The sequence below is a fragment of the Notolepis coatsorum genome (assembly GCF_963971535.1).
Source record: "Notolepis coatsorum genome assembly, chromosome: 1".
NCBI classification, from domain to species: domain Eukaryota; kingdom Metazoa; phylum Chordata; class Actinopteri; order Aulopiformes; family Paralepididae; genus Notolepis; species Notolepis coatsorum.
The window spans coordinates 89,962,506-90,233,032 of NC_140165.1; the positions used below are offsets into that span (position 1 = coordinate 89,962,506).

At 43.2% G+C, this 270,527-nt stretch overlaps 2 protein-coding genes across 2 annotated transcripts; both read left to right on the forward strand.

Annotated features, from left to right (window-relative positions):
- Positions 1-132,986: 132,986 nt before the first annotated feature.
- Positions 132,987-242,197, forward strand: LOC311241899 (uncharacterized protein; the record flags this gene model as incomplete). The annotated part of the gene is made up of 11 exons (XM_084330844.1): positions 132,987-133,035; positions 143,456-143,590; positions 165,563-165,673; positions 168,195-168,332; positions 178,893-178,950; positions 192,425-192,546; positions 202,649-202,948; positions 208,920-209,081; positions 211,484-211,594; positions 237,073-237,217; positions 242,176-242,197. The coding sequence occupies exons 2-11, from the start codon at positions 143,476-143,478 to the stop codon at positions 242,195-242,197; spliced, it is 1,284 nt and encodes a 427-aa protein (XP_084186970.1). The 5' UTR covers positions 132,987-133,035; positions 143,456-143,475.
- Positions 242,198-245,174: 2,977 nt separating this feature from the next.
- On the forward strand, positions 245,175-245,560 carry LOC311231386 (E3 ubiquitin-protein ligase RBX1; the record flags this gene model as incomplete). Its single annotated transcript, XM_084317955.1, has 1 exon — positions 245,175-245,560. The coding sequence occupies one exon, from the start codon at positions 245,175-245,177 to the stop codon at positions 245,499-245,501; it is 327 nt and encodes a 108-aa protein (XP_084174081.1). The 3' UTR covers positions 245,502-245,560.
- Between the last annotated feature and the right edge of the window lie 24,967 nt (positions 245,561-270,527).

Genomic DNA, 270,527 nt, shown 5'->3' on the forward strand with positions numbered 1-270,527 from the left:
TTAAGTTTAGCTCCGCTACAGATAGAGCTAACCCGGAGGCAATCTTTACTATACTGTTGGATAATTTTGGCTGTGATCAGACATATGTGACACTACAAAAACAGTTCTTTCAGCGGCAGCAACGAGGAAATGAATCCATTCGTGAATTTGCCCAGGCACTGTTGGAGTTATTGGATTTGCTTAAAAGCAAAGATCCACGGGGTGTTCCAAACCCAGACATGGTCATTTGTGAAATTGTGACACCTTTGTTGAGAATGTACAAGACGCTAAATTACAGCGTGAATTGACACATTTAGTCCAGCAGCACCCCACCCATTCATTTAAAGCTCTATATCTATCCACTCGTTTATAGTTAACCGGTACGTTAAATCAAATGTAACGTTGTCCGTAGAGTAGGTCATGTTTAATCCGTCATAAAAACACCTTATGGCGGAAAGCCCGTTCCTCTCAGTCCCCTGCCGACTGGCTTGCCTTTGGCTTTGCCTTTGCCAGTGGTGACCTCAGGAAGCTCCAGGTGGTCCAGAACAGGGCAGCACGGTTGGTACTGGGCTGCTCACTAAGGTCTAATGTGAGCCGTATGCATGCCCGCCTCTCTTGGCTTAACGTTGAAAATAGATTGTCTTTTAATATACTTGTGCTGTTCAAGTTGGTCATGAGCAGTAAGACTCCTGTTTTTATACATAATCAGATTGTATTTAGTAATACTGTGCACGAGCATTACACTAGAGGTTCCAGTAGTGGGCAGCTTGAATTGCCAGGTCCTAGAACCAGCGCTCTGGGGAGATCTTTTATTTTTAGAGCATTAACTCTGTGGAATGGCCTGCCTCGGAACCTCTGCTGCATTTACAGTAGATTCACTTTTAAAAAGAATCTTAAATTGTTTTTAACACTGTAAAGTAATTTTTTGTTTTTGTTTTACACTAATGTAATTTTAGCTATATTAATTGTTACAGTAGGTTCATTATGCATTGTGTGTACTGACTTTTAATAATTTTGTTTTTTGCAATAGTGATTGTTTTTGTGTGTTTTTTTGTGTGTGGACCCCAGGAAGACTAGCTGGTTGCTATCGCACCAGCTAATGGGGATCCCTAATAAAATAAAATCAGTGTAGAAACAAATTTACCCAGGCTATCAGGAAAGCCAAAATCAATTCTTTCTTGGATACATTTTCTTCCTGCGGGTCTGATGCCAAGAAGTTTTGGAAAACTGTAAAATCCATGGAGAATAAGCTTGCTTCTCATCAATCTTCCCAACGTGATGACTTTCGATGACACTGTTGTCACTGATAAATCTCGCATGGCATCACTTTTCAATCATCATTTTGTCAACTCTGCCGATGTCTTCTCTGCTATGCCCCCCATCACTGCCTCACCTCAGCCTCCTTCCTCTCCCAGCTCTGGCGTTTTTTCCTTTAAACTCTTCCTGAGCTCTGAGGTTTTTGAGGAGCTCACCAAGCTGGATTCAAACAAGTCTGCTGGCTCTGATGGTCTCGAACCTATGTTTTTAAAAGCTGCTGCCCATTATCATTGCCGCACCCATCACGCAGCTATTCAACTGGTCTCTTGAGCTATCTGTCTTTCCTCCTGATTGGAAAACTGCCCTAGTCTTCCCACTCTTTAAAGGTGGTTCTGGCTCTGACCCCAACTGCTACAGGCCTATTTCCATCTTGCCCTGCTTGGCTAAGGTCTTAGAGAAGCTGGTTCACAAACAGCTCAGTCACTGATACATGCCTTCTCTATTTGAACGACCACATCAAACAAGAGGTGGACGCGGGAAAATACTGCGGCATGGTCATGCTGGACCTACAAAAGGCCTTCGACACTGTCAATCACACCATTCTGATTGACAAGCTAAAAGCAATTGGTTTTGATAGTCTATCAGTGAGCTGGATGCAATCCTACCTTGAGGGGAGGGAACAGATGGTGGAGGTAAACGGTACCCTATCCCCCCCCCCCCCCTCACAGTGAGCTGTGGTGTTCCACAAGGAAGCATACTAGGACCGCTACTGTTCCTAATTTATGCAAATGACATGTCGTCAGCTTGTGACTGCAACGTGTTCCTGTTTGCGGACGACTCAGCCCTGCTGGTCTCTGACAAGAACAAGTTACAGGTTGAAAAAACCCTCAGCTCGGAACTAGGCAAAATCTGCATATGGCTCGCTGATAACAAACTATCATTACACATGGGCAAAACAGAGTCCATTCTCTTCGGTTCAAATAACAAACTCAGCAAGACCGACGGCTTCTCAGTTACAGTGGGTGACAATATTGTCACAAGGAAAGATGAAATTACCTACCTGGGTTCCATCCTAGAGGCTAATCTCTCCTGTGACAAAATGGCATCCAATGTAATAAAAAAAGTCAACCAACGAACTTGTTTCTTGTACCGGATCTCCTCTCTGGTAAACAAGAATACCCTGAAGACTCTGGCAGGAGCACTCATTCAAGGGTACTACGAATATGCTTGCACCTCATGGTACCAAAGCACCTCAAAGGCGCTAAAAACAAAATTACAAACATCTCAAAACAAACTGGTCAGACTACTGCTTGACCTTACTCCTAGAACCCACCTCACCCCTGCCCACTTTAACAACCTAGGATGGCTTAGAGTAGACGACAGAGTACAGCAACTTGCAATGGGCCTGGTCTACAAGATACACTACACGACCAAGGTACCCATGTACATGTCAAAATACTTCCCAAAGGTCAGTGAATACCACGATCACAACACCAGAGGGAGCTCCACAAATCATGTTAAACCCAGATTCGGCTCAAACAAGGGACTAAACACGTTTTGCAATTATGCCACATCAATGTGGAACGCCCTACCCAAAGCTGTAAAGGAATGTGAATCACTACCCACTTTCAAAACCACTCTCAAGGAACACCTACGGGAGACTGCAATTCGAAACTGGCCCCTGTAAATGTCCTAACCCAACCCCCTCCAATGTACAGTAATTTACCTAGTATGGTTTTGTCAATATTCCAATGTACAGTTTTGCTTGTTTGTACAGTGTTTCCCCCCCCCCAACCCCCTCCAATGTAAATTACCTAGTATGGTTGTCAATATCCCAATGTACAGTGTTTCCCCCCCCGACCCCTCCCTACCCAACCCCCCCCCCCCACACAACCCCACCCAACCTCCTCCAATGTACAGTTTTGTTAATAAAGTCTTCAATCAATCAATCAATCAATCAATCAACTTCATGGCCTCAAACAACATCCTGTCTAATCTGCAGTCCGGGTTCCGGCCAGGCCACGGGTGCATCACAGCTACCCTTGAGGTCCTGAATGACATCATCACCTCCTTGGACTCTAAGCTGGTTTGCATCGCCACCTTTATTGATTTAGCTTAAGCCTTTGACTCAGTCAACCATTCCATCCTCCTACAGAGGCTCTCCAGCATTGGCCTTTCTTCAAAATCCTGCATTTGGTTTGCCAGCTACCTTGCATGTTCAGCAGGTGAAGATGGAGAACATCTTGTCTCTCAACATCTTTAAAGGGGTGCCTCAGGGCTCCATCTTGGGTCCCTTGCTGTTCTCTATCTACATCAACGATGTAGCCAAGGCTGCTGGAAATTCACAGATCCATCTATATGCTGACGACACCATCTTGTACTCAGCAGGCCCTTCACTCCACTCTGCGGTATCCACTCTTCAAATTAGCCTTACCTCTATTGAACAGTCCTTTCACAGTCTCCACCTTCTTCTCAACTCCAAGAAGACTAAATGTATGCTCTTTAACAGAAAGCATGACACTGCTAGACACCCCTAAAATCACCTGTGCCGACGGCTCAGAGCTGGAGTTTGTTACCTATAAATACCTTGGACTCTGGCTAGACCAGGGGTCTCAAACTCGCGGCCCGCGGGCCAATTGCGGCCCGCTGGATGATATTTTGCGGCCCCCCAGGTGATAAAAAAAAAAAAAAAAAAAAGATCTCTCAAAAAAGAATTTTTTTTTCTTTTTTTCTTTTTTTGCAGTCATGTCATCACAAACACTGGCATTTAAAGGGTACAAATAAAACAATTGCTGCACTAGAATGCAGGAAATGAAGTCTTTGTAACACAAAATCTCCTGGTGGGGGACCCCCCGCTTAAAAAGTGGCCTGACTGGGGCTATATTTCGCACTATATTTCCTGGCTTGAATGATTTCCCCAGTCTGGCCCTGGTTAAAGGCCTCCAATGCTTATTAGTGTGTGTGCGTTTCAACCATACATTTCCATAAAAATAAAAATAAATACTTGAAACCCTTTTTGTGTGGAATATTTGATGCGGCCCAGCCTCACCCAGACTCTACCTCCAGCGGCCCCCAGGTAAATTGAGTTTGAGACCCCTGGGCTAGACCCATCCCTTTCCTTCTCTACTCACATAAAACATGCCCTGCAGGCCAAAGTCAAAGCTCGTCTGAGCTTCCTGTACCGCAACAAAGCTTCCTTCACCCGCTCGGCCAAACACTCTTGTCAAGATGACCATCCTCCCTATATTTGATTATGGCGACACCATCTATAGAATGGCATCCCAGCGTGCCCTCAGAAAACTCGACATACTCCTCTCATTCCGCCATCCGTTTTGCCACTAGTGCACCCTTCACCACTCACCACTGTGACCTTCATAACCTGGTGGACTGGACATCTCTTCACACCAGAAGGCTTCTTCACTGGCTTCAAATAATTTACAAAACCATGGGCGGCTAAGTGGCACAGTGGGCAAGGCACTCGCCACTAATGCAGGAGATGCTGGGTTCGAGCCCAGCTCTCGGCATTGCTACCAGCTTGGCTGGTCGTTCATACTAACGAAATTGGCAGTGTTAGGGGTGGGAAGCTGGTGGGTGGGGATCGGACGTTGTGGACAGCGACTTCTACAGGTCGGTTGGTGCGCCTGCGCAGCAGAATCAGGAAGCAACGGGGGCGGCGTGACCCTCCCACGCAGACCCTCGCCGCTGAGAGATCGCGCTGTGCAGGTGAAAAGATGCGACGGCTGCCTCCTCGTGTACCGGAGGGGACACGTGATGCAAGGCTTCGTCCACATTGCAGCCGGCCTGTGGGAGGGTAGACAGGGGAGGGTAGAATTGGACAATACGAAATTGGGATGGGAGAAAAATAGAAAATGGGAGGAAAAGTAGATACATTTATTTTTTATTTGGTAAAACACCTCTACCTCTCCTCCCTTCTGCACGTCTCCACTTCTAACTACAGCCTAAGGTCCAGCAACTTCATCAAACTCACCATCCCCAAAGCCTGCACGGTTTCTGGACGCAACGCCTTCCGATTTGCTGCTGCATCTGACTGGAATACATTACAAAACACCCACTGCCCTCACATCGCTCACTGCTTTTAAACAAAATCTGCAACAGATCTTAACCGACTGTAGGCGCCTGTCTAGTCCGCAGTGCTCCAGGCACAGGTTGAGTCCTTTTGACCTGTTGTCTGGATTGAGGGATCAACCTCTTTGGGGGTTGTCTCCCCGGTGCGCTGCCTGGTCCCGCTGTGGGGGTGTAGCCTCTTTGAGTGCTTCAGGGCGGCGTGCTGTAGGGGGGAAGGGCCTGCTCTTGGATGGGCCCTGTCCGATACGCTGGCGATGTGGGGGGTGGTGTCACTAGTGACCGCCTGGTGGGGTCTCGATGCTGCGGCGTTGTTGGCCTCACCAGGCCCCCTTTTTCCGGGGGGTCCTGACCCTTCCTGGGGCTGGGTCCTCCTTCGTGCTCCGCTGCTACGGCCTTGCCACGGGTTGGGTTCTTGACCTTGACCCTGTGATATTAGGGATTGTAACAGGTTTTTTTTCTTCCTGTTCGTTCCCTAGTGGCATGTGGGTTGTGCGCCTGTGTAGTCGTGGGTTCTTCTGTGGGAAGGTAAGTCCCACGATCTGCTCACCCTGTGCGTTTGAGTTGCTAAACCCTCTTCGCACAGTCGGATCCGATTCCCTCCCGTCCTCCACTAGGGGGGTCCGGCGGCTCGGGTCCTCCCCGGTTCTGATGGTTGTGGGGGGCCTCAGCGGGTACATTTGTCGAGCTTCCGCTCTGCTCAGCTCCTGTGTTCCAATAGAGCGCACAGCGTAAGTTATACGATATATAACATACGGTTATCCTATAACCATAGTTATATGAGTATAGCGAGCGCTCTGCGCTGACTCACTGAGGACCCCGTGGTCTTCGCCTTCGGTGGTGAGAGACTTGGGAAGGAGCTGTTAGTATGGCCACATCCCCGCTTATGTAGAGGAGCGGATGGGGGTGTGGCCAGGCGGATGGGTGTGTACATGTGAAGAAATTTATTCAGTATTAGACTGGATATGGATATGTTCCAATAGAGCGCAGAGCGTAAGCTATACGATATATAACCTTGTTTTTGTTACAGCCTCCCACCCCCCCTTCCCACAAAAGGCCTTTTCTTTTTGGACAGGCTGCTTTTGTATATAAGAATTTGTTCTTAATTGCTTGCCTGGATAAATAAAGGTTAAATTTTTTTTAAATAAATTTGGTTGCACAGGTAGCAATTTGCTTCAGTGACTTGTTCATTTCAGTCATTACAGTGCAAATGTCGGGTCAGCTCGTAATTTATTTCTGTCAATGTGCTGGGTCTGACTGTGTCAGTCAACACCCTTAGATGCTCCTTCCTCCTGGGTGTCCACTGGAATGGACAACTTCATAGGATTTCTTTATTTTAATTTTTTTTTTTAAATCATACGATTAAGGCGGCTGAGTGGCGCAGTGGGCAAGGCGCTCGCCACTAACACAGGAGATGCTGGTATCAAGCCCAGTTCTCGGCGTTGCTACCGGCTTGGCCGGCCGTCATACTAACACAATTGGCAGTGTTAGAGGGTGAGAAAGCCGGTGGGTGGGGATTGGACGTTGTGGACAGCGACTCCTACAGGTCGGTTGGGTGACGCCTGTACAGCAGAAACAGGAAGTATCGGGGACAGCGTGAGCCTCCCACGCGTTACTCCTCGCCACTGAGAGTTCGAGCTGTCTGATGAAAAGATGCGACAGGCTCAATCAATTCAATCAATTTATTTAATGACCACCCAGCCTCCTCGTGTACCGTAAGGGACACGTGATGCAAGGCTTCTATCCTCACTACAGCCGACCAGTGGGAGGCATAGTCTAGCAACGTTCAAGACAGGGGAGGGAAGAATTGGAAATATTAAATTGGGATGGGAGAAAAATAGAAAATACGGAGAAAAAGTGGATACAAAAAAAATAATCAATAATTTGAATTGCAAAGAATTGCAAACAGTACTAGAATGGGTTACCAGCAATAAACTAGTCTTAAACATACCAAAAACTAAAAGCATTGTATTTGGTTCAAATGATCTGTTGAGCTTTAAACCTCAGCTGAACCTGATGCTAAACAATGTAGCTGTTGAGCAAGAAGAAGAAACAAAGCCTCTTGGTGTTATTTTAGATTGTAACTTGTTGTGGAGGGGACATAGATTCTGTTGTTGCATTTTCCATGCAAGCATTTATGTCCAAGTTTCTCTTAGTGCTCTGGTGTGCATTTTTGCTGACTGCAAAGTTACACAACCACTAAAGATCAGTTGTTATTCAAAACGTGTATTGTGCCTTTATTTTTAAGGCTAAATCGTTAAACCGGAAGTGATCCCGAGGCCAAGTGTTGCTGCCTTGACGGAGCTGTCATCGGACAGGTCCGTTTTCCACGACCAAATAATGCAGTGATTGATTGGTGCAAAATACTTCCGAGAACCCACCTCCTCTCTATATTCCTTGAGCCCATTGGGGGAAAACAAATGCCGATCAAGTAACCAGGAAGTCCACTATATTCGAGCCATTTTGATTTTCACCGATCGATGTTTTGACACAACATACGGACTGTGGCTTTGTTTTCCAGCTACTTTTACTTGCGGGATTGCTGCAGAAAAACACACTGGCCTACCAGATATCACGGAGAATAGTTATGTTACTGATATTGTTTTGAGATTCTACACCACGTGGCCCTTCTCAAGTGTTGCCGTTGAGTTGGTAAGAAAAGATCAGAGTCTGAAACACAGAAATATATCTACTAACCTCTTTGCTAATGATCACACTCCTACACAGTTGTTCTAGCTGATATCCATAGTTATAGATATAAAGCAGTAGATGCGACATTACATCATGTACATCCTGGGTATTGTTTACTATTTCTGGCGTGGTCAGCGGGTTGTGTCTTAATTGTCCAACCAGAACACTCCAGACCTGCATGGTAAAGAAAGAGGACCGATAAAGCGCACATTTCAACTGTTTGTGTGCTTTGTTAACCTCTTTCACCCGGAGCCTAAACTAAATGGAAAAGTAAATGGAATATTGCTCCACTTCTACAATGTCAATTTACATATTGAATGAATAAATGAAAACTTTATTTAACAGATTGCAGAATGGGTACAATACAGTACGGCTCAATACACACAATTGTTAAGGGGATGCAGACCAGAGAAAGACGTTTGTCTTGTTTACATCAGGGTCCCCCATTTTCAATTCATAGTGACATTTATGACATACACAACATACATGACATTTATGGCATAGGGACATACATGACATACAGGTATTTAGTACTGTTACATTTGTGACATATACGATATGCAAATATAGTACTGTTACCCATATATCCTGACAGAGTATATACATATGATGGGGAGGGGACTGTACATTGCAGCCTCCCGTAGGTGCTCTTTAAGAGCGGTTTTGAATGTGGGTAGGGATTCACATTCCTTTACAGCTTTGGGTAGGGCGTTCCACATTGATGTGGCATAATTGCGAAACGTGTTTAGTCCCTTGTTTGAGCCGAATCTGGGTTTAACATGATTTGTTGAGCTTCCTCTGGTGTTGTGATCGTGGTATTCACTGACCTTTGGGAAGTATTTTGACATGTACATGGGTACCTTAGTCGTAGTGTATCTTGTAGACCAGGCCCATTGCAAGTTGCTGTACTCTGTCGTCTACTCTAAGCCATCCTAGGTTGTCAAAGTGGGCAGGGGTGAGGTGGGTTCTAGGGGTAAGGTCAAGTAGAAGTCTGACCAGTTTGTTTTGTGATGTTTGCAATCTTGTTTATTAGCGCCTTTTGAGGTGCTTGGGTACCATGAGGTGCAAGCATAGTCGTAGTACCCTTGAATGAGTGCTCCTGCCAGAGTCTTCAGGGTATTCTAATAAATAGCGACAAGACGGAACTCTTCATCATCAGCACCAACACCACCCTCACCAGATCCGGACCCATCACACTCACCATCAATGACTCCACCATCACCCCCCCCCCCTAGTCCGCAACCTCGGTGTCATCCTCGACCCCACCCTCTCATTTGACCCCCATGTCCGCTCCATTGTCAAAACTTCATATTTTCACCTCCGCAACATTGCCAAAATCCGTCACTGCCTCTCCCCCCCTGCTGCTGAATCCCTCATACACGCCTTCATCTCCTCCCGCCTGGACTACTGTAACTCCCTCCTCACTGGCATCACCTCCCGCTCCCTCCATAAACTGCAGATGGTCCAAAACTCAGCCGCTCGCCTCCTCACGAACACCCGGTCCCGCGAACACATCACTCCTGTCCTCCACTCCCTCCACTGGCTCCCGATCAAGGAACGCATTAACTTCAAAACATTACTCCTCACCTTCAAAGCCCTCCATAGCCTGCCCCCCCCCTACCTGACTGACCTCCTTCTCCCCTACCGCCCCACCCGTTCCCTCCGGTCCTCTTCCACTCTTTCCCTCACTGTCCCGTCATCCAAACTCAAAAGTTTCGGTGACCGGGCATTCTCACGAGCTGCACCCCGACTCTGGAACTCCCTCCCTCAGACCATCAGAGACTCTCCCTCACTCTCCACCTTCAAATCCAGACTCAAAACCTACCTGTTCTCCCAAGCATTCAACCTTCCTTACCCATAACCACCCTCCCCTAACTCGCCACCATTTCCCCCTGCCCCACGTTCTCTCCTCTCCTGCCCCCCCACCCCCGTGGTTTTCCCTTACTCTCCTCTCGACTGTCTCCCCTACTCACTCCCGCATTTGTTATCCGTTACTCGTGGTTTTATGTTTCCTGTGTATTCTTATTGTCCTCCGTTTCCCTCTGGTTTTGTTTCTCTGTTGGGTCTGTTGGGTCCTTGAAAAGCGCTATACAAAATAAATGAATTATTATTATTATTATTATTATTATTATTATTATTATTATTATTATTATTATTATTATTATTATTATTATTATTATTATTATTATTATTATTATTATTCTTGTTTACCAGAGAGGAGATCCGGTACAAGAATCGAGTTCGTTGGTTGACTTTTTTTATTACCTGGGAAATAATCTAATTGCGATTTTTTTGACAGATATTGCGATTGCGATAACATTTGCGATTATAATTTAAAAAAAAATTAAGCAGCCCCACAGAGGTTTATTGTAAAATGCGGCTTGCATCTGGTCTACGCAGTGGGTCTTTTCGGGACACCGAGCCTGAAAATGTTTCTTTTTACCTGGGAATCGATACCGGTACCCAACGGTACCTTTTTTTCTGTACTTTACTCTCCCTCTCTGAAGTCTAAACTTCACAACACACAATCTAAAACCCCTTACCTCCCTCTCCCAAACCGATCTAGTATCTCAATGGGACTTCCTGGTTAAACAAACACGCTCAGGGGTCTCCGTCCTGGCGGGACGGTTACGGCGCTGTATGTGATGCGCCTGCTCGGTATGATGGCATCTGCTCACTCTGTGGTCCCTCTTGGCCTCCTCTTCATGAGAAGGATACAGAGGTGGTTTTCCTGTATGAAAATAGACCCGGTGAGAGACAAGTGGAAACGGTTGAAGGTTCCCTTGTCGATACGGGGGGATCTCGCCTACTGGAGGAGGCCTGGTGCCCTCACCAGCGGGGTCCCCATGGGCGGCAGGCGGTCCCACGTCACGGTCTTCACCGACGCCTCCCTCACGGGTTGGGGGGGGACGTGTCGGAAGAACGCAGTGGGGGGCAGCTGGACGATCCATGCTGCCCGGTCTGCTATGCACATCAATGTGTTGGAATTGAAGGCGGTCCTCCTGGTCCTCAAGCGGCTCGGCCACTTGGTGGTGGGCGAGCATGTCTTGGTCAGGACAGACAGCGTGACAGCAGCGGCGTATATCAACAGACAGGGTGGAGAGTACGCTCCATCCGTCTGCACCGGGCGGCGTTCGAGCTCTGGCTGTGGGCGTCTCGCAATCTGCGCAGCCTGAGGGCGCTCCACATCCCTGGCAGGGACAATGTAGGCGCAGATGTGATGTCGCGGTGCGGTCCTCATCGCGACGAGTGGGTACTATGTCCAGACATAGTCAGACAGGTCTGGGACCGCTTCGGGGAAGCCTCGGTGGATCTGTTGCGAGCAGACAGTCCCACCAGTGCCCCTTGTGGTTCTCGGTCAGTCGGGGGGACGATCCTCCCTTGGGGGTGGATGCCTTCTCGATGTATCCATGGCCGCCCAGGCTTCTGTACGCTTTTCCCCCCATACATCTGATAGTCAGTTGTTGGAGCAGGTACGTTGGGAGCGCAGGACCTTGATCCTGATTGCGCCGGACCGGGGCGCAGCTGTGTGGTTCCCGGTCCTGATCCAGCTCTTGGTGGCCCCGCCGTGGCTTGTTCCTTGGTCATCGCGGGCCCTCTCTCAAGCGCACAGGTCTATGTGGCAGTTCCCTGTGCTGGGCCAGCCGCTGATGGTTTGGCTGGTGAGAGGGTGAGTCTGGAGGGGATGGACCCTTCTGTGGTCGACACTATCCGGAACGCGCATGCTCCCTCCACTATCGTGGTTTACGCGGGTAGGTGGCGTATTTTCCAAGAGTGGTGTAAGGTGGGGGGCTGGGACCCGGTGTCCTGCCCCCTGGACGCTGTTCTTACCTTCCTTCAGTCTATTTTTGATAGACTGTCGGCTTTGACGGTGAGGGTATATGCTGCGGCTATATCCTCTTGTCATGAGTAGGGATGCACGATATTGATTTTGACACCGATACCGATAACTTTATGCTCCTCAGGCCGATAACCGATATCGATAACCGATATTTATTGTATTATAATTTTTTTTAATGTATATATATATATTTTTTATCAAATATTTTTTTTCAACATGAAACAAAACATATCACAATACAATAATAATACATAAAAAGACTTCCCAGGACAATAACTTAACACCAACTTAAATGTGACCTAACCAGACAACAGAAACAAAAGCCAAGACAACAGTTTTGACTGATAAAGTGACCATATTTATTTTTCCAAATGAAAATTCACAATCCGTCAACAACTTATAATGCATCCAACCTAAGACGCTCAAAGCTTTTTGTTCTTCTTTTTTCAAAGCGGAGCCTTGAAAAAAAGGCTTTGAGTGGACACATCACCACCACAACAAGTCACCTGCAACAAGCTAGAAGCTAGAAGCTAGAACCTAGAACCTAGAAGCTAGAAGCTAGAAGCTGCTGTGAATCCAAAGCCAGCTATTGACGAGTTGTTTGCTAAATTAAAGAAGTTTGACAGAAATGACCCAAGGCCTCAAGCCGCTAGCTTTTAAGCAGTCCTTGGTGGTGCAAATTAACCTGGCTACTATGGAGCAATAAGTGACTGCGTTCAACGAGGGTTGCATCACAGCCATGGAAGGGGCTAGCTTTGCTTAGCTCCTTGCGTCGTCGAAGGCTTCTAAGTTAACACAATAACACACCATCGTAGCGGTGGTGATGCCGCAGGTGACCCGTCAGGCTGGATGTATTACAAGTTGTTGCCCTTTTCCCTCCTTGTGGAACTTCTGCATTGCATTTATTACAAATAGCAAGCGATCTTTTTCCTCTGAAATTCCGAGTACCGACGCGGCCATCTTTGTTTTTAACGTCCGCGCTGATTCAGAAACTTACGTGCCTACGTCACAGCCAAGAAAGGGAGCGCTGGATTTGTGTTACGTTGTTCAGATATTTGATTATTGTTTCACTGCCTTTTTATTTATTACGTTTCCAGTTTTTTCCTCATACTTTATTAACATTTTGTACATGGTACCGCAAGGTACATTAATAATACATGTACATGTTAAAAGGATGACACAAAAAGCCAGACAGAGAGCTTGTTTCCAGTTTCAGTTTGTTTTATAATAAACAATCAAACTGAGCATATTTTAATTTAGGATATAAAATGTATTCCAATGTTAAATAAAGGTTTATTGCACTTTGAAACGGTTTCCTTGCATTATTATGCTATTATTATATTAGTAAAAAAAAAAAAGTGAATTGAAAACTTTTGGGAAATACATTAATAAAATCTCTCAAAACCACAATAATATCGCTTATCGCGATAATTTCGGGGGCAATTAATCGCCCATTTATTAATCGCAATTTATCGTGGCAGGCCTACGCGCTGGTAAGGCACTGTCCAAACAGCGCCTGTCACATTGGTTGTGCGAGGGCATTGCCCTTTGCTACACGTTGGCTGGGCTGGCCCTCCCTGGGGGTGTCAGGGCGCACTTTACTCGTGGAGTGGCAGCCTCTGCCGCAGGGCTGTACGTTAACTTTTTTTGCACATAGCACTGGTGCTACAGAGGTTGATAGTTTTGTAGCACAGGCCAAAATCTTGTAGCACAAGTATAAAACTTGTTATATTTGTAACAGTCACAAATGTGCCTATTGTATTTGTGTTATTTAGTTGCAGTGCCATGTTTGGCTGTCATTTAGTATATCGCCATGTGTTATTATTACTATGATACTCTCATATGCTATTTTCAATTAATATCATAAACAACAAGGAATATTAGCATAATTTTTAGTGGACTGAAGGAATGAGTCAGCGTTAATAGTTTTAAATGCAAATAATTTATTGAAACATAGAAGTGGGGTCGGTTGGGACACACACACACACACACACACACACACAATGGGGGACCCTGATGTAAACAAGACAAACGTCTTTCTCAGGTCTGCATTCCCTTAACAATTGTGTGTATTGAGCCATACTGTACTGTACCCATTCTGCAATCTGTTAAATAAAGTTCTCATTCATTCATTCACACACACTGTTTCAACTCACCACCCATGCATCATATTGTAGTCTAGTCTGTCTTCAAACTTCCACTCCTCTCGAAACTTGTTTATTTGAATATCAACATTATCTGTCCATCCTCAGTTTACTATAATATACTCCTGTCCTGACTAGTGACTTCATCATCTTTCCAAACGCACGCACGCACACACACACAGGGAAGGGGAGAGAGTGCCCCCCCATTTCCCTTTCCACACTGTGTCTGCTGGCTCTGCCTGTGATCAGGATTAGCTTGTTAGCTTGCTAACGTTGTAGTGATTGTAATGGTACATAAACGTTAATTTCGGGCGATGTGCGCATAAAGGAATGGCGACGGTGCAAAGCATGTAGATGCATTTGACCCGTTGCGAGAAGAAAAAAACACCACGGACTTATTTCGGGACGTGTAGGCGCACTGCTGTGTTAACGCAGCAACCGACCAACGCGCTGCTCTGCTTGCAGAAGGCGCACGGATAGGGCGGATATGACTCGTCGAGTTGTCACAAGAGTTTTTTCAAAATAAGATTATCATATGCACCTGAACGTTGCTAGCTTTCGGAGCCTAGCTGGAGCTGCGCGTGGGCAGAAATGAGACCCGCTACAGGATTTTCAAAATAAGAGTATCTATATGAACCGAATCCCTATCGCACCAGTGCTACTGAAGTAAATCCATCCATCGCACAGACCGCTGTTGCTGTAGCACGTGCGAGATATATGTCGCACTGTACAGGCCTGCTCTGCCGCCTTGTTAGGGGGGGCCTCGGTGGAGGACATCTGTGCTGCGGCCTCCTGGTCCTCCCCGGGTCCCTTTGTTAGGTTTTACCTCGTGGACATGACTGGGGGTTCTGTCTCCCAGGCGGTTCTGAGGTCTGGGACCTCCCCTGCGTCCCGCCCTTCGGTGGGTTAGCAGGGATTGTGTGGGTGTGTGCCACGAGGTGTTGTGTCAAACGTGGTCCCGCCAGTGCTGTGTGTTTTTAGGGGTTCTAGTTCCCTCTTTTTCGCACTTGGGTGGAGTTGACTGCTGCCCCCTCTTCGCTAGGAAGGGGGGCTGACGGGACTCCCCTCCCCCCTGGTGGTAGGGCTTGCGGGTCCTCAGGGGGTACATTTGTCGGGCCTCGCGTCCGCTCTGCCCCATATCTCAATATGGCGAAGAGCGGGACGCGATTGCCAGTACGAGTATATAACGATAGGTTATGTATATAACCTAGTTATATGAGTACTGGCTGAGCGTCCCGCTCTAAGTGTGCCCTGAGGTCCCTTGAGGGTTTTTTTCCCTGATGGAAAACTTTTCCCGAGGAAGGGCGAGTGTGACCACGCCTGTTGACTTATAGGAGGTCACTGCGGCGGGGCCTGGTCAAGTGCAAGGGTGCTTTGTTTTCATTCATGTAGTACAGTAGGTACTGGAGATGAGGTATATCTCAATATGGCGAAGAGCGGGACGCTCAGCCAGTACTCATATAACTAGGTTATATACATAACCTATCGTTTATGTTTGAGAATCTGGTTTTAAGTTTTTTACTGCAGCCTAGTTGATTATTGAGTAATTTCCAAAGTTCACATGGTTTGTTTTTGTTTTCCTCAGTTTTGTCATTGATGACTTTTTTTTGCGGTTTTGATCGTGGTGTTTACATCATTTCTTAGTCTGTTTCTTTGAATTTTTTTGTTCAACTACGTGGGCTTGGAGTTCAATGTTTGAGCTTTTGATATTCTTGGTATCTAGGGACATCTATGGACCTCAGTGAATGTATTCAGGGCTGTACGCTGCGATGATCTCATCGCAAATTGCCCCTTTAATTGGCCGTTGCGATTGGTAAATAATATTTGGGGGCGGGCTTGCGAGTAGGGATTTCAAGCCTTGCATTCGCATTTCACTCCTAAATGATCCAAGGCGTGTGATGACGCTGAGCACTCAGGTATGATCAGCGGGGAAAATCAACTGAGCACTCACTCTGATAGACTGGCTGACTGTCTGATTTAGCTATGAAGAAAAGTAAAGTTAGTAGTAGGGATGGGAATCGATGGTTCCTAACTGTGTTTTGGCCATATGCTCCCGAAATTCTCCCGCTGTTTGGCTGCTTCTATGTGCAGTGAAAACTACTCGAAATGCTTTAGTCATTGATTTAGTTCAGGGTTAGCCGCGGAGCTAACGCTAGCTAACGTGAGCTAATCAAGCTCACAGAGAGAGATAAACAGCTGACAGCAGGTAGTACAGGTACAAATACAATAAAACAAGGGATGGGGGCTGTTGTGTAAACCTTGTGTCGCGTCAATCTGGTCCACACGTTACTCGTTCATATCTCAGCCCGTGCTGAGATATGCCCATTCCACGGTCTGTTAATAAAGTTTTCAATCAGACCGATGTATGGAAAGGCTTTTATTATAACATTCGTTGAGGTAAAATCATTATGCCTCATTTAGTCATCCTGCAGAGCACTGGTCTCCTACTCGTGGGCCGCGGGGAGCTAATGTAGCTGTGTTGTTGTCAACACACACAGGGCATTCAGGAAGTCAAAAACGAATGCGCTTGCCGATTGGTGCTAAGAACAGCAGGGCGGGTGCAAGCGTTGTGACGTAATTGGCAGACTCTACTGTCAATCAAAATTATTCTGTTTTTCCGTCAGAATTAATGAATGAGAACTTTATTAACAGATTGCATAATGGGTACAATACAGTACAGGAGGATGAAGACCAGAGAGACTTTCGGCTTTTTTACATAAGGGTCCTCCATTTTCAATTCATCAAAACATTTAGAGACATACAAATATACAGTAGTTTCATAAAAATGCTAAAATGCTATTGATTGATTGATTGATTTAAAACTTTATTAACATATTGCAGAATGGGTACAGTACAGCTCAATACATACAATTGTTAAGGGGATGCAGACCAGAGAAAGACTTTTGTCTTGTTTACATCAGGGTCCCCCATTTTCAATTCATCATATTTCATATCTAAATCATATAATATCTCATTGCTAAATATATGCAATATATAATCTAATAATCCAATAATCTAAATCTAATATATAATATAAAAATGCTAAATGCATGGGTATTTTATTTTGTCTTTAATGTTAGCTTGCAAACTCAAATACTGTCTTGGTAAGCCTCATAATGAATTGTTTGGGGTAAAAAAGAAAAACATTGTGATGTGTATCGTGTATCGCCGAAAGGTCAGAAAATATCGTGATATCATATTTAGGCCATATCGCCCAGCCCTAGTTGGTTCATTATAAAAGATACAAACCTGACAACAAAAGCACTTAAATGTTAAATAAAAGGACCACAGTAATGAGGCAGGAGGAACATATTTTTTTGCACTATAATGGTAAAATTGTTATTTAAAAATTTGCCCCTAAAACATATTTTTTGCCCCTAAATTTCTAATTTAGGGGCAAGTGTGCCCCTAGTGAAAAAGCTTAGCGTACAGCCCTGGTATTCCCAGTGTCAGAAATGTTGTGTCTATTACTAGGCTTGCTTAAATTGTGATGAACCAAAGGAATTATGATTTTTCTTTGCATCTTTGACAGTGAATAACACCATGCTAATAATGACCAAAAATGAAAAACTGATCTTGTTCCGTACCTTCTTGAGATCATGTGTACAAGAAATCTAAGGAAATGAATAAAGGGAAGATGATTAAACAGAAGGTTCTGTAGATACAGTACTGAATTATCCCATCCGGACCAATGACATATTTTTTTTTATCTACTTTTTCATTTCATTTTCTATTTTTCTCCCATCCCAATTTCGTATTGTCCAATTCTACCCTCCCCTGTCTCGAACGCTGTTAGGCCATGCCTCCCACAGGTCGGCTGCAATGTGGACCAAGCCTTGCATCACGTGTCCCCTCCGGTACACGAGGAGGCAGCTGTCACATCTTTTCACCTGAACAGCGCAATCTCTCAGTGGCGAGGGTCTGCGTGGGAGGGACACGCCGCCTTCGTTGCTTCCTGATTCTGCTGCGCAGGCGCACCAACCGACCTGTAGGAGTCGCTGTCCACAACGTCCGATCCCCACCAGCTTCCCACCCCCTAATACTGCCAATTGTATTAGTATGAACGACCAGCCAAGCTGGTAGCAATGCCGAGAGCTGGGCTCGAACCCAGCATCTCCTGCATTAGTGGCGAGCGCCTTGCCCACTGCGCCACTTAGCCGCCCCCGGACCAATGCAATTTTAAAACATTATTATAGAATATAGAATAGCAGGCTTATAAATTACCTTATTATAGCCAATTCGCACATTTATATATACATATATTATCTTTCAAATGCCCAAGTTCAATTTGGATTTAGTATCACCAGGCGTGCATAAGAACAGATAATGAAATCTACTGTAAATACAGTAGCTTTTTTATTTTGATTAGGGTGCAACCGTTTTGAAACTAATTTCAGATAAAATGTTTGCTACATGCTAACTGTTGTGAAGGATCAGATTAAACCGAATATATATATTTATTTATGGATATATATTGAATAGTATTTGTATATCGTTTGATATCCCTTGTATATTCCTTGTACATATACACGGAATATCCCTTTAGTCTACTATAGCCCATAATAGTTCATTCTCTTATTGGACAAGGACCTGGCACCAGGAGACAAGCCCCTTGGAGCCAAGTTCAATGGTACCGACGAAACATGTCCCTACTAGCCCCGGCTCTGCGCAGGAATACGGCTACCGAAAAGAGAGTGGCACTATTTGTTCACCGTGCATATAAATATGGCGCAAGTAAATGTAGAAGTCCTCTTATCCCTTAGTCTTTTACCCTTCTACCCAACTAAGTAACAGAACGTGAAGCCTCACCCCACGATACTGCGTGCGGTGTAGTATGGCCTGTTTGGCCTTAGAATAGCATCGAGACCTCGTGCGAATTGATAGCTGAATTGTCAGAGTTTGGCACCGTATTTCTATTAAGTAATAATAGTCTATTATGTATGGTGCATCGTGCGGTTAGAGTTCTAAAGTGAGCAGCATCCCCATCGCTTCCTCGTGTTATCTAGAGTCTTAGCCAGGTTGGGCAGACCACCCGTGGTGCTTTCATCCGAGGAGTTCTAGGCGAGGACCGAGTGGACCTGTACATTGGATTACCTACCCGACGACTGCTGAGCCCTATGCGGCATGGAATATATATTTGCTTTGGTACTTTGATTTGTGGAGCGGATAATCGCCAACACCGGTGAGTGTTGGATCCACCCCGAAAGGAGTCAAGGTGAGACGGCGCTCAGACCAGACTGAGGTCGCCTCGCTTCTTCTTCATTGTGGAGCTACAGCTACAGCCTACAAGAGAGCCAAGGTGTATTCATCTGTGGATCAAGATTCTACTGCACTGTCTTCTGTACTTGAGGTCTCCCTAGACATCGTTGACCAGACGGGATACCGCCGACGGCTCTCCTACCCCCCCTACCGGCTTACAACCGGGAGGACCCCTACAGTATATCCAGCTATAATCATTAAGTGTGCCATCGTTATAATTCCCTAAGAGCCAGGTTGTATACTTGCTTCCTGCGTAACCAGAGATTGGACATTCAGTGTTGATTTGCCTACGAGTACTCATTTGCCTTACAAGTGCATTCAAATCATAAATGTAATAGTAACTATTATATGTACCTTTTGCTATATATTAAATATTTGATTATTACCTTTGTGTGGACCCGATTTCATTGTGGGAAAGTGTTCATCATATTTAGATATCGTGTACTGTATGGCCAGTAGTTAAAGTACATAAAGCGGTAGTGGTTTAATGATACCATAATTATCAATACAGTCAGGGAATTGTACCCCTCAGTTACACTAACAATAGGGAAGAGAAACTAACTACGTTTCAATATTTGTCATAAACGTTACCTTTTGTGGTAGAATTATCCCGAATAATAGCAGTTATTGAAATAATTCATACAGTACTATGAACCTTGAACCCAATAAAATCTTCCAGGAACTGTTGTTTAAAAAAATTTCAACGCAGAACCAGACGTGTGGAAGTCCGCTACAAAATGGCAGCAAAAAAACTACAATTCCCATTCCCCTGGTTTTACAAAATGGTCGCCTCGCGGATTATACAGACATTCCAAAGAGGAAAATCTATCTATATAACACTTTAACCTATTCCTAAACTAACGTATTGATGATAATATACATTCTAAATGCTGTTGTGACATGTTTATGATGTATACTTGAATACGTTTGAAATTAAAATCGCTAGTTTTATAGAACAGTCTGGAAAATATTGATTTATGACCATTATGTCACGGGCGGAAGAGGTGAAACCGGGCCTCCCAGTGTCCTAACAAAGGATTTCTCTTGACCATTTCCAAGGCGTCAGGGTGAATGTGGCGGCTACCACCATCCAGCTTGCACGACATTCTTTCACATTCAATTTATTCTAGATTTGTAACTTTATTTGTATTTTCTTTTACTTTTACATAAATATACAATGCTATATGTTTTGTAATGCTTGCCTACGGCGTTCTCTTCAGCAGGATTTAAAGCTCCATTACAATCAAATTAATCAATTCATTTGAATAATTGTTGCAGCCCTACATATTTTAACTACGATCTTGAGACATTGTGGACATGAGGTAATCCAAACAGCAAGAGCATGTCATTCATGGTCTCATAGTTACATACATGTATAGTTATATTCATAACGTCTGTTCTCCTGATAAGCCAATCATTTCCAAGCTGTCAGAATCTCCACATTTTGTTTTCAGTCTGACAACTTGGTTTAAAACAAGATAATCCTTTATTGATCCCTCTATCAATCAAGCTATCTAAATAAAAGACAACAATTTGTGACAATGAGAGATTATAAATCTGAATGTTTGGACATTGCTTGTGGTGTCCCCCAGGGGTCAGTGTTGGGTCCAAAACTGTTCATCTTGTACATTAACGAGATATGTAAAGTATCCAATATATTTAAATGTATTTTATTTGCGGATGACACTAATCTTTTTTTTTCTGGTGAGAATATCCAGCAGCTTTTAGAGGTCATCACATCTGAAATGAAGAAATAAAAAAAATGGTTTGATAGAAACAAATTATCATTGAACTTGAGCAAAACAAAAATTATGTTATTTGGAAACTGTAGATTAAATACTCAAGTACAAGTTAAAATAAATGATGTGATTATTGAAAGAGTTTATGAAAATAAATTCCTAGGTGTAATAATAGACCATAAAATCTGTTGGAAACCTCACATAAAAAACCATGTCCAACCTAAACTGTCGAGAAGCATTTCAGTCATGAGTAAAGTAAAGCACATTCTGGATAGAAAATCACTCTACATTCTCTACTGTTCACTAGTTTTACCATATTTAAATTACTGTGCTGAAGTATGGGGAAACAATTATAAGTCTACACTACAACCACTTTTTATACTCCAAAAAAGGGCCATAAGGGCTTGTGTCCACCAGGGACGTTTTATGAGTTGTCAGCTCCTTTCTGTCATTAATTTCTATGCTGGAGACACGACAGGCGCGCTCCTCTTCCCAGCGCTGCGCCTCGCGTTTTATGAGCTCTCGGCGGCAGCGTTTTTGGTCGGAACGCTCCCAGCTCATAAAGTTGAAACTAGTTAAACTTTTGGAAAGGAGCGCGCTCATCAATGTAACTCATCGAGGAAGGGGCGGAGCCGCGGCTGGCGCGAGCCTCAGAAAAACGCTCTGAGCTTTTTTTTTTTTTTTTCTCAAAGCGGTCCGCCTTGAAAAAAAGGCTTTTAGTGGACACATAGCCTAAGGATAGTTCACATTGCAGGTTATCGTGATCACACAAACATATTATTTTTAAAGTCAAAAACATTAAAGTTAAATGATCTTGTGGAATTTAAAACGGCACAATTAATGTATAAAGCAAAAAGTCATGTACTTCCAAGTAGGCTTGGGCGGTATAATTTTTTTCACACCGTCATCCCTTGATAACATAATACCCCGGTATACGGTATATGACGTATGACTTTCATTTTCATCAGCGGGGGGGGGGGGGATCGGAGCTAAGTTAAGTTAACAATATACTCGTTATCACCATACATAACGCTTATATTGAAACACGTTGACATTAGGGCCGTTCTTTCAACCTAAAAGTGCACTCTCTTCAACCACGAGCCTAAATTCCTTAGCGACCCGTGTTACCAAGTGTAAACAAACGCGCTGTAAACAAACCAGTGCGCACATTCGATACACGCAGATATGAAACGAGTCATACGGAGCGTATAATGGAGGCTGACATTAGAGCAATATGACTCACAAACTCACAACAGTAGTACACAACTACACAGACGCACAAAATGTATTCTGCATTAATAATAATCAAAACCCAGCTTAAGCCATTAAACCAATGTAGTGAATCGCGAAGCCAATACGCACACACACAGTCGAACTGGAACGCTTTACCAAACATACACTACCACCAGCATTCATATCTCATACGTTCATCTTCCAATCGCTTAACCATAACATAACTTACTTACCGGTACCCAAACAACGTGTCCCTGAGTCCACATTCATGCACGAATCAATTTCAAAATGTTAGAAAAACCCTCCGTTTCCCGATTCCTCAATCATCCAATGTTTGGAAGTGGGCCCATGGTTAATAAACGGTCCATAACCGCATTCTATAGAAGAATAAGTCTTTATTTATCGTGCAGATTAACACATGCAAGATGAAAGACCCAACGGAACATGCGCGTTGCGTCACCTGCTCAGCTGTGCTCTGCTCTGACTGAGAGAGGGAAAGACAGACTGCCCTGCCCTCTGCTGGCGCGTGCTGTGCACTACAGAGTCGGCGCACAGTCTGTGACGTCACGGTATTGAAAATCATACCGTCGGTATTTTCGAAATACCCTGGTATACCATAATACCGTCATACCGCCCAAGCCTACTTCCAAGAAACATTCAAGAACTGTTCTTTGATAGGGAGGGGGGTTATAATCTGAGGGGAGAACTCAATTTAAAAGTGCTTAATGTACGCACTACCATGAGAAGACACTGCATCTCGATATGTGGAGTGAAACTGTGGAACAGTCTAAATGTGGTGCTAAAGCAATGTCCAAACATGAGACAATTCAAACTGATGTATAAGGAAATGATGTTCACGAGGTACAGGGATGAGGAAGGGACTTGATATTCACGGGTGTTTACATTTTTATTTTATTTCTTTCATGTTTTACATATATATTTTTTTTTTATAATCTTTTTTACATATATATATATATATATTTCTTTTTTCTTTTTTATGTTTTAAAATAATACACTCATTTGAGTAGTGGAAAAGGGGTAGGATTAAATAAGTGTATACTTCTTCCTACTCCTTTTCGAACATGTAGATTGAGTTGTGTTTTGCTTTTGTTACTGTTTTGTTTGTATTCATTGCATGTTCGAAATAAAGAAAAAAGATTTCAAATCAATCCCCTTGGGGAAATTCGGGTGTCAAAGCAGTATGCGGGGGGGGGGGGGGGGGGGGTACAGGGTGGGGGATGCATAGCTTCACAGTCCTATATACACTTAAAGTATAGATACAAATACAATATAATATAAAAAAGTACAAACCTTTACAAAAGTTTACCTTAGTATCCTCTCTCCATAGTTCTCTACCTGAACTAACCTGGTGTAACTCACTCTGACCGGGGGCAGGAAGTCCTACAGGAAGACACTCTGGACTCCAGCTCCAGTAGAAGATGACTTCTTTAGAACCCAGGGACCAAGACGTCCTACTGAACATCAACAAAGAAGAAACTTTAGACTCTCCAGACCCACCTATGGACATTTATACTGGATTGAAGGAGGAGCCCACAGATTATCAGGATATATGTAAGTTCACATTCCTTCTTTTTCGATAACATCTCTTTCTGCAATCTTGTATAATTGTTTTGTTCATCATTGTATACAAGGCTTTATCTTCCATTTTCAATACGTTGTTTTTATACTTGACTCAAATATGCTCTATGTTTTATGTTGATGTGTGTCCATGTCCAAAATCAGGGACCATGATGGAAATAAATAAGTGCTTGCACTTTCTCATGTTTTTATCCCATGGATGCTGTCTTTTACTCCACTATAAAAATCAATCAATAAACCAAGACAATCGACTCTCCTGGCCAGTAGTGTAAGATGTGAAGAAAAATATAAACCTTGATAGAATAAAACAAATGGCAACCAGTGTGCATTAGAGAAACAGACGGCTGTTACATCAACAAGCTGATTCTAACAATATATCAGTCAGATCATGACGCAGATGTTTATGCAGTTTGTAGCCTAGATTCGTTCTTCATAAACTAAATAACTTCAATACACTGTTAATAGAAAGTGAAAGTATTCCTGCAGGCTGAGAAAGCGTGATTTAGGCTGCTTTCCAACACGACTACCAGGGGCATATTGTGTGGTTACTGGACTTGAAGAATAACAAAAGCTTAAATTAAAAATATTTGCCTAATTCTCTTTATTTTTACATTCATCCAGCTCATTAATATCTGTAACAGACTCATGTCTCTGTGTGCATTAATATCTGTAACAGACGCATGTCTCTGTGTGCATTCATATCTAACAGACACATGTCTCTGTGTGCATTAATATCTGTAACAGACGCATGTCTCTGTGTGCATTAATATCTAACAGACGCATGTCTCTGTGTGCATTAATATCTGTAACAGGACGCATGTCTCTGTGAGCATTAATATCTGTAACAGGACGCATGTCTCTGTGTGCATTCATATCTGTAACAGACACATGTCTCTGGGTGCATTAATATCTGTAACAGACGCATGTCTCTGTGTGCATTAATATCTAACAGACGCATGTCTCTGTGTGCATTAATATCTAACAGACGCATGTCTGTGTGCATTAATATCTGTAACAGATGCATGTCTCTGTGTGCATTAATATCTGTAACAGACGCATGTCTCTGTGCATTCATATCTAACAGACGCATGTCTCTGTGTGCATTAAGGGTCCGATTGACAGGCACACATGTTTGGATGACTGCTCTTTTTGGTCAATGCAGGCAAAATTCACAGAATATTACCTTGAAAATGAAATTAAAATTAAATGTTTTATTTATTTAGGCTGTGCCATTCTCTTACATGGTTCACTAATGAACAAGTCCCTAATCTCGAGTCTTGACTCAAGTCTGAAGTCGCCAGGGTATGAGTTTCAAGTCATGTCAAGGACTTCCGGTTTAGCACCAGCATGTAACGGTCGCATTGGTTATAGCTCTCGCCCGTTTTTAAAAATGTTTGCTTCAAAAACCACTTTTTACAACACCAATGTGTTTAAACCTCGACGTATATATAAACTAGATCTTCAACTAACTATATCGACTGAAAGAATCAAGATGGGACCAAAGAAAGATACACGTGCAACAGCCAAACTAGCTACAGAGGATTTGCCTGTGGATACGGGCTCCGTTCGGGATTTGGCTTGAGGGATCGAAAGAAAAACAGCTGAAATTGCCACTTCTTCCAGCGTCCCCGCCACCTCATCCGATATAGAGTCTCTTGCTAAACTAATAAAGATCTTAACCGATAAGGTTGATAAGGCTGATACTAAGGCTGACGCTATCAAAGAATCTATCGAATCCAAAATCGAGGATTTAAAAGTAGCGGCTGCAGTACTTTTTTTTTAATGTAGCTGAGGCCACCTTGGTTGAACATACACTGAGATTCATTACGGGCGAAGGGGCTTTAAATGACGGCATCGTGGAACTAACGGTGAAGATGGATGACAACAACAAGAAGCTAACAGCTAAGATATTCGAAATGGAACGTCATTCCCGAAGATTTAATATCCGTATAGTAGGACTGGATGAATCAGTTGACTGCACAAACGACTCGTTCGCGACAGTGTTAGCTCAAATCCTAGGATCAGATATCCTCTCCACAACACCAATAGTGGATCAGCGCTACAGAATTGGCATCCGAGACTACAACAACAACAAAGCTAGAGTGATTATTGCTAGCCTACGTCAAACTGGAATAAGAGACACGATTATCCGGGCGTCACGAAAGAAGAGGGGAAATCTGCAATACAACGAGAAACCAGTGTATTTCTACGAAGATTTTTGCCGCGAGGTTGTAGCCCTACGAGCTAGTTACAAGTCAGTGATGACTCGTCTTTTTGAGAAGGGATTCTCACCTACACTACGCTACCCTGCGAATCTTACCATCATGGATAGAAATGGAATAAGGGTAAAGCTTTCCTCGCCTGAAGAAGCCGAGGAGTACATGAGGGACCCACAACGTGGAGGAGGCTAAGTCTTATTCTCTTTTTTATTTTTTGATTACTTCGTTATAACTTGGACACCAAAATTGGCACCAAACAAGCTTTTCTTTTAAATTTTTTTTCTTTTTCTTTTTTAGTGTTTATCGCTTTTCTGGTCAAGCATGACCGACAGATACAGGGTGAAACGGGATATAGAGCAGGGGAAGACATTCGGCAAATGACGGCGGGTCCGGGAATCGAACTCGGAGTCAACCAGATCCGTGACGCAGCACGGTTTTCCCCGACGCAGAAATAGCGCCGAGATATGCGGTGAGCTACTGGAGCCCCCCTCCCAAACAAGCTTTAATGACATTGATGTAGAGATAGGTTAATATGTGACGCCAGATACTATATTATTGTAAAGGTTCGCTGTTTGGGCCCGCTAGATTAATGGGTTTTATGCAAGTCATGCTATGTAGTTGACATTTTGGAATACTCTGGACTCTTTCAACGCTCGGTGTCATATCGGAATATTCTGGAATAATATCACCCTATGGCATGCAGAAAGCCCTGGAACATAAACAACAATTTGTGACCATACACAAGAATCACATCTGAAAGAACAACAACCTTTACAACGGAATACTGCCTACCCCTGTTTGGGGGACGAACTGCATACACATATTTAAAACCTTCCTTTTCATCTAGGTGTTTAAGTTTGGCAAAGTTAGATTAAGATTTAAACAAATGTTCTATTTTTTGAGGTGTCTATAATTTGGTTCTATACACCTTTCTTATTCTTCGATATGTTTTAACTTATACATGTTAGTATAAGGTTTAAGTGAATATACTATGATATTTGAGGCATATTTTTTATTTAATTTAATTATTTTAACGGGAGAGTGGCTAAGCCACGGGTGACATTCTATTAAGGTAGAATTAAAAGTTTAAGATCCTATGGCAATTTGCTTAGGAAAGTTAAGGATAAATAGCTCATTCTGGGCTAACTGGTCGTGTAAGGGAGGGGGGGATTATATGATTGGGTTTATATGTATGTTTTCAGGCTCGGCTCTCAACAGGACCTCAATAATTGGATATATATCTATTGTGAAGTTTAACTCCAGACGAATTACACACAAGAATACAACAACATGTTTAGATTATGGCTAGTTTGAATATAATGATTTGGAATACTGGGGGACTAAATAAACAACACAAACGCAAAAGTGTGCTTACACTGATTAAAAACAAACAGGTTGATGTGGCTCTTTTAAGCGAAACGCACTTCTTAGTGAAGGATAACGTAATGCTAGCGGACAAAATATATCATAACATTAGCTACTCATCTTTTGGAACGAGAGCCCGTGGGGTTGCTATAGTCGCGAAACGGAAGTTGAATATCAAATTGTTGGACGTATGGTCTGATGCGGATGGCCGAGTAACCATAGCTAAAGTAGAATATAGTAATAGGAAAATCGCGTTGGTAGCGGCATATGCCCCAAATCTGTACGACGCTAACTTTTACTCTACACTCACTAGAGCAATGTTGAACCTTCCTGAGTATTCATTTATAATTGGCGCAGATTTTAATGCTAATTGGGATCCCGTGATGGATAAATCTAATGCACTAAAGGATTGGGCCAAGAATACTGGTGTAAATGACCTATGGCGATTACTCAATCCAATGGCCCGAGAGTACTCGTTTCGCTCTGCAAGACACAAGACATTTTCCAGAATAGATTATGTTTTTTTTTTTTTTTTAAACTTTATTTTTTAGCGTTTATCGCTTTTCTGGTCAAGCATGACCGACAGAAACAGGTTGAAATGGGATGTAGAGCAGGGGAAGACATTCTGAGAAAATACGGCGGGTCCGGGAATCGAACTCGTGTACCCCAGATCCGTGACGAGCACGGTTTTCCCCGACGCAGAAATAGCGCCGAGATATGCGGTGAGCTACGGGAGCTCCCCAATAGATTATGTTTTTGCATCCCCTAGACTATTTGATGACGTGGAAATGGTGCCTAATGCACTATCAGATCACAGCTATTTACTCCTGAAAGGTTCATTTGGTATACTGTCATCCCGAGCCCCAAGATGGCGATTTAACTCGATACTGCTGAAAAACAATGAATACATAATACAATTCAAAGTTGAACTTATTAAATTCCTGCGGAGTAATGCGAATTCAGTACAGGATCCCAGAATGTTATGGATGTCGGTAAAGGGTTTTATTAAGGATTACACTACGGTCTTTGCCTCCAACCTACGCAAGAATCGTTGTTCCAAATTGGTAGAGCTGGAAATGCTTTACTCCTCGTTGTTCTCCTCTTTACAACACAACTACTCGGTTCGATTGGAGACTCAAATTGATGTGTTAAAAAAGGAGATTAACTCCATTTTAAGACAACAATCTGAATTTCAAATACGTAGCACAAGACAACATTATTACTTTTATGGTTCTAAACCAAGTCACTTACTAGCTATGAAGATACGCTCCAACGCAAAATTTGCAGATATCCCTACTATTAAGAACCAACAAGGACTTGTTACAGACCCCAAAGAAATTAACGACACCTTCAAAGAGTTTTACTCCAACTTGTACAAATCAGAAATGGTTTTCCATCAAAATAAACTGGATATATATCTTAATCAAATTAATCTACCTAAACTCTCAGACACAGCTAGACACACCTATTACACTAGAGGAACTTAGGGAGGCTATATCTGAAATGCAAATTGGTAAGGCTCCTGGACGGGATGGTATACCTCCAGAACTCATCAATCATGTTGGGATGTAATTGGACCCCTATTACTTGATATGATTTTATACTTGATCAAAGAGGGGAATTTCCATAAGAACGACAATATCGCACTCATATCTGTCCTCCTTAAAAAAGACAAAGACCCTACCGATTGTGGTAGTTATAGACCCTTAAGCCTCCTCGGAACCGATATTAAGCTGTATGCTAAGGTACTAGCCATCAGACTTCAAAAGCATATGACATATTTAGTTCATCCTGATCAGACTGGATTTATAAAATGCCGCCTAATAACGGATAATATAAGACGGTTATTACATATGTTAGACGCCAGTAAGGATGCCATTGCACCTACAGCTGTATTATCCTTGGATGCGATGAAAGCCTTTGATAGATTGGAATGATCTTATTTATGGGCAGTACTCGGAAGGATGGGGTTAGGAAACGGTTACATTAATATGATAAAAGTGTTATACAAAGACCCATCGGCCATGATAATAACAGGTAAATTCATCTCCACACTCTTTCCTGTGTCGCGCTCGTCTAGACAGGGTTGCCCTCTTAGTCCCGGACTATTTGCTCTATCCTTAGAGCCTTTAGCACAGTATATAAGACAATCCCAATCCATAGAGCCAATCTCAATTAAGGGCACACAACATCATATTAGTTTATATGCGGACGACGTAATATTGTTCATGCAAAACCCTACCACCTCACTGCCTCATCTTCTCAAGTTGATTGATGATTTTGGTAATCTATCGGGATTTAGGATAAATTGGCCAAAATCGGCCTTCCTCCCACTTAATGTATCTGCGAAGGCAACATTCCTTCCAGGAAATATACCAATGGTAGAACATTTTAGATGTCTTGGAGTTGAAATATTCCCTACTATAAGCCAAACGGTGAAATATAATTATACAAGACTTCTAGATAGGATCACAAATGACTTTGACAGGTGGTCAAAACAAAATAATTCAGTACAGGCCCGAGTATCAATAGTTAAGATTAGGGATGCACCGAATGGGAAATTCTTGGCCGAAACCGATACCGAAAATAGAAAACAGTTGGCCGAAAGCCGAAAGGCCGAAAATGATTCATAGAATAGATTTTTTTTACCAATGTTGTGGAACATTATGATTATTGAAAAATATATGATTATGGCAAAACTTAACTTAAATAATCACTATTATGGGTCCATAAAACATTTATTCAGCACTTCTGAATGCATACAGTACATTAATTCCATCTTTTCTCTGGCTGCCGCAGCGGACATCTGTGGTCTACTGAGCGCACCTTTCTAGTCCCCAGCTGAATGTGCTCTCTTGACTTTGGCACAGTAGACGCGCGACAGACAGACCGCGTCAATGTGAGAAACACAATCCCCCCCCCCCCCTCTCGCTCTGAATAATATGCATATTAGATCACTCAGTGATTAACCGCGACGGGCATATAGTAAATAAGGATATAAAAGCATGTTAAAGACGCATTTATTGGACGCGTTGCGCGCAGAGTTTACATAGAAACAGCGCGACTCCCGACAGCGCGACATCATCGCAACAACACGCGTTAGGTTACAGGTTGTTTCTGTTTCGGTGACATATTTTCGGTGAAAAAACTCTTTCGGCCGAAAGCCAAAAGGCAATTTTTTTCCATTTTCGGCCGAAAACCTTCGGTAGCCGAAATTTCGGTGCATCCCTAGTTAAGATGGATGTTTTACCTAGAATCAACTTATTTAGCTCAATGTTACCGTTAGCCCCTCCTGCTGATTACTGGAAAAAAAATTCTCTTATAACACATGTGATTCGGATATGGCGTGACACACAGAAAAAATGCACTAACCAACACAAATGGCATAGCCATTCTCCCATATTTAATAACAATGCACTCCTTATTGCACAACGACCTATCAGATATCCCAAATGGGAAAATCAAGGCATACATACATTGGGAGATATATTCAACGAACGGGGTTTCTGTAGCTATCATGAAATTCAGAACAAATTTAACCTCACCAGCTCCACTCATTATTTTTTTATGACTTATACTTTATTGCATATTTTTTTCTTTTTGCACACCGTACTTCAGGACAATACAATGAATGACATATTTTGCATCAGCATGGGTCAGTCCTGAAGGACAACATAGACACCTGGACCCCTAACGTCTAGGTTACACTGATACCCCCCATATGGGGGGGAAGACAGAAAAAAAATAAAAATAAAAATAAAGACATTAGAATAAGTAAACCTAAACAAACGAAAAATTCTACCATAACAAAAAATAAATAAAAAATAAAAAATAGAAAGATAAATTAGACTAAGCCGAGAATATAATGGGAAGTAGTACCAAAACAGAAAGAAAACACCAAATGAAAAAATAAATCTACATTAAAACATAGAGCCATTCTTGTCTACATAAACATGGTGCATTTGTCAGGTATTATATACTCATGTGCATCGTCGCTGTTGTGGTGATTTATACTAACCACTAGATGGCCCCATCTACCAGGGTACATGGACCACACCACTACACAGTCTGTATAACTATGATAATGAGACACCTGTTGCATGTTGACGTGTACGTTACCTACCTACCTGTTGTATGCTACCTAACTACTACCAGGACCTAAATAAATGATATTGAAAGAACCCCAGTTTATTCATTGATGGACAGAAACATTACATGGTACCAGGAGTGTAATCACGAGTCGTCATGATGGAAAGTGTGAAGCCGCCGGACGCTGTGAATTGGACTGGTAATGTGGATTATGAGTAGCGTACCTTCAAACAGCGTTTCATGCTGTACCTGATGGCTGTTGGACTGGAGGGGAAGTCTGAAACGAGGCGAATTGCACTGCTTCTGACCATCGCGGGACAACAAGCTGTGGAAGTATATAACACGTTTGTGTTCGCCGATGCAGATGACAGAGAGAAGTTTGCGGAGGTTGTCAAGAAGTTTGATGAACACTGTTCTCCGAAGAAGAACGAAACCTTTGAAAGGTATGTGTTTCGCTCGAGGATGCAACAGTCTGCTGAAAGTTGTGATGTGTTTCTAACGGACTTAAAGCTAAAAGCTGGAACGTGTAATTTTGGAGATGTGCACGACTCTATGATCCGTGATCAAATTGTGTTTGGCGTACTGGATTCGAAACTGAGGGAGAGGTTACTGTGGGAGACAGAGCTAACCCTTGAATCAGCTGTGAGAATATGTCACGCAAGTGAATTAGCAGTACAGCATGCCAGAACATTTGCGGGAGACGCTAGGGACGGAGCAGCGGTTGCTATGGTAACGAGGAAGCCCTACAACAAGGGAGAAAGGGGGCGTTACAATCAACAAAAGGGATCAGACACTTTTCAATGTAAAAGGTGTGGTACTCGTCATGCACCAAGACAATGCCCAGCATATGGAAAAATGTGCCATAAGTGTCAAGGACAAAATCACTTTTCCAAGCAATGCTTTGCCAAGGAAAAAAAAGGCAGAGGGAAACGTGTACACACAGTAGAGGAAAATGACCTGTGTGATTCCTTCTTTGTGGGCATGGTGACACAGGATGAGGACAGACAGACAAGTGTGAATAGAGTGGAGCAGGACAAGTGGACCGAGCCCTTGCATATAAATGGAGCTGTAATTGCTTTTAAACTGGATACAGGAGCAAAGGCTAATATGATAAATGAACTTCACATCAGAAACATGAAAGTGAAGCCCCACATTCGTCCTAATCCCATTCCACTCAAAGCCTACAATGGACAGCCCATCCCCACAAGAGGAATGTGCAGACTGAAGGTGAGAGTTAAAGGCAAAGAGCATCACCTCATGTTTGTAATAGTTCCAGATGGACATGACTCACTGTTGGGAGATGAGGCATGTGAACAATTGGGTTTAGTCAAGAGGGATGTATAGCATCAAAACAAATGCACAGAATGACATAGAGACAATAGTGGATCAGTATACTGATGTATTTAAAGGGTTTGGTGTCTTACCATACACCTACAAGATCCAACTGAAAGAGGATGCACAGCCAGTCATACATGCTCCCAGGCGGGTTCCAACACCGCTCAGAGAAAAGGTGAAGCAAGAGCTCGACTGAATGATGTCACTAGGGGTGATAAAGAGAGTGGAGGAGCCCACTGAGTGGGTGAATTCGATGGTGTGTGCCAAGAAGCCAAATGGTGATATATGTCTGTGCATGGATCCAAAAGACCTAAATGCAAACATAAAAAGAGAGCATTATCAGATTCCAACAAGAGAGGAAATAACGAGTGAAATGGCCGGTGCAAGGTATTTCAGTAAATTGGATGCTTCACAGGGCTTTTGGCAGATCAAACTGCACGAAGACAGCACAAAGTACTGTACATTCAATACACCGTTTGGCCGCTACTCGTTCCAAAGGATGCCTTTTGGAATATGCTCTGCTCCTGAAGTGTTCCACAGATCTATGGAGCACATACTGGAAGGTATAGAGGGAGCACGAGTGTATGTGGATGATGTGGTGGTGTGGGGATCCACACTGGAGCAGCACAATGAGAGACTCATCAAGGTTCTGCAAAATGTCAAAAAGCATGGACTAAAGCTCAACAGAGCAAAATGCCAGTTTGGTGTGAGAGAAATCACCTTTCTGGGAGACAAGCTTTCGAGTGCAGGTGTCGAGCCTGACATCCGCAAGGTGAAAGCTATAGTGGAGATGCCGAGACCTGAGGATAAGCAAGGTGTGTTGAGAATGATGGGAATGATAAACTTTGTTGGAAAGTTCATACCAACTTTGTCAACCAAGACAGTGCACCTCAGACAGCTGTTACACCACAAGTGTGACTTCAAGTGGACTGACAGTCATGAAGAGGAGTGGACAACACTGAAAACCATGCTCACAACGGAGCCAGTGTTGAATTTTTTTGACCCGTCCAAAAGGATAAAGATTTCCACTGACTCATCCAAAAATGGGATTGGAGCGGTGCTGCTACAAGCGGATGGAGATGATTGGAGGCCAGTTGCCTATGCATCAAGAACGATGACAGTAACTGAATGTCGCTATGCACAAATTGAAAAGGAGTGTTTAGGACTAGTCTATGGATTTGAAAAATTCCACAGTTATGTGTATGGCCTACCAAGATTTGTGGCAGAGACAGACCACAAGCCGTTGATCTCCATCATAAAGAAAAACCTCAGTGAGATGTCACCACGCATACAGAGACTGATGATGAAGCTGCAACGTTATGATTTTGAGCTGATATACACACCAGGTAAACACATTGTGATGGCTGATGCTCTGTCCAGGGCAACGACACAGAGTGACGCACCTGTGAGCTCGACAGAGGCTGATGTTGAATTTCATGTGAACTTGATTGGAAAATCACTTCCTGTGTCAGACAGAAAATCTAAACAGATTTCAGCAGAAACGGAGAAGGACCCCCTGCTACAGAGGGTCATGACCAATATGAAAGAGAGCTGGCCTAAAGGAGACTTTCAGCAATATTACAACATCCGAGCAGAGCTGAGTGTGATAGATGGACTGTTACTCAGAAAGAACACAATTGTCATTCCTCAGTCACTGAGACAAGAGATGTTGAAGAGACTTCACGAGGGGCACCTCGGAATGGAGAAATGTAAGAGAAGGGCCAGAACGTCAATGTATTGGCCAGGCATCAACACAGACATTGACAAGATGGTCTCGAGCTGTGTAACCTGTCTGAAACACCATACAACGCAGCAGAAAGAGCCCATGGTAACTGCAGACCTACCTAAGGTGCCTTGGCAAAAAGTGGGAACTGACTTGTTCCACCTGGATGGAAAGAATTATCTACTGGTTATAGACTATTTTTCTAACTATCCAGAGATAGCACTGCTTTCCAGCATGACAGCTACTTGTGTGATTACACATATGAAATCTATCTTTGCGAGACATGGAATTTGCCAGGTTCTCGTTTCTGACAACGGACCAGCTTACAGCTGTAAGGAGTTCCAAAACTTTGCAGAGGAATATGATTTCCAGCATGTAACCTCAAGTCCCCTGTATGCCCAATCCAATGGTAAAGCAGAGAAAGGTGTGGGCATAGTAAAGAGGCTGCTCCTGAAGGCAAAAGAGAGTGGTTCTGATCCATATCTAGCTCTACTGAGTTACAGAGCATCACCACTAGAACATGGACTGTCTCCTGCTGAGCTTCTGATGGGACGGAGGCTGCGAACCACACTTCCTTGCACTGCAAAACAGAAGAAGAATAACATCGTGAGACAGAAACAGAAGTGTCTGCAAAACAGACAGAAAACAAACTATGACAGTCTCAAAAGGTCTAGTACCACTGTCACGGCGTGACACAGTGAGACTACAGGATTCTAAATACTGGGACAGGAGAGCCACAGTTCTGGAGGAAGTGGGTCCTAGATCCTACACCGTCAGAACAGAAGAGGGTCAAGTCCTAAGAAGGAATCGACGAAGCTTGTTGAAAACACCAGAGACACTTGGAGAACGGTCAACAGCTGATGACCACAGCAGCACCACAGACAGCTGGGCTGACAAACTTGCCACCACCAGCTGACCAGACACCTTCAACACCAGTACTGAGAAGATCTACACGTCAGTCTAGACCACCTGACAGACTTCAGTATTTGTAAAGAACAGCACAGAGCTCTATCCTTTTGCATTAAAACAAATGTATAAAAAAAAAAAAATATTGAAGAGGCAGAAGGAAAATAATTATAGAGCATGATGTATATATATAACGTTGATTTATGGTATGCAGGTTAAAGTAAATAGAGAGAATTGTATTTGGAAATAGCAACAGTAGAAAAAAACTAAAAGATGACTGTGTTTTGAGTCAACAGATATGTTTACATTTATTGTTGTATGCCGGTATAGCATTCATAGAAAGGAGGATGTGGTGATTTATACTAACCACTAGATGGCCCCATCTACCAGGGTACATGGACCACACCACTACACAGTCTGTATAACTATGATAATGAGACACCTGTTGCATGTTGACGTGTACGTTACCTACCTACCTGTTGTATGCTACCTAACTACTACCAGGACCTAAATAAATGATTGGCTGTTGGCTGTTGTAGTTTACCAATACGCATCCTGGGTCTTTTACCGTTCCACAGGAATGTGTTGCATATTCTATCAAATTGTTTAAAATACTTGCTAGGTATTGCTATCGGCAGTGACTGGAGGAGGTAGTTTACTCTGGGAATGCAGTTCATCTTAAGAACATTAACCTTGCCCCATAGTGACAAGAAAAGGGGAGCCCATCTCTCCACATCCGCTGAGATTTTGCCTAATAGTGGGTCAAAGTTGACACTAACAATGTCGTTTACTTGCTTGGGGAAAAGAATCCCTAGATACCGAATACCCTTTTCAGGCCACTGAAAGGAGCCATCTTTAAATAGTGATTTGGGGCAGTAGGACGTTAGGGGAAGAGCCTCCGACTTCGACCAATTAACCTTATACCCTGAAAATCTTGAGAACGTATCTATTGTCTTGAGTAGTGCGGGTACAGCATTGCCTGGGTCTGTAACAAAAAGCAAAATGTCATCTGCATAAAGCATACGTTTTTGGGCCGTGCCTGTAACTCCAGGGAAACTTGGGTCCTTACGTATAGCTGCTGCCAGGGGCTCAAGCGCTAAACAGAAGAGCAAAGGAGAAAGGGGTGACACTTGGCGTGTCCCGCGGCCTAGTTTGAAATATGAGGAGATTATCCCATTTGTTTGCACCGCTGCCTCCGGTTGGTTATACAACAACTTCACCCATTTTATAAAGGTCTGACCGAAACCAAACGCCTCCAGGGTTGAAAATAAGTACTCCCATTCTACGCTGTCAAACGCCTTTTCCGCGTCCAGTGAGATGGCGGCCGTTGGTTCATTATCGCTACTGACTGCCCACATTACATTGATAAGGCGTCTGACGTTATCAGACGAATTTCTTTTGCGAATAAACCCAACTTGGTCAGGATGCACCAGGGAGGATATTACTCCATCCAAACGGTTTGCCAGTATTTTGGAAAGCACTTTTACATCCTGGGAAATCAGGGAAATTGGACGATAATTCTTGCACTCGGAGGGTTCCTTATCTTTTTTCAATATTAAAGATATCAAGGCCTGTGATAGGGTGGAGGGTAAATAGCCTCTATCCAAAGCTTCAATATACATACTCTGCAGTAGAGGTGTCAACTCTGTTGAGAAGCATTTAAAGAACTCAGCTGTAAGACCATCAGGCCCCGGCGCTTTACCGGACGGCAATTTCCTAATAACCTCTGCTATTTCATCTTCTGTTATTGGGGCGTCTAAATACTCACGTTGAGCCGCGTCTAATGTAGGGAGATCCAGCCCGCTAAAAAATAAAGGAATTTCCTGCTGTGTCGCCTTGGAAGAGGAAGTGTAAAGACCCATGTAGTATTCTTTGAAAGTATTGTTAATATCACTAGCCTTAGTCACGACGGCTCCCCCCTGTACCTGAATAGCCGAAATAGTGGATGATGACTCCTTGTGTTTAATATACCTGGCCAGCAACTTCCCGGCTTTGTCCCCCGATTCAAAGTAATTCTGCCTGGCCCTAAACAATCCAAACTCGACCTTCTGTGAAAGGATACAGTTATACTCATACTTTAATTGAGTTACAAGCCTTAAGTTATTTGGTGATATTTTTTGTTTGAGCTGACCCTCCGCAACCAGCAGCATTTTTTCTAAATCGCCAATTTTTTTGGCGTTCTGCTTTTTCTTATATGGTAGGCTAGTAGGCTAGTAAAAGGAAATGAGAAGAAGTCAAAATAAAGATATCAACCCCGCTCATCCATAACGAGCGAATATAGAAGTCATACCGCAAAAGTCATACGTGGGGGATAAGTAGCAAGTAACCAAGTCACTGCGTTGTTCAATAGTCTTGTAGGCTAGTCCCCAGTTGGCTCACAGTCAATATACTACACCTTACCGGCTAGGATGATTCCCTTTCATACCGCTGCCCTCAGCTGGACCTTGAACAGGTTAGCAGCCCTCAGATAAGCTAGCGAGCTAGCCAGCCAGCTTGCTCAGCGAGCTTCGGATGAAATCCATGGCTTCCTTCGGGTTGTCAAAGCGCCTGGATCCCTCGCCGGTGTCAATTCTGAGTGTGGCAGGGCGCTGCAGTGCAAATTTAACCTGCCGTTCATGTAGGGCTTTCTTGCAGTCTTTGAAGGCATCCCTCTTAGCCTGTGTGTCCCTGGAATAGTCAGGGAAAATCATGACTCGTTTTCCATTCCATCTCAGCTCTCCCTTCTCCTGCGAGGCGCTTAGGATCTTGTCTCTATCTCCCGAGCGAAAGAATCTTGCGATCAACGTGCGGCTTCTGCTTCGGTCCTCCGGGGCGGAGCGGGGAGTCAGTCTGTGAGCACGCTCGATGTACCACCCCTTAGCGGGGGTAGTGATGCCCAGCAGCTCCGGTATGAGATTCTCGAGGAAGGTATTTGCGTCCCCTGTCTCGCTGCCCTCCGGTATCCCGACGAAGCGTAGGTTATTGCGTCTGCTTCTGTCCTCCATGTCGTCCATTTTATCACGGATAGCCTCCATCTCAGCTCTGGTAGCGGGTGGTTCAGACTGTAGCTGTTTGTCGGCGTCCTCCAGAAAGCCCAGTCTCCCCTCCACGTCACTGATCCTTGACACGAGTGATGTCAGTTTCCCTTCCATCGACATGGTGGCTTTGCGAATTTCACCCAAGCTTTGCATCTCTTTAGATATTTTCTTCAGGATTATAAAAATATTCGCTATGTCCTCCCCCGTCGAATTTGCATTTTCTTCTGTAGTAGGAGATTCATCATCGGCATCTTGGTCCACATTGGGACCCCCCGAGCGTAAACCTTCCTTTTTAGTGGTACTCTGAGGTGGGTTTTTCTGTTTGCTCGCCATTTTCAGACTCCCAAGATGATCGCTCCTCTATGATGACTTTGTTGTGTCTATTTGCCGACTAAGGATACTGTTTTCGGATATAAATCAAGATGCCGCTGCGAGCAGCTCTCTCTCAAGCGGCCATATTCTTTACCGCGTCACGTGAGAAAATGGGGCCAGCTCCACTTATTATTTCTATATACAGTTATTACCAACTTTGAAGGCTCATGGAGTCCCATTAAAGATACCACTTGAGCACCACAGATATCACAAATTCTTCTATGAAAGGGAGACATCGAGAGGCTTCGTATCTGACTTTTATCATCACTTACTAACATCTTCGTATGGAATCCTTCCCCTTGACTCAGTCTGGAGGAGGGATATACCAGACTTGAAAGTAGATTTTGATTGGCAAGAAGTCTGGGCAAACCTTCGACTAGCGTCACGCAACCCGGACCATCAACAGATTAATCTTAATTATATTCATAGGACTTACCTGACACCTATAAGATTGAACCGAATGGGGCTTAAACAAGATTCTTTATGCTCCTTGTGTCTAAGAGGTGATATAGGTATATTTATGCATATGTATTGGGAATGCCCCCCTGTTAAGATATTCTGGGAAGAAGTCACTACGCAATTATCAGAATTTATATTTCTGAACTTACCTGTAATGCCTTCTGTATTGTTGTTGAATGATGTTTCACAGTTAGCAGCCACTATACAGCTAAAGAGACTAGTTTTGTCCGGTCTTACGGCTGCTAAAAAGTTGATAGCATCACGATGGATTCAACCGGACAAAATGTGCCGGAAGGTATGGGTTCTTACCTATCTCGATGTGATTTATTTAGAGATATCTACAGCAAGAATTTTAGGTGTCAATGAAGCCAGCATTGCAATCTGGTTAGAAGTGGTGGAGAGAATAAAGGTTAGCAATTGTAATCTCTGGTTGGAAACGAATAATGGATGGTTTATCCAAGGGGGGTCCTGAGGGGGGGGAAGAAGAACGAGCAAGAGCATATGTATGTACTTTATTGTATAATGGGGATTATGTATATATCTTATAACCTACATTTATTGATTCAAAACAGGAACGTATATTCCTGTGATTTATTGAGATATTTACTGTTAATGTTTGTATTGTCAAAAAAAATATTAAAAAAAAAATTCAAAAAGAAATGTCATGTCAAGTTTATTTGCATGCGAGTCGAGTCCCCATCGTTGTATTTTACCAGAATAAAATCTAGTCAGCTGAACCACAAGTTGGTGAGTTGGGTTTTTCTGGGTGCTCAAGATGATTACTACAACTCTCCACCCTGCAATTCAATCCAATGAGGCAAACAAAGAATGTTACCAAAAACAATTTTTTTTTTTTTTTATAAACATAACGTTAGGTTATGACTATAACCAAGTTCTGTCAATAGTGGTGACGCTCGGCATCACTCATGCACTATCTCGCATATGTGCACGCGCACTGAATAAAATTCCACAATGTACCTTCATCCCAGTATTCGTCTGACCACACCCCTTGTTAGCTTACCTTCATAAGCAGGTGTGTGGTCACCTGCTCTCCTCCTTCCCAAGCTTTCACCACAAGGTGAGATCAAGGGCTGCAGCGGCGTCGGATGCCGAGCGTCACCACTATTGACAGAACTTGGTTATAGTCATAACCTAACGTTCTGCATCATAGTGGCTCCGCTCGGCATCACTCATGCACAAGGGAGGCCGAGCGGAGCCACCGGCCGACAAATACACCCCGCTGACAGCCCCCCACAACCATCAGAACAGGGAGGGCCGAGCCCCCCCGACCCCCCCTAATGGAGGGCACCCCCCCTATTAGAGGTTTCCCGGGAGGGCGACGGACCCGACCGTGCGAAGAGGCACTCAAGCAACTCAACGCACAGGGTGAGCAGACCGTGGCCTGACCCCACGACTACACACACGCACAACCCGCATGCCACCCGGGAACGAACGGAGGGAACAACCTCGTTACTGCCCCCAGAAACACGGGGTCAAGGGCAAACCCAACCCCGTGGCAAGGCCGCGAAGGGACTGGACCCTCTGGAACGGGGGCCCGGAGAAGTCCATGATGCCAGCATCAAGACCCCACCAGGTGGGCACTTAGTGACCCCGCCCCCCACATCGCCAGCGTATTCGGACAAAGGCCCCTCAGCCGAGCGGGCCCTGTCCCCCCAATAGTACACCGCCTGGCACACTGACCCTGCAGAACAGGCAGTCAGCATGGCCCTAAGCACACAAAAAGTTAACCAACGGAAGCAGGCAGCGCACCGGGGAAAACCAAGCAACAGGCTGTTAACCCGAGCCTGGAGACTGCGGACGAGACAGGCGCCAGAGGGGACAGCTGAACACAGCCGCCCCGGAGGAAGGGCCGTATGCTGGCGTTGTTGCATGACCAAGCCTCCATTTAAAAAAAAAAACACCCAGAGGGGTTGAGGCAGAGAAGGCTGACATGATTGGCAGACGTCATGAACGCGCAGGGGCACCCTCAACCGGGTAACCCGGGAGTTGACACTGCGCCAACACACCAGGGAACCAACCACCTTGGTGTTACCCAATGCGGCGGTTGTTCCATAACCCCTCAAGAAAAAACTCCAAAACATACCTGCGGGTATACACAGTACAAGTGTTTCAGTTTTCAAAAAAGGGTTAACCCAGGCCTACGGGTCGACGAAACATTACTTCGGACCGGGCCCGGCGATACGGGGAGCACAGGATCCCCCGAGGAGGTCAAGACCACCCCAACAGGCCCCTCTTCGCCACACGTAAGAGAAGAGCGAAAGAAATGGAGAACCAGCCCCAACACCCCGTACTTGGTATTCCCAGGAGGTCACCCAACCAAGTACTAACCAAGACCAACCTGCGTGGCGGCCGAGATCTGACGAGATCGGGCGTGTACAGGTTGGCATGGCTGTAAGCCATTACGACAGTGTAGAATACAATGTACCCAACAAGGGCTCCATAGCGCTTAACCCTGTGACACCCGGACCGACCTGGCATTTTTCCCCCTGAAAAAAGCCCAAGTCCCTCAGGGTACCAGAACAGCAGAACTGCATCCCCGGCGGACAACAGGTGCAACTGATCCGGACCAGCGTGTCCAGAACCAGTCCCGTGCCCTAACCACGCCGGTCTGCCAACCCCAGGAGAAGGGGCAGACATGCGTGTTGATCTTAAACATGAAAAGAAGGCGCCACCCAGACGTTCGGTGCGAACCGCGCCCGGTGGCCCACCCCCAGGGCGTGAAACCCTTCTACGTATGTCCAGATCCATTCTGTCATCATCCCCCGATATGAACGAGAATCCGTCGACAACCACACAGGTCGTCGGAAGAGGAAAAAAAACCCATCCCAGTTGCTTTATAAAAACGCTGTTTTAACCCCAAGCAACCAAGGCGCGCCAGTCAGTTGTTTAATGTCCAACAGAACATCCCGAACTAGCACTATGTGCGCAGCGGGTATATCCACATCAATAAATAGGCTATTTAGACCTTTCATTGAATCCCCAAGGCGCCCAGGGGAACGACAAGAGGGGTGAGATGCAACCAACTCCAACTCTTTATAATAATAAAGAAGAAGCATCAACAGTATAAACCCAACTGCACAGCTGGGAGTAAAACTGATTTATATTTTTACATCCAGTCACTCCTTTTGTCAAAGAGTATAGACCGAACTTCCCAGAAGCCTTCCCACACGAGTCGCGGTTATGAAAAAGACATGTCAACTGTGAGTCACGTGACCAACTGACTCAAGTTTACACATAAAATCGAGCGTATCAGACCCGTAAGCCTTACGCTCTAACCCGACACTTCAACACCACACCCTTACGTAAAGAGCTCAACCCATGGAAGTCATCGCCATAGCAACGTATATGCTATGACTGGGGGAAACCCTGTACACGACTCCTGTTTGTAATAGGAGTTGTGTCAAGACGTTTGAACGGCTCGGCCCCGACTGGTTTAGCAGAAATGAGAAAAAATCCCCTAAACCAATCAAGTGGGAAGGAGGGGTTTATTCGGCACCCCCTCACCAGTGATGCCGGTAACGCGTTACTAAGTAACGCGTTATTGTAATCTGATTACTTTTCCCCGAAAATAGTAATCTAACGCGTTAATCTTTAAAAGCCAGTAATCTGATTGCAGTTACTTGTCCAAGTGGCTGTGCATTACTATTTCGTTACTATCTCATCATAAATTCATAATGCAGGCGGAATGCAGTATTTTATTTCGTTTTCGACAGTCAAAAATACATTTTTGAGCTGTTTTTCTTATTTGGGAGTGACGTGGTGTGGCAGTGAAAGGGTTACACAAGAATGTGTCCCTGCGGCGTGACTGGACTCTCTGTCTGTGAGTGACTCTGCTTTGGCCCAATCACATTCCCCATCCACAGTCTGCGAATCAGAGGCAGAGTAGGGCGGGTCTTCACAGCACGTCATGTGACATATGCGCCAATCGTGTGACAGCAGGGCTCCGTTGCATTCGTCTGAGAATTCCACCCCAAAACGCTTACAGGAAGAAAAAACGCGGCTTATTATTATTACCGAGGCGCGCGGCTTATTATATTATTAAAACAGCTACTTGTGGGCACTCGTAAAAACACCGTGGTCTACAAGTTGTTTAGCGAGAGGATGGTGGTAATGTGCTTCAATCAATAGAACAATGGATCAATGCCATGTCAAAACTCGGCTCCGCTGATCTGATCTCGATCTGAAGGGCTCCGCAGTACACACACAGACACACACACACGCGCGCGCGCACACACGGGATCGCAGCAGCCACACACACATTTCCACTGTCCAATAGACAAGCGCCCTGTTCGACCGCGTGACATTGTTCAGATGTTGCAACTTCACCCCCAGAACCGCACCGAGTCCACCAAAACTATATGTGAAAGCGACCTAAACGTAAATACTGTCTACCGCTAAAAACAGCACATCCAATTGCATTGAAAGCATCTGGAATCACAACACTACGACGCTTCGACTAGGTACAGGAGGGTTGATGGTGGCAGAGCAAAAGCTCTTATTTGCCAGATTTACAGTTAATTTACATGTTAAAGAGAGACTGATTGTATGTTTATAGAGAGACATTTATAAAAACAATTTAATAGTTACAGTTGATATAATTGAATAGTTCAGCCTGCATTTGTTAGATGTGAATGGATACACTGGTTTTGTAAAACCACTGGCTGGCTGCTCTAATGCTGTGAGCATCATAGACTGTTGCTTTACCATACTTGATGGTACAGAAGCTGAAGCACTAGTTTAACAATTTACGTTATGTGCAGAGAAACAAGTTAAAAACAATTTATGCACTTTCAATAAAGCGTTTTAAAAAAAACTGTTGGGGGAACGACGACGACTTCGTAACCTAGTTACTTTCAAAGTAACTAAGTTACTCTGATAATCAAGTAATCAGTAAAGTAACTTGGATTACTTTTTAAAGGAGTAATCAGTAATCAGTAATCGGATTACTTTTACAAGTAATCTGTGGCATCACTGCCCCTCACACAACCCCTTCTTCCCTACACACCAAAAACCAACTGTAGCATTTTGAGACCTTTGGTAGAAAGCCAAAGTATAGCAAAAGCTAATACAATGCCCGCTACCCACGGAATGTGAACAGGATTTACAACAAAACAAGTCGTGTGTGTGTGAATCCTACACCCGCTTTCTATGTCGTACATAGCAAAACACTGACAGAGAGTAACGGCCAAGCCGTGGAACGTGTGTGCACGAGTATTACTGCAATTAACACAACAGTGTTGTGGCTCAACATTACTTTGTTTAAGCAACGGAACATACCACCAGCTTCTACCTGCATGTGGAGCGTCAGGCTAAATAGAATCCTTCTATGACTGAGTGTATGCTTGCAGACCTTGCCTAATATCGTAACACAACACGACACATCTCTCAATGTAAAAATGCAGATTCACATTTCGCAAACCCCATCATATGTATTAGTGAATAAACACACAGTTTGTTTGGCCAATAATATAGTCCCCTTTTTAAGGGAACTTTTTATTTATTATCTACGACACAAAATCATGAGGGGGCCGGGGAGGGTGTAGAGGGGACCACAGGGGGAAAAGTCACTTTCAGCGGCGTCTGCCGCCTCGAGCCGCTCGGGTTTTTCCACCCCGAGAAGCCCCGGAGGGACGGTAGTGAATCGGCTGCTGGTCACAGCGTTCCCTACCGTCTCCTCCGGTCGTGGATGGGCCGGCGACAGCAGAATCGCCTTTCTCTCCTCCTGGCCTTCTTGGAGGGGCCAGCAGTGGCGGCGGAGGCAGTGGTAGGCACGGCGGAGGGAGCTCGACGTCGTGGAAGCCTTCTGACTCCACCGGCAAGGACGGGAGGCGGAAAATGGGGTTGGAGAACGGATCTCTCCTCTGCCATCTCTCTGCACGTTGAGGTCATCAGCTGCAGGGCCTTCCCGAACAACCCAGCATCGGAGAGGTTGGCCGTCAGAAGAGGGGTTCTCTTCTTCTCCGGCACTCGAGCCTGCTCCAGCCAAAGGTGGCGCTGGGTCAGGGTGGCCAGGGCGCGCATCTTCCCCGAGGCTATGGCCTGCACCTGGGTAAGATGCAGGACAGCTCCTGCCGCCTGGGTGATCTGATCGCATTTTACCTCGGTCAGACCCGTGCCGCCCGTCATTATCCCCGATACAAATCTAGCCAGGTGGGCGATGTTAGAAGCCGCAGCCAGCGATTGTGTACCAGCGATAAATGACTGGTCACCCCAATATGCCAATCGCCTAGCCGATCTTCCATGGAGAACCGGCTTGCATAATGGTTCCCACACCACATCCGGACAGAGGAGAGCGGCCATCGGCCTATCAAGCCGTGGCACGGCCTCTCTCATACCTTTGACCAACCCCAACACCCGCGTAACTGGTACGTAGGCGGGGGTAAGTCCCATGATGTGAGACACCGCCTGGCCCTGACGAACATAGGCCCCCATTGAGGGGAAAAATGGGTAGACAACGTCCACCCCTCTCACCGGGCGACGCTGCCAGAGATGACCTATGAGATCATCAGGGGCAGGAGCAGGCAATGGCTGCGGCAGCGGCATGCCGTTTGCAGCGGCAGCTACCGCCATGAGCTCGGGAAACAAAGCCCGCAGTTCCCCCTGCTGACTTTCCTCCACCGAACCCGCATCCCTCACATGCAGCAGGCTTCGACCAATTGAGGAGCCACAGTCTGATGTGGCTGATAGCAGGGCATCCTGCTGAAGAGGCCGAGGTGGTTCCCCGACATCCTCGAACAAGGCGTCCCAAGGAGACATTTCTCCCCCCTCCGGTGTTTCTTGGATAGGAGGGATACTCGCCTCCACAGGACCTTCAAACAAGAATCCGTCCGACTCTTCCATGAAATCCTCAGTTTCCATTGGACATGCAGAGCCTGACGCATCCTCGCTGGTCTCCAGCAATTCCCCAAACCCAGGCCGTTCGCGTCTGCATGTCACCATCTTGCGACGTGAACGGGCAGACGCGAAAAGCTTGCGTCGCAAATCCTCCGGAACCAAAAGAGCCGTCCGCCCAACAACGGACGATTCCCTGGAACCAGAAGAACCAGAGTTGAGATCATGCCATCGCCGGGGCGACGGCACCGACGCCTCGGCTCCTCGGAGAGGCAAACTATCCATCGGCTGTCTCCTGGGCTGGGTCGGCAACCACGAAAGTGGCAGCAGCCCCGCACCAGAACGCACGACAGAGGCGGGAATGGAGAACCGCTGGTGAAGAGTAGGTCTACTCTCCGAAGTAGACATTATGACTTAGCTTTTTCCTTTGAATGGTTATGAGAGAAGAAAAAACTAAGCACAATGTAAACACGTCTCAACTCTTTTCAACTAACAACACGTCAAGTGGGGTACTACCGAAGGCACTTCCTTGTGGTGAAAGCGAGAAGGAGGAGAGCAGGTGACCACACACCTGCTTATGAAGGTAAGCTAACGAGGGGTGTGGTCAGACGAATACTGGGATGAAGGTACATTGTGGAATTTTATTCAGTGCACGTGCACATATGCGAGATAGTGCATGAGTGATGCCGAGCGGAGCCACTATGATGCAGAACATAAATTTAGACATACAAGCATTAACAGTAAATATCCTAAGTAAATCACAGGATTATACATTTCAAATCAATATAAATGTAGTTTACGGGATATATATACCTAATACTTGCAGTCCAATACAATACATACATATGCTCTTGCTCGCTCTACCCCCCCGGACCCCCACTTGGATAATCCATCCATTTTCATTTGTTTCTAACCAGGGACTACAATTCATATGCTAGCTTTTATTCTCTCCACCACTTCTAACCAAATTGCAATGTTAGTTTCACTGATACCTAAAATTCTTGCTGTAAGAATCCATACCTTCCGGCAAATTTTTTCCGGTTGAAGCCATCGTGAAGCTATCAGCTTTTTAGCAGCTGTAAGACCGGATAAAACTAGTCTATTTAGCTGTATAGGGGCTGCATACTGAAAGACATCATTCAACAGCAATACAGAGGGATGTACAGGTATATTCAGAAGTAAGAATTCTGATAATTTCAGGGTCACTTCTTCCCAGAATTTCTTAACAGGTGGGCAATCCCAATACATATGCATAAATGTACCCTCATCACCATTTGTACATAAAGAACATATAGAATCTTGTCTAAGTCCCATTCTGTTCAATCTTATAGGAGTCTGTATGTCCTGTGAATATAATTAAGATAAATTTGTTGATGATCCGGGTTGCGTGATGCAATTCGAACGTTTGCCCAGACTTTTTGCCAATCAAAATCTACTTCCAAATCTGGTATATCCCTCCTCCATACTAAGTCTAGGGGAAGGATTTCATACGAAGACGTTAGTAAGTGATGATAAAAATCAGCTACGAATCCTCTCGATGTCTCTCTTTCATAGAAGAATTTGTGATATCTGTGATGCTCAATTGGTATTTTTAATGGGACTCCATGAGCCTTCAAACATTTTAATAACTGTGCGTAGAAATAATATGTGGAACTGGTTAGGTTAAATTTTTTATGTATATCATGATAGCTACAAAAACCCCGTTTGTTGAAAACATCTCCCAATGTATGTATGCCCTGCTTTTCCCATTTGGGGTATCTGATTATCGTTTCCCAATAAGGAGTTCATTGTTATTGAATAGGGGAGTATGGCTATGCCAATTATGTTGGTTAGTATATTTGTTTTGTGTTTCTCGCCATAACCGAATCACATGTGTAATAAGAGGGCCAAATTTCACTTCGCATTGCTTAATTGATAGTTTGGTGTATACAATGTCCTGCAGTCTATGTGGTGCTACTATCTTTTCTTCTAAGTTTCTCCAGGATACTGATGCTTGGGAGTCAAACCAGGTTGTCAGTGGTCTTAAAGAGTACGCTTTAAAATAGTGGTAAAAGTCTGGGAATGCTAGTCCACCGTCGGCTTTGTTTCTCTGTGCAGTGAATCTTTTTATTCTTGGAGGTTTATTATTTCAAACTAATTTATATGCGGAGGAGTGTAATTCTTTCCAGTAACCATCAGGAGGGGGTAGCGGTAACATTGAGCTAATGAAGTTGATTCTAGGTAAGACATTCATCTTAACTATTGATACTCGGGCCTGTACTGAATTTTTTTGTTTGGACCACCTGTCAAAGTCGTAATTGATCTTATCTTGGACTTTTGTGTAATTGTACTTCACCGTTTGGTTTATAGTAGGGAATACCTCAACTCCTAAACATCTGAAGTGTTTACCATTGGTATTTTTCCTGGAAGGAGTATATTCTTTGCAAGGGCGTTAAGTGGTAGGAATGCCGACTTTGGCCAATTTATCCTAAATCCCGATAGATTGCCAAAGTCATCAATCAACTTGAGAAGATGAGGCATTGAGTTGGTAGGGTTTCCCATGAACAATATTACGTCGTCCGCATATAAACTAATATGATGTTGTGTGCCATTGATTGAGATTGGTTCTATGGATTGGGATTGTCTTATATACTGTGCTAAAGGCTCTAATGATAAAGCGAATAGTCCGGGACTAAGAGGGCAACCCTGTCTGGCAGAGCGCGATACCGGATAAATTCCGGAGGTAATTATACCTGTTGTGATCATGGCCGATGGGTCTTTGTATACTACTTTTATCATATCAATGAATCCGTTTCCTAACCCCATCCTTTCTAGTACTGCCCATAAGTAAGACCATTCCAACCTATCAAATGCTTTCATCGCATCCAGGGACAGCATTGCTATAGGTGGGTTGGCATCCTTGCTGGCATCTAGCACATGTAGTAACCGTCTTATATTATCCGTGATCAAGCGGCCTCTTATGAAGCCAGTCTGATCCGGATGAACTAAAGTTGTCATATGCTTTTGAAGTCTGATGGCTAATACCTTGGAATAAAGCTTGATATCGGTTCCGAGGAGACTCAAGGGTCTATAACTACCGCAATCGGTGGGGTCTTTGTCTTTTTTTAGGAGGACAGTTATAAGTGCAATATTGTCATTCTTATTGAAATTCCCCTCCTTGATTGAGTATAAAATCATATTAAGTAATGGCGGTCCAATTACATCCCAGCATGAGAGGTACAATTCTGGTGGGATACCGTCCCTTCCAGGAGCCTTACCCATTTTCATTTCTGATATAGCCTCCCTAAGTTCCTCTAGTGTGATGGGTGTTTCTAGTTGTTTAGCGTCTTCCTCTGATAGTTTAGGTAGGTTAATTGTATTAAGATATATATCCATTTTGTTTTGATCGAAGGTCATTTCTGATTTGTACAAGTTGGAGTAAAACTTTTTGAATGTCTCGTTGATTTTATTGGGGTCTGTAACCAGTCCTTGCTGGGCCTTAATGGTAGGGATATCTGCACATTTTGCGTTGGCTCGTATCTGCATAGCTAGTAAGTGACTTGGTTTAGAACCATGAAAGTAATACTGTTGTTTTGTGTTACGTATTAGAAATTCAGATTGTTGTCTTAAAATGGCGTTAATCTCTTTTTTTAACACATCGATTTGAGATTCCAATCGATCCGAGTAGTTGTATTGTAAAGAGGAAAATAACGAAGAGTAAAGCGTTTCCAGCTCTGCCAGTTTTGAGCAACGATTCTTGCGTAGTTTGGAAGAAAAGGTATCTGTGAAAGTCTTGATAAATCCCTTTACCGACATCCATAATATTCTGGGGTCCTGCGTCGATTCCACATTCTCCCGCAGGAAGTGCTTCTTTGAATTGTGTAGTGAATTCATTGTTTTTCAGCAATTTCGAGTTAAATCGCCATCTTGGGGCCCGGGATGACAGTATACCAAATGATCCTTTTAGTAGTAAATAGCAGTGATCTGATAATGCATTGGGAACCATTTCCACCTCATAATAATCAAATAGTCTAGGGGATGCAAAAACATAATCTATCCTGGAGAATGTCTTGTGTCTTAAAGATTGACAGGAGTACTTTCGGGTCATTGGGTTTAGTGATCGCTATAGGTCATTTACACCTGTATTCTTAGACTAATCCTTTAGTGCATTAGATGCTTTTTTCTGCTCATTGGAAATAGTGGGATAAGATTTATCCATCCCGGGATCCCAAATGGCATTAAAATCTGTGCCTATTATAAATGAGTATTCAGGAAGGTCTAACATTTTTCTAGTGAGTGTAGCGTAGAAGTTAGCCTCGTAAAGATTTGGGGCATATACCGCTACTAGAGTTGTTCCGATACCGATACCAGTATCGGAAATGCCGCAGATACTGCCTAAAATGCTGGTATCGGCGAGTACCCTCTAATTCTGCGCTCCGATACCATATGACGTAATTTATCAACAACACTGCGGTCTGCTGAGTGAGCATTATAAAACAAACGTGTTTTTAATCGACTGTGAATTAAAGTGTCAATGCCATTTGTCATTTTAACAGCAGATACTTTCTTTAAATGCCATCGTCCCGACAGAGTGCTGTTGACGGGGAGCTCTGCATTAGCTGAACAGCTAACCGAAAGTTAGTTTTAGCATAACGTTACCTTGGCTAAAGTTGGGGCTATTCATAATCCAGCAATAATGGCTGCAGACCTGCAAGCAAAGTACAGCGAGTTGGCACAGGAGTATTCCAAGGTAAATCACTTTTACCCCAGTAACGTTAGATTTCCTCGTTTCCATCTAAAGTTAGCTCACGTTAACCTAGCTCACGTTAACCTAGCTCACGTTAAGGTGGTCACTGATCTAAGTTACCTCTCGCACACAATTAATGACATGTTGCGGACAGCCATATCGGTGACAAATAATGTTTAGCTTTTAGTGCCAAATGATAAGAGTCTGAGGCGGAGTCTCAAAAGAGAATGTTGAATATTTATTGTGCAAAAATCACAACGGAGCCTTTGCTAGCTAACTGAAGTTACCGGAGCCTTCTGGAGTGCAACAACGTGTAATGTCCGTGTGGAATCAATGTCCCAACAACCTTTCCGTGGGTGAACTCATTGTGATAGTTGTCAATTAATGATGCTCTATACCAGGGGTAGGCAACCCTAGGCACGCGTGCCTGCATAGGCACGCGGGGGCATTTGCATAGGCACAGGGGGCAGCATTAAAAAAAAATTAAATAAAAAAAATTATAATTATAATTTTTTATTTTTTTTTGCTTTGAAATATTATAGTGAAATATTTTGCACTGTTGTCGCATTTATCTTGTTGAAATCCTCCCACAGGTTCTTTATACTACCACATATTTAATTGAGACCCTTTATTTGTTTATTATTTCAATTTAGCTGGAAATACATTGCTACATCATTCAGTAACATTTGCAGAGCCTTATAACAAAAACATTATTACGGTCACCATTGTGACCAGTGGGATTAATCAACAAATTGTATTATTTATTTTTCTATTTCATTGAACATTGCACATGTTAAAAGCCATTTTTTTTACTCAAAATGTGAGTATTACCAAGTCAACTTGTGTTCTTAAAACAATGACAATAAACATAGTTTTATTATGTTGAAATAATGTGGTTGTGTACTTATTTTTCTGTTAACTTATTATGGCTTGAAAACTGAACCTTAATGCACAGTAACTGAACTCAATATTTTTAAGTTCTGGTAACTTATTATTATTTTTTTTTACAGTGTAGTCTTGCGATCAATCAAAACTTATTTACACGATATACCTCACATTCACCCTCCATTCACATCCTGGTGTTCTCCATTAGGCCTGTAGGTGGAGCTATGACAGCACACGTACAGTACACACACCAATGGTGTGTGATGTGTCCAAAAATGAATGGGCAAATGTGAGTGAAATGGTCGCACTGTATGCAGCTGTTTGTCTGCATTGCATTCCCCCCCCCCCAACTCAGATTTAGGGTTGATACAACCATCATAATAATATTGTTAATAATAACAATAACAATAATGATGTAATAATGTAAAAATTATCATTAAAAAGACCTGATTATGAGAAAAAAAAATTACGATGCATGGAATATTGTTGAGGCACACTAGTTACAACTATATTTCAAACAGGCACTCCATGTCAAAAAGGTTGCTGACCCCTGCTCTATACAATCACCTGTTGTTGAATAAATACCATTACTTTATAGTTATTACTAAAAAATAGTATATATAAAACAGTAGCTGTAAAAAAAAGAATAAAAAAAAAGTTTTATAATTTTATATAATATATATATTTTTTTTATGTATGCACTGGTATCGGATCAGTATCGGTATCGGCCGATACCCAAAGCTTAGGTATCGGAATCGGATCGGGTAGGAAAAAATGGTATCGGAACATCTCTAACCGCTACCAGCGCTATTTTCCTGTTTCTGTATCTAATTTTAGCTATGGTTATCCGACCATCTGTATCAGACCATACGTCCTGCAATTCAATATTCACCTTCCTTTTCACGACTATAGCAACTCCACGGGATCTCGTTCCAAAGGAAGAGTGGCTAATGTTATGGTATATGTTGTCCGCTAGCCTTACTTTATCTTCCACTAAAAGGTGCGTTTTGCTTAAAAGAGCCACATCCACCTGTTTGTTTTTCATCAGTGTGAGCACGCTTTTGCGTTTATTTCGGTTGTTTATACCCCCAGTGTTCCAAATCATTATACTCAAACTAGCCATAATCTATACAAGTTGTTGTGTATTTGTTTGTAATTCGTCTGGAGTACGAATTCACTATGGATATATATCCAATCATTGAGGTCCTGTTGAGCGCCGAGCTTAAAAACATACATATATATAATCCCCTGATCCCCCCTCCCTTAAAGAGCCGTACAAGGTACCTATTTGATACCTCCTTCGCATACAACTCCATCCTATCTTGCACCTCCGGTCAGCCCAGAATGAGCAATTTATCCTAAACTTTCCTATGTAAATTACCATAGAATCTAAACTTTTTATTCTAATTTAATAGAATGTCACCTGTGGCCAAGCCACTCTCCCGTTAATGTAATTAAACAAAATGAAAAATATACCTCAATTAGTATACTCATTTAAACCTCTTTTTTTGTTTTAAACCTTCTACTAACATGTATTGGTTAGAACATTTCAGAAATAAAGAAATAAAGAAAAAGAAAGAACGATGTTTAGAATTAGATTATCGAAATCCATAAAATCAGGGAATAACTACCGGTACTTAATTTTAATTTTTTTTTTTTTTTAAATAACTTTGCATGTTTACACATCTAGATAACAAGGAGGTTTTTAAATACTTGTATGCAGATCGTCCCCCGTCAAGAGTGGTCATTCATCTGTTATGGTGGTCGCTGTTCTTCACATCTATTTCATGTCCAAGTCTCATATCGTTGTTATTTTCCAGGGCCATCATTGAAAAAGGCATTGTATTCCAGAATGCTGTCAGCCGATCATGACTTGCAGATTGTTGTTGTAATGTTCCAGTACATTCCTTGTGTCATAGAACAATATCAATCCAGTGTATTCCAGTATATTCCATTATGACACATAGCCTTCAAGTAAAAAAAGAAAATAGAAAATTCTAGAATGTTCCAAAAAAGTCGGTATCAAATCATGACCTGCATATTACCATGAATCTATATATATATAGTGTTTAGCGTTTTATATTAAATCATTTATACCTCAATGTTGTCAAAAGCTTGTATGATGCCGTTTTTGATGTCCGTGCGATTGCAAAGTTATCCAAAAAAGATGAATCTTGTCATCCACTTTTTGTATTCTTCATGTAATCTTCTGCCGCCTCAAGCGAACGTAGCACGAATCTTTTTCCATCCCCCTCCACAATGGAAAGATTAGCTGGATAACATAGGATGGTATGGAGACCTTTCTCATAGAGCTGATGCACCACATCCTTGTAGCGGGCACGTAGAGTTATAGCTTCCTTGCACATGTCCTCATAGAACGACACTTTTTTCCCTTTATATATCAGTTTTCCCCATTTCTTGCGTGCTTCCCTGATGATCGTGTCTCTTGTTTCAGTTTCACGTAGGCTAGCAATGATCACTCTTTCGTTGTTGTTGTTGTAGTTTACGGTGCCTATTCTGTAGCGTTTGTCCACTATCGGTTCTGTAGGTAGGATTTCATAACCTAGAATTTCGGCTAGCACTGCAGCAAACGAGGCATCTGTGCATTTGACTGATTCATCCAAATCCACTATACGGATATTAAATCTGCGGGCGTGACGTTCGATTTCGAGCAAAAACACATTATAAATAAATAAATAAATAAATAAATAAATAAATAAATAAATAAATAAATACAAATAATGATGATAATTTATTTATTTTTCTTGACTTGTGCAATTTTGAGATTTTGTTTTTTAAAATTGTTATACTTTTGGAATTTATTTCCATCCAGGAAGTTCCAGGCAACATGAGAACCGATAGAACCTCAACACAATCTTTTCCAGAATCGATGGTATGATCAGGGATGCGTTCTTCATGGGATGGGATTGCACTCCGTGCACCCAAAGATTTGAGCAGAAGCGCGTGCACGCACATACACGGATGTGCACGGCACGCGCGTGCACACAGGAATGCGCTGCACTCGCCAACTCGCTATAAGTACCCACCTGGGCTACTTTGCATATCAATAGCGCCGGTCGTCAGGTGTGTTAAAGACGTTCTCAGATACATTCACACCTAACTTGTGAATGAAATGTGTTACATTCTATTCGTAGAGGCAATTAGGCACGGTCTTTAGTCTGTGCTTAAGCGAGGGAACATTTATGCGCATGCGCGGAAGCGAGCGAACGCGCCGGGAGCGCGCATGCACGTGGCCTCATTAGCGTGCGTGCAATCAGTGTTGATATGAGGAACGCACCTCTGGGTATGATACATAGAGATAGAGGGTGTACTCCCGTTCCGTAACACATGACGAACAACTTCCTCAAATTAAATGAGGACAAAACTGAAATCCTACTAGTCGGTCCTTTAACAAAAAGAGAAATATTACAGAGCAATATGGGGCAACTTACTCCTTGGATCAAACCCGAAGTTACAAGTCTTGGTGTTATAATAGACTCAGACCTAAGCTTTAAATCACACATCAACAAGGTGACAAAAACATAATTTTTCCACCTTAGAAATATAGCTAAGGTAGGGCCGTTTATGAATAACAAAGACGCTGAAAAACAGATCCATGCCTTTACCTCAAGCCGACTTGACTAAATGGTAAATGGCTGCTTTTTTATCCAAAGCGCTTTACAATTTGTTACTCACATTTTACACATTCACTCACAAATTCACTCACACATTCACTCACACATTCACTCACACATTCACACACCGACGGCGGAGGCAACCATGCAAGGTGCCAACCTGCTCATCGGGAGCAATTAGGAGTTAAGTGTCTTGCTCAAGAACAGTGTCTTGCTCAAGTGCTTGCATTTTATCATGTTTTTATCCCTTGGATGCGATGTCTCTAATCCACAATAATGGGTCTGTGTTCCAACCACCACTGAATCACAAATGAAGAAGAAGAAGCAGTGTTGTCTTCTGGGTAGAAAACTGGACTTTTCTGAATTTGCCTCTGAAGCTGCCGTCCTTGTGGAACACATTGGCAGCACTGGGTAGATAGGAACTGGCCTGTCTAGCTTTTCAATCTCTTTGCTATAATGTCAAATGAGGGGAAAACTGGAAGTATCCTTTAGGTAAACATATTTGATATTGATGTGGAATAGGCTAATTTGACCATATTATATATTCAGTATTCAGTATTATTTATATAGATATTTTTCACTGAGGTGGACAACAGGGTCTTTGATTAAGGAATAGAGTTTACTGACAGAATGTTGCAACATGGAGAGACCTGGTTACAGCAACATGGAGAGACCTGGGTTACAGGCCCTGGATCTCTAAAGAACGGTGAGCTAACAAAGTATTTATACAGGAGAGTAGAGAAAACAAGTGGAGCATTCACATACATAATGAATTGTAGATATGATGTGTACAGAGATATCTGTATAATGACATACTTACTGTATGAGACAATTTAATTAATTTATAAAAATAATTAGCTTTTGTATATTTTTCAGCAAAGCAACTACATTGTCTTTCATGAATGTACATTAGACCGTTGCTCTCAGGCACAGAGGACTGGGCTTTTCTGATAGTAAGGATTACACTTTATTTTATTTATTTATATGGAGGCTGCCCGGGAATTGATCTATGCAGGGAAAACCCTGGACCACTGGAGTATGAATATACATAGTTAATAATACTGGCACAATATAAATACTTAGTGTCTGTCTTCCTCTGTCCCAGATCCACCCAGCGACCTACTGATGATTAAAAAGGAAGAGGCTCAGGACCCGCTAGACCCACCCAAGGAGGAGCCCACAGACCATCAGGATATTTCCACTGTGCTGAAGGAGGAGCCCACAGACCATCAGGATATCAGTATGTTACTTTCTCTTTCATATCTTTATTTTCTCTCATTCTCCTTCCTTTGCTCCAGTATATTTGTATATAACTTTCTCTCCTATAATCTTTTTTGTATCAAACTGTGTGTTCTCATGCAACAACTTAGCATGCTTACTTACTTAAAAAAAGAATTCCGCTGTACCTGCTGTGAGAAAATGTAGGTTTATTGATTGAAATTCCTCTACTGACAACATTGCTTTAAGAAAAACAACAATGGTAGGGCGGCTGGGTGGCGCAGCGGAGATTGCGCTCGTCACTAATGCGAGAGACTCCGGTCTCGAATCCACGTGTCAGCACATTGCCTCCGGCTTGGGCCAGCCGTCATACTAACTCGTTTGGCTGAGTTAGCGGGAGGGAAGTCGTGGGTGGTAATCTGGCGTTGTGGACTCCTACAGGTCAGGTCTGGGCGCCTGCACAGCAAAAGAGAGGAAGTGGTGAAGGCAGCGTGACCCCCCACATGTTACACTTCACCAATGAGAGTCCGCGCTGCCAGGTGAAAAGAGAGCCGCTGGCTGTCTCCGCATGTGTCGGAGGAAGCATGTGGTAGACCTCAGGGCTCCCTACACCGACCAGTAGGGGGCACATGCGCACAACGACCAGGTAGGGGAGGGGGGAATTGGCATAACGACTACATTTGGATGAGAGGAAAAAGCACCGAAAAATCAGGTGGAGAAAAAGAGGGTTAAAAAAACAACAAAAAAACAATGAATTATATTATCATCCAGAAAAAGCGGAAAATACATATTTGTTGCAGCTTTTATTTTGAAAGATTCTGACTGGAACTCTTTTTGTTGTTGTCGCTAGCTTGACACACGCCATTGAGCTCCTGTCCGCTTCAAAGTTTGTTAGACCCTCCACATGGACAGTTGTGTTACTTTTTCATCAAGGGGAAGCATGAGGACAGATTTTCATGAGGGGAAACTGAGTGAGTGAGTGACTGTGGATCTATAAGGTCATGCAATGTCAACTGGCAGCCCGGGCAAAGCTTACCATCTGGCCAATTGGCAAGTCAATTTAGTAAAATGCATAACAATTCTATGATACGAGAATTAAACATTATCTGTTAGATAGATATCAGTTTCAGTCTTTGTTTTTGTATAATTGAATGTTGGAGAGAGAGAAATTAGACTTTTCAGTTCAGCACCTCTCCACTGTCCAGTTCAGCACCACGGACAGTGGATTAGACGTTGCCCCTTGAAAACTCCTCTTGTGAGCCAGGCGTTGTTAGTGTGTGAGTAGCCAGCCAAAGACGGATGTTAAGGACATTGGTAAACTCATTTGAAGAAGAAATCCAAGCCCTATATCTAAAAAAAAAAAGAAATGCAAGAAAAGCTTTCCAAAGAAATAAAACGTGAACATAAAACAAGATAAGATGGAAGGCAGAAGTTTACCTCTGGAGAGATTCTGATGGAGCAGTGATTCCCAACCTGGGGTCCGCGGACCCCCTGGGGGTCCGCCAGGCGGCGCAGGGGGTCCGCCAGACCACAGATGATTTGAGTTTTCTTTTCTTTTTTTTTTCTTTTTTTTTCTTTTTTTTTTCTTTTTTTTTTAATTTTTTTTTCTTTCAGAGAAATATTTAATTAGTATATTTTTATCATCAGAAGCATGAATAGTCTCTCCACTACAATAAAAAATAAAGATAAATAAATAAACATCTAGCCTTTTTTTTTTTAACGTTAACAGTAGGCTACCGGGTAGCCGCTAAAACGCGAATCAGTTGACTATCACTTTCCGTAGCTAGCCTAGCACGCTAGTTAACTTTCTCGGCTCGTCTGCAGTCAGCCGCCAGAGGCGAAAATGTGTGACAAACGAAAAGGAGATGACGGCAGCTCATCTGCAAAAAAAGTTAGGACCTACAGCAATCGCGAAAATTACATCACCATGGGCTTCACTGAGGGACCAGACAAACGACCTGAGTGTGTGATTTGTGGAGAAAAGTTGGCAAACTCGAGCCTGAAGCCCAGCAAGCTGAAGAGACATCAGGCGTCTAAGCACCCAGAAACCGTTGGGAAGGATCCGGACTTTTTTCGGAGGAAAGAACAGTCTCTCAAGGCGAACAAGCCTGTTGATGTTAGAGTAGCGTGGAGCAGGGGTGGCAGTGATTTACAGAAGGCTACCGAAGCCTCCTTTGAGTGTTCGCTTTTAATTGCAAAAGCAAAGAAACCGCACAATATTGGCGAGCAGCTCATCAAACCAGCCTGCATCAAAATGGTTTAGAAACTGTGCAGCCCACAGGTGGCGGATAAACTAAAATCAGTACCACTCTCGAACAATGTAGTGAAAGACCGAATTGATAAGATGTCAAGTGATCAGTCAGAAAAGCTTAGAAAGGGTCCATTTGCCATATAACTTGATGAAACTACAACTGTCGCAGACGAGGCTGTGCTCATCGTTTATGTGCAGTATATCGAAAATGAGGATCTGAAGCAGGACATTCTCATGTCAGTCAACCTTACTACCACCACTCGAGGTGAGGATATTTTTACTGCAGTGGATTCTTACTTCATTCAACATAAATGCAAACCGTTCACCATTAGGGCCTGATTTGAGAGGATGAATACAGGATTTGAATATTGGCCAACATTTTGAAATACATATGGTGCAAGATGAGATTTGTTGATTGAAGGCACAAGTCAAAGAAGCATAGTGGGTCTAATTATGATGAATATGCCTGTGTATAAGCAGTTTGTTATTAAAATGACAAAAAAAGTATTAAAATGACAAAAAATAAAGTATTTTATGGTATTTTATTAGGAGGGGGGTCCAGGAATTTCATCAGCGATGTTTGGGGGTCCCTGGGGGAAAAAAGGTTGGGAACCCCTGTGATGGAGGACACCCCAGTTAGAGCAGATGGACTGAGCCTGAAAAGGCTACATCCCAATTCAATGTCCAAGCAACAGACCTGTTGACTGAGCCCTCATGGACTTAACAAGACGTATTTTTGAGTTCTCAACAAGGAAACTATAAAAGAAGGAAGGGTGATCACTTCACTGTGTAGTACATGAACGCTCATTTGTGCCAAGTGTGGAAACTTTCACTTCGGCTGACACTGAGTTGAATGGGATCGCCATCTCGCTGTTTTATCCATCACTATCATAGACTAAATTAATGCACCAAAACAACAGATTTAAACGATCCCGGAGAATTATGTCATTCAGCTTGTCTTGTCCATTTGCCAGTAATTGCCATTTCTCACATAAACAGGGTTACACATGAATTAGTGAAATATGATATACAATGTTCTTACTGAGAGTATTGCTTTTTTTTTTATTATATTAGTGTGTCAATTAATTTGTGGCATAGCATGGACTTGACAGTTCTCTCATAAAAATGTGTATACAATGTGTGCCGTTTCAGTATGCAACTCTTCAGTTGATTTTACAGGAAAAGGAAAAATTATGTTGTGCATTTCTTTTTTTTGTGATCAAATTTTTTTATTTTCCTTTTTTTACATGAAACAAGACACAGCACAATACAGTTACCACAATAATAAACCAGACATCACAGGACAGATACAGCAATGATAATAATAACAATAATGACAAGACACTTAACACTTTGATTGCCCAACCCGAGTTTTCTCGGGTTTACCCCCCCGCGGGTTGAATGCCCACTCACGAGAATTCTCGTATTTTCTCGTTTTTTTTATTTATTAGCGATCTGAATTCATATTTCATCAACCGATTCTCCCGTTGGTAAACCAGCCCCATCAGGAGCTCAGATGTGAAAAAGCGCCCCCTATTGTCTCCCAGATCGTAATGCACCCTTTTGGAATGGACTCAATGAAAATGGATGAGAAAAGAAAAATTCGGAATCCACATTTTACTTCTAGGGCATGTAACCCGAGCCGATCGGATTCATTGTGGAGCCTCAGAACAGCGTGGAATACATATGTCCAGTATGCAGTGTTGGATCAATAAAAGCGATCGATTTTTGGAATGGCGATCAGGAATTGGAATGATCTTTTTGGAGAACATCTGATCTGAGGTAAGGAATCTATTTGACAAGTCTTGGGATAATCAGAGTTGTATTCGCTGAGATCTCAGCGTTCGCCCCTATGTGTGATGGGTCTGTATGTGCGCAATCGCTTTGAGGAAATAGATTTTTCAGATCGCCTATATAGCGTGCATACGTACACATATACTATCGATAATCTAGTGTTTATTTGAAAACGATTCATAAATACGCCGAAAAATTACAACGTTTTTGTGTGTGCCAGAATATTCCAGTACAGGGCGTTTATCATGGAATCTTTTTATTTTCCTTGAAAACGAGGGCTTTTCAAAATGCTATAAAATGAAAATGAACCGATAAAAAAACAATCCGGGAAATTTGCGAACGCTTAAACTATATCCTAAATTATGGCTATGGGTCTAATACACCTGTCGCTTATCAATGACTTGCTTGCAGTCAACATGTACGAAACGGATTGTTTTTTCATCAGTACATTTCCGTTTTATGCCGTTTTGAATACGAGTATAGTTTCTAGTAATTCCAGAGAAATCCGCGATAATCGCCCTTTACTGGAATACACAAAACACGTTGTCATTTTTCGGCTGATCTATGAATCGTTTTCAAATAAACGCTAGATTATCGAGAGTATATGTGTCCTTATGCATGATACAAAAGCGGGCTAAAAATCGCTTATTCGTGCACGGTCCGATGGCGGAGAAAGGAACATCTGATTAACCCAAGATTCGTAACATAAATTCCTTACCTCACATCAGATGTTCTGCAACAAGATTAATCCAATTCCTGATCGCCATTCCAAAGATCGCGTTTATTGATCCAACTTTATAGTCCGAAACACATAATCGACGCTGCTCTGAGGGTCCTCAGTCAATCTGGTAACACTATACTGCTTGCCCGAGAAGCAAGACACGGGCCGGAGTTATTTTTTCGATGCACATTCCCAGTCAATCCAATCCAATGATGTGCAATACCATCCAGGAGACGATAGGTGGCGGTATTTGCCCTTTTGCGAGCTCAGACCCATTCCCAATGATAATATCAGGTTGGATGGATGAAAATGAATGGATATCGCTAATAAAAGAAATAACGATTAAAACCTGACTATACTTGTGATTGGCACAGGACGGTTTGCTAGTTAACCCGACTATCATCGTGGTTGGCAATGAATGTGTTAATAATTCAAATGAATACAAATGAAATAGTTATAATATAAATGAAATATATAAAGGAAGGAACAGGGGGAAAAAAACATATATATACTATATAGTGAAACATCTTGAGCCCCCGCCATCTCCAGTCACGACAGCCACGATCCCCATCCCGCGAGGACCCTGTGTCCGGCGCCCCAGCGAATCAAAGCATCATGCCTCCTTAACACCACGACTCGCCGAGACCCCGAACCAGGGGGCCCCCCCAGTCCGAACCCATCAGACCCACAACGACAGGGGCCCAAAATACCCCACCCGTACAGAAACAAGGTAGAATAGAAATTATAAAAATATAAAATTATAAAATAAGGTGGTCTTGATGGTCCCGGCTCACGTGCAGTGAGCCGTGCAGTGATCCCACAACATATACATAATAAAAAATACAAAAGTCATGGAATGTAACTCCTCCATTTCCTGTATTGACCCTATACCTACAGCATTTTTAAAGCGAATATTCGAGAGTATTGCACGTCATGTCCTAAATATTATAAATACATCGCTTGTGACAGGTATTTTCCCAGACGCATTCAAAACAGCTGTCGTAAGACGCTTACTAAAGAAACCCAAACTAGACAGTAATGTACTAACCAACTATAGGCCGATATCCAACCTCCCATTCATCAGCAAGATACTTGAAAAAATTGTCTCAATACAAATAAACTCCTTTCTCAAAGAAAACAACATCATGGAGGAATTTCAATCAGGCTTCAGAACGCACCATAGCACTGAAACTGCTATTGCTCAAAAATAATTAGTGACCTCAGAATAAACTCTGATGCAAACAAAGTCTCAATTCTCGTCCTATTAGATCTAAGCACAGCGTTTGACACGATCGACCATGATATTCTAATAAATCGTCTAGAAAAGTTAGTTAGTCTTTCTGACTGACTGGTTCAGAAGATATATCAAAGGAAGAAAATATTACGTCAGGCTTGGAGATCATTCTTCTGAGAAACATGACACCTACTTCGGAGTTCCACAGGGGAGCTGCCTTGGTCCATTATTATTCTCACTATACATGCTGCCACTCGGAGACATCATTAGAAAATACAATGTATGTTTCTATAGTTACGCAGATGACACACAATTGTTAGGGATGGGTACCGAATTTGGTACTTTTAAAGGTACCTACCGAAACACGTCGGTACTACTGTGTATCGATTCACGTGAGATCCAACTGTGCTAATTTTTTGGTAAAAAAAAATAAAGTCTGATGACATCACGTTTTGTTTACCGCAAAACGAAACCACTCGTTAATGTCAACGGCACAATACATGTTTTCAAACTCTCTTTGGGTGTTTGCATTTCATGGGGAGTATACTAAACTGGCCAAAGTCGGCCTTCCTTCCACTTAATGTCACTGCGAAGGCTACCTTCCTTCCAGAAAATATACCAATGGTAGAACACTTTAGATGTCTTGGAGTTGAAATATTCCCTACTATATGCCAAACGGTGAAGTATAATTATACAAGAGTCCAAGATAGGATCACAAATTACTTTGACAGGTGGTCAAAACTTAAAAACTCAGTACAGGCCAGAGTATCAATAGTTAAGATGGATGTTTTACCTAGAATCAACTTCTTTAGCTCAATGTTGCCGTTACCCCCCCCCCCCCCCCCCCCCTGCTGGTTACTGGAAAAAATTACACTCCGCCGCATATAAATTTATTTGGAACAACAAACCTCCACGAATAAAAAGATCCACTGCACAGAGAAACAAAGCCGACGGAGGTTTAGCATTTCCAGACTTCTACCACTATTTTAAAGCGTTCTCTTTAAGACCACTGATCACCTGGTTTGATTCTCAAGCAGCTGTATCCTGGAGAACATTAGAAGAAAACATAGTGGCACCACATAGACTGTAGGATATAGTATACACCAAATTATCAATTAAGCAATGCGACTTGAAATTTGGCCCTCTTATTACACATGTGATCCGGATATGGCGTGACACACAGAAAAAATTTACTAACCAACATAAATGGCATAGCCATTCTCCCCTATTTAATAACAATGCACTCCTTATTGCACAACGACCCATCAGATATCCCAAATGGGAAAAGCAGGGCATACATACATTGGGAGATATCTTCAACGAACGGGGTTTCTGTAGCTATCAAGATATACAAAACAAATTTAACCTCACCAGCTCCACTTATTATTTCTATATACAGTTATTAGCAACTTTGAAGGCTCATGGAGTCCCATTAAAGATACCACTTGAGCACCACAGATATCACAAATTATTTTATGAAAGGGAGACATCGAGAGGCTTCGTCTCTGACTTTTATCATCACTTACTTACGTCTTCCTATGGAATCCTTCCCCTAGACTCAGTTTGGAGGAAGGATATACCAGACTTGGAAGTAGATTTTGATTGGCCTGAAGTCTGGGCAAACGTTCGACTATCGTCACGCAACCCGGATCATCAACAGATTAATCTTAATTATTTTCATAGGACTTACCTGACTCCTATAAGATTGAACCGAATGGGGCTTAAACAAGACTCTCTATGCTCCTTGTGTCTAAAGGGTGATATCGGTACATTTATGCATATGTATTGGGAATGCCCCCCTGTTAAGATATTCTGGGAAGAAGTAATCATGCAATTATCTGAATTTTTATCTCTGACCATACCTGTACTTCCTTCGGTATTGTTGCTGAATAATGTCTCTCAGTTATCACACTCTGTACATGTAAAGAGGCTAATCTTGTCCGGTATTACGGCTGCCAAAAAGCTAATAGCATCACGTTGGATTCAGCCAGATAAAATGTGCCTGAAGGTTTGGATTCTTACCTATCTTGATGTGATTTATTTAGAGGTATCTACCGCACGAATCCTAGGTGTTAATGAAGCCAGCATAGCAATTTGGTCAGTTGTAGTGGAGAAGATAAAGCATAGCATATGAATTTGTAATCCTTGGTTATAAACGAAATAATGGATGGATTATCCAAGGGGGGTCCTGAGGGCGTGTAGCTTAATCCCAGCGGAAGAGTGCAAGAGCGCTTCCGCATTTTGCCCTGATTGGCCGCGGTAACGCCCTCCAAATGCGCATTTTCTTTCCCCCCGCTCAGCCGCCGAAATGGAATGCATGTAGTACATTGCAACACAACGCAGCATTTCCGCGTACATTGCAACGTAACACAACACAGCTGTCAACTGTACTTTACATATTATGGAATACATGTATATTATCGCGACGCGACGGCAGTGCGGAAATAGGCTGTCTATTGCTATTCTCTAAGACAAACTCTAACCTTAACCAGCTCCTTAACAGCGCCTAAACGTAACCCTTCTAACCTTAACCAACTCCGAAACAATGCCTAACCTTAAAGGATAACTCCACTTTTTTTTTAAATTAGCTTATTTAACATCTTCCCTGGAGTTAGACAAGAAGATGCATACCTTTTTTGTCTCTGTGCGTGCATTTTAGCTTTGGGAATAGACGCTCCGTTAGCATAGCTTAGCTTCATCACTGGAAGTGGGGGAGGACAGTAGCCTTACAGTGCCTTACAGTGTATTGCAAGGTCTGACATTGACCAAACTTGATATGCATGACCTTGGTGGGCTCTAGGTCAACTCCTGAAAAGGGGGTCAATGTCAGACCTTGCAATCAAAAGTTAGGGGCGCACTGAAATTATGGCAAGGGTTATTAGCCCCCTAACTTTTGATTGCAAAGTCTGACATTGACCCCCTTTTCAGGAGTTGACCTAGAGCCCACCAAGGTCATGCATATCAAGTTTGGTCAATGTCAGACCTTGCAATACACTGTAAGGCACTGTAAGGCTACTGTCCTCCCCCACTTCCAGTGATGAAGCTAAGCTATGCTAACGGAGCGTCTATTCCCAAAGCTAAAATGCACGCACAGAGACAAAAAAGGTATGCATCTTCTTGTCTAACTCCAGGGAAGATAAGCTAATTTAAAAAAAAAGTGGAGTTATCCTTTAACCATAACCAACTCCGAAACAATGCTTAAAGTTAACATGCCTAAACTTAACCGGCGAAAGAATGCACGTTAAAAGAAATAAACAATAAAAAATTGAAGGGAATCGAACTTGTCACCAACGGACCGCAGGATCCACAGCACGGCGGCATACCAGTTGAGCTAAGCGTCGAATGAAAAACATCGGGGATTACGGCTACATAATGCCGCAAGCTCTGCTGCGTCCATCGCGTGTATATGTGTGCTAATATGGCGCGTTAGCGTTAATATGTGATTAATATGAACCAAAGCGTGTAAATATGTGATTAATATGATCGCCTGCTGCGTCCATCGCGTGTATATATGTGTGCTAATATGGCGCGTTAGCGTTAATATGTGATTAATATGAACCAAAGCGTGTTAATATGTGATTAATATGATCGCCTGCTGCGTCCATGGCGTGTATATATGTGTGCTAATATGGCGCGTTAGCGTTAATATGTGATTAATATGAACCAAAGCGTGTTAATATGTGATTAATATGAACCAAAGCGTGTTAATATGTGATTAATATGATCGCCTGCTGCGTCCATGGCGTGTATATATGTGTGCTAATATGGCGCGTTAGCGTTAATATGTGATTAATATGAACCAAAGCGTGTTAATATGTGATTAATATGAACCAAAGCGTCAAACCAAGCGGGGATCTCATGCGCATGCGCGCGCGAGCACCTGGGCGAAGGAAAAGGAAATGCGCATTACCGTACTGGCGTATGGCGAAGTTGCGGAAGCGCTCTTGCACTCTTCTGCTGGGATTAAGCTACACGCGTCCTGAGGGGGGGGAAGAAGAGCGAGCAAGAGCATATGTATGTATTGTATTGTATTGTAAGTTATGTATATATATCGTAACCTACATTTATATTGATTCAAATACTGGACTGCATAGTCCTGTGATTTATTGTGGATAATTACTGTTAATGTTTGTGTGTCTAGTTTTATGTCATGTCAAAAATTGAAAAGAAAAAAAGATTTGTTCAAAAAGAAAAAAAAATGGGGAGTATACGTCTCTGATATCTTGGTACAGTGGGCAGGTTGTTAGAAAGTGTAGCTCAGTTTTAACCTCTGCTCTTGAAACACTACCTCTCGAAACTTTCCTTTGTTATGTCGGCTTACTCCTTCCATAGTTTCACATATTTGTAACCCATTTAACGTTTTTAAGATAACGTTAGCTAATCGTCGGACATAGCGTTAGCTCCCTAGCCCTAGGCTACCTACAGTGCAAGCGCAGTCAGGACAAGAGTAGCGGATGTGATGTCTGTAAACAAGCCACAAATTAGGCTGTTATGTAAGACCAAAACACACCGCGGCAGAGCGGGTCTTCTCCAAAGCGGGGGACACAGTGAGTGTGGAGCGAAAAGAACTGCTAGAATACTCAAATCAGCAGCAGAGTAGTTCATTGCTGCTAGATTGTTTGTTTGTTTAATCAGTTGTAAAATACTTTCATTTATTTGTTATTTAAATATATAGATGTGTATTTGACAGGCGGCTGGGTGGCGCAGCGGACTAAGCGCTCGTCACCAACGCAAGAGACACTGGTATCGAATCCGGCTGTCTGCATTGCCTCCGGCTTGGCCGGCCGTCATACTGGCTCAATTGGCAGAGTCAGCGGGAGGGAAGCCGGTGGGGTGGTATTCTGGTAAACAGCGACTCCTACAGGTCGGTCAGGGCACCTGCACAGCGAGGGAGGGAGATGGTGAGGGTAGTGTGACCTCCCACACGTTACACCTCACCAATGAGAGTCCGCGCTGGCAGGTGAAAAGATGCTGCTGGCTGTCTCCTATGTCTCGAAGGAAGCATCTGATAGACTTCAGGGCTCCCTAGACCGACCAGTGGGGGGAACATGCGAGCAACGACCAGGAAGGGGAGGGGGGAATTGGCAGAGGGGGGAATTGGCATAACGACTAAATTGGGATGGGAGAAAAAACACAGAAAAACAGGAGGAGAAAAAGTGGATAAAAAAAAAAGATGTGTATTTGACTATTTTTTGATCAGCAGAATAGTTAATTGCTGCTAGAGTGGTTTGTTTACCCTTGTTTTATACTTGTTAGTTATTTTGTAAAATACAATACCTTTATTTATTTTGTATTTAAATATATAGATGTGTACCTTTTTTAGTTAATTTGTAAAAAGAATTATTAAATAAACATAACATTTATTTAAAGATATGTGTGACTGTGTATATATATATGTTGTTCTAAATAAATAATAATAACTATTTGTATAGCACCTTTCATACAGGGGATTGCAGTTCAAAGTGATTTACATCAGTGAGATGTAAATAATAATAAAGTAATAATAATACATTATTTATTTATTAAATATTAAGTTTGCAATATCTTTTTACAACTGAGGTAGGTAGATACAATTTTTTGAGACTAAAGTACCGAAAAAAGTTCAAGTTCAAGTTCCTTTTATTGCCACACGGTCAGGCCGGTGGAATTCAAGCACGGTGCAATACACCACGTAAAAGACACAACGGAACAGTACAGTACAGAATACACCACCTAAAAAATATACACGACGGAACAGTACAGTACAAAAAAATACAAGCATCAGGTGCAACGTAAGAAAAAGCCAGAGAACATAATAAGCATGGGGTGAATATTTAGGAGGAGTTGAGCAGTTGTATGGCCTTGGGGAAGAAACTGTGGTTGAACCTCAAGGTACCCATCCCTAACAATTGTACATCTCCGCTGAACCAAATGCTCACACAGCTATTAACTCCATTTCCGCCTGTCTCTTAGCAATAAACAAATAGATGACAAACAACTTCCTAAAATTAAATTAGGGCAAAACTAAAATCTTACTAGTCGGTCCTATAACAAAAAGAGAAATGTTACAGAGCAATATGGGTCAACTTACTCCTTGGATCAAACCCGAAGTTACAAGTATTGGTGTTATAATAGACTCAGACCTAAGCTTTAAATCACACATCAACAAGGTGACAAAAACATAATTTTTCCACCTTAGAAACATAGCTAAGGTACGGTCGTTTATAAATCAAAAAGACGCTGAAAAACGGATCCATGCCTTTATCTCAAGCCGACTTGACTACTGTAATGCACTCCTCACTGGCCTCCCAAAAAAACCACAGAACAACTCCAACTCATTCAAAACTCGGCAGCTAGGCTACTAACTAGAACCAAGAGGAGAGACCACATCAGTCCAGGATTAGCTAACCTACACTGGCTTCCGGTAACATTTATAATTGATTTCAAGGTCCTTCTCCTTATATACAAAGCACTAAATGGAACAGGACCAAGCTACATTGCAAATTCTCTAGTCAACTATGTGCCTCCTAGAACATTGCGATCATCTACTACTGGTCTATTGAAGGTTCCAAGCCACAGTCTAAGGAAAATCGGGGATGCAGCCTTTGCAAACTATGCACCGAAGTTATGGAACACACTACCTATGGACATTAGGAAGCTAGATCTCTTAATATTAAAGAAAAATAAGCTAAAAAAGTACCTCTTCGCCATAGCCTTCTAATACACTCCGCTGTTGATTGTACTGTAGCACTCTTTTACTCTGTTCATTCTATTGCATGATTTTACTATCTATTCTATTCTACTAATTTATTGCATTGTATTATTTTACTCTGTCTATTACTTTTTATTACAGGTTATTACTGCGGAAAAAAATCTAATCTACGAATTCCAATCTGGCTTCAGAACATCCCACTCCACTGACACATGCCTTCTCTATTTAAACGACCACATCAAACAAGAGGTGGACGCGGGCAAATACTGCGGCATGGTCATGCTGGACCTACAAAAGGCCTTCGACACTGTCAATCACACCATTCTGATTGACAAGCTAAAAGCAATTGGTTTTGATAGTCTATCAGTGAACTGGATGCAATCCTACCTGGAGGGGAGAGAGCAGATGGTGGAGGTAAACGGTACCCTATCCCCCCCCCTCACAGTAAACTGTGGTGTTCCACAAGGAAGCATACTAGGTCCGCTACTGTTCCTAATTTATGCAAATGACATGTCGTCAGCTTGTGACTGCAACTTGTTCCTGTTTGCGGACGACTCAGCCCTGCTGGTCTCTGACAAGAACAAGTTACAGGTTGAAAAAACCCTCAGCTCAGAACTAGGCAAAATCTGCATATGGCTCGCTGATAACAAACTATCATTACACATGGGCAAAACAGAGTCCATTCTCTTCGGTTCAAATAACAAACTCAGCAAGACCGACGGCTTCTCAGTTACAGTGGGTGACAATATTGTCACAAGGAAAGAAGATATTACCTACCTGGGTTCCATCCTAGAGGCAAATCTTTCCTGTGACAAAATGGCATCCAATGTAATAAAAAAAGTCAACCAACGAACTCGATTCTTGTACCGGATCTCCTCACTGGTAAACAAGAATACCCTGAAGACTCTAGCAGGAGCACTCATTCAAGGGTACTACGACTATGCTTGCACCTCATGGTACCAAAGCACCTCAAAGGCGCTAAAAACTAAATTACAAACATCTCAAAACAAACTGGTCAGACTACTGCTTGACCTTACTCCTAGAACCCACCTCACCCCTGCCCACTTTGACAACCTAGGATGGCTTAGAGTAGACGACAGAGTACAGCAACTTGCAATGGGCCTGGTCTACAAGATACACTACACGACCAAGGTACCCATGTACATGTCAAAATACTTCCCAAAGGTCAGTGAATACCACGATCACAACACCAGAGGGAGCTCCACAAATCATGTTAAACCCAGATTCGGCTCAAACAAGGGACTAAACACGTTTCGCAATTATGCCACATCAATGTGGAACGCCCTACCCAAAGCTGTAAAGGAATGTGAATCACTACCCACTTTCAAAAACACTCTCAAAAAACACCTAAGGGAGACTGCAACCCGAAACTGGCCCCTGTAAATGTCCGAACACAACCCCCTCCAATGTACAGTAAATTACCAAGTATGGTCTTGTCAATAATCCAATGTACAGTGTTTGTACAGTTGTACAGTGTCCCCCACCCACCCCTCCTACCCAACCCCCCCCCCCCCCCCCCCCCCCACTCCTAACCAACCCCCCCCCCCCCCCACCCACCCAACCACCTCCAATGTACAGTCCCCCCCCACCCCCACCTACCCAATCCAATGTACAGTTTCCACGCCTAATGTATATACTCTTTTCTTTCTGGACTCTTTTTGTATCACAAACAGTACTGTAATTGCAAATCTGGTATGTCATAAATGTATAGATGGAGCAGTACTGTCTATCTGTATGTCATGTATGTCATATCTGTTACGATGAATTGAAAATGGGGGACCCTGATGTAAACAAGACGAAAGTCTTTCTCTGGTCTGCATCCCCTTAACAATTGTATGTATTGAGCTGTACTGTACTTTACCCATTCTGCAATCTGTTAATAAAGTTTTCATTCATTCATTCATTCATTCAGGTATTAAACTGTGTGGGTATCAAACAAGAGACTGTCAGGCTTTAAAACTGTGTAGGACCCAGGCCTAGAACTGCACCCTGAGAGAGGGAACTGCGCCCTGAGAGGGAGGTTTGCCCTGAGTGGGAGGTTCGAAGGGTCAAAGTGGGTATAAAACAGGAGGGAAGACTGTCGAGTTTTAAACTGACAGTCGAGAGGTTGATTTATGACGTGATGTCATTTTGGGACCGGTCCCGTTGGGCTTAAGAGGTTAACTAGCAGCTACGCTGTGTGTTCTCTAAAAGTAATGCAGGCTACTGGTGAGCTAACGTTAACTAGCAGCTACACTAGGGTGACCATATTTTGATTTCCAAAAAAGAGGACATGCTGGCCCCAGCCTTGAGATACTTAACCTCTTCCACCCGTGCGGTCCATCGGTGGACCGCAAATGACATCACGTCATAAATCAATTTCTCCAGACTGTTTGACAAAAGTATAATTTAATTTTTCAAATGTATTCAAGTATAAACATCATAACCATGTCACAACAGCAGTTATAATGTATATAATCACCAATACGTTAGTTTACCAATAGGCTAAAGTGTTATTAGATAGATTTTCGTTTTCGTTTTGCTGTTTAGTTCGCGAAAATCGACCATTTGGGAAAAAAATTACGTCGGGAATTGTAGTTTTTTTACGCCATTTTAAAGAGGACACAGCTTTCGATGAGCGTTGGAATTTTTCCGAACTTCCCAAAGGCCTCTATGGGGCAAGCAAATTACTCCTGTATGAATTTTTTTAATATCTCTTATTACTCTGGATAATAAACCACAAAACTTAACGTTATTGGCATATAACAGTTAGTTTCTCTTCCCTATTTTTAGCATGTAGCAACAATTGGATTTAAAATCTGTTTTAACACTTTAACTGCCACACACGAGATATCTCTGGTTTATTTTTATGTGGTTGAAAGCCACTCACGGGATTTCTCGGAATTATTATTTATTTTTTATTTTTAGCGATCTGAAATCATATTGCATCACGCGAGCCTACCCGAGTATACACGAGCACCGCCGGAGATTATATGTGGAAAAAAGCGCCCCCTATCGTCTTTCAGATGACATAAGGGATTTTGGAATGGACTCAATGAAAATGGATGGGGAAAAAAATCCGGTACTCCACATTTTCCAGTCCACTGATCCAGCCGGGGTTACCACAGTTCATTCTGGAGCCTCTGAGCCCCGCTGATCATGGAGTTCTACTGTATCGCGTTGGATCTATACACTTTTTTCGAATGGTGATCAGGAATTGGAATATACCAGTTGGATACCATCTGATGTCAGGTAAGGACTCTATGTTATCAGTGTTAGGATAATCAGACTAATTTTGATGAAGTTATAAGCTGTTATGTGAAATGGGCTCTTTCGGTTTCACTGTAAAAGTCCAAGAGGAAATCAACGCGGCGATTATCCGTGCGCGGCCCGAATGTGCTTGCATGCACGTATAATATTGATCATCTAGCGTTTATTTGAAAACGATTCATAAAAAGGCAGACGAATATCAACGTTGTGGAATATTCCAGTAAAAGACGATTTTCATAGAATGGTCCAGAATGGGCTGTTTTTTTATCTCAAAACGGGTGCTTTTCTAAATGCTCTGAAACGGAAATGACGCGATAAAAAACCAATCTGCCTTGACAGCACTGACTGGAAAATAGTCTTTGATAATGCGATGGGCAGATTAGACACATAGCCATAATTTAAAACATAGATTAGGCGATATTAACGTTAACATTGGCGCCGATGGTGGCATTCAGGGGGTAAAAAGGAAAACCCGGCGTGGCACTCAGTGTTAAAATGGTGGCACCCTGGCAAAAATTAAAAGCTACTGTACATACATCTGTTCTTATGCCTGGTGATACTAAATCCAAATAAAAAAAATAAAAACGTTGGCATTTGAAATATAAGATTTGGCACAATCCATAAATGTGCGAATTGGCTATAATAAGGTAATTTATAAGCCTGCTATTCTATAATAATATTTCAAATTGCATTGGTCCGGATGGGAGAATTCAGTACTGTATCTACAAAACCTTCTGTTTAATCATCTTCCCTTTATTCATTTCCTAAGATTTTCTGTACACATGATCTCAAGAAGGTACTGAACGAGATCAGTGGTCATTGGTCATTTTTAGCATGGTGTTATTCACTGTCAAAGATGCACATCACAATTCATATTATCCTTTGTTTCATCACAATTTAAGCAAGCCTAGTAATATACACAATATTTCTGACACTGGGAATACATTCACCGAGGTCCATAGATGTCCCTAGATACTAAGAATATGCAAATGGACCTTGTAGAAGTGGAGCAATATTCCATTTACTTAGGTATGTATTTTAGGCGGATTTTCAGAAAATATGGCTCCGGGCTTAAGAGCTTACTCAAAGTTTACTCAAAGATGCCTTATTGTTTTAAACCTCTTAACACATTCATGGCCATTTGGATCCGTCTAAAATCACTGTAGACGGCCAGCATTTCTAAACAGACTTGCATAGTCCGTGGGACTGTTTGTAGAGCTGTTTGAGACCATAAACCGTCCCTTCAAAATTGCTTAAAGAAAAAAATAATTCAGTATGCGTTCTCATTTTATAGCGTTTTGAATATAAGCGTTATAAGGGATTTCGGCTGGGATATTTCCTGGAACACGCAGGGCTGTACGCTGCGATGATCTCATCGCAAATTGCCCCTTTAATTGGCCGTTGCGATTGGTAAATAATATTTGGGGGCGGGCTTGCGAGTAGGGATTTCAAGCCTTGCATTCGCATTTCACTCCTAAATGATCCAAGGCGTGTGATGACGCTGAGCACTCAGGTATGATCAGCGGGGAAAATCAACTGAGCACTCACTCTGATAGACTGGCTGACTGTCTGATTTAGCTATGAAGAAAAGTAAAGTTAGTAGTAGGGATGGGAATCGATGGTTCCTAACTGTGTTTTGGCCATATGCTCCCGAAATTCTCCCGCTGTTTGGCTGCTTCTATGTGCAGTGAAAACTACTCGAAATGCTTTAGTCATTGATTTAGTTCAGGGTTAGCCGCGGAGCTAACGCTAGCTAACGTGAGCTAATCAAGCTCACAGAGAGAGATAAACAGCTGACAGCAGGTAGTACAGGTACAAATACAATAAAACAAGGGATGGGGGCTGTTGTGTAAACCTTGTGTCGCGTCAATCTGGTCCACACGTTACTCGTTCATATCTCAGCCCGTGCTGAGATATGCCCATTCCACGGTCTGTTAATAAAGTTTTCAATCAGACCGATGTATGGAAAGGCTTTTATTATAACATTCGTTGAGGTAAAATCATTATGCCTCATTTAGTCATCCTGCAGAGCACTGGTCTCCTACTCGTGGGCCGCGGGGAGCTAATGTAGCTGTGTTGTTGTCAACACACACAGGGCATTCAGGAAGTCAAAAACGAATGCGCTTGCCGATTGGTGCTAAGAACAGCAGGGCGGGTGCAAGCGTTGTGACGTAATTGGCAGACTCTACTGTCAATCAAAATTATTCTGTTTTTCCGTCAGAATGAATGAATGAGAACTTTATTAACAGATTGCATAATGGGTACAATACAGTACAGGAGGATGAAGACCAGAGAAAGACTTTCGGCTTTTTTACATAAGGGTCCTCCATTTTCAATTCATCAAAACATTTAGAGACATACAAATATACAGTAGTTTCATAAAAATGCTAAAATGCTATTGATTGATTGATTGATTTAAAACTTTATTAACATATTGCAGAATGGGTACAGTACAGCTCAATACATACAATTGTTAAGGGGATGCAGACCAGAGAAAGACTTTTGTCTTGTTTACATCAGTGTCCCCCATTTTCAATTCATCATATTTCATATCTAAATCATATAATATCTCATTGCTAAATATATGCAATATATAATCTAATAATCCAATAATCTAAATCTAATATATAATATAAAAATGCTAAATGCATGGGTATTTTATTTTGTCTTTAATGTTAGCTTGCAAACTCAAATACTGTCTTGGTAAGCCTCATAATGAATTGTTTGGGGTAAAAAAGAAAAACATCGTGATGTGTATCGTGTATCGCCGAAAGGTCAGAAAATATCGTGATATCATATTTAGGCCATATCGCCCAGCCCTAGTTGGTTCATTATAAAAGATACAAACCTGACAACAAAAGCACTTAAATGTTAAATAAAAGGACCACAGTAATGAGGCAGGAGGAACATATTTTTTTGCACTATAATGGTAAAATTGTTATTAAAAAATGTGCCCCTAAAACATATTTTTTGCCCCTAAATTTCTAATTTAGGGGCAAGTGTGCCCCTAGTGAAAAAGCTTAGCGTACAGCCCTGACACGAGATACAGGGCTAATAGCTACTAATGTTAAATCCAATGGCATTTCGGATATACAGAAGCTACAGTTAAAACTCAAACTGCATATGATCGGTATGATGGTCCACCATGAATGCATGGAAGGGGGGGGGGGGGGGGGGGGGGGGCGTCGTTTCTGATTATTGATTACCAATAACCGCGTTAGCCTCATTCGCTGATCGGGTGGATGGCTATCATAACAAGCCCTGATCAGCATGTAATTTACGTGAAAAAAGATCTTACCGTGGGCCGGTTGGATCCCCAAAATGATTTCCCAGTTATCGATCGCCATCTGGTAGATCCATATGTCCATTGGCTGATGATATAATTCCTTTACTGCATACTGAATTCAGCGTCCCAAAGACTATTCCAGGCCATCGGCTATATGCATAGCTTTAGGCTAACAGAAAAACCCATTCAAGATCAAAAATAAATAAAAAAAAAACGGTCTGTAACAGGGAACAATGCATTATCGACACAGCGCCCCTATGAGGATCTGGCTGGTAATGCACTTTTCCGAATCCCAAGAGTAGGGTAAATCTGCAGTGCCGCAGGGTGACATTGAGTAGGATTTTACAATGGAATAAAAGCCAAAACAACCAAAACAAGCACCAAATCCCGAGGGGTAGCCATAATAGCGAAGCGAATTTTGAATATTAAACTGTTAGATGTGTGGTCTGATGCAGATGGTCGAATTACTATTGCTAAAATTGAATACTCTAACCGAAAAATTGCTCTGATCTCTGCATACGCCCCTAATTTATATGATGCTAACTTTTATACTGTACTCACTGTAGCTATGTTGGAACTACCTGATTACTCGTTTATAGTTGGAGCTTATTTTAATGCAGTGGCGTTCGCTCAACCCATCCATGAGAGATTACTCTTTTTTTTCCTTCGAGACATAAGACCTTTTCCAGAATTTATTGTTTTTTCTTCCCCGCATCTTTTTGATAGCATTATTGTTGATTTAATGCCCATTGCACTTTCAGACCATAAAGGTATCCTTCTCAAGGGTTCACTCAGTAAAATAACATCCCGCGCCCCTAGATGGCGCTTTAACTCAACGTTGCTGAAAAATGGAGAGTTTAACCTGCAATTTAAAGAGAAGCTCACTGAATTCCTGCAGTTTAATGTTGGCTCAGTACAAGATCCCAGAATTGTATGGGATTCTGTAAAAGGATCTATTAGAAGTAACACTACTCTCTTTGCATCTGATCTTCGCAAGGGACGTCTCTCCAAGCTGGTGGAATTGGAAAAGCTTCATGCCACATTAATCTCCTCTTTGCAGCAGAACTATTCTAGTCGACTGGAGCTTCAAATTAAGGTAGTGAAAAAAGAGATTAACTCCATTTTAAGACCATAATCTGAATTTCAAATGCACAGAACAAGACAGCACTACTACTTTCACGTCTCCAGACCTAGCCACGTACTATGTGTCTAATCTGCCCGTCGTTTATCAATGACTTGTTTGCAGTCAACATTGTCGAAACGGATTGTTTTTTAATCGCTTCATTTCCATTTTATAGCATTTTGAAAAGCCCTCGTTTTCAAGGAAAATATAAAGATTCCGTGATAAACAGCATTTACTGGAATATTCTGGCATACACAAACGTTGTCATTTTTCGGCCTATTTATGAATAGTTTTCAAATAAACGCTAGATTATCGATAGCGTCCCCTGCAGGCTCTATACAACAAGAGGTGCAAATCCAGAGCCTGCAGGATAATGAAAGACCCCCACCACCCCAATAACAGCCTGTTCCAGCTGCTGAGGTCAGGCAGACGCCTGCGAACCCCAGCTACTAGGACGGAGAGGCTTAGGCTAAGCTTCTTCCCCCAGGCCATCAGAGCCTTGAACAATGAACATTGAGAGACACAGAAACTGAACTATCCACACACAAGCACACACTAGCACATACACGACACGCACGCTGAGCACGCTCACACACTAGCAGCCACTTTAACACTCATGCCGCACACACGCACACTTATGGCCAGAGGAAAGGCCACTTAAATTAGTATAACATCAGGAACAGTGTATTGCACTACTAAAGCTACCTAGCATGTCCTATATGCTCTGTAAATACTATGTACAGATACCGAGATGGCACACCATGTACCTGTTTATTGCACTGTTGTTTTTTATTGGATTCTATTATATGTTGTACCACTGTATTTTTATTGGACTCTATTATATGTTGTACCACTGTATTGCACATCGTCGCGGGCAAGACCAGCCGCATTTCATTGTATACCTGTATGCCGTGACAATTAAAACTCTTGACTTGACTTGACTTGACTTGAAGTATATGTGTACTTATGCACGCTTTAGAAGCGGGCTGAAATATCGATTCTCTCATTTCCTGATCGCACACACACGCATAGGGAAAACGCTGATATCTCTGTGAAAATAGCTCTGATTATCCTAAGACTGGTAAAATAAATTCCTTACCTCAGATCAGATGTTATCCAAAAAGATTATTCCAATTCCTGATCGCCCTATCGATCGCGTTTATTGATTCAGCATTGGGTACTGTAAATACATAATCCATTTCCGGGCCGGCGATCACAATGGATTCTTCAGTTGGCTTGACGGAAAAGTAAAATGAGGAAACTGGCCCGCCCCCCCTAAAGTCTAAAGTAATGGGGTGCAGTTACACAGGGAGAGACGATAGGGGGCGGTATATTCCCAATTGAGCTCAGAGAGAGTCTGCAACACTAACCTGAGGCTCGATTGATGAAATATGAATTCAAATCGCCAATAAAAAAAAATACGACAAACAAACGCTATATAGCGTTGGTGGCACTCAACTGGCGGCATGAACTAACGACAACGCGTGGCTGGCACTCAAAGTGTTAAGAACCAACAGGGGGAGGTAACCACCAACCCCAAAAAGATTAATGATACATTTCGCTCTTTTTATTCCAACCTGTACAAGTCAGAGGTAGTCATTGATCACACTAAGCTGGAGGACTTTCACAAACCAATCAACTTACCACAGGTCTCAGAAGATGACGCTAAGCGATTAGCTGCACCTATCACATTAGATGAGCTTAGGGAGGCGATTGCTGATATGCAACGGGGCAAGGCTCCCGGTTGGGACGGCATACCACCGGAACTCTATCTTGCTTTCTGGGATGTACTCGGTCCCTTATTACTTTCAATGATTTTACACTCAATCGAAGAGGGACATTTTTCCAGAGATGTCAATATGGCGCTTATATCTGTTTTACTCAAAAAAGATAAGGACCCCACTGAATGTGGCAGCTATAGGCCCCTAAGTCTCCTCACAGCCGATCTCAAGCTATACGCCAAGGTTCTAGCCATCCGACTTCAAAGACATATGACATCTCTACTTCACCCTGATCAAACTGGCTTTATACGAGCCCGCCTGGCTACTGACAACGTCAGACGGTTACTGCACGTGATTGATGCCAGCAAGTAGGGCTGCAACTAACGATTATTTTGGTAGTCGACTAATCTGTCGAATATTTTTCCGATTAGTCGACTAATCTAACGATTATTTCTGTCACACCCTCCATCTCTGTTTCCTGTGGGCACGGCTCCTTTTCCGGGCTCCAGTGCATGTTTTATGCTCAAGTCTGCACACCTGTGAATGTCACCCTGTTGTCCAGTCCCTCTGCCTTAACATAACATGATCCCATAGCTAATTAAAATAATGACTCATGAAACATTTGAATTTGGATCTTAAGCTACTTGTTTAATCAAATGTATTTGAATAAAATAAATACAATAATCAATCATGAAAACTACATAAATAAATTCAATAATACAAATTAAAGTCAAGTTTTAAATGTAAAGATAATGTCTAATGTTTTAAAAGTAACTCAAAGTAGCAGCCTCTGCCCCAGCACTGCGGTTCTGATGGGGCTGTTAACGTACGGTTATGTATATACCGTAATTCCTCTAATAGTAACCGGGTCTCAAATACAAGCCGGGTCTCTATTAATGGCCGGGTGCGCTCTTGAGCTAAGCAATTATAAGCCGGCCTCCTAATACAAGCCGGGTTACTAATATACTGAGCTGCATACTGAGCTAGTTACTTGATTTGACTTTGAAAACGTTGAAATGACCAGTGACCACCTGTAATTGCACTGTTTACTATTTCATACAGTACTTGGTTTCAATAAATGAACCCAGTACATTTTACTGGGTTCAAACTGACACAAAATGTTGATTTATTCATTATGATCCGTTTGAAAATTTGAAATATAGGCCTCCCTCTTATACAGGCCTCCTCCTAATACAAGCCTGGTACCCGCTACAGTTGAAACAAATACAAGCCGGGGTTACTATTAGAGGAATTACGGTAACCATAGTTATGAGTGTAGTGACGCTCTGCGTCATACTGGAATACTCTTCCATATCAGCCTAAGCACTGAATACATTTTCACATGTACCTTTACATACCTCATCTGCCTGGCCACACCCCCATCCGCTCCTCTACATAAGCAGGGGTGTGGCCATACTAACAGCTCCTTCCCAAGTCTTTCACCACAAAGGCAAGACCACGGGGTCCTCAGTGAGTCCGACGCAGAGCGTCACTACACTCATATAACTATGGTTATATACATAACCGTACGTTATATTTTCATGTAGCTCCGCTCTGCATCATACTGGAATACAGGAGCTGAGCAGAGCGGAGCTCGACAAATGTACCCGCTGAGGCCCCCCACAACCATCAGAAACGGGGAGGACCCGAGCCCCCGGACCCCCCTAGCGGAGGACGGGAGGGTATCGGATCCGACTGTGTGAAGAGGAGTTTAGCAACTCAAATGCACAGGGTGAGCAGACCGTGGGACTTACCCACGACTACACAAACGCGCAACCCACATGCCACTAGGGAACGAACGGAAGGAACAAAACCCCTGTTACAACCCCCAATATCACGGGGTCAAGAGCAAAAGCCCAACCCCGTGGCAAGGCCGTAGCAGCGGAGCGCGAAGGAGGACCCAGACCCAGGAAGGGACTGGACCCCCCCGGAAAAGGGGACCTGGAGAGGCCAACGACGCCGCAGCATCGAGACCCCACCAGGCGGTCACTAGTGACACCACCCCCCACATTGCCAGCGTATTCGGACAGGGCCCATCCAAGAGCAGGCCCTTCCCCCCTACAGCACGCTGCCCCGAAACACTCAAGAGGCTACACCCACAGCGGGAGCAGGCAGCGCACCGGAGAGACGACCCCCAAAAGAGGTCGATCCCTCAATCCAGGCAACAGGCCACTCGACCTGAGCCTGGAGCACTGCGGACTAGACAGGCGCCAAAGGGGTCTGCTGAAACAGTACCCGGCGGAAGGGGCGTATGCTGGCATGTTGTGCACCATGTCGCAGCCTCCACAAAAACCCCTCGACTCTAGAGGGGCCGAGGCAGAGAAGGCTGACAGGATTGGCAGACGTCATGAAAGGTGCGGCGGCACACTCACAGGTAGACTGGGCCAAACCCGGCCTACCCCGAGAGTTGACTCCGCTACCAACACAACAGGGAACCAACCACCCGCTTGGTTCTAACATGAGGCGGTTGTTCCTATAACCCCCCAAGAAAAAACTCCAAAACACAACTGCGGGTATACACTGGCTATACCGCAGTACAAGTGTTTCAGTTTTCAAAAAGGGGTTAACCCAGGCCAACGGGTCGATGAAAACAATTTCGAACCCGGGCCCGGCGGACCGGTACGTACACAGGGATGCCAGAGGAGTTCAACAAGAACCACCTCAACAGCCCCCTCCCAGCCCTGCCTAAGCAGGAGAAGAGAGGGGCGAAAAAGAATGGAGAAGGACCAGTCTTTCTCCCTCAGCACAGCGCAAGGTACAACACAACATGGACCAAGCAACAGTGAGGGGTAACACGTAGTAACATAACCACGAACATCTCCATAACGTCAAACCCTGCAACGCCCGGGCCGACCCGGCATTTTCCCCCCCGAAAAAAGCACAAGTCCCTCAGGGTACCAGAACAGCAGATCTGCGCCCCGGCGGACAATGGGTTAACTGACCTGGTCCGGCGCGACCAGAATCAGTCCCGTGCCCTAATCACGCCGCCATCCCCAGTCCCAGGAGGGGGGTAGGTACGCGTGTCGATCCAAACGTGCTTTTAAACGTGCTATATAAATAAATTACCTTACCTTACCCCAAGGGCGTGAGACCCCTCTACCAATGCTTTGATCTATTCTGTTAACATCCCCCAGATATGAACAAGAATTCGTAGAGACAAGCCTAGTACACTGGCGCTCAGAAGAGACAAACTCCATCCCAGTTGCCCCATAAAAACGCTGTTTCAATTATGAGCAACCAAGGCGCGCAAGCCCATGCATGGTTCCTATCAGAAGCACCCAGGGCCAGCACTATGTACACGTCGAGACCCAAAACATATCAATGGACATTCTAACAAGAACCCAGATACCGTTCCTCCAAGCCGCCTGGGAGAACGACAAGAAGCCGCTTTTTTCACAGAAAAAAATACGGACATGGACATGGGTCCCATACGACACGGCTGAGGCAAAACAACACCCCGTCAACCATGCTCCATAAAAGAGGGGACAAGGAGCGACGTACCCTATGACGGGGGGAAACCCATGACTCAACAGACCATTACAGGCGAGGAGTCGGGAAACTCCCTAAACAATACCCCGTCAACCTGCTCCATAAAGGAGGGGACGGGGAACCCCCAGAGAGACTTCCCACGTGAGCAATAAATTGAAAAGACATATTGCAACATTGACCTATGTAACAATTGGACTAGGACTCTCCGAGGAGGAGGCTCTGAAACTCTGAGGAGGCTCCCTCACTGAGAGGGAGGCTCTGAACTCACCGAGGAGGCTCTGAAACTCCCTGAGGAGGAGGCTCTGAAAACTCCCTGAGGAGGAGGCTCTGACCCAATATACACACTACTACTACTACAAATCACCCACCAAGCTCAATACACATACAACAGAGCAGAACTTCTTTTTAAGTTCTTTAAGTTCTTTAAGTTCACCTTGACAATCTGAGGAGGAGGCTCGGAAACTCTGAGGAGGCTCCCTCACTGAGAGGGAGGGTCTGAACTCACAGGAGGCTCTGAAACTCCCTGAGAAGGAGGCTCTGAAACTCCCTGTAACAGAGGTCCACAACATGGAGCCTGAATAACTCACGGAAGTCTAACCAATAGAAACGCGCCCAGTGACGTACTCTATGGTGGGGGGAATTCCGTGGCCCACCGCCCAATATGGCATGGGACCAGGAAACCCCCCCCCCCTGCCACGCTTATATCCATCAATGTATGACCACTGCCACCAGTCTAAGCCTATGGAGATGTTTACCTTCTTTGCAGGGCTATAACTTTTTAAATTGTATTGCTAAATTGACATTACTATGGCCCATTCAACATCGATTATCTATCGTTCAGGATGTAGGAACGTTTTACTTTTTCATTCATAGATTCATATACGAAAATACCGTCTAGAATATAAATGTTTTTATCGTTTTCTGCAGTAATTCCTAGAACGAGAGAGGCATACACGCATATATAGATTATCAACTGCCGTTTGTTGGTGATACACGCTATATTAAAAATTTCAACTGTACATGATCCTAAACGTTATGACTTATCATGCGCGGATGAACGGGGGGGGGGGGTCGTTTATAATTCCGTGATCGTCAGTAAATGCTTTATGTAGTATGGGTGATATATTGATCAGAGCAGTTTGCATGAATAATGATAAACAAACGCGCTGAAAATGACGTCAGCGTCCTCCTACCGTTCGACGATGAGACTGGAGTAAAAAGATACAACTTATTTGACGGCGATCTCCTAAATCCATTTCCGGTTTGTATAATCATAATAAACGCCCAAATCGTATCGATTATTGCGTTATGGCAGCGATCGCTACACACGGACGTGTGTCTACAGTCCCGCAACAATATGCGAGTGCCGGACGCATTTGCCAGATGCACCGGAGATCTCCAGAGATCCACTTCCGGTTGCAACTCGCCGATCATCCACCAGGCGGCAGTATTGAAGCGTTGCAGAGTTGTGCAGGCTCCCACTGCATCAGACCAGGCTCTGTGAGGGAATTATGAATAACATGGCGAAAAAATGAAATATGATCTCAATAACGTCGTACGCAGTGGAATGGCAGAATTTGCATGAACTTGAAACACGTCGTAAGCCGTTTCCGGCGCTGGATGTGTTAAGGGGATGCAGACCCGAGAAAGACTTTCGTCTTGTTTACATCAGGGTCCCCCATTTTCAATTCATTTTTTTTTTGATCCACTTTTTCTCCCATTTTTCTATTTTTTCTCCCATCCCAATTTTCGTATCATCCAATTCAACCCTCCCCTGTCACGAACGCTGTTTCTTGCCTCCCACAAGCCGGCTGCAATGTGGACTAAGTCATACATAGCACAAGTCCCCTCTGGTACTTGAGGTAACAGCAGTCGCATCTTTTCACCTGCGCAGCTCGATCTCTCAGTGTCGAGGAGTAACGCGTGGGAGGCTCACGCTGCCCCCGACACTTCCTGATTCTACTGCGCAGGCGCACCAACCGACTTGTAGGAGTCGCTTGTTCACAACGTTCGATCCCCACCCTTCAGTTTTCCCTCCCCGTAATACGGCCAATGTGTATTACTGCGGACGACCAGCTAAACTGAAAACAATGTGGAGAGCTGGATTCGAACACGCGAATCCTAGCGTCTCCACACTGGTGGCGAGTGCCTTGCCCACTACACCACCTAGCCGCCCTCCCCCATTTTCAATTCATCATAACATTATGACATGCATGACATACAGATAGACGGTACTGCTACATCTTGTTTAAGAAGCACAGTGAAGTTACCTAGTAACATTTTCAATCAATCAAACCGGTTGTTATTTGATTGATTGATTGAAAATGTTATTACCAGATTGCAGAATGGGTACAATACAGTACGGCTCAATACACACTTGTTAAGGGGATGCAGACCAGAGAAAGATCAGGGTCCCCCATTTTCAATGCATCATAACATATATGACATACATGACATACAGATAGACAGTACTGCTACATCTATACATTTATGACATACCAGATTTACAAATACAGTACTGTTTGTGATACAAGAAGAGTCTAAAAAAGAGAGTATATTCATTTGACGAAGAAACTGTACATTGGAGGAGGTTGGTAGGTAGGAGATTGGTAGGTGGGGTGGAGGGGGGGGTATTTCATATAACACACTCCACGTGACCCCAGAACCTCAATGTAAATAAACCATAATCACCCTACAAAAACAGTACTGTATTTGTAATTCTGGTATGTCATAAATGTATAGATGTAGCAGTACTGTCTATCTGGGTTTAACATGGTTTGTGGAGCTCCCTCTGGTGTCTACTAGTGGATCTACTATTGGATCTACTTTCTCTGTGGCTGGTTTTGTGAATAAATCTCTATTATGCTTCAATTACTGTGTGTTTATTCTATAGCAATAAGGTTGGGTGAATTCGGCCATTGTATAAAAGACATTACACCACTTGTAGTCGTGTGTTATAGGAATTAGATCATGCCTAGGGGGATCTAACAACCCTCCGCTGCGCGTCGGGCCTAACAACCACCGCTAGGCATGATCTAATTCCTATAACACACTCCTGCGCGTGATGTAATGCTTAACTATTAGCCAGACGGTAAGGTATAATTACTCCAGCTTGGGTGACAAGATTACGAATGACTTCAACAGGTGGTCAAAATAAATAAATTCATTACAAGCCTGTGCGTCAATAATTAAAATTAATATTTTACCCAGAATTAACTTTGTCAGCTCCATGCTCCCTTTACCTCCTCCTGTTGGTTACTGGCAGAAATTGCACTCTGCTTCATATAAATTCGTCTGGAACAACAAACGTCCGTGCTTAAAGAGATCCACTGCCCAGAGGAGTAAACTCGACGGGGTTTAGCGTTTCCAGACTTCAAATATTATTTTCAAGCTTTTTCATTGAGACCATTGTCGATCACTTGGTTTGACTCTCAAGCAGCCGTATCCTGGCGACCATTGGAGGAGAAGATAGTATCCCCATATAGACTTCAGGATATTGTGTATACCAATTACCAACATATCAATTAACACATCCTGCACCAAAAACGAGTTTACTCGTTATTGCCCGCCAATCTAATAACGCCAACAACGAGTTTACTCGTTTTTATGATCGTTATTTCCTTTATTCGCTATTGGCATTCAAATTCATCCAGGAAGGCTCCGGGAGCCAGCTGGACTCTGTCTGATATTTCAACGCCTCAATACCGCCGCCTGGTGGATTTCGGGCGAGTTGCACTCCACTCTAAACCGGATGTGGCACTCTGTGCATCGGGGAAAAAGCTCCGGCAGAGCTATCTTGTTACGTGGATCCAGACAAACACCTTGAGTGCATTGGATCGCTTTCACTTTTGGATCACTACAGGACATTTACTCTACCAGGGCCACCAGGAGAGCACACAACATAATTAAGGACAACACACACCCCCAACACAGACTCTTCAACCTCCTGAGCAGGCGATATAGGAGTCTGATAGCCAGAACTACGAGACTGACAAACAGTTTCTACCCACAGGCCATCAGACTCTTGAATGCCTAGCCCCCCCCCCCCCCCCCCCCCACACACACCGTCTCGGCAGACACTGACCTGATTACTGCTGTGAACACACTGTCACAACCTTCCCCCCGAACTATGAATCACTATGATTCAGAATAAATTGAATTGCGTCGTACAAACGGAAAATGCATCTAGCAGATCTAAATCAAATAATTGGAATTTTTTTTCTCCAGACTCATCGGCCACAGGTAAGAGGAATATAATGTTAATTCCAGCTCGATTGTGCATTTATTTCATTGCAATCCATCCGATCAATGTATGATGTCGTACTAAGGAAAGCCGTTACTGACAATCAAGGAATCATAAACGACCCCCCCCCCCCCTTTCCTTCACGCATGATGGAGCATAATGTATAGCGATCATATGCATTTGAATTTTTTGTGTATAGGAACAAAACGGCAATCGATTATGTATAATATGCGTCTGGGCCTATAACTCGCATTCTAGGAATTACTGCTATACACTCCAAAAACATGCTTATATTCATGATGGTACTAACACGACAATGTATGAATGGAAAAATATAACGTTCCCACATCCGGAACGATAGATACCCGATGTTGAATGGGCCATAGTAATGTCGATATAGCTATAATATTTAAAAAGTTATAGCCCTAAAGCAATAACGAGACTGTGGTACAAAGAAGATCCACCGACAATAGCACAATGGGTAGGAATAGTAGAGGAGATACAGGATATGGAGAGGATAACACACATGCTGAGGCTACAGGAAGAGAAATTTGGGGGGAAATGGGGAAAGTGGGAGGATTATAAGGGGAACGAAAACGACATCACAGAGGAAGAAACAAATGCAACACAAGAGGGCGAAGGGTAAAGGAGGAAAGAGGTTCAAGGAGGGTCTCTGAACCCATGTCGCACATTTTTGCTTTAGTTAGTATTTTCTATTTCTATTATTTAGGTATGACAATTGTTTTATGTTTTTTTCAATTTATTATTTATGTCTGTGGAACTTTTGCTTAAGTCAGTATTTTCTATTTCTGTTATTGGGTATTAAAATCTTTTCTTTATTGTTTATGTCTGTTTAACGGTGTTGTACATTATGTCTATGTATTATGTACCTGGAAGACCGACTGATATGAAAATAATATTCAGAGATGATGTTGTTTGTATGCTTGTAATCCAAAAATGCAAATAAAAATTGAGTTAATTTTTTTTTTTATAATTATAGCCCTGCAAAGAAGGTAAGCGACTCCATAGGGTTACAGCACTGGCAGAGAGTGGTATAAGATGGGCAAACTGCGTGGCAGACAATGTGTTAAGCAATGCAATTTACGATTTGGCCCTCTTATCACACATGTGATCCAGACTTGGTGGGACACCCAGAAATTGTGTATTAACCGCCATCGGTGGCATACGCATTCCCCTCTATTTAATAACAATCTACTCCTTATTGGACAACAGCCTATTAGATTCCCTAGGTGGGAAAAGAAAGGCATTCACACGTTGGGGGATATCTTCGATAACTCTGGTCTCCGCTCTTTCCAGGATCTATCCAACGGATATGATCTCCCTGGAACTTCCCTTTTCTTTTATTTACAAATAAGGGCAGCTTTGAAGGCTCATGCGGTTCCATGGGACGTTCCACTAGAACATCACCAATTTCACACAACAATTTTTTACAAAGAGACATCGAGAGGCTTCGTTTCTGACTTTTATCGCCATTTACTTATGTCCTCTTATAAAGACTTCCCCCTGGATACCATTTGGAGAAGGGATGTTCCGTAGTTGGATGTAGATTTTGATTTGGGATACAGTCTGGGAGAATGTCCGGCTATCCTCACGCAATCCAGATCACCAACAGATTAATCTACATTTTGTTCACAGGACTTATCTGACCCCTAGACGATTTAATCTAATGAGTCTCAGACCTGACTCTCGATGTACCTTATGTCCAAACGTTGCCACCGGAACATTTACGCATAATGTACTGGGAATGCCCTCCTGTTGAGCTCTTTTGGGAAAATTTTACTTCTTTCGGACAGAGATACGGGATGGTGCGCATGTGCTGTGATCACCCAACGGCGGAAATAATGCCGTTTTGAGCAGTTTATAAAAATTATTTAAAATGTTTATTAGCAACGCAGAGCTTTCAAACCATCCCGTATCTCTGTCCGAAACCCTCGTGCAACTGTGAGTACCTTTGTAATTTCTCTGTGATACTTGTATAACGAACGGCTCGGCCAGAACCAGTCCTTCAGGGTAAATCTAGGTTGGTTTCCTATTGAGGAGCAAGTGACTGTGGATTCACTCGGTGCATCACAGTCACGAAAGGGGCTAATGACAATGTGGAGTAATATGAAATGAAAATGGGGGACCCTGATGTAAACAAGACAAACGTCTTTCTCTGGTCTGCATCCCCTTAACAATTGTGTGTATTGAGCCGTACTGTATTGTACCCATTCTGCAATCTGTTAAATAACGTTTTCATTCATTCATTCATTCATGGAACTGTTACACTGAGCTTGCACTGAATTTGTTGAGAACCCTGCTTCTGCAGCAGTCTGTGTGTGAGCAACCAGTCAGCATTGTGAATTTAGAGATTCACTAAAAGACACATTGAGAGACAGGTTTGTGTGTGGATTAAGAAATGAAGGTGCACAGAAGAAACTACTGACAGAGAGTGATTTGACACTGGAGAGAGTTGTCAATATCAGTGTAACAATGTTAATGGCATCAAAGGAAGGGCACAGAAAATTACGATAAATCTGGTTTAAAAAGAAACACTGGAAATTACAAAAAGAAGAGACATGTTCATGCTGTTGAACAAGGAGATAGAACAGCTAGTGACTCCTCAGATGAAGAGGAGAGGATAAATCTCCTCCTCTGGTCATTATTTGGGTAGAACACACCTATTTTGAATGCCTTCGGCAGATTTTTTTCTTTTTTTTTGAGCCATTTTAATCTAGATTAATCTAGATTAATTCCAGGATTGCAGGTAGATTAATCTAGATTAAAAAAAATTATCTATGCCCAGCTCTAGTTTTTTTTATATTAAGCTGTAGTGTAAAGCACCATGTGCATTTGTGCTGTGAAGGGTGCTATATAAATAAGTCATTCATTCATTCATTCAAGCACTAGTCTAGTCGATTTTGTGTTTTGAGCACAAAGTTCATCATAGATCTGGCCTTTTTATTTTGCTCTCAAAGTGCACCAGATTGATGCATTTAACTTTAAAATGTACAAAAAAAAATACTTTCCAGGGGGGCATGCCCCCGGACCCCCCTAGAGGGTCGGAGGTTCACCCCCCATAGTCTCTGAAAATCCTCTGGAAAACACTGAGCAGTATTAACTAACTAACTTGGCTAAACTTTCTACCTCAAAATAAGTCTTAAACTAAGTTTATGCAACTAGCCCCTGGGGCAGCTGTCTGCATGTTCTGAGTTACTTTACTATTGACCATAGTCAAAGTATTTTTCTTATCAATTGAAACCCAGCTGCATGATTTCCCAGGCCTGATAGCTCTGAGGGGGGTTTGCTTCGCATGAGAGCATAAAAAATTGCTATTTTATCTTAATTGTTTATTAAATCAACCTCTCAAATATTTAATGTATAGAGATTGGCGTGTCAGTGCTTTAACATTAGTTTAAAATAGTAAATTTGTTTCGCTAGGACCCTTCCATGGCACTCTTCTGTAGCATCGCTTGCATACAGTATGGGCTGCTGCTGGAATCATTTACCTTTCCTAGTTTTATTAATCTTGAAATGAGCCATTCAGAATTGCATCTTCAATCGACCTAGTTAGTAGCACCTTGTATGTGTGTGTGCGTGTGTGAAGAGACCTTGGGAAAATGTGCATGTACAAGATGGCAGCCCGCTCATACATTTTCTCTTTTCTACCTAAAGTTGAACCTTAAAAAATGCCATATTTAACCTTTTTAATGGTAAGTTTTATATGCTATTGCTGGATCTTGAGTATTTGATCTGCAATGCCTAGAGCTGCCGCGATAACCGCATTACCGCGGTATCGCTGTTGCATCACGCCCACCGCAGAGTTAGGCTGAATACCGCATCACTGCTGTTTTTATAATAATAATAAAGTAGCGCCCAGACGTTGGGCTTGCGGCTCTGCAGATATACCCTACGCGGTTCCAAGCGACCCTATTGGGTAGAAGTGGTACCAGAAAAGTCACGTGAAACACTGCAGACCACTGATTGGTCAGAAGAGAGACGCGTCACACGTTGGAGCCTCCTGCACAAAAGCAGAAAGCCGCCATCTTTACTGCCTCGCTAAGGATGCATTTCATTCAGGATTTGTTTGCAACAGCACCAAGTGCAATAAACAAAAAAGGATGGATTCACTGTGTATTCTGCCTCATTTATTGATGAAACAAAACCGACATCAACCCAATTTACCACCGAGCGGAGAGTTTAGTGTCACAACAAGATCGCTGATGTGTTAAGCTTGTTGTTGTTGTTGTTGTTGTTGTTGTTGTTGTTAGCAGCCTAATGCTAACGCTAACGTCAGCAGATATACATGAGAGGTAACGTTAAACCCGGGTTGCTTGGTAGAATAGACACAATCAGAGGTAACGTTAGCTTTAGCAGAATAGACACGAGAGTCTGGTTAATGTTGTTATTGATTGATTGATTGAAACTGTGTTAAACTCTGGCTTGCTGCAAGCCCTCGGACATAGCTATGCTCACAGAGTTTTCAGTGTACACAAGCGGCCCCGCCTGCATCCTCACATGGAGACAAACGGAGTAGTACCTGCAGTGGAAAAGGGACGAAGTACCAGGTAGGGGTGGACGGTATAAACGGTATACGGTATAAACGGTATGAATTTGCTCTACGGTATGGATTTTGACTATACCGTGTAACCGGTAGAGAAGCTCTAAAATAGCAATGACGTCGTCGTCATGTAACCACAGCGCGACTATTTCAATCGCATTTGCCCCTAAAAATAGATGGAATTAGTCATAGATAATAGATATGTGCAAACTGGAAAAAGTTATTTAGGAGGCTTCGCGCAGTGGGCGCAGTCAACACGCAATTGTCATTTCATAATAAACACATATCACCGCGGCGCACAGCAAGTTTCAATTTCAGTTCCTGGCATTTTTAACCAGTGGAGAAAGGTAAGAGATCTTACCTATCGTTTTTCTTATATTAATTATTCTACGTTAATAAAACATACCTGGTGATCAACTACAGTTTGCTGTAAACATTATGATATGTGTGTAGTGTTATGATAACGACGGCTGCAGCGGAGCCGGGAGGACGGCTAGAGCAGCAGTGGATTTGCGAAATAGCATGCAGCTGCAGAGCCGCAGAGCCAGGAGCTCTTTCAGGTCTGGTCACAGGCCGCTCAACAGCGCCCCCCCACCCACCCAACGGCTGAATTGCCCTGAATTGACCTGAAAGAGCCCCTGGCTCTGCGGCTCTGCAGCTACATATGCTTCTAGCAAAATCCAGTATCCAGCCCCGCTGTTGCAATGGGAGCAGCACGGAGTCTCGACTCTGGACTTATTTTATTTGGAATATAATGACTTTATACGCAAAAGTAGCCTAGTTTTAAGTCAAAATATTATAAATCTACATGCCTTGAGGATGTCATTCTTTATATAGCCTGCCTATCAGGCAAAAAAAATTATTCTAACGGAAACACTGATACCGTGATATATACCGTTACCGTCTATGCTTCAAATTATACCGTGATATAAATTTTAGACCATACCGTCCACCCCTAGTACCAGGTACCTAAAGCGGGTCGAGTCGAGTAGGTAATATGCAGTGGAAAAGCGCCATTAGACTAGAGGCAGGCTATTATGCTATAAAGAGTAGAAAAAAAAAATGCTTTCAATTTGAACTTTTTTTTTGCGGTTATCGTCGCAGTACGAAATATTTCGCAAATTTGTGCGGTAAGGAAAAGATCAATACCGCGGCAGCTCTAGCAATGCCTAGTCTGACAGTTTGTTCTGAATTTCATTCTACGGTACAGGCTTGTGCGCCACTGCTATGGTTATATACTTATATGCCTATACCTACTATGTTACTGCTGGAATCCTATACTACTATGCATTCAGAGTGAAGCACTGAAGTTTGGCACAAACAATACCACTTACCCTTAGCCGCCAGAGGTGTACCCCTCCTGCTGACTTGTTGTACACAATTTGTAAGTCACTTTGGATGAAAGCGTTAGCTAAATGTAAATGTTAACTCACTGGAGGCCAAACCCGAGATAGTCCGGGTTAACTCGCCATGCTCTGGGCGTCAAACCCGAGAAATCTCGGGTTTTAATCGATATTTATTTTATTAGCGATATCCATACATTTTTCATCCATCCAGCCTGACGTTATCATTGGGAATGGGTCTGAGCTCGCAAAGGGCAAATACCGCCGCCTATCGTCTCCCGGATGGTATTGCACATCATTGGATTGGATTGGCTGGGACTGTGCATCAAAATAATAAGTCCAGTCCAGGTTTTACTTCTCTGGCATTTCATTTCAACCTTTATTTAAAATCGTAAGCATCTGAGGTTTCCCTCATTTACAGAAACGACGATTGTACAGTACATAATAAAAAAAACAATATTCACAGAAATTTAAACACCAGAGTAAAACATTAAAACCGTTTTAAAAATAATTTTAAAATATCAACTAAAACAGTTACAGGTAGTCACACAATGGTCTGAAATCATACATTTAAACATTCCAAGGGAAGGGAGAACCTCCAATTTTAGCGTGAGTTGAAGGACATTCCATGAGTTAGAGGCATCAAAGGAAAAGGCTGACTTCCCTAGCTCAGAACAAATCTGAGGAACCCTAAGAACCATCCAGTCATTCGATCGAGTTGAATAGGTTCCAATATTCCAATTTAACAGTGAGGAGATATAAACAGGTTGTTTACCAATAAGGGCTTTAAAAATAAATAAATACCAGTGTTTGTTGCGCCTTTCTGCAAGAGAAGGCCAACCCACCCTATCATACAGGACACAATGGTGAGTATCATATCTGTCACCAGTTATAAATCTGAGAGCTGAGTGATATGCAGAATCCAGAGGTTTAAGAGTTGATGCCTCAGCATACCTATAAATTACATCACCATAGTCCAAAACTGATAAGAAGACTGATTCCACAATTCTTTTTCTACTAAATAGAGGAAAATTTGATCTGTTTCTGTACAGGAAACCAATTTTCTGTCGCAGTTTAGTGGCAAGATTTTCCACATGGAACTTAAATGTTAATTTCTCGTCGAGCCACAGGCCGAGATATTTATACTCAGTGACTCTCTCTATACAAGAGCCACTGACAGTAGATATCCTCACATCATCAAGGTTAATATTCCTTGCTCTTGAAAATAACATAAACTTTGTCTTACTAGCATTAAGAACCAATTTAAGACTAGTAAGGGCATCCTGTAGAGCATAAAAGGAAAGTTGCAATTTCTCAAAGGCCAGCTGTACAGAGTCTGCAATACAGTACACAATTGTGTCATCAGCATACAGATGGGCATGACATCCATACAAAGAAGAAACAATGCAGTATCGTTATAACAGATGGACTGAGGACATTCAGAGCAGCGTGGATTATGTGTTTTGGATATATAACGTTGGATCAATAAACGTGATCAATATTTGGAATGGCGATCAGGAATTGGATTCATCTTTTTGCATGACATCAGATGTGAGGTAAGTACTTTATATTACGAATCTTGGGGTAATCAGATGTTCCTTTCACCGCCATCGGAGAGTGCGTGTGTGTGAGGTTCGTGCCGACCAAAGTACGGCGAAGCGATTTTTAAAATGGAAATGTATGTATGAAAAAATTATCTGTTTCGTGCATGTTGACTGGAAGCAACTCATTGACGATCACTGTGTTATTTAGATCTATTGCTATTATATTTTATATGTTTTAAGCACTCGCAAATAAGTCATATCCTCCATTGGATAAAGCACTGGCACCGAAGGGCCATCAGCAGAGGGCGCTGTTGGCCCTCAATGAGTTAATGGAGCAGCTTGCTCGTTACAGGCACAGAAACAGCCTGTTGAGAACATGACAACAGAGGGGCATAGAGGCTGCAACAATACATAATCTGAGTGTTTATAGTTTTGCAAAAAACGTCAAAAACATATTTATGGGACCTCAAAGACCTATATTAACTTGTTGAAAAGGACTAAAATATGCTCCCTTTTAATAATCATCTGCAAAATGCAGTGCGGTTTCTCAAGGTATCATTTCAGCCCCATCAGTCTATCTATAAGAGGAAGTTGACTAGATTCATTATGACAACATGCTGCCTTTAGGCTGATGCGAGTCCTCTTGTTTGTAATATTCCCAAAATACTTCATTGTTGTTTTGCAAAGCTTGCATATTGTGTGAGTCTTATCAAGCTTCTCCTTCCAAGAAATTGGTAATGCCGTTTTGAATAGATTATTTTCTTTTTGGTTTTAAAATGCTTTACAAAGTACTGGACTATACATACTAAATAAACTATAAAACACAACTTTACATAAAAACGGCCCCAAACCCCTCTGCAGCTCTGTCATGTCTCACCACCTGTCTTGGGGAGATAAAGGCATGGATGAACAGCAACTTCCTCCAACTAAACAGCCAAAAAACCGAGGCACTTCTAATTGGCACCCCTCACCAGGTTCAGTCTTCATCCATATCACATCTCACCTTTGATGGCCAGGGGGTTCGATTTGACCCCCACCTGCCCTTCAACATCCACATAAAACACCTCTGCAAGACCTCATTCTATCACCAAAAATATATATCAAAACTCCGTCCCACTCTAACCCTGTCAGATGCAGAGAAGCTTGTCCATGCCTTTATCTCCTCAAGACTGGACTACTGTAACAGACTCTTCATCGGGATTCCTGGCAAGAGCATCCAAAAGCTGCAATACATCCAGAACAGCGCTGCCAGGATCCTGATGAGAGTCCGTAAACACGATCACATAACCCCCATCCTCCACTCACTACACTGGCTCCCCGTCTCATCCCGGATCAATTACAAAATCCTAATGATCACCCATAACTGCATAAACGGACACGCACCCCTCTACCTTCAGGAACTCATCACTCCACAATCCTCCACCCGCACCCTCAGATCCGCAGGTAGCCTGCTCCTTCAGGTCCCCAATACCCGGCTCTGCACCATGGGTGACCGAGCCTTCTGCACGGCTGCACCACGCCTGTGGAACAGCCTCCCCATCCAGCTGAGGGCACCACAGAGCCTGGACTATTTTAAAGCAGGCCTGAAAACCTACCTGTTCAGAAAGGCCTTTGACTGTTAGCTTTTTATTTAAATTTTCTTGTGCTGTTGTTTTTAAATTGTCTGTTTATACTATGTTTTTAAATTAACTATGTTCTATTTTTATCTTTTTATTCTGTATTTTATTTTATTTGTTTTACTAATAACAATTTAATTTTTTTTAACTGTTTTAACCCTGTAGTGTAGCACTTTGGGATCCCAGCGAACAAAAAGTGCATTACAAATTCAATCTTATTATTATTATTATTATTATTATTATTATTATTATTATTATTATTATTATTATTATTATTATTATTATTATTATTAAATGTCTCCCTCTGCCCCAGGTTCAGCCAGCGACCTACTGATTATTAAAACAGAAGAGGAGGAGGACACACTTGACCCACCCGGGGATATTTCCTTTGAGATGAAGGAGGGCGACACAGACCAGGATATCGGTATGTTACTTTCTCTTTCTACTAGGGAGGTTAACAATTAATCAAAGATCGATTTACTCGAACACATGACATTTACTCAATCTACTATCAAACAATGATATGTTACAATGTTGTCTGTCTCTTATTACATTGTAGCCATCAGTAGAATGGTGTATTTTCAAAGCATGTTTCAATGAACAGATAGAGGGTGCAATATAACTATGACGAGGAGGCAACTACATGTCTGGAAAATAAGCGAGGGAAAAAAACAAGTGCGACAGCAACTTGCAAAATTAAGCAGGCTAAGAGAAGCGTTGATTTTGAAAAAAGTAACCCAAGTCAGTCTGCATTTATCAAAGACGACATGATCGATATGGTTGACTGCAAAGGATTTGGGCAAATGATACAACTGCTTGAGCCAGCGTACCATATCCCATCAAGGAGAGCTAGTGAAGTTCGGAGTTGCTCGCGCAGCTAGCTAACGTTACCGCCACTCGCAAGGTTGCATTGACGACAGACAGCTGGACTGCCATGACGACCGACCGCTATATTACTGTCACTTGCCACTACATCACAGAGGACTGGTGAGTCACCACACGTTGATGACTCCGGGGGGACTATCGTAGGTTCTCTAATGAACTTCCTACAAGGTTATTTACAAGGAAACTTACGAGAATGTTGGTGCATGAGGTCCATTGATAGCAAGTACATCACACAATATAAAAAGAACAATAAGAGTAATAAAAACAATAAACAATTAAAACAATACAATTATAATATAAATAAAAATATCTTGAAACAGCTGCAGACTGACAGAATTATTAGTGTTCAAATATCTAAACTGACCAATGGATACCAGTGAATTGAGTTTCAGAATGAATTGTAAGATGTTTCATGTGTTGGGGGCAGAGAAGATAAAGAGTTAACTTTAGGTACCTGAAGTACAAGCCAGTCACTGGAATGAGTAAAATCCACAGGACCATTTCATCAGTGTGGAGATATCAGATGGAAGATCACCAATAATGGCCTTTTATACAAACGGATGCCAGTGAAAATTACTTCTCTCCACCAGGGACGATCAACTTGCCAGTGACCAGGGCCTTCTAACAAATGCTCAAATGTTCTGTTTACGATATACTGATAACACTGACCACACAAAAGCTTAAACGCAACAGTTTCAAAATAAATTTGTATCTTTTGTTTGTAAACATCGGAGTACAAAATAATTGTATTTTGAGTTATGATGAACTAACCACAACGCTTATTTTTCATCTAAAAATAAAGTGCTTACATTTTGTGGATTTAACAAAACGTTTATTGTACCTTTTTTAGTCATCCCTGTTCATGCCTGACCCTCTATGTTCTCTTAGTTATTTGAGTTAAATCTCTTTTTTCTTCCCTCTTTTATCCAACACAGATATCTTCCCTGGCCTTCCCTCGACTAACAAACAGAAGAACATTGACAAACCAAGGCAATGGTTTGACCAATATGGGACAATCGTTACTACAAAGAGAAATCTCATACCTTACTCCTGTGACAAGTGTGGGAAGAGCTTTAGTCAACTGAAGAGTCTGAAATTACACCAGAGAATTCACACAGGAGAGACGCCCCACTCCTGTGACCAGTGTGGGAAGAGCTTTAGTCATCTGGGTAATCTGCAAAAACACCAGAGAATTCACACAGGAGAAAAACCCTACTCCTGTGACCAGTGTGACAAGAGTTTTAGTCGACTGGATAGTCTGAAATTACACCAGAGAATTCACACAGGAGAGAAGCCCTACTGCTGTGACCAGTGTGGGAAGAGCTTTAGTCAGCGACGTGATCTAAAAATGCACCAGAGAATTCACACAGGAGAGAAGCCCTACTCCTGTGACCAGTGTGGGAAGAGCTTTAGTCATCTGGGTAATCTGCAATCACACCAGAGAATTCACACAGGAGAAAAACCCTACTCCTGTGACCAGTGTGAGAAGAGTTTTAGGCAGCTGTCTACTCTGAAATTACACCAGATAATTCACACAGGATTGAAGGCCTACTGCTGTGACCAATGTGGGAAAAGCTTTTGGCATTTGTCTAGTCTTAAATCACACCAGAGTATTCACACAGGAGAGAAGCCCTACTGCTGTGACCAGTGTGGGAAGAGCTTTAGTCATCTGAGTAAACTGAAATCACACCAGAGAATTCACACAGGAGAAAAACCCTACTCCTGTGACCAGTGTGAGAAGAGCTTTAGTCGACTGTCTCGTTTGAAATTGCACCAGAGATTTCACACAGGAGAGAAGCCCTACTCCTGTGACCAATGTGGGAAGAGCTTTAGTCGACTGACGGGTCTGAAATCACACCAGAGAATTCACACAGGAGAGAAGCCCTACTGCTGTGACCAATGTGGGAAGAGATTTTGGCATTTGTCTAGTCTTAAATCACACCAGAGTATTCACACAGGAGGGAAGCCCTACTGCTGTGGCCAGTGTGGGAAGAGCTTTAGGCATTTGTCTAGTCTTAAATCACACCAGAGTATTCACACAGGAAAGAAGCCCTGCTGCTGTGACCAGTGTGGGAAGAGCTTTAGTCATCTGAGTAAACTGAAATCACACCAGAGAATTCACACAGGAGAAAAACCCTACTCCTGTGACCAGTGTGAGAAGAGCTTTAGTCGACTGTCTCGTCTGAAATTACACCAGAGATTTCACACAGGAGAGAAGCCCTACTGCTGTGACCAATGTGGGAAGACCTTTAGTCACCAAGAATCTTTAAAGAAACACCAACATGTTCATACAGGAGAGAAATCCTACCTCTGTGACCAATGTGGGAAGAGCTTTAGTCGGCGAAGTGATCTGAAAACGCACCAGAGAATTCACACAGGAGAGAAGCCCTACTCCTGTGACCAGTGTGGGAAGAGTTTTAGTAATCCGAGTAATCTGCAATCACACCAGAGAATTCACACAGGAGAAAAACCCTACTCCTGTGACCAGTGTGAGAAGAGCTTTAGGCAACCGTCTACTCTGAAATTACACCAGAGAATTCACACAGGAGAAAAGCCCTACTCCTGTGATCAGTGTAAGAAGAGCTTTATTCAACTGTCTAGTCTGCAATCACACCAGAGAATCCACACAGGATGGAAGCCCTACTCCTGTGACCAGTGTGAGAAGAGCTTTTATAATTTGTCTAGTCTTAAATCACACCAGACGATTCACACAGGAGAGAAGCCACATCATTGTGGTCTGTGATAAGATATTCAGTACATTTGCATATTTGAAAAAACATCTGAAAATTCACTTGAGAGAGAAGATTCAGTGAAATGTCAAACGTGTCAATTCACCTACATTCTTAGAGGAGAGAACCCCTACTGCTCTAGTCAGTGTTAGAATAGTTCCACTTATAATGAATGTGTGGCCCAGTGTTGAAACACTTCAGTACGTCATTACAGCTATCGGACCATCAAGAATAATAGTGGTAGTAATATTTGACCGTTCTTTTGAAATGAAAAACTACTACGAAGAGCGTTTGACCTGCACAGAAGCCTCTGTGAGAGAGAAGCAGTACTAGCATAGACACAGTTTTAATTGACAACAACAGTTGTGTTTCTGTTGCTCTGAGGAGTGAGACAGATGGTGTGGATGTTCCTGGGACAATGTGTCATTGGTATAAGAGTGAACACATTGTTCTAGTGTTTTAAATACTGGGATCATAGGAACTTTCTGACCTCAGTATGGGGTGACCAGCCAAAAGCCAAGCTAGTTAACAAACATGTGGTGTACACACTGGAGGGGAAAACTGCTTCTGGTATGGAATTTTATATTTTTAGTGATTTAGTTAACCAATGTCACACATATTGTCAACATTCCTAGTTTTTTTTACTTTCACAAGAAGAAGTGTTTATTTTACAATATAGTATGGATGTCTAAACCACGGAAAAGTTTATGAAAATCCCCGACTGGAAGTATTATTGTTGCTGCTAGCAGAGCACAGGTTGGCTTGACATACTTTCGTTAGAGACGACGCCATCATAGTGGTCTTCCAGATTAATTAGAAAATGTTTGGTCAAAACCCTGCATTAAACATCTAAAACTAACATGACGCCCACCGCTCGTTCCTGTAATTGTGGCGACTAGACTATCGTGGGATCAAAAGTGTGATAATCGACATAACACGATATTTCCACCTGACTTGAGTAAATTGTAGTTCTTCTTTCTCTATGACTGCTTGAATATGCAGATTTAACAAATGCGCAAATGCTTTAACCTACAAAACAACGTACATAGCACAACAGTTTTTCAAACAAACTAAATGGTGGAATACAGACCAGCGCATCCGGGTACTTTAGCTCAATTCGACGAATTCTACGTTATTATATCTTGTAAACCCAATCTGACGCTCGACACAAAAAAAAATTGAGCGTTCGAAGAAAGGGAGCGTTCTATTTCTATATGAATTAACGAACGGGTCAACTTGTAACATGCGTTCACCAAGAAGATATCAATGTGTTGATAACTGAAGTGTGGGCCCAGTATGTTGTATGATGGTCAATGTCAGGATATATGGGTCACTTGACCGTTAATTAAGGTCCCGGGTATCTATATGTAACCTGAGGGACACTAGGACCCAGGAGTTCTCTGGCCAGGTACTGCTAGCCTTGAAAGGGAAAGTCCTGTGAGACTTTGACCAAGCTCACGTTTGTTCTCGTCAGCTGGAAATTTACACTTCAGGTGATTACAGCAGCAGCGGAGGTTGTGCTGCCCCACTGGTTTTTAAGACGTGTCGCATGTGGCCAACCATCCTTGTGTCTGGGAGCACAGTTGCTGGCTAGAGGCTGTACCGACACGCGTGTAGGGCAGCCGCTATTTTTCCTCTCTTTTTAATTTCTCTGTACGTCGAAAGTACCTCGCGGAAAGAAATCGAATCTACGAATTCCAATCTGGCTTCAGAACATCCCACTCCACTGACACATGCCTTCTCTATTTAAACGACCACATCAAACAAGAGGTGGACGCGGGCAAATACTGCGGCATGGTCATGCTGCACCTACAAAAGGCCTTCGACACTGTCAATCACACCATTCTGATTGACAAGCTAAAAGCAATTGGTTTTGATAATCTATCAGTGAGCTGGATGCAATCCTACCTGGAGGGGAGAGAACAGATGGTGGAGGTAAACAGTGCCCTATCCCCCCCCCCTCCCAGTGAGCTGTGGTGTTCCACAAGGAAGCATACTAGGACCGTTACTGTTCCTAATTTATACAAATGACATGTCGTCAGCTTGTGACTGCAACTTGTTCCTGTTCGCGGACGACTCAGCCCTGCTGGTCTCTGACAAGACCAAGTTACAGGTTGAAAAAACCCTCAGCTCGGAACTAGGCAAAATCTGCATATGGCTCGCTGATAACAAACTATCATTACACCTGGGCAAAACAGAGTCCATTCTCTTTGGTTCAAATAACAAACTCAGCAAGACCGACGGCTTCTCAGTTACAGTGGGTGACAATATTGTCACAAGGAAAGATGAAATTACATACCTAGGTTCCATCCTAGAGGCAAATCTTTCCTGTGACAAAATGGCATCCAATGTAATAAAAAAAAAGTCAACCAACGAACTCGATTGTTGTACCGGATGTCCTCTCTGGTAAACAAGAATACCCTGAAGACTCTGGCAGGAGCACTCATTCAAGGGTACTACGACTATGCTTGCACCTCATGGTACCAAAGCACCTCAAAGGCGCTAAAAACAAAATTACAAACATCTCAAAACAAACTGGTCAGACTAGTGCTTGACCTTACTCCTAGAACCCACCTCACCCCTGCTCACTTTGACAACCTAGGATGGCTTAGAGTAGACGACAGAGTACAGCAACTTGCAATGGGCCTGGTCTACAAGATACACTACACCACTAAGGTACCCATGTACATGTCAAAATACTTCCCAAAGGTCAGTGAATACCACGATCACAACACCAGAGGGAGCTCCACAAATCATGTTAAAACCAGATTTGGCTCAAACAAGGGACTAAACACGTTTCGCAATTATGCCACATCAATGTGGAACGCCCTACCCAAAGCTGTAAAGGAATGTGAATCACTACCCACTTTCAAAACCACTCTCAAAGAACACCTACGGGAGACTGCAATTCGAAACTGGCCCCTGTAAATGTCCTAACCCAACCCCCTCCAATGTACAGTAAATGACCTAACCCAAGAATACACGAGACCCTCCTCTTGGAATCAAGTATGGTTTCGTCAATATTCCAATGTACAGTTTTGCTTGTACAGTTGTAGAGTTCCCCCCCCCCCCCCCCCCCCACCTGCAATCTCTGCAATCTGTTAATAAAGTTTTCAATCAATCAATCCTCAAGTCATTTCCTTTTTAGAGTTTAGGTAGTTTCCATTTGTACCTCTGTGCCATCTGACCGCTTTATTTGATTGTTTATTCTATCAAGCAGTGCAGTGATGTTTCTTATTTATTATAAGTTGTGTGTGTGTGCTCTATAGAGGTGCAGTGCTGATTTGGTGTGCAATATTCTTTTTAATTACTAGTAGTTTCTCTATTTAATTGATCTATTTAACCATTAAGGTTACATTTGGCGCAGTTGACACTGGATTCAGAGGTTTTTGTAGTCATGTGTGGTTTTATTTTAATGTGAGGCACAGAGAGTAGTGGTTGGGGTTGGAGGAAAAACAGTGGTTGTCCAGGAGAAGATCAAGAGGATATCCACTGTACTCTACCAACAGTTACAGTTACATTTCTACCTTCCCTGTGTGTGCGGGAGACAAAGACAGTTAAAATGAGTCTGACGGATACTGACATTCAAGAACAAATTAAGGCCGTGACTGAGCTTTTTATTTTTATTTTTTTATAAATGTTTTTATTTCCCTTTTTCTTTCATACACAGAACAAGACATCACAATACAATAACATTAACAATAATAATAATAACAATGACAACAGCGACAACTACAATAATAACAGTACAAGAGACAGGCAAACAAGAAAAAGTAAAATAATACAAATTAAATTAAAAATAAATGTGGCTCTTATGTGTGTGCATTACCTATGTGTGCTATATATATGTGTTCTACCTACCCATGTGTGCGTGTGCATTACCTATGTGCGTGTTTTATGTGTGAATGTTTGATATGCCTGTGTAATTGTGTGTGTAATCTAGATAGTGCGCATGCGTCGCCTGAGACGGCCGCTGCTGCAGATCGCTCTACCCGTTTTTGTACTTTTTGTCAAGTTCTACGTCTTTATTGTACATATTCTTTTTTCTGGACACTAGTCCTTATTTATTTAAGTCGTGCCCTTCTAGACATGCAGTTTAGAAGAGTTTTTGTCCATCTGGCTGATGGGGGAATTACTTTTTCAACTCTCGAGCGGACAACAGCTGACCGGAGCGTCGTTTGTTTACACGAGAGATCAGCTGCTGTCGCTATGCAACCAGCCGGCGCGCTGCAGCCAGCTAACCAACCCGGAGTTATCAAACATATTCCCGGAGGAGATACTAAGGACAAACGGTGGCTTTCGGGGATGTCGAGGAAGAGGGCGACGTGCGAGACAGAAGAGGGCTGAAGCACGGAGGGAGAGGAGGAGATTTAAACCATATCTCCCCTCCGTCGTCATGGGCAACGTGAGGTCTCTGGCAAATAAGATGGATGAGCTGGCCGTGCTTACAGAGTTACAGGCAGTCAAAAGGAATACCGTGAGTGTAGCATTATGTGTTTCTCTGAGACATGGTTGCACACAGATATTCCCGATAGCAATGTCTCTATAGACGGGTTTCAGATTGTGAGCTCTGATCGCAACCGCGGGAGCGGCAAGCGTAAAGGAGGGGGGCTTGCTTTATTTATTAATAAAAGATGGTGTAACCCCAGCCATATTACGATCAAAGAGCGACACTGTGACCCGGATATAGAGATGTTAGCTGTAGGACTCGGACCATACTATTTGCCAAGAGAAATCCCCCACGTTATCATGATGGCCGTTTACATCCCCCCCTCGGCAAACCCGACAGCCCCGTGTGACGTCATCCACGGCACAATTGCACGTCTCCAGACGAAACACCCGAAGGCTCTAATCCTCATTTCAGGGGATTTTAACCATATTAAACTGGATAAATCACTACAAAATTTCACACAGTATGTCAGCTGCCACACCAGGAAGAACAGGACCCTGGACCTGCTTTATGCCAACATCAAGGAGGCATACAGCTCCTCACCACTACCACAGCTGGGCCGGTCGGACCACAACCCGTTTCACCTCAACCCCTGTTATGTGCCTCTGGTCAGAAGACAGCCTGCGACCAAAATAACTGTGAGAAGGTGGTCGGAGGAGGCTCAAGAGGCACTACAGGGCTGCTTTGAGGTCACAGACTGGCAGGCACTCTGTGAGCCCCACGGAGAGGACATTGATGGGCTCACAGAGTGCATCATAGACTACATCAACTTTTGTGTGGACTCCAATGTTCCATCTAGGACTGTTACCTGCTACCCTAATAACAAGCCATGGGTCACTAAGGACATCAAAGCCCTACTGAACGAGAAGAAGAGGGCCTTCAACGCAGGCAACAGGGAGGAGGTCAAAAGAGTTCAGGGGCGTCTGAGAATCAACCTCAAAGAGGGCAAAGACAAATACAGGAGGAAGTTGGAAGGTCAGCTGGAGAACAATGGGTCTCATTCCCGAAAATGTTTCAAAGATATATTCTGGAAGACTTATCTTGGAACCACTGAGACATAATCTATGACAAGTACACTCTGAGTCCTGAACGTGCTGGAGATATGTCTTAAGTGGCTGAAACGGTTGCAGAAATTATATGATCTGATATCTGCTTGGAGAATGGCATTCTGTCGTAAACTCCAAAGCGCGTTCCCGTTCAGGTCATTTGCATACAAACCACGCCCCCGACAGTCCTTGATTGATTGATTGATTGAAAAGTTTATTAACAGATTGCAGAATGGGTACAGTACAGTACAGCTCAATACATACAATTGTTAAGGGGATGCAGACCAGAGAAAGACTTTCGTCTTGTTTACATCAGGGTCCCCCATTTTCAATTCATCATAACATATATGACATACATGACATACAGATAGACAGTACTGCTACATCTATACATTTATGACATATCAGATTTGCAAATACAGTACTGTTTGTGATACAAAAGTGTCCAGAAAAGGAGTGTATATACATTTGGCATAGAAACTGTACATTGGAGGAGGTTGGTTGGGTGGGGTGGGGTTGGGTGGGTTGGGTGAGGGCTGTACATTGGGGGGGGGGGGGGGGGGTTGGGTAGGGGACACACACACATTTTACACTGTACATTGGAATATTGACAAAGCCTTACTTGGTCATTTACTGTACAACTAGGTTAGGACATTTGTAGAGGCCAGTTTCGAATTGCAGTCTCACGTAGGTATTTTTTGAGAGTGTTTTTGAAGGTGGGTAGTGATTCACATTCCTTTACAGCTTTAGGCAGGGCGTTCCACATTGATGTGGCATAATTGCGAAACGTGTTTAGTCCCTTGTTTGAGCCGAATCTGGGTTTTACATGATTTGTGGAGCTCCCTCTGGTGTTGTGATCGTGGTATTCACTGACCTTTGGGAAGTATTTTGACATGTACATGGGTACCTTGGTCGCGTAGTGTATCTTGTAGACCAGGCCCATTGCAAGTTGCTGTACTCTGTCGTCTACTCTAAGCCATCCTAGGTTGTCAAAGTGGGCAGGGGTGAGGTGGGTTCTAGGAGTCAGGTCAAGTAGTAGTCTGACTAGCTTGTTTTGAGATGTTTGTAATTTGTTTTTTAGTGCCTTTGAGGTGCTTTGGTACCATGAGGTGCAAGCATAGTCGTAGTACCCTTGAATGAGTGCTCCTGCTAGAGTCTTCAGGGTATTCTTGTTTACCAGAGAGGAGATCCGGTACAAGAATCGCGTTCTTTGGTTGACTTTTTTTATTACATTGGATGCCATTTTGTCACAGGAAAGATTAGCCTCTAGGATGGAACCCAGGTAGGTAATTTCATCTTTCCTTGTGATAATATTGTCACCCACTGTAACCGAGAAGCCGTCGGTCTTGCTGAGTTTGTTATTTGAACCGAAGAGAATGGACTCTGTTTTGCCCATGTGTAATGATAGTTTGTTGTCGGCGAGCCATATGCAGATTTTGCCTAGTTCCGAGCTGAGGGCTTTTTCAACCTGTAACTTGTTCTTGTCAGAGACCAGCAGGGCTGAGTCGTCCGCAAACAGGAACAAGTTGCAGTCACAAGCTGACGACATGTCATTTGCATAAATTAGGAATAGTAGCGGTCCTAGTATGCTTCCTTGTGGAACACCACAGCTCACTGTGAGGGGGGGGGATAGGGTACCGTTTACTTCCACCATCTGTTCCCTCCCCTCCAGGTAGGATTGTATCCAGCTCACTGATAAACTATCAAAACCAATTGCTTTTAGCTTGTCAATCAGAATGGTGTGATTGACAGTGTCGAAGGCCTTTTGTAGGTCCAGCATGACCATGCCGCAGTATTTGCCCGCGTCCACCTCTTGTTTGATGTGGTCGTTCAAGTAGAGAAGGCATGTGTCAGTGGAGTGGGATGTTCTGAAGCCAGATTGGAATTCGTAGATTAGATTTTTTTCCGCGAGGTACTTTTCGATCTGTTCGTATACTATTTTTTCCATGACTTTCGAGATGGATGTAAGGATAGAAACAGGGCGGTAGTTACCCGGGTCTAATTTGCTGCCCTTTTTGTGCAGGGGTGTTACTCTCGCAATTTTGAAGTCCTTGGGGACGTGTCCCTGTTTTATGGAGAGGTTTATTATGTGTGTGATGACTGGGGTGATGGCTGCTGCTGAGTCTCTGAGGAATTTGGAGGGGGTTGTTGTCATGGCCAGTGGCCTTGTTTGGTTGGAGGGCGCTCAGTTTTTTGAGTACCTCATCTGTAGTTACTATTTCCAGTTTGAAGTCGTCTTTGTGGACGCCTAGGTTCTTGTAGTATGCTACTATGTGTTCTACCCCATACTGCCCTGAGTGGGAGGGTAGTTTGTTTACCAGTGTTGTGGCTATGTTTGTGAAGAAAGTGTTTAAGTAATTGGCTACATCCAGCTTGTCTGTGATGAGCGTGTTGTCCGTCTTTATGTTTATGTTTGAGAACCTGGTTTTGAGTTTTTTACTGCAGCCTAGTTGATTGTTGAGTAATTTCCAAAGTTCACGTGGTTTATTTTTGTTTTCCTCGGTTTTGTCATTGATGAAATTTTTTATAAAGCAACTGGTGACGCAGCTGTGTGAAATGGAATGGCGGAAGTGCTTTGAGAGCCGCGTGATTACGAAACCTAGCGTCAGTCAGTGCCAATCAGAGAGCGTCTCCGAGAAATGCGGCTAGGTTTCATAATCACGCTTGCGCCCATCAAAACTAGATTAGATTAATGTATTGGCATCATATACAGTGTGTGTGCCGCAGCGCGCGCGCGCACACACACACGCGCGCGCAGTACTGTATATGAATGAATGAATGACATATAATATATATAGCCTACGGCGGGCGTAATGAATGAACGCAGTATGGCTTATTATTCCATAATTAAGCCTATAGGCTGTTCATTCGTAGGCGCACACAAGACTTGTTATGGAATATTAATGCAGTCTATTTCCACCGATTAGCTTTAGTTCTTATTTATTTATCCACTGTCATTTCAGTGTTGGTGTATAGGCTATATAGTGTATTTCAATATAAGTTTAATTGATTAATGATATATTCGAAGGAATGCAGGTTTATAGCTATATCAACCCCCTCCAATGTACAGTAAATGACCAAGTATGGTTTTGTCAATATTCCAATGTACAGTTTTGCTTGTACAGTGTAAGTCTACCACCCCTCCTACCCAACCTCCTCCAACAGTTTCTACGTCAAATGTACTCTCTTTTCTGGACTCTTTCTATCACAAACAGTACTGTATTTGCAAATCTGGTATGTCATAAATGTATAGATGTAGCAGTACTGTCTATCTGTGTCGTGTGTGTCATATATGTTATGATGAATTGAAAATGGGGGACCATGATGTAAACAAGACGAAATTCTTTCTCTGGTCTGCATCCCCTTATGTAATTGAGCTGTACTGTACTGTACCCATTCTGCAATCTGTTAATAAAGTTTTCAATCAAACAAAGGTCTGTTCCATTGTCTACCAATCAATGGGATACATTGCATGTTGACCTGCATTCTTTCAAATGTATATAATTAATCATTAAAACAGATGTGTAACAAATAAGAAATGCAAATTCCACAGAAGGCATTAAATTATTATTATTTTCAATCATTTCACAATAATTGCATAATTGTGTTTGAATATCTGAGTAATTAAAGTAATTATACATTTGTCCAAAATAGCTGGTTCAGATATGGTTAATCCAGCTGCCCTGTGATCAGATGAATCCATATTATTTATTTTTCCGACATCAAATGCGTAATTTCTAATCGTACAAATATTGTCATATTTATTTTAATTATGATCAAGTAATTAATTCCAAGGAGGCCTGTAGCGTTAACATGAAGGAATCACTATGAGAACAGTTATAATAAAAATTTTAATTAGTCAATCAATCATGAGATTTGATCGTGGGCTGAGAGCATATTTAAGTGTGCTCCTTAGCACTCTTAGATCTGCTCTCAAATAAGATCTCAGGAAAATTTGAGGACTCCCACTCCCAGCCCTAATATGTCTTAAATAGGCCGAAATCTGGCTAAGACGAAATATTTTGTCGTAACTTCGTTCGAGAATGAGACCCAATAACATCAAACAAGTGTGGACTGGAATGCAGACCATAACCGGCATTAAACCGGCAGGGGGAAGGGGAGTGGATGGAGATGTGGACCGGGCTAATGAGCTAAACCTGTTTTACAATAGGTTTGATACAGCGGCCCCGGCCAGTCTGGCCCCCCTCCCTCCCCACTACTCCAGTTGCCCTGCCCACCCCCACACCTCTCAGCCCTTCAACTTGAGCAACCCCCTCCCTCCCCCCAACTGCCCACGCCCCCTCATCTCTGGTGCAGCCTGTCTGCCCCCCGCGGCTTGAAGACCCGCTCCTCCCCCCAACACCTGATACCCCCACAGTATGGCTCTCTGCAGACCAGGTGAGTACACAGCTGAGCAAGTTACACGCAGGCAAGGCTGCAGGTCCTGATGGGGTGAGCCCAAAGGTACTCAAAACCTGTGCCTCTCAGCTGTGTGATGTGCTCCAGCTCATATTCAACATGAGCCTGAGGCTGCAGAGAGTCCCGACACTGTGGAAAACCTCCTGTGTGGTCCCTGTCCCTAAGTGCCCGCGTCCCAGCACGTCCAAGGACTACAGGCCGGTGGCTCTAACCTCTCACATAATGAAGACCATGGAGAGGTTAGTCCTGGAGCAACTCCGCCCCGGTGACCAAACCCCACCTAGACCCACTCCAGTTCGCCTACCAGCCCCGACTGGGGGTAGAGGATGCTGTCATCTACCTGCTGAACCGAGCCTACACTCACCTAGACAAGCCGGGGAGCACTGTGAGAGTCATGTTCTTTGACTTCTCCAGTGCTTTTGATACCATAAGGCCTGGGCTACTGGGTGAGAAGTTGGAGGCGATGCAAGTAGAGGCCCCCCTGGTGTCCTGGGTTGTGGACTATCTGACGGGCACAGTACGTGTGCCTACAGAGCTGTGTGTCAGACAGACTGGTCAGCAACACCGGGGCCCCGCAGGGGACAGTCCTCTCTCCCTTCCTCTTCACTGTCTACACCAACAACTTCCACTATCGGTCAGAGTCCTGCCACCTTCAGAAGTTTTCTGATGACTCTGCGATAGTGGGATGTATAAAGGACGGTGACAAGAGGGAATACCGGGAACTGGTAGTGGACTTCGTCACATGGTGCGATAAAAACCACCTGCAGCTAAATGTGGCGAAGACCAAGGAACTGGTTTTGGAGCTGGGGAGGAGGAGGAGTGCACCTGTGACCCCCGTTTCCATCAGGGGAGTTGATGTGGACATGGTGGAGGTGTACAAATACCTCAGTGTGCACATCGACAACAAACTGAATGGGTCAAAACATGCAGAGGCACTATACAAGAAGGGCCAGAGCCGACTCTACTTCCTCAGAAGGCTGAGATCCTTCAATGTCTGTACAAGGATGTTGAGGATGTTCTATGAGTCGGTGGTGGCGGGCGCCTTCTTGTATGCTGTGACCTGCTGGGGCAGCGGACTGAGAGCAGTGGACACAACCAGGCTGGATAAGCTGGTCAGGAAGGCCAGCAGCGTGGTTGGGTGGAGCTGGACTCTCTAGCGAGGGTGGCGGAGAGGAGGAGCCTTGCTAAGCTCCAGGCCATCAGGGAAAACCTCACCCACCCACTATACACAGACTTGGCTGACAGGAGGAGCATGTTCAGTGCTAGGCTCACACTACCCAAATGCAGCACTGAACGGCACAGGAAGTCCTTCATTCCAACAGCCATCAGACTATACAATGCATCACTGTGCCTCACTGCATCACTGAGCACAGAGCGGCAGCTCAATAGTGGCAGGAGGCCACGACTAGCATGTTCATTTTGACGAGGGCTATCCTACCCAGCCAGGAGATTGGTAAAGGGGCCCATCTAACTACGTCTGCCCTTATGGTGTCTAAAAGGGGGGGGAAGTTGGCCTTAAACAATGTATCATAGGTGGGTGTCACAAATACTCCTAAGTAAACAAAGCCGGAGGGCGACCAGCGAAATGGGAAGGGCTCTGGCAGGATCGGAATGGATTTAAGTGTCCCAAGTGGCATTGCTTCGGATTTGTAAAAGTAAATTTTGTACCCCGAGAAGGTTCCAAATGTGGAAATCATGCGGGTTAGGCATGGGATGGAAGAGTCAGGTTTAGATATAAAGATCAGTACGTCGTCCGTGAGTGATTTTGTGTTCCCTCTCGCCCACTCTAATACCTGAGATCTCGGCTGACTGCCTTATGGCCTGAGCGAGTGGTTCTATGGCCATGTCAAATAGTAAAGGGCTAAGAGGATCCCCTTGGGGGTTCCCCCGTTGTAGAGGAAAGTTGTTAGACCTAAGCCCGTTAGTCAGGACCGGACTGAGATTGTTAAACAGCTGCAGGCAGAAAATACTCCGCTTCGAGACAGGGAAAATACACCAACCCCTGAAGCATCAGGCCAAGCAAGACCCTCTGGGCCTCTAGCCCAGACAGCGAGTAATAATGTCACAAGAATTAACCCAGCACCTGAGAGAGTGTATATTTATGCACCCAGGGAGAGGAAGTGTCCACGTTTTTCCGGCGTTATGGCCCAGGATCATATGACTAGGACTGGGTGGAGGAAGCACGAAAGTCACTGTCTGTGCAGTAAACATCCCTGGTAGAACAGACAGCATTCCTCTGTGATATTTTATATGGAGAGGCTATGAGGGAGGTTAAGTTTAGCTCCGCTACAGATAGAGCTAACCCGGAGGCAATCTTTACTATGCTGTTGGACAATTTTGGCTGTGATCAGACATATGTGACACTACAAAAACAGTTCTTTCAGCGGCAGCAACTAGGAAATTAATCCATTCGTGAATTTGCCCAGGCACTGTTGGAGTTATTGGATTTGCTTAAAAGCAAAGATCCACGGGGTGTTCCAAACCCAGACATGGTCATTCGTGACACCTTTGTTGAGAATGTACGGGACGCTAAATTACAGCGTGAATTGACACATTTAGTCCAGCAGCACCCCACCCATTCATTTAAACCTCTATATCTATCCACTTGTTTATAGTTAACCGGTACGTTAAATCAAACGTAACGTTGTCCGTGGAGTAGGTCATGTTTTGGCTGTTTTAATCCGTCATAAAAACACCTTATGGCGGAAAGCCCGTTCCTCTCAGTCCCCTGTCTAAAATCTGATGCCAAGAAGTTTTGGAAAATTGTAAAATCCATGGAGAATAAGCTTGCTTCTCCTCATCTTCCCAACGCGATGACTTTCGATGACGCTGTTGTCACTGATAAATCTCGCATGGCATAATTTTTTTTTTTTTTTTTTTTTTTATTATCTTTCTTCCCCTCCTTTTTTTCCCGATTTCTTTCCCATCCCACCCTTCCTGGTTGTTGCGTACTTTCCCCTACTGTTGGTCCGGGAGACCGGAGACTGTCACATGCTTTCCTCCGACGCATGTGCAGCCTGGGGCAGGCCAACCTGGCCGCGCAGGTTCTCACCGGGGAGAGTGTAGCGTGTGGGAGGCCACACTATCTCTCCTCAGATCCAACCCTCGCTGAGCAGGCGCCCCGACCGAACTGTAGGGGTCGCTGTCCACAACGCCCAGGACCCACCCTTCAGCTTTCCCACCCTCTGATACGGCCAATTGTATCAGTGCGAGGGGCCAGCCAAGCTGATAGCAACGCCGGGAGCTGGATTCGAACAGGCGAATCCTAGTGTCTCCCGGTGTTGGTGACGAACGTAATCTCCGTGCGCCACCTGCCCCCCCGTGGCATCACTTTTCAATCATAATTTTGTCAACTCTGCCGATGTCTTCTCTGCTATGCCCCCCATCACTGCCTCACCTCAGCCTCCTTCCTCTCCCAGCTCTGGCGTTTTTTCCTTTAAACCCTTCCTGAACTCTGAGGTTTTTGAGGAGCTCACCAAGCTGGATGCAAACAAGTCTGCTGGCTCTGATGGTCTCGAACCTATGTTTTTAAAAGCTGCTGCCCATATCATTGCCGCCCCCATCACAAGTCTATTCAACTTGTCTCTTGAGCTATCTGTCTTTCCTCCTGATTGGAAAACTGCCCTAGTCTTCCCACTCTTTAAAGGTGGTTCTGGCTCTGATCCCAACTGCTACAGGCCTATTTCCATCTTGCCCTGCTTGGCTAAGGTCTTAGAGAAGCTGGATCACAAACAGCTCAGTCACTTCATGGCCTCAAACAACATCCTGTCTAATCTGCAGTCCGGGTTCCGGCCAGGCCATTGGTGCATCACAGCTACCCTTAAGGTCCTGAACGACATCATCACCTCCTTGGACTCTAAGCTGGTTTGCATCGCCACCTTTATTGATTTAGCTAAAGCCTTTGACTCAGTCAACCATTCCATCCTCCTACAGAGGCTCTCCAGCATTGGCCTTTCTTCAAAATCCTGCAGTTGGTTTGTCAGCTACCTTGCGTGTTCAGCAGGTGAAGACGGAGAACATCTTGTCTGACCCTCTCAACATCTTTAAAGGGGTGCCTCAGGGCTCCATCTTGGGTCCCTTGCTGTTCTCTATCTACATAAACGATGTAGCCAAGGCTGCTGGAAATTCACAGATCCATCTATACGCTGACGACACCATCTTGTACTCTGCAGGCCCTTCACTCCACTCTGTGGCATCCACTCTTCAAATTAGCCTTACCTCTTACCTCTACAGTCCTTTCACAGTCTCCACCTTCTTCTCAACTCCAAGAAGACTAAATGTATGCTCTTTAACAGAAAACATGACACTGCTAGCACCCGTAAAATCACCTGTGCCGACGGCTCAGAGCGGGAGATTGTTACCTCTTATAAATACCTTGGCCTCTGGCTAGACCCATCCCTTTCCTTTTCTACTCACATAAAACACCTGCAGGCCAAAGTCAAAGCTCGTCTGAGCTTCCTGTACCGCAACAAAGCTTCCTTCACCCGCTCGGCCAAACTCACTCTTGTCAAGATGACCATCCTCCCTATATTTGATTATGGCGACACCATCTATAGAATGGCATCCCAGCGTGCCCTCAGAAAACTCGACATACTCCATCATTCCGCCATCCGTTTTGCCACTAGTGCACCCTTCACCACTCACCATTGTGACCTTCATAACCTGGTGGACTGGACATCTCTTCACACCAGAATGGCTTCTTCACTGGCTTCAAATAATTTACAAAACCATGGGCGGTTAAGTGGCGCAGTGGGCAAGGCGCTCGCCACTAATGCAGGAGATGCTGGGTTCGAGCCCAGCTCTCGGCATTGCTACCAGCTTGGCTGGTCGTTCATACTAACGCAATTGGCAGTGTTAGGGGTGGGAAGCTGGTGGGTGGGGATCGGACGTTGTGGACAGCGACTCCTACAGGTCGGTTGGTGTGCCTGCGCAGCAGAATCAGGTAGCAAAGGGGGTGGCGTGACCCTCCCACGCAGACCCTCGCCGCTGAGAGATCGCGCTGTGCAGGTGAAAAGATGCAACGGCTGCCTCCTCGTGTACCGGAGGGGACATGTGATGCAAGGCTTCGTCCACATTGCAGCCGGCCTGTGGGAGGCAGGGGAGGGTAGAATTGGACAATACGAAATAGGGATGGGAGAAAAATTTTAAATGGGAGAAAAAGTAGATGCAAAAAAAATATTTACAAAACCATACTTGGTAAAACACCTCTCTACCTCTCCTCCTACAGCCTAAGGTCCAGCAACTTCATCAAACTCACCATCCCCAAAGCCTGCACGGTTTCTGGACGCAACGCCTTCCGATTTGCTGCTGCATCTGACTGGAATACATTACAAAACACCCTTAAACTCACTGCTCTCACATCGCTCACTGCTTTTAAACAAAATCTGCAACAGATCTTAACCGACTGTTGCACCTGCTGACTGCCTCCCAATCGCAGGCATAGCTCTCAGACATTCTCTCCTCCCCCTAAGCCCCCTCACCTACCTCCCTCCCTCTCCCCCTTTCTTCTCTCTCTCCCTCTGGTTCTCACTCTCCCTCTGGTTCTCACTCTTCCTTTCTCTTTTTCCCTCTCTCCCTTTCATTCTCTCTCCCTTATTTATTGTTGTCCTTGTATACTATTGCTACTGTCATTTTGTATTTTATTTACTTGTATGCAAGGTACATAACCTTGTTTTTGTTACAGCCTCCCACCCCCCCCCCCTTCCCACAAAAGGCCTTTGCTTTTTGGACAGGCTGCTTTTGTATATAAGAATTTGTTCTTAATTGCTTGCCTGGATAAATAAAGGTTGAAAAAAATATATATATATGGCGGAGCTGAGCGATCATGGAGTAGACGTGTTTCACATGAGCTCCCTTCTACCGTGCTGAATATACGTTTCTCCCCATTAGTCTTTATTTTATTTTTATTTGTTTTTTATCTGTTTGCTAGGTCGTCGTATTTAGTATACATTCATCGACTTTTTTCGACTTTCTACGATGACGGGGGTGGAAACCAGAGCCATGACTGCACCAACCAGCAAACCATCACCGCCAGGCCTGGCCGCACCGTCGCCCGTTGTCGGGGAGTTAAGCGAAGCTGTGCTCTTGGTCATGACCAAGCTACACGCAGACTCTGAGACACGCATCGCTGAAGCACAGAAGAAAGTGTTGGCGGATTTTTGTGTCAGCCTCCGTCGTGAGATATCAGAAGAAATACGGCTGGCGGTAGTACCGCTGACAGACAAGATGGAGACGATGCACGCTGTCTCCTCGGCTAATGCTAACGAACTAGCCACGCTAACGACGGAGGTATCATTACAGTGCGAGAGGATGGCGGGTCTCGAATCCGCCCTGCTGGCTAGGCAGGCTGAAGTCAACAAACTACAGTCGGCAATGGAGGAGATGCAGTCCCGGGATAGACGCCACAACGTCAGGATTGTTGGAGTACCGGAGACCAGCGGTGAAGGCCGTCTCTCTGAGACCGTGCCCGAACTGCTGCAGAAAATACTAGGGACGGACGTCCTCCCTTCGCCCCCTATCTGTGAGTCGGCCTACAGAGCGGGCAGGTTTTCTCCCGGCGTGAACAAAGAGCCGAGGCCCATCATAGTCAAGCTGAACAGACTCCAGCAAAGAGAACTCATCATGCGGTCGGCTCGTACCAGAAGGGGTAATCTGAGGCTTGGTGATCACAAAGTGGCCATTTTCGAAGACTTTACACCGGAGGTTCAAGCACAGAGAGGCGAATACAAGGTGGTCCTGACTAAGCTATGGAAACTAGGCCTGAGGCCTACGTTATTCGCTCCCGCGAAATTATCTGTGTTGGAGAAGGTCGGTGGTCAGCGTTTGTTTTGGTCGTTGGCTAAAGCGAAGGAATATCTCGCGGAGATACCCGAGTCTGTTGCTTGATATCTATGGCGGGTGAGTGACTTGGCGGTTTGGGCCTATATACATTGATTAGGCCGACTATTCACAAATACTTGCTGTCATGCCCAGACATGCTAACTGCCCAATGCCCATCCAACTAGCGGGGCTTCCCAATGACTTCTGTTACTTGCTAAAGCTGACCTCATGGTCGTACTTGTGTATCGCCTCTTTGGAAGCTAACGAGCTAGCTGAACAATGTACATAATAGGCTAACGTGCTATCCGGATTCATCACTAGCTTACGCGCTAGCCTCGGGATAGCCAGCGGGCTTCGTCTATAGTCTGCGCTGAGACATTCGAGACCCGTTAATGGTTACGTATTTTGGTTGCTGTTGCTGTTCAAAGGGACATTGGTTTGCACAATTCAAGAGTGATCGAATCCCTAACTAACTTCTGGTATGCTTTTATTTTTATATCCAGGTTGTTTTGAGCTTTGGGATCCATAGTAGAAGCCAAGGTCGGTTGAATATGCATATACAATATATGATAACAGGTTGGGTCGGGTATGGCTTGCACTTCATGGCTATATGGTTATATGGTTATATGGCCTGCACTTTAGCCATGACCCTCTTTTCCTTTCTTTTTTCTTTCTTATTGTCGCTGTTTTTATGTCATCTGTATGCGCGATTTAAATGTGATCCGATTCTACCTTGGACTAACTGCTGAATTGCCTTAATTTTGTTTTGAATTTTCCGTGATCCATTTATGCTATAACGTTGCGACATTAATATGCAGACTCCAAGGTAGATGGTTACAGGGTTGATGCTGAGTAATTATATAATAATTGTCGCTGTTTTAATGGCATTTGAGTGAGCAATTTAACTGTGATTCGATCCTACCTTGGACTAACTGCTCGGACCGATATCTTTATTGAAACAATGTATGATAACAGGTGGTGTCAGGTGTTGCTTATTACCATCCCCGGATTGATTAATTAATGAATGTGTTTAATTCTATTCTTACATAGGTTATGTCATTTCAGCCGTTGTGCCTGATCAGAGGGACAGCTAAAGGGGTGCACTTTGACCATAACCCTTTTTTTTTCCCTTCCTTTTTTTGTCATTGTTTAATTGACATTGTTCACACAATTTTGCACAATTAACCTGTGACCCGATCCTGCCTTAGACTATCGGCTGGGGTGCTTTAATTGAATTTTGTTTTGAATTTTCCTATACCCTTTTAGGCTATAACAATGCGACGTTGAAGCGCAGATTCGGAAATAGTTGGCTGCAGGTTGATGTGGAGTTATTATTTAATAATGGCTATTTTTACCATTATGGTTGTCTCATGTTGGGGCCAGGGCTCAGGTGGGTTTCGACCGATATCTTTATTGAATTTTATTTTTATTATTATTTGTGTTTATTGGACTAGTGGGGGTTTACTCAGGGGTTTATCTAGAGGGGGGTTGGAGTGGGGAGTGTCTTATTGATCCATGTCTCTAGTGGGAAGTGATAGGAAGATGACCATCCTCAGTGGATGGGGCATAGGGTGGGGATTGGAGAGTGGGTATAGGGGGCCTTATAATAGGACGGGGGGGTTAGGGTTTAGAGTAGAAGGAGGGGGGGTTGTAGCTGGGGTGGTAATTTTATGTGTTTTATGTACTGTTGTCTTATATGTGTGTAATTGTTCCTCTGAACTCCTGGGATTGACCGTCCGGGCCCGCCGGGATCAGCACCTCTGTACTCAGCCTGGCTGCACTGGTATGTTCTCTACGCATTTATACAAGCTCGACCATGGCTAAATTGAATATTTTAATTTGGAACGCAGGAGGGCTTAACGCCCCACACAAGCGTGCCAGTGTCCTTTGGCTATTGAAGAGGAGAAATATTGACCTTGCTCTCCTTAGTGAGACGCATTTATTGGTAGGTGACGTGTCAAGACTGGCAAATCGGCAATATCACGTTATCTCCTCATCCTCAGCCGATGATAAGACGAAAGGAGTAGTCATAGTTACAAGACGTAACCTTGATATCAAAATCTTGGATGTATGGTCGGACACGGAGGGAAGGATTACTATAGCAAAAGTTGAATTCTTGCATAGGAAGATGGCTATAATAGCATTGTATGCTCCTAACACATTTGATTCAGCGTTCTATAATACAATCACGAAGAATATGTTGGAACTTAATGGATACGCTCTCATTGTGGGTGGCGTGCTGGGATGTGGAGATGGATAGGTCCGGGCCCTCTGAAACGAGCGACCAAAAACTGGCCTCTAAGGCCCTTAGGATGTGGGCCATAGACACGGGGCTCACAGACCTTTGGCGCTTATGCAACCCCACCCTCAAAGATTACTCTCACCTGTCAGCCAGACACAAAAGCTTCTCTCGAATTGACTATGCATTCGCGTCCCCTAATATGTTTGATAGTTTCGATGTCTCATTGGTTCCCTTGGCTCTCTCAGACCACATGGGGATTTTCCTTACGGCAACCTTTGGCAGGCTCTCCGCAAGAGCTCCCAGATGGCGTTTTAATTCGACCTTGCTAAAGAACGATGACTTCTGTTCTGAGTTCAGGAGTAAACTAGCTGAATTTTTGCAGATCAACGTTGGCACAGTAGAAGACCCTAGGGTCCTGTGGAATGCATTGAAAGGATTTATCAGGGGTCATGTCACACTATTTGCCTCCAATTTGCGAAAATCCCGGTCAAAAAAGCTAGAAGGACTGGAATCATTATATGCGGACCTATACGCATCCTTGCAAACTAACTATAATGAACGACTAAACACACAACCTAAGATAGTCAAAAAAGAAATAAACTCCATACTTAAACAACAGTCTGAGTTCTTGATACATAGGACAAGACAAAATTACTATTTTCACGGCTCCAGACCTAGCCATCTATTGGCAATGAAAATACGCTCAAATGATCATTTCTCGGATATCCCCTCGATTAGGACGAGCCAGGGTGCAGTCACTACTGATTCGAAAAAGATCAATGACACTTTTAAAGAGTTTTACTCACAGTTATATAGCTCAGAGGGTAATCTTGATGACTCTAAATTTGAATCGTTCATTGGCGGGCTTGAGATACCCCACATTTCTGAGGAAGAGGCCAAGGAACTGGGGAGACCGATTACTCTCGTAGAATTGAGGGAGACGATTGTTGAAATGCAGAGGGGTAAGGCACCAGGCTGGGATGGTATTCCACCCGAAGTGTATTTAGCTTTCTGGGACCAACTGGGTCCATTGATGCTCGATATGATCAATTACGCTATCGAACAAGGGGAGTTCTCAAGAGATGTCAATATGGCGTTGATTTCTTTACTTCTCAAGAAGGACAAAGATCCCAATGATTGTGGTAGCTATAGACCCTTGAGTCTTCTCGGGGCCGATTTAAAGGTGTTTGCCAAGGTGCTGGCCCGTCGCCTGCAGAGATTTATGTCTGTATTGGTACACTGCGATCAAACTGGTTTTATCCCGGGGCGTCTGGCTGCAGATAATCTTAGGAGGCTGTTGCATGTAATCGATAACAGTAAAGACAATACAACTCCATCCACAGTTCTGTCTTTGGATGCCATGAAGGCGTTTGACAGACTTGAGTGGTCATACCTGTGGAAGGTACTTGAGGTCATGGGTCTTGGAAAGAGTTTTATTCATATGATTAAAGTCCTGTATGCCTCGCCGTCTGCGATGATACTGACAGGCAAAAACTGTTCCACACTCTTTCCAGTCTCCAGATCTTCTAGACAGGGTTGCCCTGAGCCCGGGACTGTTCGCGCTTTCCCTCGAACCTTTGGCCCAATTTATTAGGCAATCGGAGGACATCGTCCCCATAATGGTCAACAATACTCCACACAAAATTGCTCTCTATGCGGATGACCTGCTGATTTTCATGGACGACCCCTCCCGGTCGGCCACAAAATTATTGAGGATAATCGACGACTTTGGTAAATTGTCAGGTTTTAGGATTAACTGGAACAAATCAGCCTGCCTACCTCTTAATGAACTGGCCAAGGCGGTACGACTACCAGCTGATATCCCCATAGTAGAACATTTTAAATACTTGGGCATAGAGATATTCCCCACGCTGAACCAAACTACTAAGTACAACTTCACGGGTACTTATGATAAAATACGCCAGGATCTAGACAGGTGGTCGTCCCTTCCTAACTCCTTACAAGCCCGGGCTTCCATAATCAAAATGAACATCCTGCCTAGGATAAATTTTATTAGCTCAATGCTCCCCCTGCCCCCTCCAATAGACCACTGGCGCAAGGTACAATCGATGGTATCTAAGTTTATCTGGAATAACAAACGCCCGAGAATCAAAAGGGCTACTACTCAACGTAGAAAACAAGATGGGGGCCTCGCAATCCCTGATTTTAAACTTTATTTCTGGTCCTTTTCACTGAGACCTCTGATGTGCTGGCTAGACCCTGTAGAGGCTGTATCGTGGCGCTCCTTAGAAGCGGCGGCGGTATCTCCGCTAAGATTGCAGGATGTAGTGTACTCCACTGTCTCTATTTCGAAATGCCGGCTGAGGTATGGACCGATCATAACTCACGTGATCCAAACGTGGCGTAATGTACAGAGGTCGTGTGGGGTTAAATGCCCTTGGCACCTGGACTCTCCAATTTTTAATAACCAGCAATTACTTGTTGGACACAAGCCGGTTAATATTCCTCAATGGCAAAGGAGGGGAGTGCATACTCTGGAGGATATTTATGATAAGAACGGCCTCCGTGCTTTTCAGGACTTAAGAGAATTTTATGATCTTCCCGGCGAGTCCTTCTTTCTTTACCTTCAACTAAGGTCAGCACTGAGGGCGCATGGCGTACCGTGGGCTCAAGCCTTGCACCCACACCCCTTCCTCAGGCTCATAGTGGACAGGACGACATCCAGAGGGTTTGTCTCCGACTTTTATACGCTCTTAATTCAATCCACGTATAAAAATTTATCATTGGATACAATCTGGCGTGTGGATATCCCGGAGTTGGACCCTGAGTTTGACTGGGATAATGTTTGGGCAAATGTGGCATTATCTTCCCGCAACCCCAATCACCAGCAAATTAATTTTAATTATATTCATAGGACCTATCTTACACCTAGGAAGCTATATGCTATGGGACTGATAACCGACTCTCGGTGCACTTTGTGCTCTCAAAAGGCCACTGGCACTTATATGCATATGTATTGGGATTGCCCACCAGTGGCCCGCTTCTGGAGGTCAATAACGGACAAACTTTCAGATCTGTGTGGCTTAACTATCCCATTCACAGCTGTTACGCTACTCCTGAACGATATAACGACACTACCCGCGTCCGTACAACTGAAAAGGGTTGTCCTAGCGGGCGTCACAGCAGCGAAGAAGCTAATAGCAATGAGATGGAAGGAGCCTGAGAAGCTTACAATGATTAACTGGTCCCTAACTCTATTGGATGTGATTTATCTTGAGATATCCACAGCCCGGGTGATTGGGGTGGGGCAGGCTGGAATTGACCTATGGTTCGCAGCAGCTGAGAAGGTAAAGACCGCAGTGTGCGGCTGAGCGGGGTTGAGGTGCGTGTTCGGGTGAGTCCGGCGGTCTCTTGGGAGGGGGAGGAGGAAATATTTTGTCTGTCTTGTCTTTTGTCTTGTCATCTTGAGTTTAGCTGGGGATATTATGGGGGGGCAGCTATTTAACTATTTCTTCACTGTTTGGCCACTTTTACACGGTCTCTGTGAGTCTATGGAACACCTCTACAGGTTTTTGTTTTTTCATGAAGGTTCATTGCTCTGTTTTCGGGTCGTGTTCTCAAAAAATGGTCCTTGTGGTGGATTGGAGATGTACGTTTTATTAATATAGGGTCACACGGCCGGGAATCGGGGCTGAACACTGGGAAAGACCATTTATTAGATAGTACCCCTTGGAATTAAAATTTAGAAGGTTGAAATCTGTTTTCTTTTCTCTTGTCTGTATAATTGTTAGTCTGTATTATTGTTTTTGTTATTTTCTTGTGAAGTTCTATGTACTGTGATTGTGGTTAATGTGTTGTCTTGTTTCATGTGAATAATAATAAAAAATTTGATCAAAAAAAAATATATATATATTTGGTTGCACAGGTAGCCATTTTCTTCAGTGACTTGTTCATTTCAGTCATTACAGTGCAAATGTCGGGTCAGCTTGTCATTTATTTCTGTCAATGTGCTGGGTCTGTATAGGACTGCGTCAGTCAACACCCTTAGATGCTCCTTCCTCCTGGGTGTCCACTGGAATGGACAACTTCATAGGATTTATTTATTTTCAAAAAATATTTAAAATCATACGATTAAGGCAGCTAGTGGCAAGTGGCAAGGCGCTTGCCACTAACGCAGGATATGCTGGTATCGAGCCCAGTTCTCGGCGTTGCTACCGGCTTGGCCGGCCGTCATACTAACACAATTGGCAGTGTTAGAGGGTGGGAAAGCCGGTGGGTGGGGATTGGACGTTGTGGACAGCGACTCCTACAGGTCGGTTGGGTGACGCCTGTACAGCAGAAACAGGAAGTATCGGGGGCAGCGTGAGCCTCCCACGCGTTACTCCTCGCCACTGAGAGTTTGAGCTGTCTGGTGAAAAGATGCGACAGGCTGCCTCCTCGTGTACCGGAGGGGACACGTGATGCAAGGCTTCTATCCTCACTACAGCCGACCAGTGGGAGGCATAGTCTAGCAACATTCAAGACAGGGGAGGGAAGAATTGGAAATACGAAATTGGGATGGGAGAAAAATAGAAAATAAGGAGAAAAAGTGGATAAAAAAGAAAATCATACGATTAAATATTGTTTTTTAAGAAAAGTGGAATATTATTTTGTGTCATGTTTCCAAATAAGATTGTTCACAACTAAATGCTTTCTACCTTCAATTTGTTCATTAGATGATCTCTGTGATCAATCTCGCTCTCAGTGAAGTTTATCTTTATAGTTCGCTTATAGCCATTATTCCACATTCCACAAACAGCCATGTTCCCATGACGGTATTTAATTACCATATACTGTATGGTTGATTAGGGGTGGTTCTGTATGCAAATACTTATAATCGTTGAATAAAAGGATTTGATCTTGTATCTATATTAAGGTATCGATAAGGTCACTTTATAATATCATACTATACGTAAATATGATATGGACATGTAGCCTACCAAACCACTTGCTTTAATATGAAGGGTGCTACATAATCATTTGCCTCATCTGACTTGTCTTGGACTCCCATTACAATATGATTATAGCATACTGTTGAATGAAGTTGGGTTCAGGTTGAGGGAAACTGGTGCATCACGCATAAAGCTCTACAAGTTTTATCTGTTTTATTTTCTCTCATCCTCATGCTTCTTGGCATTCCTAGCATTCTTAGGTAGTGGAATGACTTGCTTCCTTCCAGGTTTGAGGGCACAGATTACATTGAATGTAATGTGTGCCCTCAACCAGGGGTGTAAAAAGTACCCAGAAAGTATGGGTACCGTCTCAAAATTGTACTCAAGTAAAAGTCAGAGTATCTGGCTAAAAACACACTTGGGTAGAAGTAAAAAAGTTTCGACTTTTAAATGTACTTAAGTACTAAAAAGTTAAAGTAAAACATAAATTGTTATCGTCCTCTTCATAACTCGTACTATCGTTTGCGGCCATCTTCTGTAGCTTGTCACTCTGACTGTATTCTTCTGATAGGTGTTTAATCAAAGATACCTGCTTTCTTGCACAAGGACCAATCAGCATGGGTATGGGCGGGTTCATTTTCCTTTGATGTGGATTTAATTGGCTGTTTTTAAATAAAGAGCGACCGCAGGATTAATAACGTTAACGTTAGTTCGGCCAAAGAAACAAATATTGAAAAAATATTAAAATGGTTGGACCCGCGAGTTTTGTACTTTGTACTTTGTAGGTCTGCATTTTAAATGTAAGGAGTACAAAGTATGTTTTTCTTTCTCTGAAATGTAATTGAGTAAAAGTACAAGTATCTTAATACTTGAGTAAAGTACAAATCCCCCAAAACAGTACTTTATTGTATTACATGTATTGTAACGAAGTACAATTACTCAAGTACTTTACACCCCTGCCCTCAACCCTGGAAATAAGCTAAAGTCATCCCACTACCTAAGGATGCTAGGAATGCCTTTACTGGCCCTAACAGCCGACCAATAAGCTTGCCACCTGTTCTTAACAAACACAATGCTATTTCTCTGTTAACAATCTGACAAGTGACCACTCCAACACGCAACGTTCAAGACAGGGGAGGGGAGAATTGGATACACGAAATTGGGTTGGGAGAAAAATTGAAAATAATCAGATCATATGAATTGCAAAGAATTGCAAACAGTACTAGAATGGGTTACCAGCAATAAACTAGTCTTAAACATACCAAAAACTAAAAGCATTGTATTTGGTTCAAATGATCTGTTGAGCTTTAAACCTCAGCTGAACCTGATGCTAAACAATGTAGCTGTTGAGCAAGAATGTACAGTTTTGCTTGTTTATACAGTGTGCCCCCCCCCCCCCCAACCACCTCCAATGTAAATTACCCAGTATGGTTGTCAATATCCCAACGTACCCAACCCCCCCCACCCAACCTCCTCCAATGTACAGTTTCTACGTCAAATGTATATACTCCCTTTTCTTGACTCCTTCTGTATCACAAACAGTACTGTATTTGCAAATCTGGTATGTCATAAATGTATAGATGTAGCAGTACTGACTATCTGTATGTCATATATGTCCTGATGAATTGAAAATGGGGGACCCTGATGTAAACAAGACGAAAGTCTTTCTCTGGTCTGCATCCCCTTAACAATTGTGTGTATTGAGCTGTACTGTATTGTACCCATTCTGCAATCTGTTAATAAAGTTTTCAATCAATCAATCAATCAAGCTTCTTGGTGTTATTTTAGATTGTAACTTGTTGTGGAGGGGACATAGATTCTGTTGTTGCATTTTCCATGCAAGCATTTAAGTCCAAGTTTCTCTTAGTGCTCTGGTGTGCATTTTTGCTGACTGCAAAGTTACACAACCACTAAAGATCAGTTGTTATTCAAATCGTGTATTGTGCCTTTATTTTTAAGGCTAAATCGTTAAACCGGAAGTGATCCTGTGGCCAAGTGTTGCTGCCTTGACGGAGCTGTCATCGGACGTCCGTTTTCCACGACCAAATAATGCAGTGATTGATTGGTGCAAAATACTTCCGAGAACCCACCTCCTCTTATTATTCCTTGAGCCCATTGGGGGAAAACAAATGCCGATCAAGTAACCAGGAAGTCCACTCTATTCGATCCATTTTGATTTTCACCGATCGATGTTTTGACACAACATACGGACTGTGGCTTTGTTTTCCAGCTACTTTTACTTGCGGGATTGCTGCAGAAAAACACACTGGCCTACAAGATATCACGGAGAATAGTTATGTTACTGATATTGTTTTGAGATTCTACACCACGTGGCCCTTCTCAAGTGTTGCCGTTGAGTTGGTAAGAAAAGATCAGAGGCTTGATTGATTGATTGAAAAGTTTATTAACAGATTGCAGAATGGGTACAGTACAGTACATCTCATTACATACAATTGTTAAGAGGATGCAGACCTGAGAAAGACTTTCGTCTTGTTTCCATCAGGGTGATTTTCAATTCATCATATGACACACACGACATACAGATAGACAGTACTGCTACATCTATACATTTATGACATACCAGATTTGCAAATACAGTACTGTTTGTGATACGAAAAGAGTCCAGAAAAAAAAGAGTATATACATTTGACGTAGAAACTGTACATTGGAGGAGGTTGGGTAGGTGGGGGGGGGGGGACTGTACATTGGAGGTGGTTGGGTGGGTGGGGGGGTAGACCGGGCCATACTTTTTTCTTTTTGAAAATCAATCGAGTGGGGTCTCTAAAATATGTGTTTTTTTGTGGGGAATTCAAATATGGGATTATTTCTCGGATCGGATAACTCTAACCTACATTGTTTTGGATTTCAAAATGGCCGATTTGACCATTTTCCACCCCTTGGCCATACATGGATGCCAACATGAATCTGAAGGAAATCCTAACATGTGTTTCTTAATGGGGAATTCAAATATGAGTTCATTTTTGGGATAGGATAACTCTAACCTGCATCATTCTGGATTTCAAAATGACAGATTTTACCATTTTTCACCCCTTGGCCATACATGGATGCCAACATGAATCTGAAGGAAATCCTATCATGCAAGGTGTCTAAATGATGTGTTTCTTAATGGGGAATTCAAATATGATTTCATTTTTGGGATAGGATAACTCTAACCTGCATAATTTTGGATTTCAAAATGGCTGATTTTACCATTTGAACCCATTGGTATTGTATTACAAAATTGCCAAATTTACCCATCCCCTTTCAAAGATTAAAAAATATATGGGAAATCATTTATAATGACAAAGCCATCAAATGTATTAACAAGTGAACTGTATATAACAGGATACAACTCCAAATATCAATAATAATAATACTAACGATAATAAATTGTATTTGTAATGCACACAAACACCTAAGTGCTAAATCTCGATCTCCTGACTTCTTGAACTTTGCCATGTTCCAATATCTTGATTGGACTCATTATTGGACAGCAAGATCTCCTACTGTACTGCTTTAGCCACCAACCTACAAACACAAACTTAAAGTCAACGTCTGCCATAAATAGGTGAGCTCTTTCCAGAACTACTCAGCAGAAACCTCGGTAACCATTTTAACAAACGTCTCTGACACATCTTCTGACCAGCTGATTAAGCCACCAATGCTGGAAGCGTCACTATTGATGTGAGGTGTTCTTCTGATCCTGACAGAGGAGTCTCCCAGCTGAGTGTCTGGATCCCCCTCTCCCCTGATGGCCAGGATTCTCTCCACCCCCTCAATTCTCTCTTTTTGATCCTCAGAGCACAGCAGTGTTTGGAGGATGGCTTCACTGTGGGCATACCAAGCAGATCTTCTCACAGTTGGCATCACAACATCCAGCACCTTCTTCCTCTGAGACTTGAGGTAGTCCAGCTGAAACAGGATGTGCCTAGGCCCTTCGATCCAGGAGTGCTTGACCTTCATGTTGAACCAACATGGATAATACACTCCAATGATGAATTCCACAATGCATTGTAGATTATTCAGGTTCTTTCTTTTAAGTTGATGCTTTGACACCCAGAGCCTGAGGAGTCTGTTTGCTGTGGTGAGCCAGCGGCTGTGGTTTACCGGTCCAATCTCCAGCAGAGCCAGCCTTGCAGAAAGCACTCCATCCCTGATTGCACAGACCAGCTTATAGCCATAGTGTTGATCAGTTGAGAGATCTTGAATGATCTTCTCAGGCAGCTTGATCAGCGGAGGGCCAAGAAAGATCCTGGTGAAGTTAGGATTGATCTCCAAGTCTGTAACAGAATCAAGGAGCTGTCCTATTGGCCCGGATAATTTGTTGTCTGACAGAGTAGCCCCATCAACTTCAACAATGAGACGGCGCAGTGGAAGTTCACCAGTGTGCAGGTTGCACACCAACCAGACCAGCTTTCTCCCCAGGTGCAGCTCCAGCTTCCGCATTACACCTGCCTTCACTCCAGTGTTGACATTGGTTGAGTCTCCTCCAATGGCCCACAAGGTCTTATCAGAACCTCTCTCTTTCAGCCAGGCAAACAGGACCTTAGCAATCTGCTCTGCATGGGACTCCTCTTTAGTTGCTTTCTCTGGTGTAAAGTGGAACAGATAGTTGCTGCCAGGCTCACTAGCAACACTATAGTGTTCTTCCTTGATCTTTGCAGGAAAAGATTGGTCACTGCCCTCAACTTCCATCATCACATTGGTCATGTCAATCCGCCCATCAAAGAGGATACAGGAGATCCCCCCCTCCTCCCTGGACTTCTCCTCAAACTCTTCCCCCAGCTCTTGCATCAACTTTTCTTGTGCTCTCTTAACCTTGTTCTTATCAATCACTTTACTTGTGTCATCTTCTAAGATGAGTCCTGCATCAATCAGAGCTGCAGTTGCTATAGCTGCAGTTGGCCTTAGACCTATGCCATACCTTACACTAGCAAGGGCGATGTTTGGAATCTCATCATAATTTTTCTGTAGCTTTGCTGAAGCTGCAGGGTCAGTTTTCAGGAATGAGCTCAACTTCAGGGACTGTAAGGAGGCAGTTACAGTTCCTCAGGTTCTTAATAAGAAATGAGCTTACAACACCACAGGAAGAGCAGAAAAGACAGATGGATAAAGATCAAGGACCGAGCAATATCACAGCAAAATCCCAACTGCAGCGACCCTGGGATTTGGGTCGATTGGTCAGCTGAGTTGTCACTCTGCCAACCTGGGGCTGGCAGCGACGCTATTGGTCACGCAAGCCGGGGGTTGGCAGAGGGGTGGGGGCAGGAGCTGACCTGGTAAAAGGGTATGGTAAAATCAACCATTTTGAAATCCAAAATGATGTTCCAAATGATTTCCCATATATTTTTTAATCTTTGAAAGGGGATGGGTAAATTTGACAATTTTGTAATACAATACCAATGGGTTCAAATGGTAAAATCGGCCATTTTGAAATCCAAAATTATGTAGGTTAGATTTATCCTATCCCAAAAATGAACTCATATTTGAATTCCCCATTAAGAAACACATCATTTAGACGCCTTGCATGATAGGATTTCCTTCAGATTCATGTTGGCATCCATGTATGGCCAAGGGGTGAAAAATGGTAAAATCAGCCATTTTGAAATCCAAAATGATGTAGGTTAGAGTTATCTGATCCGAAAAATTTACTCATATTTGAATTCCCCATTAAGAAACACATAATTTAGACACCTTGCATGTTAGTATTTCCTTCAGATTCATGTTGGCATCCATGTATGGCCAAGGGGTGAAAAATGGTAAAATCGGCCATTTTGAAATCCAAAACAATGTTGGTTAGAGTTATCAGATCCGAAAAATAATCCCATATTTGAATTCCCCACAAAAAAACACATATTTTCTCATATTCACTCGATTGATTTTCCAAAAAAAAAAAAAGTATGGCCCGCCCTAGTGGGGGGGGGGGGGGGGGGGGGGGGGGAGGTTCGGTAGGAGGGGTGGGTGGGGGACACTGTACAACTATACAAGCAAAACTGTATATTGGAATATTGACAAGACCATACTTGGTGATTTACTGTACATTGGAGGGGGTTGTGTTAGCAAAGGATTTCACTTGACCATTTCCAAGGCGTCAGGGTGAAATGTGGCGGCTACCACCACCACCCAGCTTGCACGACATTCTTTCACATTCAATTTATTTTAGATTTGTAACTTTATTTGTATTTTCTTTTACTTTTACATAAATATATAATGCTATATGTTTTGTAATGCTTGCCTACAGTGTTCTCTTCAGCAGGATTTAAAGCTCCATTACAATCAAATTAATCAATTCATTTGAATAATTGTTGCCGCCCTACATATTTTAACTACGATCTTGAGACATTGGGGACATGAGGTAATACAAACAGCAAGAGCATGTCATTCATGGTCTCATAGTGGATGCGTTGCTCATGGGACGGGGTTGCACGCCGGGCAGCGTCTATTCGAAGCCCAAACAACTCCTGCTTCCGCGTTCGAGTTTTGCGCTCTGATTGGCCACTGACCTACGGTATTACGCCCCCCCTTATCTACGTCAGTTCTGCACGCCCAACTCTACTAACAGCCTGCAGCCTGCTCGCTAGTCCTGCCTCTACTGTCAGCCTGCATTATCCAATTCATATCAATCGAAATAACGTATTGTTTTCATTAGGGATGCTCGATATTGGCTTTTTTACCTATACCGATATTGTCCAACTCTTAATTTCCGATACCGATATCAACCGATACCGATATATGCAGGGTCCCCCCCCCAAAAAACTGAATAATTTCAGGTAATTAACATTACATATGTCTTGTTGTGGAATTAACATAACATTATGCATACTTTTGACAATAAATAAAATCTGAATTTGTTCTTACTTGCTTGCCTGGGTAAATAAAGGTTATAGAAATGTAAAAAAAAATATTCACCCAAAGACCCAATACCGCACTACCGGTAGAATAAGTGCCGAGAACCGTGGGAAGTGATGCAAACGGTCTTGTCGTGTTTTGAACATTTATGTTGTGTTGATGGAATCACGTTAATATAGAGGATTGATATGAATTGGATAATGCAGGCTGTTAGTAGAGGCAGAACTAGCGAGCCGTTAATATAGAGATACGTTATTTCGATTGATATGAATTGGATAATGCAGGCTGTTAGTAGAGGCAGAACTAGCGAGCCGTTAATATAGAAAGATGAAAACAATACGTTATTTCGATTGATATGAATTGGATAATGCAGGCTGTTAGTAGAGGCAGGACTAGCGAGCAGGCTGCAGGCTGTTAGTAGAGTTGGGCGTGCAGAACTGGCGTAGATAAGGGGGGGCGTAATACCGTAGGTCAGTGGCCAATCAGAGCGCAAAACTCGAACGCGGAAGCAGGAGTTGTTTGGGCTTCGAATAGACGCCGCCGGGCAACCAGCTTCTGTGAGCAGAAGCGCATCCACGGGATTGCACGCACATACACAGATGAGCGCACGCACTCAAGAACGCGCTGCACTCGACTCGTCGTGTGTACCTGGTTACCTCGCATAAGCATAACAACAGCGCATGGAATGCAACCCATTTCATGGCAATCACATTCACAGGTTTGGTGTGAACGATGCTCTGCCTGAGTCAGACCATCTTTCACACCAAACCTGAGAGGAGGGGGCAGGGAGCTCTGTGTCTATTCCATCCTATTGATAAGGCATATTCTTTTATTGACCTTGAAAGATGAGGAGAGGGTGTTAGCAATCACATATTTATTACAGAGTGAATATTCAATATTACAGAGTATTTACACAAACAGCTGAGAGTGGACAGTTCAACTTAGCTTTGGTGAGGGCAGAGCAGAAGTGTGTCGCGGCCCCCATCACATTGTAATTTTATAGTCAGCTGGTTGGTGTTCTGAGCGAATGAGGTGGTGTTCTTCCAAATTAGCATGAAGAAAGGTTCAGGGCTTTAAACAATGTCTATATAAGGTAAACAGTTGAAATGACAAGGGTCTAGAATTACATCTGTCTCCTGGTAGTTTCAGACAGCTGGGGTCATGGTGACACATAGGCCTGTTTTAATACCATATCATAATAACACATTTGAATGGTACACACATTTGTAGATATCTTATGGTTCTTACAATAGATAAATGGATTGATTCATAGGTATTATACATTATTATAGATCCTGACAATGCTCCCTGTCAGTGGTCAGCCAAAACCGTCACCTCATCAGTTCTTGGGCCTGTGTGGCTGTGTGGCTTTTTACCAACAGCTGCACTGACCCTTCCGGTAACAAATAGATTGTGACACCTCAGTCAGGCCACAGACATGCTAAAATAAATACAGGCTGAGACCTGATAATAGGAATACATGAATACATGTATCTAGAGACATAAATTGATTGATTTTATCCCACACTATCCAACCATCCACTACAGTGTACACTACACAGTAAAATACTTATGCACAAAAGTCATTCCATGCAGCACTGGAGAATGCGAAAGGGGATTCAGCGCCATGAATCAAATGATCACCCCAACTACAATTACATTTAAAACATTGTTTGTTTTTCCACCATATCTGTTGAAGGCTACATCCTGTGCGCACGCGAGGGAACATTTATGCGCATGCGCGGGAGCGCGCACGTGGCGTCATTAAAACATTGTGCAACCAGCTTTTGAAAGCAACGCACCACTGGATACATAGTTATATTCATAACGTCTGTTCTCCTGATAAGCCACTCAGCCAAGCTGTCAGAATCTCCACATTTTGTTTTCAATCTGACAAATAGACTGGATAGTAGGTTTGGACGGTATTACGATATACCGGGGTATTTAGAAATACCGACGGTATTGAAAATCAATACCGTCAGTCACCGTCAAAATCACAGATGCGCTTCAGCTTCTATTACAGTGAAACAGAGTTTTGAGTGTAGTGCACACACGCGCCAGCAGAGGGCGAGACCAGTCTAGTGGAGCGAGTGGGTCACAACGGTGTTCACGTTTTACGGTAATGTTGCGACAGTGCTGTGAAAATACCGTAAAGCGTTGTGACGAGAGTTGGTGTGTGTTGTTGTGGAGTGGTGCACTGGTGGAGCACGCAAATAATCCGTCTCTTATTATATGAACTAAAGAGTACAAGGTTTACACAACAGCCCCCACCCGCCTTTTTATTGTATTTGTATCGTCCTGTACTATCCGCTGTCAGCTGTTTATCTCTCTCTGTGAGCTACTGAGCTTGATTAGCTAGCGTTAGCTCACGCTAACTAGCGTTAGCTCTGCGGCTAATCTTAGATTACCCTGAACTAAATCAATGACTAGGTTATAAAGCATTCGAGTAGTTTTCACTGCAAATAGAAGTAGCCAAACAACGGGAGCATTTCGGAAGCATATGACCAAAACTCATGCAATTTCGAGCCCTTAACGAATCAAATAGTCTGCCAAGGCTAGATGCTAACGCAGTAACGCTAACGGTGCAGGCTTCTGACTACCAATCTGAGAGCTGACGATGATTTGTTTACTGGTAACACGGGTTGCCACCCCCCCCCCCCCCGCTGATGAAAATGAAAGTCATACCGTCAAATACCGTGCACCGGGGTATTATGTGATAAAGGTATAACGGTGTGAAAAAAAGGATACCGCCCAAGCCTACTGGATAGCCTGTTGGTTTAAGACAAGATAATCCTTTATTGATCCCCTTGGGGAAATTCGGGTGTCAAAGCAGTATGGGGGGGGGGATACAGGGTGGGGGATGCATAGCTTCACAGTAATATACACTTAAAGTATAGATGCAAATAAATATAATATAAAAAAGTACAAACCTTTACAAAAGTTTACCTTAGTATCCTCTCTCCATAGTTCTCTACCTGAACTCACCTGGTGTAACTCACTCTGACCGGGGGCAGGAAGTCCTACAGGAAGACACTCTGGACTCAAGCTCCAGTAGAAGATTACTTCTTTAGAACCCAGGGACCAAGCCGTCCTACTGAACATCAAAAAAGAAGAGACTTTAGACTCTCCAGACCCACCTATGGACATTTATACTGGATTGAAGGAGGAGCCCACAGATTATCAGGATATATGTAAGTTCACATTCATCTTTTTCGATAACATCTCTTTCTGCAATCTTGTATAATTGTTTTGTTCATCATTGTATACAAGGCTTTATCTTCCATTTTCAATACGTTTTTTCATACTTGACTCAAAGCTCTACGTTTTATGTTGATGTGTGTCCATGTCCAAAATCAGGGACCATGATGGAAATAAATAAGTGCTTGCACTTTCTCATGTTTTTATCCCATGGATGCTGGCTTTTACTCCACTATAAAAATCAATCAATAAACCAAGACAATCGACTCTCCTGGCCAGTAGTGTAAGATGTGAAGAAAAATATAAACCTTGATGGAATAAAACAAATGGCAACCAGTGTGCATTAGACTATTAGAGAAAGAGACGACTGTTACTGTACATCAACAAGCTGATTCTAACAATATATCAGTCAATCCAGTGTCGGATGTTTATGCCGTTTGTAGCCTACATTCGTTCTTCATAAACTAAATAACTTCAATACACTGTTAACCCTTTGATTGCTAAAAACGTAGATCTATGTATCTGTCACGGTATTTCTTTTATTCTCTATTGCCATTCATAATTCAGCGGGGCACCTTGTGCATACTGTTCTGAGTGTGTCTGAGCTGGTAGACTGTCTTATACGCCCTCTAACGCCTTCCGGCATTATTGCACCCCGTTAGAAACGGGTTAGTTTATATTCTCTACCGAGCTGCGGCGTGGGGGCGGGTCCTAAACACTCGCTTGTAGGGATGGTTTGGACTACTGACCCCGCCCGCCCGTTGAAGTGCAATGCCCAACAACGTCGGAGACAGGATCGCTGTGGATAACTGGAATGGCGATGAGATTATTGGATTCTTTTTTTTTCAGAGACCAGATAAGGACACCATAATATGAAAGCTTGCGTTGATCTGATATTTATTTCTACAGCTATTGAAGCTATCTGTCTTTTATGTGTATGGCTGTTTGCCGTTGGGTTGCAGGAGGGGGGGGTGCGGCACGCCGGTCTAAATCACATTGTATGCGTGCACGATGAAGGATACTAGTGATGATCTAGCGTTGATTTCAGGAAGATCCGATAATCAGGCGAAAAATGACAATGTGTTTATTGAATTACACAAAAACGCTGTTTTCGTGTCTTTTCCCTGGAATTGCTCAAAAGCGGCCGGACTATGTTCATATTCAAAACGGTATAAAACATAAAATGTACGGGTGAAAAAAGAATCTGTTTTTTGCACGTTGACCAGAAGCAGCTCACTGAGACCCGACGGCGTTATTAGACCCATAGCTATACTATAAAATATAGGTTTAGCTCTACAAACTACAACTACGTTTACATGGGTTTAATGGGCGGCACGGAAGGGGTCACTTCCCGGAAGCGGCGTGGCACTCAATGTGTTAATTGAAAGTGAACGTATTCCTGTGGGCTGAGAAAGCGTGATTTAGGCTGCTTTCCAACACGACTACCAGTGGCATATTGTGTGGTTAGGTTACTGGACTTGAGTTATATTAGAAGAATAACAAAACCTTAAATTAAAAAGATATTTGCCAAATTCTCTTTATTTTTACATTCATCCAGCTCATTAATATCTGTAACAGACGCATGTATCTGTGTGCAATCATATCTAACAGACGCATGTCTCTGTGTGCATTCATATCTGTAACAGACACATGTCTCTGTGTGCATTAATATCTGTAACAGACGCATGTCTCTGTGTGCATTAATATCTAACAGACGCATGTCTCTGTGCATTAATATCTGTAACAGACGCATGTCTCTGTGTGCATTAATATCTAACAGGACACATGTCTCTGTGCATTAATATCTGTAACAGACGCATGTCTCTGTGCATTAATATCTGTAACAGACGCATGTCTCTGTGTGCATTAATATCTAACAGGACGCATGTCTCTGTGCATTAATATCTGTAACAGACGCATGTCTCTGTGCATTAATATCTAACAGACGCATGTCTCTGTGTGCATTAAAGGTCCGATTGACAGGCACACATATGTTTGGATGACTGCTCTTTTTGGTCAATGCAGGCAAAATTCACAGAATATTACCTTGAAAATGAAATTAAAATAAAATGTTTTATTTATTTAGGCTGTGCCATTCTCTTACATGGTTCACTAATGAACAAGTCCCTAATCTCGAGTCTTGACTCAAGTCTGAAGTCGCCAGGGTATGAGTTTCAAGTCATGTCAAGTTGATTTGCATGCGACTTAAACTCGAGTCCCCATCTCTGTATCTTACCAATCAATTCTGAATAAAATCTAGTCAGCTGAACCACAAATTGGTGAGTTGGGTTTTTCTGGGTGCTCAAGATGATTACTACAGCTCTCCACCCTGCAATTCAATCCAATGAGGCAAACAAAGAATGTTACCAAAAACACATTATAAATAAATACAAATAATGATGATCATTTATTTATTTTTCTTGACTTGGGCAATTTTGAGATTTCGTTTTTTTTTTATTGTTATACTGTTGAAATTAATTTCCATCCAGGAAGTTGCAGGCAACATGAGAACCGATAGAACCTGTCACAATCTTTTACAGAATCGATGGTATGATACATAGAGATAGAGGGTGTACTCCCGTTCCGTAACACATGACGAACAACTTCCTCAAATTAAATGAGGACAAAACTGAAATCCTACTAGTCGGTCCTATAACAAAAAGAGAAATATTACAGAGCAATATGGGGCAACTTACTCCTTGGATCAAACCCGAAGTTACAAGTCTTGGTGTTATAATAGACTCAGACTTAAGCTTTAAATCACACATCAACAAATAGGGCGGCTAGGTGGTGTAGTGGGCAAGGCACTCGCCACCAGTGTGGAGACGCTAGGATTCGCGTGTTCGAATCCAGCTCTCCACATTGTTTTCAGTTTAGCTGGTCGTCCGCAGTAATACACATTGGCCGTATTACGGGGAGGGAAAACTGAAGGGTGGGGATCGAACGTTGTGAACAAGCGACTCCTACAAGTCGGTTGGTGCGCCTGCGCAGTAGAATCAGGAAGTGTCGGGGGCAGCGTGAGCCTCCCACGCGTTACTCCTCGACACTGAGAGATCGAGCTGCGCAGGTGAAAAGATGCGACTGCTGTTACCTCAAGTACCGGAGGGGACTTGTGCTATGTATGACTTAGTCCACATTGCAGCCGGCTTGTGGGAGGCAAGAAACAGCGTCCGTGACAGGGGAGGGTTGAATTGGATGATACGAAATTGGGATGGGAGAAAATATAGAAAAAATGGGAGAAAAAGTGGATCAAAAAAAAAATCACACATCAACAAGGTGACAACATAATTTTTCCACCTTAGAAATATAGCTAAGGTACGGCCGTTTATGAATAAAAAAGACGCTGAAAAACAGATCCATGCCTTTATCTCAACTTCAAGCCAACTTGACTACTGTAATGCACTCCTCACGGCCTCCCAAAGAAAACCACAGAACGACTCCAACTCATAAAAAACTCGGCAGCTAGGCTACTAACTAGAACCAAGAGGAGAGACCACATCAGTCCAGTATTAGCTAACCTACACTGGCTTCCGGTAACATTTAGAATCGATTTCAAGGTCCTCCTTGTCACCATTACACTGACACACTTGTAAATACGTAAATTCTTGTTAGATTGCCCGACTGTATTATTTTCCTCGCTGTGTGAAAAACTACAGAACTTTGCGTCTGAGGGGAGTGGCCACTGGAGAAGCACAGACAACATGAGAGAGGAGAGATGAGATGCACTTAAATCCATTGCGGGGTGAAAATTTGCCGCAAAACATTAATATCTTTGGAGCCGTGTGTGTTCAATTGTATTTGAATCGGGGGATGATCTCTCGTCACAATTGAAATTGTATTTCTCCGTCACGCAAAAGCTGGCTGGCAGTCTCATTGAATAATATACACGCTCCGAAAGTCTGTAAACTTGTGCATAACGGAGTGTGGCTCTATAGCAGAGGTCCCCAACCATCGGGCCGCGGACCGTAATGTTGGATTATGTAATTGGTTTGTCATGACCCATTGTCAAAACAATGATAAATCGCGGGATTTATATGAAGTTTGTTGTTAGATGGCATGCTTTGTAGCACCCTCTGCACCTCCTTCTGCTTCAAAAGGACACTGTCACACGAAGCGATTTCACTGGATGTCTCGGACACAATGAAAGTATGGATATATTCGTAACGAATCATTAAAAAAAAGATAGTCAACTGGAATATGTTAGTTGTTTACATTATGTTGGATTATGTAATTGGTTTGTCATGACCCATTGTCAAAACAATAATAAATCACGGGATTTAGGGGTGCTCCAGTAGCACACCATGTTACCGCGCTCGCGCGGGACTCCGTGCTGCGTCACGGATCTGGTTGACTCCGAGTTCGATTCCTGGACTCGCCGTCATTTGCCGAATGTCTCCCCCTGCTCTCTCTCCCGTTTCACCCTGCAACTGTCGGTCATGCTTGACCAGAAAAGCGATAAACGCTAAAAAATAAAGTTTAAAAAAAAAATCACAGGATTTATATGAAGTTTGTTGTTAGATGGCATGCTTTGTAGCACCCTCTGCTTCTAGACACGGAGGCAACTTTCTTTCTTTTTTTGGACCTACTCTTTCTGTGTATGGTTTTGTGCAGGGTTAGAAATTAACGGGGGCTTGGGGCATAATGCCCTTGAAAATGGACAAAATGCCCTCGAAAATCAGTTAAGGGGGGCACAAAATGCCCCCGACAGTTTACTAATTATATATATATATATTTATCCGGTAATGGAGCGTCTGTGTATCGTACGGTTCAGATGACGCGCAAATAAAAAAATTCATTAGGCAGAGCCGGGAGAGGTGAGCACTGGCTGCAGGCTGCAGGCAGCAGCAGCAGCACTGCAGCCAGGTGCTAGTCAGTTTGTGTAAAAATGGCAAGCACAATATAAATCAATCTTCATTACGACTTTAAAAACATAGCCATTAACATTACATAGGCCTACACACATCTTGCCATAGCGTTGCAGTTTGTACAACACAACGCACGTTTTAACTATGGTAGCCCGACGCAGCCCGCAAGATAATACTGTACAGTCAATGAAATGTCACCGTAGCTACTAGCTACTGTAGCAGAGGAGGAAATGGGAGTCTGAGAGGCGGGGTGTTTAAAGACAATGATAGGCGTTTATTCAACATCCAAGAAGGCTAACATACAACTAGGGCTGACCTTCGATGGCAATCGAAGCTTCGGGGCCGAGCTTCGATTTTAATTCGAAGCTTCGAATTAAAAAAAGATTTAATATTTTTTTTTTTTTTTTTTTTTTTAATTTTTTTTTTTTTTTTTTTTGTATCTTATGTTGTGGGACTTGTACAGCACTTTGGTAAACTTTGTTGTTTTTAAATGTGCTCTATAAATAAAGTGGATTGGATTAATGAATTAAGTAGCCCCTTTCGTGACTGTGACACAGCCAACACGGCTGTGTGATTTAATTCAAGGTGGATCGCTGTTGTCGTTTGAACAACTTCAGATTTCATGGGAACTACCAATCCCCCAAATCAAGAATGTTTAAGATGAATGAAGTAAGATTTTGATTATTTGAAATATGGCCTGTGTAGACTAAACTATGCACAGAATTATGTCAGTCTACAAGGTCCGGCATTGTAGACCTTGTAGACTCCACTACAGACCAATTATCAGTGAATGTTCATGCATTTTTAAGAAGGGCTACTTCCACAAAAAAACAAAGAACTCACCAAAACATCTCAGTAGCACCTTATCTAAATGTTCTATTTCATATATGGAGATTCATATTTATTTATGTATTGCATGCATTTCTACATTTTATTTCCTATTTTGTTTATTCATCCCAGTATCTTTCTTTCTTATGTGTGGAATTCTACAAGGCATTTACATTCACATTTACATTTAGTCATTTAGCTGACGCTTTTATCCAAAGCGACTTATAAGTTCTGTACGACAGGTCATCAGGAAGGATACAACTCTATCAGCTGAGTAACAATATTCATCAAAGTGTTGCGTGTTACAGTGTAGGTTAGTTTATTAGGACAAGTGCATGACAGTAAGGTTAGTTAGGGTTAGATTTTTTAAATTTTATTTCAGATAATGGTTGAAGAAGTGCGTCTTTAGTCGACGGGGAAAGATTGGACGGGATTCGGCTGTCCTAACTGGGGTGGGTAGTTCATTCCACCATTGTGGGGCAAGGACTGAGAATAGGCGTGTAGGTGGTGTATATGTGTTTGAGGATGATATCCTTCAAACAGGCAATAGTGATGATATAATTTGGGCAGTGCTGAGCTGGGTTACTTTCCTCCAGTGTATTTGTCCCCCGGCCCCACCCAATGGCCCCATGCACACACACACACACTGAAGTAAAAAAAAAAATTGAAAAAAAAATTCGTTGAAAAAGATTTTTTTTTTTTTTTTTTACTTCGATTTTTTTTTAAATGTTCGAAGCTTGTGCCATCGAACGAAGCTTCGAAGCTTCGAAGTATTTAAGACAGCCCTACATACAACTGTGTTTTACTAACTCCAACCGGGACTATTGCCGCTGTCCCACTGCATGTTGATGTTATGAACTCCTCCGGAGCTGATAACATTGCCTGAGCTGGCAGTCCGTGACGCTAAAATGTCCGTGGGGACCCGGCACCAACCCATAGATAGTTCCAACTCACCGAATTACGTAATCCACCACAGTTGCACTCAATATTTAAATAATGTTAATAGTAAAAATGTATGTAGACAGATACATAATAATTTCAAGCAGAAAACGAATCTTTCCATTAAGAACTGACAATCAGGGAATTTAAACATGGTTGACAGTTTTTTTGTGTTTATATTAAAGAAAGGAAAGTCTAGTGCTGGCTGAGCATATTGTTTGTTTGCACTAAGTTAATACTTTGACAAATGTAGCCTATATTTTTCAGTCAGTTCGGTCTTTGTGTGCCAAACATTATTTAAGGCTGTAAACACTGTAACACTGTAAACCTTTTTATTTTTTTTTTTATAAATGAGAAGCATGTTTAGATTTTAATAAAAATTAACGTATATCGAACCGAACCGAAAACCGTGACCCCAAAACCGTGATACGAACCGAACCATCCATTTTGTGAACTGTCCCACCCCTACCGTTTATCATAAAAATTCAGTGCCCCCGAAATACAAAAAAAGCCCCCGAAAATCAATTAAGGGGGGCAAAAAAAGCCCTTGAATTTCTTTTATTTATTTCTAACCCTGGTTTTGCGAATAAATCTCCATTATGCTTCAATTACTGTGTGTTTATTGTATAGCAATAAGGTTGGGTGAATTCGGCCATTGTATAAACGCATTACATCACTTGAAGTCGTGTGTTATACGAATTAGATCAAGCCTAGGGGGGTCTAACGACCCTTGGCTGCGCCTCGGGCCTAACAACCACCCCTAGCCGTGATCTAATTCGTATAACACACTCCGTCGCGTGTAGGGATGCCCCCGAAACCAGGTTCTAAACGGGAACCGGTACTAAATTAGAAAAAAACGGAGTATTGATAAGCTCCGACGTTATCGGTTCTGCTATCGGCAGTCTAGGAGCGGATTAGCTACGGAGCTAACAGAGTGTACCATCCATCTGCGATGCAACGGTGGCAGCAACGCTGGAAACGGAGTAACGTTAACGTTATGTCGAGTTCATACTACACTACACGTATGAACACGACATAACGTTAACGTTACTCCGTTTCCATGAAGTGTTTAATTAGCAGCAATCTGTTGTTGAAAATGTGGTTAAATTCTCCGTGCATAGCACCGGAAACCGGAAACGCGAGGACAGGAAGCCGTCATGAAATCGTTGTAGTCATATTGTAGTCTTTTAGTCTTGTTAACTAAAAGATTTTAACCAAATAAAAAGCAGCAGCACTATTGGATAACTGAGTCATGTTTGCTATGTATTTCTTTCTTTAGGGGAGTAGGACATTTGTTTCACAGTTTTAGCATGATGTTTTATAGATGGCTAGGTTAAACACAGGTTTTTGTTTTTAAGAGGGGGGGTTTGATTTGATTTGATTGACGTTTATTTCAAATATGCAACACAACAAACAAACATCAAGTACAGATATAGCCTTAAGCCGTTCAAATAAGAAATGTATAACATTTAAAAATAATAATAATCTAAAAGAACCGATAAGAGTATCGATAAAGTACCGAACCGTTAAGCAGTATCGATAAGAGCAGTAGTATCGATAAAATCCTAACGATACCCATCCCTAGTCGCGTGATGTAATGCTTAGGTAGGACCCAGGCCTAGAACTGCGTCCTGAGAGAGGCAACTGTGCCCTGAGAGGGAGGTTTGCCCTGAGTGGGAGGTTCGAAGGGTTATCAAAACAGGTGGGTATCAAACAGGAGGGAAGACTGTCAAGTTTTAAACTGTAGATACCAAACAGAGAAGGTAAAGACGACTTTAAACAGTAATCCAGAACATTTTTATTGCACTGTAAAAAACTGACTTTATATGTCTGCACTATTTTACTCTATTCTATCTTACTATTTTTTTTATTGTCTATTTAAAACTGAATCAAACCATAAACAAGGTGGCCTGTTGGGATGTTAGATGTGAAATGTGAAAATGTGAAATGTGAATGTGAAATGTGAAAAACTGTGATTTTATGTCTGCACTGTATGCTCATTTTATGCCCGTCTTCTTTCTGTTGTGAAGCACTTTGAGTTGCAGTTTCTGTATGAAAGATGCTATACAAATAAAGTTTATTATTATTACGCCATTTGGGGCAGATGGTCTACTAGGACACGCATAAGGGCAATTGACCGTTCTTTTATGTATACTGTCACCTAATGGCTCCCGATTTATTATTATTTTTTATCCACTTTTTCTCCTTATTTTCAATTTTTCTCCCATCCCAATTTCGCCTCGCCAATTCTCCCTGTCGAACGTTGCTAGACTATGCCTCCCACTGGTCGGCTGCAGTGAGGACCAAGCCTTGCTTCACGTGTCCCCTCCGGTACACGAGGAGGCAGCTGTCGCATCTTTTCACCTGAACAGCGCAATCTCTCAGTGGCGAGGAGTAACGCGTGGGAGGCTCACGCTGCCCCCGATACTTCCTGATTCTGCTGTACAGGCGCACCAACCGACCTGTAGGAGTCGCTGTCCACAACGTCCAATCCCCACCCACCGGCTTTCCCACCCCTAACACTGCCAATTGTGTTAGTATGAACGACCAGCCAAGCCGGTAGCAACGGCGAGAGCTGGGCTCGAACCCAGCATCTCCTGTGTTAGTGGCGAGCGCCTTGCCCACTGCGCCACTCAATCACTTAATCCACTTAATCGTATGATTTTAAATATTTTTTGAACATTTATTACAGAAAATATATTCTGTAATGGGGTTACTGATCCCCATCACTCTTTCCACTAGGTGGCAGTGATGTACGGTTCTGTGTTCCAACCACCACTGAATCACAAATGAAGAAGAAGCAGTGTTGTCTTCTGGGTAGAAAACTGGACTTTTCTGAATTTGCCTCTGAAGCTGCCGTCCTTGTGGAACACATTGGCAGCACTGGGTAGATAGGAACTGGACTGTCTAGCTTTTCAATCTCTTTGCTATAATGTCAAATGAGGGGAAAACTGGAATTATCCTTTAGGTAAACATATGGACGTATTTGATATTGATGTGGAATAGGCTAATTTGACCATATTATATATTCAGTATTATTTATATAGATATTTTTCACTGAGGCGGACAACAGAGTCTTTGATTAAGGAATAGAGTTTACTGACAGAATGTTGCAACATGGAGAGACCTGGGTTACAGGCCCTGGATCTCTAAAGAATGGTGAGCTAACAAAGTATTTATACAGAAGAGTAGAGAAAACAAGTGGAGCATTCACATACATAATATGAATTGTAGATATGATATGTACAGAGATATCTGTATAATGACATACTTATGATACAGCTTTGTGTGTGCATACGTGTGTAGAGAGAGCGAGGGGGGGTAGTACATACATAGTGAAGGCTATGTGTATGCAATTGTGCATGTGTGTATGTGATAGCATGAGGAGAGGGACAAATGGTGTGTTCGTGCATGAGTTAGAAAGAGGGAGAAAGAAAGTATTGTGTAAATCTCCACAAAATGCAAGTTTTAACATGATATATATATATATATAAACTTGCCTCATTTGAAGTTTTATTTATTTATTATAATTTGCTTTTGTATATTTTTCATCAAAGCAACTACATTGTCTTTCATGAATGTACATTAGACCGTTGCTCTCAGGCACAGAGGACTGGGCTTTTCCGATAGTAAGGATTACACTTTATTTTATTTATTTATATGGAGGCTGCCCGGGAATTGATCTATGCAGGAAAAACCCTGGACCACTGGAGTATGAATATACATAGTTAATAATACTGGCACAATATAAATACTTAGTGTCTGTCTTCCTCTGTCCCAGATCCACCCAGCGACCTACTGATGATTAAAAAGGAAGAGGCTCAGGACCCGCTAGACCCACCCAAGGAGGAGCCCACAGACCATCAGGATATTTCCACTGTGCTGAAGGAGGAGCCCACAGACCATCAGGATATCAGTATGTTACTTTCTCTTTCATATCTTTATTTTCTCTCGTTCTCCTTCCTTTGCTCCAGTATATTTGTATATAACTTTCTCTCCTATAATCTTTTTTGTATCAAACTGTGTTCTCATGCAACAACTTAGCATGCTTACTTACTTAAAAAGAATTTCCACTGTACCCGCTGTGAGAAAATGTAGGTTTATTGATTGAAATTCCTCTACTAACAACATTGCTTTAAGAAAAACAACAATGAATTATATTCTCATCCAGAAAAAGCGGAAAATACATATTTGTTGCAGCTTTTATTTTGAAAAATTCTGACCGGAACTCTTTTTGTTGTTGTCGCTAGCTTGACACACACCATTTAGCTCTTGTCCGCTTCAAAGTTTGTTACTTTTTCATCAAGGACCCATAGTGTTATAGAGGGGAATCATGAGGACAGATTTTCATGAGGGGAAACTGAGTGAGTGAGTGAGTGACTGTGGATCTATTAGGTCATGCAACTGGCAGCCCGCAGCAAAGCTTACCATCTGTTCCACACAATATTAATATATTGCCAATTGGCAAGTCAATTTAGTAAAATGCATAACAATTCTATGATACGAGAATTAAACGTTCTCTGTTAGATAGATATCAGTTTCAGTCGTTGTTTTTGTATAATTGAATGTTGGAGAGAGAGAAATTAGACTTTTCAGTTCAGCACCTCTCCACTGTCCAGTTCAGCACCATGGACAGTGGATTAGATGTTGCCCCTTGAAAACTCCTCTTGTGAGTCACGTGTTGTTAGTGTGTGAGTAGCCAGCCAAAGACGGATGTTAAGGACATTGGTAAACTCATTTGAAGAAGAAATCCAAGCCCTACACTTAAAAAAGAAATGCAAGAAAAGCTTTCCAAAGAAATAAAAGGTGAAGATAAAACAGGATGAGATGGAAGGCAGAAGTTTACCTCTGGAGCGATTCTGATGGGGGACACCCCAGTTAGAGCAGATGGACTGAGCCTGAAAAGGCTACATCCCAATTCAATGTCCAAGCAACAGACCTGTGGACTGAGCCCTCATGGACTTAACAAGACGTATTTTTGAGTTCTCAACAAGGAAACTATAAAAGAAGGAAGGGTGATCACTTCACTGTGTAGTACATGAACGCTCATTGGTGCCAAGTGTGGAAACGTTCACTTCGGCTGACACTGAGTTGAATGGGATCGCCATCTCGCTGTTTTATCCATCACTATCATAGACTAAATTAATGCACCAAAACAACAGATTTAAACGATCCCGGAGAATTATGTCATTCAGCTTGTCTTGTCCATTTGCCAGTAATTGCCATTTCTCACATAAACAGCGTTACACATGAAGCAGTGAAATATGATATACAATGTACTTACTGAGAGTATTGCTTGTTTTTTTATTATGTTAGTGTGCCAATTAATTTGTGGCATAGCATGGACTTGACAGTTCTCTCATTAAAATTTGTATACAATGTGTGCCGTTTCAGTATGCAACTCATCAGTTGATTTTACAGGAAAAGGACAAATTATGTTGTGCATTTCTTGTAACTATAATTTCAGTGATTTCTTGTTATGTGAAAATAAAAGCTATACTGTAATTCAACTATGTAAACCTAGTCTTTCCTGATAGAAATGTTTGTTAACTCCATAAGCTTTATAAGCCTTATTTCCTGGTGATATTGGACCTACATACAGACCACATTCCTGTACATAGGTCCATCATCACCAGAAAACGAGGATAAGCCATTATCAGCAGCCACAGAAGTTAATATTGTGTGAAAACTAGACTATTAGTCCAAACTAGACTTACTACACAACAATAAAAATATGATAATAATTCGGGATGCAGCGAATGGGAAATTCTTGGCTGAAACCGATACCGAAAATAGGAAACAGTTGGCCGACAATGATTAATATATATATATATATAATGTATTTCTTTAATTTTCTTTGCTACCTGATTATGGCAAAATACATGATTATGGCAACTTAACTTAAATAATATTAATAATCACTTATGGGCCCATAAAACATTTATTCAGCACTTTTGAATGCATACATTAATTCCAGACTGACTGCTGAAAGATTGTACAATTTAAACATTTTCTCTTTGCATACAACAAAATGTGCATTAAAGTCAAGTGCATTTTCTTTTCTCTGTAGGATAACTACAACAAAGTGCATTCAGAACAAAGCCAAGGTGCTTTAAAACTGCATAAAGATCTGCATAAAGACACACACACACGAGAGGTGTTGATGTACTTGATGTTTGTTTGTTGTGTTGCATATTTGAAATAAACTTCAATCAAATCAAATCAAACCCCCCCTCTTAAAAACAAAAACCTGTGTTTAACCTAGCCATCTATAAAACATCATGCTAAAACTGTGAAACAAATGTCCTACTCCCCTAAAGAAAGAAATACATAGCAAACATGACTCAGTTATGCAATAGTGCTGCTGCTTTTTATTTTGTTAAAATCTTTTATTTAATAAGACTAAAAGACTACAATATGACTACAACGATTTGATGACTGCTTCCTGTCCTCTTATTTCAATTTCCGGTTTAACGTTACATTTTCAACAACAGATTGCTGCTAATTAAACACTTCATGGAAACGGAGTAACGTTAACGTTATGTCGAGTTCATACGTGTAGTGTAGTATGAACTCGACATAACGTTAACATTACTCCGTGTCCACTGTTGCTGCCACCGTTGCGTCGCAGATGGATGGTACACTGTTAGCTCTGTAGCTAATCCGCTCCTAGAGACTGTGATGTATTAGGTTCGGGTTTGAACCTCTTTGATTGCCGTTGTGATTGTGACGTCACCAGGAAGGCGACAGAGACAAGTTGAACGTGACAGACGTGAGCGACATGAATGGATGCAGATATGAACGAGTCAATAAAGGAATCTTATTGAACCTCGGGTTAAGCCTTGTCAATATAACATGGTGTCAGAAGTAAAATTGGAATAAGAGGATGGCGCAGTTTCAACCTCCGATGCCATTGAGTCTGCAAGGCAATCTTGCTCAAAATTGGAGGAATTGGACACAGCGCTTCGAACTATTTAGCATCGCCAGCGGCATCTCAGAAAAGTCTCAAAAAGTGCAGTGTGCGACGTTTCTTCATGTCGCCGGAGATGAGGCGATTAAAGTATGTAATACTTTTGTCTTTACTGAAGAAGAAAAAGACCAAATAGACATACTGAAGAAGAAATTTCAGGACTATTGTGAGCCCCAGAAAAACTTGCCATATATAAGGCACATATTCTTCACACGTGCACAGAAACAGTCAGAAACAATAGATGCCTATGTCACGGATTTAAAGTATAAAGCCAATGATTGTGAATTTGGTCAGTTGAACGAATCCCTGATAAGAGACAGGATAGTGTGTGGCATAACTAATGACCAAGTAAGAGGCAGACTGTTAAGAGAAGCAGATCTGACACTAGCAAAAGCCTTGGATATTTGCCGTGCGAGTGAGATCACAACCAGTCAAGTGAAAGCACTGACAGAAGAGGTGGATGTGAACAGACTGAGAACAGTCGGGCCAAAAGACAGTAAAGTTGCAGATAGCACAGGTCATACTGAACCAGATGAGTCAAGTTGCTACAGATGTGGTTACAGACATGGAACAAGGACATGTCCGGCAATTGGACAAACATGTAAATCATGCCACAAGAGAAATCACTTTGCCAAGGTGTGTAGAGCGCAGGGCCCACCACAGCACCAATATAAAAAAAAGCTGCATGCAATTGAGCAGAGTGAGAGTGATGAGGAGGAAATGTTCATCGGCACAGTCGAAGTGGAGCAGGAAAAACACATCAGACTGATGGAGACAAAATTCAAGGAAAATCCGTGGAATGAAACAGTGAGGATAAACAGAAAAGCAGTGACTTTCAAACTGGATATGGCGCTGACTGCAACGCCATGTCAGTGAAAACGCTGAATGAACTGGATGTTAGAGGCAGACTCAGGGTGAGCAAATGCAAACTAGTTGCTTTCTTTGGGCAAAAGATTTCACCACTGGGCAAGAGAGCACTGACATGCGAGTACAAAGGCCAAAAGCATAATATAGAGTTTGAAATTACACAGCAGGATGTACCAGCTACACTAGGCGGAGCCACTTGTGAGAAACTAGGTTTAGTAAAGAGAATGCATGACATTTCCAAGGAAAGTGACATTCTTAAGGATTATGATGATCTGTTCAGTGGACTGGGCTGCTTACCCGGTCAGCATCATATTCAAGTTGACCCCACTGTTACACCTGTAGTGCATGCTCCCAGGAGGGTCCCAGTCGCGCTCAGAGACAGGGTAGTTGAGGAACTACAGCGCATGGAGAAATTGGGGGTAATAACAAGGCAGATTGAGCCAACTGAGTGGGTTAACAGTATGGTGACTGTGGTCAAACCAAATAAACTCAGAATCTGCATGGATCCTAAGGACTTAAATGAAGCTATTAAACGGGAGCATTACCCATTGCTCACTGTGGAGGAAGTAGTTTCCCGTATGCCAAACGCCAAGTTCTTCTCAGTGTTGGACGCTAATCAGGGTTTTTGGCAAATAAAGCTTGACGAAGAAAGTTCAAAGCTATGCACCTTTAACACTCCCATAGGTAGGTACAGATTCTTACGTCTACCGTTTGGTATTTCATCTGCGCCAGAGGTGTTTCAAAGGGCAATAGCACAGATGATTGAAGGTCTAGAAGGTGTCGTAAACATCATAGATGACATGCTTGTATGGGGAGACACCAAGGAAGAGCACGACCACAGGGTGCTTAAACTGTTAGACAGAGCAAGGGAATACAACTTGAAACTGAACAGGAACAAGTGCGCTGTCAGGACAAGTGAAATAAGATACATAGGACACATCAAATCAAACAGCTGGTCACTAATGCTCCAACCCTGAAGTTTTATGACGTCAACAAACCAGTGACTATGTCAGTAGATGCCAGCTCAGAAGGCCTCGGAGCGGTCCTACTACAAGATGAGCAACCTGTAGCTTTTGGGTCTAGGTCTCTCACTGACTGTCAGCGCAGGTATGCCCAGATAGAAAAAGAGCTACTTGCTATAGTCTATGGATGTGAAAAATTCCATCAGTATGTTTATGGAAAAAGCATACACGTTGAGAGCGACCACAAGCCTTTGGAGAGCATCTTTAAAAAGCCTTTACACCAAGCTCCTATGAGGCTACAGTCAATGCTGCTTAGGTTGCAAAGGTACAGCCTAAAAGTCACCTACAGGCCAAGCAAGGAACTTCATATTGCAGATGCTCTAAGTCGAGCGTTCCTGAAAGAGCAGAAAGAAGATCTATTGGAGAAAGACTTGGAAGTGAATATGATCACTCTGCAGCTGCCGATATCAGAGGAGAAACTGCACACATTCAGAACAGCAATGGCAGAAGACTCCGAAATGCAGCTACTAAAAGAAACCACACTCAAGGGATGGCCGAAAGACAGAAGTGCTGTACAAAAGGAAATTCAACCCTATTGGACATTTAAAGAAGAAATCTCACACGCAGATGGTCTGATGTTCAAGGGAGCGAAGCTCATTGTTCCGCAGCAGAGACAAGAAATGATTAACAAAATCCATGAGTCACACTTAGGAATTGTTAAGTGCAAGGAAAGAGCCAGAGACATTTTATATTGGCCATGCATGTCTTCACAAATTGAGGAGATGGTATCTCAGTGTGCCATATGTAATGAGAACAGGAACAACAATCAGAGAGAACCGTTGCTCCCACACCCAGTACCAGACAGACCGTGGTCAAAAGTAGGGAGTGATCTCTTTCATTATAAGGGATCTGAGTTCCTGCTGTGTGTGGACTATTTCTCAAAGTTCCCGGAAATCACAAAACTGAGAGACACTACCAGTGGCAGTGTCATTGTCGGACTGAAATCAATATTTGCCAGACATGGCATTCCTGATGTTGTCTTCACGGATAATGGTCCTCAGTATTCCAGTGCTGAGTTCAAGGACTTTGCAGAAAGCTGGGAATTCATCCACACCACGTCGAGTCCCGGTCACGCCCAGTCAAATGGGCAAGCAGAAAGAACAGTACAGACTATCAAAAATATGCTGAAGAAATCAGAAGGAAGTAATGGCGACCCCTACATATCGCTATTGGAGTATCGCAACACACCGCTGGAAGGTGTAAGACTATCACCGGCACAGTTGCTCATGGGACGGCGGCTGAAAGGAAAACTGCCTGCCTCGACATCACTGCTCACTCCAGAAGGAACTACATACGTGCGTAGGCAGTTGAGTGACAAACAGGAGAAACAAAAACTCTACTTCGACAGGCAAACAAAAAGACTGCCTGACCTACAAGCAGGAGAAAACGTCAGGGTTCAAAGAGGTGAAACATGGCAGCCGGCCGTGGTCCTGCACAAACATGACCAACCGCGTTCATATGTGGTTCGCACACCGGATGGGAGACAGTACAGGAGAAACAGAAAATACCTGAGACAAACGGAGGAGAGAACTTTTCCATCTACAAATGAACAGGATGCTTACCAGAACGTGGACTGTGACACAAGAGAAAATCTGGCAACACGCACACGTTCAGCAGAGAACACAGGTGTTGCAGACCAAACAGAGACACATGATGGACAATCTGAAACGCAGCCGTATCAGACTAGGTCTGGTAGACCAGTTAAACTACCTCTTGGATACAGAGAGTAACTGGAGTGTTTTCATATGCATGTTGTTGGAGTATTTTCATATTCAAGTTTTCGCATTAAGTGCTTTGCATTATGTCATGGTTCAAGTGGGTTTAAGTTACAGGATCCTTTAAAGTGAAAGTTGTCTGTGACTAACATTGTTATTTCATTTACAGTAGGTGGATGCTCTGAGTAAACATTTAAGTTGGGAAATGTTTGTTAAGTTTGTTTTTGGGAAATAGGACGTGTTAGCAAGAGTTCAAGCTAAACAAAGGTAGAATACTAAGTTCTGTTTGAGAAAAAAAAAATGTTAAAGACAGGGCTCCAGACTAACTTTTTTCACCACCGTCCCAGAACCGTCCCGAAATACAATTTTAACCGTCCCAAAGTGAATGTAACCGTCCCAAAAATCAAATGTAGTTTCTTTACTTTGGTTTTGTCGTCTATAGTTGTTATTGCCATAAGAAACACCATTCAGAGAAGGGGAGAATAAATTGATTTAGTCAAAAGGCTCCCATGGTGGAAAGATTTCACAAGAATAATTATGATTAAAAATAAATATAAAAAAAAAGTGTTTAACAAGGTGCTAGTATAGGGATATTTGGTCACGGTGCTGTTATAGTCAACCAATTGGAGCCATGTTGATTATTCCTTCCATAGGAAAATATATTTAAATGTATTTTATTTCGTTTTATTTTTTTTTGTATTACAAATGTGTGTTTATGGTTGAAAATGTTAGAGATAAATAAAGATCAAATCAAATCTAACTGAATAAGTTATCCCTCTTCTAACAAGAAAGAAAAACGTAGTTTAGCTTTAAACTACATAATGTCATTGCGTCCAGAGATTCCACCTTTGATAACTAAAGTAATGACACTTGACTAGTAATGAAACATGTCCCTTAGATCGCGCTGTCCTCCTGGTCGATATTGATAATTGCTGCTAAATTCCAGCGGGCCCTCCTCACTGAATATGGATTCATTGTGTAGCTGAAGTGAAGTTTGCCTATAGCCTGTCGTCTATTTCTCCGCGTTCGTTTAGATAAATGTAACGTTATGCCAATTAACTCGCAATGGTAGTAACATTACGTGTTAGTATAGAATCGAATAGAAATCCTTTAATAATCCAGAGGGAAATTCGGCACTACAGAGCAGACTATGTATCGCTCACATTGAACAACAATAAACATTTAGGTCAATAGGACTAAAATAGGAATAATATAATATTAAAAATAAGAATAAAATAGTGTGAACTATGGATTAATCAGTGGCAGTCTGATACGTTAGTCAGTAACGTTAGCTAGCAATAAGCAGCTATAACTAGAACGCGTCGATAACTGTATACAGTTCCAATAGACTAACATTACACTTCTGTGATTTAAATGTGTCCTCACCTTAGACTCAGGGGTAGTATTGCTGGATGCAGTTCCCTGTTGGTCATTTTGGGTCCGTGTTTATCCTCTTCAAATAGCGCAGCATGTTTGCGGTGCTCTCTTCACTGAGAGGATGCCACAGTATAGCGCGCGTTTTTTTTTTTTTATAACATTCTGATCTTTCCGCGGTTCTTGTACAGTGGTCTCGTGCCGTGCGACTGTCAATTACCAGCTGTCATTCACTGTGTCAACCAGGGTTAAATACCAGTGGAGAAAGCCTAGGTAAGAGAGATTTCCCTCACCTGTTAACATGTTTTTCTTTTTCGATGCAAGATTAATTTGGGGTGTGACGCTGCTGCAGCGCGACTTGCTGAGGAGAGGTGGGTAGGAACTTGATGCTGGATTAGTGTATCGCTGCGTTGGGAGGCGGAGATAGTCATTGGATTTGGCAAATCACGCTACGTTTAGACTTCAGTGAACTTAGTCAGCACGAGACATTCACCATTTGACAGCAATATATGCGCGCACTGACAGTCGGCCAATTGACATTTCCTGTGAAAAAAAAAATCCTCTCCGTCCCGGTTGCGTCCCAGCAAAGATTTCTGTTCGTCCCAAATCAATATTTGATCGTCCCCGGGACGACGGGACATCGTTAGTCTCGAGCCCTGGTTAAAGAGAAGGATGTGATGTATTAGGTTCGGGTTTGAACCTCTTTGATTGCCGTTGTGATTGTGACGTCACCAGGAAGGCGACAGAGACAAGTTGAACGTGACAGACGTGAGCGACATGAATGGATGCAGATACGAACCAGTCAATAAAGGAATCTTATTGAACCTCGGGTTAAGCCTCGTCAATATAACAGAGACTACCGATAGCAGTACCGTTAACGTCGGAGCTTATCAATACTCAGTTTTTTTCTAATTTAGTTTAGAACCGGGTTTCGGGGGGCATCCCTACTCCCAAGAGGAGTTAGTTATCACAGGCTGTAGAATGCAGGAAGAGCTGCTCACGTTACACGTTGCGCATGCTATGTCTGTAGTTGCGTTTTGATTACGTCATCACAACAACACGTTATTTGACATTCGGTCATATATTTTCGGTGCTAAAACCCTTTCGGCCGAAAGAGCCTTTTTAACCATTTTCGGTGGCCGAATTTTCTGTGCATCCCTAATAATAATTGAACAGCAAGGTAATTGACCATTCTCAAAGTCAACTTCCTGTCTGTTGTTGCTACGCAACTGCAGCGTGGGGGGAAACTGTCCCGCCTGGTACATTGTGTACGCTTCATTTAGTGGAGAAACGGATCGTTAAAGCGGCAAATTAAAGACAATCAAGCGGAATTTTCTTCAGTCCTTCACAATTTCAAAGAGCTGCTGTGTTACGCGTTGTACTAATGACAAAAACAGAAATCCAAATCGCAAGTTTTATACCATCACAGAGGAAAAAGTGGCTGGCAGCTAACGTTAGCTACGTTAACCTAGACAAATAGCTACATGCTGAGCTAACGTTAATTATATCATATCGAACCGATAGGAGCTTATCTTATCTAATCTTACGTGGATGTTTGATGGGGTAGTGGCACACGTGGTACCACCACGTAAGATTAGATAAGATAAGCTCCTATCGGTTCGATATGATGTAATTACCGTTAGCTTAGCATGTAGCTACCACGACCACAACACCAGAGGGAGTTAGCCGAACCTTAGCCGCCAGCCACTTTTTCCTCCGTGATGCATCAGCTGGTATTATATAAAACTTGCGATTTGGATTTCTGTGTTTGTTATTAGTACAAAACGTAACACAGCAGCTTCAATTTGGGTATTCGAGAGATGGCCATGTCTGCAGGTGTTTTGTATGGACATGATGTCAAGTCAATCAGGGCGAGCTTCTTTGACTCATATCTCGCCTTAGAATCACCAGAAAGGCTTTCGAAATAGTGAAATGCCATGTTGGCCTCAATATTTTCAAAACAAATTGTATGAAAATGTTATGAAATGAACAAGAATGTGATAAAACATGTAATAGAAACGGAGCTCAACGCATGCATTTGATGGTAGAAATCCGTTTGTTACCCTCATACCAAGATGGCGGCGGTCTCGTGACGTCAGAGTGAAAGGAATTCCCTCATAGTTCTTTTATTGAATGTCGGCGAGGTGAACAGAGAGTGAGACAGAGTCAGATGGCAGTCTGCAGAGTTTTACTGAACCGTCACAGCACAAGTAGATCACAATCCGGACCACGCACCTCCGCACACAGAGCGAGCCAGTGCCAAGTGGTGGTTTCGTCAATACATCGTCACATCATTTATACATTTCTCGTCAGAATGGTGTGTGTATGTCTCTCTGTGTGTTATGCATTGATGTCTGTGTGATGTGTGTGTGTGTGTGTGTGTGTGCTGGTGTTTGCTTAGATGGGGGAAAGGAGGGGCTGTATTCCTCCGCTCTCTTTATCAGATGACGGCATATAATTTGTGTGTGAGTGTGTGTGTGTCGGTGTGTGTGTGTCGGTGTGTGTGTGTGTTAAAGTGAGAGACATGAGTTTGCATGTCTAGGTGACACTCTCGAACAAAAAAGGGGGGGGTGTGTGTATCTCTCTCTATGTGTATGCATTGATGTCTGTGTGATGTGTGCTTGTGTGTGTGTTAAAGTGTGTGTGCTGGTGTGTGTGTGGGCTTTTGCATGCTTCTGATATGATCATGCACCTGTGTCCAGAACTGTTTCATGGGGCCCTATGTTTACACAGAGACCGTTTCATCGGGTCCCGTGTTTACACAGAGACATCTGACGTCAGTGTACAGAAGATATATAAGATATTGACAACAGATCAATGAATTAAAACTATCAAGAGTGTCTTCGAGAATGGAGCTACCCTTATGAACACTGGGGTGACAGTGTGAAAACTAGACTATTAGTCTTAGGTAGTGTTGTGGAAATTATTCTAAGAGAAGAAACGATGAGTTAAGTAACTCAGATTGAGTTGAGTTGTAAAAAATTAACATAGATTTATTCTCTGATCACAGAAAAAGTGCTCAGTTACTAATCAGAGACCAAGTGTACACAAGCATCTGACCAGGAAATTGCAACGATATTGTATCGTTGTCCAAAGAATCTATATTGTATCGTATCGTGATGAAACTGGTGATTCCCACCCCTACTGGTGAGCTATCGTTAACTAGCAGCTACGCTGTGTGTTCTCTAAAAGTAATGCAGGCTACTGGTGAGCTAACATCATGCATTAAAGCGTTCCGTCTCCAGACGGATTTCATTTTTTTTTTTTTTTTCCCGATTTGATTTGGAGTCTGACAGAATTGGCTACCTGGTATAATATGATTTGTAGATGCATACAGATTGAAACACATTTAGCCAATGAGAGGCGTCAAATATCATGAAAAAGGGCGTTTTGACCATTCTAACCAATCAAACGTGAGCTTGACGCACACACACGCTGCTTGCAGTGCCCTCCCCCTCACAGACCCGTCTTGTCACAGACCTGTATCATCTGCACCGAAGATAGCAAGCGTGCAGGTCCTCTTTTAACACCACTGAAGCATTAAACAATGACCCAGTAAACTATTCACTTGAGTTTACTACACGAGGCGTTGTCTAACGTTATCTAGCTGGCTAGCTGATAGCTCATAACATAATTGAAATTCGTTTTTGAAGCTGTGGCTAACGTTAGCTAGCTACCGATCTTCGGGTGGCTAACGTTAGCTACCTAGCAACTGTAGCTTGCTAATACAGGCTGTCCTGGCTGGCTAACTTTAAATTCGCAATGGAGTGGAGCTAACTAACTGTACAAATCGATGTGATTGGCTGAGACTGTATTTTGTACGGTTGGCTGCCTGGCTGTTGTGGATTCGGGTAGCCAGCTAGCAGCTAACATCAACTCAATGTCAACACTATGTTGACACTCTGAGCGAGTTTGCCGACAGCAATGTAACAAACAATATGGTCAGTGCGGAACCATTATCCCCAACACATAGTTCCGTGTGTGAATAATGTTGAGCCACCACAAAAGATGAATCCAAAGTTTAATATAGTAAGAATAGTACTAGGCTATATTATAACACATCTTTGCAAGTAGATTACATTAGCAAAATGCCCTTTTGACATGTAGCCTACGTATTCATAATCATGAAAGTTTATTTGGAAGTATTTTATATTCTGTACTTAGTTTTAAAGTGGTCAGACAGTTCCCTCTGTGTGTAATACAGACAGTCTTCACACATTCATAAATAACACTTACAGAAAAGCTTATTGTGCACTGTAATACCTTTTGTTCAATGGGGGATTTTTTTATGTACCGAATACCGTGAAACCGTGGTATTTTTGCCCAAGGTTATCGTACCCTCAAAATGTCATACCGGCACATGCCTAGTTACACTATAGGCTACACTACTAGGTCTACACTATACTATAGTTTAAGTCTACTTTCACTGTTTTACTGCATTACAGTACTGTTATATTGTCGTTTTTCTATCGATACAAAAAATATATTACATATATATTGTTGGTGCTCCTTACATTTAGGTGGGTGCTCCTACATTTTTGCTGGTGCTCCCAACTTTTTGAAGTTGGGAGCACCAGTGCTACCGTACATTTTTTTATTTCGAGCCCTGCATAATTTGAACTATACACAATACTGAATTTGAACTATAGACAATACATAATTTGAACTATACACAATACTGAATTTGAACTATACACAATACTGAATTTGAACTATACACAATACTGAATTTGAACTATAGACAATACATAATTTGAACTATACACAATACTGAAAGGTTACAGTATGTAGATTTGTTTATTTGTATGACAAAGTCAGTCAACCCTTGCAATCAGTTTCATTTAATGAATTGAAAACAGCATTGATATTACGTAAAAGCAAACTGGCAATAGAAAAGATGTTCAAAATGATCTAGTTCCCTTAAAACGCGAACGCTAAAAAAATATAGTGGAGGTTAAAATAAGAATATGACTTGGCCTGAAAAAAGTTCATATTTTTTTGCTTTAATTAACTAGCAGCTACGCTCTGTGTTTTCAAAGTAATGCAGGTTACTAGCTGGTTAACTAGCAGCTATGCTATGTACTGTTCTCTAAAAGTAATGAAGGCTACTGGTGAGCTAATGTTAACTAGCAGCTACACTGTGTTCTCTAAAAGTAATGAAAGCTACTGGTGAGCTGGTTAACTAGCAGCTACGCTGTGTGTTCTCTAAATGTAATGCAGGCTACTAGTGAGCTGGTTAACTAGCAGCTACGCTGTGTGTTCTCTAAAAGTAATGCAGGCTACTGGTGAGCTGGTTAACTAGCAGCTACGCTGTGTGTTCTCTAAAAGTAATGAAAGCTACTGGTGAGCTAACATTAACTAGCAGCTACACTGTGTGTTCTCTAAATGTAATGCAGGCTACTGGTGAGCTGGTTAACTAGCAGCTACGCTGTGTGTTCTCTAAATGTAATGCAGGCTACTGGTGAGCTATCGTTACCTAGCAGCTACGCTGTGTGTTCTCTAAATGTAATGCAGGCTACTGGTGAGCTATCGTTACCTAGCAGCTATGCTGTGTGTTCTCTAAAAGTAATGCAGGCTACTGGTGAGCTAACATTAACTAGCAGCTACGCTCTATGCTTTCAAAGTAATGCAGGTTACTGGTGAGCTGGTTAACTAGCAGGTACGCTGTGTTCTCTAAAAGTAATGAAGGCTACTGGTGAGCTAACATTAACTAGCAGCTACGCTCTATGCTTTCAAAGTAATGCAGGTTACTGGTGAGCTGGTTAACTAGCAGCTATGCTATGTGTTCTCTAAAAGTAATGCAGGCTACTGGTGAGCTGGTTAACTAGCAGCTACGCTGTGTCTTCTCTAAAAGTAATGCAGGCTACTGGTGAGCTAACATTAACTAGCAGCTACGCTGTGTGTTCTCTAAAAGTAATGCAGGCTACTGGTGAGCTAACGTTAACTAGCAGCTACGCTGTGTGTTCTCTAAAAGTAATGCAGGCTACTGGTGAGCTAACGTTAACTAGCAGCTACACTGTAGGGTGACCATATTTTGATTTCCAAAAAAGAGGACATGCTGGCTTCAGCCTCAAGATACTTAATGTTACTCAAAGTTTACTTAAAGATGCCTTATTGTTTTAACCTCTTAAGCCCAGATCCATATTTTCTGAAAATCCGCCTAAAATACATAAGTAAATGGAATATTGCTCCACTTTTACAAGGTCCATTTGCATGTTCTTGGTATCTAGAGACATATATGGACCTCAGTGAATGTATTCCCAGTCAGAAATATTGTGTCTATTACTAGGGCCTAACAAAAATTATGGTTTGGTTCCGGTTGCCGACCGACCCTGCCGATTTAGGTGCGACCCAATTTATTTTGAGTTTAAAAAAAATATATATAAAATTAAAAAAAAAATGTAAATCTGATTTATTTTTTCTTATTTTTTTTACAATAAAGTTTCATACAAATCTTAGTCAAACCTTTAGTATTATGGATATTAAACATGCTGGCAGAGTACATGCATCCATGTTGTTGTAAACATTTTAATTAAATAAAGAAATTCCCTATCCATAGTCGCCGTGGGAAAAAAATTAAAAATAAATAAAATAAAATAAATTCCCTACCTACCCATGGCCTTAAGGGGAGACACTGCAGGTGAATAGGGTAAATAAATTAACTAATAGATATCACAATGAAACTTCCCCAGTTGATTACCTATATTAAGACAAGACTTTTTTGTATTACAAGTTTTCTGAAATTGTATGTTTAAATATGCAAATGAGGCATGATCTACTTAAATATGCACTAATTTGCATATAATTCCAGGACAGAAATCTGAACATTGGATAAAGCCATTTTCAAAATTATAGTTTAATTTTGTTGACATATTAGAGCCAAAGGTTATTACAGAGGGGATTTTGGATATCTCTTTTTATCACTCCATAAATCAGAAAATACTCTTCAGTCCATTTTTATGGTAAAATTCCATATTTCGCCATGTTTTTAGGAATAAAATGTGATATAAATCAGGGTATGAATGCGATATCAACAAACCATTCTGTAAATACCTTCAGAACATAGATATGAATAGAACTGGAAGGTTTGGTGTATGTGAGTGCTACTGAAGTGGAGATTTCTGGCTCAGAGTATGAGGAAAAACTCTTAAAACTAATTTTTGGGAAAACGCCTTCAAAGTTCTGTATTCTAAAATGCCATACTTTTTTTTTTAAACAGATATTTACAAACACAATACCTAATCAAACCATTAGTAATAGACAACCTAAACACATGCCTGATAACTGAATAATAATAATAATAATAATGATGTTATTGAACTGAACAGAACTACACACAGGCTACAAACAGTGTAGTACACTGTTAGTACCCCCTAATAGGCAAAAAATATTTGAATAGATATCACTATGAAACTTTCCCAATTTGTTATGTACATATAAACTAAGAAAAAATATATTGCAAGTTTTCTGAAATGTATGTTTATATATGCAAATGAGGCACTTCTCCATTAAATATGTGCACATTTATGGGTGCAATAAGGCAAAATGATGTAAAATAAACAACTAAATGTGTGTTATTGACGTTTTATTGTCACTAGTTTCATAGAAGACATGTTTAGGAAGCAAAATATAACAAAATCTCAAAATCAACAAAAAAAGTATATTTGACTATTCACCTGCAGTGTCTCGCCTTAACTGACAACCAACAGGAACCAAACAATATTTTTTGTTATGCCTAGGCTTGCTTAAATTGTGATGAAACAAAGGAGAATATGAATTATGATTTTTCTTTGCATCTTTGACAGTGAATAACACCATGCTAAAAATGTCCAGACATAAGAAACTGCCACTGAGCTCGTTCAGTACCTTGTTGAGATCACGTGTACAAAAACCTAAGGAAATTAATAAAGGGAAGATGATTAAACAGAAGGTTTTGTAGATACAGTACTGAATTCTGCCATCCGGACCCATGCAATTTGAAATATTATTATAGAATATAGAATATGAGGCCTATAAATTACCTTATTATAGCCAACTTGCACACTATGGATCGGGCCAAATATCCTCTTTTCAAATGGCAGAGTTACATTTGGATTTAGTATCACCAGGCGTGCATGAAGAACAGAATGAAATCTATGTACAGTAGGTTTTTTATTCTTGCGAAGGCTCAGCCATTTTTAAACTGATTTCAAATCGGATTGTTGCTAAATGTTCAAAATAGGGGAGACAAACTAACTGCGCTCCAATATATGCCAATAACGTTCAGTTTTGTGGTATACAATCCCAAATAATAAGATAAATGAAACAATTGAATACACTAGTCATTTGTTTGAAGGCAGCTAGAGGCCGTTGAGAAAAAAATTCGAACGCTCATTGAGACCTCTGGATGTCCTCTTCTCAAAATGACTACATTCAGCGACGGTCGCTTTTTAAAAATGGCGTATCCCCGCGATCACAACACATTTCAAAAACGAAAATTTCACTAATAACACTTTAACCTATTGGTAAACAAACGTATTGCTGAAAATATACACTATGACTGCTGTTGTGACATGGTTATGATGTTTATTCTTGAATATGTTTGAAAACAAATATGCTAATTATGTCAGACAGTCTGGAGAGCTTGATTTATGACATGTCATTTTGGCACCGGTACCCTCGGTTCTCGAGTTACATGCTGATATGTCTGGTGTGTAACTTTTTCAGCGCACGCGTCGGATTACCCTCCCGGACTCCTGAGGCTCCAGAACTGTCAATCTTCCGCCGATTGCGAAAATGATTGGTCAACGTTGTAGCGAATTAGTGTAGCTTTCCAATGATATCGCTCGTGGGGGTGTGCGAATCAGGGATCTAGGTGAAAATGTATGAGCGAATACAGGAAGTGAAACAAATTTCGAATTAATTGACTTGGATGAAGAAATGGAGAAATTGAGAGTTTTTTTCTTGGCACACTGTTTACCCGGGTCTCTCTAGAATACTCATTTCTGAACGGATTAAAAAAATAAAAATAAAATCATAGTGGACTAATAGTCGACTATCTGCTAATTCTGGCGACTACAAATCGACTATACAAATCCTTAGTCGGGGACAGCCCTACTATGCTTATATACTTATAAGTTATATGCCTATACCTACTATGTTACTGCTGGAATCCTATACTACTATGTAGGGGTGTAACGGTACACAAAAACCACGGTACGGATATGTGTACCTTTACACCCCTACTACTACAGGGCTCCAGACTAACTTTTTACATTGGTTGCACCAGTGCACCTAACTTTTTCATTTAGGTGCACCCAAAAAATTTCACTGCACCTTTTGCCGCTGCAATAATAAATTTTAAGCATTACCTTTACCGTTACCTTTTTTGTCAGTTCCCATACACATTAGTAATTTCTTAACATGTTATGTAAATGATTGTAAACAGGAATAAGACGGGTACAAGCACCGCAACATTTTTCTTTACAAAAAATCTATCTATAGTTCTCTTCATTTTAATTCAATTACGAGCTTGTAGCTACTAAGTGAACTTGTGGTGTTGCTCAATGAGGAGTGTGAAAACAAAATTATCTTTTTGGCCAAGGTGGCTGGTAGATAAAAAAATATATATATATATACCAGACATGCAGATCTTTTACCAGCCAAAAATGATAAATAGCTTTTTAGTATATCGCCATGTGTTATTATTACTATATACTCTCATGCCATTTTCAATTAATATAATAAACAACATAAGGAATATTAGCATAATTTTGAGTGGACTGAAGGAATAAGTCAGCGTTAATAGTTTAAAATGCAGATAATTTATTCAAACATATATATTTAGTGTAGGGCTGTCCCGAATACCATTTTACAGGCTTTGAATACTCCTTCGTGTTTCCGAACAGTCTTTCTCAAAAACACTGTTAAAAACAATAAGATTAACATTTAATAATTAACGAAACAATCACAAATCATGAGTGTTGGCTACCATTCTGTTCTATCCAGTAGCAACCCGAGACCGTCACTGTCAAATTTAGTTGGCAACATGCATTCTGAATCACCGTTGTAGGAGACTAGAAGTGGGGTCGAGAGACACACAGACAGACAGACAGACAGACAGACAGACAGACAGACAGACAGACAGACAGACAGACAGAAGGCTCCTCGACTTCTCAAGCATTGTTCTGCACTAGCTACTAGCTAGCTAACGTTAACATCCAGGCTTTACAAACATAACGTAAAGTGAAAGCCGACACACCTATATAAACATGCGGAACTATAACAAAAACACAATCAACTTACTCGCACATCCAAACGAAGTCCTTGTAGGGTCTTGATTTATTCGCTATTGCGTGTGCATTACGGAAGAGTATCCTCATTTTAGTAAGTAATTAAGTGAAGTAAGAGGTGTGCGCATGGACACACACACACGGACACACGCGCGGAGTGGTTTCAGGTTTCACAGATGCGCATGGCTTTGTTTACCCAATCAGAGCCAATAAAAGTCAGAGCGGAGCAGGTGCACGTGGCCATGGGGGGGGGACGCTACACACATACAGACGGACCTGCTGGAATGTGAGGAAATGCCTGCCTACCACCGCAGAGACTCTGGTATCAAATCCAGCTGTCAGCGGTACCTCCGGCTTGGTCAGTCGTCCATACTAGATATCATAAACACCTCCCTTAGAACCGCTACTTTCCCAGATGCCTTTAAAACAGCAGTTGTAAAGCCACTACTAAAAAAACCTAACTTGGATAGTAATGTAATGGCAAATTATCGTCCAATATCGAACCTACCATTCATTAGTAAAGTACTCGAAAAGATAGTTTCAGTTCAAATTAATTCCTTTCTTGAAGAAAACAACATCTTAGAAGAATTTCAATCGGGATTCAGAAAATACCATAGCACTGAAACTGCCCTCACCAAAATAATCAGTGACCTCAGGCTAAACTCTGACAAGAGTAAGATCTCCATCCTTATCCTGTTAGATCTCAGTGCAGCATTTGATACAATTGATCACGATATTCTAACTGATCGTCTTGAAAACCTTGTCGGTTTCTCAGACCATGTACTAAGCTGGTTTAAAACATACATCAGAGAAAGGAAATTCTATGTTAAACTAGGAGACCACATGTCTGAGATGTATGACTTGAACTTCCTGAAACTAAACGAGAACAAAACTGAAATTCTAATTATCGGCCCCAAAACAATAAAAGAAACGTTAATAAAAAACCTGGGAGGACTAACCCCTTGGATCAAATCTGAGGTCACTAGTCTCTGGGTTATCATAGATTCAGAACTGAACTTCAATTCTCATATTAACAAAGTGACAAAAACATTGTTCTTCCATCTCAGAAATTAGCAAAAGTACGACAATTTATTAATCAAAATGATGCTGAGAAGCTAATTCATGCATTCATATCTAGCCGGTTAGACTACTGTAATGCACTTTTCACGGGTCTCCCTAAGAAAACCACAGGGAGGCTTCAGCTTATCCAAAACTCTGCAGCCCGACTGCTAACTAGAACCAAAAGGAGAGAGCACATTAGCCCAGTCTTAGCTGCTTTACACTGGCTTCCTGTAACATTTAACATTTAGAATTGGCTTTAAGGTCCTTCTCCTTACCTACAAAGCTCTAAATGGACAGGGACCTAGCTACATCACCAACACTCCAATAAATTACAGGCCAGCAAGAACACTGCGATCATCAACTGCTGGACTACTAGAGGCTCCCAGAAACAGTCAAAAAACGATCGGTAATGCAGCCTTTATCAACAATGCCCCAAAACTATGGAATAAACTACCCCAAAATATCAGAGAAGCAAACTCACTAGATATCTTCAAAAGACAGCTTAAAACCTACTTCTTTGCTCAGAAATCAAATCGAATCAAATTTATTTATAAGGCCCGACAACACACGTTAATGTCCCCATGGGCCGTACAGGTCTTCTTTAAACAAGTCAAGAAGAAAACATAACAATAAGTCAAGAACAGAACAAGAACACCATAAGGTCCAAAAAATTTAAGATAAATGCAAATAAATGAAAGAATGCAAGCACTCCCAGACATACCCCACGCGAAGGTAAGGAAAAACTCACTAAAACCTAACAATAGGGAAAAATGCTCCACAGGCAGTGTGGAGGAGAGAAACCTTAGAAGGGCCATTCAAGGGGGGATCTCCCTTCTTAGATGTTGGTGATGGTAGTGTTGCAGATGGACAGTTGGTAAGCATGCACTCATGTGTGTAGTGAAACACAGATGAGTGCATGCAATAGCAACTGAACATTTTGAAAGATTAAAGATAGAGCTAATAGCGATAGCAACTGAACATTTTGAAAGATTAAAGATAGAGCTGAGAGCGGATCTATTTGAGGCACAGGGGCGGCGCAAAGAGGGTCACGTCCTCCCCGTCTTAGTCACGGGACATTCAACACTCCGGTCATTGCTCAGGGACAGCCGGAGACGGGGAGATAGGGGGCGGCGCAGAGAGGGTCGCTCAGGCATTTAAATGAAAATTCCTATCAAATTCATGTGTCGATTCTATGCAAATTTGATCTCGCTATCTCCTCCCTCCTCTCTGCCGAGACAACTCACATCTCCACTCCCCAGACTGTCGAGGTCGTTCCTATCACCAGCCCTCACTGCCTCCCTATAACCGTTTTAGACGTGTCGATTCTACCTTCTTCAACGGACTTGACTCCCTACTCAAACTACAATATGGACCAACTAGCAATCGCTATCGGGATCTGGATCTGTACAAGATTAATTCGGAAACACGATAACCGCAGGCATTAAAGCGTTCTGTCTTGAGACGGAATTCCGTCCATTTGATTCGGAGTTCCATCGATTTGATTCGGAGTCTCACGGATTTCCTGTCAATTGGCTACCTGGTATAATATGATTTGTAGATGCATACAGATTGAAACTAAATTGAGCCAATCATGCGTCAAATATCATGAAAAACTGCATTTTTTTCCTGCCACGCCAAGCAGTCCCTCGCACGGCACAGAGGAGCCTTCTCTCGTGCGGCACAGAGGAGCCTTCTCTCGTGCGGCACAGAGGAGCCTTCCCTCGCGCGGCACAGAGGAGCCTTCCCTCGCGCGGCACAGAGGAGCCTTCCCTCGCGCGGCTCAGAGGAGCCTTCCCTCGCGCGGCACAGAGGAGCCTTCCCTCGCGCGGCACAGAGGAGCCTTCCCTCGCGCGGCACAGAGGAGCCTTCCCTCGCGCGGCACAGAGGAGCCTTCTCTCGCGCGGCACAGAGGAGCCTTCCCTTGCGCGGCTCAGAGGAGCCTTCCCTCTTTACAGCTCAAACACACCAGTCGCACATGCAGGCACTCGCGAGGTCCGTGCGAGAACAGCGCGCGTGGCCGTGCACACCGAGGCACATTTACATTGGAACAGCTGCAGGGTCATTACAATTTTACAGTTTTCTTTCGTTTTCTTGTTCGCCCAATAATGTTAACCAAATGAAACCAATGGAAAGAAATGCACCAACAAACACACCAACATTCTCCCCCGCCGGACTCGAGTAGGGTAAATCTGCAGTGCCGCAGCCCCATACATTGCCGGACTCACAGGCACAGCTGATAAAAAAAAAAAAAAAACATACTTTTCCTATAGAAAATTATTCTATTTAATATAATAATAATTTAATAATTATTATAAATATTTTTTTTCTACATACTATAAATTAGGGCTGGGCGATTCTTGCTAAAATGTGAATCACGATTTTTCTCTCTAAGAATTGAGATCACGGTTAGCTCACGATTCTTATTCTTTCAATAAAATCATTTAAAAAAAAAAGTGAAACTATTTTTAATAACTTTTATTTCTTTTTTATATAAAAAAGAAAATCTTCATAACTTTGAAATGAGATTGCATAGGTCTATGAATTGAGATCGTGATTTATTTTTGATTAATTGCCCAGCCCTACTATAAATGTCTCCCTCTGCCCCAGGTTCAGCCAGCGACCTACTGATTATTAAAACAGAAGAGGAGGGGGACACACTTGACCCACCCGGGGATATTTCCTTTGAGATGAAGGAGGGCGACACAGACCAGGATATCGGTATGCTACTTTCTCTTTCTACTAGGGAGGTTAACAATTACTCAAAGATCGATTGATTGTTGTTAAGGATTTACTCGAACACATGACATTTACTTAATCTACTATCAAACAATGATATGTTACAATGTTGTCTGTCTCTTATTACATTGTAGCCATCAGTAGAATGGTGTATTTTCAAAGCATGTTTCAATGAACAGATAGAGGGTGCAATATAACTATGACGAGGAGGCAACTACATCTGTGTCTGGAAAATAAGCGAGGGAAAAAAACAAGAGCGACAGCAAAATTAAGCAGGCTAAGAGAAGCGTTGATTTTGACAAAAGTAACCCAAGTCAGTCAGTATGATGAATTGAAAATGGGGGACCCTGATGTAAACAAGACGAAAGTCTTTCTCTGGTCTGCATCCCCTTAACAATTGTGTGTATTGAGCTGTACTGTATTGTACCCATTCTGCACTCTGTTAACACTTTAATCGCCGGGAACGCCGTAACTCGTCTTTGCTCACCATGCTCATTCTGCCGAAGACGCCGTAACTCGTCTTTGATATCAATATTTCAAAAATCTGTGATCGAAATCATATTTCTCCTCCGGAGACATGAGATGTACTGGTGAGCTCCACTCAACTGTCTAACGGTTCAAGAGCGCCATCTGGTGGCAGATCGGCCAACAGGAAGTGACGCGCCAAACAGCAAGTGCTCATCCATATTTCGTCCGGGCACTCGCGATCGTTAGCCGGACTCCATCTCAACACACTGGATAATCAATCGCTCGCCCTAACTCAATAAACAACGTTATTTGGACGTATATAGTATTATACAACCTGGAAATGGTTCATCTATATCAACATCCCATAATCGAAAACTGTCTACTCCAAGCTGATCGTCCAACGGCGCGAGGAAGATACAGTAAGATCTAGCGTTATTTTCTAACGTGTTCCATATAAACTGCTCTGATGACCATATGACCCACACTAGACAAATGATATAACGTTGCCCACGGAATTATAAACGACCCCCCGCCCATCTGGTCAATATCAGATGATACGTAGTAACTTCTAGAAGTACCTCCAGTTGAAACCAAACTGTATTTGATCATCAATATAATGCATTTGGGGCTATAAATCAAGTTCTGGAGAAAGCTGCAGGAAACGATAAAAACATACTTATACTTTAGACCATATTTTAGTATGAATATGTGAATGAAAAAGTATAACGTTGCTACACCCTGAACAATGGATATAGGATATTGAATGGGCCATAATAATGTCAATTTAGCAATAGAATTTAAAAAGTTATAGCCCTGCAAAGAAGGGGAACTTCTCCATAGACAAATAGAGCTGGCTAGGGATGGTAAATTATGAATTTAACCATGGCGATCAAAGTGTTAATAACATTTTCAATCAATCAATCAAGTCTGCATTTATCAAAAACGACATGATCGATATGGTTGACTGCAAAGGATTTCGGCAAATGATACAACTGCTTGAGCCAGCGTACCATATCCCATCCTGAGGCACACCCACCTTGCGCATCAAGGAGAGCTACACTGATGCAAAGTTCGGAGTTGCTCGCGCAGCTATCTAACGTTACCGCTGCTCGCAAGGTTGCATTGACGACAGACAGCTGGACTGCCATGACGACCGACCGCTATGTTACTGTCACTTGCCACTACATCACAGAGGACTGGTGAGTCACCACGCGTTGATGACTCCGGGGGGACTATCGTAGGTTCTCTTAACAAACTTCCTAAAAGGTTATTTACAAGGAAACTTACCAGAATGTTGGTGCATGAGGTCCATTGAGAGCAAGTACATCACACAATATAAAAAGAACAATAAGAGTAATAAAAACAATAGAAATCATTAAACCAATACAATTATAATATAAATTAAAATATTTTGAAACCGCTGCAGACTGACAGAATTATTAGTGTTCAAATATCTAAACTGACCAATGGATACCAGTGTATTGAGTTTCAGGGTGAATTGTAAGAAGTTCCATGTGTTGCGGGCAGAGAAGATAAAGAGTTAACTTTAGGTACCTGAAGTACAAGCCAGTCACTGGAATGAGTAAAATCCACAGGACCATTTCATCAGTGTGGAGATATCAGATGGAAGATCACCAATAATGGCCTTTTATACGAACGGATGCCAGTGAAAATTACTTCTCTCCACCAGGGAGGACCAACTTGCCATTGACCAGGGCCTTCTAACAAATGCTAACATGTTCTGTTTACGATATACTGATAACACTGACCACACAAAAGCTTAAACGCAACAGTTTCTAAATGAATGTCTATCTTTTGTTTGTAAACATCGGAGTACAAAATAATTTTATTTTGAGTTATGATGAACTAATCACAAAGCTTATTTTCCATCTAAAAGTAAAGTGCTTACATTTTGTGGATTTAACAAAACTTTGATTGTACCTTTTTAAGTCATCCCTGTTCATGCTTGACCCTCTATGTTCTCTTAGTTATTTGAGTTAAATCTCTTTTTTCTTCCCTCTTTTCTCCAACACAGATATCTTCCCTGGTCTTCCCTCCACTAACAAACAGAAGAACATTGACAAACCAAGGCAATGGTTTGACCAATATGGGACAAACATTACTACAGAGAAGAATCTCGTAAAAGGATGGAAGACCTACTTTTGTGACCAGTGTGAGAAGAGCTTTAGGGACCTGTCTACTCTGAAAACGCACCAGAGAATTCACACAGGAGAGAAGCCCTACTGCTGTGACCAGTGTGGGAAGAGCTTTAGTCTTCTGACTAATCTGCAAAGACACCAGAGAATTCACACAGGAGAAAAACCCTACTCCTGTGACCAGTGTGAGAAGAGCTTTATCCAACTGGGTAATCTGCAATCACACCAGATAATTCACACAGGCGAAAAACCATACTCCTGTGACCAGTGTGAGAAGAGCTTTAGCCAACGGTCTACTCTGAAAACGCACCAGAGAATTCACACAAGAGAGAAACCCTACTGCTGTGACCAGTGTGAGAAGAGTTTTAGGCACACGTCTACTCTGAAATCACACCAGACGATTCACACAGGAGAGAAGCCACATCATTGTGGTCTGTGATAAGATATTCAGTACATTTGCATATTTGAAAAAACATGAGAAAATTCACTTGAGAGAGATTCACCTACATTCTTAGAGGAGAGAACCCCTACTGCTGTAGCCAGTGTTAGAAGAGTTCCACTTATAATGAATGTGTGGCCCAGTGTTGAAAACACTTCAGTACGTCATTACAGCTATCGGACCATCAAGAATAATAGTGGTAGTAATATTTGACCGTTCTTTTTAAATGAAAAACTACTACCAAGAGCGTTTGACCTGCACAGAAGCCTCTGTGAGAGAGAAGCAGTACTAGCATAGACACAGTTTTAATTGACAACAACAGTTGTGTTTCTGTCGCTCTGAGGAGTGAGACAGACTGTGTGGATGTTCCTGGGACAATGTGTCATTGGTATAAGAGTGAACACATTGTTCTAGTGTTTTAAATACTGGGATCATAGGAACTTTCTGACCTCAGTATGGGATGACCAGCCAAAAGCCAAGCTAGTTAACAAACATGTGGTGTACACACTGGAGGGGAAAACTGCTTCTTGTATGGACTTTTATATTTTTATGTGGTCACTAGTGATTTAGTTAACTAATGTCACACATATTGTCAACATTCCTAGTAGGACATGTTTTTTACTTTCACAAGAAGTGTTTATTTTACAATATAATATAGATGTCTAAACCACGGAAAAGTTTAGGAAACATGTGGAAGCTGCTAAAACTTACAGAGAAGCACTTAGTCAGCAGGAAAGGGTGCAGTATTTTGATAAACTCAGGTGGTGAAGATTTGTACAAGCTGGCTCCTTCTCTTGGAATTACGACCCGACAATTCGGCCTTCTATTGCCTATCCCGACATAGTGAACCACCTACTTTTTTTACCAAGCCCATACACAGCCGAAGACCTTAACCTCTTAACACTTTGATTACCAGCCATGCGGTGCGCCTTACCCCTGTTGAATGCCACCACCCACTTCAATGATAGTGTTGTGAACGCATAAACTATGTCTTAAATTATGGTGTCTAATCTGGCCGTCGCTTATCAATGACTTGTTTGCAGTCAACATTGTCGAAACGGATTGTTTTTTAATCGGTTCATTTCCGTTTTATACCATTTTGAAAAACCCTCGTTTTCTTGAAAGTTTCAGGAAAATATAAAGATTCTGTGATAAACGTCCTTTACTGGAATATTCTGGAATACACAAAAAACTTTCGTTTTTCGGCCTATTTATCGTTTTCAAATAAACGCTAGATTATCGATAGTATATGTGTACTTATGCACGCTAGAGAAGCAAGCTGAAAAATCGATTATCTCATTTCCTGATCAGCACACACACACACACATATGGCACACGCTGATATCTCTGTGAAAACAGCTCTGATTATCCTAAGACTGGTAAAATAGATTCCTGACCTCAGATCAGATGTTCTCCAAAAAGATTATTCTAATTCCTGATCGCCATTCCAAATATCGATTGCGTTTATTGATTCAGCGCTGGGTACTGGAAATATGTATTCCACGCTGTTTTGCGGCTCGGCAATGACTTGGATCTCTTCGGATGGCTTGCCGGAGAAGTAAAATGAGGAAACTGGATTTCCCCCCCCCCCCCATGTGTTTCATTCAGTCTAATCCAATGGGGTGCAGTACAACAGGGAGAGACGATAGGAGGCGGTATTTTCCCAATGGAGCTCAGAGAGAGTTTTCAGCACTAACGTGAGACTAGATTGATGAAATATGAGGTGCTAATAAAAAAGAAAATGACAAAAAAACGCTATTTGTCGTCGCTGGCACTCAACGGTCGGCATGAACTAACGACATATAGCGTCGTTGGCACTCAAAGTGTTAAGCCCGACGGGTCCGGTACCGGACCCAAAATGACATCACGTCATAAATCAATGTCTACAGACTGTATGAATATAAGTAGTTTTTTGGAATAGACCCTAACCATGTCACCAGGGCCGCCTGGGAGAAATGCGAGGCCCTGTGCGAGATTTAAACGCGAGGGCCCCCCCAAAAGGTTCAAAAAAATTATATATATATATATATTTTTTTTTTTCATACAGTCAACATATTCTTAAATAATAGCGCTGCCCGAGGCGGGGCATGATACAGTCAACATATAGCAAGAGAGAGAGCGAGAGAGAGCTCCCGTTCTACAGTCAATATACAGTGTACAGAGAGAGAGAGAGAGAGACACATTGGAAAGAAATTGAAATGCTATTTGGCCCTAAACAGAGAGTACACAGTGGCAGAATACCTGAGCACTGTGACTGAAGATCCTTGACTAGGTACAGACTCAGCGAGCACAGCCTAGCCATCGAGAAAGGCCGCCATAGGCAGACTGTGTGTTAGAAAGAGAGAGAGAGCGAGAGAGCATGTGTGTTTGTCATGTGTGTGTGTGTGTTAGAGAGAGAGCATGTATGAGAGATCCAAAAGGACAAAGATCAACACTTAAATCCAAAGAGAAGAGGGTCTATACCAGAGAAACCAAAGCAGCAAGGAGCCAATGGCCGACATCAGCTAAATAGGCTAGCCAGGTACTGTGACACCAGGCCACACACAGCTTTGGCCAACGGCCCAACGCTACCCAAGCTACACAAACGACCAAGACATTCACACACAGCACATGTCGTATCTCCAAATGTTGTGAAGTAGCATATGTTTTGCCTGGAAAAAAACATCGTTATTAACAAAACATTCGGGAGGGGAAGGAAGGAAGAGTGGGGTAATGTCATGACATTTTCATTAATCTTACCTGCACCAAGGAACGCAGGGCGAAAGGCCGCAACACAGGTCTCCATGTTGACGAAAGGCCTCTCGCTGGCGGGACAAAAATAAGCCAGAACCCCCTGCTATTCTCACGGCTAATGTCAATGGTCGTAGCACAAGCTAACAGCTAACTCTAGCCTAGGCTAACTGATGGCATCAAACTAACGTTATGTGCGCAGCCGGCAGCTAACGTCGTAGCTAAACAGCTAACTGGCTAACACGGCTATCGCTAACCATTAGCTAATGCAGAAGCAAGCTATGCTGTTACCACTGAAACTACAACATGAGAAAAGCAATACAGGCGCTGACACCAGGCCACACACCGTTAGCTACTAACTCCATACTACAACAGCTAGTCGACCAGTTTGGCTCCAGAGAGAGAGAGAGAGAGAGATCCACGGCGGGAATATAATAGGTTGCATGAACTCACCATAACGCAGTATCAATGGTAAAGTTGGAAGGAGACTTTCTTGGCCCATGGTGTAATTTCTTCTGATCCATGCTGCTTTTGAAAAGATCCACTCGCTCCTCTGAATAGTGCTGAATTAGATCATCCCTGTACCTCGTGTGTCCGAGAAGAGCCCGGAAACACTATCCTAAAATCTGTAGAGCAGCAAAGCCGCAGAAACCGGAACACTGCAGTCTGCAGAGCCGCAGAGGCAGGAACAAGTCAGACACATTCTACAAACGTGTCTAATGTGAAATATATAAGCATATAAGCAAAACTAGATTTTAGGTCTGTGATGAAAAAGGGCCTCGCGGGAAGGAGGGCCTTTTTTTTTTTTTTTTTTTTTGCGAGGCCCCCCTTCCCGCGAGGCCCTGTGCGACCGCACTGCTCGCACACCCCCTGAGGCAGCCCTGCATGTCACAACAGCAGTCATAGTGTATATTTTCAACAATACGTTTGTTTACCAATAGTCTAAAGTGTTATTATTGAGATTTTAGTTTATGGAATGTCTTCATAATTTAGCGAATATCCGCCATCCGCGTGCCGTGCAAACACTATAGTAGTGAAAGTCAGGTCACTTTCCTCTGTAGATCCATCTCTCTGTGCAGGCCTTAGAGTGTAGAAGTAGGCATATTGCATAATTCTTTGACAATTATGCCTTGTGTGTGTCTGCTCAATATTGGGAATGATCTTGTTGATGACCACGAGAGGAGATATTATGTTATTAAATATATGTTGTGGTTTGACCTTATGCACTGAAATAACTAGGGATGGCTCAATACCACTTTTTCAGTACAGATACCGATAACCTTGAATATCTGCCGATTTGACACCAATTCGATATTATTGTTCATAAAAATAATTATAAATAAATAATAATAATATAATAATATAATAATAATATTATAATAATAATAATAAATATAAATAAATAAATAAATAATTATAAAAATAATTGTATAATTGCGAATGTTTTAAACCAATCAAACAGCTGCATACTTGCATCGTTATGATCAATCTCAAAGCAATAAACCAATTCAAGCAAGGTATTTTCATAGATTTTCAATATATGAATGAACATGAAGAAACAGCCAATAATGCGGGCGGCTAGGTGGCGCAGTGGGCAAGGCGCTCGCCACCAACGCAGGAGATGCTGTGTTCGAGCCCAGCTCTCTGCGTTGCTACCAGCTTGGCTGGTCGTTCATACTAATACAATTGGCAGTATTAGGGGGTGGGAAGCTGGTGGGTGGGGATCGGACGTTGTGGACAGCGAATCCTACAGGTCAGTTGGTGCGCCTGCGCAGTAGAATCAGGAAGCGACGAGGGCGGTGTGTCCCTCCCGCCTGTATCAGTTCCGCAACCGTTTCCATTTCCGGGGTAGGCCTGATTGGCCGCGACAGGCACGTGACCCGCCGCGGCCACGCCCCGCGGCAGCCCCAGGACGCGGCAACGCGAGGCTGCTGTGTTTCACCGCCGCTTTAGCAAATTGTCATCACTTTCCCCACTGAGTTACCATACGCTATACAATATACTATGCAATGTACTAATATACAATACGGCTCACTTTTCCCACTTCAATGACAGAGCCGCTGTTTAATAATATTGTCGCGGCGGAGCTCCGTCGCGGCAGCATTATGTAGCAGTAATCCCCCATTTTTTACCATGGACAACTAGCTCAACTGGCAGCGCTGCATTGCTGTGGATCCTGTTGGTGACAAGTTCGATTCCCTTAAAAAATATATTTTTTTTTAACATGCATTCTTTCGCCGGTTAAGTTTAGGCATGTTAACTTTAAGCATAGTATATTGTATGGTACAGTAACAGTCTCTGGAGCGCAACAGTAAGAAGCATTTGCACTGCAACGCATACACCTTACTGTAAATTGTACCTCATCCCATTTCTGCTTTGCACTATAGCGTATTGTATATTGGTACATTGCATTGTATATTGTATGGTACAGTAACAGTCTCTGGAGCGCAACAGTAAGAAGCATTTGCACTGCAACTCCGAAACAATGCTTAAAGTTAACATGCCTAAACTTAACCGGCGAAAGAATGCACGTTAAAAAAAATTAAAATGTAAGGGAATCGAACTTGTCACCAACGGACCGCAGGATCCACAGCAAGGCAGCGCTGCCAGTTGAGCTAGTTGTCGATGGTAAAAAAGGGGGGATTACTGCTACATAATGCTGCCGCGACGGAGCTCCGCCGCGACAATATTATTAAACAGCGGCTCTGTCATTGAAGTGGGAAAAGTGAGCCGTATTGTATATTAGTACATTGCATAGTATATTGTATAGCGTATGGTAACTCAGTGGGGAAAGTGATGACAATTTGCTGCTGCGGCGTTGAAGGCGGAAAGCGGCGGTGAAACACAGCAGCCTCGCGTTGCCGCGTCCTGGGGCTGCCGCGGGGCGTGGCCGCGGCGGGTCACGTGCCTGTCGCCGCCAATCAGGCCTACCCCGGAGATGGAAACGGTTGCGGAACTGATACAGGCGTCCCTCCCACGCAGACCCTCGCCGCTGAGAGATTGCACTGTGCAGGTGAAAAAATGCGACGGCTGCCTCCTCGAGTACCGGAGGGGACACGTGATGAAAGGCTTCGTCCACATTGCAGCCGGCTTGTGGGAGGCATGGCCTAACAGCGTTCGAGACAGGGGAGGGTAGGATTGGACAAAGAGAAAAATGTGGACGGGAGAAAAATAAAAAAATTGGGAGAAAAAGTAGATAAAAAAAAAAGAAACAGCCAATAATGGGACTGTACATTGTCAAATAATAGCTGGGTAAAGGCATACTTTATGCATTTGTAAAGATTAATTATAATTGTGTAAGCATGTTTATGGCATCTGTGGTGTCTTTCTCAAACCTGGCTAGTTCAAGAGATTAGTCCCGCCCCCATGACTGTTTTCATTGACAGCCTAGTGTGATTGATGCTAGACTCTTCTGCCATGCTGGCTTGCCTTTACGCACTGTTTACTGGACCAATTAAGGCGAAGATTGGTCTATATTAGCTCCTGGAAAAGTTTAAATTAAAGAACCACAATGGACTATTTTACTGTGCAATCTAAAAGAAACCTCTCATTGTACTGTAGCTAAGTCCAACAGTTAGCTTTGTTAGATAGTTAGAAACAAGCTAAATGTGGTTAGAGAATGCAGCTCAGCTGACAGACAGGAGAGGGAGGGGGAGAGACTGATTGGTCGCTAAAACCTTCAACCAATTCTGCTTACAGGTATGGCTGTAAAGGCTTTTGGGCAATATCTCATCAATCTGAATCAATTCAGGAATGAAAGCTGAGCCCATTTTCCCCATCTCAATCATGTGCTGCTTTTGTTTGTGGAGGAGGAGGACGTATTATGCCCAACTTTTTTTATCAGTCATGAATTGGACCATCCTGCCAATACCAATCCATCAAATTTCGCTAGCATTGGCCCAATACGGAGTATTGGATTAGCGCATCCCTAGCAATAACACAATCCATGACTACATTGGGCTGCATATAGTTCGCTATAAACAACAACCTTAACCCTTTCACTCCCACACTACCGAAGGGTTAACCCTTTCACAGTGACAATACAGAAGGTTAACCCTTTCACTGCCACACGACAAAGGGTTAACCCTGTCACTACTACACTACAGACAGTTAACCGTCTGTAATGTGGTAGTGAAAGGGTTAACCTTCTGTAGTGTGGTAGTGAAAGGGTTAAGGCTTTTGTTATGGAGCCTGAAAAGGCTACATTCCAATGCAATGTCCAAGCAACAGACTTGTGGACTGAGCCCTCATGGACTTAACAAGACGTATTTTTTAGTTCTCATCAAGGAAACTATAAAAGAAGGAAGGGTGATCACGTCACTGTGTAGTACATGAACGCTCATTGGTGCCAAGCAGGGCTTGACGTTGACACCTCCCCAGGGCTAGTGAAAATGCTGAGTGGCTAGTGACTTTGGAAATAGGTGTGTCAATGATAATGTTCACGGCGTTTGGAGCAACAATGTAATTGCTAGGTTCAACACAACTCTTCCACATCTACACCCTCCATCTTGTCCCAGTCAGCCGTTGCCCCAACTGGAGCTCCTTTTGCGGCTGAGTCACTGGTCGCAGGCAGTAGTAAACAATGGAGTCAACAGTCAGAAGCACAGTTGTACAGTTGGAGTGTAGCAGTATGATTACAATGATACTGTCCCCAGCAGGGGTTAGTGAAGAAGAAATGACCTATATTTATTACTTTTTGGGTGGGGGCGCGAGTGCGGGGATTTTTGGCTAGTGAAAATGCTGAGTGGCTAGTGACTTTGGAAAACCACTAGCCACAGTGGCTAGTGAGCCAAAAAGTTAACGTCAAGCCCTGGTGCCAAGTGTGGAAACTCACTTCAGCTGACACCGAGTTGAATGGGATCGCCATCTTGCTGTTTTATCCATCACTATCCTAGACTAAATTAATGCACCAAAACAACAGATTTAAACAATCCCAGATAATTATTGTCATTCAGCTTGTCTTGTCCATTTGCCAGTAATTGCCATTTCTCACATAAACAGCTTTACACATGAAGCAATGAAATATGATATACAATGTACTTACTGAGAGTATTGCTTTTTTTAGCATGTCAATCTGTGGCATAGCATGAACTTGACAGTTCTCATTCAAATTGTTATACCATGTGTGCCATTTCAGTATGCAATTCTTCAGTTGATTTTACAGGAAAAGGAAACATTATTTTGTGCATTTCTTGTAACTATAATTTCAGTGATTTTTTTTGTTATGTGAAAATAAAAGCTATAATTCAACTATGTGAACCTAGTCTTTCCTGATTGAAATGTTTCTTTTTTTATCCACTTTTTCTCCCCATTTTTCAATTTTTTCCCCCATCCCAATTTCGTATTTTCAATTCTTCCCTCCCCTGTCTTGAATGTTGCTAGACTATGCCTCCCACTGGTCGGCTGTAGTGAGGATAGAAGCCTTGCATCACGTGTCCCCTCCGGTACACGAGGAGGCAGCCTGTTGCATCTTTTCACCGCAGGAGCTCGAACTCTCAGTGGCGAGGAGTAATGCGTGGGAGGCTCACGCTGCCCCCGATACTTCCTGTTTCCGCCGCACCGGCGTCACCCAACCGACCTGTAGGAGTCGCTGTCCACAACGTCCAATCCCCACCCACTGGCTTTCCCACCATCTAACACTGCCAATTGTGTTAGTATGACGGCCGGCCAAGCCGGTAGCAACGCCGAGAGCTGGGCTCGATACCAGCATCTCCTGCGTTAGTGGCGAGCGCCTTGCCCACTGCGCCACTCAGCCGCCCCTGATTGAAATGTTTCTTAACTCCATAAGCCAATCCTTATTTCCTGGTGACATTGGACCTACATACAGACGCATGGGGAGGGCCAGACTAATTAAAAGCTCAGTGGTGGCGAGCCTACGGCCCTTCCCACATTCCTGTACATAGGTCCAACATCACCAGAAAACGAGGATAAGCCGTTATCAGCAGCCACAGAAGTTAATATTGTGTGAAAACTAGACTATTAGTCCAAACTAGACTTACTACACAACAATAAAAAGATGATAATAATTTAATAATTGTTGTTTAGGCTGGAGAAGGTTGGCTGTGAGGTAAAGTTCTGCTGGGTCCCAGGGCACTCAGGAGCTGTAGAGATTGAAATAGTGGATGGCATAGCCAAAGGCTCATTAGGTAGAATGGCCCCGGATCTGTCTGTACAGTTAGGGGGGGCCGAGCTGAGGGGGAAAATTATGGAGGGGGTTTTGAGGGAGTGGCAGTGTAGGTGGGACTCGGAGACCAAGGGAAGGCACTTTTATTCTATCCAGCCCTCTGTCAGGAGGATGGGGGCCCCTTTTGAGGGGGTGAGAAGAGACTCTGTTATAATCTGTAGATTACGGTTGGGGCACTGTGGGCTTAATCAGACGTTGTGTACAGTAGGGAAACATCCTTCTGGGTTGTGTGAGTGTGGGGGGGAGTCAGTGCAGCATGTCCTGATGGACTGTATTAAGTACAGAGAACAACGAAAATCCTTCTTTAGAGTTCTTTCTTCTCAGGGAGTTAATTATTTCTCTTTGCCTTCATTTCTATGCCTGGGTGAGAACTGAGAACCACCAAGAGAGAGCTAGTGCTGTTGTGCAGTTACTGCTTGCCGCGGGGCTGTATAACAGAATATAGGGAGGGCTGGAAATCTATAGTGCTCCCTGCGTTATTTCTAAACCTAGCCGCATTTCTGGCAGACGCTCTCTGATTGGCACTGACTGACGCTCTCTGATTGGCCACTGACATGTTTGCCCAATCGCGTGACGAGCTGTGTCTTTGCCCATTTCCGCGTCGAACAGCCTGCAAACTACCTGGCGTTCTATCGCCATGCTCTAAGACAAACTCTAACCTTAACCAACTTCGAAAGAGTGCCTAAGCTTAACCGTCGAAAGAACTTGCCGTCACGCTCTAAGACAAACTCTAACCTTAACCAACTTCGAAAGAGTGCCTAAGCTTAACCAGTGTAGAAACATCCGTCGGCCAATCAAAGAGCGTCTTGCCAGAAATGCGGCTAGGTTTAGAAATAACCCGTGCTCCCTCTGTCCTGTGGAGGGCGGCAATACGCCTAGACGCGTAGTCCGCCGGAAATATACAAGAAGAAGAACAACAACAACAACAGCAGTGGGACACTTGGGTATGGAGGGGTTGACAGTGGAGGATGTTTTGACGGAGTTAAACAGGGTGGCTGGTCAGGTAGCGTTAGGGAAGGGGGGTGTGAGTGAGCGAGTAGGACAGAGTCAGGCCACGGGGGGCGAAGCATGTGTCACGGAGGGGGAGTCAGTCAGGAGGAAGCAGTGTTAGCTGCACGTCATTGGACAATGTGGGGGAGGAAGGATTCCAGTAGATGGCGGTAGAGTAGAAGGAGAAGAGAACTTGTGAGCAGATAAATCTGTTAGGCAGCAATACGCCGGAAGGTGTCCAGTCTGCCGGAAAGTACACGAAGAAGAAGAAGAAGAACAACAACAACAAACGGTGAGTTAGAATACGACGTGGCCTTTCTGGCTTTTTTTCTCGGGTCTCGTTGTTCGGGTGGTAAACAAAAATACAAGGTAAAATGTTATTCTCCGCCTCGCCGTTTGAGACATTCAGTTCGTAATGATTGCACATCTGATCTGTTGGTCGTTTCTAGCCACTTTCAGTCTTGCTCAGATGTAGCTGGTATGCTAAGCTAACGATAGCCTATGTTATGCTAATGCTCTTAGGATGTTAGGAGAAAACTTTATGTTTTACTTGTCTTGAACCCAGCAACATCTTCATTCAACCACCGCTTCGTTCATATCATATAGCATATTTATATGCTCAACTTAACATGCGAATGGTAAATATCTCTGAGAATAATTTTGTAGCATGATTGCTAGCTTGGGTCACACTGATTTATTTTTCAAACGTAGCCCAGAGTAAAGAGCCCAACTCTATCAAAACAGTAGTCAAAGTGTATATGTTCAGCACAGCTGCTTTGGAAGCTGGAGCTGCTTGACATGAATGAATGAATGAAAAGTTTATTTAACAGATTGCAAAATGGGTACAATACAGTACAGCTCAATACACACCAGATGGAGCTCCACAAATCATGTTAAACCCAGATTCGGCTCAAACAAGGGACTAAACACGTTTCGCAATTATGCCACATCAATGTGGAACGCCCTACCAAAGCTGTAAATGTGAATCACTACCCACTTTCAAAACCACGCTCAAAGAACACCTACGGGAGACGGCAATTCGAAACTGGCCCCCATAAATGTCCCAACCCAACCCCCTCCAATGTACAGTAAATTACCTGTCCTAACCCAAGAATACACAACGAGACCCTCCTCTTGGAACCAAGTATGGTTTCGTCGATATTCCAATGTACAGTTTTGCTTGTCCCCCACCCCGCCTACCCAACCCCCCCCCACCCACCCACCTAACCACAGGTCTCCAATGTACAGTTCCCCCACCCAACTCCCCACCCCACCTACCCAACGTCTTCCAATGTACAGTTAACTTTCTACGTCAAATATACTCTCTTTTTTAAACTCTTTTTGTATCACACAAACAGTACTTTATTTGCAAATCTGGTATGTCATAAATGTATAGATGTAGCAGTACTGTCTATCTGTATGTCGTGTATGTCATATGTTATGATGAATTGAAAATGGGGGACCCTCATGTAAATAAGACGAAAGTCTTTCTCTGGTCTGCATCCCCTTAACAATTGTGTGTATTGTACTGTACTGTACCCATTCTGCAATCTGTTAACACAGTTTTCAATCAATCAATCAAGGGGATGCAGACCAGAGAAAGACGTTTGTCTTGTTTACATCAGGGTCCCCCATTTTCAAATCATAGTGACATTTATGGCATAGGTAGGGACATACAGGTATATAGTACTGTTACATTTGAGACATATACGATATGTAAGGGATAATAACGAGGTCATTGTCGCAAAATAATTGACCGACACAGAGTTTAAAATACAGAGGCGCCTCGGCGAGGTGTTTTAAACGTCAGTGAAAGTCAATTATTTTGCGATGATGACCGAGTATAGCTATACATTATCCCTTACATATCGTATATGTCTCAAATGTAACAGTTTCGTTACATTTTGTTTAATGCCCTGTTTTATGTTGAAACTTGTTGTGTGCTGTGTTGGTCAGGACTCCCTGGAAGAAGAGATCTTGTATCTCAATGGGACATTCCTGGATAAATAAAGGATAAATAAAAATAAAAAAAAATAAAATACATTATCCCGCTTATTACATGGCTAACTTACTAACAATATACCTAATTCATTTGACAAAATCGACAAGACGAGATCAAATGCAGACGCAGTTGTTCTGTGGCTCTGTCAGCCCAAATAAAGTGATTATTATTATCGCCGGCAGCCCGGCAGGTGTCTCTGATTGCACTGAAACAGTGTGTGTCAGTGGGGCTTGATTACTCCAGCTGCGAAAAACAATAATCACCGGTGGTTATCGAAAAATAATTCACCGCTGTCGGGGGCTATTGACCAATCACAATCAAGCATTTCGACGAATGTTAAAACGCCATGTAATAAGCAAATATACAGTACTGTTACCCATAGATCCTAACAGAGAATATACATATGATGGGGAGGAGACTGTACATTAGGAGGGGGTGGGTGGGTGGGAGAGAAATATACATACGGTGGGGAGAGAATATATACATATGGTGGGGAGGAGACTGTACATTAGGAGGGGGTGGGGGGGTTTGGACATTTACTGTGGCCAGTTTCGAATGGCAGCCTCCCGTAGGTGCTCTTTAAGAGCGGGTTTGAATGTGGGTAGGGATTCACATTCCTTTACAGCTTTACTTTATTTTTATTTTTATTATTATTATATTTTTTAAACTTTTCTTTTTCTTCACATCAACGTTCACGCGGCACAATATACGCTTACCTAGGATTTGACTTGATTCAACAACAAAGCAGTCGGGGCAATGGCAAGCCGAAAACTAGGGATGCACCGAATGGGAAATTCTTGGCCGAAACCGATACCGAAAATAGGAAACAGTTGGCCGAATGCCGAAAGGCCGAAAATGATTCATAGAATAGAATTTTTTTTACCAATGTTGTTCAGCTACCTGATTATGGAAAAAGATATGATTATGGCAAAACTTAACTTAATAATAAATAATCACTATTATGGGTCCATAAAACATTTATTCAGCACTTCTGAATGCATACAGTACATTCATTCCAAGTCAAGTGCATTTTCTTTTCAACAAAGTGCATTCAGAACAAAGCCAAGGTGCTTTAAAATTGCATAAACATCTAGGCCAGTAGGCCTACAACAAAATAGTGTAAATAAAGACTGTAACAGCCAGGCCTTCAACAACAACAAATGCACCTATACGTGCATGCATACAAATGTGCAAACTGGATAAATCCACATGAATGTAACTTACAAAGAAATTAAATTACAATTGAATTTCAAGAATCTGCAAATAAGGTGGTCTGTCCTCATGAGCAATGTAAACACTATCATTTAGATACATAAAGTGAAAACTGGATACAACATCCACAATCAATTACAAATGAAATGTAAATTTCAAGAATCTGCAAATAAGTTGGTCTGTCCTCATGAGCAATGTAAACATTGTATCATTTAGATACATAAAGTGAAAACTGGATACAACATCCACAATCAATTACAAATTAAATGTAAATTTCAAGAATCTGCAAATAAGTTGGTCTGTCCTCATGAGCAATGTAAACTAGTAAACAATTGTATCATTTAGATACAGAAAGTACAATATATTGAACACTGTGCTGCTGTCATTTCCCCCTAATGATAACCTGAGATGGTGAATTATAACTCACAATGAAAATTGTTCAGGAAAGTGGGTATAGAGTAGACATGTAGAACTAGATAAGCTTATGATAAGCCTATGATAAGCCAGCCTTGTCTACTTATTAAGGAAACGTGGGAGGTTCTTTTTAATGAACAGTAGCTTCTCTGCTTTATCAGCCATAAGTCTGTTCCTCTTCTCATCAAGCACATGAGAGGCAGCACTGAACAGTCTCTCGCTGTCAGTGCTTGTGCATGGAGCACTCAAATACTTGCGTGCCACCTTGGCCAGGTCAGAAAAGCGGTCTTGTTTGTTTCTCCAGTATCCAAGAGGGTTCTCGCTTCTGGGGATGGGGACTTCTGAGAGATAATCATCTAACTGTTGAGCAGTTGGGCTTGTCACCCTCCTGGCATTTGAGAGGTTTGAGAGAATAAGATTTTATTTAAAATAGGGACAGTGCATAATGAACATTTAGTCAAATTTATTCACGCATGCCAGATCACTTGGCAGACAAATAAAATCATCTGACATGTCAAAAGAAATTACAAGATTAAGAGCATATTACATAACAGCACATACAGTACTAATAAATAAATATCACATTCAGTAGCACAGTACAGTAAGTTAGTAACCAAGTCAGAACAGAGTAGCCTACCTATTTGAGGTAGTATTCTCTTCCATGATCTCGTTGAACATATCAGACAACGAGGGTTGTTTCCCCCTCTCCTCTTCCTCCTCCTCTTCCTCTGCTGTAGACAGACAAGCCCTTTTTTCTGTCGTCTGCGTCACGTCTCCTGTGCTGTGCGCAGCAGCCTCCGCTCCAAGTGGGTTATCCTTATCCAACACAGCCTGGATCATGTCTCGTGCGCTTTGCTTTTTCCCCGCATCAAAATAATTATCTTTATATCGCGGGTCAAGTACAGTCACGATACAGTACAGGGGATCAGAGTATATATCAGCAAAACGTGTGTTGACAGACTCCAAGAGTGTACTTTTCATAGTTTTTACTCCACGGTCCGTTTCAACCTCTTTCATTAGAAGACGCTTTAGAGCCGCAACTAACGGTATAACGTCTGCCACCGATGCGTCAGATGAGCTAATCTCTCTAGTTAGCTGTTCAAATGGGGCAAGAATGGAGAGAATGTTCTCCATTAAGAGCCACTGGTTTGGAGTGAATGATGCGGGGAGCTCATGATCTGCGCTGTATGTAGCCAAGGTTCGCTTTTGCGCAAAGATACTTTCCAGCATATAATAAGTACTGTTCCACCGTGTACTCGCATCTTGTTGGAACCATTTCCTTGTTACTCCAAGCTCATCTTGTATTGTCTCTATGCGACAATAGGCCAGTTGAGAATGTTTGAAGTGACCAACAATCTTTCTGCCTACGGCCAACAGATCTTTTACACTGCGTTGAGCCAACACTCCCTCGTTCACAGCTAATTGCAGAGTGTGGGCCATGCAGCGTATTCCACTCAGATTGCCTTGTTCCATAGCTTTAGTCATATTTCTTGCGTTATCACTGACTATTGCGTGCACTTTAGGTCGGTCGGTATTCCATGTTTCGAACATATTGGCGAATGCCAAGGAGATGGCTTGTGCTGTATGAGACCCCCTAAACTCTTGTGAATGCAGCAGAATCTTCTGCAGTTTAAAGTCCTTGTCGATCCATTGTGCAGTTAGACTGAGCATACTGGTGATGCTTACGTCTGAGCTCCATACCATATGTCTGTCGTGAAGCTGATGGCTGTAATATCTGTAGCCAATAGCTCATGTATGTGATTAGCAACAACATTGTACAGTTCAGGTAAGCACACGTCGGCTAAGTGCCGTCTGCTAGGCAAGTAATAACGTGGCTCAATGTGCTCAATAAGCCTACGAAATCCAACGTCCTGTACGACAGAAAACGGTTGATCATCCATGGCGATGCATTCCATTAACTTTCGCGTAATGCCCTTTGCCTTGGGACCATCACTGGGAAACTTTTTTACTTTTTCAAAAAGGTCCGCCACAGAAGGAGTCGGGGTCGCTGGGGAGGATTTTTCTTTTCTGTGCGGCAGTGACTTGCTCATACTCCGCATATTTCTCCGGTGTTTTGATTTCAAGTGGTGGAGTAATCCCGAAGTGGTGAAAGTCTTTGCAGTTACACCCCCTCGAGAAACGTTAGCTGAACACGTTGTACAAATCGCAATTCGCGCATCTTTCTCTGATATTTTGAAATATCTCCAAGCAGCAGACATGTTGTCTGTGAGCCAGCCTCAAGCGTATTACCTTGACGTGTGATTTTTTTTAACTTTTTTTCTACCTTGACCTGTCGCGCGCCATGCTTGTCGCCGCGTTTTGATGACATCATCACAACAACATGCAGGTTACAGGTTGTTTCTGTTTCTGTGATATATTTTCGGTGAAAAAACTCTTTCGGCCAAAAGCCGAAAGGCAATTTTTGGCCATTTTCGGCGAAAAATTTCGGTGCATCCCTACGGCGAAAACGGTCGAAAGTGTGGTTATTTGAAGTTTGGATTTTTTCCCCCTCACAACTGAGGTAGGTAGATTACATTTTTAGATACTAAAGTACAGAAAAAAGGTACCGTATCGGTTCAAATGTGAACGGTACCCATCCCTAGTACTCTGTCGTCTACTCTAAGCCATCCTAGGTAGTCGAAGTGGGCAGGGGTGAGGTGGGTTCTAGGAGTAAGGTCAAGTAGTAGTCTGACCAGTTTGTCTTGTAGTTTTGTGCGCCTTTGAGGTGCTTTGGTACCATGAGGTGCAAGCATAGTCGTAGTACCCCTGAATGAGTGCTCCTGCCAGAGTCTTCAGGGTATTCTTGTTTACCAGAGGAGATCCGGTACAAGAATCTAGTTTGTCCGCTTGATGTGGAAATTATTGTTACGTTATTTTCGTGATTTATATTTCACGGGTCGAACAAACCTGAACGTTATTGCCATAAAATAGAAATTAGTTTGTTTCTTTACCTTTCTGTGAACGTCTAGAAAAATGGCGTAGCCTTTGCTGCCCTGTGACTTTTGCCTGGTGGTACTAAATCCAGATTGAACTCTTGCCATTGGAAATATGAGATTTGGCCCGATCCATAGATGTATGACGTGGCCAACGATGTATGACGCTCGAATGAATGTGGACTGTTCCATCAGAGTGTGTAATTGTAGATGTCGCCATAAGACGCGTCTGGCCATTTAGTGGGATAATTTTTTCATTATCCTGTTCAGCTGAAAGGACACTGGCCACCGAAGCTCCCCCCTCTGATAGAACAGTCCACATTCATTCGAGCGTCATCTCGCGTCGTCCAGACTCCATGGGCACTCTGCGCATGTCCATGCGGAATAGGTGCTTTAAATGGGCTTTTTCTCTGCCGATTTAGTTCTGATCGATTAGTTATGGGTCACGCCGTGTTCAGGAGAGCGAGGCGCATAAACGTCTATTCGATCATGTCTCTAGCACCCCCACAGCCGTATCGGCAACCACTTACATAACGGCTCTCGTCCACATTCATTCATATGCTCCCCCCGCAATCTCCTCCCCGATTTCAATGTAACGCGGACTGTTGTATTTACTACATCTCCCGTGACTCTTAGCGGGGGATGACGTAGCTTAAGAGAGACGAGTGAAAGAGGAACGGAAGCGCTGTTAGCTAGCTTAACGCTAACGTTAGTTAAAAAGGTTTTTAACAGCGACAGGCATATAGTAATGGCGAGGATATAAAGCATGTTAAAGACGCATTTATTGGACATGTTGCTCGCAGAGTTTACATAGAAACAGCGCGACTCGCAAGATGAGTTATCACAGGCTTTAGAACGCAGGACTGAAGAGCTCACGTTACACGTTGCGCATGTAATGACTGAAGCCGCGTTTTGATTATGTCATCACAACAACACATTAGGTTACGAACGTAACCCTGTTCTTTGACATTCTGTGATATTTTTTCGGTCCTAAAACCCTTTCGGCCGAAAGTGCCTTTTTGAACCATTTTCGGCCGATAATTTTCGGTGGCCGAATATTCGGTGCATCCCTAATGTTATAAGACATTGATATCAGGAGCTGTAGCTACTGTTAGCCAGCTAGATAACGTTAGACAATGCCTCATGTATTAAATTAAAGTGAATAGTTGACTGGGTCATTTTGTAAAACAGTAACGTTAGCTAGGTAGCTAACGTTAGCTCACGGAACAACGATAGCTAGTTAGCCAACACTAGCCAATTACTGCAAAAACGATTGCCAAAATGATGATATCAGACGTTGATATCAGGAGCTATCAGTAGCTAGCCAGCTAGATAACGTTAGACAATGCCTCATGTATTAAACTAAAGTGAATAGTTGACTGTGTAGTTTTGTTTAAACAGTAATGTTAGCTAGTATCACTCGGGGTGCACTTGACTCTGCCTGAGCAGTGAGCATTTGTTGACATGGGTCTGTGAGGGGGGGGGGGAGGGGGGAAGGGGCAAGGCGTGCAGCAGCAGCAGCTGTGAGCAAGAGAGACAGCGAGTGAGAACTCCGCTGAGAATTGGATCATGTTTTTCGCACGTATCATCGATCGGTTTTCACGATCGGCGAAAATAAAGCATTATCGGAATTCACCGATCTCATATTTATACTGAATATCGGCTGATACCGATCGCTGGCCGATCGATCAGGGGCATCCCTATGATAATTTATAGGCCTGGTATTCAATATTCATATTTATTTATATGAAATTGCATGTGTGCGTGCGGATGGCAAAATTCAGTTCTGGATAGATCCACCTGTAAATCATCTGGCCTTTATTCATTTGCTTAGATTTAGATTAGATTTGTACACTTGATCTCAAGAAGGTGCTTGTTTGGTGTTCGCTATCAAGTATGACACTGATGGTATTCAGTTGTGTACTTTATTGAACACTCGCATCAAGTCCAGCTACTAGCATACGATGCATATCATTCAGTCTCCTTCTACAGTCTCTACATATGACTCGCCTCTCTCAGGTGGAGAGCGCCCTCTCCTGGCCTGGTGGAGGTATCGTAACATCTCTCTTTACATAACAAATTGAAAGCATACTGGGTTATGATAACTTCATATGCCCTTAACCTTAAACTTATACATCACTAACATTTTGATGAAAACTCTTAACATTGTAATAACATTGTTCAACGCTCTCGCCCCTTGTCTTTGTTCTCTCTTTATGTTACATAGTCTTTTGAGTATCTCACAGGTCTCTGAATGTTGGATCTGGTTCTAGTGTGTTTTGGGGTTTGGGTGTCTTGGTGATATTCTGACTCCCCCCTTGCGACCTGTGGTTCTCTATTCTCTGGTGTGTCTGTATCAGTCTCTGTATCCCAGTCGATTAGTTCTTCCCCAGGGGATATATGGATCTTTTCTGTCACTGGCCGGATGTCCTTTCGGTTCCGGCGGTATTTCCTTCCCTTTACCAGAACAATGTAAGAGCGGTCACTGTGTTGATCGATGCATGTTCCGAGTGACCATCTACTGTCTGGGTCTTTGGGGTGAAGCAGGACTCTCACAGTTTGTCCTTGGATGATCACAGGCATGTCCCGTGCTTGTGTGTCATATTGGCGTTTCATTGTCACTGTTTTGGCTTGCTTCCGTTCAATGACATTCCTCACCACGGTGGGCTTCATCTGCGTGTCCCTGGTGGGCAGGAGTGTCCGTGTCCTCCTGGACATGAGTCTCTGCACTGGAGAGCTCCCTAGACCCTCTGTTGGAGTGTTCCTCCATGCCAGGATGGCTTTCCATGGGTCTTCTCCATCCAGGATGGTCTTCTTCAGCAGAGTCTTTGCTATTTTCACTGCCGCCTCTGCTTTGCCGTTGCTCTGACTGTGGTAGGGTGATGATGTCTTGTGGCTGAAATCCCATTCCTGCGCAAAACATTGAAAGTCTATTCCTGAAAACGGAGGCCCATTGTCCGTGAACACAATGTGAGGGATTCCATGTCTGCTGAAGTGCTTTTTGCAGCATTCCATAACGGTAGATGATGTGTAGTCTGCCAGCTCGTCTAGTTCCCAGTAATCTGAGTAGTAATCCACCATGATGAGGTATGTGGACTTGTTGACTGTGAGCAAGTCCATTCCCACCTTTGACCATGGGATGTGAGGGATTGGTTGGGGAATCAGTGTTTCCCTTTGTTGTCTTCGTTGGACTGCGTTGCATGTGGAGCAGTCATTGACAAAGTTCTTTACGTCGTTCGTTATGCCTGGCCAGAAGACTGTCTCTCTGGCTTTCCTGAGGCTGGCTTCTACGCCTGAGTGGCCTGTGTGAATCTTTGATAAGAACATGGGGTGTAACACTGTAGGAATGAGTACTCTGTCCCCTTTAAAAATAAGTCCATTTTCGACCGTGAGTTCCTCTTTGTAGGTCCAGAATGGATGTAGTAAGTGGCCTACGTCCTGTTTGTACTCTGGCCATCCCTTGATGACTCTCGCTTGTAGTGTTTGAAACACTGGGTCTTGTGCTGACTGAGTTTTGATGGTTTTCAGCGTCTGTGTGGAGATGTTGATGTTACTTGCGTGCTCTACGTGTTCTATTTCCTTCGTAGTGAGGCCCATGGCGTAGATCGTGGTTGGTGTCTGCATCTCTGTGTGCACCGTGTTGGGTAGTGGCGCCCTGGATAGGAAGTCGGCCACATGTAGGTCTTTGCCTTGTTTGTATATCACCTGTAGTTGGTATCTCTGTAGTCTGAGCAGCATCCTCTGTAGCCTCTTGGGTGCTGAAAGTAAAGACTTTTTAAAGATGATTTCCAGTGGTTTGTGATCAGTGTGTATTGTGATATAGTCTCTGCCATGTATGTACTGGTCGAACTTGTCGCACGCGAACACAATGGCTAGGCATTCCTTCTCTATCTGTGCATACCTTTGTTCTGTGGGCGTCAGCGTCCTGGAGGTGAATGCTACAGGTTGTCCATGTTGTAGGAGGACTGCTCCTAGGCCTGTCTCGCTGGCGTCACACTGGAGGGTGACCTCTTCCTTGAGATCGTAGTATTTGAGTACTGGGTGGTGTGTGACCAAGTGTTTTATGTTCTCTAGTGCTGCGTCATGTTTCGGTAACCATGTCCATTCTATGTCTTTATCGGTCAGTCGTCGCAGTGGTTCGCATACGTCTGATAGACTAGGTAGGAACCTTGACAGATAGTTAACAAACCCCAACAGCCGTTGGAGTGACTTGACATCTGTCGGCGTCTGCATGTTCTGGATGGCAGTGATTTTCTCCGGATCTGGACACAAACCTTCTGCCGTGAGACGATGACCCATGTATGTCATGCTGGGAAGCTTCAGCCTGAGTTTCTTCTTGTTGAGTTTCAAGTTGGACTCTCTGGCTCTCTGCAGCAGGGCTCTGAGATTTCCGTCGTGGTCAGCCATCGCTTCTTCATTGGTGTTTCCACATCCGTACACCAAAATGTCATCTGCTATCACACTCACCCCCTTTAGGCCCACCAATATTTCATGCTGCCTCCTTTGATATTCTTCTGCTGCTGGTTTTATACCAAAAGGCATCCTCAGCCATCTGTATCGTCCTTCGGGAGTCCAGAATGTGGTTAGATGACTGCTCGCTTCATCTAGCTTCACCTGCCAGTATCCATCTTTGGCGTCCAGCACCGAAAATATTTTTGCATTTGCTATGTCTGGTAACACTTCTTCTACCGTGGGCATCTGGTAATGTGACCTCAACAAAGCCTTGTTTAGTGCACCTGGGTCAAGGCATATGCGCAGTTTGTCCTTCTTCTCTGTGACCACCATGTTGCTGATCCATGGCGTCGGCTCTGTGACCTTGGTTATGATGGCTCCCTGTTCCATTGCTCTTATGGCTTTGATTACCCTCTCTCTTATTGGAATAGGCGTCCGTCGTGGCAGTTGTTGTACTGGCTGCACTTTGGGGTCTATTTCCAGGTGTAACTCTCCTGGTAGACAGCCAAGCCCCTCAAAGACATCTTCATATTTAGAAATAATCTCTTCTGCTGTCTGGGGATTATCTGTGTTCGGCTGGCTCTGGATGTCACACTGTGAATTACATGTTTATGATTCACATTGATCAGGTTCAGTCTCATGCAGGTTTCCGCTGAGAGCAGTGGGGTCTGCTCTGTATCCATTATCTGAAATCTGAGGTTGTATATCGTCCCTTCGTGATCCGCTTTGAGTTCATATTCTCCTCTGGGCTTTATCAGTGTGCCATCATATAGCTTCAGTGTGGCTTCGCTGTGTAGTAGGTTCGGGTTCCCGTCCTGTAGGATGCGTTGTAGGTCAGTGAAGCCCATTACATTGACTGTAGATCCTGTGTCAAGCTGACACTTCAGAGTCTCGCTGGTATCATAACTCAATGGTTTATCCGTCTGTGCTGTTAGTTTGAGATTAATGAACCATTTGTTTGTAGCGTTTTCAAGTGAGTTCACTTGAGAGATATACCACATTTCCTCTGATTGTTCATCCGAGTCTCCCTCTTTGTCCATGTGTAGTTGAGGTTTGTGTTGGTCCTTCTTACACACTCGGGCAAAGTGATTCCGTTTGCCACATGCTTTACAGGTGACCCCATATGCTGGGCATTTGGCCTTCTCATGCATTGATCCACAGTAGTGGCAGAGAGAGTCTTTTTGTGGTCTGTGTTTGGTGTCACTGTAAGTATTGGGTTGCCTATACGTCTTCTGGGTACGTGGTTCTGACTGACGTCCTCGTGAGGTATAGCTTGATTCAAAGCTGCGTCCCCGGGAAGCGTAATGTACAGCTTCCTGTTCTCCTCCTATTTTCTTAATTTGGATTTGTGTCTGTTCACTGGATCTACACGCGTCTATTGCTTTCATTAGTGTGAGTTTTGGTTCTCTCAGCATTCGTGCTTGTGCACTGGAATCTTTGGTGCCCATGACTATCCTGTCTCGAATGAGCTCTTCTTTTAGTGCATTAAATTCACATGTGTCTGCTAGCTTCCTCAATTTGGCTACATATTGGTCTGACGTTTCACATTGGCTTTGTTTACAGTCATTAAACAGAAATCGTTCATATATTACATTCCTGTTTGGTTCAAAATGTGCCTGTAATGCCTGTAGTATTTTCACTACGTCATCCCTGTCTTCATCTTGCATGTGTAGGTGTCGTTGTAGCTGATGGCATTCTTTACCCATAATAGTCAGTAGAGTAGCCACTCGTATCTTCATTTCCTTTTTATCTCGTCCCGTGGCTATTTCATAGTTTTCCCATTGTGCGCGAAAAAACGTCCAGTTATTGTAGACGTCTCCTTTCATGTCCATTGGTTCTGGAACTGGGATGTTGTACGTCGTCATGTTAGCCACTTAGCTGTCCGTGTCGTTACCTTAGCAAGTTAGCTGTTCGTGCGGCTACTGGTTAGGTTATCGTTCGACGTATTTTTTATTTCTTTTTTTCATCTTTATCCTTGTCTTACTTGTCCTCTTGGCATGGTTCTGGCTTCTGACACCATGTTTGGTGTTCGCTATCAAGTATGACACTGATGGTATTCAGTTGTGTACTTTATTGAACACTCGCATCAAGTCCAGCTACTAGCATACGATGCATATCATTCAGTCTCCTTCTACAGTCTCTACATATGACTCGCCTCTCTCAGGTGGAGAGCGCCCTCTCCTGGCCTGGTGGAGGTATCGTAACAGTGCTGAATGAGCTCAGTGGCAATCTTTCACGTCTGGTCAATGTTAGCATGGTGTTATTCACCGTCAAATATGGATTTCTTTATATATAATAATTTATATTCTCCTTTTGGTTCATTACAATTTACTCAAGCCTAGTAACACAGACACAATATTTCTGACACTGGGAATACATTCTTTAGATGTCCCTAGATACCAAGAACATGCTAATGGACCTTGTAGAAGTGGAGAAATCTTCAGTTTACTTAGGTACTTTTAGGCGTTATGTGTAGGTGTTTAATGATTGGGCCCTTGCAGCACATTTGCCCATGTCTCTTGCCGTCACGCTGTGTTATCTATGAACAGAAAAGTAACCAATTTACTTTCAGAATGCAATCGACAGGCGTTTTATGCAAAATGTGCCTGACTCTTAAGAGGCTAACTACTAGGTATAGTCGAAAGATGCATATTTGTTTGATTTGTATTTGCTAGCTGTTAAAGGAGCAGTGCACATCATTTCAACATTGTCACACCATGTCCGCTTCATTTTTTCATATCTCTCCTTTACAGGAACATAACACACAACCAAAGAATGGCTGGCAAGAAATGTGCAGTGAAACGAAAATATGAAGACGAACGCGGGACATTTTTACCAGAGTGGGAGAGTAAATTCTTCTTTGTCGACCATAATGGTAAGCCATTCTGTCCGATATGCCAGACGACATTTTTCAATCTGAACCACCAGTAAAATAGTCAGAGGAAGGATAGTACTGTAACTTTGCAGACTGTAGCCTTCATGGTTGTTCAGTGAGAAAACACTCTTCCATTGCCCTAGCTAGCCTGACAGACCCATGGAAGGCTAAGTAAACCTTTTCTGTGAATTCTCCATGCTACATACTATACTCATACTGTATGATTTCACCATGCTACATACATATTGTATGATTTCACCATGTTACATACTATATTGTATGATTGCTCCATGCTACATACTATATTGTATGATTGCTACATGCTATATTGAATGATTTCTCCATGCTACATACTATATTGTATGAATCCTCCATGCTACATACTAGGGGTGGAGCGGTTCACAAAATCGACGGTTCGGTTTGTATCACGGTTTTAGGTTTACGGTTTTCGGTTCGGTATACGTTGTTTTTTATTTAAAAAAAAATTTACCACTCCAAAAATACCATACATCAACATAAGATATATAGCCTACAAGTAATACAACTTTTCAGTTATTCTCAAGGACGTAGTCATGCAAAAACTGAAAGAATGAGGACATTTGACATCAGGCACATTATTTTGACAGTGACGGTTAGAGCTAGGAGATTTTGGTACAGCAAGAGGGGAGGCATTGCTGAGTTAAACATGCTTCTCATTTATTTGGTAAAAAAAAAGTTTACTTTTAATAATGTTTGGCACACAAAGACCGAACTGACTGAAAAATATAGGCAACATTTGTCAAAGTATTAACTTGGTGCAAACAAAAAATTATTAAACCTTTCCATTTTTATGCATAATGCTCAACCAGCACTAGACTTTCTTATCAAAAAGTAAAAGTCACAGAAAAGATGATTAGGGTTTTAAATAAGGACGTTTATGGGGTTTCTTGTATTAATAATAATTTGCACTAAGGAATGTTGTAACTGTTGTTATCCAAAAAAAAAATAAAGGAGATGTTACAAGGGAATGGGGAATATAAACCCCTCCACAGTGAGGTGTGGAGTTGGTACGTCCCAGCAGGGACCAGGATGTTATGGGTTGCAGACGCAGTTGACACACACGCTCTAGTCTCCTGGCTCATGCCCCCCTTCCCCACTAATCGAACTGGTGTCGTGGAGTCACTTCTCTGTGAGCGTTTCCACGGTTAGCTTGCGGCTAACATTAGTTAGCTCACAGCTAAATTTAGTTAGCCTGTAGCTAACGTAACGTTACATTTACATTTACATTTAGTCATTTAGCTGACGCTTTTATCCAAAGCGACTTACATGTTCTGTACGACAAGCCATCAGGAAGGGCACAACTCTATCAGCTGAGCAACAATGTTCATCAAAGTGTTGAGTGCTACAGTGTAGGTTAGTTTATTAGGACAAGTGCATGACAGTAAGGTTAGTTAGGGTTTGATTTTAGATTTTTTTTTAATTCAGATAATGGTTGAAGAAGTGCGTCTTTAGTTGACAGCGAAAGATTGGACGTGTTTCGGCTGTCCTAACTGGGGTGGGTAGTTCATTCCACCATTGTGGGGCAAGGACTGAGAATAGGCGACTTCTCTTTGATGACCCTCCCGGAGCTTGGATAGGAGTAGGTCTGAGGCGGCCAGAAGATGCAGAGCGTAGGGGTCTTGAGGGTGTGTAGTTAGAGACCATTGACCGGAGGTAGGCGGGAGCGGTTCCCTTTGCCGCACGGTATGCTAGGTCGAGGGCCTTGAAGCGGATTCGTGCAGCAATGGGGAGCCAGTGCAGGTCCCTAAGAAGTGGGGTGACATGGGCCGACTTCGGTAGGTTTGAGATCAGGCGGGCCGCTGCGTTCTGAATGAGTTGAAGAGGCTTAGTGGCAGTGGCCGGGAGGCCAGCGAGCAGTGCGTTGCAGTAGTCGAGGCGGGAGATGACTGTTGATTGGACGAGGAGTTGGGTGGCTTCTTTTGTCAGGAAGGGGCGGATCCTTCTGACGTTGCTCAGGAGGAATCGGCAGGTTCTGGTTGTCGCTGCGATGTGAGCAGAGAAGTTCAACTGGTCGTCGAGGACAACACCAAGTGTTACAAAGGATCAGATTAAACCGAATATATATATTTATTTATTGATATATATTGCATAGTATTTGTATATCGTTTGATATCCCTTGTATATTCCTTGTACATATACACGGAATATCCCTTTAGCCCAGACCATAATAGTTCATTCTCCTATTGGACAGCGGTCCACCGGCGCCAGGGACCGGCCTCCGGAGTCAGGTTCAAAGTCACCGTCAAGACGTGTCTGGACATGCCCGGCCTTGCCCAGGGATACGCGACAGAAATGAGATTGGTACTAGTTTGTTCACCGTGCGTATAAATACGGCGCAGGTGAATATAGAAGCCCCTTAGCCTTCTTAGCCTTAGTATGTTACCCAATAAATTGAAGCCTCACCCACGATACAACGTGCGGTGAAGTATGGCCTGTTTGGCCCCAGAATAGAGCATTGAGACCGCGTGCGAATTAGCAACTGAATTGTCAGTTTGGCGCTATACCGTCGAGTGCGACATATTTCTATTAAGTCAATAATAGTCTATTTGTGTATAGTGTATCGTGCGGCTAAAGTTCTACAGTGACCAGCATCTTTAACGCTTCCTCGTATTAGCTAGAGTTCTTATCCAGGCTGGGCTGACCACATGGCGTTTTCACCCGAGGAGACCTAGACGAGAACCGTATGGACATGTACACTGGATTAATCTACCCGACGACTACATAGCCCTTTGCGGCTGGAATATATTTGCTTTGGTCCTGTGATTTATGGAGCGGATAATCGCCGACGCCTGCACGTGTTGGATTTACCCCGCGAGGAGTCAAGTCGAGTCGGCGCCTCAGAGAGCCTGAGGCCGACTAGCTTTCTTCACTGTGGAGCTACAGTCTACGGAGAACAGCTGTATTCGTCTGTGGATCAAGAGGCTACTGCACCGGCTCCTGTACCTGGAGTCTCCTTAGTCATCGTTGACCAGACGTTCTACTACCGACAGATCTTCTACCCCTGCTGGCTTACAACCAGGGGGAACCCTTCCAGTATCTCCCGCTATATTACTAGTGTACCATAGATATAATTCCCTAAGATTCAGGTTGTATAATTACCTCCTGCGTAACCAGAGAATGGACATTCATTGTTGATTTGCCTACGCACATTCCTTTGCCTTACAAGTGCATTCAAAGAATAATGTAAAGTATATTATGTACCCTTTGCGCCATTAAATACTTTATTATACCTTTGTGTGGAACCGATTTTCATTGTGGGAAGTGTTCATCATATTCATATATCGTGTACTGTATGGCCAGTAATTAAAGTACATAAAGCGGTAGTGGTTTAATGATACCATACTTATCAATACAGTCAGGGAATTGTACCCCTCAGTTACAATTGGTCCTTCGAGCCGGATGGTAACTAGTGTAATATTAATATAGCGGTATTAATATTGACATGGCCTATGATGAACACTCCACAAAACGGTTCTCCTAAAGTAGATCGCCCGCAGCGTAGACGGCAGACATCTCAGTACTTAGAGGATTACGTTGCCAATATACTACCTAGCCTTCTACAGACGGTAAACGCGGAAAAAGTAGATAGTAAAATTATGTCCGACCCTATCGCCCAGGCTACCCCGCCAATAGAGGCCCTAGTGGGTTCTAACGTAACTGACCAAGCTCACGGTAGGGACCAGGAGGGACCTGACACGACTTTACCCCCCGCCAAGACCGAAGAAGTAGTCCCCGGAGAGCTCCAGGATAAAGACAGCTCTCCAGGGGGGGCGGTTAGGTGGCCGAGCGGAGATTGCGTTCGTCACCAGCCCCGGAGCTGTGAGCTCGATTCGCCTGTTCGAATCCAGCTCACAGCTCCGGGGTTGTCACCAGCTTGGCTGGCCGTCTGCACTGATACAATTGGCTGTATCAGAGGGTGGGAGAAGCTGGCGGGGTGGGTCCGGGTCGTTGTAAACAGCGACTCCTACAGTTCGGTCGGGGCGCCTGCTAAGCGCGGATTGGACGTGAGGGGGATAGTGTGGTCCTCCCACACGCTACGCCCTCTCAATGAGAATCCGCGCTGCCAGGTGAAAAGAAGCGGTGATTGGCTGGACGTGTGTCGGAGGAAGCACGTGGTAGCCTCCACTCTCCCAGATGATCTGACTGTGGGGGGTAAGTGCGCAGCGATCAGGAAGTGACTGGGAATTGGCATACGACTAACATTGGGATGGGAGAAAATCGGAGGACCAATATATATAAAAAAAAAAAAAAGACAGCTCTCCAGGGATGGAACTCTACCCGCTACAAGAAGAGGAGAGCACCCCGGAGATGGATCTCCTGGACTCGCCACAGGAGAACAGATCTCCAACGAGTACTGCCAGGAGCGGATCACCTCAACCAGCGTCTTCCCCCAGCGAGGCGGACAAGATGCTGGCACAGGCATTCCTCGCCAGCCTAGCAGCCTCAACAGAGCGCGATCGACTCCAAGCACAGACGCTTAGTGAGCGCGAACATTCTTCCATGGAAAGAGAACGCCTTCAAGCGCAGCAACGGAGCGACGAAGATCGTATACGTCTAGTTTGCACTGCAAAAACACATCGCAGAGGACCCAGCAGCTGATGAAGAGGTCCGACAAAGTGTAGGAAATAGTTTCTACGTGGACAACTGTCTGCAAAGCGTCTCGATGCCAGAAGAAGCCGAGGCCCTTCTACTCAAGCTCCGCGCCTCCCTGATCAAAGGCGGCTTTGATCTCAGGCAGTGGGCCAGCAGCGACCCGCAAGTATTGCGCAGCCTCTCCCCCGAGGACAAGGCAGCAAGCAGCGAGACCTGGATGGCGACCATCCCAGGAGAAGCCCAAGAAATGACATTAGGACTAGTCTGGCGCTTCAAAACAGACTCGCTCCATTATAAACACACACCCCTGACCAAGGAGCAGGGAAGGTCGACTGCACTACCGACCACCAGACGGAGTGTATACAGAACACTCGCCAGACAATATGACCCGTTGGGATGTATTCTACCTTACACCACCAGGGCAAAGATGATTGTAAGAGCGTTATGGGACAAGGACCAGGGCTGGGACGACCCCATACCCGAACACCTTGCATCCACATGGAGAGAGTGGGAGACGGAACTCAGCTCCGACCCGTGGCGAGGCTAATAGAACTGCCAAGGCTCCCCGATACCATCGATGACGACCATGACCCCATGACTTTGTGAACTGACCGACCCCTCACAACAGACATTGAGTAGTGGACAGTGCGGTTAATCTGTCTCTGCTTAGCTAATTAGGTGGGACTAATTAGGGGGCGGCTGTTACAAAGGATCAGATTAAACCGAATATATATATTTATTTATTGATATATATTGCATAGTATTTGTATATCGTTTGATATCCCTTGTATATTCCTTGTACATATACACGGAATATCCCTTTAGCCCAGACCATAATAGTTCATTCTCCTATTGGACAGCGGTCCACCGGCGCCAGGGACCGGCCTCCGGAGTCAGGTTCAAAGTCACCGTCAAGACGTGTCTGGACATGCCCGGCCTTGCCCAGGGATACGCGACAGAAATGAGATTGGTACTAGTTTGTTCACTGTGCGTATAAATACGGCGCAGGTGAATATAGAAGCCCCTTAGCCTTCTTAGCCTTAGTATGTTACCCAATAAGTTGAAGCCTCACCCACGATACAACGTGCAGTGAAGTATGGCCTGTTTGGCCCCAGAATAGAGCATTGAGACCGCGTGCGAATTAGCAACTGAATTGTCAGAGTTTGGCGCTATACCGTCGAGTGCGACATATTTCTATTAAGTCAATAATAGTCTATTTGTGTATAGTGTATCGTGCGGCTAAAGTTCTACAGTGACCAGCATCTCCAACGCTTCCTCGTATTAGCTAGAGTTCTTATCCAGGCTGGGCTGACCACATGGCGTTTTCACCCGAGGAGACCTAGACGAGAACCGTATGGACATGTACACTGGATTAATCTACCCGACGACTACATAGCCCTTTGCGGCTAGAATATATTTGCTTTGGTCCTGTGATTTATGGAGCGGATAATCGCAGACGCCTGCACGTGTTGGATTTACCCCGCGAGGAGTCAAGTCGAGTCGGCGCCTCAGAGAGCCTGAGGCCGACTAGCTTTCTTCACTGTGGAGCTACAGTCTACGGAGAACAGCTGTATTCGTCTGTGGATCAAGAGGCTACTGCACCGGCTCCTGTACCTGGAGTCTCCTTAGTCATCGTTGACCAGACGTTCTACTACCGACAGATCTTCTACCCCTGCTGGCTTACAACCAGGGGGAACCCTTCCAGTATCTCCCGCTATATTACTAGTGTACCATAGATATAATTCCCTAAGATTCAGGTTGTATAATTACCTCCTGCGTAACCAGAGAATGGACATTCATTGTTGATTTGCCTACGCACATTCCTTTGCCTTACAAGTGCATTCAAAGAATAATGTAAAGTATATTATGTACCCTTTGCTCCATTAAATACTTGATTATACCTTTGTGTGGAACCGATTTTCATTGTGGGAAGTGTTCATCATATTCATATATCGTGTACTGTATGGCCAGTAATTAAAGTACTTAAAGCGGTAGTGGTTTAATGATACCATACTTATCAATACAGTCAGGGAATTGTACCCCTCAGTTACACCAAGGTTCTTGGCGGTCGGGGACGCGGTCACAGCTGTATTCTCGACTGTGATGGAAAGGTCGGTCAGGGCGGAGGATTTGGCCGTCAGGTGGAGCAATTCTGTTTCTTAGGTTGAGTTTGAGGTGGTTGGTCGTCATCCAGGCGGAGATTTTGGACAGACAGGCCGAGATCCGCTCAGAGACGTGGATATCTGAGGGAGGGAGGGAGAGGAAGAGTTGAGTATCGTCGGCATAACAATGGTAGGAGAAGCCATGAGACGTGATAATGTTACCCAGTGATTTAGTGTAGAGAGAGAAGAGAAGGGGTCCTAAAACCGAGCCCTGGGGGACACCCGTCCGCAGGGGGCGGGTGGCCGACAGGGTCCCTCTCCATGACACTTGGTAGGAGCGGTCATTGAGGTATGATGACAGCCATGTCAGCGCAGAGCCAGCCAGTCCCATTCCTGCGAGGGCCGCGAGGAGGATCTGGTGGTTGACTGTGTCGAAGGCTGCTCGAGGCTAACGTTATATAACCGAACAATACACACATGCCCCGAACCGTGGAGGTCGTACCGAACGGTGTACGGTTCGAATGCGTACCGTTCGGTACGACCTCCACGGTTCAGGGCATGTGTGTATTGTTCGGTACACGGTTCGAATGCGTACCATTCCACCCCTATATTGTATGATGTCTCCATGCTATTATTGTATGAGTTCTCCATGCTACATACTATATTGTATGATTTCTCCATGCTACATACTATATTGTATGATTTCTCCATGCTACATACTATATTGTATTACATTTTCAATAGGCTACATGATCTGTCTTGTATCTTGCAGTATAGTATGCAAATAATGTATGCGAGATTATATCAAAAGTACCTAACATTTGAAGTATGGAGTGGACAATCTACACAATCATTTCAATCCCACAATTCTTTGTGCCTGGTTATTTCCAGTGCCACTTTTGGTGAACATTTTGCAAACAAATGTAAAAAACAACATAGGCCTACTAGCTACTGAAGCATCATTTGTCTAAACTGACGGTATGTCCCCCTGATTGATTTAGATAGCAAGTGGAAACAGCTGTGACTGTATTATTATTATCATTTCTTCTTCTGCTATTATGAACGGCCACTTCCACCTGGGTGTGCACTGTGCAGGACCTGTGGCAAGAATAAAAAGCTGAGTATTTACAGTAGATTTCATTCTCGGCGTGGCACACCACGTACAGCACTGCAGTGCAACATGCCCGTCCCGGGTTGGACTCCCGGACCCGGCGACCTTTGCCGAATGTCTTCCCCCCCCTCTATCCTCCCATACTTTCTCTCTCTCTATACCGGACTGCCCGGAAAAAAACAATAAAACATCTACCAAAAACATAATTATAATTATATATATATTAGTGCTGTCAGGTGATTAAAAAAATTTATCTAATTAATTACAGGATTTGTAATTAATTAATCTAATTAATCGCATTTTAATCGCATAACCATTTTAGGCCTGATATTCTATAATCATATTTCAAATGGCATGTGTCCGGATGGCAGACTTCAGTACTGTATCTACAAAACCTTCTGTTTAATCATCTTCCATTTATTCATTTGCTTAGATTTTTCAGGTCTGGTAAATTTTTGCATGGTGTTATTCACAGTCGAAGATAAAAACAAATTAAAATAAAATTGAATTGATATTCTCATTTGGTTCATTAAAATTTACTCAAGCCTAGTAACAGACACAGTATTTCTGACACTGGGAATACATTCCCTGAGATCCATAGATGTCAGAATCAGATACCAAGAACATGCAAATGGACCATTTAAAAAAAGAAGTCTGTAAATGTTTATTCTACGTTCTTATGGAATGAATGATACAAAATTATTATTTGTTTAAATAAAATAACTTTTTTTAATTTTTTTTTTGTATAATTAATTTTCATAACGCGATAATTTGCTGTGTAATTAATTAATCTAATTAACGCGATAAACTGACAGCCCTAATATATATATAAAAATATTTCATTCTCGGCTAGTAGGCTAGTAACAGACACAATATTGCTGACACTGGGAATACATTCCCTGATATCCATAGATGTCCCTAGATACCAATAACATGCAAATGGACCTTGTAGAAGTGGAGCAATCTTCCATTTACTTAGGTATGTATTTTTAGGCGGATTTTCAGAAAATAGGGACAGACGGGTCCGGCACCTGTGCCAAAATGTCATCACGTCATAAATCAATCTCCAGACTGTATGGCATTAAGTAGCGTTTTTTTTCTTCTTTTACAAATGTATCCAAGAGTAAAGACCCTAACCATGTTGCAAAAGCAGTCATAGTGTATATTTTCAACAATACGTTTGTTTACCAATAGGGTAAAGTGTTATTAGTGAGATTTTAGTTTATGGAATGTGTTAATAATGTAGCGAATATCCGCCATTTTGAATGAGCTAAACGTCACCGAATGTAGTCATATGAGAAGAGGGCATCCAGAGCTCCCAATGAGCGTTGAAATTTCGAGAAACTACAATACCCAGCAGATTCTAGCTTCCTGCAAGCAAATTACTTGTGTATAATTTTTTTTTTATTTCTCTGGATTCTCTACCACAAAACTGAACGTTATTGCCATAGATTGGAGCACAGTTAGTGTGTCTACCTTTGTGAACATTTAGCAACAATCCGCGTTGCTAATGGATTCTAAGAATGGAACTGTACATACAGTAGATTTCATTCACGGTTCTTCAGTGCACGCCTGGAGATACTAAATCCAAATTGAACTCTGCCATTTGAAAGAGGAGATTTGGCCCGATCCATAGATGTGTGAGTTGGCTATAATAAGGTCATTTATAGGCCTGGTATTCTATATTCTATAATAATATTTCAAATTGCATGTGTCCGGATGGCAGAATTCAGTACTGTATCTACAAAACCTTCTGTTTAATCCTCTTCCCTTTATTTATTTTCTTAGATTTTTGTACAAATTTTTCATGTCTGGTTAATTTTTGCATGGTGTTATTCACCGTCAAAGATGAACAAAATAATATATTCTCCTTTGGTTCATTACAATTTAGTAACGGACACAATATTTCTGACACTGGGAATACATTCCCTGAGATCCATATATGTTCCTAGATACCAAGAACATGCAAATGGACCTTGTAGAAGTGGAGAAATCTTCCATTTACTTAGGTATGTATTTTAGGCAGATTTTGGCTTAAGAGGTTAAATGTAACATGTGTGTGTGTATTTCAATTTAAATAACCAAATCTGCATGGGACTAGCATAAATTGGATATGCCTGTAAAGAGGTGACTTGTGTGGTTCCATCCAATGAGCCTATTCTCATTCAGAATAGTCCCTCATAACATTCAAGTCACTAAATAGTGTACATAAGTGAAGCATTGGAGTGTAAATAGTTGCCGTCTACCTCTGTTCCAGATCCATCTAGCAACCTACCGATTATTAAAACAGAAGAGGACACACCAGATCTACCCAGAGACCTACTGATTATTAAAAAAGAAGAGGACACACCAGATCTACCCAGAGACCTACTGATTATTAAAAAAGAAGAGGACACACCAGATCTACCCAGAGACCTACTGATTATTAAAAAAGAAGAGCACACACCAGATCCACCCAGAGACCTGATTATTAAAAAAGAAGAGGCTGAAGATCCAGATGCACCTGAGGATATTTCCACTGGGTTGCTGGAGGAGCCCAGAGACCAACAGGATAACGGTATGTTTGTTTATTTTTCCTATCTTAATTTGGTCCCTTGTACAAATCGGGTGGATACTTTTCAACTTAGAATGAATCAGAGAAGACATTTAACGTTGCCCTGTGGGGTTTTAGCTACCTTTTATTCCTGTGGTAAAGGTGTCTGTGTTTCACACTGTCCGTCACTGAAATGCGGTTAGCTCTGTTTTCTACTTTCCAAAAGTGAGTGTGTTCACACAGACCCCTCCCTCCCTGGTTCTCTCTATTGAATATCAAGGTAAAAAATAAAACACAATAAAAAATGTATGTCTTCTTACCACTGGCAAATGGAGAACACTCCCTTGGAATTGGCTTCCATTCCTCAGTGCCCTGATCGCTGTCGGAGGAATCCTAACTGGCTGCTTCACTGTCGGTTTCAACCGGGCGACAATGAGTCCTTGTTCGGCCACTATGATGGCCCCGGGTACCGTCCTCCTCAGGTACCTTTTCAGGTCCACTAACATTACTGGCATCGCCATCGTCCACTTCGGATTCCGTCTCGTCCTTGCATGCAGGAGGTGGAGCACTAAAGGGCATCGGCTCAAACTGTGTATGCTGAAACGCACCCGGCTTCTCGCGTTTGGTCTTGTTGGACCATTTCCCAGTCATCTCCAGAACTGGTGAAGCCACAGAGAAAAGTGCCACAAGAGAAGCCAGCTTGTGTAGTTGAATACAACCAGTCCATGAGTTGACAGACTTGACCAAAACATCAGGTACTATCCCTTTGTCAGGAAATCCGCTAAGTGGACCAACAAATTTGTTGTATCTTTTTCAGATCTATTTATTCAATGCTTTGCACCATTTACAAAGCAAATAACCCAGATGGCAACTGTAAATGTCTCTACTCGTTCATTCTAAGTGTAGTCAAGTCCTGGACCCCTTTGAGACATGCCCCAGAGGAAGCAAGTGATGACTCACCTGATGACCCACCTGAACAGAATCCTAGGGCACCATACAACACCGACCCTCAGAGCAGGCTGAATGCCAATGTTGCAGCCCATGAACTTGTCCCGATCCCGCCCAAACCCAAACGAATGAACCCAGCTAGGAAATGCAGGGTTTGTTGTTATTGCACCACCATCTGGCCAAATGGCACCAAAGACTGACTGCACTCCCTAGGGTCCTCAGCAATACACTCGCGGAGAATGAAGTCCATCTCGAGATATGCACAGGCCAAAACATAACATTGTTTGTTATAGCGCTACCATCCGATACTGCACTCCCCTGGGTCCTTGGCAATTCTTGAGATAATGCACGTCAAAGTCATGCAGACATGCAGAGTTTCCTTCCTTTTTGGATGTTAGCCAGCTGCCGTGCCAGGTTAGGAAATTAGATGTTGGTCAGCTGCCGTGCAAGGTTAGGAAATCACACGTTCACAAACAATGAATCGCTTCCTGTTTATCATGCATTTAATATTTTTTTTAATTTTTAACATTTTATTGGATCTGGTGATTATATGGTTTGGCCTATCAATTATCTTAAAGGCACATTTAAAGATGGTAGTCACCAAGTTTAATTAATCAGGTGAACTGGTATTTAAGCCCGATCAGCCCAGTAGCAGGCCAAGATTTATTTCACATCATAAATAGATACCATATTTTCAGAAAATTCACCTAAAAATACACACCAAAGTAAATGGAAGATTGTTCCACTTCTACAATGTTAATTTTCATGTTCTTGGTAGGGATGGGTACCGAATTAGGTACTTTTAAAGGTACCTACCGAATCACGTCGGTACTACTGAGTACCGATTCACGTGAGATCCGTCTGTGCCAGATTTCGGTACTGTAAATTTTTTATTATTATTATTTTTTTTTTTTACTTTTCTTTTCACATCAACGTTCACACGCACAATATATGCTTACCTAGGATTTGACTTGATTCAACAACAAAGCAGTTGGGGCAATGGCAAGCCGAAAACGGTCGAAAGTGTGGTTATTTGAAGTTTGGATTTTTTTTTTTTTTTTTTACAACTGAGGTAGGTCGATTTTTAGAGACTAAAGTACAGAAAAAAGGTACCGGTACCGTATCGGTTCAAATGTGAATGGTACCCATCCCTAGTTCTTTGTATCTAGGGACATCTATGGATCTCAGGGAATGTATTCCCAGTGCTCGAAATATTGTGTCTGTTACTAGGCTTGAGTAAATTGTAATGAACCAAAGGAGAATTTCCCTTTTTTTATTTAATTTTTTTTTAAACATATATCTTTGACGGTGAATAAAGGCCTCTACATGCTACAGCAACTGCAACACAACATCGACAACGCAACAGTGTTGCAGACACTCTGCCTTTATGCTTCTGCAACATCGACGCGCAGCCTATGCAACATTGTACCCCGAATGTAGCTAGGTTCCCTAGATAGATGAAACTTCCCTTCTCAACCAACCCATTGTTGTAGCTATGTTAATAAATTCTGAATGGCATTAGCGTTAGTTGGGTATGATAGCATTGAATAGCATCAACACTAGCTGGCTGGCTACAACGAATTCTCACAAGCTGGCATCGTAAAATATCAACACCAGCCTTGGTAATACTGTTTTCTAAATTGTGGAGGCTTTTAATCGTCAAGATAAGAGGATTTGAAGGCGTATGCTATGGAAGTCCCCTGCGGCTCCACTTTGTTGAAATGTATACTAGGGCTATAGGATAACCACCGGTTAATTCGTGATTTTTTTATTGGTTTGTCATGACAAACCAATTACATAATCCAACATATGTGTAAGAAACTAACATATTCCAGTTAACGGTATATTTTTTTAATGATTCGTTACAGCGAAATCAATACTTCCATTTGTATAAATTACGTTAACTGAGGATAGTATTCCTGCCTGCGGGACCAATATTATTATAAGACAGCCCCGCCCCCCATTCGCTAACCAACCAATCACTGCTACGCAATATCAACGCAACGGTTGTTCAGATTAGATTTTGGGGAGAGGTACGCAACATGCTCGCAACACACTCTACAACACCCTCTGAAACATCTGCAACCATGTTGCGGTGAAGTCACGCTGATGTTGTGTTGCAGTTGCTGTAGCATGTAGAGCCCTTAACACATTCTGCGCCAATACCGTTGTATGAGGTGTTTCAAGTTCATGCGAATTCTGCCAATCCACGGCGTACGATGTTATTGAGATCATATTTAATTTTTTCGCCATGTTATTCATAATTCCCTCACAGAGCCTCGTCTGATGCAGTGGGAGCATGCACAACTCTGCAACGCTTCAATACTGCCCCCTGGTGGATGATCGGCGAGTTGCCAAACCGGAAATGGACGAGTCGATCTCGGTGCGTCTTGGAAATGCGTCCGGCACTCGCATATTGTTGCGGGACTCAAGACACACACCGTGTATATGGATCGCTGCCATAACTCAATAATCGACATGATTTGGGCTGTTATTATTATTATACAAACTGGAAATGGATCGACTCGATCGCCGTCAAATAAGTGGGATCTTTTTGCTCCAGTCTCACCGGCCAACGGTAAGAGGACACGGACGTCATTTTCAGCGTGTTTGTTTATTATTATCCATGCAAACTGCTCCGATCAATATATCACCCATACTACATAAAGCATTTACCGACGATCACCAATCACAGAGGATCATAAACGACCCCCCCCCCCCCGTTCACCCGCGCATGATCAGTCATAACGTTTAGGATCATGTACAGTTGACATTTTTAATATAGCGTGTATCGCCAACAAACGGCATTTGATAATCTATATATGCGTTTATGCCTATATCTCACGTTCTAGGAATTACTGCAGAAAACGATAAAAACATATTTATATTCTAGACGGTATTTTCGTATGAACCTATGAATTAAACGTTCCTACATCCTGAGCGATAGATAATCGATGTTGAATGGGCCATAGTAATGTCAATTTAGCAATACAATTTAAAAAGTTATAGCCCTGCAAAGAAGGTAAACATCTCCATAGGCTTAGACTGGTGGCAGTGATCAAACATTGATGGATATAAGCGTGGCAGGGAATGTGATAACACTATGCTCAAATTGACAAATCACGTATACCAAAAAACAGGAGTTTTCTTTTAGATGCAGTACTGAATTCTGCCATCATCTGAGGATGTGATTCTCCTCAGTGTGCGATCAGCGATATACAGCAGCAGTATATTTGCCATATTATGTGTGTAGGCCTAGGGTGCAGAGCTGACCCTTTAAATAGCATGATTGTTCACTGATAATTGGATGGCATGGTTCAATTTACATGATTGATGTTAGTCTCAAGAAATTTTATTTACCTACCTCAGTTCTGAAAAAAAAATCCAAACTTCAAATAACTACAATTTCGACAGTTTTCGGCTTGCCATTGCTCCGACTGCTTTGTTGTTGAATCAAGTCAAATCCTAGGTAAGCATATATTGTGCGTGTGAATGTTGACATGAAAATAAAAAAGTAAAAATAAAATAAAAAAAAAAGTACATTTTTTATTTAATTTTTTTTGGTATCACTTGATTCGATACTCGGTAGTACCGACGTGTTTCGGTTCGGTACCTCAAAAGTACTGAATTCGGTACCCATCCCTAGTCATGACTATACATTTGAAATGTAATTGTTAATGATACAATTATTGTCGTATTTATTATTATAATTATTTAATTCAGAGGATGTCTAGAATCGACGTGAACACAATCACCAATGATTTCTCCCAAATGAAGCCCTTAAGAACACGTGCGCACACCAGTCTGTCTTATCTACGACTACCTTTCCACATTCTTAAATCCTGTTCTTGGCTACAAACGAATCTCTCAAAAGAAACCATTCGATCATGCCAAAATCGCCCTGAGAAGTTGAGTTACGAAGAAATGTGTCCATTGTTTCTGAAATCACGTTATCTTTCTCCATCATGATGGCTGTCAGTCATCATCTATCTGATACTAATGTAATATACATTCAAGTCACACAAGTGGTAGTTAATGAGATCATAATGAGATGAGCACCTCGCATCACACAACCAGTCAATAGCAACTCAAACAATAGCCTAATGCTATTAGTCCTTTAAGGCAAAACTCTATTGATAAACTTGAATTTTAAGCATGTAAACTAATTATAATAAGGGCTAGAATATTAATAGAATCAAGCGAACTTGTTGGTTCCCGGCTGTAATATGTAACACTACTCTGCAAGTTAATAACGGTCACAGCCGGTAAAATTTAAAGGAACGCGCCAACATTATGGGAAATAATCCTCTAGTCCTCTACTGTCTACCTATACCGTCCTCTCCCGAGTCGGACAAGAAGATGGATACCAATTTCTTCTCTGTGCGTTCAGTAGAAAGCTATCCGGCTGCAAGCTAGCCTAGCCTGGCACAAATGACAGAATACAGACTACTAACCTAGCTTAACACTTGGGGAGAGGTGTTTTTGGCCAATCGCTAGGCTAGCCGGTCTGTATTTAATGTAACAATGTTGCTGCCAGATGGGCCTTCTTCCTGCATGTGACTATTTTACACATGCCCCCCCCCCCCCCCATACTATTTGAACGTTGGAGATTCATGTGGGGATAGGCAGTGTCCTGCAAGGTGCACAGAATTTATCTAAAATAAGGCCTGTCCAACTTAACATATTTCTTGTGTTCTTTCATAAGTGGTGGGCAGGGGTGCCCAACCTTTTTTGAACCAAGATCTACTTTTTAATTTACCACCTAGCCGAGAGCTACCAGCCAAAATTGTATATTGTAAGCCGTCATTTGAGGCTTTATAAAAGCAGCATAATGAACACAAATCTGTCAGTGCCGAGTCCGACCTCATCTTAAATAACAAACAGCATTGCTTGTTGTAGTTAACAGAGGCAGAGTTGATTTTGCAAAAAAGAAAAAACGTTTTTCGCGATCGACTGGTTGGGCACTACTGGTGTAGGGTAAAAACTAGAAAACGCAAGTAAAGTTTCAAACTGTAGTTGGTAAAGTAATATGTTATTTTGGCCCCAGATCTACCCAGGAACATGGATGCTTCCACTGGACCGAAGGAGGAACCCAGAGACCCACAAGACTGTATACTAAACATCAAAAAAGAAGAGACTCTGGACTTTCCAGACCACAGGGACATTTCTACCAGACTGAAGGAGGAGCCCACAGATGATCAGGAGATCTGTAAGTTATCAAATCAAGATCAAATGTAAACCTGCCTACCATCTAAAACGCACTGTTCCATGTTGTAGCCATATCAGTCTTCAGCTTGTGTGGCAGCTCCAGTAGCCTCTGTTTCTGCTCAAGGGCATGGTTTGTCATGGGGCTGCAGTTCAAGAGTCCATTGTTTCACCTAATCCTCCCCAGTAGTCGTGACACAGAGGGCAGCTTCAAGAGATCGCTGTGAGGTTGATGATGAAGTTACATGTGAGCAGCATCATCGATATTACCAGGTCGGAAATGTTGGTGTATACCTAATGCGTAACTAAGTAAAGTGAACTAATATGTGTCTGAAACATCTCATTCACGTTTGCACCTGTGTGGCTTTCATGCTAGTTTGTAGAATACAAGACTCAAGCTACCAGTCATCAGTGATATAGAACGTTAGTAAGTAGTGAAGGTAACAAATTACTGATGGCTGCTGCAACCTTTTCCTTTTTTACTTACTTTCTTATAGGGCTGTACCGAATGTAATTTTTTAACATTCAAAGCTTCTATTGAAGTATTTGAACGAAGTTTTGAATGTCTGTAAAAAAAGATTTACTTCAGAAAAAAAATGAATTTTTTATAATTTATTACACTTTTTTTTCGAATGTTGATTTAGAATTCGAATGTCAACATTATGATCGAAGCATTCGGTACACAGCCCTACTTTCTTACTTATTTTTTTTACTGTATGAAGCACACTCAGGGGCTCATACAGAACCAAACCAACCACGTGTATTTTATTGTGATATTTAATAAACAAACTTGAACTTGAGTTGGATGGTACAGGATGAGTTGGATGGTGCAGGATGAGTTGGATGGTACAGGATGAGTTGGTTCATCAGAATGTTTGCTACTAGAGGTTCTTGTTCCACTTCTTTGGTCTCTGGGTGATGGTGTATGATCGGGGCATAGGACGTCCTCATAAAAGTCCTCATGTTTGTAATATTGCCAAAATACTTTACTGTCATTTTGCAAAGCTTGCATATTGTGTGTCTTATCAAGCTACTTCTTCCCAGAAGTCGGTAATGCCGCTTTTAACTCAATCAGTGCCAGCTATTGGCCTCATCCTGTTCTAGCTAGGCCACGCTTTAAAAGATAGGAGTGTGTCACCTTGTTTGTAGAGCTAAATCTATATTTTATATTATAGCTATGGGTCCATTGTCAATTGACAGTATGAACTTTCCCTTCAATATGCCATAAAGAAATATTTTTTTCATCAATACGTTCCCGTTTTATACCGTGATGAATATGAGCGTTATATCGGAATGGTCTGGGATAATTCCTGCAAGGCTAGTTATAAGGCGCTAAGCTAATAACGTTAAATCGATTGGCGTTTCGTCCCTACACAAGCTAGAGTTAAAAATCCAAATGCATTTGTTCTGTATCATGTTCCATCATGAATGCATGAAAGGGGGGGAAAGTCGTTTCTGATTATTGATTACCAGTAACGGCATTAGTATTGAATGCTAAAAACGCTAATCAGCTCGATCGGTATGAAAACATTGCAGGATAAAGCCAGAATTCAGATAGTCCTTACCTGTGGCCGGGAGAATCCCAAAAATAATATTCCAATTGTTTGATCACCATCTGGTACATCCAATGTCGATTAGGGCCACGGCATAATCAATCACAGCATATGCATCGGATGTCCCGTAGACGTTTTGATGCGACCGATTGAACCTCTAGCCTTGCCATGTAGTAAAAATCTGCGCCCGGAGACCTTACAGTGTAACACAAGGGTCTGGACCAAGGTTTACTGTAGCTCGATACCGCCACCTGGGAGAATCTGGCCGGTACTGCACCCTCGGCGTCGCAGTAGGGCTTCTAACGGCAACATACGGGTCTCTGGCATTAAATAGGATATTAAAATAAAAACATTTTTTAATTGTCCTGGGATGGGTGGGGGGGGGGGGGGGGAGAGCGAGTGGGTGTGTATGTCTTCATGCCTTTTTTAGGGGGGTGGGGGGGGGGGGGTGGGATACTTCTGGGGGGTGGGCGGTGGGTGGGTTATGTCTTTTGTGTTTGTGATGTCATTATTATTTTGACTTGATAGTTTTGTACTTTTACTTGTTAATTGTATTTAGTATTATTAGTCTACTCTAGAGTTATATATAACACATATTTCTTATTTCTTATTGTTTTATTATTACTATTGTTGGTGTGTTATTAATAATTTATGTTGTGTTTTTGTTTAGTGGAAATAGATTTTTAATTTTTTTTTTACCAATCACGTACTATTACGTGAATGGCCCCCATTGAGTTAATGGATTATTTTCTTTTTCACACAAACCAATCCGGTAAAATGATTATACTCGGATGAGCATAATAAACAAAGTACTGGACTATAAATACTTAGTTACCGTCTCCCTCTGCCCCAGGTTCACCCAGCGACCTACTGATTATTAAAAAAGAACAGGATGAGGACACACTTGACCCACCCAGGGATATTTTCTTTGAGATGAAGGAGGACGACACAGACCAGGATATCGGTATGTTACTTTCTTTTTCTACCATTCTATCATTTATAAGACTTTGTTTCTCTGAAGCTCTTCTCATTCTATAATTTGTAAGATGTACTCTTTCTTCATAGCTTTATCTCTACTCATTCTTTCCCATTGTCAATCTACTGTTCACATTAGAAAATACATTTGCAGGGCGGCTGGGTGGCGCAGTGGGCAAGGCGCTCGCCACTAACGCAGGAGATACTGGTATCGAGCCCAGCTCTCTGTGTTGCTTCCGGCTTGGCCGGCCGTCATACTAACACAATTGGCAGTGTTAGAGGGTGGGAAAGCCGGTGGGTGGGGATTGGACGTTGTGGACAGCGACTCCTACAGGTCGGTTGGGTGACGCCTGTACAGCAGAAACAGGAAGTATCGGGGGCAGCGTGAGCCTCCCACGCGTTACTCCTCGCCACTGAGAGTTCGAGCTGTCTGGTGAAAAGATGCGACAGGCTGCCTCCTCGTCTACCGGAGGGGACACGTGATGCAAGGCTTCTATCCTCACTACAGCCGACCAGTGGGATGCATAGACTAGCAACGTTCAAGACAGGGGAGGGGAGAATTGGAATTACAAAATTGGGATGGGAGAAAAAAATTGAAAAATAAGGATAAAAAGTGGATTAAAAAAAATGGATTTACGAGTCAAGCGTGATCAAGTGACGTCATTGGTTTGACGAGTTGTAGTGCGGAAAACGGAGCGACATTTCCAAAGCCTTTCAAGTGCTGTCGAAAGTGCAGGCTTGAAATGCCATGCTAGTTTTGATTTGGTGTTGATAGAATATGATCATTTCAATTTGATGCAAAATTTACTTTTACGCGTGTGTAAAATGTGCCAGATTTAATGTTACATGTGTTTTATTTGTTTGAATATCTTTGCAGTTTTTTTTGTTTGAATATCTTTTTTATTCTATTTATTTTTGGGCTTTCTGTATTTTTTCACCCATCCCAATTTAGGCCGTATGGTGAAAGCTGAGAAGTGGCTAGAAAACGATTCTCGTTCCCACCTCTGCGAATTACACAATTTTCACTCTGGGTGAAAGTTCGATTGGTGTAGATTTAGGAACAAAAAGTTCTCCATTGACAAAATAGCACATTTTGCGCAATCATTTTCGTAAAGTCGGGACTAGATCTTTCCTCGTGAATGGATATTTGGTCACCGCAGAGTTTTATCTGACGCAATTGGTGTGAGTTCGGTCACGTATCTTGCGCTAGACCAATAGCAGCTCTGCTTGTTGCCAAGTTACAGACAACAAGAGATTTGTGTAAACCAGGGGTAGGCAACCCTAGGCACGCGTGCCTGCATAGGCACGCGGGGGCATTTGCATAGGCACAGGGGGCAGCATAATTTTTTTTTTTTTTTTTTTTTTTTTTTTTATAAATATTAGTGAAATATTTTGCACTGTTGTCTCATTTATCTTGTTGAAATCCTCCCACAGGTTATTTTTTACTACCACATATTTAATTGAGACCCTTTATTTGTTTATTATTTCAATTTAGCTGGAAATACATTGCTACATCATTCAGTAACATTTGCAGAGCCTTATAACAAAAACATTATTACGGTCACCATTGTGACCAGTGGGATTAATCAACAAATTGTATTATTTATTTTTCTATTTCATTGAACATTGCACATGTTAAAAGCCATTTTTTTTACTCAAAATGTGAGTATTACCAAGTCAACTTGTGTTCTTAAAACAATGACAATAAACATAGTTTTATTAGGTTGAAATAATGTGGTTGTGTACTTATTTTTCTGTTAACTTATTATGGATTGAAAACTGAAAACCTTAATGCACAGTAACTGAACTCAATATTTTTAAGTCCTGTTAACTTATTATTATATATTTTTTTACAGTGTAGTCTTGCGATCAATCAAAACTTATTTACACGATATACCTCACATTCACCCTCCATTCACATCCTGGTGTTCTCCATTAGGCCTGTAGGTGGAGCTATGACAGCACATGTACAGTACACACACCAATGGTGTGTGATGTGTCCAAAAATGAATGGGCAAATGTGAGTGAAATGGTCGCACTGTATGCAGCTGTTTGTCTGCATTGCATTCCCCCCCCCCCCCCCCCCAACTCAGATTTAGGGTTGATACAACCATCATAATAATATTGTTAATAATAACAATAACAATAATGATGTAATAATGTAAAAATTATCATTAAAAAGACCTGATTATGAGAAAAAAAAATTACGATTCATGGAATATTGTTGAGGCACACTAGTTACAACTATATTTCAAACAGGCACTCCATGTCAAAAAGGTTGCTGACCCCTGGTGTAAACAGTAGTAATGGAAGCAACTGAAAGGCAGTACTCATCGACGAGTACAGAAGACGACGAAAATGGAGAAAAAACACCTTAAGTTCGCAAACGAAAATGGAGAAAAAACACCTTAAGTTCGCAAAAAGGTTTCGAAACAATGTTGTATGCATCTCACGTCCGTTCAGAAAGAAAGTGTACAAGACTTTACACCGACACGGTGGGATAGATATAGAAACTCCGTTGAGCGGTGGCTTAAGTTGCCAGGAGAGAATCGTATCATTGCAGATGCATACAAACATTGTTTAGAGATAGAGTTTGCCAATGTTCCCGGGGATGCTGGTTTTCACGCTACTTGCTATAGGCGTTTTATCGACAAAAAACGCTTGGATGCAGCTGCGAAATGGGCTATGTGTTCTGCAGCTCAAGATTTGGAAGCAGAGCCAGAACTTATGGCTCTACAAGTGAAAGTCCTCTGAAGAAACTTCGATCCAGGACAGGCTTACCAGCTTTTGTCGGACCTGTACTTCCAGTCTTGTGCATCATTTGCAAGAAAAGGGACAAATATGTGACTGTGAAGGGCAGACGCAAGAGGGACCATCTATCTATGGCTGAAACATTGTCTGCAGGTATGAAAAAAAAGCCTAGCTACACTAATGTGAAAAATACACTATTTGATGCTGTGCTGAGATACAGTTTAGCTGTGTTTTTATAGTTGACATAACTAGCATTCTAGTTTTCTTCAGATACTGTATGTAGTTTTACTACTAAATCTCATAGTATGTTAGCTTTCTGTTAACCACCCCCCCCCCCACCCCCACACACACACACACACATATATACTGGGGGAGGGGTGCATGCCTGTGTCCTTGTGTGTGCGTGTGTGTGTGTGGGGGGGGGGGTGAAGCCAGTCTCCACAAAGTCTGCAGAGATTTAACACAGATTGACATAGATAACATTTTCCTCACATTATCAAAATACAATAAAAGAAATTCTCAGTCCCAACACACACTCATGTAATTTTCCAATTTTATTTAAAGGCCTGTTGCTGAGAGCTGCCCAGGTGAAGCAAGACACCATCCTGCTTTTGCATATCCAAGACAAAGACTGTGTGGCAATTGAGGTGCGATATCACACAACCTGTTACAGGGAGTACACCAGATCAGAGTATAGATCCTTGAGACCTCAATCAACTGCAACAGCTACTGGGACTTTGGAAGAAACGGAAGCAGAGTGAGGGTGCTTTCTCACTCACTCATTCGGGTCCGTTCCGGTCCGTACCGTCCTCATTCCGGGTCGGGTGCGAACTTCCCCCTCCCTCTCCCCCCTCTAGTTTGTGTACACACTTCAGTCTTGGTTCGCTCCGGGTTCTGTTTACGGTTTGCGTTTTGAGCGTGTACGCTTGCCGTAGGCGATGATGTCACGCTCGAAAATGTAAACAGGAAGAGTGTTAACACGGCGGCGGAGTCTAGTGTAGCCACTGTAGCACTTATTTTTCAGCAAAGAACGTGCAATAAACAAAACGGATACATTCACTGTGTGTTCTGCCTCTCATTTGTTGATGAAACAAAACTAACATCAACACAATTGAACACCAAAAGCGGAGTTTAGTCTCATCGGCACCTATTTTGTTAGCTTACATGCTAACGTGAATGGAATATGCCAGTATAACAGTATAGCATTGTGGCTAGCAGCTAACGTTAGCTCACGTTAGTTAGCCAGCCAGCATCAAACTGATGATATCGGGAGCTATCAGTAGCTAGATAACATTAGAGACACCACTGGTCTATAGAAATAAATGCATTCGAACAAGAAAGTATAGTAGACAGACATAGCAATGGCAAACGCTAAGCTAACGGCTAACGCTAGTTAGCTTAGCCTGTTCAGCAGCTAACATTATCCTATCGCTCGTGGCAATTATATTGCATGTCATTGATCTACTGGTCGACCACGGCCGACTGGTTGGGCACCACTGGTCTAATAGAAATAAATGCATTCGAACAAGAAACCAATGTATAGACATAGCAATGGCAAACAAAATTGCCAGGCCTAATGCGAGCCAGGGAAGTGCGTTGTAACGTGGCTTCATGTTTTCATCCACTGAGCTGTGAGGCTCCACATGCTTGTTTTTGGTTGAGGTCTGAACTCTCAAATTGCCCATAAATATCGTTTTTGTGGGTATTGTCCAGTTGTTGCTGTGTGGTTTTATCTGCCCAAAATTCAAGCAAGCATGAAAACATTACAGTAACAACGTTGTGTGTCACTGGCCCACACCCGAGACCACCTATTTCATCGGTCCAGGTTCAGCGCCCCCGGGGACGAATCAGCGGGGGGGCGGGGACGGGGGGGAGCGTTCTCACTCAGACAGACACACCCTTTTTTGGTTCGACCCGCCGCTGATTCGACCCCGAATGGTGAGTGAGAAAGGCCCCTGAGTTATTAGACCATGAGCTATTCTTAATTCCTGCATATTGCACATTTTAAAAGTAAAGCTTGACCACCTATTCTGTTTGTCTGTAGCAATCATGACTGCCCAACCCTTGGCACATGCATTCATTAAGTGTGTGTGTGTATTTGTGTGTATCAGAAACGAGCCAAATTTTTATGTCAGCTACAAAATCTTCTGTGAGAAGATCATCCGACAAAGGATAATTGTCAACCAAGAAGTGCTGAAAATGAACCAATGGGTGGCACGTCGAGGATGGGGAGTTAACAGTGACCTGGATGACTACAAATCCGGCCCCTGATAGTGTGTTGCAAGTAGTCCATTGCGGTTGCAAACAAGGAAAATGTGAGACAGGAAGATGTTCATGTGTGTCTGCAAAACTACCATGTACAGATCTTTGTCAATGCCAAAACTGTGCAAATGTTTCTAAGGAAAAGGAGGATAGGGCTACATTAGAGGATGACTCAGATTATAGTGGATGTATAGGGTGAGGGGATTAGGGTTATACAGTAGTAGTGTGATTTGTTTATTTGTTGAGATCAGTTTGACACTGATCCTTCCACACACCTCACTCTTTACTCATTTTACTCCGTAGTGTATATTGTGTATATTGAATATTCCTCTTTACTTTACTTTTTACTTACTTACTTTTTTTACTGTATGAAGCACACTCTCAGGGGCTCATACAGAACCAAGCATTTCATCGTAAACGACCTATTTTACTATTTACGATATTTTATTGTGATAAAAAAAAATGAAACTTGTGTATGTATGTGACGAATAAACCTCTTGAATCTATTTTTGTACCTGCATTCTATTTTGTCTTTAAATGAAAAATAAAAAGGTTAATGAGTAACTTATTGATTTGTAAATTGTTTGACATTATTCAATTATTCCAAATGAATTATTAATACATTTGTCATTACTATCCACTGAACTGTTTTGTGTACGACCTCAATCTTTAGAAAATTGTACCAGCATCTTTAATATTGCAGGTTGGGAATCACAAAGTAAAGTGTTTTTGATACAAATGTGCTGCATGCATCACGGATTGTGTGTTTATGGAGGTTTATTGAATAATTGCCCCGACAGAATCGGTGTGAAATGCTGTGTTGTTGGTGTAGATGGAAGGCGATATGATTTAAATGGACAGTATGGTTAATAACACGAACGTTATCGGCCGTTTCACAGCTGTATTCAATCGGTTGCCTATATCAAGTAGCGTATATGCATATAGGGGCGACAGTGGCTCGGGAGGTAGAGCAGTCGTCTGGCAATCCAGAGGTTCCCGGTTCGATTCCCGCTCCTCCCGGGCAACGTGTCGATGTGTCCTTGAGCAAAACACTTAACCCCTAATTGCTCCTGATGAGCAGGTTGGCACCTTGCATGGTTGCCTCCGCCGTCGGTGTGTGAATGTGTGAGTGAATGGGTAAAATGTGAGTAACAAATTGTAAAGCGCTTTGGATAAAAGCGCTATATGAAAAAGCAGCCATTTACCATTATATAACATTGTTTTGAAACCTATTTTGCGAACGTTAGAATGTGTTTGTTGTCCATTTGCGTCGAGATGTACTACGTGAATGACACGATCACGCAGCTGTTTACACAATCTCTTGTCTGTAACTTGGCAACAAGGAGAGCTGCTATTGGTCTAGCGCAAGATACGTGACCGAACTCGCACCAATTGCGTCAGAGAAAACTCTGCGATGACCAAATATCCGTTCGCGAGGAAAGATCTAGTCCCGACTTTACGAAAATGATTGCGCAAAATGTGCTATTTTGTCAATGGAGAACTTTTTGTTCCTAAATCTACACCAATCGAACTTTCACTCAGAGTGAAAATTGTGTAATTCGCCGAGGTGGGAACGGGATGAAACGATACAGCCTTCACCATACGGCCTAATTTAGTCGTTATGCCAATTCCCTTCCTGGTCGTTGCACGCATTGCCCCACTGTCGGCCTGGGGAGGGTGTAGAACTACCACATGCCTCCTCCGATACATGATACATACTTATTTTTTACCTGACAGCGAGGAGTAAGACGTGCAGAGGTTTGCGCTATTTCCCCCTGATCCCCTTTGTAGGTAGGCGAGTGCTTAGTCCACTGCTCTACCCAGCCGCACTATATCTTCGCCGTTTTTGGTCATAGAATGAAACGGTAAAAAATTCCCAAATCTGCTGACTTGGCTCTACAGGTTTGATTTACAAGAGAGCTGTGGAGAAGTTTTGGTCAGACAGTAAAGACTATTTATAAAATCACGCTAGTTTTTGGGTTTTTTTTTGTGCCATTTTTACTTTTCTAAAGAGGGATTATGAGGCGAGGTGAGCCCTGTGTGAGGGGAATGCTAAATGTATCCCAAATGTACAGTTCGTATGTCGACGATGAGGAACTTGACGAGAGAGAACATACTCGGAGAGGAGTCGGACATTGATTTGATGGACGAAGACGACGAATTTGAGGACCCATCTTTTGTCATCGACAACGAGAGGTAAGACACTTATTTTGGATGTTTAGTGCTTTTGTTTAGTTTACTAAACAAACTGTTCATGAATACAATGAAAATAATGTATTTTCTCACATGTCATTGTCTACAGCGATGATTTGCCTGGGACATCAACCAGCACAATGAGGGGGAGGGGTGGCCAAACCACATCTCAAAGTGTTGATGACCACAACGGGTAAGATAAAAAAAAATAAAAGGATTCCTTACTCAGTTTGCAGATGTTGTAAACTGTCTTTTTACATTTGGTATTGTCATATATTATTATTACTCTGTTTGCATATGTTGTAAACTGTATTTTTATGTGTTATTGTCAGTTATTGCAGACATGATGAGCAGCCTGGAGCTACAGGGAGACCTACAAGGAGAGGACAGTGGGCAAACCAAGCCAGGTCCAGGTCAAATGACCTAGACAGGTGAGACAAACTTATGTCTGTTGTTTATGTCTGGATGTTTATTGCTTTTCTATTATTACTCAGTTTGCAGACTTTGTACGCAATATATACAGAATGGAATGTTGAGAGCGTTTATACAGTGTGTGCAGAGTGTTGTAGTGTGATAGATGAGCAATGTTTTATATGTACAATGTGTGCCATTTATGTGCAGACATGATGAGCAGCCTGGAGCTACAGTCCCGGGATGGAGGACAACCAGGCCAAGACCTCCATCCCAGGCAGCAGAGAATGACCCTAACCTGACACCCTGGAACACAGAAAGGGATCCTGACAGAGCCCCGCAAGTCAGTAGGTTCATGCCCCGCAGACCATCAGGACCCCAGCTAGACCCCCACGCAGCATACTCACCCAAGGAGCTTTTCATGCTGTATTTTTCTACTGATACGATGAAGACCCTGTGTAACAACACTAATAAGAATGCTGCTCAAAACCTAGCAATGGGGAAAAAATATAAGTGGGTTCATATTGACATTGGGGAACTCAACAAGTTCATTGGTCTCCTTATTTATACTGCGCTGGTCTCACTGCCTAGTCTCCAAGACTACTGGAAAGTGACGAATATTCTGTCTGTGCCGTTCCCAAGGACTGTCATGTTCAGAGACCGATTCAGGTAAATTTTGTGGAACCTCCACCTGAGCGATCCAGAGGAGGATGTCATAAATGACGCCAACAAGGGAACACCACAGCATGACAAGCTGTTCAGAGTCAAGCCTCTGATCGATGCCATCCGTGATGCCTGCAAGGCCCATTACCACCCAAAGAAGGCCCTGTCAGTGGATGAGCGAATGGTGGCCACGAAGGCGGAAACTGGAATGACCCAGTATATGAAGGACAAGCCAACACGATGGGGGATCAAGCTCTTCGTGCTGGCTGACTCCGATAACGGCTACACAATCAATTTCAATGTGTACATTGGCAAGTCTCACAAGCCAACAAGTGAGCATGGACTGTCGTACGATGCTGTGATGGATCTAATTCAGCCATCATACCTTGGGACTGGATATCACATCTATGTAGATAACTTCTACACCAGTCCCAAGCTGTACCATGACTTGATGGACTTGAAGTTTGGAGCCTGTGGTACCTACAGGGAGAATAGGAAAGGGTGTCCCAGGGGGAGAGCAAATGCCCTCACCAAGAAGTCAGAGAGAGGCTCAGTGAGATGGATCCGAGAGGAGTCCCTGGTCTTCATCAAGTGGATGGACACACGGGAGGTGTCGGTGTGCTCCACCATCCATCCAGCGGTCTCTCCTGGTGACACGGTCCAGAGGAGAGTGAAGGGAGACGATGGACACTGGACGATGAAGGAGATTCCGTGCCCCACCCCCATCATTGCATATAACAAGCATATGGGAGGAGTCGACCTCTTGGACCAGCTGCTCCAATATTATTCCACCTACGGCAAAAGTGCCCGCTGGTACCATACCCTGTTCCTCCACTTTGTGGATATCGCAACCACAAATGCCTACATCCTGCACTGTGAAATCAGTGAGACAAAACAGGTACAGCACATGACCCACAAGGACTTCATGACTGAGATGGTGGGCAAGCTGTGTGGAGTGGACAGCACAGGACTTCCTGTCAACAGGAAAGCTGACCATCTTCCTGTTGCCATTGCCGTGCCCACAGATGACTCCGATCCCAGACAGAAAGCCACACAGGGCCGTAGGATCTGCCAACACTGCCACCTAGTGGGCAAAAGGAACCTCAGTGCATGGAAATGCAAATCCTGTGATGTAGTCCTCTGTCTGATCATTGGCAGAAACTGCTTTGAAGAGTGGCACAGTTGAGAACAAAAGGATCTACATTTCGCCTATGTTTATTACCCGTGTGTGTTAGAAAATAATTGTTTGTACATTGAATTCTGTTTATTACACATTTGTTTATGTACATATGCAACCTGAGTAGGGATGGGAATCGAGAATCTGAATCGATTGGGAACCGGTTCCTAATTGTCCGATTCCTGGAATCGCATGCCTCCGTGACTATCGATTCCTCTTATCGATGCCATGTTTTTCCGACAGTTGCGCATTTAAAAACAATAACGTCATGTAGCCATAGCAGATTATTTGATTCCTTGACTAGGAAAACCTAAAGGGCTCGATATTGCAACCGTTTTGTGTGTGCAGTGAAAACTGAAAGTGCTTTGCATACTAGTCATTAATTTACATGGTAAAGTAACGTTAGCCGCTAGCTAGCTAAATAGCCATGCTCATTGCAGAGAGAGACAGAGAAAGAACACTGAGCTGGCTCGGGGGGGAGGGAGCCATGTGTGTGTGTTAGGGCTGTCCCCGACTAAGGATTTGGATAGTCTACTATGATTGGCCAAAAGTTGTCGTTAGTCGACTATTAGTCCAGCGGTTCTCAACAGCAGAGAGCTGCCAGGGGTGCCTTGAGATTTAAAGAAAAAAAATATTTTATTTTTATTTTTAATTCTTTTTGGATTACAGAAAATTATCACTAAAGTTGCAGCTGCACTGTTTTCCATGAAAATACCATATTTGGATAAGTTTGACCATTTCTCAAAATCTGAAAATCATTATTTAATAAAACACAGAAAAGGATCATCAAGTTACTCTGGATAAAAAAAAAACTTTACAGACAACATTGAGACAAAGCTTCCTGACACATCTCCATCCAAACTCTTGGAAGAACGAATTGAAATATCATCTGATACCACCTGGAGAGCTCGTTTCAGAGTGTGGTGCTGAGTACCAAGTATCTCATGATGCAGCAGTTAAGGTGTTGATACCATTCAGCACCACATATCTGTGTGAAGCTGGCTTTTCATCCATGACAGCTCTGAAAACAAAATATAGGGCCAAGTTGAGCCTTGAGGATGACATGTGTGTTGCCTTGTCAAAGATCTCCCCACGTATTGACCGTATTATTAGCCAGCAGCAGCAGACCTCGCATTGCGCTAGAAATGTCCACTGAGTGAACGAGTGCTTATTTTCTGTATTTATTTATATATTTTATGTATTTAGTGGGCGGCTACGTGGCGTGGTGGGCAAGGCGCTCGCCACGAAATATGGAGACGCTGGGCTCGCCTGTTCGAGCCCAGCGCTCCACATTTGCTTTCAGTTTAGCTGGTCGTCCACAGTAATACACATTGGCCGTATTACGGGGAGGGAAACTGAAGGGTGGGGATCGGGCGTTGTGGACAGCGACTCCTACAGGTGGGTTGGTGCGCCTGCGCAGTAGAATCAGGAAGTGTCGGGGGCAGCGTGAGCCTCCCACGCGTTACTCCTCGCCACTGAGAGATCGAGCTGCGCAGGTGAAAAGATGCGACTGCTGTTACCTCAAGTACCGGAGGGGACTTGTGCTATGTATGACTTAGTCCACATTGCAGCCGGCTTGTGGGAGGCAAGAAACAGCGTTCGTGACAGGGGAGGGTTGAATTGGATGATACGAAATTGGGATGGGAGAAAGATATAGAAAAAAGTGGGAGAAAAAAAAGTGGATAAAAAAATATTTTCTGTATTTAAAAAAAATACATGATTTTCTGTTTTTGAGAAATTGTCAAACTTATCCAAATATGCTATTTTTATGGAGAACAGTGCAGCTGCAACAGATAGCACTTTAGTGATCCTTTTCTGTATTTAAAAAAATAAATACATGATTTTCAGTTTGAGAAATATCCAAATATGCTATTTTTATGGAAAAGTGTGCAGCTGCAACAGATAGCACTTTAGTGATAATTTTCTGTAATTTTATTTAAAGAAATATGCTATTTGATTTACTACTACAAGCAGTGTAATGTCAACAGTACTAAGCCATTTAGACCTGAAACATTTGTTAATAATGCATTATATAGGCATATACACACATTTCCCGGTTTCTTAAATAAACATTATTTTGAAAGCAAGCACTTTTGTCATCATTGTAGCAAAAAAGACAGGACCGGAAAAGTATTTATCGTATGTAGGGGTGCCCTGGAATATTTTATTGAACACAGGGGTGCCTTGGCAGCAGAAATGTTGAGAACCCCTGTATTAGTAAAAAATAAAAAGTGTAATATTTGTTTTTTTATTTTTATTTTATTTTGATCATTCCATTTGGGCTGTGGGGGGGGCTTAATGTCTGAAGGAGTCGACTGAAGGCTTCTTGTCCTCTACAAAAGCATGCAATTGGTCCACTGATGGATACATCTTGATATTTGTCTAGTCTAGTATGTTCATTAGATGGGTGAAATCCTTTTTCAGTGCCTCTGTGCTATTTTCTTAGGCAGTTAGCCTCTGGTATGCGTGCCATTAGCGTTAGCCACGCTTCTAGGCCTCTTTTCTTTTGGAAAGAACGATAAAAAAAATATATATATATATTTTTTTATAAATATATATATATATATTTTTTTATTCGACTAAGAGGTTGGCAGTCGACTACAGCTCCTTTCGACCGATTAGTCGACTAATAGGGGTCAGCCCTTGTGTGTGTGTGAGAGAGACATCAGAGGAGGTAGAAGCCTCGGAATGTCGTTAGGTGAATTGCTTTCCTAGATGTTACTTATGTGTCAGTTATGTTTTTACTTTTAACCTTTATTTATACAGGTAGGTTATTGCTAATGAATTCTCTTTTGCAATAACGACCTGTTGAATGCAACTACAGTTCAATAGATTAAATTAGTTTTCAAATACATTCTTTTATTTAAGTGTATAGTTAATACATTTTCTACAGTTTTTGTATTTTTCTGACATGGGGGCTCAACAATAAATGATAAATGACAATCAGAAATGTCAAGTTGCATGTTGTTATTTTAACCAGCTTAGTTCTGTTGCATTTCCAATTTATTTATTTAAATTATAAATGTAGCAGGAATCGATAATGGAATCGATAAAGAATCGGATTGATAAGCAGAATCGATAATGGAATCGTATCGATAAAATCTTATCAATTCCCATCCCTAAACCTGAGGGTGCATTTTCATTGTTTTCAATGTTTCATTGAGCATATTTGCTTATAATAAAAAAATACTTTTTCTAAAATTGTTTTTGTGTTGTGCAGTATACAGTCTGTATACAGTATGAAAACTAACCATCAGGTCATATAGGGATTTATCATTGGGAAAATGTATTATCGGCTATTTAGTCCATGGGCCAGAGGCCAAAATTTCACTTGTCGGTGCCACTCAGGGTGACTAAACTTACATATAATTTTTTCAAAGATCTATGTCTGTAGATGATATTTTGGTATGATAGCCGTTCCATAGTGGTAGCTTTATCATAATTATCAAGTCATGAAGTATACCCACCCCCTCAGGAAATTGCATTTCAGATGCTGGCGCATATCCTGTTTAGACTCACGTAGAGGACATCTGTCAATGTTTCACAATATTGTGTTTGGTATCATTTTAAAGGGGACTGTCATCTTTCATTCAAGCTAAGATGTGAATCTTTCTGACCAATATAGAGGTCACTGGAGCTCTTTGAACAGTCAACAACACAAATTTCTACACGATTTTCGCCTAAATGATATACTATCTTTTAGCCTTGTGTCATCTAGGAGCAACAGGGAGACGAAATACAAAATCTACAACACTCTCAGGTAGGGGTGCACGATATTGATTTGTTGACCCCGATATAGATACCGATAACTTTCTGCTCCTCAAGGTCGATAACCAATATATATATTTATTGTAGTGATGCACCGATGTGAAAATTGTGGCCGATACGATAACCGATATTAATATTGCTGTTCTGGCCGATATCGATATTTACCGATGTCGATATCTCTGTATAGAAAACACTTTTTTATGATAATCAAATAAAGAGCTATTTTCCAAAACGCATAATTTCTTTACTTTTGTAACTTATTTTCAGAAATGACTGATATTCTGAAACTATTTAAGGCCAAAACATGTAAAAAGAAAAAAAAAAGATAAAAAAAAAAAATCTTTTTTTTATATCGGCCCATATCGGCCCTATATTGATATCAGACCGATACCGATGTGTAAAAAAAACTGCCATATCGGCGGCCGATATATCGTGCATCACTAATTTATTGTATTATAATTTCTTTCTTTTTAATGTATATTCCTGTAGTTTTGACCTAACCAGATTTATCATGACATGAGCGTTACTACTATGAACAAAACAAAGTCAAGAGAACAGTTTTGACTCTTCAAATAAAGTGACTATATTTATTTTTCCAAATAAATATAATTTGAGTCAATCACAAAATTCCCTGAACAATGAGTGAACTAAAAACCAACAGGTATTGTGCTTTGTCAGTAGGGATGGGTACCGTTCACATTTGAACCGATACGGTACCGGTACCTGTGAATCGATAACCTAACGGTACCTTTTTTCGGTTCTTTAGTCTCTAAAAATGTAATCTACCTACCTCAGTTGTAAAAAAAAAAAAAAAAAAATCCAAACTTCAAAAAACTTCGACCGTTTTCGGCTTGCCATTGCCCCGACTGCTTTGTTGTTGAATCAAGTCAAATCCTAAGTAAGCATATATTGTGCGTGTGACATTTTTATCGTGCATCCCTACTCTCAGGACCATAAGGATTCAGGAAATGTATAATATGCCTATACTATTGCATTGTTACAGGTCCTCTACCAGCATGACCAACCTCTCAATATACTGATGATCCTCCTCTACCATGTCAGCATGACCAACCTCTCCATATACTGATGATCCTCCTCTACCATGTCAGCATGACCAACCTCTCCATATACTGATGATCCTCCTCTACCATGTCAGCATGACCAACCTCTATATACTGATGATTCTCCTCTACCAGCATGACCAACCTCTCTATATACTGGTGATCCTCCTCTACCATGTCAGCATGACCAACCTCTCCATATACTGGTGATCCTCCTCTACCATGTCAGCATGACCAACCTCTATATACTGGTGATCCTCCTCTACCATGTCAGCATGACCAACCTCTATATACTGATGATCCTCATCTACCATGTCAGCATGACCAACCTCTCCAGATACCTGGACCACGGCACTGGCACCTTGGCACTGCAAGCTAATACATGTGTCCGAACTGGCTGAGTCTCTGGACTCAGAGTACTGCAGCACTCTGCTGGGATACTATGACTTTTCTGGGGATGACTGTGCCAGCGCTTTCAAAGGAAAGAGACCGGTGAATCCATTGAATAATCTGCAGAAGAACCCTAGATTCCAGAAGGCTTTTAGTCAGCTTGGTGCATTGTCGCTGGTAACAGATGAACATTGTTACTCAGCTGATAGAGTTGTACTCTTCCTGATGAATTGTCGTACAGAACTTGTAAGTCGCTTTGGATAAAAGCGTCAGCTAAATGACTAAATGTAAAACAGGAGATAGAGTCCTTCACATGCATTATGGATGGCCATGGTTGGATGAAGTCAGTTGATGCCGCGTGAGCCAAGATGCTGCAGAAAATTATGGTGCTGATAAAGTCCTGTGCCTTCATTTATCAACGTTGCGTACGCACAGATATGTGCGTAACCCGTGCGTACGATAATTTCTAAGCAAAGTGTGGGACTTATCAATTTGAACTTGTGCTTGACTTTGTGCGTATATTTACGCACAGCTCCGACCTTGCGTACCTGGCGCCCGGTGGTAGAATATGAATATTGCAACGCGGAAATAAGCTTCCGTGCATTAGTTTCAACACTGGCGTGTTCTGTATGGCCCGTAATTCATTATAGTTCATTGTAAAATAGCGACAGTAGTGTAATTATTGTCAAACCCTATAAATATAGCATTTGGAATAGGTCTTTCTCTCCGAATGAATGCAGCATGGTTTATATATAGCGTTATCGGGTGCACTGACTGCGCTCGCGGGGAACTGTTTTCAGAGATAGCAGATAGGGATGAATGAGGGGCAGTCTAATTGCAGAGAGAACAGAGATTAACTAGAGTCCACTGCCTTTTCCGTGCTTATTTGAGAAGGGTCCAGCTGCATAACTGGAGAGCAACGCTCTCAGGGCCAAGATAGCACTTATACTATTTTGAGAGAGACAGCAGACAGACAGATAGACACTGTTCCACGGTCTGTGTGTGTGTGACTACTAGTCTCCTAGTAGAGACTCACCCCCCCCCCCCCCCTCTGGACCACCTCCTAGTAGAGACCCCCCCCCCCTCTGGACCACCTCCTAGTAGAGACTTCCCCCCCCCCTCTGGACCACCTCCTAGTAGAGACTTTCCCCCCCCCCCCCCCCCCCCTCTGGACCACCTCCTAGTAGTCAGTCTCCAGAGTCTCTACTAGGAGGGGGGGGGGGGGGGTGAGTCTCTACTAGGAGGTGGTCCAGAGGGGGGGGGGGGGGTCTCTACTAGGAGGTGGTCCAGAGGGGGGGGGGGCTGAGTCTCTACTAGGAGACTAGTAGTCGCACGCACACACACTGTTCCACAGTCTGTCCGTCTCTCTGCTGTCTCTCTCAAAATAGTATACGTGCTATCTTTGCCCTTTGAGCGTTGCTCTCCGGGTATGCAGCTGGACCCTTCTCAAATCAGCACGAAAAAAGCTATAAGCTTATAAAACGATTTAATATGCTAAACTTCATTTTAAATTCTTTAATTCACATTTGTTTATTTCATAAAGATTTTCCCAACATAATGCTACCTGCCCCGACCAGATCCGTGACTCTGTTGCGATACAGATGAATTATCTACTCGGAATAGTATAAAGTGGCTATCTTTTATGCTGTAGATCACTGCTGGTACGTGCGTGCAGAACCTTTATTTCAGCGGGGACTGTACGTGTTTATTTGACGTTACTGTACAATATATGTGTGTATTAAAAGTTGGAGCTGTCTTTTATTGTAATATAATAATTATTAATATTGAAAATTATAATAATAATTTATAGGCTACCTAATACCGACATCAAAATAGATTGTATGCCTCTACGAATCATATTAAACCATGCAGGTAGAAAATTGACGGATAACTTTAATCCCTGGGTATTAATCGAACGTTAAAAGAACTAAACGAGGAAAGGCATTCATATTCCAGCATGCATTAATGACACCAACGGGCAACGGCAAACAGTGGTTAACGGTCTTTATTAGTGTTTTGAGCTGTCCAGGCAGAATTGCAGCAATGGTCTTAGGGAGTCGTTAATATCTGACATCACCGTGTACAAGTCCGCCAGCCTGTCTCATATTTATTCCATAACACGGGTTGTGTCTTCTTGGTTCGACAGCGCCTCCGTGAACAATCTCGCTCGTGGAGTTTCTCAGAGTTCACTCGGGTTAGTCCATTATTTCACATCCCATGGGGGGTGTTTCATTACCATATATGGATAATCATGCACGAGCATTGACGGTAAGAACAAATGGTATTTATCAATACGGAGTGCGTAGGACCCGTGTACGCACGGTTGATAAATCCCGATATTTCTGTGCGTACACACATTCTAAATTCCGTGCGTAGGAACGGATATAGAACACTTTCTACGCAACGTTGATAAATGAGGGCCCTGGATGCAAACTCCAAAGTAGACATTGAACGCCTGCCTCCCCCCAAGGTCTGTCTCATCCCACATGTACAGCAAGCCAACTTCATAGTCGCCTGCTACAAAAGAGCAGAACAGCCAATATTCAAGAGGCCCAAAGCCTATTATCAAAGTATGGACTGGGAAAAACAAGGAGGAGGAGGTGTTCGAACCTGTCTGGACGGTTGGACCCATCCTCCGTCCTTCTCTTGTTGAGGTACTGGCTCTTGATAAGGAGGCAGATTATGCAAAAAATAACATGGATGAGGAGGATGGAGAGTACGAGTGTGACGAGTCCATGATATCCAGTGCATATGAAAACATATAGTTTGAACCTTAGCAATAAATAAATCACAAAAACCAATATTAACCTAAATCGATCTCGTCCAATGCACTACATTTTAGTTAAAAGGGAAAATAGAGATGTGATATAAAAATAAAATCTGCGTTTTTTGCTTTTTCTGTCCTGAAATTTAATCAAGATGTGTTTGAATCTTAAAAATAACAATTGTACTGAATTCCTTGGGTCAAACCTGTTTGGGAAAATGTTTTAATTTGTCTCTATAAATGTTGTTAACTTCAAAAGTTATGCTGTTTTCTTTTTCTTATTTTTCAGGTTTTGGTTCAGGATAGGGACATTATTCCAACCCTGTCAGAATCTTAAAATAGACACTTCAAGGATTAATAAAAAACAGGTGGTGAAAAAGAATTCACCCTATGCAGGTGGACCTATGTTTCCATCTACTATAATGGCTGTTCTGTATAGTTTAATAGGAGTCTAATACTGCTCTTCTAATTTAAGGCTCACAATGACCTGTAACAATGAAATAGTATAGGCATATTATACATTTCCTGAATCCTTATGGTCCTGAGAGTGTTGTAGATTTTGTATTTTGTCTCCCTGTTGCTCCTAGATAACACGAGGCTAAAAGATAGTATATCATTTAGGCGAAAATCGTGTAAAAATGTGTGTTGTTGACTGTTCAAAGAGCTCCAGTGACCTCTATATTGTTCAGAAAGATTCACATCTTAGCTTGAATAAAAGATGAGATAGTCTCCTTTAAAATGATACCAAACACAATATTGTGAAACATTGACAGATGTCCTCTACATGAGTCTAAACAGGATATGCGCCAGCATCTGAAATGCAATTACCTGAGCGGGTGGGTATATTTCATGACTTGATAATTATGATAAAGCTACCACTCTGGAATGGCTATCATACCAAAATATCATCTACAGACATAGATCTTTGAAAAAATTATATGTAAGTTTAGTCACCCTGAGTGGCACCGATATCTGGTCTGGCCCATGGACTAATTGTAATAATTCTGCCTCATGAACATTGGCAAACATTATTGTTTAAGCATTTTTGGTTGAAATAAAGGTAGTTATAATGTTTATCATTTGTCGCGGCTAAGTGGCGCAGTGGGCAAGGCGCTCGCCACTAACGCAGGAGTTGCTGGGTTTGAGCAACTCCTACAGGTCGGTTGGTGCGCCTGTACAGCAGAATCAGTCCACACTGGCGCTGCTCTGATGGCTGCCTTTCTGATCGCTCCGACGAGACTGTGCTTTATTTTGTTAATTTTTATAGTATTAGGAGTTTTATTTGCACCAACTGTTGGTGCATTATATGTGTATGACCGTCAGTCAATCATTGACATTGGATTAAGAAAAACTTACCGTTTGGATTGCTCTCTGGATCGGATCGCTGAACAGCAGAAATGGCCCGCCGAGATCCTTTGTTATGCCGGCCATGGCCGAGACCAGAAACCGCCGCGAAGACGAGGAAAGAGAGCCGGGGTCCGGAACAGACTGAGGTCCAAACGACACAGAACCACATTGCCCAGCATATTGTTGGCCAATGTGCAATCGATAGGAAACAAATTGGACGACATCAGAGCAAGGATCCAATTCCAGAGGGACATTCGGGATTGTAACGTCCTCTGTTTCACAGAAACTTGGCTGAGTCCAGATGTCCCAAATCACGCAATAGAACCGGCAGACCATTTCTTCGTTCTCCGCAAAGACCGGACGGCACAAGAGTCACTAAAGACGAGAGGAGGCGGCATTGCCTTCATGATAAACAAGGAGTGGTGCGATTTAGGCAACACAAAGGAACTGTCTAACCACTGCTCCCCAGACCTGGAGTTTATCACGATAAAATGTCGACCCTTCTTCCTCCCAAGAGAGTTAACGTCCATCATCCTCATCGGAGTGTACATTCCACCACACGCGAACACTGGGGTCGCACTTTCAAAACTTCACGACGAGGTAAACAAACTCCAGGCAGCTAATGTTGACGCTGCCATTTTGGTCTTGGGGGATTTCAACAGCGCGCGTCTTAAAAAGGTGCTGCCGAATTTCTATCAGCATGTGACCTGTCCCACCAGAGGCGAGAACATATTAGACCATGTATACTCGCAATTTAAGAATGGGTACAAGTCACAGGCTCTTAGTCCATTCGGTAAAAGCGATCACGCCGCCATCTTTCTTTTGCCAAAGTACAGACAAAGTCTCAAGCGAACGCCGGTGGTCTCGCGAGAGGTTAAGCGTTGGGCCGTGACGTCAGTGGAGTCACTCCAAGCAGTGCTGGGAAGCACAGAATGGAGTGTATTCCGTGATAACACAGCCAATATTAACGAATACACCGAAACGGTGATTGACTATGTCTGTACTCAGGTAGAAGTAATAATCCCCACCACCAAAATTAATATCTACCCAAATCAAAAGCCCTGGGTAGACAAATCCGTCCGTGAGGCTCTGAAAGTGCGCACATCAGCATACAACACCGGGCTGGTGACAGGCAACATGGAAGAACACAAGATGGCAAGATTCAACGTCAGGAGAGCAGTAATAGAGGCAAAACGGCGTTACAGGGATAAAGTTGAACTTCAGTTTGAACAGGCTGACTCTAGAGGCATGTGGCAGGGCCTCAGAACAATGACAGACTACAAAGGAACCCCCCTCAAACTGAACAGTGACATCTCCTTAGCAAATGATCTCAACTCCTTCTATGCGAGGTTTGAGGCTGTGAATAACAACACCAGCCTACAAACCACGGCAATGGGGGGGGGGGGGGGTCTGCTGATGGAGACTCAGTGTTCAGGGTAACAGAGCATGAGGTGAGACGGATCTTTAAAAAAGTGGATATCAGGAAGGCAGCAGGACCGGACGGCATCCCCGGCCGCGTCCTAAAAGTCTGTGCCGACCAACTGGCCCCGGTATTCACTGACATCTTCAACCTGTCCTTGGAACAGGCCGTCATCCCCACCTGTCTGAAGAAGTCCACCATCATCCCTGTACCCAAAAAATCTACGCCCGCTTGCCTCAACGACTACCGCCCTGTAGCCCTCACCTCCATAGCCATGAAGTGCTTTGAGAAGCTAGTGAAGGGCTACATCTGTTCCTCCCTCCCCATCAACCTGGACCCTCTGCAATTTGCATATCGCCCCAACAGGTCCACGGAGGACGCCATAGCCCATGTGCTGCACACAGCAGCATCACATCTGGACAAGAGGCAGGGGAACTATGTGAGAATGCTGTTCATCGACTACAGCTCAGCATTCAATACCATAGTCCCCTCCAAACTCATAGCCAAGCTCAGGGACCTGGGCTTGAACTATGACCTGTGCCAGTGGGTCCTGGACTTCCTGACGGGCAGACCCCAGGTGGTAAGAGCCGGCAACTGCACCTCCTCATCCATCACGCTCAACATAGGGGCCCCCCAGGGCTGTGTTCTGAGCCCCCTCCTCTACTCCCTGTACACACATGACTGCGTAGCACAGCGGAACAACAACACCATCATCAAATTTGCTGATGACACAGTAGTGGTGGGCCTGATCTCTGCCAACGACGAAAGAGCCTACCTGGAAGAGGTAGAGAACCTGTCACAGTGGTGTCAGGAGAACTGCCTCTCCCTGAACGTCAGCAAAACAAAAGAGATGATTGTGGACTTCAGGAGGTCGGGGGTCAAGGACTACAGCCCCCTCAGCATCGACGGGGCACCAGTTGAGAGAGTGAACAGTTTCAAGTACCTCGGAGCCCACATATCCGAGGACTTGACATGGACCACACACATTGACAGTGTTGTGAAGAAGGCACGACAACGCCTCTACTTCCTCAGGCGCCTAAGGACGTTCCAAGTCAGTCAGAAGATCCTTAGGAACTTCTACTCATGTACAATAGAGAGCATCCTGACCGGCAACATCACCTCCTGGTTTGGGAATAGCACTGCACAAGACCGTAGCAGACTACAAAGAGTGACACGTTCAGCCGAACGCACAATTAGAGGGGGGCTTCCCACCCTCCAGAACATTTACAACAAGCGGTGCAAGGGGAAGGCTAAGAGAATTATTAAGGACTCGAGCCACCCGAACAACTGCCTCTTTGAACTGCTGCCGTCAGGCAAGCGATACCGGAGTCTTATGGCGAGCACAGAAAGACTCAGAAGGAGCTTCTATCCCCATGCCATCAGGCTGCTAAACGAACAATAATCGCTAAACGAACAATAATCACTATGCAACAACCATCAAATGCACACAGCACACACACCCACACGCACACACTCACTCAAACAAACAACTCACTGCAGCACCCACTCTCCACACTTTAGATCACACAAACACACTTACACTTTATATTTATTGATAAAGGATTTGCACTACAACTCGTACACCTACTGTGAATTGTACCTAAACTGCACCTCGTCCATTTATGCCTTGCACTATATAGTATTGTATATTAGCACACTGCACAGTATTGTATATTGTATGGTAACTACGTCTACGAACATTGTACATATGTCTAAACTGAACACTGTGACCTCTTTTTTTACTTCTAATTTTTACTATGTTTTTATTTCATACTTATCTTGTCATGCACAGTCTCTGGAGCGCAACAGTAAGAAGCATTTTGTACAAAAGTATTCTGTACTTCTGTATGACAACTATTAAAGAAACTTGAACTTGAAACTTGAAGCAACGGGGGCAGCGTGAGCCTCCCACGCGTTACTCCTCGCAGCTGAGATATCGCGCTGTGCAGGTGAAAAGATGCGACGGCTGCCTCCTCGTGTACCGGAGGGGAGTTTTTGTATGCAGAGCTTACCAGATCGGTCAGGGCCGCGTCTATTCTTTTACCAACGGATTTCCAGTTCTGCGATCTGATTGGCCACTGACTTTTCTGGTGCGATCTGATTGGCCACTGACGTTTCTGGTCATGTGACATGTGCGCCCAATCGTGTGACGCGCCCATTTCCACCTCGAACAGCAGCAAACTACCTAACACCTAGTTTATCACTGGTTAAGCTTAGGCGACTCTTTCGAAGTTGGTTAAGGTTAGAGTTTGGAATCAGGGCTGGTGTTCTATCGCCCTGCTCTAAGACAAACTCTAACCTTAACCAACTTCGAAAGAGTGCCTAAGCTTAACCGGCGAAAGAAACGGCGTCACACGATTGGTGCGACCAGAAACGTCAGTGGCCAATCAGAGCGCAGAACGCGAACGCGGAACTGGAAATCCGTTGGTAAAAGAATTCAGGCATCAGGGCCAGCATGAGAGACAAGAGTCTATCATGTTTCGGTGAGTGTAGAAAGGTTTGCAATCAGTGTCACTTGCGTGTGTGTTGTGGAATATTTTAAATGAGCCAAGACCGTGAACTGTAGAAATTCAGATGAGTCAAATTGTATAAAAAAAAAAACTGTTTATTTCTGTATATAACATTACGCTCTCTTATCATGTTGATGAGACAGAAAGGCCACTGTTGCATGGCCTTAGAGCATTGTTGCTGACTCAACCTGTGTGTTTGTTTGCTTGATTGTACAGGCTGAGAGAAAGAAATAAACCTGTGTTCAACAAAGCGGAGTCCTGGCTGTCCCTTGCATAACTGAAACACAACGCAGAACCATTTACACCAGTCACACTTGGCTACTAACGTTGCGTAAAAAACAATAACGTTATAAACTATATACACTATGTACAACGAAACAATGATTTACATTAGTATTTACAGTGATATAATATGCAGTGAATTAACGTTATACGATTTTAATTATAAATACAAATATGGTAACGTGGTTCATCAGAGCACTCGTGTGTGTTGGGTCAGGGTGACTAAAGCCAGGAGTCTAGGCTGTGGTGACGTCAGTCAGCAGCGCCAAAGTTAAGTGTAGTTTGTCAGTGAACGAAAAAAACAAACGTTGTTGTTTTGCTACTTTACTATTAATTGTGATTTTTTTCATGTTGAGCTATAGATTGTGGATGAATACACACAGAAAGGTACACCATGCCAATGTTCATGCTTTATTTGTTTTAAAGGGGACATGCATTATAAATGGCTTTTTTCTGTGTTTAGCATGGTTTTATAGTAATAGGAGTTGGTACCAATGGGTCTGTGTCTCTAATTACCATATTGACTAATCAGTCTAGTCTCGAGTTCACGAGATCCTCCCTCACTCAACTAAGCTGTTCTGATTCGACGGTTTTGCTGACGTTAATATAGCACTGATTTGCATAACTAACGCCCCCTCTATGGTTGACAGCGACAGTAGAGCGACTTCCTCAAACTAACCTCGTTCCCAGCTTTATCTCGAGAGATAAAGCCTGGTAAAGCACTACGGCCGAAAGTGGGAATCAGGTAGGAAGTCCCGCCCCTGAAATCACGACACGGTGCTCATGAAAATGTATTCCCCCCAGAAACAACCTCGTTATCGCCTCCCTCGACAGGCTGACAGACCTGCTTGTTGTTTGTTTCGCTGGGGACTATAAACAGATCAGGGGGTGCCCGGAAACCGGAAAGCCTGTAGCCGGTATTTCTGTATTTCCGATTCACATTTTAGGAGGCATAGCTTTACCAGCCTATCCTCAAACAGAGCGAGGCAGATAGTGTAACCTGACACTTCCTCAAAAAGAGCGAGGCAGACAACGAGTGAGTGAGTGAGTGAGAGAGAGAGAGAGGGATAGAGATAGAGAGGAGGAGAGCAGAACAGAGCAGAGCTTCTGTCTGGGAAACACCGCGCATGAGGAAGCAGCAGTAGCACATACTCATTTACACACAACCTGGGCTGGACCGCGCGCAGGGAAGCAGCAGTAGCACATACTAATTTACACACAACCTGGACCTCGCAGGGAAGCAGCAGTAGCACATACTCATTTACACACAACCTGGACCTCGCAGGGAAGCAGCAGTAGCACATACTCATTTACACAGTGCTTATGGGCGGAGCCAGGCCAACACAGCCTGAAATCCAAAGTGAGAAAAATGTGGCTTTTGAGTACTTGATTAGAAATATAAAACAATTAATCTTTTTTAATAAAAGCTTACAGATGTCTTCAATAGACTCTCAGGAATTGTGTAAAGTTGCCCAAGTAGGGCTAGGAATAGCAATGCATGTCCCCTTTAAACGAGACGATTTTAAAATGGGTCCATTGGAAATACATTGTGATTTCAAGAGGGGTGGATGATGTAACCACTACACCTCCCTATTGGTGAGACTGTGCTGAAAAGAATGATACTAAACATACCATGGTAAACCATTTTTAAATGTGAATTATACAATTTAAATCAAAAGTAGCCAAAACATTGAAAATAGTCCAGGACTCCAGAGTGTTTTAACATGACTTCCTTTAATCTAATATACATTTTGTATTAATTTACATCTGTGTCCCATCTTGTATTGTACAATAATTGTTTCCAAAAGAAAAATGTCCGGTATAAATTTCCAGTTCTCTATCTGAATACAGATACAGATTATTTTATTGGTTGAACAGATACAGATAATGAGGTCTCTGTACACCCCTATTCTGTAGCTTCATCATATAAACTCCACATATTTATATTTTACACTGTATACTGCTATGCACTTTACTGTTATTTAGCGATTTGGTTAGATGCCAACTTAATTTCGTTGTACTGTACAATCGCAATACAATTTAATCTAATATGGTTATTCAATGCAAGGGGTCAATCGTCAATGACAGACAACAGGAAGTGCAGCAAGAACGATATGACTGTATCCACTAGGGACTTGGTCAACCAAATGTTGATAGATGCAGATTACATTAGATTTGGCAGAAAAACACTTCAAAACAAGTACAATGTCACTTTCTGGGTCCATGTAAAGCTGTTGATGTGCTAATACTACTCATCTTACGAATTTACATTTTCTTCCAAACAACAGGGCAAAGTAGTATTTGTGGGGGTGATATCTGGTAAAAACAAATTGTGGATAGTAAAGCAGTTGCCTCTGGGATGAATTTCCTAAGAATACATACTTAGATTTTGTGGATTTAACAAAAACGTTTTAGTCATCCCTGTTTATGCTTGACTCATCCCCTGTTTATGCTTGACTCCAACACAGATATCTTCCCTGACCTTCCCTCCACTCACAAACAGAAGAACAGCGACAATCCAAGGCAATGGTTTGACCAGGATGGGGCAAATGTTACTACAGAAAGACATAAGAACAAAGCAGAAAGACATCTCATACCCTACTCCTGTGACCAGTGTGAAAAGGGCTTCAGTACTTCATCTGACTTAAAGCGACACCAGCATGTTTGTACAGGAGGGATTCCCTACTGCTGTGACCAGTGTGGAAAGTGCTTCAATCATTTATCTAATTTAAAGCAACACCAGCGTTTTCATACAGGAGAGAAAGGACGTAAATGTGACCAGTGTGGAAAGTGCTTCAATCATTTAACTCGTTTAAAGGAACACCAGCGTGTTCATACAGGAGAGAAACCCTACTCATGTGACCAGTGTGGAAAGTGCTTCAGTAAAGCATATAGTTTAAAGCAACACCAGCGTATTCATACAGGAGAGAAACCATATAAATGTGATCAGTGTGGAATGAGCTTTATCAGAAAGTATCAATTTCAAATACACCAGCGTGTTCATACAGGCGAGAAACCATATAAATGTGTTCAGTGTGTTAAGTGCTTCAATCATTTATCTCATTTAAAGCAACACCAGCGTGTTCATACAGGAGAGAGACCCTACCACTGTGAAGAGTGTGGAAAGCGCTTCACTAACTCGGGTAATTTAAAGCAACACCAGCGTGTTCATACAGGAGAGAAACCATATAAATGTGATCAGTGTGGAATGAGCTTTATCAGAAAGTATCAATTTCAAATACACCAGCGTGTTCATACATGAGAGAAACCCTACCACTGTGACCAGTGTGGAAAGTGCTTCAATCATTTATCTAATTTTAAGCAACACTAGTATGTTCATACAAGAAACAAAAATAAAACGGCTAGAAACTGATATAACTAAATCAAGGGAGGACCTGGACGCGCGTATCTTTTCCGCAACGGAATTCGGTTTCCGGGTTCCTCTGATTGGCCACTGACCCCACGTGACCCTACCCTATTACACGCCCCCTTATCGACGCGCGTTATGCGACGCTCTACAGCTCTTTCGCTGACTTCCTGACTTCCTCTTTTGCTGACTTCCTGACTTCCTCGCAGGACAGCTGTTTCCGTATTTATAATATTGGAAACGCCGCGCTGTGAGCGCTGTGAAGCACTTCTGTATTAAATGCCGACAGCACCTCTGTATTAAATGCAGACTCATCAATCAATCCATAACAACATTAACGATAACGTTAACGTTAGCATTAGGCTAACGCCAAGCTGTAATGTTACCAGTCTCACGTCTATCTGCTAACGTTAGCATTAGGTAATAACCGGTTTAAAATGGATGGAGATTACCTCACGTTGTGTCTATTCTGCTAGCATTAACGTTACTAGTACAAACAATCAAACCAAAACATTGACATCTAACTTATCTTTAGATATTTACTCAACCTCTAATGTCTAACTATGAATGAACACAACACTCTAACTTAACATCTTTAGCTAATAAAGTACTCAACCTCTACTGTCTTTAACTATGAACAAACACAACACTCTAACTTACCATCTTTAGATAATAAAGTACTCAACCTCTACTGTCTTTAACTATGAACAAACAACACTCTAACTTACCATCTTTAGATAATAAAGTACTCAACCTCTACTGTCTTTAACTATGAACAAACACAACACTAACTTACCATCTTTAGATAATAAAGTACTCAACCTCTACTGTCTTTAACTATGAACAAACACAACACTATGTTCTGGGCTTATGGTTTGTCCAGCAAGGCAATCACTGGACTGAACCTCTGCTGCAGCTTATGGCTGCTTGTATCGGGTCTATGGCAGGGTCGTAGCACACGTTAAGAGGGGGAGACGTGACAATCTGAGATCGTCTCAAGTTAAAGTCTTCTCGTGGTATGCTTTCACAGGGAGATCCTGATATAGAACTGATTGTGCTTAGGGCTCAGACCCATGGTCTTACAGTAGGACTGAGCGTACTTAGGGCTCAGAGTGACCCATGCTCTTACAGTAGAACTGAGCGTACTTAGGGCTCAGAGTGACCCATGCTCTTACAGTAGGACTGAGTGTACTTGGGGCTCAGACCCATGGTCTTACAGTAGGACTGAGTGTACTTAGGGCTCAGAGTGACCCATGCTCTTACAGTAGGACTGAGTGTACTTAGGGCTCAGAGTGACCCATGCTCTTACAGTAGGACGGAGTGTACTTGGGGCTCAGAGTGACCCATGCTCTTACAGTAGGACGGAGTGTACTTAGGGCTCAGAGTGACCCATGCTCTTACAGTAGGACTGAGTGTACTTGGGGCTCAGAGTGACCCATGCTCTTACAGTAGGACGGAGTGTACTTAGGGCTCAGACCCATGCTCTTACAGTAGGACTGAGTGTACTTATGGCTCAGACCCATGCTCTTACAGTAGGACGGAGTGTACTTGGGGCTCAGTGACCCATGGTCTTACAGTAGGACTGAGCGTACTTGGGGCTCAGACCCATGCTCTTACAGTAGGACGGAGTGTACTTGGGGCTCAGAGTGACCCATGCTCTTACAGTAGGACTGAGTGTACTTAGGGCTCAGAGTGACCCATGCTCTTACAGTAGAACTGAGTGTACTTAGGGCTCAGAGTGACCCATGCTCTTACAGTAGGACGGAGTGTACTTGGGGCTCAGACCCATGCTCTTACAGTAGGACGGAGTGTACTTGGGGCTCAGACCCATGCTCTTACAGTAGGACGGAGTGTACTTGGGGCTCAGAGTGACCCATGGTCTTACAGTAGGACTGAGCGTACTTGGGGCTCAGACCCATGCTCTTACAGTAGGACGGAGTGTACTTGGGGCTCAGACCCATGCTCTTACAGTAGGATTGAGTGTACTTGGGGCTCAGACCCATGCTCTTACAGTAGGACTGAGTGTACTTGGGGCTCAGAGTGACCCATGCTCTTACAGTAGGACTGAGTGTACTTGTCTACACTCTACTCGGTTGAGTACTTTATTATCTAAAGATGGTAAGTTAGAGTGTTGTGTTTGTTCATAGTTAAAGACAGTAGAGGTTGAGTACCTTATTATCTAAAGATGGTAAGTTAGAGTGTTGTGTTTGTTCATAGTTAAAGACAGTAGAGGTTGAGTACTTTATTATCTAAAGATGGTAAGTTAGTGTTGTGTTTGTTCATAGTTAAAGACAGTAGAGGTTGAGTACTTTATTATCTAAAGATGGTAAGTTAGAGTGTTGTGTTTGTTCATAGTTAAAGACAGTAGAGGTTGAGTACTTTATTATCTAAAGATGGTAAGTTAGAGTGTTGTGTTCATTCATAGTTAGACATTAGAGGTTGAGTAAATATCTAAAGATAAGTTAGATGTCAATGTTTTGGTTTGATTGTTTGTACTAGTAACGTTAATGCTAGCAGAATAGACACAACGTGAGGTAATCACCATCCATTTTAAACCGGTTATTACCTAATGCTAACGTTAGCAGATAGACGCGAGACTGGTAACATTACAGCTTGGCGTTAGCCTAATGCTAACGTTAACGTTATCGTTAATGTTGTTATGGATTGATTGATGAGTCGGCATTTAATACAGAGGTGCTGTCGGCATTTAATACAGAGGTGCTGTCGGCATTTAATACAGAGGTGCTTCACAGCGCTCACAGCGCGGTGTTTCCAATATTATAAATACGGAAATAGCTGTTATGCGAGGAAGTCAGGAAGTCAGCGAAAGAGGAAGTCAGGAAGTCAGCGAAAGAGCTGTAGAGAGTCGCATAACGCGCATCGATAAGGGGGCGTGTAATAGGGTAGGGTCACGTGGGGTCAGTGGCCAATCAGAGGAAACCGAATTCCGTTGCGGAAAAGATACACGCTGCCCGGCCACGCGCGCTGTTGTCGCACGGAACCCGCAAGTGCCTGCGTGCACGGCTGGTGTGTCTGCGCTGTGACTCACGGGTGGGAAGCAAATTGAATCGCTTTGGTTGGATTCAGAGGCGTGCGCCACGCGCATTTTCACAGAAATACACTCAATATCTGCATTATTACCACACATATAGATGTTGTTCAACCAGCTAATGTGTATGTATCTTTCCCAATACAAATAAACCATACTGTAACGTTTTGAGGTTTAAAACGTTATTGACAACTCTTGAGGCAGATGCTATTTCTCAGTCTTTGTTTATTCAACAGTTCTCAGTTACAGGCTGCAGTGCGCGAGTGACTCATCCCTATAGCTTCCCATGCCTCAAGAGAGTGCACCTTGGGTGCCACACCCTCTTATACCTTCCCCAGGTCAGCCCCTGCCCCCTCGACTCTGTCAACCCGCGCAACCAATAGCGTCGCCGCGGAGTACAGTGACAGCTCGCTGACCAACCGACCCAAATCCCAGGGTCGCTACAATACTATACTTTTTCAGGAGTACAGTCACACTGATTTCATCATTCTAAAATTAATTCTAACATTCTAATTAATTATATAATAACTGGTTATACATGCAAAATGGACAATAGAACACTGGAACTGGAAATCTTTAAAAAATCTTCAAACGGGGTCCTGCCTTCGCATATAGACTAAGCATTTACAGCTGTTCCAATGTAAATGTGCCTTCCTCCATGGGCTTTTGCCCGCTCTGAAGTAATTCCAGAGGGGGAGGGGAGATCAAACCCTGCGGGACCAACAGACAGACGGCTATTAAATGTGTTGCAAAGTGCACTGCCCGCAGATGGGCCGTTCATTTTGGGATAAATAAATAACAATGACAATGTGTATTATTATTATTAGATAGTTTGCATTCCAGAGCAATTCAGCATTCCAGAGCAATTTGCCTCATTGTTATTCATAATTTTGAATCACAAATCTTCTTCTTCTTCTTGGGGTTTTACGGCAGACGGCCACCATCTGAATGGGGCATTTACCGCCATCTTCTGGAATCCTTTATCCCCTACAGTGTCCATTTTCCCTTCCCCATCATGAAGTGCAGCTAATGCTGCTTCTCCCTGACTGAGCCCCCCTCTGCGAGACACTCCTTGCCTCCTATGGGCTAACTCTGGACTTCTTGAATATTCACAATCCCCTTCTCTAATTCCCTAACCACTTCCTCCCATTTCAGACCATCCATGCCCAAGTGTTGAACCGCCACTCTAACAATCATCTTAATCCTCTCCGTTCTGCCCTTAACCAATGCCGTAGCATTAACTACACCTGCCACAAAGACCACAATACTCAATGTCTCCTCCCACACCCTCTCTCTATCCTCCTGTCCTGCCCTTTCTGCCAAATGCCCTTCTCTAAACCCCTGTACCTTATCTTGACTTCCCTGTCCCACCCCTGAATCACAAATGGTCTATTATGACATACTGTGACATCACAAATGTTCTAGAACAGGGGTCTCAAACTCAATGTACCTGGGGGTCGCTGGAGGTGGAGTCTGTCTGGGTGAGGCTGGGCCGCATCAAATATTATATATTATGTTTTATTTTTTTTGGTGCAAAATCAACTCTGCCTCTCTTTGTTAACTACAACAAGCAATGCTGTTTGTTATTTAAGATGAGGTCGGACTCTGCACTGACAGATTCGTGTTCATTGTGCTGCTTTTATAAAGCCTCAAATGACGGCTTACAATATTTCATGAAAGCAAAGTGTTTTGTTTGTCTAAGATTTAAAAAGGTTTAAACTGTACAGCACTGACAAAGTTTTTTTACTTTGATGTCAAGTAGGGGGCCGCAAAATATCATCCAGCGGGCCGCAATTGGGCCGCGGGCAGGGCCGCGGCAAGTAGGGGTGCGGCAGGGGCTGCAGCACCCCCTGCTGGCGGGGAGTGTAACTGCAACTGCAAGGTTGTTTTGGCTTTTATTCCATTGTAACCGAGGCTACTCAATGTCACAGAGCGGAGCGGCACTGCAGATTTACCCTACTCTTGGAATTCATTGCCAGATCCTCATAGGGGCGCTGTCTCGATAATGCAGTGTTATTAACAGCATGTAGCCGACGCATGAACCGGTTGGGATTCGAATAGACCCGGCCTGGAAGCGTCAACGCTTAACTGGAAATCCGTTGGTAAAAAAATAGACGCAGCCTGGAATCGTTTTGGGACGCTGAATTCGCAGTAAAGGAATATATCTGCGGTTTCCCTGGCGTGAACAAGCCAGCAGAACTATCCGAGCCCCCGGGAGGGTGGTCGAAGACCTTTTGCATGTCGGCGATGATGTATGTGGGGAACGCAACAGGTGGGGTAAGCTGGGCTGTGATGTACATTGTTTGTCTCGCACGCTCCGCAGAGCTGAGCGTGAGAGCGTGGAGTTGGGCCGTGGTCTCCTCTAGTGAACGAGAGTGTTGGTTTACCAGAGTGGTAAACCTATGACGTTATTATTATATCACTTATCTCAGCACCCCCTCATAACACGTTTCAGACCCTGTTGAACTATCGCTCTAGCCTCTGACTCAATAGTATCTGTTCTGAAGGTCCAGATTAACACTGAAAGTCTGCGTTTATTATTTTGTATAACTTGTATATTGTTTATATATATAAGATATATATCTTTACGCCATCTGTTTGCATAATAGTATTATTCGCTCGCCTCATTGGGTCCCATCCTTGACGTTGTAGGCGCCAGAGACGCGCCCCCTAGACATGGTTTCTAGACATGTTCAGACACGTTCAGACAAGCCCAGAGCAAGCGCATTGATTCTGTACAGGTGAATCGGCTGAGCCCCATAGGGATCAGTTTGAGTATATATATTGTAGACAGTGCAAGCAGCCGCGGCGGCAGTAACATAACAGGAGAAGTAGCAGAGCGAGAGTGTGATACGTCCGGTACAGTTGTACACAGACCTACAAGCAGTGTATCGTTACAGAGAGCTAATGGCTACTTAGATACGACTATAATATTGTAGAGCCATTATTGGCACAGTATAGTGACTCGTGTAAGCGAAGTAAAGTGGAGAGACTTATAGTTAAACCCAGCGCCGTTTGGATATAACTACTCATTGGAGACCGTCTGCGGGTTAGCTTCCAGTACAAACGAAGCTAGCTAGCTACCATCTATGCCAACAGGCTTTTGGATTAATAGCTATTAACCCTGCCATCGGGCGCTAGGATTACAAGGACCGGTTCCGTACGAGACCCCTTTCTTCCAGCGGCGACAGGATTATCCGACCGGTCTACAGTTCCTCCGGAGCTTGGAGCTCCAGAGGGAAACCATCGTCTCCAGCTACCATTTGCTTTTCCCAGTATCGCCTTGTTTCGTCTCACTCCCTGCAGAGCTCCGGTCGAGTATCCGTAACCTAGGAACTATTCATTACCGCTGACTTTGATACACTGACATTCTATTATTAAAGGAGAACCGTGATAACTGATATGTATGTTGCTATGACTATTAAAATACTGTTAACTTGGTATCTCTGTCCCCGCGCCGTCAATTGAGTGTCCGCCATTTTCTCTAACTGTACTGTCTGGCTATTAATATTCCTTAGTAGTGGTTTAATCTAAACAATCTTTAATACAGTCCGGGTTGTGTAGCCCCTTAGCTACAGTATCCATCTGCAGAACGTCAGCCCCAGCACTCTCAGGCCCCACCCACGCTGAATGTGATTTGACCAAAGCAGAGTATACACACAGACAGTGGAGCTGTTTGCAGATAGCGAGCATTTTGACATGTTGCGTGGTGGCGATGTCTCGCAGACAATACAACTACAAGTATAATTATATAATATATATATTTTTATTATAAAAAAAATTATATATAAAAAAAAAGATTTAATCAAAAACGATCGATATCTCAGCACCCCCACTTCCCGCGGACTGCGAGTTTGAGAACCCTGTTCTAGAATGTTCTATTATGACATCATACTGTGACATCACAAATGTTCTAGAATGTGCTATTATGACATCATACTGTGACATCACAAATGTTCTAGAATGTTCTATTATGACATCATACTGTGACATACACATGTTCTAGAATGTTCCATTATGACATCATACTGTGACATCACAAATGGTCTAGAATGTTGTATGATGTCATAATAGAACATTCTAGAACATTTGTGATATATTATATATATACGCAGGAAAGATCTGTTCGCAAAATCAAAACAAGATGAGTCAAGATGGCAGCAGCTATGGATGTTGATACCCCAAGTGGCACGAACAGTGGTGCAAGCAAGAAACGTTTTGAAGTTAAAAAGTGGAATGCTGTGGCACTGTGGGCCTGGGACATTGTGGTGGACAACTGCGCTATTTGCCGGAATCACATTATGGACCTCTGTATAGAATGCCAGGCCAACCAGGCCTCTGCCACGTCTGAGGAGTGCACTGTAGCCTGGGGTGTCTGCAATCACGCGTTTCATTTCCACTGTATCTCTCGCTGGCTGAAGACCAGGCAGGTGTGTCCCCTAGATAACAGGGAGTGGGAGTTTCAGAAATATGGACACTAGGTGCAACATTCTGGACCATCACTTCTGGGCCTTCTGGACGTGTCACACTGGCTGTTTGCTTCCCCTCCTGTCTACAACCCTACGTTATGACTATTCTCTTGTCTACAACCCTACATTATGACTGTTCTCTTGTCTACAACCCTATGTTATGACTAGTACTCACATTAGGGATGTGTTGATATACCGGCACTGCTAGCTGATATCGGTCCGATGCCAGGCTGAAATAGAGTATCAGAATTTCCCAGATACTAAGGTCCGATGCCAGTAAATGTGTATAACATGTAGAAATTAAACAGTGACTTGATTTGCAGAATTTTGCATCTAATGGAGAAATCAGTTTATCAGATCAGTGACTCTAAACTGATGGTTTAAGTCTACTGTTCAGTAAAAGCGACAGATCAGATCGGTACTTGACCTGCCATTAACAACATCTACTAAGTATGGCTATGCGGACGACTTGGCCATCATGCTTCGACGCCCAACATGGAAGGCAATGGAAGATGGCCTCAACCAAAATATGGACGTTCTGGCAAACTACCTCCAGAAGTGGTATCTTCAGCTCAGCATTGGCAAAACAGTGTCTGCAGCTTACCACCTCTTTAATCGGGAAGCAAGGAGGGAACTGGATGTGCATGTGGGCAACCACCGCCTGGAGTTCCAGCAAGCCCCCAAGTACCTCGGCGTACGCTTGGATCGGACACTCCTACAAGCAACACCTAGATGAAGTGAAGGCCAAAACAACAGCAAGGGTCTCGCTCATCCGCCGCCTAGCGGGTTCTACTTGGGGAGCTTCCCCCCAGACCCTGCGCATATCCACGCAAGCTCTGGTCCTGCCCGTAGCAGAATACAGCGTCCCTGTCTGGAGCAGAAGTCCCCACGTCAACAAGGTAGATACTGTCATCAACAGCGCCCTCCGGACAGTAACTGGTTGCCTGAAACCCACCCGTGTCCTACCTGCCAGTCCTAGCTGGAATCGCCCCAGCCAGTCTCCGACGTGATGCGGCTACCCGCACCCTGGCAAGAAAAGCCCAGAAGTACGACTGGCACATCCTGCACAAAGCCACAACAACACCGGCACCACCAGGCAGGCTAAACTCTCGCCATCCCTACAACAAGGCAGCACAAGAAATGCTACAGTCTATATCTGAGGACTTGTCCAGAGACGCCTGGCTGGCAGCATCCTGGAAACTATCATGGGAGTCGGCTGGGCCCTCCCGTATCCAGCGATACATCCATGACCCAGGAGGTGGTGTAAAAGGAGACGATTTGCTACGCCATCTATGGACCTCGCTGAACCGTCTACGCACTGGAGTCGGGCGCTTCAAGTCTTCCATGAAGAAGTGGGGCCTCACGGACAGTGCGGCATGCGAGTGTGGCGAGCCTGAACAGACTGCTGAGCATATAATCACTGGCTGCCCCCTCTACAGCCCACCCTCAGAAGCTGGTCTTTTCGACGTAGGACCAGAGACGAGGGCGTGGCTGCAGGACACAGAGTTGCCCATCTGAATACACGAAAGAAGAAGATCGGTACTTGATATCAGCCGATACTGAAAGTTTAGTACTCTGAATCGGTATCAGCAGTGAAAAGGTGGTATTATCATTCCATCCCTAAGCCATGTTACTCCATTTTTATTCCGGATAACTTGAAAGCAACCTTTTAGTTAAATTTGCAATGTTGTTGTGAACTGAAAATAAACCTTCATGAAACACGAGTAAAAGAGTCCATCCATCACTCTCCCAGGGTCGCTACAGTGTGTGTTTCCTGGCTGTGGTGGGCTGGGCTGGACGTCTGCCCCGCTTCAGGTGATGGGGCTGGGCTGGTGGTCCGGGCGTTCCCTACACAACAGTGTAGACAGATTGATTTATGACGTGATCTCATTTGCGGTCCGCCGATGGACCACACGGGTGGAAGAGGTTAAGTGTAAATGCCATAAAAATACAGTAAATTACTTGATCAAAATATTAACCAATAACCCCCCTGATTCCTGCATGGAGAGGTGCTCTTAAGCACAAAACCCACCAGGCGCGGGTGATCAGCACTTCACTTTTGCTCCCATGTTAACAGGCGTCGCTGTTCAGACCGGCCGCGCACGGGCGGGCGACTGACAGCGCAGACACACCAGTCGCGCGTGCAGGCAGGCAGGCGGGCGACCAGCGCTTCACTTTCGCTCCCATGTTAACTCATTGACCGTCACGACCCTTCCGGGAAATTAGGCCTAGTACGCCAACGCTTTAATCAATGGGAGGACGGGGATATTTGCGAGTGCTTAAAATATATCTTTAAATATGGCTATGGGTCTAATACACCCGTTACTTATCAATGACTTGCTTGCAGTCAACATGTACGAAACGGATTGTCGTTTTGAATACGAGTATAGTTTTGGTGATTTCTAGTAATTCCAGAGAAAGACGCGATAATAGCCCTGTGGAATACACGAAACACGTAATTTTTCGGCTGATTTATGAGTCGTTTTCAAATAAACGCTAGATTATCGATAGTATGTGTCCTTATGCACGATACAGAAGCGGGCTGAAAAATCGCTTATCCGTGCCTTGCTCAGCGGCAACGGCACGCACACACACAGACACGTTGTGATCGCTATGAAAAAAAACATCCGATTAACCCAAGACTGGTAACAGAGTCCTTACCTCACATCAGATGTTCTGCAAAAAGATTAATCCAATTCCTGATCACCATTCCAAATATTGATCACGTTTATTGATCCAACGTTATACATCCAAAACACATAATCCACGCTGCTCTGAGTGTCCCCAGTCCATCTGTTATAACGATACTGCATGCCCGAGAAGGAAAACCTGGACCAGAGTTTATTTTTTGATGCACATCCCCAGCCAATCCAATCCAATGATGTGCAATACCATCCGGGAGACGATAGGCGGCGGTATTTTCTCTTTTGCGAGCTCAGACCCATTCCCAACGATATCAGGCTAGATGGATGAAAATGAATGGATATGGCTAATAAAAGAAATAACGATTAAAACCCGACTATAGTCGTGATTGGCGCTCAAACGATGGCGAGTTAACCCGACTATCATCGGGTCTGGCGTCCAATGAGTTAACGGACGTAGCTGTGCCCACCGGCCGCAAGCGGGTGCGCGACTTGCGGGCTGGAAGCGATTGTTTTCGCTTTGGTTGGATTCAGAGGCGTGCGCCACGCACTCAGCTAAACTCACAACGTTTTAAAACTCTTGGACACCTTGCTGTGGAGGACAGAGTGGCCATGCTAAAGCTCAGGCTGCTTCATGGTAGCTTTTTGGACTCTGCACCTAATAATTAGGGTGTTTTACAACAAGGGTTAGTAACTCAGATAACCACCGGACCAGAGCCAGTGACACAAATGTGAAATTTTTTATATGTAGGATCTTAGTGTGGAAAAGCACCTTCGCTTACACTGGACCAGTAGCCTGGAACAGTCTACCGGCATCACTAGAAACTATTGTGACTCTAAGAATCAGTTTAAAGTGGCAGTCAAAAAGTGGCTGATGGCAAACCTGGAACGATAGGGATTTCTTAACCTTCAATCGGAGTATTTGTTACTTAAATTAACTTTTTTTGTAACACTGAATTTATTGTTTCTGGCTCATATGTTCTTGCCTTGCCTGTTCTGCCGGTAAACAAAGAGGACCGCAGTGGAAATAAATAGGTTTTTTCTTTTTTTTTACTTTCAAATAAACCAAAAGCCATCAAAGGTAATTGGAATGGGGGGTGCCAGGGTGGCGCACCACGTAGCTGCGCTGCAGTGCAACACGGACGTCCCAGGTTTGACTCCCGGACCCAGAGACCCTTGCCGCATGTCTTCCCCCCATGTCCTCTCCCAACCTTCCTCTCTGTCGGGCCTGTCCGAAATAAAGCAGTAAAATGCCAAAAACAAAAAAAGAAATTTAAATTTTTTTTAAAGGTAATTGGAATGATTACTTATGAGTTTAGCTTAGAGATCAATAGCAAGAGAGGTTAGGCTATAAACTTGCAAACACAGACAACTGAATTTGAGTTTAGCAGATCATTCTTATTTGAAAACACCTGCACTAACCTAACTTATCTTAGCCTAATATTTGAATTTGCATTGATTCCCGAATATGCTACTTATTACCAGTGGTTTAGTTTTCACTGTTGGATTTTAAAGGTGTAATTTATAGAAACGCTGCTCCTTCCACTCATGAACCCTTGGACTCGGTCCATCATTCTGCCCTCAGACGTATGATACTCACCACTGTGTCGTCTATAGTGAGGTGGGTCGGTCTTCTCTGGCAGAGAGGCGTAATGATCATTGGTATTTGTTGATCAAGACCATTATTGGAAAGTTACCACTTTATATTGCAATGATGCTAGATTGGAACTATGCACCCTGACACACTCCGATGACTGGCTTGTGGTCCGCTGAACAGTCTGAACTTGGAAAGTCAGCCTTTTATTTTAGACCAACTTCTTGGAACGATCTTCAGCACAAGCTGAAAATCAATCATCTGCTGACCTAATGACAGATACGGCCAAACCTCACACCAAGTAACCTATTTGTATCTGTGTTTTGCTTGTATTTTTCTTTTTCTATAATTATGTTCTTATTGGTGCCTAATTTTATTGCTGTGTATACCGATATATTTTCCTTTTCTTAATATGAATCTGTTTTACCTATTTGAACTGGCATGTAACTCGACACCATTGGAAATGAGGGCAACCTCAACTGATTTTCCGAGCATAAATAAAGGTTTGAATTAATTAATGAATGTATGATCATTGCTTATTATGGTACTGTTGATGAGGGCACTGGCAGCGAGGAGGGGAAAAAGCATCCATTTTCCTTGGTTTTGGTCCGTCTCTCAGGATTGTCTAGACTGGAAAGGGTTAAAACAGTTCAGTGTCTTTGAAAAGAAACATTGGAGGGCGGCTGATTGGCGCAGTGGGCAAGGCGCTCGCCTCTAACGCAGGAGACGCTGGGTTCGAGCCCAGCTCTCGGCGTTGCTACCGGCTGGCCGGTCGCTCATACTAACACAATTGGCAAGTGTTAGAGGTTGGGAAAGCCGGTGGGTGGGGATTTTCTTGACGTTGTGGACAGTCACTCCTACAGGTCGGTTTGGTGACGCCGGTGCGACGGAAGCAGGAAGTGACGGGGGCAGCGTGAGCCTCCCACGCGTTACTCCTCGCCACTGAGAGCTCGAGCTGCTGCGGTGAAAAGATGCGACAGGCTGCCTCCTCGTGTACCGGAGGGGACACGTGATGCAAGGCTTCTGTCCTCACTACAACCGACCAGTGGGAGGCATAGTCTAGCAACGTTCAAGACAGGGGAGGGAAGAATTGGATACACGAAATTGGGATGGGAGAAAAATAGAAAAACGGGGAGAAAAAGTGGACAAAAAAAATAAATAAACATTGGGTCCAAAAACCAGTGAAGAGTGTTTTTTATACAGTGTAACCAGGTGGCCAGGCAACACCACTGCGGTAATGACAGATTTGACTAAAATGGTAAATGGTGCATTTATATAGCGCTTTTATCCAAAGCGCTTTCCAATTTGTTGCTCACATTTTACCCATTCACTCACACACCGACTGCAGATGCGACCATGCAAGGTGCCAACCTGCTCATTGGGAGCAGTTAGGGGTTAATCTTGCTCAAGAACACTTCGACACGCCGCCCGGGAATCGAACCGGGAACCTCCGGATTACCAGACTGCTCTACCTCCTGAACCACTGCCCCCCCTCCCCCACTGACTACACAGCGACGTTGTCACCCAGGGGTCTGTCTCTCTAGGTTCACGCCGACGTACAGCTCCTTGGTAAAAAGTGGTGAAGATGAGTCCTTCACAGACGATGAAGTTCTTTGTTCTTCAGTGAGCAAACACACAGTTAGTCGAGGCTTAAATGTTGAAATGAAAGAGTTCTATGTTGAAACTCTGTAATACTGTTGCCCCAGTGTATCTCCAAGATACCGGTGTAACTCTAATGATAATCGGTGCCACAGACCCTGGAGTTTGCTGACGATGTCCAGTTATCTTGTTTGACTGCTACAGTCCACACATTGTGCTGGGTTGTTCCTTCCAGAAAATGAAGACTTTGATTTGGGATAATGTTATACAGAAATAAACTTAACTTACAGATGTCCTGATCATCTGTGGGCTCCTCCTTCAGTCTGGTGGAAATGTCCAGAGTGTCTTCTTTTTTGATGTTCAGTATAAAGTCTTGTGGGTCTCTGGGTTCCTCCTTCAGTCCAGTGGAATCATCCATGTCTCTTGGTAGATCTGGGGGGGAAATAATGCATTACTTTAACAACTACAGTTTGAAACTTCACTTGTGTTTGAGTTTTCTATTTTTTCTCTACGAACACACTGAAGAAAGACAACCCGGTCAGATTTTGCTGAGCTGCCTATAGGTCTCCATCATACGTCAATCAGGGATCATAAACCATCTGTGGTCCTCGACTTGTGTGCGCCTTGTGAAAAGGGCGCTTTCAGTTTTCCACCAATCAGTTATCTAAAATATGTTTCTGACAACATTTTAGGCGAGAAATAAGACGCAAGTAAAAAAAATAGTCACATGCACAGTGCTTAAAGGAAGTAAATACCTCAAAACAATATGTCTAATTTAGTAGAACCTTACTGCGTGTTCAGACTTACGAGTGACAAAACTACAAAACGGCCACATTGGCTAGCTACATTGACGCCAAGTGAGTGTATGTATGTTGTTAATCAGTATTGTTATGAGATTGTTATGTTTAACCTTAAACATATTTAAAAAAAAAAATTATGATAAAATAATTTTACAGTAAAATGTTGCTTACACCTGTATAGTTGACAGGTCTATGTGCAGCAGCTACATGAAACATATCAACTATACAGGTCTAGGTGCAGCAGCTACATGAAACATGAGGACCACCACTTTAACAACTCTGTCATGTGTCATGTGCTCAGGTGTCATCCATTGACGCAGGGTGCTGAATTAATGTCATCATGGCATCTTGTGAAGGGAGGCGTGCACTTGGAACTTGTGGCAAGCTTGTCAATTAAATGCACCCAATAGCCTAGTTATATATATATATATTTTTTACAACTTTGTGGACGGGATAAACCCACCATAGCCTACTTCACAAGAACATGGATCGTCTGTGAAAATGAAATTTTCCCCAGTCATGATGTAGGGATGTAAAGACACTGGACTGTCTTTGTCTTCTGCCAAAGAATGTGGAGACGTTGGTCTTTTCACACAACCTAAAGCAGGTTGAGCAGTGCACTCAGCACGCATACACACACCATCCATCTCTACACTGTCATCAACCCATCCATCTACACTCATTGCACACCAGTGTTAATTTTGGCATCTATTTTCATTTTAGTTTTAGTCTTAGTCATGTGTCAAGTGCTCCTTTTTCGTTTATCATATTTAGTGTTACGTACCCCAGTGGGGAGACGCAACACAAGGCCACAGACAGGGTAGGTGAGGGTGCAGTGACACAAAACGCAAGAAACTATTTGCAAAATAATAATATTTATTTCACAAAAGTCAAGATCAGCAACACAGAGAGCACGGAGGACCTACCAGTGAGCACCAAATCAAATATCAAAAAGAAACAAAAGCCCACCACCCCCTTTACAGGTGCGGACGCCCCAAAGTACAGGTGGTGGTGCTCACTCTAAAGCTGGTGTCTTTAAGAGTAAGTCACCTACGTGATGCAAAATGTAGACCCAGGGTATCTTCCTGCCCTCAATGTCCCTGTGTGCGAAACAAAATATTAATACAAAGCAAAGCAATCACCATAGGCTGGGTGACGAGGAATAAATACACACGTTAGAAACAAAACAGAAATGTACAAATACTAAACTAATGCCAAACAGGCCACAGCTCTACAGAACACAAACAGCACAAAACTATACTAAAGACCTAAACTAACTGACAGCACAAAGTGCCAGAGCCTTCACCAGCTCTATACTGAAGACATACCAAAATGAGCTCCCACACAGACCAAGTATAGTTACCACCACACACAGACCAAACGAACCAGGGAGCCAACTAACACTGAAACAAAAAGGGTATATGAAGGGAGAGTGGATGTTGATTGCAGAATCAGTTTCACCTGCCGCTGCATTGGGGTGAGTTGCTGATTGACCAGCTGCTGCTGCAACTGGGACTGGGAGACACCTGAGAGTGGGATATGTAGACACAAGAGGGAGACAAGACAACAACAAACAAAACATGCCTATATATACAACAGATAACATACATTACTCCCTCTATATACATACATAAGGACACCGTCCGTAACATTTAGTCATCTTCATTTATTTTTCGTTTAGTCAGTTTTAGTCAACTAAATGTCTGAGCATTTTAGTCTTAGTCAGTGTTAGTCTCGATTTTGTCTTTTTTGTTTTTGTCTAGATTTAGTCGCAGAAAACTGATGATTTTTGTCTAGTTTTCGCTAATGAAAAAAAGGCATTTTATATTTTTATATTGTAAATAATGCAATTCTATTTATTAAGTATAGTCTAGCCAAAACCCTATCAGCTGATTCACAATAAGTTCAGTAGAAGGCTAGAAGCCCAATAGTAACCAAACATTCCTTGAGATGGTCAATAGATTCAGAAATAGTCAGACATGGAATGGAACATATTCTGATTTAAATTGCTTATATTTCTTTTTAACCAACAAAGCAACATTAGGATAGTGTAAATACACAGTGCACACTGATTGCAATTCTCACTGGGACCTACTGTACTGTACAAATTTCACACACGTCACATACACATTCCCTTTTGTCCGTTGAGTACAACCGTAGATCGCTGACGTCACTTTAAACTTAAAATGGCGGCCCCATCAGAGCATTCGGCTAACACAACACTGTTACGTCCCCAAGCCCGGCCGCGTCTATGCCAAATACAACGCAGTTCGGTTTCCGGGTTCCTCTGATTGGCCAGCAAGCCCACGTGACCACGCCTAGCACGCCGCCCTCCTTATCGCCCGCTGCTGCGCTGTGAAGCGGAAGAGCCAGCGAGGCGACGCGAGGCGGTGGTTTCAGCAGCAGCGGCCGCCTTCTTCCGAGGCGGCTCGTTCTTATTAATCCCTAATGTCATGTATGTTGTGTATGTCATAAATGTCGATATGAATTGAAAATGGGGGACCCTGATGTAAACAAGATGAAAGTCTTTCTCTGGTCTGCATTAACAATTGTGTGTATTGCGCCAAAGGGAACACAGTTTTTTGCATGCAGCAGAGCGAGGGGCAGCGGCGGGAGTGCCCGAGACACTCTTAATCTGGCCAGACGGGGTCCCCGGGGGTCCTTATCGGCTCCCACGGGGGCACCCTTGGCCGGATCCACGCGGGCCTTCTACCCTGGGTACCTCTCGGCGTGGGGAACGTTTCCACCTATGGCTCCTGTCGGGATATGGCCGTGGGGGGGGCAAAATGGGTCCCCGGGGGTCCTTATCGGCTCCCACGGGGGCACCCTTGCCCGGAACAGCACGGGCCTTCTACCCTGGGTACATCTCGGCGTGTCCAAGCTTTGCCTAAATCACTTCCATCACCGAAAATGCTTAGAATCGGGACGGCTTGGAATAAACTCGTCGATTTGCAAATGGCTCCCACGGGCCGAATATTGCCCCCATCCTCTCGAGATTTAATGCACGGGTACATCTCGGCGTGTGGAAGCTTTTCCTAAATCACTTCCATCACCGAAAATGCTTAGAATCGGGACGGCGTGGAATAAACTCGCCGATTTGCACATGGCTCCCACGGGCCGAATATTGCCCCCATCCTCTCGAGATTTGATGCACGGGTACATCTCGGCGTGTGGAAGTTTTTCCTAAATCACTTCCATCACCGAAAATGCTTAGAATCGGGACGGCGTGGAATAAACTCGCCGATTTGCAAATGGCTCCCACGGGCCGAATATTGCCCCCATCCTCTCGAGATTTAATGCACGGGTACATCTCGGCGTGTGGAAGCTTTTCCTAAATCACTTCCATCACCGAAAATGCTTAGAATCGGGACAGCGTGGAATAAACTCGCAGACTTTGCGACGGCTCCCACGGGGAAAATATTGCCCCAATCCTCGCGAGATTAAATCCACGGTTACCTCTCGGCGTGGGGAATCTTTTCCTAAATCACTTCCATCATCGAAAACAAGGGTAAAAGGTCGGTTCGTGACCCTGACCGTTTCGCGTGATTTTCAAAACGCTGTATTAAGTGAGCCTATTATAGGATCCACGCGAGCTTTCTACCGTGGGTACATCTCCGCGTCCCGCAACTATTAGTCATTCACATGTAGCCCCGAAAACGCTTAGAAAAGGAAAGCCGACAAGGGTCAATAAACTCGCCGAAACGGCAAAGTGTGCCACGGACGTGATTCCGTTCCGCGTGAAAATATTCACAGCCATAGAGGAGACCGCGGGACACCTTTTTGCAACGAATATGTGTCTCGAATTTGCTCCCACGCTGCGCGCAAAATCGCGCAAGGACATGGCCAAACCAAAAACTCTCCCCCACGGCCCTCGAAAATCGGCCTTCCTCCGCTATGTCGTGCACAGGGGGGGTACTCACAGACAGGTTCCATCCCGACTGTATGGAGACAGCTTCGGAGAGGCTCCAGGAGCCTGGAGAGAGGCTGAAAACCCGCAGTTCGTGCCCGACTGACGGGAGCCTCATCCCGGATCGGATTTTTCCGACGAATACCCCCAAAACATGGACGTCCAGACATTTTTTAAAAACTCTTTTTCAGTCCCATTTCGGGGAAAGTGGTCCAGGGTGGTCGGATCGACTCGGGGACAAAAACTACCACCCTAGCCCGTCGGCCCGGAGCCCCAGTGAACGCATCGGACACCCACACAGACCGAATGAAAAACGTGACCTGCCTTGGTAGGGCCCCCGCCGGCAAAACCTTACAACCTTACAGATTATTTAGAATGAATGTTACTGTACAATTTCTCTGGCGTTTCACGCCATGGTGCGCACCCCTCTCGGTCAGTCTGACCATAATATGATATTTTTAATCCTTCAATACCGTCAGCAGTTAAACTAAAGACTATTAAAAGGACTGTCCGGCCTGTGAGGCAGGGGTCGCCTGAGGCTGCTGATATACTCAGCGATTGTCTGGAGCTTATTGACTGTTCTGTTTTTAGTGAAGCATGTGATGATTTAGATTAATTTACTGACACAATAACGTCATACATCAACTTCTCGGAAGACAGGTGTATTCCATCAAAGATGGTGACTGTCTATGGCAATAATAAGCCATGGTTTAATAAAGAGGTTCACTGATGCATTATAAAATATGATGGCTGTCGGAATGAAGGGCTTCCTGTGCCGTTCAGTGCTACATCTTGGGGGTCTTAGTCTAGCACTGAACATGCTCCTTTTGTCAGCGAAGTCTGTGTATAGTGGGTGGGAGGGGTTGTCCCTGATGACATGGAGCTTAGCAAGGCTCCCCTCTCCGCCACCACCACTCGCTCCACCCCTACCACGTTACTGGCCTTCCTGACCAGCTTATCCAGCCTGTTTGTGTCCCCCGCTCTCAGTCCGCTGCCCCAGCAGGTCACAGCGTACAAGAGGGCGCCCGCCACCACCGACTCCTAGAACATCCCCAACATCCTTGTGTCATATACGGAAGTATATAAGAGATGCAGGGGTAGTTCTAAGGCTGCGCATTGATCTGGAGATATATATTGTTACACGGAACGTGAAGGAGTCTGTCTGTTACTACATACTGAAGTTGTCAATAAACGAGCTTGCACCAAGTCATAGCCTCCAGACGATCATTCTACATGGTGTCAGAAGCAAAGTAGACAAAAGATGGCAAAATTTCAACCGCCGGCGAGTTTTCCTTTCGACAAACCAGGAGAATGGCCCGAATGGAAGCAGCGTTTTGTAAGATTCAGAACGGCTACCAAGTTGGATAAGGAAGAGGGTGCCGTGCAGGTTAGCAGTCTGATATACGCTATGGGAAACGAGTCGGAGAATATATTCCGTTCGTTTGAATTTGAAGAAGTAGCACATCAAAATGACTTTGGAAGAGTGCTAGTGAAGTTCGATGACTACTTTGTACCGCGACGGAACGTCATACACGAACGGGCATGTTTCCATCAACGGGTACAGAGAGCAGGAGAAAAAGCAGAGACTTTTATTAGGGCTTTGTATAAACTGGCTGTGCATTGTGATTTCGGCGCGAGCAAGGATGAGAACATCCGTGACAGAATCGTCGTTGGAGTCCTCGACAAAGAAGTCTCCCGTAAGTTGCAGATGACGAGAGATCTGACACTCGCGCTGACCATAGAGACTGTCAGGCAGTCTGAAGAGGTTGCCGCGCAGATCAGCATGCAAGGAGAGACAGCCGGAGGCGGGGCGATACACGAGGTGACTCACAACAAGCGCTACAAAGGAAATGGCCGCCAGGGTAAGCCACAAGGGGGCGACAGAGGACAATGTAGACAATGTGGGAGAGCGTGGCACAGTAGAGATGAGAACTGTCCAGCTAAAAAGTCCACATGTAATACCTGCGACAAAGTAGGGCACTGGAGTAAAGTGTGTAGAAATAGGAAAGCAGTACGTGAGGTCAGAGAACAAAAAGAAGTGCAGCAACAACAGCAGGACTCTGGGTCAGAAGATGGGTACTACATGGGGGAAGTGAGTAAAGCAGGTGGGTCGCCAAAGAGGTGGGCCGTCAAGGTGTTGATGGGCTCCACACCGGTCGAGTTTAAAATCGACACTGGGGCGGATGTGAGCATCATTCGCGAGGAGACCTACCACTCACTCATGCCAAACAGACCGCTGGAGCCTGCGGAAATACCACTGGACAGCCCAGGTGGTGAGCTGCATTGCATAGGACAGATCCAAAGCACTGTGACCTACAAGGGTAAGACACACCCACTCACAGCTTATGTCATCCGGGGGCCTACAGTAAACAACCTACTCAGCAGGCCAATGTCAGTGGAAATGAATTTAGTGAGAAGGGTGGAGGAAACGGTGAGCAGCAGCGGGAAAAATTTACATTTGCAGGCATACGGGGAGCATGGGACATTACAAACGGAACCAGTAAGAATACTGCTGAAAGATGCCGCCCAGCCGTACGCGGTATACACAGCGCGACGTGTACCTCTCCCTATGCTGCAGAAGGTCAAGGAGGAGCTCCAAAGGATGGAGAGGAATGGCATCATTGAGAAGGTGACACAGCCTACCGATTGGTGTGCACCCATGGTGCCGGTCCTGAAGAGCACAGGCAAAGCCCGCATCTGTGTGGATCTCAAGAGGCTGAACGAGGCTGTTAAAAGAGAACAGTACACCCTGCCCACTACCGACGAGATCACAGCAAAGCTAAGCGGGACCACAGTCTTCACGTCACTCGATGCCGCCAGTGGATTCTTCCAAATCCCGTTGCACCCAGACAGCTGTAAGCTCACCACCTTCATCACGCCGTTTGGCAGGTTCAACTTCAAGCGACTGCCATTCGGGATCACAAGCGCGCCGGAAATCTTCCAGAGGAAGATGATGGAGACCCTGGACGGGTTAGAGGGCGTCGAGATCTTCATGGACGACATTCTCGTCTATGGGGCCACAGAAAAAGAGCATGACAGTCGCCTGGAGAAGGTGATGCAGCGCATAGAGACGGCTGGCCTGAAGCTGAATAGAGAAAAGTGCTCCATCAGGCAAAGTCAGCTACGGTTTCTCGGGCACATCATCGACCAGTCCGGGATCCGGCCTGACCCAGCAAAAGTGGAGGCTATCCGGCAGCTGGCGCCGCCAACAGATGTGCAGGAGCTGAGGAGGGTGCTGGGAATGGTGAATTATCTCGGCAGGTACGTCCCAGACCTCTCAACAGTAGGACAACCGCTGTATGAGCTCCTGAAGCACAAGAATGCATGGACATGGAACCATGCCCAGCAAACAGCTTTTCAGAAGATCAAAGAGCTGTTGACCACAGCACCAGTACTCGCCTTCTACGACGTGAGCAAGCCCACCGCCGTGTCTGCCGACGCAAGCAGTTACGGGTTAGGGGGCGTGCTACTTCAACTTCATGGCGAGCAGTGGAAACCTGTGGCGTACTGCTCAAGACGCCTCACCGAAGCAGAAACGCGCTACGCCCAGATTGAAAAAGAAGGTCTGGCGGGCGTGTGGGCGTGCGAGAGGTTCGACCGGTACCTCAGTGGACTGGGCCAGTTCAAGCTAATAACTGACCACAAGCCCCTTGTACCTCTCATTAACACTCGCAACCTGGACAATGTGCCTCTCCGATGCCAGCGACTCCTCATGAGGCACATGAGGTTCAACGCGGTGGCAGAGTATGCTCCTGGAAAGACTCTGGTTGTCGCAGATACTCTGTCACGCAGCCCAATGGCCAACACAGATGCAGACTTGGACACACAGCGTGAGGTGGCATGCTATGTGGCTAGTGTAATGGAGGGGATCCCAGCGTCCACAAGCAAGATGGACGAGATCAGAGCGGCCACAGCAGCTGACGCCGAACTGTTGTCAGTCGCCAGACTCATAAAAAAGGGATGGCCTGAACACCTGGCCGAGGTGCCTATCGAGGCGAGACCCTATGGCCCAGTGAAATCAGAGCTGTCAGAGCTAAATGGACTTGTCCTAAGAGGGAACAGGATTGTCATGCCGAGACAGATGAGAGTAGAGATCCTTCAGAGAATCCATGAAGGGCACCAGGGCCTAGTGAAATGTAGAGAGAGAGCGAGTTCCTCAGTATGATGGCCTGGTCTCTCCACAGAGTTAAGCCAGCTCGTGGCGTCGTGCCAGGTGTGCTGTGAACTGAAAAGAACTCAACAAAAAGAGCCTCTCCTCTCCACGCCACTCCCAGAGCGACCCTGGAAGAGGATCGCCATGGACCTCTGTGAGTACAAGCACAACAACTACCTAGTAATATCAGATTATTACTCTAGGTTCATCAAGATACTCCACCTGTCTTCCACAACCAGTACACAAGTCATTCAGAGGCTGAAGGCCGTGTTCGCGAGATTCGGAATTCCTGAGGAAGCGGTGAGCGACAATGGACCCCAGTTTGCAAGTATGGAGTTCAAGGAGCTGGCTAGGCAACTGGACTTCAAACACTACACGTCCAGCCCTCATCACCCGCAAGGCAACGGGCACGCAGAGAGAGCCGTGCAGACGGCAAAGAAAATCCTCAAGCAAGATGACCCAGCTATGGCTCTACTGAGCTACAGGTCTACTCCGTGCTCCTCCACAGGCTACAGCCCAGCGGAGCTCTTGATGGGGAGGAAACTCAGAACCACCCTCCCCACTCTTGAGAAAAACCTCACCCCAAAATGGCCCAGCAAGGCAGCTGTGCGAGAGAAGGATCAGAAGGAAAAAGCTAAACAGGCCTTCTACTTCAACCGCCGTCATGGGGCCAGGGCCCTACCCGCCCTGCGACCAGGAGACGTTGTACTCTCCAAGCTGGACCATGACAAGAAGTGGTCCTTGCCAGCAGTGATCTCCAGCGAGAGCAGCACCCCGAGATCCTTCGTCATCCAGACACAGCAAGGAACAGAGCTGCGGCGTAACCGCCGCCACCTCCAACCAGTGCCTGCGATGCAGCCAACCCCAGCAACGCCTGGTGAGTGCGCAGGGACAGACTCCCACTCTGACAGACACACCTTGTTAGAGACTGTTCCTGCCAGTCAGAGTGTGGCTACAGCTACACCTACAACCCCGTTGTCTGGTCAAACGGTGACCCGATCGGGACGACTGAGTAAGCCAGTCAAGAGACTTGACCTGTAGATCGGTCGGGTAAAATGGACTGTGCAGAGTTTTGGGTACAATGTTAAAAAAAAAAAAAAAAAAAGGAATGTTGTATTGGATGTTGAAATGTTGGTTGGTGATTTAATAATAATAATAACACTTGAAAGCTTAAACAGTTCATTGTTTTAGACAGAGACCAGAATGTGTGATGATGTCTCAGATTTAAGTTAAAAAGGTATGTTCAGCCTATAGTACTTTTCATTTGGAATGTTCCTATGATGTTAGAGATAACATGCTGAAAAGGGGAGATGTCATATACGGAAGTATATAAGAGATGCAGGGGTAGTTCTAAGGCTGCGCATTGATCTGGAGATATATATTGTTACACGGAACGTGAAGGAGTCTGTCTGTTACTACATACTGAAGTTGTCAATAAACGAGCTTGCACCAAGTCATAGCCTCCAGACGATCATTCTACACCTTGTACAGACGTTGAAGGCAGGGCTTGAGACTAACACCGTCCTGTCGTCCCGGGGACAATAAAATATGTATTTGGGACGAACAAAAATCCTCCCCGGGACGCATTTCCCCCCTTGGAAAATGTCAACTGAGCCGACTGTCAGTGTGCATATGATAAGTAAAGGGAATGCGAGAATGAATTAGAGATGATTTGACAGCTAGCTAGTTGCTAATGCTAACAGTAACGTAGCAGTTCGTTTCAAACTAGTCTCCTCCTCGTCTTTCACTTTCCACAATACATTCTGCCAAGAAAGCCCACTGCATACAATACCACGAGACCCTGTTGACCCGCCATTGTTCCATTAAACCCATGCCATGTGCAGTAAGTTACAGCTATCTAGAATGCTGGTTAAGAACAAAATAACGATTGAGGAAATTAATCAACGCGCTTGCGCTGTACACAGGAAACGGAAATGCAGCTCTAATAATAACTAGGGCTGTCAGTTTATCGCGTTAATTCGATTAATTAATTACACAGCAAATTATTGCGTTATGAAAATTAACAAAACATTTATTATTTTTTTATCTTATTCATTCCATAACAGATTGTGCGCCAAAGACGAGTTTACTCGTTATTGCGCGCTAATCGTTGAGCGCCAACAACGAGTTAACTCGTTTTTATGATCGTTATTTCCTTTATTCGCTATTGGCATTCATAATTCATCCAGGAAGGCTCCGGGAGCCAGCTGGACCCTGTCTGATATTGCAATGCCTCAATACCGCCGCCTGGTGGATTTTGGGCGAGTTGCACTCCACTCTAAACCGGAAGTGGCACTCTGTGCATCAGGGAAAAAGCTCCGGCAGAGATATCTTGATCACACACTCGAGTGCATGGGATCGCTTTCGAGACGCAAGAATCAATATGCTTTCGGCGTTTATTGCGTCATACAAACGGAAAATGGATCTAGCAGATCAACATCAAATAATTGGAAATGTTTCTCTCCAGACGCATCGGCCACAGGTAAGAGGAATCTAACGTTAATTCCAGCTCGATTGTCCATTTATTTCATTGCAATCTATCCGATCAACGTATGGTGTCGTACTAAAGAAAGCAGTTAATCAAGGAATCATAAACGACCCCCCCCCCCTTTCCTTCACGCATGATGGAGCATAATGTATAGCGATCATATGCATTTGTATTTTTTAATATAGCGTGTATAGGAACAAAACACCAATAGATTATGTATAATACGTGTCAGGGCCTATAACGCGCATTCTAGGAATTACTGCTATACACTCTAAAAACATACTTATATTCATGACGGTACTAACGCGACAATGTATGAATGGAAAAATATAACATTCCCACATCCGGAATGATAGATACCCGATGTTGAATGGGCCATAGTAATGTCGATATAGCTATAATATTTAAAAGGTTATAGCCCTGCAAAGAAGGTGAGCCACGCCATAGGGTTACAGCACTGGCAGAGAGTGGTATAAGATGGGAATACTGCGTGGCGCAGAATGTGTTCCATAAGAACGTAGAATAAACATTTACAAACTTTATTTTTAAATGGTCCATTTGCATGTTCTTGGTATCTGATTCTAGGGACATCTATGGATCTCAGGGAATGTATTCCCAGTGTCAGAAATACTGTGTCTGTTACTAGGCTTGAGTAAATTGTAATGAACCAAATGAGAATATCAATTCAATTATTTTTTTTATTTTTTTACTGTGAATAACACCATGCTAAAATTGACCAGACCTGAAAAATCTAAGCAAATGAATAAAGGGAAGATGATTAAACAAGGTTTTGTAGATACAGTATTGAATTCTGCCATCTGGACACATGCAATTTGAAATATGATTATAGAATATAAAATATCAGGCCTAAAATGGTTATGCGATTAAAATGCGATTAATTAGATTAATTAATTACAAATCCTGTAATTAATTAGATAACATTTTTTAATCGCCTGACACTGACAGCACTAATAATAACATGAATTATTCTAAAAGTTATAATTATTTTGTCTCATCTTAAAATAGGTCAAGATTTTATTTTGTAAACTACATTTTGTGTCGTCGTTTGTAGTCAACGACATTGCATTAATTATTTAGTCATCACGTTAGTGTTTCGAGAGACTGGTCAAGGATCACATGTGTGCCTCCCTCCCCAGTGATATGGACCCTATGCAATTTGCATACAGGCCAAACAGGTCCACTGATGATGCGGTCTCCCAAGTACTGCACAGCACCCTCTCTCACCTTGACCGCCAGAAGGGGGGCTATGTGAGACTGTTGTTCATTGACTACAGCTCAGCGTTCAACACCATAGCCCCCACCAGACTGGTGGACAAGCTGATCGAGCTGGGTCTGAGCTCCGCTCTGAGAGCCTGGATACTGGACTTTCTGAGCAAAAGGCCCCAGGCAGTCAGGGTGGGGGGTCAGACCTCCAACACCATCACCCTGAGCATCGGGTCCCCCCAGGGCTGTGTTATGAGCCCCCTGTTGTACTCACTATACACACAGTTCAGCTCCAACTCCATAGTGAAGTTTGGGAACGACACAGTGGTGGTGGGGCTGATCTCGGGCAACGACGAGAAGGCCTACCGGGAGGAGGTTGAGGTACTGGAACGCTAGTGCCAGGACAACAGCCTGCTCCTGAACATTGGTAAAACCAAGGAGCTGATCGTGGATTATAGGAGAGGACTGCAGGAGACACACACACCACTGAGGATAAACGGGGCTACCGTGGACAGGGTGAGCAGCTTTAAGTACCTGGGGGTCCACATCTCAGAGGATCTGACATGGACAACACACATAGACTCAGTCGTAAAAAAGGCGAAGCAGCGCCTCTACCACCTGAGACAGTTAAGGAAGTTCAGAGTATCTGGGAAGATACTCCAGTCCTTCTACTCCGGAGCTGTAGAGAGCATCTTGACCGGAAACATCACTGCCTGGTATGGAAACAGCACGGCACAGGACAAGAAGGCCCTACAGAGAGTGGTGCGCTCAGCCGAGCGTACCACGGGTATTGCACTACCACCCCTGCATGTTCTATACAACAAGAGGTGCAAATCCAGAGCCTGCAGAATAATGAAAGACCCTCACCACCCCAACAACAGCCTGTTCATGCTGCTGAGGTCAGGCAGACGCCTGCGAACAACAGCTACTAGGACAGAGAGACTTCGGCTCAGCTTCTTCCCCCAGGCCATCAGAGCCTTGAACACTGAACTCTCCACACACAAGCACACATACGACACACACTGTACACGCTCACACACTAGCAGCCACTTTAACATGAGCAAGCACACACTCATGCTGCACACGCCCACACTTATGGCCACTAAGGAAAGGTCACTTTAAGAATAGTAATAGTATAACTTGAGATTGTATAATATAGCATGTACAGAAAGACCCAGTGCCTCATCCGTAGCTAACAGTGTATTGCACTACCACAGGACCTAGCATGTCCTACCATGCTCTGTAAATAACTTATGTACATATACCGATATGCCCTACTCTGTTTACTTGTTTTATTGCACAATGTCGTTCTATTGGATTCTATTATATGTTATTACTACTGTATCATGCACATCGTTGCGGGCAAGACCACCCGCATTTCATTGTATACTCGTATGCCGTGACAAATAAAACTCTTGACTTGACTTGACTTAGTGTCACATGATCTACATTAACGTGACGTCTCGTCTCGTTGTCGTCAGGGGAAAAAGCTTAGTTGACAACCATAATTTAGTCATCATTTTCATTGACTAAATTAACACTGCTTTCAAGCTGTTTTAAGAAATCTCATGTATAAATGTATCAGTCGGCTAAATTACTCTGGAAATTAGATCATTCTGGTATTAACGGACATTATAGGTTCAGTGCCACACGTTACCACTCAAGTTACCACTTTTGTGGTGTTATTTTTGCCTGTTGCATGTAATTTTATATAGGTTGTGTATGTTTTATTTTTTATCTGTACCATGAGTCCGTATTAAAGTTTGAATTGAAAGTGTTTTTTAACTGATCCAACAGAATTGGCAAGGACCGCCTTACAGCCATCAAGACAGACACATGTGGGAGGAGGGGATTACTGCTCGCACTATTAAGAGAGCTCCACATACTAACAGGCAGTTCTTAACAACGTGAGGATGTGCAACAAGTAGTTAGATTCATATCAAACGTAGTCCCTTTCGTGACTGTGATGCACGCCAACAGAGTTTGGACGAGTGAATCCACACTCCCTTATTCCTCCATAGGAAAATCCCATAATTAACTCTGAAGAACTGGTCCTCCGCGAAACGCTCATTGTACAAGTATCGCAGAGACATTTCAAAGGTACTCACAGTTGCACAAGGGTTTCGGACAGAGAAACGCAATGGTTTGAAAGCTTGGCGTTGCTAATAAACATTTAAAATATTTTTTATAAACTGCTCAACACTGCTCAAAGCGGCTTTAGCTGACTGATGCGCCTGCGCTGTGATCACAGCGCATGCGCATCAGGCACCCAATGCCGGAAATAAAGCTGTGTTGACCAATGTTGACCAGTTTATAACAATTATTTAGTCAGTAATTAGTAATGCCATTACTTTTGGCAGTAACTAGTGACGTGTATTTCTAATCGTATAGTGGATCTCTTTCTAGTACTCGGCTGTTGTACTCACACGTTCTGTTCAATTGTCTTATAAATGATTTGGAGTCGGAGCCAGGCGCTAAGGTACAAAGACAGTCTGGCCGTCGTTTATTGGAAGATCCAAACAGCTTAAAGTTCTTGTCAACTTTTCCTATTCTATAACAGCATCTGCAGCACGTCTCGATTGGATAGGTTTTCAGCGCGGTGAGGTTTTCTCAAGATGCTTCCTCCGTGCGTCCTCGTGATCTGCTCCTGGTCTCCGTGGGTGTCTCTCATGTCTCGATCCTGTGGTAGATATAGACTAGACAACCCATCCCCCAGTGGTCGAGTCCCTGAGATGTGATGTCACATGCCAAGGACTCCAATGTGATTGGCTTACCACTCTAGGAGACTGTCTTCCTCTCCAAATAAGGAGGTGAAGTAACTTATTTCGGGCCGTTTTTCAAAGACTACACCGTTATTGTTTGATCAAAATATATGAGTGAATACTTTTGTTTAACAGATTGCAGAATGGTTATAACACAGCACAAGCACACAACTTTGCCAAAGGGATTTAGATTAGCAAAATCCCTCTTTGAAAAGTTTACATCAGGATCACCCATTTTCAATTCATAGTATTTAGCATTTTTACTAAATGAACCCACTCTACTTTGCTAAATGCTTTTTACTGTTACATTCCAGATTGTGCTAGACTATCTAAACCTTATAGTATAATTCAGATTTAGATCATTGTGGCCACAGTTTCCTTATATAATGTTTGATGCAAAACTCCATTATCTAATTAATGTATTAGGAGAAAGGATAACAGTTTGTTTTAATCTTACTTTGTCTTATTTTAAGTTCTAAATCCTGTGTTATTTAATTTAGTCTCTCGCTGATAATGGTCTTTAACTATTATTCCTAAATTAACTAGAATTCTATTTCTTTGACAATGATATGTTTTCTCCAATTTTGAACCTATGTGGTGTTTCCCTTTAGCAGTGATCAATTAGTCTCCTTTTTAGTGTCATTGTGCTTGTACTTTCTTGATTTGTTCTCTACTTTATCTTTTAATTAATAATTCTTTATAGTTTTTGGAGTTTAGTCTTTTGCTTCCTAATCTAAATACTTAATCTCTACACAGCTGCGTTCGGCTATTTCCTCTTACGGCCCTGCTGACGGCCCTAAACGCCCTCTGACCTTCCTGTCTGTTGGTTCTTGTTAAGTAATGTGACCAGAAGGTTCAAACTGTAACAGGGGGGGAAGGTTTGCACAAATGCTCTGGTCTATCTTTGAACTGATCACCCACAACCTTCAGTTTTATCATTAGCATATAGTGGAGGGACTTAGTTTATGACTTTAGCAAACCACTTTGTTGGATGTCACCAGAATGTCTGCCCCTCGTCCCAAGTCTATTATTAACCAGCCAGGGTATTTTACTGTTTGCACACTGAATCCTATTTTCCTTTGAGATGCTGTCTCTTAAATTCATTACTTAGCACTATTGTACATTTTTGATTCAATTAATTTACGACACTAGTACTAAAACAAGCCTATTGTCAGAGTATACGCAGGAACGGTAGAGAAAGGTAGCACCCCCCCTCCTAACAATGGCCACAGGACCCCATCCCCCCACTCCCCACCTACCGCCACAAGAACAACCACACACCACAGTGGAAAATCACTTTGAGCTAGACGACATTAATAAAATAACAAACACAAATGGACTTCACATATTTCACTTAAACATAAACAGCCTGAGATCCAAACTGGCTGAAATCAGACATTTGTTCATCACAACACGCTCATCACAGACAAACTGGATGTAGCCAATTACTTAAACACTTTCTTCACAAACATAGCCACAACACTGGTAAACAAACTACCCTCCCACTCAGGGCAGTATGGGGTAGAACACATAGTAGCATACTACAAGAACCTAGGCGTCCACAAAGACGATTTCAAACTGGAAATGGTAACTACAGATGAGGTACTCAATAAACTGAGCGCCCTCCAACCGAACAAGGCCACTGGCCATGACAACATCCCCTCCAAATTCCTCAGAGACTCAGCAGCCGCCATCACCCCAGTCATCACACACATAATAAACCTCTCCATAAAACAGGGACACGTCCCCAAGGACTACAAAATAGCGAGAGTAACACCCCTGCACAAAAAGGGCAGCAAATTAGACCCAGGCAACTACCGCCCTGTTTCTATCCTTACATCCATCTCAAAAGTCATGGAAAAAATAGTATACGAACAGGTCGAAAAGTACCTAGAGGAAAAAAATCTAATCTACGAATTCCAATCTGGCTTCAGAACATCCCACTCCACTGACACATGCCTTCTCTATTTGAACGACCACATCAAGCAAGAGGTGGACGCGGGCAAATACTGCGGCATGGTCATGCTAGACCTACAAAAGGCCTTCGACACTGTCAATCACACCATTCTGATTGACAAGCTAAAAGCAATTGGTTTTGATAGTTTATCAGTGAGCTGGATACAATCCTACCTGGAGGGGAGAGAACAGATGGTGGAGGTAAACGGTACCCTATCCCCCCCCCCCTCACAGTGAACTGTGGTGTTCCACAAGGAAGCATACTAGGACCACTACTGTTCCTAATTTATGCAAATGACATGTCGTCAGCTTGTGACTGCAACTTGTTCCTGTTTGCGGACGACTCAGCCCTGCTGGTCTCTGACAAGAACAAGTTACAGGTTGAAAAAACCCTCAGCTCGGAACTAGGCAAAATCTGCATATGGCTCGCCGACAACAAACTATCATTACACATGGGCAAAACAGAGTCCATTCTCTTCGGTTCAAATAACAAACTCAGCAAGACCGACGGCTTCTCAGTTACAGTGGGTGACAATATTGTCACAAGGAAAGATGAAATTACCTACCTGGGTTCCATCCTAGAGGCTAATCTTTCCTGTGACAAAATGGCATCCAATGTAATAAAAAAAGTCAACCAACAAACTCGATTCTTGTACCGGATCTCCTCTCTGGTAAACAAGAATACCCTGAAGACTCTGGCAGGAGCACTCATTCAAGGGTACTACGACTATGCTTGCACCTCATGGTACCAAAGCACCTCAAAGGCACTAAAAACCAAATTACAAACATCTCAAAACAAACTAGTCAGACTACTGCTTGACCTGACTCCTAGAACCCACCTCACCCCTGCACACTTTGCCAACCTAGGATGGCTTAGAGTAGACGACAGAGTACAGCAACTTGCAATGGGCCTGGTCTACAAGATACACTACATGACCAAGGTACCCATGTACATGTCAAAATACTTCCCAAAGGTCAGTGAATACCACGATCACAACACCAGAGGGAGCTCCACAAATCATGTAAAACCTAGATTCGGCTCAAACAAGGGACTAAACACGTTTCGCAATTATGCCACATCAATGTGGAACGCCCTACCCAAAGCTGTAAAAGAATGTGAATCACTACCCACCTTCAAAAACACTCTCAAAGAACACCTATGGGAGACTGCAATTCGAAACTGGCCCCTACAAATGTCCTAACCCAGTTGTACAATAAAGACCAAGCATGGCTTTGTCAGTATTCCAATGTACAGTGCCCCCCCCCCCTACCCAACCCCCCCCCCCCCCACCTCCAATGTACAGCCCCACCTACCCAACCTCCTCCAATGTACAGTTTCTATGTCAAATGTATGTCAGTATTCAAATGTACAGTGTCCCCCCCCTACTCAACCCCCCCCCCCCACCTCCAATGTACAGCCCCACCCCACCTACCCGACCTCTTCCAATGCACAGTTTCTATGTCAAATGTATATACACTCTTTTTCTGGATTCACAAACAGTACTGTATTTGCAAATCTGGTATGTCATAAATGTATAGATGTAGCAGTACTGTCGTGTGTGTCGTGTCGTGTGTGTCATATGATGAATTGAAAATGGGGGACCCTGATGGAAACAAGACGAAAGTCTTTCTCAGGGCTGCATCCTCTTAACAATTGTATGTATTGAGCTGTACTGTACTGTACCCTTTCTGCAATCTGTTAATAAACTTTTCAATCAATCAATCAATCTTCATTTGTATGTAATGTGTTAGTCAATAACACAATAAGAAGACAGAGACATTGGCTGCAATTGATTTTCAAATGTATCCATTCTGACTATCCTGCTTATCTGAAACAGTTGATGGTCCCTTTCTCTTGCACTTATCGTCTAAGACACTCTGTACAGTATTTTTTCACAGTTTCTCCATTTTCA